The 249782-nt window shown below is 40.9% G+C and overlaps 4 protein-coding genes across 8 annotated transcripts in view; 3 read left to right on the top strand and 1 right to left on the bottom strand.

Annotated features, from left to right (window-relative positions):
• Nucleotides 1–10716: 10716 nt before the first annotated feature.
• Nucleotides 10717–87233, bottom strand: deptor.S (DEP domain containing MTOR interacting protein S homeolog). The gene is made up of 10 exons (XM_018223922.2): nucleotides 86554–87233; nucleotides 83952–84042; nucleotides 52319–52497; nucleotides 50486–50609; nucleotides 44316–44494; nucleotides 27201–27380; nucleotides 20834–20971; nucleotides 18711–18781; nucleotides 17367–17471; nucleotides 10717–11158 (listed from the first exon to the last, which is right to left on the bottom strand). Exons 2-10 carry the CDS (start codon nucleotides 84035–84037, stop codon nucleotides 11030–11032), a joined length of 1191 nt encoding a protein of 396 aa, XP_018079411.1. The 5' UTR covers nucleotides 84038–84042; nucleotides 86554–87233; the 3' UTR covers nucleotides 10717–11029.
• A 4105-nt stretch (nucleotides 87234–91338) lies between these two features.
• Nucleotides 91339–120868, top strand: mtbp.S (MDM2 binding protein S homeolog). 2 transcript variants are annotated; one of them, XM_018268685.2, is made up of 22 exons: nucleotides 91339–91576; nucleotides 93808–93879; nucleotides 95580–95653; nucleotides 96084–96235; nucleotides 96698–96756; nucleotides 97410–97548; nucleotides 100882–100996; nucleotides 103465–103575; nucleotides 104348–104442; nucleotides 107128–107197; nucleotides 108126–108243; nucleotides 109790–109963; nucleotides 110557–110667; nucleotides 111472–111636; nucleotides 111862–111955; nucleotides 112326–112481; nucleotides 113607–113702; nucleotides 113781–114047; nucleotides 114925–115150; nucleotides 116418–116531; nucleotides 118025–118090; nucleotides 120507–120862. In XM_018268685.2, exons 1-22 carry the CDS (start codon nucleotides 91510–91512, stop codon nucleotides 120543–120545), a joined length of 2580 nt encoding a protein of 859 aa, XP_018124174.1. In that variant the 5' UTR covers nucleotides 91339–91509; the 3' UTR covers nucleotides 120546–120862.
• Nucleotides 120869–126195: 5327 nt separating this feature from the next.
• On the top strand, nucleotides 126196–191618 carry taf2.S (TATA-box binding protein associated factor 2 S homeolog). Of its 2 annotated transcripts, none has more exons than XM_018223921.2 (26): nucleotides 126196–126461; nucleotides 128111–128165; nucleotides 129235–129395; nucleotides 131703–131821; nucleotides 132633–132774; nucleotides 132888–133119; nucleotides 135424–135608; nucleotides 138776–138889; nucleotides 142172–142271; nucleotides 143968–144053; nucleotides 149511–149646; nucleotides 154308–154462; nucleotides 157643–157757; nucleotides 160478–160587; nucleotides 161837–161902; nucleotides 163563–163815; nucleotides 165227–165367; nucleotides 166452–166562; nucleotides 169963–170156; nucleotides 170304–170443; nucleotides 174771–174840; nucleotides 178512–178621; nucleotides 184593–184822; nucleotides 185523–185618; nucleotides 187376–187466; nucleotides 191244–191618. In XM_018223921.2, exons 1-26 carry the CDS (start codon nucleotides 126364–126366, stop codon nucleotides 191504–191506), a joined length of 3573 nt encoding a protein of 1190 aa, XP_018079410.1. In that variant the 5' UTR covers nucleotides 126196–126363; the 3' UTR covers nucleotides 191507–191618. The 2 variants fall into 2 exon arrangements, with proteins under 2 accessions (XP_018079410.1, XP_018079409.1); XM_018223920.2 differs by having other exon boundaries at nucleotides 126197–126461; nucleotides 185523–185666.
• Nucleotides 191619–228954: 37336 nt separating this feature from the next.
• enpp2.S (ectonucleotide pyrophosphatase/phosphodiesterase 2 S homeolog) overlaps nucleotides 228955–249782 on the top strand; it is a 76614-nt gene continuing 55786 nt past the window's right edge. Inside the window, exons 1-3 of one of the 3 annotated variants that reach the window (XM_041567079.1) lie at nucleotides 228955–229196; nucleotides 229463–229565; nucleotides 246221–246376. In XM_041567079.1, coding sequence (XP_041423013.1) covers nucleotides 229164–229196; nucleotides 229463–229565; nucleotides 246221–246376 — 292 coding nt within the window. In that variant the 5' untranslated portion in view covers nucleotides 228955–229163. 3 annotated transcript variants of the gene reach the window in all.

Raw genomic sequence — 249782 nt, 5'->3', positions numbered from 1 at the left:
GGGCTGTGGTTGCCTTGGGCTGGTACAGAAGCACAAAACATAATGTACAACATTTCTACCTACTTCTTTAGTTAAGCTTTAGTTCTCCTTTAAGCTTTTTGGCCATTGCCAAAACAATGATACATTATATGGGTGTTTAACTACAGAGGGCATTGCCATCCCCCAAGGACAGCCCATAGCCCACAATGACAGGTGATATTATTGGGAAAGCAATATGCAAGAGCCAGGCCAATATATAGTGTGGGATATTCCCTGGGAGCTGCAGTTGAACAGAGACGCAGACACATGAGGCCACACATTCCAGGGCACTGATTTCCAGGGGAGTCAAAAGTCACCCATGGGATCCTCAGGCAGGGGTTTGAGCAAACAGAATACAGAGCAAAAGGTCCAAAGGTTTTATACACAATTATATATTCACAAAAAACATTTCTGGTGCAAAAAGTAGGCAAATCTTGCACCTGGGCAGAAACCAGAGGCATCCAATTAGATTTTTGCTTTTCTACCTGCAAATGTGTTTGTGGCCAATGGGCAAAACCCAGACACTATTATCCACTGTTACTATAGGCACCATCTCTCCCTACTATACCTGTTATCCCACAGTCATACTCCCTTCCCAGAGACTATTATCCACTGTTACTATAGACACCATCTCTCCCTACTATACCTGCTATCCCACAGTCACACTTCCCTTCCAGAGACTATTATTCCACTGTTACTATAGGCACCATCTCTCCCTACTATACCTGCTATCCCACAGTCATACTCCCTTCCCAGAGACTATTATCCACTGTTACTATAGACACCATCTCTCCCTACTATACCTGCTATCCCACAGTCACACTTCCCTTCCAGAGACTATTATCCCATTGTTACTATAGACACCATCTCTCCCTACTATACCTGCTATCCCACAGTCACACTCCCTTCCCAGAGACTATTATCCACTGTTACTATAGGCACCATCTCTCCCTACTATACCTGCTATCCCACAGTCACACTCCCTTCCCAGAGACTATTATCCCACTGTTACTATAGGCACCATCTCTCCCTACTATACCTGCTATCCCACAGTCACACTCCCTTCCCAGAGACTATTATCCCACTGTTACTATAGGCACCATCTCTCCCTACTATACCTGCTATCCCACAGTCACACTCCCTTCCCAGAGACTATTATCCACTGTTACTATAGGCACCATCTCTCCCTACTATACCTGCTATCCCACAGTCACACTCCCTTCCCAGAGACTATTATCCACTGTTACTATAGACACCATCTCTCCCTACTATACCTGCTATCCCACAGTCACACTCCCTTCCCAGAGACTATTATCCCACTGTTACTATAGGCACCATCTCTCCCTACTATACCTGCTATCCCACAGTCACACTCCCTTCCCAGAGACTATTATCCACTGTTACTATAGGCACCATCTCTCCCTACCATACCTGCTATCCCACAGTCACACTCCCTTCCCAGAGACTATTATCCACTGTTACTATAGACACCATCTCTCCCTACTATACCTACTATCCCACAGTCACACTCCCTTCCCAGAGACTATTATCCACTGTTACTATAGACACCATCTCTCCCTACTATACCTGCTATCCCACAGTCACACTCCCTTCCCAGAGACTATTATCCACTGTTACTATAGGCACCATCTCTCCCTACTATACCTGCTATCCCACAGTCACACTCCCTTCCCAGAGACTATTATACCACTGTTACTATAGGCACCATCTCTCCCTACTATACCTGCTATCCCACAGCCACAGCCCCTTATCAGGGGTACATGGAATAGCACAAAATACTTTCTCCTAAAGGATTCAGTATCACATTCAAATGATCAGATGTATGTTTGTTGGCTGGTGCTTAAAAGCTCCCTGCTTTCTCAGTAGAGCTCCTGAGCTAAGGGTAAGTGTGCAATGGTCTTACTACTCAGTCACACTGGTCGCTGGATGACTTGATTTTAAATGCTCTACAAACTTAGAATGTTCATAAATAGTTTAGGACCTTGATGTGGCACGTGAGCACTGTGTCCCTGAAACTCAACCACACAGTCCCTATTTTGGCAGTCTGATTATCACGGGGTACTAACCGAACTATCCTCCTTGTGGAGTTTTGAGCTGCTTGTCTAGCTGAACCCTGCCTGTCACTCCTGGAATGTGAGTCTCTGTTCTCTGAAGAGACCTTCTCATCTTAAATAGTTACAATTGTATCCTTGCTTATCTTAAATTGTTACACATGTATCTGAGTGCAGGTGCTGAGTATTCTGGCCTCTCTGCCAAAAAGCTTCTTATTTAACTAAGTTTCAGAAACTTTTTTTCTATTTCAGGCGTCAGTGCAGGAGATCAAGGAGAAATTTAGGATTTTTTAATAAAAAAACAGGGACTACGGGCTGAGCTTTCAAAATCAGGACTGTCCCACAGAAAAAAAGTTGGGACAGTTGAGAGGTATGCAGACCCAAACACTTCCCGACTAGGTGGCATCCAGGAAAAGATCCCTGAACTCCTGTGCTCTCTTTTTATTTACTTAAACACTGCCAGCTAATGGGCTAACGCTGAATTGCTATTACATTACTTTGATGGTGGAAAGGGAAATAATCACCCAGGGCTTAGTAAGGATCACGGTAATTGTCCAAACTCTAGGGGAAACTGCTTGAACAATATACGACTAACTCTCAGAGTCTCTACACCAGTAGCGGAACTATGATCGCCAGGGCCTAGGTGCAAGCAGAGCAGCCAAGCCCCCCACCCCTCCTCCGGAGGGCCCCAAGGGGGTGTAAGCCTGGGTGTGATCGTATCCCCTGTAGTCCCACCTCTGCTCTACCTCTGTAGATCGTGCTCCAATTGTGTCTGCATCTATATGGGCACTATCATTCATTCATATACATTCTGCATGGCTGCACACAATCCATTGCCGTCTGCAGCATGCAGCCACATCATTTTTAACTAGCCATAGGTGAGGTGGCAGCCCTGGAATAGGGCACATGAAGGGTTTTGGAGAGCCCTGAAAAGAATGAGCTGTGATGCCCAGAAAACGTTTTCTTACTGTCTGCTTGAATTTGTAGGTTGAGGGCGCCATCTAATGGCCATTCCTCTTAACTAAACCACTTATGCAAGACCTTGATTTGTTCTTAGCTTGGAATTTAACCACAATGCTGCCCTCTTGTGGATTCAGCTGGAAAATGAACTGACATATCCTCTCACTCTCACAGATCGCTGTGACTTAAAAGGGATGAAACCCCAAAAATAAAATGTTGCCTAGAAAGAAAATGTTTCAACCTCACAAAATGAATTCATTACACGTTTTGAAATGGTTTAAAGTTCATTGTAAAGGCAATTGCTATTGACCTAAAAAAAACAACCTGCACTGCTGGTTCTGTCTTTTGAAACACTGTAGCAGAATTTATTTTTAAAAAAAGGCAAAAAATTAATTTTGGGCTTACATATTCAGATATATCAGGATACCAGGAAATTGTGAATTAATTTTTTGGTCCAGGTTAAACTTATGAAGTGTTGTGTAGATGGCACATGGGTCAAGTCTTATTTTGGACAGATGGGTTTAATTTGACATTTCCAGGCACCTCTACAGCAGATATTTGTGGGACCCCGTCATGTATAACCCATGCCATCTGTATACAAGTGTATATATGAATACTGGTGTAGGTGCGCACTGAGGTGTAGAAGCTCAAGTGAGTGCCCTCTTTGCTGCCCTTTATTATGAAGATGAGGAGGTCTAAGGGATTTGATAAGAAAGGCTGTGGCCAGTCAAACACAAAGGCAGCCTAGGCAAGATAAATATATATACAGTGACCTCTTTACATATCCATGGACCAAATATACTGGGGAGGGGACTGAAATTGTATACAAGTCATTCATTATGAAATTAATGCATGTGCAACTGTTTGGCGGTTGTTTCGTCTTCCCGCTGAACTGTTGGATCATTAACTCTCACAAGTTTCTAGGATTTGCACGATTCCTTGGTTATCGTATGACAGTAACCCCACAGGTCGAACAGTCCCGGGGCTGAGACAATAAAACCATGTGGAATAAAGTGACTTGTGGTGGAGCTAAATCTGGGATATGGAATTCTATGGAGACATAACTGACCCTTCAGGTAGACATACCCTCACCCTGACCTGCCCAACTGTCAGTAAAGCACCTGAGGGACCCGGAGAGCACTGAGCCTTCTGACCAATACAGACAAGGTACTAGGATATGAGCAGAGATGGAATTAAAATAACATTAATGGTACTTACAGCACAGAGATAAAGAATCACTGCATCTTATTCTGGGAAAATGCTGCATTGTCTTAGGAGTCAGAAGCAGCAGTGCAGAGAAAATAAGCAGCCAGGCAGACACTGCTTTCATTGGCAATTCATTTACAAATAACTTTAAAACCAACAAAGACATGCGATTAATGTTCTTTAGCATTATGTTTTCTTAGATGCCCTTTAATCACATTATTCCGTAAGCCTTATGCATGCCAAGAAGCGCCTTTGAAAGAGATTGCTTCAAATCTTTAAATCTCTTGATCAAAGTCAATGTTTTATATTCAAAGGGAATGTAAAACCTCACTATGGCAGACTGGACACTGTAGAAAATGGAGTGAGGAAGACTTGGAATGTTGCCTTTTAGAGCCAAAGACACTGAAATGATCAGCGGGTGGCGCTGTTGTTTGTAAGTCATTATATAATGAGCACAGACACTGGGGCTTATTTATAAACACTGAGCAAATTGATGCAATTTCTTTCAGTCATCCGCAAGTTGCACAATGAAAGCAAACACCTGATTGGTTGCCATGGGTAACTGCCCAGGTGCAAATTGGCCCAGTGTTTATAAATGAGCCCCAGAAGTTATTATTACACTTGGCCCCTTTTTCTGCAATATTGCCCAGAGTGACTGGTGGGTTTTGTTTCCTGATTTGTTGCACCCACCATTCAATATGTAGCACCCACATTCTGTATCTAGAGCCCACCGTTCTATATGTAATGTCCACATTCCATATCTAGCGCCCACTATTCCATATGTAGAGCCCACATTCGGTATGTAGTGCCCAAATTGCGTATGTAGAGCCCAAATTCCATATGTAGAGCCCAAATTCCATATGTAGAGCCTAAATTCCGTATGTAGAGCCCACCATTCTGTATACAGCACCCACATTCCATATTTAGTGCCCACATTTCGTATCTAGTGACCACTATTCCGTATGTAGAGCCCACATTTCATATCTAGAGCCCAAATTCCGTATGTAGAGCCCACCATTCTGTATGTAATGTCCACATCCCGTATGTAGCGCCTACATTCCGTATTTAGAGCCCACATTCCGTATCTAGCGCACACTATTCCATATGTAGAGCCCACATTCCGTATGTAGAGCCCACCATTCTGTATGCAGCACCCACATTCCATATTTAGTGCCCACATTTTGTATCTAGTGACCACTATTCCGTATGTAGAGCCCACATTTCATATCTAGAGCCCTCCATTCTGTATGTAATGTCCACATTCCGTATGTAGCGCCTACATTCCATATTTAGAGCCCAAATTCCATATGTAGAGCCCAAATTCCGTATGTAGAGCCCACCATTCTGTATGCAGCACCCACATTCTGTATTTAGTGCCCACATTTCGTATCTAGTGACCACTATTCCATATGTAGAGCCCACATTTCATATCTAGAGCCCAAATTCCATATGTAGAGCCCACATTTCGTATGTAGAGCCCTCCAATCTGTAGCATACACGTCCCATATGTAAAGCCCACCATTGCGTATGTATATGTGCCAGTAAGTCCTAGTGTGTCTGATCTGTGTCAGTCGTCCCACAGGCAGCAACGTCTCCAGCTGGGCCCAGGGGGCACATTTTAACAAAGGAAAATCAGCAGCTTTGGAAAACTTTCAATGACAGAACAGAACAGGCCGTGACATTGTAATAAAGGCACATTCATTTCACACATAATGAGATCCAATCAGAGCATGACATTAATCCTTTATTCTGAACAACTCAAGCATGTCACAGTGGATCTATAACAATAAATTCCTGATTTAGTTTATGAAAATCACTTTTCCCAACACCCCCAGTCATTCACTTCTATTTACAGAGGTGCTGGAGCTCTATACATTGGCTTATATATAGTAGCACAAGAAATGGGCCTGACAGCTTGTGAGATTGGCCCAATTACACCAAGTAATGGTCTCCAGCAGCAACTGACTTAAATCTCAATTCACCAACATTTTGTCGAACCTGATTTCTTGCCACTTTTCCACGTAGTGCACGAGAGCAGCTCCAGCTCAGCTGTGGTTAGAGGGACAGGAGCAGGGTGGGGAGAGAAATAAAAAGTGGGTGGAGAGTGGGAGGAGACAGACATGATTTCCCCACCCACGAGGAGCAGCTTCCATATGGGTCACAATTGCCACACATATATGGAAAGGACTGGTGAACGTGAGAACGTTGGCAACCCTCACCATATTGAATTATACTCTCTACTTGTGTAGGAGCAAAAATAGAAAGATATGAATCCATCTGTTTGTCCGTGTGGACTCAAGAATGACTGAATGCACATAGAATTTCATGTAAATAAATGTGTGATTGTATAAACTGAAAAAGCGACCTGATATAAGGAGTCTCTGCAAACTGCTCATTTGGTACTGAAACCTGTTTTATGACTCCTGTTCACTAATTCGGGTTGGTTTTAAATGGGTTTCTAGGAAGGAAGGGCACATCAGTTCTAATTGGTTAATACAATCCAAAGAGATTTATACATTTACATTTTGGGCTGAATTGTGTTGTTTTTTTTGGATAGGAGATAATGTAGGCCTGTGTTAAACGGGGTGTTTGGGGTCCAATGGAGCCGTCTCAAAAAGGCCAACCATCCCCACCCCCACCACAAACTATCCCCCCCACACAAACCAATCTCCCTGCCCCAAGGTCCTGGCAAGCACAGCAACTCATAAATGCCAGGGCCCACCAGGATTTCTGCCAGTGCCCGGCCAATCCGATCCTACTCTAGTTTATGCTAAAGGACTATTCCTGAAAGTAGCAGAAGCTCCAGGGTTCCCCTTTGGAAATAGGCGCAGCAATGTTCAATTTGGAACAGGAAGGCAGCAGCTGAGAGTGCAACCATATAGGGCAGCTGCAAATGCAAATATACGGTGCAACCATGCGGTGCAACCATACAACCAACAATTTGGTGCAAGTACATTTAAAGAAGGTTTTTCATGTGTAAATGAATGCGAGGAATTGGAGCAAAACATCCATTAAATTAGTGAAATAAAGATATTCTTGTGATGTTGCTCTGCTTAGAAAATGAAGTTGTTGAGCAGAGAAGAGTCACCTAAAAGTGTCAGCTCTATGCAAAAAGACTTTACTCTTCTAATTAACTTCAGACGGACACAGTCAACTGAAATGAACTTCAGACGTGGCACTGTTGTTTCAAATTAGAAGTGTAACAACTGCTTTTATCTGCAAAACTAGAAAAAGAATGATTAATAGAATTGGAAATGCGCTCATAAAAGCACCCTGATCTCTTTAAAGGGCATGTAAAGGCAAAAAAATAAAATCCCATTTTATATATCCAATATACTTTAATTAAAAAATGTGTACCATTTTTATAAGAAACCTGACTGTATGCAGTGAAAATCTCCCTTCATTTACTGCTGTGGATAGGAATTGTCAGACGGTCCCTAACTGCTCTGCAGGGAAACAATCATACTTATGATCAGCAGGGGGAGCCCCCGCCTTACTTCCCAGCCATGCAGAGCTCAAGCAGCTTTGTTTATGATGATCCCTAAGCAGCCCAGACCACACTGAGCATGTGCACAGTCTTAGTCTTGCAAAGATGTATAACAAAGTTACAAGATGGTGACCCCCCTGTAGCCAACTTTGAAAGCATAAATTATTTGTTTGATTAGGCTTGTGGGGCAGTAAGTTCATGTTTATATTTAGTATACATAATACAGCATTTCTAGCCTTATTCTATTTTAGACTTTACATGCCCTTTAAGTTGAATCACAAATACCTTCCCCAGTCCCCTATCGGCCACAATTAATTGTGCACAAATGGATTCAAGTATTTGACTTGTCCCACTCTACCTTTACATATACAGCATGAGAGACGAATGATTAATTTTATGCTGAGAAGGGGATTGTTTTAGACATCACTAACCAGAAAGATATTTGTTATATTCTTCTTTTCTCAGTGCTCAGACATCTGCCGGCTGCTCATTACTGCTGATATAAGAAACCTGGTAATTTTGGGTTTTTGCAAAGGCTTTTAATGGCTCTTATATCTTATGATTCTATGTTCCCCAGACATGGATCTTTCATGCATTCCACCTCAGGGTCACACAGAAAGAAATGCAGCCCATTTTCCCCAGTCGCGCTGTACTCACTGAGGTGCATGCAAGTGCCGAGCTCAGGAATCTGCAGATGAACCACCCGTGTGTATGAACCCTTAGAAATGCTGCATTCAAGTTGGTGAGATTCACAGAAGGAGAGACAGTGAGACTATGGATAATCAGGGCTTTGTCTAACACTGTATGGCTCATTTAAAGAGTGTAAAGTGCAAAATATCACCCCAGTTCTCTATCATTTTACCCAGAATTCCAGCACAATCACATCAGGTGCACCAGATGGAACAAGGATTACCCTGGTTATCAATAAAGTGATGACAATGTGACAAATTGGAACATGTATAAGAACATACATGTCCTTTGGTTGGATTGGCTTCAGCTGGCACAACATCATGTTGCTTTAGGCACAATACACAACGGGAGACATTTTTGAACCTAGTGATCAAATCAACATTTTTCCCTGTACAGGTATGAGACCTGTTATCCAGAATGCTCAGGACCTGGGGTTTTCCGGATAATTTGGGTCTTCATACCTTAAGTCTACCAGAAAATCATGTAAACGTTAAATAAACCCAATAGGCTGGTTTTGCTTCCAATAAGGATTAATTATATCTTAGTTGGGATCAAGTACAAGCTACTGTTTTATTATTACAGAGAAAAAGGAAATCATTTTTAAAAATTTGGATTATTTGGATAAAATGGAGTCTATGGGAGACGGCCATTCCGTAATTCGGAGCTTTCTGGATATCGGGTTTCCGGATAAGCGATCCTATACCTGTACCACATCTAAGGTTGCCACCTGGCCGTATTTTGCCTGCCTGGCCAGTAAAAATTATGCTTGATATCAATGTTATTAATAGGAAAAAACGTCAAGAATATGACGAAAAGAAAAGGTAGCAACCCTAATTCAGAAATAAACTTTTTCACAATTTCTGAATTGACCCACAGGCTGCCGGGTGGGGGGGGGGGTTGATATCACTCCAACTTGCAGTACAGCAGTAAAGAATGACTGAAGTTTATCAGAGCACACGTCACATGACTGGGGACAGCTGGGAAACTGACAATATGTCTAGCCCCATGTCAGATTTCAAAATTAAATACAACAAAATCTGTTTTGAGAAAGATTTCAGTGCAGAATTCTGCTGGAGCAACACTATTCCTATGACAGTATCCCTTTAAGGCCATTAAGGCTGAGATTTGAATGCTTGCTGACTGGTCTAGATACCCCCAGAACCTATGTAGAATGACCACAAATAGTTCATATATCTGCAACTAAAGGGAATCTGAGCAAAGTTTGGCATCACACAAACTAGAATTAGCTACCACCAGCATAAGGTAAAGGCCAGAGGGATGAGTAACAACAGTCAATTCCATATTTGTCTTTGGAACCAGGCACATGTTTGAGTATTATCTAAGACCCATCACATTGTAAACTCAGGTAGGGCTGCTCCTCTAGGTCTAATCACATACACAGCATATAAAACTATTGCCCTGGGACCATGCAAAGCAGTGTAGGTAGAAAATGCGATAGAGGGTTCAGCAAGATGGAGGCACATGGTCAACAAATGGGCCCTTCCAAAATAAAGATTGCACTGGGAATTGTATTTTGACAAGAGCTGAAGAGCCATAGGTTGACCAGTTGGACTTGATATAAACTTTGCTGTCAATGAGCCCTCAGATTATGAGGTATATATATGCGTTAATTTCTTCTTAACATCATCATCCATCATGATCCTTCCTAACATCAACATTCAGTGATAGGCCTGGTACCTCTGCTACAATATGTGCTCTTCATTCAAACACAGCCAGGGCCCGCTGAAGTTGGGGGCCCAATAAAAATGCCCCTTTTCTCAGCCATAAACAAGGCCTGGGTACAGTGGGTTGGTCATTAATAAACCAGGACCTCAATGTGAAGCACCATGAATATTACCAAAAAGGGCTGTGGCACCCAACAAATTTACATGGGCTTCACGCATCGCCATTGGCCAATTCCTGCTGACTACAATACTAAGACACCCAGTGCCTGTAATAGTTGAGTTGCCAACAAATGTTCAAACCTCTTCAGTTGACAAATTAGAAGTGGTGGGACCACTGGTAACTCTTCCTTTTTGCTGTTAATGGCATTGTGGTCATCTTACCCACATGCCTTGAGCCCTCAACATCTTGCAAAGTTTTTTTTTTCCGTTGACTTTGGGCATTTTCATAAAAACAACACAAGGAACAATCCCATTCCCCGTTCTATATCCAAGCATACAATTGCGCCCTTAAAAGTCCAGCAAGTAATAGATAAAATACTATAAAATGCATCTAATGCTGAATTTATCCCTCTACATCATCAGATATGAAATATCAATATACATTCACTTATGTAATGGCACTTTGATACGTATAAGACATTCATTATAAGTAAACCATGTATGTTATCCACACACAGACACTTGATTACAGTACATAGAAAAGACAGAGCACAGCTTATTTACTGGAGGGACGGCTATGGCAATGGGTTTTCAAGTTTTCATCGTTTGATTCTGTTGCCTGTAATGGAAACAAATGAGCAGGAGCAGCAGTAGGGCTCTGCCCACACACAATCACATTGATTTTGCTGTTTTGTGTCTACTTTGGTATATTTGGAGTCAAGCCCCACCATATCCTTCCGCAGACGTTTGGCTCATGAGTTCAGCTCCTCCATAACTTCCATGACAATAGTCCGTGGCCCAGTGAGGATGAGGTTGCTGACTGTTCTGAAATCACAATGCAGAACGCTGAGACCATTCACCGAGACGACAAACTGGCAGATCTAAAGGCGAAAACACATATCAGTTAGAATAACCACTTCCTTCTTCATCAATGACGTAAACGCTGTACAGTAAAACATCATTTACTGAAATGTTAATGCTACAGGCATGAACTCTTCCATCTGGATAAACGATACTGTTTAAAATAATGAAATGCTTGATAAGCGGACACTCTTGTCTTGTGAAAACACCATGGGGGGAATTCACAAAAGTGGTGATATTGAGACAAAACTAAAGCGGAGATAAAAATGGCAGATTTCACTCCAAATTCACGAACCTCTATCTCCACTTTTGTGAATTTTTCTTGGATCCAGTAATTCCCAGCATAGAAATCAGGGGTGCACAGGTACTTGGTTCGGCACACATCCAGACCCAGCAGTAGCCTAGAAGGGGAGGCCTGTGGATGTAGCTTAGGGGCCCCCATTTTACATGATATATTTACAGTACATCTCATACATGTGGCTTTTGGTTGGGTGTGTGCACTTCTACAGGGATTTTAAAGTATCTTTCTGAAGTGTCCCATCATAATTTAAGTATGGTGGTGGGTTTTCTTTTCATCATGAGGGACTGGTCATTTTGTGCAAAACACAAGAAAATTGTCCTAAACTCTATAGGACTCAACACAGGAGCTCCAAGAATGGAGAAAGAAACAGATCTCTTGGATAGGGAGAATTATTATTATTATTATTATTGTATTAAAATGATGACCTTGCTCAGGTTGCTTTATTACTTTAGGACCCTATCCATTGCCATCCTCCGGAAGGACTTATTAAGCTTCCAACAAACAATTATGTCCTTTATATAGAGATGGAATTATGTTCCTCCACAAAAATACCGGCAGGCTAGGAGTGCCAAACCTGTATCACTATTATAGAGGGGCGAGATGTGTCCAAATCCCACTGATACACCGATACTCTAGCCACTCTTTGGGTAGATATAGAATCAAGACATGTAAAACTGACTTCACTATCAAGCCTCTTGTGGAACCCAGTAACAGACATAAAGTCTTGCAAATTTGCTTCCCCGTTAACTTACTGCATGCACCGATTATGGAACAGCCAGAAATGATCTCAATACATGGGAATACGCTTTTTCCCCCGGGTCAGTCAGGTAAAGCTTGTAGCTGGTGGAGCTATCACTAGCTTATGGATGGATCAAAGCTTTTACCAGTGATCATACAGACATATGAGGTCCCTCCTATAGAAATCAGGCAACACAACTGGCATATTTTGTTCATCATTTATGGTGCAAAAACAATATGTCATGGACATTCATAGAAGGCATATGTGAGGTCTTCCCAATGGGTAAGCATACTCCGTCTGCAATATACAATCACCTGAAGCATGTGGATATGCCTCGACAAACTTCAGCACATGCTGAACTGGGAACAGGATCTTGGAACGATGATCTCTTAAGAAACTTGGCTCAGAAGCTATCAAATGATCTTCAAAAGTAGTTATAATGTAGCTATCATGGAAACTTTGCTCATGTTCTTACACAGAGTCTACTACGTACCATAACGGATTCATATACCCAGCTACCTCACCTCTCTGTTTCAGGAACTGCCCCACAAATGGAACAATATGGCACATATGGTGGCCTTCCTGGTTACCCAAAATCGATGGACGAAAGTTGCCACCATTCTCTCAAAACTTTTTTTATACACATATTGATCTTTGCCCTAAGTCATACTCTTGGGACATAAATTAAAAGGTCTTAATAACTTAGCACAGGAGTTGATACAGCATATATGCAGAATCCATATAGCTAATCAATGGTCTTTCTTCTGTCTCTTGCTGCTTGGACTTCTGTTCTACAGTTTCCCTCAGTGATCATCTTCTTTCTCAGTTCTTACGTCTTGGCCCTGAGGTCCTTGTGGTCTGACAGTATCAAGTCCAAAGACAAATGTGCTCCCCAGCTGCAGCATGCCATTAATAATTATTTTACAAAGACCCCATGAAGTATTAAAGAGTTAAATTAAAGGAACATCCAGTGAATATACGTTTGTGCCTGGGATTGAGATCGAATCCCCATCAGCTGTGTAATTTTAAATGTTTGCTACAGTGCACAGTGTTGTTTGTTAAACCAATGTGAGCAGCTGAGATGAGGATGAAGTAAATCATTCTACTGAGATATTATGGGTTAGCTCCAACTGAATAAGAAAAGGCTACCTCTAAACTCAATATTAGGCTTCCCTTTAGTCTATGATGGAGTGTTCAGGTGTACCTGAAAACCATGAGATACCATAAGTTCTTTTCGTTCTATAGCTCTAAGGCTTATGACACATGTGATGGTTTTTCTGCTGTTGAAGAAATGCCCAAACTGAGCTATGCATTTGTACCATGAGCCTAAAGATAGCCATGCACAGGCCCATCTTTGAAGTTAACTGATTGATTCTATACAGGGGACCACACATGGCATGGCCACCTTTCTGTAGCTCTGATCATTTGGGTCATTCTCAGAAGTCCTCTTCACTTCCTCATCAGTGAATGCAAAATATATGAACTGGCTGATACAGTGAGAGATCCCCAAAATACTGTACATATACAATCCTCCAGGATTGGAGTATCCACATACACAAATATACTATTGGTATTTGTATAGCTGGCAGCTCAAGATACATGCTTGCTTTTAGATATTGACATAGCATTTCAAATGGATTTGAGGAAAACCCTTGCACTTAGATATGAATGAGTGAATCTCTTGACTTTGGCTGCAGCAGATCTGGTAATGAGTTGCATCATGTGGGTGCGGTTGGAGTGTTAATGAGGTTCATCATTCTTCTTGGATATTGAGTGTTCAGTTGAAGTATTAAGGTGCATCCTTGCTCTCAGAAGTGTTAATGTGATTTTTCCATGCTCTCACATTTCTAGTGCAATGAATAGGTAACATGGTACATACTGACACTTGGATATTCAAGGGGATGTTGAAGTAGTTATGGAGTCAATCCTTGCACTTAGTAGAGGTTGAAGCGGTAAAGTGATTCCTTGCATTTAGATATCTGAAGTGGTTATGATATAAATCTATGCTCTTGGTAAAGAGCAGCTGAAGTGGTAATGAGGTGCATCCTTGCTCTTGGATACTCTGAGTGGTATCGGAATGTGTCCATGCTCTTACATAGCTGAAGTGCAATTAAAGTAGCAATGGGGTGCATACTGACTCTTAGATATACAGTTCAAGTCAAAATTGCAGCAGTTATGAGTAGTGATGGGCGAATTTATTCGGTAGGTGTGAATTTGCGGCGAATCTCTGTGTTTCCCGGGAACCATTCCAACGCCGGTCACAATTAACGGACGTCCATTGACTTTCATGAACGTCAAACTGTCGCCGGCTTTCATTTTTGTTTCGCTAATTTCCTGCAAAATTTTGGAGAAGCGAGCCAAATTTGCCCATCACTAGTTCTGAGATCATTCTTTGCTCTCAGATGTGAAGATTGCCGAAATATGCAGCGGAATTCATCTGACTAGACAAATCCGGGCCTGTGAACAGAAAAAGTCAGGACCAGTCTGCCATTTACAGCTGATTTATCTGGTCAGTAATAGCAGAAAATGAATGTGTTCAAACAGTTTGCCCAGAATAGCGACTGTAATTATAGGCTGCTGACAGCATTGCCTTTAATAAGCCATCATAATGTGGAGAATAATTGCAAAGGTTCTGCGCTAATCACTAGAGATAGAAAGCAGCAAAATTAGTCATGTGTGGGTTGCAATGGCAAACTGAACTGTGTCTTTTACCCTATGGTAAAATGAATTCAAAGGGGCAGATTCACTAAAGGACGAAGTGGCAGTCGCTAGCGACAATTTGCCAGAAATCCCATCCGCAGGGACATTTCACTAACAATCGTAGAGGACAATTCGCTAGCAAACAAGACCGTCGCAAGCATTCATTCGTACCCTATAGCATGGCGACCTTTCGCTCTGGTGACCGGTCATTACACTAAAATGCGAAATGAATACTTGCGAAAAATAGCCAGCGTTTGGCTGCTGAGACGCAACTTTGCATTTTAATGAATTAGCATAATGGTAACGAATTTGTGCCTTGCAAAGTGTCACAAAGTGCGATGAATCGGTCGCTGGCGAAAATTCGCCCTTTAGTGAGTTTGCCCCAAAGTCTCCTCTCTGTACCTCTCTCTCTCGCCAACAGATAAACATCTTAAAATATTAACTGAACTCTTATATTTTTTTTTAATACTAATATATTACTGATGTGGGACTTGCAGCTCCTATAATATTGCTGTCAGCGCAGCGCAGTTTAGTATAGTATCTATGCAATTTTACATCCCTTGATTTTAAGTTTTCCCTCTTTTTACATTGTTGTTTTGTGGTCCCACTATATATTATGCATAATACATTTCCCTGATTTTACATTTTCCTGGATTTCACACCATTTTTTTCTGGTCCCCTGAAAAACGAAAAACGGGGGTTCTACTGTATTTTTAAAAACAGGGGTTTTTAGTTACAAATTTATGATCCTAAAATTGGTAAGCCGCCATACCACGTAAAGGTAAATGTCATATGGTGGTCATAGTATCCAAAGGCTCAATGCATGGTCGCATTTCTTGGGATAAGTGTCTCCTGACCCCGGCATTGGTTTCAATCAGAGGGCTTAGGCCTCCCCCGCTATTAGATTTTAAAGGGGATGTAAACCCAGCTGCAACGCCGTGGAAACTGTCATTATAGATACAAGAAAATTCATAGGTGAGAATTCTACTGATCAAAAACTTCATTAAAAATGCAAAAGTTTTGGAGTAGTTTTATTGAGCAATATTGTTTTAGGAATACAATCCTGATGTTGCTGGACTAAAGCTCTCAGCACGCCTATTATTATATGTTACACTATTCTGGGATTTGTAGTCCAGCAACAAGTTTGGTTGAGCAGTGCAGTGCAGCAGGGTTTACTACCATTTAAAAGAGAGAGGATGCCAAGACCACAGCATTGGTTCAGAATACAAATTTCCCAGCGATGTACTTGCCAGAAAAGTTGTAATTCTCCATCAATGCACTCCTGCTCCTCATCCCTATAACAGGAAGCTTTGTACAACCAGCTAGGAACTGCCCCAATCCACCCAGTTCCCACCAGTATTAGAAAAGGTGGCAACCAGGGCCGGACTGGCAATCTGTGGGTTCTGGCAAATGCCAGAGGGGCTGCTATAAGCAGTGTCGGACTGGGCCGGCGGGACACCGGGAAAAAACCCGGTGGGCCCCGGGCTCTTGTGGGCCCCGCCGGCCCAGATCCGCTACTTAATTTGGCTGCGCGACCCCACTTTGTCGGGGGTCGCGGTAGAAAAGAGGATCTGCGCATGCGCACAAAGGTATTGCTGCGCGTGCGCACAAATGCGGCGGCGCGCGCATGCGCACTGCATCCGATGAAGCACGCCGGAGCAGCAGCGGGGGCCGGAGCGGGGCCCTGGGGCAATAGCCCCGGTGGGCCCAAAGCCCCCCAGTCCGACCCTGGCTATAAGGTCCCATAGAAAGTCAGTATTTAGTGGGCTGGTGGGGGCTGTTTGGGCCTCTGTGTGGGCTGAGTGGGCCTCTGTGTACCTGAAATGCCAGGGCCTATTTAAATTCTCAGTCCAGGCCTGGTGGCAACCCTAGTTAGACCCTTGCTCAAAACCATGGAACATCTGGATCAGTGATCCCCAACCAGTAGCTCGTGAGCAACATGTTACTCTCCAACCCCTTGGATGTTGCTCCCAGTGGCCTCAAAGCAGGTGATTATTTTTAATTCCAGGCTTGGAGGCAAGTTTTGGTCGAATAAAAACCAGGTGTACTGCCAGACAGAGTCTCCTGTAGGCTGCCAGTCCACATAAGGGCTACCAAATGGCCAATCATAGCACTTATTTGGCATATCCCAAAGAACTTCTTTCATGCTTGTGTTGCTCCCCAACTCTTTTTTTACACTTCAGTGTGGCTCATGAGTAAAAATAAAACTTGGGGACCCCTGATTAAGATGAAAAGCAGACTTCATTTTCTGAAGCACATACTTCCTCTAGCAGTAGCCAAAGAGAAGAGGGTCTCCAAACCTGAGGTTTAAATTAAGACCCTGCTTTATATAAAGCACAAATAAAAAACAAATGCACAACACATATACAACTTTCAAAGAACTACACAGTAGCGCAGGTGTCATAGACATTTTAAAGAAAAATAGAGAGAAGATACCTCTACTACTACTTCTATATAAGGTGTATTTTAGGTTTTCATGATACTGTACCTTCATTCCTGCCGCAGCAGCTGGGCCACTCGGATCAACTGCTTGGATATGGCACGGCTTATCCCCTCGGACAACAAACCCCCATCCTACTGCATCACTGACAATCTGCAAAGGTATATGTCAGATTTGTTTGTATAAGCATACACATGGCCGATCCCCTAATTTTGCAGAGAATTAGATACTGTTCATAGTTACATCCAAAATTAAGGGGCAGATTTATCAAGGGCCAAAGTTAACATTCGAATTTTCGAATTTCAAATTTCGAATTCTCAGGTTTTTTTTAAAGCCAGAACTGTGGAATTCCACTAGGGAATTGTTAAAATACAATGAGTTTTTTAAAAAAAAATTTGAATTTTGATTTTCGAAATTTATCATTTAAGAATTCGACTATTTGCCACCTTAAACCATGGCAAATTACTGTTTTAGCCTATGGAGGATGTCCTGGGATCAATTTGGAGTTGTTTGCAGCCTTCCTGACATTAGTGAATTTGATTTGAGTTTGCAGGTCGGTCCTACTCACCCGAGTTCAAAAAATTAGATTTTTTTAATAAATTGCAGTTGGTCAAAGTTCGAGTTTATAGGGCCCAACGATTGGATCATAATGGATGCAGTCGGATCGCGTGACAGCATACACGGATAGATGCGGCCGTGATCCGACGGGATTTTTTAACCTGCCCGATTGACATCTTCTCGACTTTCAGCCAGATATCGATCGGATGGCCACACACATGGGCCAATAAACTGCCAGCTCAATCTGTCGGCAGCTTTTATCAGCCCATGTATGAGGGCCTTTAGTTGATGGATAGGCCTTTAAATTGCTTAGGGGGATGTTATAGTCAGGGAAGTAGATACTGGAGGAAATGCTGATTGATAACCCTGGGAGGCTTGTAGAGGAAGGTCTTAAGGGCAGAGAAAGATGAGAAGATTCAGGGAGATTTAGTCGCCCGGTGACAAATCGCCTCTTCCTCGGGCGACTAATCTCCCCGAATTGCCTCCCAAAGAAGAGGCGATTTGATGCCGGGCTACTAATCTCCCAGAATCTTCTCGTCTGTCTCTGCCCTTAGACAGATGGAAGGTCCAGGTTCTACTGAAAGAAACTGCTTGTTGATTAATAATGCTGGAGGGGCTTTAGATTGATGTAAAGGACAGTTGTTGATTTCAGTACAAGTATCACAAATTTTATAAATTAGGTCCGATTTGTGTAATGCTATAACCTTGTAAGACTGAGAGAGCCTCACATTAACAAAGGAGAGCTCAGAGCAGGTTAAAGGGGTTGTTCACAATTTGCAATTGGTTTTCAATATTCATGCAGGAATAATGTTGGAAGGAGGCTGCACCACTTACAGTTAGAGTCTTCCTCGTGTAGAGGGCTCCTGGAGCCAGAAGTTCATCCAGAGTCACAGGCCTCTTCAGCACTGGCAAAACAAAACCAATAACATCAGAACCCTATATAAACCAGTGTCGGACTGGCCCACCGGGATACCCACTAGTGGGGTGATAGGCTCAAAAGACCGTACATTTTTTTTGGGGTACCCTCCTTCCCCCCTATATTTCCTAACATATGGCACCTAAACTATACAGTGGCCACATGTATAGGGCAAAATAACAACTCTATTTTAGTTAGGCATCGCTAGCGTAACTTTACTTTGCTTGACGAAGTGCATGGTTGCTAGAGTGATTTGTGCCCTAGCAACCAGAATGGTAAAATTGCAAACTGGAGAGCTGCTGAATAAAAAGATCAATAACTCAAAAAATAATAAAAAATGAAAACCAATGGCAAATTGTTTCAGAATATCACTCTCTACATCAAAAACAGTGACTCAAAGGTGATCAACCCATTTAAGATCTAATGGAATGGGCTTACAAACTTGCAAAATATTGCAACCTATAATTATAATACAAGTATGTGACCTGTTATCCAGAATCCTCAAGACCTGGGGTTTTCTGGATAAAGGATCTTTCTGTAATTCAGATCTTCATACCTTAAGTCTTCTAGAAAATCATGTAAACATTAAATAAACCCAATAGGCTGGTTTTGCTTCCAATAATCAAGTACAAGCTACTGTTTTATTATAGAAAAAGGAAATAATTTTTAAAAATGTGGAATATTTAGATAAAATGGAGTCTATGGGAGATGACCATTCCGTAATTTGGAGCTTTCTGGATAATGGGTTTCCAGATATACTTGTATATATTTATATATATATTTTTTACTTTTAAAACAGTTTGCAGAGGTTCTATAACATCATTAACATAAACCTTTTCATAAAACTAAAGTCAGTTTGATTAGAATCTTAGTCTTTGCCTAACTATGTAATAAATAATTAGGTATTTGAGCACTAATTGCCTGGGTCACAAGCAGCCCTGAGCATCAGGCTCTACTGTGTTGGTAGCAGAAGGGTTAATTTAAAAGGCAGGAATCTTCCCAGGTCCCCCTGCATTGTGCACTTTCCCTCTCTCTCTGCATTCCTCTGATAATCTGGACTATGAAGGAATGGGGTGGCGCTCACCAGCCCAGCACAGCTGTCAAGGCATTTACAAAGTTCTCCCGCTTCATTTCAGCTCCTGATGGAAAACTGGGGGGGGGGAACATTCCCATATAGGGGATTTACACTATGGGACAATATATGGGTATGGGATCCGTTATCCAGAAAACTCTGAATTACATTACATCTTCCATAGACTCCATTTTATTCAAATAATACAAATTTTTAAAAATGATTTCCTTTTTCTCTGTAATAATAAAACAGTAGCTTGTACTTGATCCCAACTAAGATATAATTAATCCTTATTGGTAGCAAAACCAGCCTATTGGGTTTATATAATGTTTACTTGATTTTCTAGTAGACGTAAAGTATGACTACACAAATTGCAGAAAGATCCGTTATCCGGAATACTCCAGGTCCCAAGCATTCTGGATAAGAGGTCTCATACTTGTAAGGGCCCTTACACACGGGCGTTTGAAGCTGCGCTCCCCTGCGTTCCGGGTTCATGGGTTCAGCCGCAGGGGAGCGAAGGAGTAGACACACTGAATTCATTTCAATGGGGCTGTACTCAAACAGACACATGTAAGTGCCGAACGCCGGTTGGGACGCAGCATGTGGCATTTTACCTGCGTTCGGCAATTACATGCGTCTATGTGAGTACAGCCCCATTAAAAATAATTCAGTGTGTCTACTCCTGCGGCTGAACGCATGAACTCGGAACGCAGGGGAGCGCAACTCCAAACGCCCGTGTGTAAGGGCCCTACCAAAGCCAGAAAAAAAAAAACGTAAGCTCTCTGTCATCTCTGGGTATTTGGAAAGCTCCCCCAAGAAAAGCAAAGGATCACATCAGAAGCCAGTCAGTAAGATTTTTAATTAACTGAAACACAAGCTGTAAATACCTCATATGTGTCATTCTTTGTGAATACGCTGTGTCTACAATGTGATTACTTGCTTGTTAATTGACTGGATAGATTCCCTTACCTGACTTTGGGTTGCACATTACTACAGGTGGGCTGCTGCTCAGTGTGGAGCTGTTAGCAAAATACCCTCCACTGTTGCTGTTACTCATACTGCTCCGTCTCACTGCTGACACAATCTTTATCTCTTTTGTAGGGCTCACTGTATGCGACCAAAGAAATGACATGAAATTACACAAATTTGTCATTAACAATGGCACCAAGCACATCCAAATGATATTCCAGAATAAAGGTGGCCATAGACGTAATAAATACACATGTGTAGAGTTGAATCGTCAGATATACACGTAGAAACAATGGAATTCTACCTGTATCTGACGATTCAGCACTAACAATGGCCGATGTTTGGGTGCCTTCAAAGGCGCCCAATCAAAGATTTTCCATCCAGACCAATCGACAAGCCGACCGATATCCAAGTCTTCTGTCAATATCGGTCGACTCTTTTCACACATATCGGTGGGTCTATGGCCACCTTGAGAGTCATGGTCCTGTCCAGTTGACTCCACATTACTATGTTCTATAACACAACTACTGTCCCTTCTCAGAGAGGCACCATCTCTCCCTACTATACCTGCTATCCCACACTCATACTCCCTTCCCAGAGACTATTATCCCACTGTTACTATAGGCACCATCTCTCCCTACTATACCTGCTATCCCACAGTCACACTCCCTTCCCAGAGACTATTATCCACTGTTACTATAGGCACCATCTCTCCCTACTATACCTGCTATCCCACAGTCACACTCCCTTCCCAGAGACTATTATCCACTGTTACTATAGGCACCATCTCTCCCTACTATACCTGCTATCCCACAGTCACACTCCCTTCCCAGAGACTATTATCCACTGTTACTATAGACACCATCTTTCCCTACTATACCTGCTATCCCACAGTCACACTCCCTTCCCAGAGACTATTATCCACTGTTACTATAGACACATCTCTCCCTACTATACCTGCTATCCACAGTCACACTCCCTTCCCAGAGACTATTATCCACTGTTACTATAGGCACCATCTCTCCCTACTATACCTGCTATCCCACAGTCACACTCCCTTCCCAGAGACTATTATCCACTGTTACTATAGGCACCATCTCTCCCTACTATACCTGCTATCCCACAGTCACACTCCCTTCCCAGAGACTATTATCCCACTGTTACTATAGGCACCATCTCTCCCTACTATACCTGCTATCCCACAGTCACACTCCCTTCCCAGAGACTATTATCCACTGTTACTATAGGCACCATCTCTCCCTACTATACCTGCTATCCCACAGTCACACTCCCTTCCCAGAGGCCATTTTCTAATCACTACTGCTACTGTGAGGAGGTGTTTGGAGAGCTCTGTGGAGTTGTGGCTTTTTCCTAGGCCCGGCTGGGTCTGGGGGATAGTATTGTAGACACTTCTGCTTTGTTTTTATTGCCTTTCCCCGCTCCATGGGGAAGAAGGAGATTATGCCTGCAAGTTCAGTGAAGACCCGTTTGGGCAGTAGCAGGAGGGCTACTGATCCTAATATAGAGGTGACCGTGGAACGCACAACAAAGGGCAAGGTTTCCTGCTCCATTAAAGGAAAGAAAAAGAAAAGAAAAAGCTGTTCCAGAAGCGGCATGGAGAGTGACTCTGACTCTGTGGAACTGGAGGCTGGTGTTGGAGTGACTGCAGGGAGCTGCGGAGCTACAACAGAGGCAAACCAGGAGGAGAGAGTGGAGTCTGATGGCTGCAAGATGGCTGCTGACAGTGAGGAGCTTAGGAGCAGTGTGGCCCTGGAGGTTGCAGAAAGTGCTCTGACCAACCAGGAGATGGCTACAGACAACATGGAGCCTGAGTGCAGTATGGCCCTAGAGGTTGCAGAAAGTGCTCTGGGTGACCTGGAAATGGCGGCTGCCAGTGAGGAACATGGAAACCGTGTGGCCCTGGACACTGAGCAGGTAATGACTGTGACCCCCATGGGGAAAGTAGAAGTGAGTGAAGGGAATGTTCCCAAAGTGAGTGAGACTGTGATACAATATGACACTATTATTAAAGCATTGAAGGACCTGAGGAGTTTGGAAGATAAACAAAACTGTTTAAACAGAGACATTGATAATTTGATAGATAAACTGCAGTTGCTGAAAGGAGAGAGGAGAAACCAGGTTTTACAGGAGTTGGCTTTCCTTGATAAGGATTTGAAGGAGACCGAGACTTACATTAAAGACATTCTGAATGTTATTGAGCCATGGAAGGAGCTTTATGGCAACCGGCAGAGGTTTAAGGAGATGCAGGAAGGCAAAGTGACTGCTGAGACTCTGCTTAAAGTTGCTGAACTGCTTAATGAAACAGAGGGTTCAAAAACTGTTGCTGAATGTAGCAGTGCTACAGACATTACACAATATAATAGTGTTGGAAATAATCCTGATAACCATACTGATAATGATAACCATACTGATAATGTGTGTGCAGCTGCTGTGAGTGCTGGGGGCAGTGAGGTGCAGGTGAATGCGGTGAATGCAGTTAATGCAATTAATACAATGCATGTGAGTGATGAGGCTGCTTTGGCTGAAGGGGGAGTGAGTGCAATGAATGCGGTGAGTGCTGGGGGCAGTGTGGAGCAAGTTGCAGAGAGAGGTGCAGCTGAGGTGCATGTGGTTGATGCAATGCAAGTGAGTGGGGGAGGAGAGGGAAAAAATTGTGTTTATTCTGCTGGGGAGAGCAATGTGCAAGGTGGGAGTGAGAGGGCTGCTGGGGGTAATGTTTGGGAAGGGAGGAGGTTCTTCGCACGTGAGAGGGAAGATGACTCTGATGATCAGATTGATAAGAGAATAAATGTAGTTAAAATTAAGTGGGGAGAATGAGAGAGAGGATTTCCCGGGGCGTAGGTTTGTTGCCAGAACATAATTAAACAGTTGTTGGATTTCACCCCACAAGATATTTATGCTCTAACAAGTGTCACAGATATTGAATTTGACGTCAGTTTTAAATTATCCCAAGGGTTGGAGGAATTCTGGAGGAGGTATCATCATAAGAAAGAGGCCAAGGAGTGGGAGGGGTTTAGGGTAATACCTGTCTCCAAACCTGAAACTAAAGTTGTGACTATAATGATGAAGAATGAGACGGTACATGAGCAGGACGTCCTCATATGGCTCAGGCGCCAGTGCTCTGTCTTATCCCCCCTGGTGCGACTGTTTGATGAGGAGGGTTTCTGGACGGGGGGATATAAAGTCCAAGTTAAACTGCATGTAGAGCACAATGTTCAGAGTCATCTCCCAAATTCGTTTTTCATTGGGAAAACAAGGGGTGTCTGCTTCTATGTGGGTCAGCCCAGACTATGCTATAAATGTGAGTCCAACAGGCATTATGCCATGAAATGTAATGTACAGAAATGTGCTTTGTGTGGGGAGACTGGGCACCCGAGCAAAGAATGTGTCCAGGCAATAAAGTGTAACCTGTGCATGAAGTCAGGCCATGCTTATAGATCATGCCCCGAAGCCTGGCGTAACATTCAGCGAGCTTGTCCCAATTTGGCCCAGGAGATGAGCACCCCAATGCCAGGGGAAAACCTGCCACAGACTGGGACAAGGAGGGAGGAGAGAGCAGAAGGGGTAAGAGAAACAGCTAGAGGGCCCCAAACAGAGGTGAGAGGGAAGGAGGCAGAGAAAGATGGAAGGAAGAGTGACACAGGGAAGAGTGAAGGGAATAAAAAGACAAAGGTACTGATGTCCCATGAGAAGGGGAGAGGAAGGGATGAGTGGAAAGTGGTGGGCAGCAAATCAAAGAAGAAAGTTAAAGAGAATAAGTGCCCTGGTGTAATTACCATTGAAACTGAAAATAGGTTTGTTTTGCCAGGGGGGAAATCATGGGGGGAATTGGCAGAGGAAGAAGAGGCGAGAATAGAGGAAGCACCTGAGAAAAGGAAAAGTCTCCCTTCCGTTATTTCCAGTAGGAAAAAGAGTAAGAGGGAAGAGATTTCTGAATCCCAGGAGGCAGATTGGGAGTCACTGGAGGAGGAGGAGGAGGAAGGAGGGATTGTGAGCCATGAGACAGGTATAAGGATTCAGGTGAAAAGATCAGGAGGCAAAAGTTCAGACAAGTCTTTAAATAAGAAACATAAAGATGGCTCCTGATATGCATTATATGAACATAACCAGAATGTTAAATCTTGTTTATGGGCTGATGGGTGCAGGGAGGGAAAATGGTGTGGAAACTAAGAAATCTGTCGGAAACATGATGCTTTGCAGGAATGTTTATTTTCCTTTTTGATGTATTATTGATTTATTGCTTACTTCTGATCTGATTGAAATGTAATTGTATTTCTTTTGTAATTGTTTAATATTTTAATAAAATTCTCTCCCTACTATACCTGCTATCCCACAGTCATACTCCCTTCCCAGAGACTATTATCCCACTGTTACTATAGACACCATCTCTCCCTACTATACCTGCTATCCCACAGTCACACTCCCTTCCCAGAGACTATTATCCCACTGTTACTATAGGCACCATCTCTCCCTACTATACCTGCTATCCCACAGTCACACTCCCTTCCCAGAGACTATTATCCACTGTTACTATAGACACCATCTCTCCCTACTATACCTGCTATCCCACAGTCACACTCCCTTCCCAGAGACTATTATCCCATTGTTACTATAGGCACCATCTCTCCCTACTATACCTGCTATCCCACAGTCACACTCCCTTCCAGAGACTATTATCCACTGTTACTATAGGCACCATCTCTCCCTACTATACCTGCTATCCCACAGTCACACTCCCTTCCCAGAGACTATTATCCCATTGTTACTATAGGCACCATCTCTCCCTACTATACCTGCTATCCCACAGTCACACTCCCTTCCCAGAGACTATTATCCACTGTTACTATAGGCACCATCTCTCCCTACTATACCTGCTATCCCACAGTCACACTCCCTTCCCAGAGACTATTATCCACTGTTACTATAGGCACCATCTCTCCCTACTATACCTGCTATCCCACAGTCACACTCCCTTCCCAGAGACTATTATCCCATTGTTACTATAGGCACCATCTCTCCCTACTATACCTGCTATCCCACAGTCACACTCCCTTCCCAGAGACTATTATCCACTGTTACTATAGGCACCATCTCTCCCTACTATACCTGCTATCCCACAGTCACACTCCCTTCCCAGAGACTATTATCCACTGTTACTATAGGCACCATCTCTCCCTACTATACCTGCTATCCCACAGTCACACTCTATTCCCAGAGACTATTATCCACTGTTACTATAGACACCATCTCTCCCTACTATATCTGCTATTCCACAGTCACACTCCCTTCCCAGAGACTATTATCCCACTGTTACTATAGACACCATCTCTCCCTACTATATCTGCTATTCCACAGTCACACTCCCTTCCCAGAGACTATTATCCACTGTTACTATAGGCACCATCTCTCCCTACTATACCTGCTATCCCACAGTCACACTCCCTTCCCAGAGACTATTATCCCACTGTTACTATAGACACCATCTCTCCCTACTATACCTGCTATCCCACAGTCACACTCCCTTCCCAGAGACTATTATCCCACTGTTACTATAGACACCATCTCTCCCTACTATACCTGCTATCCCACAGTCACACCCCCTTCCCAGAGACTATTATCCACTGTTACTATAGGCACCATCTCTCCCTACTATACCTGCTATCCCACAGTCACACTCCCTTCCCAGAGACTATTATCCACTGTTACTATAGGCACCATCTCTCCCTACTATACCTGCTATCCCACAGTCACACTCTATTCCCAGAGACTATTATCCACTGTTACTATAGACACCATCTCTCCCTACTATATCTGCTATTCCACAGTCACACTCCCTTCCCAGAGACTATTATCCCACTGTTACTATAGACACCATCTCTCCCTACTATATCTGCTATTCCACAGTCACACTCCCTTCCCAGAGACTATTATCCACTGTTACTATAGGCACCATCTCTCCCTACTATACCTGCTATCCCACAGTCACACTCCCTTCCCAGAGACTATTATCCCACTGTTACTATAGACACCATCTCTCCCTACTATACCTGCTATCCCACAGTCACACTCCCTTCCCAGAGACTATTATCCCACTGTTACTATAGACACCATCTCTCCCTACTATACCTGCTATCCCACAGTCACACCCCCTTCCCAGAGACTATTATCCACTGTTACTATAGGCACCATCTCTCCCTACTATACCTGCTATCCCACAGTCACACTCCCTTCCCAGAGACTATTATCCCACTGCTACTATAGCTGTGGTTCATTGTTGAGCGTTCCTACCTTCAACTAATCCTCCTATATGTATATATCACTGTATAATAAAAATGTAGACATCTACCAGAGAGAAAGCTTGTTGATTTGTCGTGACTTTGTTTGCGCAGACAGAAAGGGCTGTCATGACTTTCCACCATGCGCTGGGATCTCTCATTCAGAAGCTCCATGACTCTCCGCCTTCGCCTGAAGTTTAACCTGAACTGATAGAGACGCTCACTGTCCACAAAATGGCGCTTGTTTGCCACTGTATGAAAGAGAGAACAAGCAGTTTGTATTAGGATAAATGTTATGTGCCTCAGGTCAGTTTCAATACATCAAAATACTTTGATACTCAGATTCTGAATTATTACATTTAATTGTAACAATGGTTACAATTTGCCACATTTAATTGATCCATTTCTCAGCAGTATCTGTGGAATATCAGCAACTATTGTATCAATTCTAACAGCGGCCTTTAATGAGACTCAGGGATTCTGCTCAGCAGGGAGAAAGATAACAAACGTATCAACTAAATGTATCAATTTAGATCAGTTACAATAGGGGTGCCCAGACTTTGTTACCCTGGGGTCTACTCTCGACACCTGGCCCCCATCAGGAGATCTAACTTTATAAAGGTCACTCCACAGGGAGGTGCCAAGGCGGCCATCTTTACTGAGGGACCGTGCGTTCCACAGCGGAACGCACAGGCCTTCACCAGAAGCGGCGGTGGTGTTCCGTGTTCCCTCCTCTCTGGTCCAAGTGGCAGTCTACCAGGAACATTAACGGGATCTACTGGTAGACGTCCTGGGCGCCCCTGAGTTACAGAGTCGTTACAGAGTCGGTGACCCCCCCCCCCAGCTACTTCAGAAAGACAAAAGAAGGTGAAAAATGAAACTTTAAACTTCAGTATTAGAAAAGCGGTCACAAATAGAAAATAGAAAGTAATTGGGAAAAGTCTTTATTTCTGGTGAACTATCTGAAACCAGCTGAACTGAAAAAAGTGTTGGAAGGTGAAAATTCATTTTCATAGCAGGGACACCCAGATGCTCTGCAGGAGTGGGCGGTAGAACAGCAGACCCAGAATAGCCACTGAAAAAGGGTAAATATAATTAAGGACAAATGCAGTAAGCTTAAATATGTCACACTCTAGATCTATGGATGGTGGAAACAAGAACAACACTGAGAACTCTTTCCTGTTGGGGGGCTGTTGACCTAAAAATGATTACGACATTGAAGCGGTTTGTTTCTGAGAGGGGGAGAAGCACGTGCACTCCGGTCCTTGTGGTACTGCTGCAAGTGCATTCTGTGATGGGAAACCTATAAGCCTGCAGTGTTTATTCTCTCTAGTGGCCTGTTGTATAAAGGAGAACTAAACCCTAATAATGAATGTGGCTAAAAATGCCATATTTTATAAATTTAACTTATTGCACGAGGCTAAAGTTTCAGCTTGTCAATAGCAGCAATGATGCAGGACTTCAAACTTGTCACAGGGGGTCACCATCTTGGAAAGTGTCTGTGACACTCACATGCTCAGTGGGCTCTGATTGGCTGTTGAGAAGCTAAGCTTAGGGCTCGTCACTAATTATCCAGCAGAAAATGAGGTTGGTCTGTAATATAAACTGATGCTACAGGTTTGCTGATTATTAAATTCTGATGCTAATTGCACTGGTTCCTGTGCTGCCATGTAGTAATTATCCGTATTAATTACTAATCTGCCTTATATTGTGACATTTCTATTCTATGTGTACTGTATATTGTGAGTGGCTCCCTAAGCTCAGTAAGTGACAGCAGCACAGAGCATGTGCAGTGAATCAGCAGAAAAGAAGATGGGGAGCTACTGGGGCATCTTTGGAGACACAGATCTTTACTGCTAAAGGGCTATGGTTGAATTGGGCTGGTACAGAAGCACAAAACATAATGTACAACATTTCTAGCTACTCCTTAAGTTAGGCTTTAGTTCTCCTTTAAATAAATGGGAGCACCTGCATCAGGAAATACGGTCTGCATTCTAAGTGCTCCAGCTGTCAGCCACATGATTTCCCAAGAAGCTCAGCTACACGACAGCTGGCCAGGGAGGCTGTGATTAGCAGATGAAACCTAGAGGGGAGCAAATGCAACAACTTGAAAGGGGAAGTATTATCAAAGGGGATCTCCATTCAAAACTGTTTGTTTGTTTGTTTTGTATCATAAAAGAAACCACGGTTTAAACTACAGAGGAAGCAGACCCTGCGGTTGCAGGGGGCCCAGGAATGCACGGGGCCCAGTATAAGCAATTTCAAGATATCTTGGTAGAATAGGTCAACTTACCAATGTTTTGGGGCCCTAAACTGAATTTGCTGTGGGGCCCAGAAACAACTAGTTACACCACTGGTTAAAAGCAACTGTTTTTAAAGTTTTTTGTAAATCTAGTTCTTATTGAAACAACATCTGCCTGTCCTGTTTGGCTTCTCTGCATTCCTGTTTATAACTCCTGAAACAATGGAGCAGCTGTTTAACAGAGTTCTGCGAGATATAACAAAACAGTTTTGGGTGAAGCTCCCCTTTAAGGAAATACTCATTTTAATGCAAATTTAATAGAACAGTAACTCCAAAAAATGAAAGTATTTTAAAGGAGTGACAATATAATGTACTTTAGCCCCACACTGGTAAAACAGGTGTGTTTGCTTCAGACTACTATAAGACTTAATACTTAGTATTAGTGAATTCAAATGTATGGAGTTATTTAACACATTAAGACAGGGCCTTAATTTAGGGTCAGGTTTCATGTCACACTATGTGACCTGACTGAATCCAGACTCCTGGACTATTAACAATCCACCCTAATTCATTGTATTATCTCTACATTTGATCTCTATCTATCTGTAATGTCCTAAATTATTGCCCATGAATACCTTTCACTGATCTAACAGTATATATGCTGGGCCTTTCTTTCTTCCATTTGTATTTTGCCTGACGAAGGGGCCTTGGTGCTCCGAAAGCTTGCAATCTATTTTTTATTGTTAGCCAATATAGGTATCACTTCTACAATACTTTTTGTATTTGTTTGTTTATTTGTTATAATGGCTAACACGGTACCACAGTTTTTGTTTTGTGCTTAGAAAGGGAACTAAAACTGTGTTTTTCTGTTCAGCCACAAATTACTGTGATGAATGTAGCAATCACCCCCCCATAGGACAGTTCATAACAGTTATAGGCAGAAGGCAATCATGGAAGCACTGGGAGCAAGGGATGCTGGGAATACATCTAGTATATACTTAATAAAAGGTTAAGAAGTTCACCTTAAAAACTTTTGGTATGACATAGAGAGAGGTATATGAAGCCAACTGTCTTTATTTCCTATTCTTTGGCCAAGCACAATCCGCCATGTCTTTTGCACTGTGTGCCCTGCACTTCTCTAAATATTTACAGTTCTCTGTTCTTCGAAACAGACTGCAGAGACTTCCGTTTAAAATATGAATACAGAGGTGCCTCCATTCAGCAGTGCTGCTTTTGTGAAGGGTGTGGGAAAGGCACATAGGTGTCCCTCACTCCTGTCCACTAACTTGAGTGTCATTCAGATGCAAAAATTGTAAAGCGCTGGCCGATATAGGCCACTATGACAGGAGCAGGGTCAGACTGGGGGGCCCCCCACACCGCCCCCCCGGCCCAGGCCCAACCCACTCTGCAGCTGCAACCCCCCTCCGGGTAGGGTTGCCACCCGGCTGGTGTTTTACCAACTTAGCCGGTAAAACACCTGCCAAGGCCAGGGCCGGTATTACAAATTTACTGGAAATGTAGCTGCCCGTAAATTTGTAATACCCTTAACAAAAGCCCTTGGCCCTCCCCTGGAAACGTACCTTTTATCTGTCTTCTGCCCATCGTGCGATGTGGCTCTGTCCCTTTTTGCGTCATGGCCCGTCCCTTTTATTCCCATCACTGGCCCGTAAAAAATTTCTCAAAAGGTGACAACCCTACCTCCGGGGCCAACCCTTGTTTATATTTTTCCTGTTTGTGGCCACCACCGGGGGCTGGGAGGGAGGTCAGAGGGGCAGCGCCATTATCGGGATTGGGCCAGTAGGGCCCACAAGGGCTGGGGGCCCACCGGGTTTTTTCCTAGTGTCCCACCGGGACAGTCCGACCCTGGGCAGAAGCTACAGGTAGGGTTGCCACCTTTTCTGGAAAAAAATACCGGCCTTCCTATATATTTATCTTTTTTCCCCTATTAATAACATTGGGATCAGCCATTATTTTTACTGGCCAGGCTGGTAAAATACCGGGCAGGTGGCAACCCTAGCAACAGACAAAGAAGCCTTGCATCCACCAATGCTGTGCTCTGTTTCTTGCTCTGGATTGTTAATCTGCTGCTTATTCAAGCAACTAGGCAGAGGTTTGATGAATAAAAGATTGACAATAGAAATATATGTGATTAAAATAGTAATAATATAAAACAATAATAATAAAAACAATGAACACTTACAAATTGCCTGTCTGCACCATACTGAAAGCTAATTTTAAAGGGATACTGTCATGGGAAAAAAATATTTTTTTAAAAACACATCAGTTAATAGTGCTGCTTCAGAATTCTGCACTGAAATCCATTTCTCAAAAGAGCAAACAGATTGTTTTATATTTAATTTTGAAATCTGACATGGGGCTAGACATATTGTCAGTTTCCCAGCTGCCCCTAGTCATGTGACTTGTTCTCTGATAAACTTCAGTCACTCTTTACTGCTGTACTGCAAGTTGGAGTGAGATCACCTCCCCCCCTTTCCCCCCAGCAGCCTAAAAACAGAACAATGGGAAGATAACTAGATAGCAGCTCCCTAACACAAGATAACAGCTGCCTGGTAGATCTAAGAACAGCACTCAATAGTAAAATCCAGGTCCCACTGAAACACATTCAGTTACACTGAGTAGGAAACAACAGCCTGCCAGAAAGCAGTTCCATCCTAAAGTACTGGCTCTTTCTGAAATCACATGACCAGGCAAAATGACCTGAGATGCACCTACACACCAATATTACAACTAAAAAAATAAACTTGGTTGGTTGAGCTAAAAACATCACCATAAAAATCACGACAAAATCCCTTTAATCTGCTGCTTACTCTGTTAACTAGGTAGAGGTTTGATGATTAAAATATTGTAAATAGAAAGATATGTGATTAAAATAATAATATAAAAACCATAATAATAAAACAATAGACACTTTTGTTGCCTGTCTGCAGCATACTGAAAGCTAATTTTAAGGTGTACTTCCCCTTTAATTATGTTATCAGCCTTGTTTTTGCCCCGAGTGCCTTTAGTGCTGATAGTTAACTAGAGCCACTGTGTTGATACTGTCCTTGTGTTGGCCAACTAAACAGCTTGATTCATTCCATCAGCTCTAGTAATTAAGCTTTAGAACATCAGAGCACATAATTAGAGCCCTTTTTGTTTCGAGATTTCTAGGAAACCTTTGTTCTGCCCCTTTTCCCTCTCCCCCTTGGAGAAATAATCAAAAGATGGGCTATAAAAACCAGACAGCCGCAGAATTTGTCTCAGCAATAACGGCGTGACTTCTCCCCACAAAGATGAGCCTGTTTATTCATGTTGGATGCTGAATGCCCGACTTGTTTCATATTTACAATGTCGACATTGATGGCCTCAGTGCTTAATGGGTGCACTTTTGGGATCCAACAACTGCATAGTCAAAAATAAAATAAAAGGACAAATACGTAAAATCACTGGGAGGGAGCCAATTTGTTAAATGCTAACCTCAAACCCAGGCCCGGCACTGCTTACACCTTACACCCACGAGGCAACTTCGGAAATCGCCGCAAGTGCATTGGCGCTAGGGTTTTGTCATTATAGCAGGCGGCAGGTACGGCGAATCTGGCCTAAAGTCACTGGGAAGTGTTCCATTATCATTCACCCCCCAGTGATTCCAGCAGCTCACCTCCTACCCTGGTTCTACACTTGTCTTCAAAAAATGCACTTTTCCAGGTACTTTATGCTGAGTGTTACACTGCCGTCTCTTTCTGAGCTTCCTGGTATCCCCAGTACTGATTCAAGTTGGGCACATGAGTACTAGAGTGCAGTAAATTGCCCATCAGGTAATGTACCTCTCAATTGCCCCAATAGAGGTGAAAAATCCCAGTTAACAGACAGTAAAAAATGGGTTACATAGTTACATAGTTAAATTGGGTTGAAAAAAGACAAAGTCCATCAAGTTCATCCACTCCAAATAAAAACCAAGAATCCATACACACACCCCTCCCTACTTTCACATAAATTCTATATACCCATATCTATACTAACTATAGAGTTTAGTATCACAATAGCCTTTGATATTATGTCTGTCCAAGAAATCATCCAAGTCCCTCTTATAGTCATTAACTGAATCAGCATCACAACATCACCCGGCAGTGCATTCCACAACCTCACTGTCCTGACTGTGACGAACCCCCTACGTTGCTTCAAATGAAAGTTCTTTTCTTCTAGTCTAAAGGGGTGGCCTCTGGTACGGTGATCCACTTTATGGGTAAAAAGTGGTTTTGTTCAGTGTTCAGCCTCCCAACACCCTGTAACCATGAGCTTAGCTGTATCGGTAGTTACGCCCCTGATTATGTAGCTCATACTACAAGTTGATCCAGGGATTAGTCCGATCAGGGTCGGACTGGGTGGGTCAGGGGCTGCCACATCAGGGCCCCCGCACCCCCCAAGTCCTGCCCCCCAGCAAACCACCCTCTGCCCTCTCCCATCCCCCTCGGAGCATACCTACTTCATACAAGTGAGTGAGCAGCCAGGGAAAATGGGCAGAGTGGGCGGGGAAAGTGGGTGGAGTGAGTGGGGCAAGCAGGCAGAGTGGGCGGGGCAAGCTGGCCGAGTGGGCGGGGCAAGCTGGCAGAGTGGGCCAGAGCTCAGGAGCGAAGGGGGTCTGGGCTGGTGAGGCCCACCGAGTTTTTTCCCGGCATGCCGCCAGCCCAGTCCAACGCTGAGTCCGATTGCCATTTTGGAGTCAGGAAGGAATGTTTTCCCCTCTGAGGAAAATTGGAGAGGCTTCAAATGTGTTTTTTTGCCTTCCTCAGGATCAACTGGCAGTTAGACAGGTTAAAATAGAACCTGATGGGCGTGTGTCTTTTTCCAACCTAACTTACTATGTTACTCATCCCTCCCAACATTTTGGAAATAAAAAGTGGGACAAAGAAGTTTTGTAGCTCGGTGAATTTTTTGACCACAACCATTTTTGTGGCCACAATTTGGCAGGTTATGGAATTTCGAACATATTTCGGTGTTTTTTTTCAGTTATTACAGTTTTGCTAATGAAGGTGAATTGCCCTTTAAGCTGTGAGTCTAACCTCTCCCAAGGGACCCGTTATCTTATATTGTTACAATTACTTATTTGCTTATCTCAAAATTGTTACAAAAGTATCTTATCTGCAGCTGTGGCTGTTCTGGGCTCTCTGCCAAAAGCCAATTAAGTCAGAAAAATTGTTTTTTTTTCTGGCTGTTCAGTGCAGAGAAAAACGGGACTTTCCCATACAAACGAGGGACTGCGGGTCAAGCTGTCAAAAGAGGGACTGTCCCTTTGAAAATGGGACAGTTGGGAGGTATGATGTTACTATTTTCTTCCGGGAGTGAGGTCTAAATTAGGAGGTTTGCACTAAAGCAGTTGTTTACTGTTAATTATGTCTTAGTATGATGCAAATGTTCTGAATTATTTAGCAGCTCTTCAGTATGGAATTTCAGTAGCTATCAGTTGAGTGAGATCCAGTTTACCCAAGCAACCAAAAGAGACGGAAATGTGAGACTGGAAGATGAATAGGAGAGGGCCTGAATAGAATGATCATTTATAAAAAGTCATATCAACAATGAAATTGTAGCTTCACATAGAAATAGTTATTTTGGTTGCCAGGGTCAGTGACTCCCTGATTTTAAAGGTAGAAAGAGGCAGTAGGCTGACAGCTAAGAAAGTAGAAGCATTGAAATGCTACTAAGAATAGGACATTCTATAACATACTAAAAGTTACTGTAAACTACTGTAAAGTCTACTGCCATATTTTTATGGGGCCGCGTCTCTGCGAGAACTCAACCTTCTCCATGTCATAAGGGAGATCATGATCCACTCGTGGCCTTTCTGAAACTGTTTTCATTTAGTGCGGATTTAGGACTGGATTAATATCTCTCTCATGATATGAGGTTGGTGGATTTCTAACAAAGCATTCCCAAAAATATTGCTGAGCTTTGGGGGCAAAGCAATGGCCCAACAAGCTGGTCGATGGTATATCAATTGTCCTCAAGTCTATCAACTGCCATCAGGGTTGTCTACAGAGGGAGAAGATTAAAATGGCGGCACCAGATGGAAGAAAACTAAAACATTTGTATTTACACTAATCTAATTCACTGTGGTTTTACTGAGACAAATGTTCTATTTCATGTAACCACATGAGAAAGCAGTGGCTGAGGAACAGAGGGCATATTGCATTCTTCTTTGTATCATAGAGAATCTAGGTTAAAAAAGTCATTTCCCCAGTTTCAGAGAAGATTTCTGCAATTTGTTACAATGGTAAAAAGCAGAACCCGGGAGCAAATCCCACCTCAACGGGGAGAATAAATTAGGCCAAGGGCCAAACCAAAGCCACATTGGATAAACCTGAAAAAAACAAATTTTCGTGTAGGCATGTGTATATATATGTGTGTGTGCCCTCGCTCCCCTCAGCTCACATCCAAAGCACTGCAATAGCAGCTAAAGCTGAAGCTGTCTCAAGCAGTTGCTAAAATACGGTTTAATATAATATATATATTTGTATGTTATGCACCTAAATCTGTATCAGCAAACTCTGGCTTTATGTACAACTTTCTACTGTTCAAAATGAAAGTGGTAACTCAGAAAACAACATTTTATTATGGTACAGGCAGCATAAATCTATGATAAGTTGCAAATAGTCTTCATTTCTTTTGGACCCCTCCCTCCTAACATCCAGGCCCTGAAAGGAGATCATAATCTTGTTAGACAGGGATCTGGAAACAGGATAACCCTATTACAGGGAACCATTATGCTCTTTACGCTGTGAATAATGCACATTTAATTTTATTAAACAAAATAATGCTAATCCATCTTTACATCTCACTCCATGACATGCCAGTGATAAAGCCCAAGAACAAAAAACATTTAATGAGACAACAGAATATTCAAAAGGTTAATAACATTATTAATGGGTACCCCCAAAGGGCATGTAAAGGCAAAAAAATAAAATCCCATTTTTACTTTCTTTAATGAAAAAGAAACCTATCCCCAATATACTAAATGTGTACCGTTTTTATAAGAAACCTGACTGTATGCAGTGAAATTCTCCCTTCATTTACTGCTGTGGATAGGAATTGTCAGATGGTCCCTAACTGCTGAGCAGGGAAACAATCATACTTATGAACAGCAGGGGGAGCCCCCGCCTTACTTCCCAGCCATGCAGAACTCAAGCAGCTTTGTTTATGACGATCCCTAAGCAGCCCAGACCACACTGAGCATGTGCACAGTCTTAGTCTTGCAAAGATATATAACAAAGTTACAAGATGGTGACCCCCTGTAGCCAACTTTGAAAGCATAAATTATTAGTTTGATTAGGCTTGTGGTGCAGTAATTTCATCTTTATATTTAGTATACAAAATACAGAATTTCTAGCCTTATTCTATTTTAGACTTTACATGCCCTTTAATATGCAGATTGATTGCTATGGGTCACACTTATAGACCTTGGTGCCTAGCACACATTCTATCTACTGGCTCTGCTAAATTGTAATTGATTCAGGCACTAAAATAAGAAAGTAATTTATAAGACCTCTCTTCGGCCAAGGGATGCACCGAATTCACTATTTTGGAATCGGTCAAAACCCCAAAATCCTTAGCGAAAAATAAGGCTGAATATCAAATCGAATCCTAATTTGCATATGCAAATTAGGGGTGGGAAGGGGAAAACCTTTTTTACTTCCTTGTTTTGTGACAAAAAGTAACCCAATTTCCCTCCACGCCCCTAATTTGTATATGCCGAATCCGAATCCTGCTGAAAAAGACCGAATCCCGAACCAAATCCTTAGAGGTGACAGGGGCTCCTGCTTGGGGAGCCTTTTTTATAATCGAAAGCAGACCTGTCACCCTTACATAAAAAGCTGTATAATAAAAGTCCTTTAAATTATACATGAAATCTAAATTATTTTTTCATTAAACCATTCATAGCTGTTATAAAATAATTTAAAATTCTCAGTTGTCAATCAAATATTGCCTGTCCCTCCTCTATGCTTAGTGGTTTTTTATAGTACATGTCCCTCTTGGAGGTCCAACTTATACTGAAGGTCCATATTTCACCCAGGGCTTTCAGGTGAATGTAATCAATTAAATAATTATTCTCCCCAAATCTTCATGATACTGCTCCAATCTCCCAGATTTTGAATCACCCCACTAAAGTGTCACTTTTTCTAAAAGCACAAAGTGTTTTTGGAAGATAATTGTCTGTACCTGCAGGGTCCAAGTGATTACCACCAGAGTGCTTTGCTACCGACCTGTCGAGATGGAAAATGCCCAGGCGGCAAAATGCTCACAATTGCCCCTTGTGCCACTGCCCTTAGGTTCATACACCTTGGCAGCTTTAAAGGAAATATGCCATTGCCCTATGTCTATGCCATTTATCTCACCGCTCAACATCAGCTGTTCCATATCTATGCCCCTTCACTGGCTCCCAATCTCCTCTAGAATCAGATTCAAATTACTAACACTCACATTCAAGACCCTTAACAATGAAGCCCCTCCTTATATCTAATCTCTGATCTCCAAATACACTCCTCGCAACCTTCGCTCTGCTTCTGACCTCGGGCCTCTGCTTTTCTCTGAAACTCTCTGCTTTGAGCTGTCAGACTTTCTCCTTCTTTCCAAACGCTCCTTAAAGGGATCCTGTCATCGGAAAACATGTTTTTTTCGAAACGCATCAGTTAATAGTGCTACTCCAGCAGAATTCTGCACTGAAATCCATTTCTCAAAAGAGCAAACAGATTTTTTTTATATTCAATTTTAAAATCGGACATGGGGCTAGACATTTTGTCAATTTCCCAGCTGCCCCTGGTCATGTGACTTGTGCCTGCACTTTAGGAGAGAAATGCTTTCTGGCAGGCTGCTGTTTTTCCTTCCCAATGTAACTGAATGTGTCTCAGTGGGACATGGGTTTTTACTATTGAGTGTTGTTCTTAGATCTACCAGGCAGCTGTTATCTTGTGTTAGGGAGCTGCTATCTGGTTACCTTCCCGTTGTTCTTTTGTTTGGCTGCTGGGGGGGGGGGGAGGGAGGGGGGTGATATCACTCTAACTTGCAGTACAGCAGTAAAGCGTGATTGAAGTTTATCAGAGCACAAGTCACATGACTTGGGGCAGTCGGGAAATTGACAATATGTCTAGCCCCATGTCAGATTTCAAAATTGAATATAAAAAAATCTGTTTGCTCTTTTGAGAAATATATATTATATATACATTATAATATATATATATATATATATATATATATATATATATATATCCAGATATAAGTGTGCAATGAAACCCATCTTCAGATCACACCGGCACAGCTCAGAATTTAGTCTTGCGCAAGAACTGGTTCCTATGAGCCGCTCACCTGACTGTTGCACAGTGTAATCCACAAACCACTGACACGTGGCACAGGAAGTAAATGCAGATCAGTTTGTGGCCTCGCTAAACTGCAAACAAGCAGAGAACAGCCTCACAAAAAAACAACCGTGTACTCAGCCCTAACTCAGCATGTCACTGATGCACATCACATCAGAAATCTCTTTTATTAGTTACAGTAAAACCTCGATTTTAACTACCCTGATTTTAAGTTTTCCCACATTTTACATTTATTTTTTATTTGTGGTCCCACCAGTTTATAATGCATTTCAATGGGTGCATTTCTCTGATTTTAAGTAATGTTTTCCCGGATTACATCAATATTTTGTCCTGATATACTCAAAAACTGCTTTTTTTCCATTATGAATTTGTGAAATAAAGAGATTTAAAATACTAACCAGATGTATATTTTGTCATGGTTCTGCCTGTAAATGGTTAATTTCAGCGCCTCGAGGCCTCGCGGTCCTAGCGCCCACCTCAGGGCCCTAGTGTCTCGGTCCACCCGCACCCCCTCCCGCGAGCACGTTCCTCAGCGCTATGAACGCTGCATTCCTGATGTGGCTGGGCGGTATGCCGCCCCTAAACTTTCGCCGCCCTAGACCTCGCCACAAATCCGGGCCTGCCAATTAGTCTGGTCCTTATACAGTCCTGCACCAATCACTTATTGCTTTAGGTTGTGTATGTGACTGACAGAGAGTCTTGCACCCCCCATAGTGTAACATTAACACTGCAATGTTTAACCCTCGTTATTAAAACAGTAAATATTGTATCTCAAAATAGTGCTAATATCACTTGAAGAAAAAGGTTACTTAAACAAACTTCCCTGATTTTACATTTTCCCGGATTTTACATCCTTTTTTCCTGGTCCCCTGAAAAAACGTAAAATGGGGGTTCTACTGTAACAAATATTTAGATATTTGACCACTACCAACACAACCTACCTTTATTTGAACACAGACAGTGATTTGGTATTTACATTTCCTATAGTTTACTTGCCAAATCACTCATAGGCATAGACATACAAACCTTGCACAGTGTTTTGCACTCATTACACCAATATACTTCTGCACTGAGTCTGTGCCATGAGTGCACTGCTGTTAGCCCAATGCTAAGAACAGATCCCTGCTGCGACAACATCATCTGCATTTTAAATCATATTATTTTCTACTAGCACATGGGCAGTGGCGTAACTAGATGTTGCTGGGCCCCACAGCAAATTAATTTTAGGGCCCCCAACATATCCAGTGTTTTCCTGTTTTACCAATATATGTTCAAATTGCTCATCAATGAGAGCCTCATGGGGCCCCCTGTACCTCCTGGGCCCCCCTGCAGCCGCAGGGTCTGCTTCCTCTGTAGTTACGCCCCTGCACATGGGGGATTTTATTTACACACCTTCGTAAATAATGCAGCATTCAAAAGTTGGAGCAAATGTCTCCCTAAAACCTTGGCTGTTTAATTAATGTCATTTTTCTTCATGGTGCGATATCATTACTGACAACAGAAAACTCCCCATACCATTGTGTGGCCTTGGTAGATGCTACCCAAGGTTAACACTTTATCTTGTACTTGTCAGAGGTGCCCAAATATCAGCTAAAGTACATTTGTGCTGTACAAGCTCAATGTCAATAATAATAATGACTTTACTGTGTAAAGCAGCCCAGTCAAGTACTTGTTTCAGTGCGTGAGCCCATACATGAATGCACCTATAATCGTAGTGACTCTTCTCCTTCTACAAAAACACTTCTCTATCTAAAGAACCAAATGCAGCAATATGTCTAGTGGAGCTAGGAGTAAACAGACTTTACAGGGTCCCATTATTTCTATTATATATGTCTACTGTCCAGTCTATGGGGCAAATTTACTAACCTCCGAAAATTCGCCAGCGACGGCTTTGCTCACAGCGCAACACTTTGACAGGCGTAGATTCGCCAAGACAACGCTAATTAACTAAAATCCAAAGTTGCGTCCAGGGCGCTGAATCCTGGCAAAGTTATGCCAGCGGTACTGTGCCAAGGGAAGCGAAGTTGCGATAGCGTTGGCTAATTTGCTTATGGCGGCAAGCTAAAGTACAATGGACGTATATGTTGCAGCAAATACATTACACTACACAAGCCCGGGAAACCTTAATAAAATAAAATAAAGTTGTTATATTGCCCTTCACATGAGCCCAGTGTATAGTTTATGTGCCATATCGTAGAAAATGTAGGGGGGAAGCCAGTTACCCCCAAAAAAATTAACACTCTTTTTCAGCCAATCACCCTGAAAAAGGAAAAGACGCCAGTGTTTTTTTTTTGACTAAGAAAAATTTTAAATTTTTTTTGGAACTCCTATCTACTCTATTGCACTTCGCCTGGTCTGAGGTGGTGAAGGCAAGTCTGGCGCAAGAGGTAACGTTCAGTAAAATCCGCATCTTAGTGAATTTGCGTAGTTATGTCCATTCGCCAGAGCGCAACTTGGCCAGGCATTAAGGAGCAAAGTACTGCTAGCAAAGTTATGCCGACGACCGTTAGTAAATCGGCAAAGCACCAAAATGACGTCACGCTGGTGAATTTTCGCCCACGATAGTCACTTCGCCCTTTAGTAAGTTTGCCCCTATGACCTTCACTTATAGCTGAATGACAATTGTTGGGTGTCAGTAGTTGATAGGAGCTGTATTTCAACAAGACTGGCAGCACTAATATAAAATATTAAAGCTGCAATTTTGCTCCGGGGTTCTCATCTTATCTGCATGCTGTCCCCAACTCCCACTGTGCACTGTACAATAACCCTATTAACAGCCTTCTAAAGACAACTCTGTGCTTTCCTGCATTGCTTCCGAAAACACAATTCCTGAAAGTCTCTATTAAACATTCTATTTGTCCTGAATCATCGTATTATAGAATCCAAACAAAGAGTAAATAATCTGTTATCCCCACATTATGCAAAGACACAGTGAGACAAGCCAAGAGGACATTACTTGGAAAGACATTGGCCTCAGACCAAAGCGCGTCTTATGCCAAAGTGTTGCAATATATTCATACTGTTTACAGTACAATTCTGGCAGAGAAATGAAAACTCTGAAATGAAAAAAAAAAACACTCTGCAGGCAAAGTACTTTAGCTCCATTTTTAAGGGAACTTAACTGTGTGTCTCCAACACTGCAATGCTTCTGCCACTGTTATTCACTTTAAAGGGATAGACACCCCCTTTCAATATGAGTTAAATGACTAGGTCTTGTGCTAAACATACTTTTTGCCTATTCCTTTAATTAAGAAACATCTAATTGTGCTGTTAATTCTGACACTAAGGGGCAAATTCACTAAAGCGCGAAGCGGCTAACGCTAGCGCAAATTCGCCAGCGTAACGTCATTTCGTTACTTCACTGATTTACTATGGGTGATGGCGTAAATTCGCTAGCGGACCTACTCTAGCGCTACTTCGCACCCTTATGCCAGGCGAAGTTGCACTATGGCGAAGGGACTACGCTAATTCACTAACTTGCGCATTTTACTGAGCGTTACCTCTTGCGCCAGACTTGCCTTCGCCACCTCAGACCAGGCGAAGTGCAATAGAGTAGATAGGGTTAGCTTCAAAAAAAGTTTACATTTTTTCTAAGTCCCAAAAAACGCTGGCGTCTTTTACTTTTTTAAGGGTGATAGGCTGAAAAAGAGCGTACGGTACCCTCCTTCCCCCCTACATTTCCTAACATATGGCACCTAAACTATACAGTGGCCACGTGTGTAGGGCAAAATAACAACTCTATTTTATTTTATGAAGCTTTCCCAGGCTTGTGTAATGTAATGTATTTGCTGCAACATATACATCCATTGTAGTTTAACTTGGCGCCGCATGCAAATTAGGCTTCGCTAGAGTAACTTCGCTTTGCTTGACGAATTAACGCTAGCGCAACTTCGCTACCTTTCGCCTCCCGGAGCGCAACCGTGAATTTTAGTGAATTAGCGCACCCTAGCGAAACCTTGTCTGGCGAAGTCAGCGCTGGCGCAACCTCGGTGCTAAGTAAATTTGCCCCTAAGGGTCACACGCTCAGATTCGGGGAGATTAGTCGCCCAGCGACAAATCTCTTCTTCGGGGCAACTAATCTCCCCAAACTGCCAAAGTTTCCTCATGAGGCAGCTTCAGATAACTCTTGAAAACAAAGTGCTCCGAGTGCCATCCCGCTGTCGATTTACATACTAGCCAGCGGGATGTCACTCGGAGCACTTCGTTTTCCAAAGTTGCCCGAAGCTGTCTCACGAGGAAACTTTGGGCGACTACGGAAAACGAAGCGCTCCGGGGTGCCTGCCCCCAGGTCGATTTTCATTTTAGCTGGCGGAAGGCAGGGGAAGGCAGATCGGGGAGATTAGTCGCCGTGATTCGTGAAGAAGGGTTTAAAAGGGGCAATATATACTATATATGTTTTATAAAGAGCAAGGGGACACATTCTACAGTGCTTTATAGACATTATGCATAATTGACTTCCAATACTTTTGGTTGCGCACCCACAGGGCTTTTGTTTTTATTTCCATTCTAGGGGATGAGTGGGCTTATAATTGGAGACCCCCAGTGGGAGGAGTTTGCTAACTCAATTGTATGAGCTCCTGTGATTCCTGACAGTGGTTCTGCTGGTTTTTCCGATGGTGGAGAAAGGTGGTAAGTGCTTTGAGAACAACATCCCCAGTCCCATCCCACAGGCCATTAGACCTATACCCGTACCTGTATCTACAGTTCCTACCTGCAACCTGCCAAATACCCACTACAATACTCTACACCAGGAGTGCCCATACTTTTCTAATGTGGGGTCTACTTTTAGGGCTCTTACACAGGGGCAGATTTTCCTGCGCTCCCCTGCATTGCGCTTTCTTCCATTCAGCCGTAGGAGAGTGCAGGAGTAGATGCACTCAATTATTGTGAAGGGGGCTGTGCTCACACAGACACATGGAAGCGCCAAACACAGGTGGGATGCAGCATGTTGCATTTCACCTGCGTTCGGCATATACATGCGTCTGTGTGAGTGCAGCACCCTTCTTGCGCTCCCCTGTGTCTGAACGGAAGAAAGCGCAACACAGGGGAGCGCAGTAAAAAACGCCCGTGCGTAAGAGCCCTTCGTGATGTTGTCACATGAGGATCTACATCTATAAAAGCATTATTATTATTAACATGTATGTATATAGCGCCAACATATTGCGTAGCACTGCATTCTGTTCCATGGAAAATATAACTTAAATACTGATTTATGAGAAAATGTATATCCCTATACTTAACAAACATCTATTTCTTAACCTTAACATAATAAATATCTGAATGAAAAGAATGAAACAGGAGGGTGATATAGACGAGCTGTTTGTTGAGAGTGTCTTGAGATCTACTGATCACCAGCTAAAGGTCTACTGGTAGATCCCGATCCCAAGACCTTTTGGTCACCCCTACTCTACACCATGGGGAATGCGGTGTCTACGAAGGCAACAAAATAGCACTTTACAACAGAGTAAAATTTCCCTTGCAAATTCAAATATCAACTTGATTTTTGTCTTCCCTGATTGCATTGAATTAACCATACACTGACTACAACAACGTCCATGATGAAAGTCAGTGCATCTTACCATGCTGGATTATAGCATGCTCCAGGAGCCTTCTGCAGAGCTGCTCAGCTTCCAAACGGGTTTTAGCTTCTTGTTCTAGAATCAGCCAGTCGATGAATTCAGAAGCCACAAACGTTCGTTCATATTTCATGCTATCCTCTTCTCTGGCTTGCAAAAGTGTGTTTTCGGAATTCATGATCCTATTATGGAAAATTTAAGAAAAAAAAATTAAATAAATTAAATAAATCTGTGCAACAAGGTTGTACAGGTATATGGTATTCTAGGGCCCCCTTTGTTTTCCCTGAACAACTTTGCACCCAATCACCATCAGGTTATAAATCCCATACACTTTATTCATCAACACCCCTCTGACAGATAGTCCTAATCATATATATATATATATACACAAGGCTATCTGGCATTATATTACAAATGAGTGTGCATATTAAATAAGATTGGGTCAGCGGATAGTGGATGCTGGGGGAACCATTTAATTGCCCTGGGCAGAGCCATTCTTAAGCTGGTCATACATTGAAAGATCCTCTCATCTGACGAGGACCATGAAGTGGGTAATACCGGGAACAATAAGAAAACTACTGGTCATCAAGGTGAGGACCACATCAACTAGCCTATACAATCCTCGCCCTGATGGGATTTTTAAAACCATAACATAATACTCTATGTTAGCACAGGTCATGTATGCTTTTATTAAAGGAGAACTAAACCCTAAAAACAAATATGGCTAAAAATGGCATATTTTATATACTGGATTTATTGCACCAGCCTAAAGTTTCAGCTTGTCAATAGCAGCAATGATCCAGGACTTCAAACTTGTCACAGGGGGTCACCATCTTGGAAAGTGCCTGTGACACTCACATGCTCAGTGGGCTCTGATTGGCTGTTGAGAAGCTAAGCTTAGGGGTCGTCACTAATTATCCAGCAGAAAATGAGCTTCCCTGGCTGTAATATAAGCTGGTGCTATAGGTTTGCTGATTATTAAATTCTGATGCTAATTGCACTGGTTTCTTTGCTGCCATGTAGTAATTATCTGTATTAATTACTAATCAGCCTTATATTGTGACATTTGTATTCTATGTGTACTGTATATTGTGAGTGGGTCCCTAAGCTCAGTAAGTGACAGCAGCACAGAGCATGTGCAGTGAATCAGCAGAAAAGAAGATGGGGAGCTACTGGGGCATCTTTGGAGACACAGATCTTTACTGCCAAAGGGCTGTGGTTGCCTTGGGCTGGTACTGAACCCCAAAACATAATGTACAACATTTCTAACTTCTTCTTTAGTTAAACTTTAGTTCTCCTTTAAGGCACAAATATAAGTACAAATCTACAAAACAGCAATGGCTCATATGTAGGTACATTGTTTGTGCCATTGTTGCAGTAGAGCACCAATGCAGTAGCACATTCTTTGTAAATGCATGGCCGTGTTGCTTTAATTCCCAAGTCTGCTTCTTGTAATCTTGGACAAGATCATTTATTTACCTAAGTATTATATACTACTAACCACATTAGACTCTCTCTGGGTGATGACTTGAGTATAATTTAAGCATGAACCACAAATGCGGGGCTGCACTAACATTATGCAAATCACTGTGTGGCTGAAGCACAACTACGCATCAATGGAACCTCTGTTTTCCTAGTTTGAGTCCCCTATGCCCTCTCCACAAGCCTCTCTACACGCAGCATGCCTGAACCAGAAATTTGCATTATAAAATAATATATACTCAATACTTTCAAATATAAGTATATTAGAAGTCACCTATTAGCGATATAAAAGCACTAAACCTTCAACCTTGAGCCTTTTTAATGTCACTAATCTCCTCAGTGGCTGCTAATATCCTTGTATATAACTGTAGGGGGTTCATTATCCTATATATATTGCAGATACATATTACCTAGACAACAGCTTTAACTGAATGCAACACAAGGAAGGTAAATAAAGGTTTTTCTAGGACCAAACTTCATTAAGCAGTGTTTTAATGGAAATATTCTTCTAGATTAGTGTCTCCAAGGCCCCTTCATGAAATGTGTTATGAATAATAATCGAATGAATTCTGCGAACGAAGCACAGTAAAAAAAAAATCGATATTTCAAAACATTCCACTTTTATTTAGCGTTTTCAAAGAGATGAAATAAGTGCAACTCACAGCCAGCCTAGTTCATTATTTATAGCCTGCTGAGACTGAACAGTAGCTTCTTTTATTGAAGTCAGAAATAATCACGTTTATGGAAGCAAGGAAGCGCCGTGTGTGTTTATGTCAGTCTGTGGGCTAGATGTAGATACATGGGCATCCCAGTGGTGATAACACGGCTACAGCAGCACTGTACGTTGGTAGGTGTAAGCAGAAGGACAGTTTTCCTGGGTTTAGCTGTCAAGATGCAAAGAGATGTTTTAAAGATGCAAAAAGCAACTGGGAAACACCCTGGAACACTGACTGTACTGTTGGAGGAGAGGTAGGGAAGATATTGGGGCTCAAAAGCAGGTTGTATAGTGCCAAAACTAGTGGAGTTTCAACAGTGTTGGACTGGCACACCTGGATACCAGGAAAACTCCCGGTGGGCCCAGGTGTCAAAGGACCCTCCTGCTTCTAAACATTTGGCCTGTGTCATGGTCATTCCCTATTTGTACAAGAACAAAGAGGCTAAATAGATGGAATAATAGATTATAGAGTGTAAAGAAAAGAGACTAGAGAAGAGGCTAGAGAAGAGACTGAGAAGAGGAAGAATAATAGTACTGAGAGTGGGCCCCTGGTCTAAGGTTTTTGGGTGGGCCCCTGGTGTCCCAGTCCGACACTGAGTTTCAACATATATGGCAGAACCTGAGGTTGCTGGGGACTCGGGGTGTCTGCTGTAGCGTAGTCCTCTCCACCCAACTGCCTCGGCTGCTACAACTGGGGTGGGTAACTTGGCAGGGGAGGAGAGAGCCCCCAGATTTTTTTTTTTTTTTTTGCAGGAGGGCCTGGCACTTACAAGTTGCGCTACTGGCAACTTGTACTGTCTCATGTTATTTCAGAGAACATAGACCTGTGGCAGACCCCACAAATATAGTTCTAACTGAGTATACAGCATTGTATTCATGAGGGGCAGATGGGGGCACTGGTGTAACTATAGAGGAAGCAGACTTCGTAGGCGCAGGGGGGCCTGGTGGAAAAGAGGGGCCTGGATTGCAGTGTCTGTTTCATCTATAGCTGGGATCCCCAACCTTTTAAACCCGTGAGCAACATTCAGAAGTAAAAGGAGTTGGAGAGCAACACAAGCAAGAAATTTTTTCTTCGGGTGCTGTGATTGGCCATTTGGTAGCCCCTATGAGGATTGTCGTCCTACATTGAGGCTCTGTTTGGCAGTACACCTGGTTTTTATACCAAAACTTGTCTCCAAGCCTGGAATTCAAAAATAATCACCTGCTTTGAGGCCACTGGGAGCAACATCCAATGGGTTGGAGAGCAACATGTTACTCACGAGCTACTGGTTAAGGATCACTGCTGTATAGTGTTGAAATCCCCCTCCCCGCTGCTTTCTTCTTCTTTAAATTGCCGCACTCGTGGTTTTGGTTCAAATATGGATTAAAGAATTCATTAATATTTTGGATTATTTGGATAAAATGGAGTCTATGGGAGACAGCCTTTCTGCAATTCGGAGCTTTCTGAAGAACATATCCCATACCTGTACTATGTCACCATCATAGCTTCAACAGCTGGTGATATCAATAGTGTGCTTCCTCAAACTAACATTTTTTTCCTACTGCAAAAAAAGTTTTCTATAATAGTGCCTAAATACTTATAAAAATATCTTTCATTCTAATGCCAAACAGATTAACCGTGCAAACTTGCCAGCCATTAGGGCCCATATACAAAGAAAGAATGTTCTAGGCTCACAATAACTATACTTTTCAGGTCTATTTAATGGAACACATGAAAGCTAAATCCTGTTTTTTATCAGGGATTCTTCCCTTCCAACAGCTCGCTGTGGTTAACCTACACATAGGCTCATTGTAGTTAGACAGAAATAACCTTGTGCTTTTTGGAAACAGCCCTGGCTTCTGTTTACTGTGGAGAAGAGAAAAGCTCTGCAATATTTCTTAATCTGGAATGTGAACAGTAAATAAAGAGCTGTGCATTATTCAGAAGCTTCGCCTTTATTCTGCAGGTACATAATTTATGATTACTCCGGCTGGCAGGGAAAAGTGTGTGTGTTATTCAGCTTTACTGGAACAATGAAAGTGCTCTCTGTGCCTGAAATGCCAAACAGGTCGTTGATTCAAGTTAGTTTTAAAGGCTTCCTATGGGAAGCGTATCCGAATGTCTTATTTTGATTATTATTAACCTCTGTATATGTAATATATACATCAGATCTCAGATGCTATATACAAAAAGTGTACAGTTTGCAATGGATAGGTCATTAAAAAATATAACACAGAAAAATATACCAGGAGGTTGGTGGATGGGCCCCGGGAATTGCATGAAGACTTGAGTGCTGCACACGAAACAACATATTCTGACGGGCAATTCATTTTAAAATTAACTTTTATTATGATGTAGACCTATTTTGAGACAAATAGGGGCTGCAATCCAATTGAGGGAAACAATACTATTTTGTCCACAAAAGGACTAATCCGATCACACCATGACAAGCTAGATAGAGTCCTGCAGCGGGTTGGGTAACCATGCGTTACCTGCATGAAAAGCAGGTACCTTGTGGGTTGCAGATAAGATTTTTGGGTGCTGGCGTAGATGCAGGTCTGTGGGTCACAGGTTGGGTTGCGGGTCTTCTCTATATTTTTTATCGTATGCTACATTATCTATATTATCTCCTTTAAAGATTTTTTAAACGTTTTTTCTGTCCCGCCCACATCTGATGCTTTCACTTCGGGGTTGCAGCAACAGCACCTTCTGTTTAAAGTGGGTTGTGGATCATGTTGCGGGGGAGTGAACCGGACATGGGGTAGGCAACAGAGCAGATACGTGCCTGGAGCCCCCCCAGCTTTGCACCCTAGGCACGTGCCTACTCTGCCTACCCCTAGTTCCGGCCCTGTGTCCTATTAACACTTAGGGTAAGGGCACACCTGGAGATTCGGGAAAATTTTGCGACTAATCGCCTCTTCTTTGGGGCAACTAATCTCCCAGAACTGCTTCCCCGTGTCTTCCGCAGAAATCGCTTGACGTTTCCTCACGAGTAAACTTCGGGCGACTTCGGAAATAGAAGCACAGCGAGTGCATTGGCTGGGTGTGTTTTTTCATTAAAGCGGAAGACACGGGGAAGCAGTTCGGGGAGATTAGTCGTCCCAAAGAAGAGGCAATTAGTTGCCAGGCGACTAAATCTCCACGAATCTCCAGGTGTGCCCTTACCCTAATGTTAAATAGGAGATTTTTTATAGAGGTCTCACTATCTCTCCTTACAGAAACCAATCATTCCATGGGGAAAGATATGAAGTACTGTAAATCCAGAATGCTCAGGACCTGGTGCTTTCCAGATAAGAGGTCTTTCCATAATTTGGATCTTGATACCTTAAGTCTACTAAAACTAATCTAAACAATAACTAACCCCCACAGGATTCGTTTGCCTCCAGTAAAGATTAATTATATCTTAGGTGGGATCAAGTACAGGCTACAAGTATGGGACCTGTTATCCAGAATTAACGGGATCTGGGGTTTTCTGGAAAACAGATCTCTCCATAATTTGGATCTTCATACCTTAAGTCTACTTGAAAATCATGTAAACATTAAATAAACCCAATAGGCTGGTTTTGCTTCCAATAAGGATTAATTATATCTTAGTTGGGATCAAGTACAAGTTACTGTTTTATTATTGCAGAGAAAAAGGAGATCATTTTTAAAAATGTGGATTATTTGGATAAAATGGAGTCTATGGGAGATGGTTATTCTGTAATTCAGAGCTTTCTGGATAACGGGGTTTCCGTATAACAGATCCCATATCTGTACTGTTTTATTACAGAGAAAAAGTTAAAAAAATTAAAAAATTTAATTATTTGATTGCAATGACATCTATGGGAGATGGCCAACCCTTAATTCCCTTGAATTAAAAAATAATAAAGATGGATTATTTAATAATAAATTAATACACATAACAAGCTATTTTCATTAGCTATATTTATAAATGTACCACTTTTTATCATTATTATTATTATTGTTATTGCTTGAGTGAATGCTGAGACGTACTTTTCATAGAGCCGCTGTCCTCTCATGAACACCTTGACTTCTTGGTCCAGTGGAAGTGTTCCGTCATCTTTCCGAAACCGGTAAAATATCTTGAGATCCTTGAATTCCTTGTATTCGTCACAGACTGTCGTGCAGAAACAAAAGGGTGGGATGACAGAGACATGTTGTAAGTAAGCTGATAGGGGCTGATAGATGATACAGAGATAACACATATGCCCCCATATGTAACAAAAGGCACTAAGTTAGCCCAGGAGTAGTAATTTATAGCAACCAATAAGAGGTTTGCTTTTAAACATGTGACCAGTACATTCTACCTGCTGATTGGTTGCAATGGATTACTGCTCCTGGGCAAACTTAGTGTCATTTATTACATAATCCCCATGGGGTTTCTTTTAGCATTCATGTGTGATATAATGTTTCATAAACTATGCATTGTTCAAACCTAAGGCTGAGTTTCAACCCCCCACCACCAGAGTCTGTGCGTGCTACTATAATGGTTCCAAATGGCAACTGTCCTGTTTGTTTTATATTGGTTAAACTTCATTTTGACTATTGTCCATGGACATATTTGATCAAAAGTGACCAAGTTCTTTCTATGAAACATGGTGCATTCTAAGGACATTCATCAACAGGGCTGCCATCAGTAATTGTTGAGTTCCATCCTAACAAGTTAGCCGGGCCCACCCCTCAGATATTAGTCAATTGCTAATATCTCCCAAAAAGTAGAATGGGGCCCCAAATGAAAAAATAGTAAGCCATTTACACATGGCAACATCCTGATCTACCCTGGCCACCCCGTAGTCCATATCAGTGACATAAAAAACAGCGGCGTATCAATCACAGTCCTTGATATATATGTATGATAGTGGTCCCCAACCAGTAGCTCGTGAGCAACATGTTGCTCACCAAACCCTTGGATGTTGCTCTCAGTGGCCTCAAACAGCTGATTATTTTTAAATTCTTGGCTTCGAGGAAAGTTTTGGTAGCATAAAAATCTGGTGTACTGGCAAACAAAATCTCCTATAGGTTTGCTGTCCATATTGGAGCCGCCAAACAGCCAATCACAGCCCTTATTGGACATCCCCATGGACTTTTTCATGCTTGTGTTGCTCCCCAACTCTTTTTACATTTAAACATGTAAAAAAAAAAAAGGTTGGGCACCCCTGATCCATTGTTGGACTGGCCCACTGGGATACCAGGAAATCCCACGGTGGCCCAGATATCAGTGGAACCTCTTGCTTCTAACCATTTAGCCTATTTCACAGTCATTTCCTATTTCCTTTTGGGAAAAATGCTTAATAATGGAAGACTAGGGTATAGCAAGTAGATATAAAAGACTAGGAGAATAAAGAGGTTGAGTGAAGACAAGAGCAATAATAGTTTGGAAAGTGGGGCCACGGTCTAAGGTTTACTAGTGGGCCACTGGCATCCCAGTCCGACACTGCCCTGATCTGCGACATCAAATGTGTTCACTTATCTTACTCTGACTGACCTTTAAGCTTGGCTTTCATGAGTATCAAGGACAAAAAAGGGCATTGTAATGCTAACCAACTACGTCCCATAGGTGCCTTTGGGTTGGGCGCCCCAGCTAAGTCTCTAAGACCCCCTAGGAGGGCAGCCACACAGTTTGGGAAACACTGAATTAAAGAATAGAGAATTATGATTCCACCATATTTGTCTAAGCCTTTTGGTGAATGCGTCCAAAGCACACTGCCTTTTTTCCTCTTCTTATTCCATGCAGCTACTCCCAACGATCAACTAAAAACGGAAACCACAAGAAAAGCAATTCCCTCTCGTGCCTTCACTTGCACTTACAGTGGGCAAAACACTTACCATGATGGATAATACTATTATCATTCATTATCTGCATAAGTTTTATTGCTGTGTCCCTATCGGAGGCTTCTTTGCGCTCGATAAGCCAGTCAATCACTTCCTTGGCCACAAAGCAGTTAGGGTAGGTCTTCAGATGGTGCCTTCTATCTTTAATGAGTTTCTCCTCATGCAGCCGCAGCCTAGAATATAAGCGAATTAGCATTAGGGGGATTTAGCTAGAAACCCTGGGCCCTTTCTGGATTGAAGAGGATTTGAACAGCTTTAGCGTAAGATTAAGGTATTACGAGAGATGTTACACTGTTTCACACCTAATTCCTTTTGCATTATCAACTGGAAGGGAAAAAAGAATGAATAGAAAATATTTACACATGATTACTGTTTATGTAGGTGGGGTTATAATATTCTCAATCCCTATACTGTTTCTGTAACCAACCTGCTGTGTAGAGCAGCTAAATCATGTGTCAGCATGTTGGAGGTCATGGCCTCCCAGAATATTCTAATAATGCCTGATTCTCTATATGCAACTCCTGGGGTCTCGGTCAAGCCTGTACCCCTTTGTCCCTTTTATCTTCATTCATGCACCAAATACCCTTCACAAAAGACTAATGTCAACTGAAACTGTGGATCTTACTGGCAGTTTGTGGTGTGTGTCAGCCATTCATTGCTTACTAGCCTTATTTTTGCTTATTCTCCATATTTATATGGTTTTGGGAGAACAAACAAACTCCCTGCAGTTACTCCACTGGAATCAAACCTATGACCCCAGCAAGGCAGTAATGCTAACCTGTGTACTACCTTCCTGCAATTAGTTTCTCACTGATCTGAGTGCCTTTGGAATACAAGAAGCAAATTCTGCAACTAGCCATCAGGTAGCCATTTACTGGTCACTAGTCTGAAAGCAATTGGTTGCAGTCGGTTACTAAGAGAAATTTACTTCCTGTGAAGTGCAAAGAACTGCCGTAATCTGCAGTGGCATAACTGGTGTGTGCAGGCCCCCCACAAAAAAAATGGTCTGGTGCACCCTCCCCCTGCCTGCATACTTCCCACCCCTGCGGGATTTTGAAGTTATGAAAATATAATGTATTGTTGTGTTGTGCTGGTACAGCTGGTGTGTTTGCTTCAGAAAGACTACAATAGTTTATATAAACAAGCTGCTGTGTAGCCATGGGGGCAGCCATTCAAGCACAGGATACACAGCAGATAACAGATAAGTACTACTATAGTTTATATAAACAAGCTGCTGTGTAGCCATGGGGGCAGCCATTCAAGCACAGGATACACAGCAGATAACAGATAAGTACTACTATAGTTTATATAAACAAGCTGCTGTGTAGCCACGGGGGCAGCCATTCAAGCACAGGATACACAGTAGATAACAGATAAGTACTATTATAGTTTATTTAAACAAGCTGCTGTGTAGCCATGGGTGCAGCCATTCAAGCACAGGATACACAGTAGATAACAGATAAGTACTACTATAGTTGATATAAACACGCTGCTGTGTAGCCATGGGGGCAGCCATTCAAAGCTGAAAAAGCAGAAAAGGCACAGGATACACAGCAGATAACAGATAAGCTCTGTATTATACAATAGGATTCTTCAGAACGTATGTGTTATCTGCTGTGTATCCTGTGCTTGAATGGCTGCCCCATGGCTACACAGCAGCTTGTTTATATAAACTATAGTAGTACTTATCTGTTATCTGCTGTGTATCCTGTGCTTGAATGGCTGCCCCCATGGCTACACAGCAGCTTGTTTATATAAACTATAGTAGTACTTATCTGTTATCTACTGTGTATCCTGTGCTTGAATGGCTGCCCCATAGTTACACAGCAGCTTTTTTATAAGTTTCTGAAGCAAACACACTAGTTTTACCAGTACTGTACAGTACAATGACAATACATTATATTGTCATTCATTAAAATGCTTTCATTGTTTGGTGTTACTGTTCCTTTAAGGACAATGTGGCTACCTTTTAAGTATGTTCCCAGTAATTTCTCATGAGAAAGCAGTGTTTGTATAGCTTGCACACAGCTAAGAACATTCCTTCTCGCATGTTTGCAGTTATATTAGTGGGGGATGCCATATTACTTGTATTGTCTATGTAGTACAGTACAAAATGTCCTTTTCTTTATGCTATAAATTAAATTGTCTCCCATCTTCAACCTTTTAGGCGCTGCCTTCTATACATCAGCTGAGTATGAACAATTCCAATGCAATGGCACAAACAGAAAGAATCAAAAAATGCACTTAGTTGTAGGGATGTACCGAATCCAGGATTCGGTTCGTGATTCGGCCTTTTTCAGCAGGATTCGGATTCAGCCGAATCCTTCTGTCCGGCCGAACCGAATCCAAATGCTTATTTGCATATGTAAGTTAGGGGCGGGGAGGGAAATTGCGTGACTTTTTGTCACCAAACAAGGAAGTAAAAATAGTTTCCCCCTTCCCATCCCTAATTTGCATATGCAAATTAGAATTTGGATTCAGTTTGGTATTCGGACGAATCTTTCGCAGAGGATTCAGGGGTTCGGCCGAATCCAAAATAGTGGATTCGGTGCATCCCTACTGAGTTGCTCTTTAATAGAAAAGGAGTTTTTACTATTTTCCTTGCAATCGGCACGTGGCTTCCCAGGGTGCGCGTATATTTTGTTTTATAGGCCCTGCTGTGGGGAGCAACATTCACACTACATTGTTTTATGTTGGCCCCAGAGAATGACTAGTAAACTGTAAGAGGATATGGCTTGTGTCGCTATAAAGCAAAGATCAAGGGAGATTAGCCAGGGAAAGTCTGAAAGACAAACAAATGGGAAGTGTTTATTTGATATGGGAACTGAGAGAGGAGACTCACGTTACTACTGGCTGCTTGAAACATCACGTTTGTTTTTAAAGGGGATGCAAACCAAAAAATAACATTAATAGAATGTAATTCTAAGCAACTTTCCCATCTACATTCATTAAACATGTTTCAGTGGTTTTAAAGTTATTTGTGGATGTAATTAATAACGAAAACCCTTTTATTCTATACCTTTCTGCACTGCTGGGCCTGCTTCTCGATACAATATAGCAGAAGTCAACCTCACAGTTTCATCACAGGGCAGTCAATCAGCAGACTTCTGTGTGTGCTGAGATGTCAAAATTAGGACTGTCCTGAAGAAAACGAGACAGTTGGGAGGTATGGAATAACTAACCTGGAGCCAAGGAGGCAGGGTTCTCATTGGAGGATTTTGCATTCATTGGGGCACTGGCCCTGGAGACTCATGCACTAACCCTTGATAAATTGCATTAACCCTTAACCTGGCCACAGACGCAAAGATCCGATCGTACAAATCAATGTACGAGACGGACTTTCCCATCTCGCGACCTACCATCATAGTCTTACCATTCCGACCAAATAAAGTAGTAAAAGAACAGATCAGCCGATGTTCTGCCCCTGACACCAATCATACGATAGTTATGTCCGACAAAGCTAGTGACAGTCTCCCACTGAAAATCGTACGATCAGCAATCCACGCAGAGATATTACCCACAGAAATTTTCTAACCTGTCCGATCAACCAAACGAACGATCTCCGCTGGGCAAAAAATGTCGGGACTCTCCACACACGTTCCGAAAATCGTATGAATCCTCGATTCGTACGATGAGATCTTTGCACCTATGGCCAGCTTTAGGGGGCAGATTTACTAAGGTTCGAATGGTAAATTCAATTCGAATTTTTTTAATTTTTTTTGGTCAAAACTCACAAATTCAAATTTAAAACCACCAACTCAAATTTGAATTCAAATGTGAGCTTTATCACACCTCTACCCCGGAAACAGTTCTGGTTCGACTATTCTCCCCCTAAAACCTGCCGAGTTCATGTAGAAGTCAATGGCAGAGGTTCTGTTGCATTATTTGAAGATGTTACTAGTAGTTATGAGCCCAATTTTTGTCAAGTTTCGCTCCGAAAATGACACGCCAGAGACTCTACTGGGAGAAAAAAATTTCATGCGTCAAAAAAATTAGACACGCATAAGTTGAGGTTTTATTTTGAGTTTATTGCTCTAAAATTCGACCTTTAATGAATAACCCCCTTAGAGGAAAACTATATCCCCAAAATGAGCAACAGAGTTTATATCAAATTAAGTGACATATTAAAGAATCTTACCAAACTGGTCTATATATTTAAGTAAATATTGCCCTTTTACATCTCTTGCCTTGAACCACCATTTTGTGACGGTCTGTGTGCTGCCTCAGAGATCAACTGACCAGAAATACTGCAGCTCTACCTGTAACAGGAAGAAATGTTGAAGCAATAGACAGAACTCTGTCTGTTAATTGGCTCATGTGACCTTACATGTATGGTTTGTTGTTTTGTTTGTGTGCACAGTGAATCGTAGGATCCCGGGGCGGCCCTTATTTTTTAAAATGGCAATTTTCTATTTATGATTAGCCAATGGCACTAGAAATGTATATATTTATGTTGAAAATGGTTTATTTACATGAAGCAGGTTTTACATATGAGCTGTTTTCTGCAATATCTTTTTATAGAGACCTACATTGTTCGGGGGGTATAGTTTTCCTTTAATAATAAGCTGCAGTACACCAGGATTTGCAGTCTAGAATGCAGGGTTAAAGTATGGAACACAACAGTGTTTACATTCCCTTTCAATAGTAATACAAATAAATTAGACTGTGTCTTTTCACAGAAAGGGATCATATTAGCAGGAAAAAAAACCCTTTAGTCATGGCAGAAGGAGTTACAAACGGGACTAATCTGAGGGGATGTGGGTGAAAGCTCATAGTGGAAACAGTTTCCTGATCTTGAGTAACACACAGAGCAGATACTATATGTACTTTTCACTTTAAACCCGTGTTCTGACTAGATAAATTCAATGCAACCTAAAAACCACATAAGAACTCTCGTCCACCAATAAACTTGCTGAATTCTACAGAGGGGCCAAGCTGAATCCCCCTAGATGGGTCCACTCTGAATCACAAATGGAAACCAAGCTTAATCCCATGGAGGGGGCCAATCTGAATGTCATAGCGAAAGCCAAGTTAAATCCCACAGAGCAGTGGTCCTCAACCAGTGGCTCGTGAGCAACATGTTGCTCACCAACCCCTTGGCTGTTCCTCCAAGTTGCCTCAAAGTAGGTGCTTATTTTTAAAGTGTTGGCCTAGAGGCAATTTTTGGTTGAATAAAACCAGCTGTACTACCAAACAGAGCCTCCTGTATGCTGCAAATGTACATAGGAGCTACCAAATAGCCAATCACAGCACTTGCTTGGCACCCCCAGGGACTTTCTTCGTTCTTGTATTGTCCCCAACTCTTTTTACAATTGAATGTGGCTCAGGGTTAAAAAAAAGGTTGGGGACAGCCATAGAGGGAGCCAAGCTGAATCCCATAGAGGCTTCTCTCTCTAAAAACAAAAAAAAAACAAAGAATAACCATAAATAATGTAGACACATGTATTAGAGCTTTATTCAGAGTATGGGAAATCATTCCCTCCATGGTCCTGTTATGTTCTCAGCAGTTTACATGCTACATAAAGATTAGACAATGTTTTAAAGGGCATGTAAAGTCTAAAATAGAATAAGGCTAGAAATGCTGTATTTTGTATACTAAATATAAACATGAACTTACTGCACCACAAGCCTAATCAAACAAATAATTTATGCTTTCAAAGTTGGCTACAGGGGGTCACCATCTTGTAACTTTGTTAAACATCTTTGCAAGACTAAGACTGTGCACATGCTCAGTGTGGTCTGGGCTGCTTAGGGATCATCATAAACAAAACTGCTTGAGTTCTGCATGGCTGGGAAGTAAGGCGGGGGCTCCCCCTGCTGTTCATAAGTATGATTGTTTCCCTGCTCAGCAGTTAGGGACCATCTGACAATTCCTATCCACAGCAGTAAATGAAGGGAGAATTTCACTGCATACAGTCAGGTTTCTTATAAAAAAAGGATACACATTTTCTTTTTCATTAAAGAAAGTAAAAATGGGATATTATTTTTTTGCCTTTACATGCCCTTTAATTAATAAATAACTGTAAAGGGAGATGTCCACATTTCTACAACTGTGATTTGCTTGCAGCGACATTCAGCAATGATTAAACGGGGGGAAAAGTTTCTAAGCAATTTTCTAATACAGTATAATAAACTTGAAAAGCTGCTCCAGACTCCGCAATCTCCAGTATCCGTTACAATAAACATTCATTAAATATTTTAAACAGTTTTAAAGTTGTTTGTACATTTTAATGCTGAGGAGTTGTAAAAGTCAGTTTTCCTTCAAGTCTCTTGATCAGCTGACTTCTGCTACATAGTTTCATGAGTCAGAAAGAGCAGTGCAGAGAATTTAAAGAGCTAGAGAGAAACTGGCATCCCCCCTTAAGGTATATTTTATCTATGAGCCACAAATTTGTGGCATGAAGAGCTGATTTGCAGCCAGGAATTCTGAAACAGTTTGTTCGGTGCAATAAACAGTAGATCTGTACAGCTTTTCTGCTGGTTTGCTAATTTTCCAAATGGCAGGACTTCATTCAGATTATGGCATGCTTGATTGGACTAACAGCACCTACTGGAACGAGAATATCTGGCTGAAGTGCAAAACACACTGAATTCTTGGCTTTGTGTGGATTCACTAATAAAAGGAGAAATTTTACTCTGAATTGCGTAGCTGCCAGTCCTATGGGGCCCCAAGCAGTGGACAGTAGCCAACTATGGGTGAACATTTATTTTCTCTACTGGCTACTCCTGGAACCACAGTATAGTGTCTGATACAACAAGGTTTAATGTGTCTGGGACCATGTTAGGAGCTATGAGAGATCCTGATTAAATGAATGAGGGTCCCAGTTTGCAAGCTAACAGTCTATGAGGAAGAGGAGACAAAATGAAACAAAATTAGGAGAGCGTGGATCCACACAATGGCCAACAATCCTATCATACTGCAACTCTATGAAGACACATCTGGCAAGAGCCACGTCAAATGACAACTGTCACCCATCTAACTGATCAAGTCTGAAAATATCTGGACGATTTTTGTACAGATATTGGTCGGCAGCCCCATCCACCTTAAGTGTAGGAGCAAGATGGTAGACAATTCAGGGAGAGTGGTATTATAGGTCACTCACCAATTGTGATGAACTATATAGACAATTGAGTTGAGGGTAGATAACAGGAAAGAGTGTTTTGCTCTAACTCACAGGTGCCCGCCACCTATTTAGAAATACCATCAGGGAGTACAAAAGATCTACCATATAACCAATTATAACATAAGGTATCCCAAAGCCCAAAACAAACTCCAAGTCTCGGATCACTCTTCCGTCTATAAAAGCCACCTTTCTCTTCGGGAGGAGCCCTCTGCTACTCGGATGCCGCCAGGTCTTAAAGGAGAACTAAACACTAAAAACGAATAGGGCTAAAAATGCCATGTTTTATATACTGAGCTTATTGCACGAGGCTAAAGTTTCAGCCTCTCAATAGCAGCAATGATCCAGGACTTCAAACTTGTCACAGGGGGTCACCATCTTGGAAAGTGTCTGTGACACTCACATGCTCAGTGGGCTCTGATTGGCTGTTGAGAAGCTAAGCTTAGGGCTCGTCACTAATTATCCAGCAGAAAATGAGCTTCCCTGTAATATAAGCTGATGCTACAGGTTTGCTGATTATTAAATTCTGATGCTAATTGCACTGGTTTCTGTGCTGCCATGTAGTAATTATCTGTATTAATTACTAATCAGCCTTATATTGTGACATTTCTATTCTATGTGTACTGTTTATTGTGAGTGGCTCCCTAAGCTCAGTAAGTGACAGCAGCACAGAGCATGTGCAGCGAATCAGCATAAAAGAAGATGGGGAGCTACTGGGGCATCTTTGGAGACACAAATCTTTACTGCTAAAGGGATGTGGTTGCCTTGGGCTGGTACAGATGCCCAAAACATAATGTACAACATTTCTAGCCTACATATTTAGTTTTACTTTCCTTGTCCTTTAAAGTGAGAGGACAAGGGGAAGAGTTCTGGGCAGACAAGGGAACTGAATGTGTACAACAAGGATGGGGAACAAGGAACATAGTCGAGGGTCAGGTCAGGTCTATACCAATTGGGCAGTGCAGTACAAAATGAGGAATTAGAGAAGTAGTCAGGGTCACAGGCTAAGGTCAGAACCAACAGTAAAACAGTACAAAATCAGGATGCGAAGAATAGTCGGTAAAAGGGCAGAGGTTGGTACTGGCAGCGAAGTAGCAGATGTCAGGGACAGGCTACAGTCAAGGAACAAAGATCAGAACATTAAGAGCACACAGGAACTAAGGGGCAATTAACCTTCCTTAGAAAAACTGTAATAACACATAAAAGCCACAGAAATGTGTTCAAATAAAATGTTTGGAGGCATAAAAATGGCCTTTAGTAAATAACTGTATGGAAAGTTTCTCCTGTAAAACAAGGTGACAGAGCATTGGGCCTTTATTCTAAACTAAGCAAATGGCATTATTTATAGAGGAAGCAATTTATATGATGTCTTCCTTTAAATTCTTTAAAGTATCAATAATCAACAATATTAATCATAAACTGATACAGTTTGTACTTTATTTCCTTGATATTAACAAGGCTAAAGATAAATCTCTAGTAACTTATGAGAAACATTCATTCTTATCCGGAATCTTTCCACTGCTTGCAAATCAAAGTTATTTTTAAGTTTCGGGTAAGGTAGAAGCACAACATTCATAATCGCATTTGGACCATTTCCACAGAGTTTTTTTTTTTTTTCTTTTTAGTCTACATCCCATGAAAAGCACGTTTATTGGAACCATATGGCTCTTGTTAAGTCCTATTTGCACTTTGCAGTACTATCCAAACAAGAGTTATCAGGTCCAAAGATAAAAAGCAGTTTTGTGGCTAATAAGTAAAGCAACACCTGGCAGGCTCCTGGAAACACGATCAATCACAGCCAGTGGGAGCACAAAAGCCAATTTATTTTCGGTTCCACCAGCAATTCCTGTTCCAGAACTGACTTAATCTAGTTGAATCTGTTTAGTATTTTTCTTACTGTTCAGTTTGGCCAGTTACAACAAGTATCATGGTCTTAGAGATGTACTGGCAAAGATATGGCTTCTGGTGGCCCAAAAAATCATTTATCAGCAGTCAAAATGCATTTGATTGACCTCTTCTTCACATCAACCTTAGATCAGGCACTCATGGTCACTAATATGGATTTGATCTAGTTGTGGACTGGTTACATACTTTGTATAATTCTCATCTTGATCATTAGACTTTCCCAACTCAATAGTTTAGCAGATATCTGTTATATCTATATGCTAGAGTTATTCTGGTTTTTCTACTGTGTGTTGCAGGTCTGGGCTCTAAATTAGGGGCACAAAACTAGCTAATAAAGTTAATACTCTAATAAATCCATTATTTTGGCCTAGAAAGTCTATTTGGGCAGTAAACATAAAAAAGGTTTGGTGCAATCAGATTTACAGACATAGCTTTTCAAACTCTGATTCTAAACAATTCCTGAATGGAAAGTTACGTTGCTTGTCCATGAGTGGAGACATGTTGAGTCAGTTGGCAAATATTGCCCAGATTTCAACCAGTATTTGCCTATGCTTGAATATCATTGTATAGAAGAGGTTGTCTATGAAGATTCTCATTTATCCATGTCATGATATATACAGTATCTAGTAGAATTAAGTCGAAGGCAACTGGACTTTAGAGTTTTTCTTGAAAATGTTTCACCACTCATCCAAGTGGCTTCTTCATTTCAAATGAAGTGGTAGGGTTCAGATGAATGGTGAATAATTTTCAAGAAAAACTCTAAATGTCCAGTTGTCTTTGACTTAATTCTACCAGATACTATAGAAGAGGTTGATATAAGACTGAATAAATACGACACTGTGGGACAGATGAATGGAAGAGACTCCCGTGAAGCACAAAATCTGGTTCATATCAAATAGACAAGCACCAAAAGGATCTAAGGAGAAATGTAACATGATTGACCCATTTCATAGCCATAAATCAGGCAAAGAGTTTGAAAAGGTGAGTTTGAAAAGGTAGCATTTATTAGGTGGCATTTATTACGTGGCACACCATGCAAAGCAGCCACACTACTGAAGTTGAGTAACTGGCACACAACTTTCAAATGGGCACCACCATTAAAGAGTTTCTATATGTCAAGCGGAGGGTGAGCATAGTTGTAGGCAGTGGAGTAACTATAGAGGAAAAAACCCTCCTCCCCAGCCACTCTTTTACCTGCGGCAAGAAAAGGAGAGGTAAGTCGGCAGTGGGTTGGGGCGAGGACTGGGCATGGGTGGGACTGGAAGTGGGCAGGAGGATGGGGATTGGAGTGTGCCAGGCCCCTCTGATGATTTTTTTTGCAGGAGGGACCGGCGCACTCTAGTTACACCACTGGTTGTTGTTGATGCTCCAAACAAGGTGTATGCAATATCATATATAGAGAGCATGGTTCCCATTCCCATCTACTTAGCAGAATAAATCGTTTCTGTTTTTATTTCTAACAGTACACTACTATAGCTCCAAACCATCTCACTCCCAGGGACACCATGAAAAATCGGCTCAACATGATGCTCTACTAAATCATTGTTGCTTGCTTTGTGCAATGGATTAAACATTTAGCGAAGCTGCTAGCACTGGAATATTAGGAAGGTGTCCCAACAGCACTCAGCACATACAAACTAGATTGAACAGCCCAACGGAAAGAGGTTTGCTATCTTAAGTCATCTGGAACAATTACATCAGCAGCCATTATACTGTGGTCTCTGTTCAGAGCAAAGATCACAATTAAATGCACCTGTTAATACCTAATTATACAAACTGGTTAAACAGTAGTGTTAATGGATATTTGTACAGCCAATAAAATCTCTGTTAAATCAGGGCTTTGCCTGCAAACAGTACACTTGCGTGCATGTCCTCCTCTTAAATATGTTTTGCACCAACCCTGCTCAAATACAAGTTGGTGTGTAATTTTAGAAACCATCGGAAAATGTAGGAGACCTCAGTCATCAGTGATTTCAAACTGCTACAGAGGCCAAAACTGAGGGTAGGCAGCAGAGGCATCATTGCCTAGGTTGGGGGTTCTGGATGGGGCATGCACAAATGGTGGACCAATGCAGAGAAATGAGCAAGTGGCCAATGGGCAGGGGGTAAGTAAGCAAGTGACTGGCACAGGGATGAGTGGGCAGTAGTGGGGTTGTGGTTCTGGTGAGGTGTTGTAGGTATCAGCTGGTGGGGTGTTGTGGGTACCAGCAAAACTTGGCCTGTCAGTGACTGTTACCCTAAGGCTATGGCCAGATGAGCTGAAATCAGCCTGTTGAAATCCACTAGCCGATTTCAGCCCCCGACCGGTATCTTAATACTCTTCTTTGTTCATATTCGAAAGCCTTGTGTTGGCTCCAGCGCTAAAACCCTCAGCGGATTTGGCCCAAAATGCAACGTTTTGCATTTCTTTGCCGAAATTCGCCAAGAGCGTTCTTGCCAGAGCCGACACAGAATAGGATTCAGCTAGTGGGCAGGGGCTGAAATCGGCTAGTGGATTTCAGCAGGCTGATTTCGCTATGTCTGGCCCTAGCCTTAAATGGACGAAGAAGAGTACCCAAAATATTTTGGGCACAGTCAACCATAGATGAGGTTGCCACTTTTGTTATTCTTTTTTACTGGCTGGCTGGGGGGTGGTGAAGAAAGTGGGCATGTCATGATGTAAATGGGGTAGTGATGATGGACAAGTGTCGTCAAAGGGGACAGAGCAATGGATGCAATGGAGAGCTAGAAGATGGACCGGGAGGAGATCCTGATGGCAAAAGGCAAGATCTGGGTGGGTCAAAGGCTTAGAAAGGTGGTCCAGCTAAGGATATTTAAAATTTATTGGCAACTATGTTGTTGGTAAATTTGTATACTGGCCAGGTTGCAACGCTAACCACAGACCAACACAACAGATTGGACACAGACATGGTGTTTAGGAAAGTGAATACACAAAATTCTAAAGAGAATCCCAGGGCATATTACATGTATAATACCCAGAACACATGGCCAGATAATTCAATAATTCCCACCCTCAGATACACTGCAGAATAAATTCAATGAATTTATAATACCTCTGGGAATTCATGGCAGGATAAATACAGTATCAACTCCATGAATATGACTTGTTGTAGAAACCAGTTGGGTTGCTTATACCATCCATGTTTATTTAATATGAGTCTTAATAGTGCTGAAAAAATACAAGCCCAGGAGGCATAAATAACATGTAAATAGCCTGCACATGGATGTTAATAAGTAGGCTTGAGCTTCTCTTAATGATACATATTATTTAGAAATAATGTAGGGCAGGGCCATGTAGGCAGATATAGGCGCTCCAGCATAAAAACGTCTTATTTATCTGTAACTCCAGGGAGCATTACCTGTAGCTAGCACATAAATCTGTTATCTCAACCCCAGTCAGGGAGAAGTATCACTTGGGCACATGCTGTGCAGCATTTGTAAGAGGGAGAAATCTTATTTTAAAGTAATTTTAATACTCCCTCCTTCTTATGAGCATGGGGGTAGTGTGTTTTTAGTGTATCTGTAAGAAAAATAAGGGTGGGAATGTTTTAACTACTGTGATACTGTGCTGCCTCTATCAGTCCTATTCCCCATTCATCAGCAGATTCCTCTTTGGGAGGGTTCAAGTTGAGGCTACTGTCCCATCTCCATGCAAAGTGGGGCCTCACTGAACAGCAATTATAGATAAGAACATTGTCAGAAAGTTCAGTAATGCTCTACATATTTAACTCTTAATCACAGCCTGAGAGATAGATCCTATACTAGCAGTGGAGATAGGGTATTGAGGCTGTGGGATAGCAGGTATAGTAAGGAGATATGGTGCCTATAGTAACAGTGGATAATAGTCTCTGGGAAGGGAGTGTGACTGTGGGATAGCAGGTATAGTAGGGAGAGATGGTGTCTATAGTAACAGTGGGATAATAGTCTCTGGGAAGGGAGTGTGACTGTGGGATAGCAGGTATAGTAGGGAGAGAGGGTGCCTATAGTAACAGTGGGATAATAGTCTCTGGGAACGGAGTGTGACTGTGGGATAGCAGGTATAGTAGGGAGAGATGGTGTCTATAGTAACAGTGGGATAATAGTCTCTGGGAAGGGAGTGTGACTGTGGGATAGCAGGTATAGTAGGGAGAGATGGTGCCTATAGTAACAGTGGATAATAGTCTCTGGGAAGGGAGTGTGACTGTGGGATAACAGGTATAGTAGGGAGAGATGGTGCCTATAGTAACAGTGGGATAATAGTCTCTGGGAAGGGAGTGTGACTGTGGGATAGCAGGTATAGTAGGGAGAGATGGTGCCTATAGTAACAGTGGATAATAGTCTCTGGGAAGGGAGTGTGACTGTGGGATAACAGGTATAGTAGGGAGAGATGGTGCCTATAGTAACAGTGGGATAATAGTCTCTGGGAAGGGAGTGTGACTGTGGGATAGCAGGTATAGTAGGGAGAGATTTTGCCTATAGTAACAGTGGGATAATAGTCTCTGGGAAGGGCAATCACCCGTTGGTAAATTCTGCATTCGGTGCTCAGTTCAACTTCATGTAAGTCAATGTGCGGCTACTTATGTGTCTTATACAGCACATAGCTAAAAATAACATATGTCTTTTATATAGTGACCTTGAGACGTAGCCTTGAGGTTGAGCCTAAATAAAAGCTCCTTATATACTGTAAGAGGGAATAGAAAATGTGCAACAAGATTTTCATTGTTTGGGTTTGAGTACAGAAATGGATGGAGGATTGTGTTCAGAACTAGGCGTGATTTCCTCAGACACATACACTATTTTCACTTACTATATACAAAACTTGGATTATTATTTTAAGCCTGAACGTGATATAGCTATATGGGCAGGGGCAATGATTTAGACATGTTTAATATATTTTTCTCAGGCTAGCTCCTTGCTTATCTCATCCCATAACACTCCTATTGTATTCCAATAGCTGCTAAAGGGGTTGGTCGCCTTTAAATAAACTTTTTGTATGATGTATGTAGAGGGTGATATTCTGAGACACTTTGCAAATGGCTTTCATTTCTTATTATTTGTGGTTTTGGAGTTATTTAGCTGATGCTGGGGTCCAAATTACCCTAGCAACCATTCACTGATTTGAATAAGAGACTGGAATATAATAGGAGAGGACCTGAATAGAAAGATGAGTAATACAAAGTAGAGATAACAATACATTTGTAGCCTTCCCATACCTCCCAACTTTTCTACGGGACAGTCCCAATTTTGACAGCTTAGCCCGCAGTCCCGGGTTTCTTACTGAAATGTCCGACTTTCTCTTTGATCTCCTGCACTGACTCGAGAAAATTATACAAAATAAGAGCCTTTTTGGCAGAGAGCCAATAGCAGCCACCAGCTGCACTTAGATACATGTGTAACAATTAAGATAAGCAAAGATATAAATTTAACTATTTAAGATAAGCAGGTCTCTTGGGAGAACTGAGATTAGCATCTTAAAGGGCAATTCACTTTCATTAGCAAAACTGTTACACATACACAAAAAACATTGCACTAAAACTCCCAGAGATGTGTTCAAACTTTCATAACCTGCCGAATTTTGTAAAATAGGCATGGTCATTAGGGGTGTGGCCATAAAATGGGCATGGCTAAAAATTTTCACAGTAAAACTTTTTGTCCCTACTTCCATTTTTCAAATGTTGGGAGATATGGCCTTACAGAGTATGTGTTTTTTTAGACCCCTATTTGAAAGCTGGAAAGAGTCAGAAAAAGAAGGGGATTTTTATAATTAAAAAACTATGCAAAAGAAAAACTGGTGACCAATGTTGCTAAGTTTGCTTTAGCCTGTTCAGAGAGATACCAGAAATCACTGTATTTCCCTGTACTAAGCAGAAATCTGCAGAGAATGCAAGTGCTGCGTGACCCATTAACAACAAGGTTAACCTGTGAGGATAAAGTACATCACTACAAAGAATTTACATGCTAAGTAAGGTAAATTTGTACACAGTTATGCCACGTGCAATCACCCTGGATAAACAAAGGGAAACATCTGTAAGAAAATAAAAACCCACACTAACAATAAAGGTGGCGATACACCGACCAATATAAGATTATGTTGGCAGCTTATTGGGCAGTGTATGCAGCCCTCCAACAAGCTTTCCCCATTGATATCTGGCCAAAAGTCAGCCAGAAGAAGCGGTAAGAGGATCGCTCCGTGGTTTTCGCTGGTATAACCCTGAGTGGGTGCAGTTTTCTGCTGAGCACCAGCCCAGAGTTTCAGGTAAGTCAATACAATCACTTGGGAGTGCCTAACATTTCGCACCCCAAATGCTAAACGACTTTCCTTCTCTAAGTCTGCTAAAAATCATTTAAACATGAAATAAACCCATTAGAATTGTCTTCCCACCAAAAAGGATAAATTATATCTTAGTTGGAATCAAGTACAGGCTACTGTTTTATTATTACAGAGAAAAATGTAATATGTGAAGTCTGTGGGAGACAATATTCCCATAATTCAGAGCATTTTGGACAATGGATTTCCATATACATATATATATATATACTGTAAGTCGGGTGTATGTAACTCGAGCACTCCCTGTCTATGTCTACATATACACAGACAGGATATATACAGAAGAACAGGACAAGTCACTTTGTCGCACCTTCGTCTGCAGCCTTGTGCCTTTTATGGTTAAACATCCTGGAGTATTATATCTGACAATACTGGAGAGTTGTCCATCCAGCAAACCCCAAACTATAGAGCTCCAGAATTTTCTAGGTCAATGGGGGTCTAAGTGTTTTGATATAGTTGCCCAGTTATTTACTATATTTTATGTTTGGGGGCAAGATTACAATCCAATGATTATGTTAACCATGAGATCCTGGGAGATGTTGTTGAATAAGACTGGAGGACCACACACTTTCTAGTGTCTATAATGCAGGGCAAAGCTTGATGACGAACAGACAGATCCTTGTCTAATATGGCTATACACACACTGGTTGCTAAATCAAAAACAGGATTACTTTGGTTGAACATGCGTGATTTCTTTAGAATCCATTTCACTTGGACCCATGCACGGAAACATGTTTCCAAAACGACTGACAATATCTCCCAGTATGAACCTAAAACATGACTATGGCCATGCACCAGGTGTGCAGTAATACTGCCCCATTGCACTAACCCTTAACAATCTCTGAGCATTTCGCTTCAGCATAATGTATATTACAACCAGCACTTCCATCCAGTAAGGGAAAAAACTAAAATAATTAAGCACGTCATATGGAACTGAACTGGATTAACCCCCAGGCACAGGTAATGTTTATATACAACATGCCATTAGACACAGAATAATCAGAGCTCCAAGGCAAAGTTCCAGTTGTATCAAGATCCAAACTGGCTCATGTTTATAGATAAACTTGCTTGTGGCACTAAATAGGAAAATATAAATAAGGAGACATAGCACAGAGGTGAATAGCACAGAGTCCCTGTTAACTAATGTAGAGGAGGTAGGTGCTAAACATATCATTAGAGAGCTCCTCTTGTATACCAGGTATGATGCATTTAGATATGAGAAGGAGCTACATGAAAGAGAAGTGTTTCATTGGTGTAGCGTTAGTGGAAGAACTGTCTTTCTGGCAGTGTTCAGTGTCTTGTTTGACCCCAGGCAACCCCTGTGTTTACCCTAATGCAATACAAAGCATGGTGGAGAGTCCTACTCTTTCTCAAGGGCACCCCTGAGGATTGAGGATGCATGTGCGTCTTGAGCTTAACATGCCCCATGAGGATGACTCTTTAAAAACACAACAAAAAAGTAAGCCAGATCCTGATCAAGCAGTAAAGGTGCCCAAAGCAATACTTAGCCAAGCGGCTCTCAGGTTCTGCTGGGGTTTGATCCTGGGACCTCATGGTTATTAGCTGCTCGCCTTAATCACTGGACCAGGAGAGCAGCCACCAAGTTCTCATTTGCTCTTCTCCAGCATCCTTACTGGTGAGTTGGGGTCAGCCAATCAGGGCTGACCCTGCCATATATAAGGCCAGCCCTCACCACCAGGGCCTGAGTATTGGCCTAACTTGAACACTGTAGCTCTGGTTCCCTAGTTCTGGCCCTTGCCTTGTCTTGTCTGTTCTTGCGCCTGTTCCGGCTCCAGTCCTGCTCTTAGTTACATAGTTAACATAGTATTGGCCTAACTTGAGAACTGTGGCTATGGTTCCCTAGCTCTGGCCCTTGACTTGTCTGTTCCTGCACCTGTTCTGGCTCCAGTCCTGCTCTTGTTCCTGTTCCAGTCCTGCTCCTGTCTCTTTGCCTGCACCGTCCTGTGCTGTTCTAGACCTGTTCATGCCTGCCTATTCGCCCTCATCACCCTGTTCCTGTCCATACAGCATCAGCCCCTGCCTTAAAGACCCACCTCTGTTTCCACAGCCCCCCCGGCATTGTTCATATGCTGAGCCATCGCTGTTCCAAGTATTGCTTGCTTGATGTTTGCTTCTACCCATTGCATGTTATTTTTCACCCCTCATCTGCACCAGAGGCACATACCTCCCTTCTTCCCATAGAAGTGAGCAGCCTAAAACTTCACAGAGTATTTTTGCAGTATAATTAGGAGAAAGAGGCCGTGGCTTGTTTCACTGTTCATAAGAATATGCACACACTATTCTAGCAAAACATTCTGTGCCTCCCCTCCCAGGGCAAAGGTGCCAGTCTTTATTTATCTTGTGTTTCCGTTCTTACATTGTTTCCTAACATGCCAATTACTGTTGCCCTCGCCTCTACTGTACTTAAGGCTCTTGGAGACAGGATGTATTTGGATGTATTTGGCAGGTTTCATTCTTTCTGTGGCTGCTTACACAACATATAACAGTTAAACACAAAAAAAAAAGATATTGGCTGTGGTCCCCTTAGGAAATATCAATTAAAAAAGAACCAATGTGCATATTATAATTTTGAATAACAATTCAAATTCAGCCTTGTATTTTTGACTGATTTAACCTGCCAGTATGGTTTTGGAGTAAAGGATGGAACAGACAGTGCCCCGGCTAGAATCAAACCCAAGACCCCAGCAATTGGAAGGCAACAGCGCTAACCATTGTGCATCCTTGGCTGAAAATAAGTTAAAGGGGTATTTTAATTTAAAATGAACTTTTCATATTGTATAGACAGCAGTATTCTAAGACAGTTGGCACACAGTTTTCATTGTTGATCTTTGTGGTTCTTGAAATATTTAAAATTTTTTTGGTTTACAAGTCTCAGGCTTGGAATTTCAAAATGCTGCCTGGTTGCTAGGGCTTACTTAACCACCTGGAAGTTACAATGAAAGATAAATAGGAGACGGCCTGAGAACAAAAATAACAAGAGCAATAACATTAAACTCTCAAAGTTGATCTCTTTTTGGTTGCCAAGGCCACCGTAGAGAATTTTTTAATCTTGAGCATTCATTAAAATTTGCTCCATTAACCAACCAATTTAAACTGCAGAAGCTGCATCGAGTCACTCTAATTTCTTGTTTCTTTAAATACCATTTAATGTTATGCTGTATACGGCATATATTGAAGAGATATTTTCATTTCATATCAGTAGTAATGAGTAGGGATGCACCAAATCCTGGATTCGGTTCGGGATTCGGCCTTTTTCAGCAGGATTCGGATTCGGCCGAACCAAATCCGAATCCTAATTTGCATATGCAATTTAGGGTGGTGAGGGAAATAGCTTGACTCTTTGTCACAAAAGTAAAAAATGTTTTCTCATTCCCACCACTAATTTGCATATGCAAATTAGGAGTTGGTTCGGTATTCAGCCGAATCTTTTGCGAAGGATTCGGGGGTTTGGCCAAATCCAAAATAGTGTATTCGATGCATCCCTAGTGATAAGTGACTCTGTCCCGTATCTCTTTGACAAAAAATTAGAGAAACTGTTGAAAAATAAGAGCCAAAAAAAAAAAAAACAGCAACAAATTCATGTTAACCGGAAATCTGTTAATCAAAGAGTTCCGAATTATGAAAAGGCTATCTCCCTTAGACTCAATTTTATCCAATTTTTTAAAAAATTATTTCCTTTTTCTCTGTAATAATAAAACAGTAGCTTGTAGTTGATCCCAACTAAGATATAATTAATCCTTGGAAGCAACCCCAGCCTGTTGGGTTTATTTAATGTTTCTACAACAAGAAAGCATAAGAATTCTGTTACTGTGTCAGAAGCTGCAAGTTAATTATAATATAACCACCATGTAACAATTAAGGCCCTCTGTGGCTACATACAATGTTGCCAATGCATCAGCTTCAGATTAACCCCCAGATAACCAGTTCAGCTTGTGAACACATTAAGTATGTTAAAATATAAACTTTAATTTAAATTACTTAAAAGATACGCTTCCCTATAAATATACAATTCACTACAAACAGCCTTTATGAGTAGTGTTGGACAATGTCCATAAAAAAACATACAGTTTAAAAACACATAGAGTGGACAGGTGGTAGTCTTTAACAGCTAGCCACATTTAAGTGGTTAAAAAGTAGCTAGATAGTAAGGGCTTTTACTCACGAGCGTTTTTACCTGCGCTCCCCTGCGTTCCGTTTTTCTGCGTTCAGCCGCAGGGGAGCGCAGGAATAGACGCATTACATTTTTTCCAATGGGGCTGTACTCACACAGGCGCATGTAGGTGCCGAACGCAGGAAAAATGCAGCATGTTGCGTCTCAACCTGCGTTTGGTGCCTACACGCGCCTGTGTGAGTACAGCCCCATTGGAAAAAATGTAATGCGTCTATTCCTGCGCTCCCCTGCAGCTGAACGCAGAAAAACGGAACGCAGGGGAGCGCAGGTAAAAACGCTCGTCAGTAAGAGCCCTAACACTGATTACTAGAGGGTGTTGAACTATTACTCTCCCAGCCGCATGTTCAGTAAAAGACCTTTAAAAAATGTGTCAACTGATCAAAGCTATGTAGTCTACGTAGGGACTGAGTGGGAGCTAGACATTAGTGATATGCGGGTCAGGGTTTTCCTGACAAACGACCCTAAACCCGCCCTGCACCAGCCCGCACCCGCGCTTCCGGGGTCCTTTTATAGACCCGCCCGACAATGATGTCACAAAGGCGAGCGAGCAGACGCAAGACTATAAAACCGGAACCCGGAAGCCAGCATTTGAAGGTGGCGTCGGGGAGAGCAGGAGAAGAGCTCAACCAGCACCCGACCACCACCCGCGGGTATCGGGTCGGCCCGCACATCAGTACTAGTCGCCCACTGTCCACCTATGCCACCCAACGCGTTTCACCGTTCTCACGACTTCTTCCGGGGCATAAGCTCTAGTAATCAGTGTTACTATCTGAATTGTGGCTAGCTGTTAAAGACTAATTACACCACCTGTGGAGGGAATTCACAAAAGTGTCGGTAAAATAAGTAACCCAGAAGTGGCGGTAGACAAATTTGTAAAATGTCTTACGAACGGCAAATTCACAAAGGCAGATGTTACCATCTCAGAATGTCTCGTAAGTCTTTCAATTTTCTAAAATGTCGTATATCTTTTCATCGTACAAACGACATTTACCAAGACTTTTTAAAAGACAATTTGACTGACATTTTCATTTTGGAGAGCCTAAAGTGTCTGAAAAATTGTCGGTAAAAAAAATTAGTTGACGAGAAATTCATAAAAATGACGGGAAAAGTGGTGCAGAAAAAGCCACGCCCACTTTTAACGACACTAATTCAAAAGTGTCGTACATGTCGGAAAATTGGCGGAGAAATGCTCTGTGAATTTGTCGGCTGTTGCTATGACACTTTCTACATTTTAAAGACATTTTTTCGTTCCCGACACTTTTGTGAATTCCCCCCATTGTGTTTTTAAGGGCTCTTACTCACGAGCGGTTGTAGCTGCGCTCCCCTGCATTCCGTTTTTCTGCGTTCAGCCGCAGTGGAGCGCAGGAATAGACGCATTACATTTTTTCCAATGGGGCTGTACTCACAAAGGAGTGTGCCGAACGCAGGTTGAGATGCAACATGCTGCATTTTTCCTGCGTTCGGTGCCTACACGCGCCTGTGTGAATACAGATCCATTGGAAAAAATTTTATTGCGTCTATTCCTGCGCTCCCCTGCGGCTGAACGTAGAAAAACGGCAGAGGAGCACAGCTACAACTGCTCGTGAGTAAGAGCCCTAAACTGTGTGTTTTTTATGGACATTGTCCAACACTACTCACAAAGGCTGTGAATTGTATGTTTATAGGGCAGCGTATCTTTTAAGTAATTTAAATTAAAGGTTATATTTTAACATACTTAATGTGTTCACAAGCTGAACTGGTTATCTGGGGGTTAATCTGAAGCTGATGCATTGGCAACATTGTATGTAGCCACAGAGGGCCTTAATTGTTATATGGTTGTTATATTTAATGTTTACAATGATTTTATAGTAGACAAGGTATGAAGATCCAAATTATGGAAAGATCGGTTATCCAGAAAACCCCTGGTCCCAAGCATTCTGGATTGCAGTCCCATACCTGTATCACCAAAGCCCTTTTAGAAAAATCCACGTGAACAGGAACTTTTTTTCCTTCTTACCCAAAACACATCAATACAGTTAAAGCAAACCTAATAAAAATAAGATTAGGGTAAGGACAAGTGAAAGGATTATGGATAAAGCCCCACTTAGCTAAGAAAAAGGGAAGAATAAAACTAGAGATTAATTGCAGATAGAATAACAGCGGAAGGGAATTTCTAACTTCTATAGTGGTAAACCTCCTCCAACATACAATTTTTTCTAAACCTAATATGGCATTGATTCTCAAATTTTGAGGCACCCAGGTAGGCCTATAATCTAGACTGGGAGTAAACATTAAAGGTCAGTTAGGAAAAGGCCTAATGCTTATTTGCTCCTTTCGATTCCTCAGGAAGCTTTTGAGTGAGTTGCTTCCTAGATATTCACGGTACTATGGTTGAATGGTTTTTATTAGCTAAGGATTTCACTGGCCAAATGTTGACAAAAATTCTAACAACCACTGCACTAGCACAAGTCACAAAGGTGAGATTCTTTATGAATCCCTAGAGCTTGAACAACAAGGCTGACCAAACCCAAGGTAGTTTGGGTTATTTGGGTCTCTAAATTCAAGACACTCACAAGTTCTTGCATTCTGTATAATTATAGTGTCAAAAGGTAATTGTGAAGTTCTGGAAGGGTGCAATACATCTTCTTATGCTTTATAAGTCACATGCACCTGTTACATAAACAACCAGTGATGCGCAAGTAGAGAACAAAACTGTCTTTGGTTTACTTGCCTTGGTTTTGATCCCACAGTTGCAGAGGGGGGTTTGCTTATGATTCCTTTCCGGTTTTGATTCTTTCCCTGTGATCAATGAGCCCTTCTCTATAATTGTCCCTTCCGGTGCAGCTGTTTCATGCCAGGCCATCATCCCAGGGCTCCATTGCTCCATCTATGCAGGTGGCCAAGGACAGTGGGAACTGTAGTTCCCAACAGCTGAAGAGTTTCGAGACACCCAACATAATTACCATAAAACAAGACATTTTCCAGCATGAGCTCAGCTGAATTGAATATTTTACAGTGAGAGCGATGAGACAATCCTAGTATTGTTCTGATACCAGGAAACATCCGTGTTTGAGTGTTACCATCTGTACAGTTGCTTTCATTATGTGCATTTAGAGCTCAACTGCAATTTTCCATTATTATTATTAAAACTGTATCTATTACATATACAAACAGTATGATCTATACTGTATACTACTCACGGACATCTATTCCAGTACAGTACAACTTTCTCCATAAAGTAGACCAATAATTCAATATTAGGTAATAGTGTAACCACAGTTCTCGGGTTTCCCCTTTTGGTTCCGACTCGGTAATTCCTGTTTCTCCTCGGGTAAGATTTCGCAATATCAAAGTCTGTATGAGTCAGCACTAGAGTTCGGAGAGACAAGAATGCAGCATTAAGGGAATCTAAAGGTGGCCATACAATATAAGATCCGCTCTTTTGGCAAGGTTGCAAAGCATTCACATTCTGAAACTGGAAGAAGGGTATGAGTCTTTAAAATTTCAAATAACACCATCGATGATGGCACTCCATAATGAATCAGGCTTAGACAGGAGATCAAATCATTCAGAGGTTTATTGGTGGATCAATGTTTCGATTCCATACAGGAATCTTCATCAGGGTGAACTAACAACCCTACTAAGTTTTACAATTGCGCAGTTAAGTGTAGGTCTCAAGCTTTGGTTACTACGATCCGGATGACTAACAACACATGCATGAGCAAGTATTGTACACACCCCTTCGGACACGAGGGATGTGATTGGCCAATACAGCCAACGCCTACTTTTCACTTCCAGTATGCACTGATGAGATGATACGGCTGTCCTGACAAATGTCTCCAATACTGCATGCGATTGTTAGCAGCACACAAACCTTCCCATCTGACCAGCATTTTATGACTCCTACCTTTGGTTCTAAAGATCCCCTCCAAGTGGGTCGGTATATTTACCTTCTCTATGTTAAAGGGCATGTAAATGCAAAAAAATAAAATCCCATTTTTACTTTTTTTAATGAAAAAGAAACCTATCTCCAATATACTTCAGTTAAAAAATGTGTACAGTTTTTATAAGAAACCTGACTGTATGCAGTGAAATTCTCCCTACATTTGCTGCTGTGGAGAGGAATTGTCAGACGGTCCCTAACTGCTGAGCAGGGAAACAATCATACTTATGTACAGCAGGAGGAGCCCCCGCCTTACTTCCCAGCCATGCAGAACTCAAGCAGCTTTGTTTATGACGATCCCTAAGCAGCCCAGACCACACTGAGCATGTGCACAGTCTTAGGGGCAGATTTACTAAGCTCGAATGAAGGATTCGAATTAAAAAAACTTCGAATTTCGAAGTGTTTTTTGGGCCTCGATTCGAAGGATTTAATCGTTCGATCGAACGAATAATCTTTCAATCGATCGATCGCAGGATTTGCGCTAAATCGTTCGAATTCGATATTCGAATTCGACCGATTTTAGTTCCTAGTCGAATATCGAGGGTTAATTAACCCTCGATATTCGACCCATAGTAAATCTGCCCCTTAGTCTTGCAAAGATGTATAACAAAGTTACAAGATGGTGACCCCCTGTAGCCAACTTTGAAAGCATAAATTATTTGTTTGATTAGGCTTGTGGTGCAGTAAGTACATGTTTATATTTAGTATACAGCATTTCTAGCCTTATTCTATTTTAGACTTTACATGCCCTTTAACACAGTTGACCCCCCAGAGACTCAGTAGAAGTACTCATAGCCTGTATACATTTAATTACAATTTCGATTGAACGATATTGCTTAATATGACATTGCTATAACCACATATGACTTTGAACCTTGAAGTTTTGATGATAACATGTAACCTTTTTTTGAAATGTAACCATTCTCTGATTTAATTGAACAATTAAATATTCGGAAGGGGTTTTTTACAGTGAGAGCTGTGAAGATGTGGAATTGTCTCCCTGAATCAGTTGTACAGGCTGATACATTAGATAGCTTTAAGAAGGGGTTGGATGGCTTTTTAGCAAGTAAGGGAATACAGGGTTATGGGAAATAGCTCATAGTCCAAGTTGATCCAAGGACTAGTCCGATTGCCATTTTGGAGTCAGGAAGGAATTTTTCCCCCTCTAAGGCAAATTGGAGAGGCTTCAGATGGGTTTTTTGCCTTCCTCTGGATCAACTGGCAGATAGGTAGTTAATAAAAAAAAAAAAAAGGTTGAACTCGATGGACATGTGTCTTTTTTCAACCTTACTTACTATATTACTATGTTACTATGTAAACTTTACTAAGTACACTTTGTTGCTATCGCTACTGTTGCTTAGGTATGCACAATATGCTAGTGATACATGTTTCTGGTACTTTGGGCACTTAATTAACCCTGCACATTATTGAGTTCCCTTCCCCCTCACTACTGACACTTAGGGGGGAATTCACAAAAGTGTCGGTAAAAAAAGTAACCCAGAAGTGGCGGTCGACAAATTTGTAAAATGTCGTATGAACGGCAAATTCACAAAGGCAGATGTTACCATCTCTGAATGTCTCGTAAGTCTGACAATTTTCTAAAATGTCGTATATCTTTTCATCGTACAAACGACATTTACCAAGACTTTTTAAACGACAATTTGTCTGACATTTTCATTTTGGAGAGCCTAAAGTGTCTGAAAAATTGTCGGTAAAAAAAATGAGTTTACGAGTAATTCATAAAAATGGCGGGAAAAGTGGCGCCGAAAAAACCACGCCCACTTTTAACGACACTAATTCAAAAGTGTCGCACATGTCGGAAAATTGGCGGAGAAATGCTCTGTGAATTTGTCGGCTGTTGCTACGACACTTTTTACGACATTTTAAAGACATTTTTTCGTTCCCGACACTTTTGTGAATTCCCCCCATAGTGATGTCAACACTTCCCTTTTCCCACCTCTGTGGGTTGAAAAGTGTTTGGTTGTTGTTAAGTTTTTTCACTTTGAGAAAGGCTGGAGTGCTAGCCAAAACGTCAGCTTCTGTTTGTTAAATAAAAACACTTTTATTGGACTAATAAGACCTGAGAGTGCTCGCTTTGGTTCTGGATATATATATATATTTTATTTTTTTTTGTATTTATTTATTTATATTACTTCAGAGCTCTAATCTTCCACCAGCAGCAAAAATAAAAACCACTAGAACTTCACATAGAAAGGATTGTAGGTGTCAGATCTTACATAGTGCAGAAAGCACTATCTTACTGACTGCATAGACAATAAAAAAGTAAAAACCAAGTCAAGTTATACTGAAGTTATTACAACTATCCAAAGCATTTTGTGCTTACCAAGTGGTGTAGTCCATGTAGGCCACCATCCAAGCAAAATATCCAAACAAGCAAGGTGCTCAATTTGAATTATCACTACAGGCAAATCAACCTCTACAATAAAAGGAAGAGTAGTATCAGGGTGACGGAGAATGGGGGCAGACACAAATTATTTTTTAAGAAATTCAAAAGCTTGAATAGCCTCGAGAGGCCACATACTTGGATCTGCACCCTTTTTGGTTACTGGAGATATTAAACCCCAAAAATTGGACACAAGAAACCTCAAAGGTGCATTTCTCAAGCTTCGCAAATAAATTATTCTTCCTTAACCTGAGCAACACCTCCCACACATGTTTTTGATGGTCACTCAAGTTAGAGAAAAAAATTAGAATATCGTCAAGATATATCACTACATATAACCCCAGCAGATCCCGGAAGATGTCAATGACAAATTCCTGGAAAACTTCGGGGGTGTTGCAAAGACCAAATGGCATCAGTAAATATTCGTAGTGGCCATCCCTGGTGTTACAGGCCGTTTCCACTCATCCCCTTCCCTGATACGGATGAGGTTATATGCACCTCTAAGGTCAAGTTTGGAATAAATAGTAGCATTCTTTACCTGATCAAATAGTTCAGAAATCAGCGGAAGGGGATAACGAATTTTATAAAGACCTCTATAGTCGATACATGGGAGAAGACCTCCATCCTTCTTGCCCACGAAAAAAAAACCTGCACCAGCAGGAGAACTAGAAGGCCTAATGAAGCCTCTTTCGAGGTTTTCTTGATGTACTCTTTCATTGCTTGGGCTTCGGGCAAAGAAAGAGGAGAAGTTCTACCTCTAGAGGGAGTATACCCAGGAATGAGGTCAATTGGGCAGTCATAGCGCCTATGTGGGGGTAAGGTTTCTGCAGCTCTTTTAGAAAATACGTCAGAAAAATCAGAATAAGCCGCGGGTAACCCCTCTAGAGACATGACTGCCACCAATTGAGGAACACTTATGCAAGAGCCCTTACATTTTTGACCCCATTGAAGAATTCCCCCAGTTACCCAATCAATATGTGGGTTATGTACCTGTAACCAAGGTAAACCTAAAATGAGAGGAGAAAAAGAACCTTCAATAACAAAGAAAGGTAACTCCTCAGAGTGCAGGTTGTTAGTGCACATGGACAAAAGCTTCAGTTTTCCTGGTTACCAGACCTGACCCCAAAGGGCTTTTGTCAACGGCTAAGATTCTCATGGGAGGAATTAAAGGAGGTAGAGGAATATTAGATCTTACTGCGAAGGCAGCATCCACGAAATTCCCCACTGCCCCAGAATCCACAAAAGGCGAAACCTTAACTGAGCCCATACGCCAGGTTAAATTAACAGATACCATGATCCTAGAGGAAAATTGGGGAGAGGAAACTTCTTGAACCAAATGGAGCTCCCCTTCTCCATTTAGGCTTTGACGTTTCCCGGCCTCTTAGGACACTGGTTAAGAAAATGACCCTTTTCCCAACAGTAAATACACAGACCCTGAGACTGCCTGCGGGCCTTTTCCTCAGGAGTTAGATGAGTTATGCCCAATTGCATGGGTTCCTCCTGAGGTAGAGGCACAGAGGGGTTAGATGGATTAACATTAGCAAACCCAGTAGGAAAGGAAGTACCCTTCTCACCCCTTCTCTCCCTCTGTCTTCTATCTACTTGGATGGCAAGAGACATTAGATCATCCAAATTAGTAGATAGAGGGGAGTTTACTATGCTGTCCTTGACAGTATCAGAGAGCCCTATCCGGAATTGGCAATGAAAAGCCATGTCGTTCCAACCAGTTTCTACAGCCCACCGGCGGAACTCAGTGCAATACACCTCTGCATCCCATTTTCCCTGGCGTAATTTACGAATCGCGGTATTGTCAGATGATGCACGATCTGGGTCATCGTAAAGTATCGCCATGGTGTTAAAGAAGGTTTCAAGTGTACAATGGGTAGGGTCAGAGGAGGATAATCTTAGGGCCCAAATTTGAGGGTCACCCTGTAAGAGGGCCATTACTACTGGGGAGGAAATGTGAGGTTTGTAAAGGAGTGAGGGAAAAAACTCAGGTATAGTTTGCATGCCTCCTGAGACACAAAAAATGTGGTTCTATCCCCACAAAATTTTTCAGGGAAAGAAATTTTGGGTTCATGGGGTTTATGAATATTACCCATCACGGCATGAGAACCCACTAGAACAGCAACAGGAGGTGAAACTACTGGACTTAGCATCTGTTGCATAGTGTTCAGTCTGCGAGTCAGGTTATAAAAGCCTTGCATCAGATAGTCTTGCTTCCGCTATTGATCCTCCATTCGTTGTAGCAGAGTAGTGAGGAGCACTTCAGTGGTAGAAGGAGAAGTGGCAGCGTGATCTTCGTCTTCCATTCTGGCCCATTATAATGTCACCGTCAGCACCATAAATTCAGAACCAATGCTAAGCACCCTGTTCTCAGCTTCCACCTTTAACAGCCGCCTTTCACCTCAGGAGGAGCCCTCGGCTAATCGGATGCCGCCAGGTCTTATTGAGAGAGGTGCCAAGCGAGGGGTTCTGAGTGAGCAAAGGTGCACGATGGTAAAGCAAAGTCTTTTGGGCAGACGGTCACGGTAAAAGGCGTAGACAGAAAGCATAGTTAGATCAGGCCGGTCGGGGCAGGCAGAGTACAAACTGAGTCAGGCAGGCAAGGGTCAAACCAGGAGATCAATCAGAGAAAAAAAAGGGATACAGATACAGCGGAGTCGGTTATCAGGCAGGGGTCAGGATTCAGAAGTCAGGATCGTCAGTAGCAGGCAGGGGGTCACAACAGAGTATCAGATCGCAGAATACAGAAGTTTAGATAGCACAGAGGCACCAGGAACTCACAATGAGGAAACCTATAACGGGCAATGATAAAATACACTTTGCGCCTTTAAATATGTTTAAATTTCGCGCCCTTGCGTCATTACTGGGAGGAGGTGCGCCGCGTGCACCCTTAGGAATCGGCACATCAGAGGAGGAAGACCGGCGTGGCGGGCGTCCCCGCCGAGAACGCAGCGGGCGTCCCCGCCGGCCCACTAGGGTGAGTAATCCTCACAAGAAGCAATTATGGTCAGATCAGTAGCAATTATGCTTTACTTATGCTTTAATTGGCCCTGAGTACTCCCACATCACTCCCCTTGTGTTTTTGCAGTTCCTGGAAGTTATCCGCTGTTCATTAAACAAACAATGTTTTTTTTTTGAGCTGAAGTGGCTTCTCTTGCCAATAGTATATTTTCTGCTGGCGAAACCACAATTAGCTAAAGCAAACACCCTTTTAACAGTTTGAGCCTGAAAGCTCTATAAATTACCAAAAAGAAAGAAGTGGATCAGGAAGATACCGAAGCCAATGAACATGGCAACCCTGAGCTACGCTGAGCTATTCTGCATATACAGGTCAGTGTCACCAAAGGGGAAACCCATTCCAGTATAACACCATTGGGGGGGAACAGGGAGGGGGGCCAGTGGAGGGGGGGGGTGAATGGAGCCCCCAGTTGCAGGAGGGTTTCATTCTTCTAATGAATCACATGAAAGTAGTGTAGGACTGGACAGACCAGGGATGACTTTGGTGGAACTGCCCAGCTTGAATATATTGCAACATATAGACAAACAATCCCTGCTTGTTTAAAAGGGGAGCGGGATTTTTGGTAGCTCAATGCCCAGAATGTTTTAATGTCCTAAGCATATTGATTATGGGTGAGTGCAATGGACCACTTGTCTTTGTCCAAGTCAAGAATTTCTTGCCTGGCTTACCAGCCCAAGCTTGTGATGGGACACCACAAAAGCAGTCACCCTTTCCATGCCCCCCCCCACACAAAAACTAAGGGGTCGGTCTGCATGGCAGGAATATACGATCTGGGAAGCTCAGTGGAGGTGCCTTGTTGCTCCAATACTGTGAGCAGAGATGACACCATCCTTGTATGGGGGCACATTTATCAAATATTCAGCTCTGGAATCATGAAGGATTAGTTGCTGTTTGATACTTTCCCCATGTTTTAACTAATTAAAACATTTATCAAAGAAGATGCATGCATTAATTCCCACAAATGCATATAACAGCTTTGAGCAGACAAACACCATTCTTCTTTGGCTTTGAGGTGTTAGAACTCAGCAGCATTGCTGAGCTCTAACACTCCCTTTCTTGTTAGTATCCAGTTCAAACTGCAAGCAGAAATTAAATTATTAATGCCATTTGAAATCTGACATGCCTGATATTTTTTTTTTAATGAGTGTTAACCATCGTTACCCTTAAATCTGTTAACACATCTGCAGACTGCAGAGTTTTTCATCAGGAAACCAAACTGAAACCTCTCATGAGCCCATGTCCATCATAGGGGCTCACAAGGGAAGAATGAGAAAGGAAAGAGCCTCGCTGTCATCTCTACTTCTTATCAGTGCATCTAACAAGCACACTTCTATTTCTGCCCACTGAAACTGTTCCATGGCCCATGTGTGTAATAGGAACTTTAGAATGTAAGCACAACACTTTATAAACAGGGGCGATCCAGTAGGAGAGGGGGTGGCAGCATTGGGGCTGCTATCTCAGTTGGCAGCAGCCCCAATGCTGCCACCCCCTCTCCTACTCCACCTTAAAAATCAGCATCGAAGCACATCAAAATGGGCGGAGGGAGCATCGCTAGTGCAATGAGCGCTAGCAGAGCCAAATTTCGGGGTTAAAACATGGAAATTAGGCACTTAAAGAAGAAGGAAAGACATTTGTACTTGGGAGTGCCAAAAGTTAGGCACCCCCAGTATCTACTTACCTGACACCCCGGGACAGTGCTCTTATCAGGAGAAAACTGCACCAGCCTGGGGTTCTTCCAGTGAGAACCACGGAGCAATCAGCTTCCTTCTTCTTCTTCTTTCTTTAAATTTCCTGGGGCAGATGCATGCACAGTAGAACTTCTTCGTTAAAACCGAACGCTCCGTGGTGCTCGCTGGAAGAACCCTGGGCCAGTGCAGGTTTCTGCTGATAGGAGCACCAACCCAGGTTTCAGGTAAGTAAGTGCAATCCCTTGGGGGTGCCAAAAATTAGGCAATACAAATACCTTTCTTTCTCCTTTAAAGTTACAAGAGGCGACTTTTTTGCAGCAAGGAATACATGTAGCAGCCATGTGACATAAAAGTAACTCCTTATTTTTCAGGAGCTCTATTGGTTTTTCCATTTGTAGCGATCAATGAACCATATTTCCTCATACACCTGCATACAGGAGTAATAATTATAAGGTGAGTTACAGGAACCTGAAATACAACCATTGAAACAAAGCAAGGGCTGATAAAACTGTGCACTGTGAGATTTAACTTCTCATACGTTCAACCAATCTATAAAGTCTCTTCCATTTGCTGCACTCAGTAGGCCAGTTTTGTTTAACATTGTGTTTAACGTTGTGTAAGGATAACCTGTTTATAGAAGGCAGGAGTATGCTGAAGCATTTGCAGAACAAGTATTGTAAGAAGGAGTTAAAGGAGTGTTATTCGCCCATGCGATAATCCAGCATATGCCCCTTTCTACTATATATAGCATAGTACAGCCAAGACTATACATGGTATGTTGTCATTAAAATTCCAATAAGCCGATCACTCTAAACACCAGGCCTCACAGATACAATATCATTTATGTAAAAAGTATATTGTCTATTGAAAATGTAAGCTCTTTGGGCTAGAAACTGAGCTGCAGGCAGTGTCAGGTTTAAACCTTGTGCATATATTTCCAAGCACACAGCTATTACAGGTATGCATCTATATAAATGGACAGGCATATAATAATGCTGGCTAATAATAATAATCCAATATTGTAGTCACAATCAGTGCAGGATAAATACCCCCCAAAACCGACCTTAGCTGTTCTCCAATTATCAGAACCTCAGCCATTTGCTCCAACTCTGATGCCCTCTTCTGCACAGTGATGCCAAACGTATCCATTACTCCTGTCAGAACAAAGGAGACATTAGCGGAGCTTTCAGCAACGCTCTAATTAGAACAAAATAGACTGTCGATGGCACACTGACTGGGCAAGCTGCTGTCATAAGCAACTCTGTAGCCATATGCACAATAGTAAATCAGTGCCCTTTAAAATCGGGTATGTTCCAGCATCAATCATGTCAGGAGTCACGGTTATTTACAGGGATGAAAAAAAGAATATTACGGAATGGATTTGAGATGATTGATGAAATGACCAACTTTGATTAATGCAGGCAAGTGCAAGAATCACACACCCATTTACCGACAATCCTGTGCTTTGTTTGAATGATGTTCCCCAAAGGCTAAGAGGACTAATCTTAATACTGTGCCCATTCATAAGCAGGCAGTTGATATGTTTAGAGAGCTGGCAGCTGCCACAGAACCTTTTGTGAGATGGAGCTGTTACCCACATCTCTGCCGCGTGGAGTTACGCCCTTTCAATGGGGCTCACCTATGAGTTTGCTTGACAACTTTGCATCCCCAAGGTATCCTGCAGCAGCTGTGTTTCTTTTCCCCATCAGCCTCAGTACAGGAGGATGGGGGTTAAATAGGACATCCATAAATAGACAATGGGAGCTTTAGGTACCCTGATGGCTAGATGCCTAGATTTAAAAAAAACGTAACCCTTTGGGGGTTAATACCTGGGGAGAGTAGTAGCTGCTACTTGTAGGTAATGCATTTGTATATGTGTTCTGCTCATATAGCTAACAATGGCACTTAAGGTGGCCATAGATGTAGAGATCCGCTCATTTGGCGTTCTCTCCCCAATATGCCCACATTGAAGTGGGCGATATCTGGCTGATCAGATCGTGGGCCCTAGGGCCTAACGATCGGATCAGAACGTAGGCCTTCGCCAAACGAGCGGATCTCTCCCCAATATGCCCATGTTGAAATGGGCGATATCGGGATGATCCGATCGTGGGCCCTAGGGCCCAACAATCTGATCAGAACGTAGGCCAAGCGGGCGGTTGGATCGTGGGACCGCATCAATGAAAAGATGCGGGCGCGATCCAACAGGATTTTCTAAACTGCCCGATCGACATCTGCCCGACTTTCAGACAGATATCGATCGGGAAAGCCCGCCAGGGGGGCTCTACACATGGGCCGATAAACTGCCGACTTGGTCTATCGGCAGCTTTTATCGGCCTGTGTATGGAGGCCTTAAGTCCTTGATATCTCATAGCAGCTACTTATTTGTCTGCATGACACCGGGGAATTAAAGGGCTGCTGTCTGTCTGTCTGTCCAAGCATAGCACGTTTACTGATAGCACGGACATGCTGGAATAGGGAAGTTTTGACACAGCAGCAGCATTGGAACCACTACCTATTTTCCAGGTGGCCAAATACAATTAGGGACACTGTTAGATAAAAGAAAATAGTTATTTAAATATTTTTGGGTTTCATCCACCCTGCTGTAAGTTTAGCAGCAGCTTTAAAAGCAACTCATCATGCATCACCTTCAGGGTAGTAAACCCAATCTGCTGCTTTGAGCCATCCAAGGGGTGCCAGCTCCAGTTAAGGAACATCTACATTATCAATGCAACAAGGTCAGGGCCCCTAACTTCAAGAATTTAATCTATATACAATATCTATAATATAGCCTATATAAATCAGTGATGTTCAACCAGTGGCCATTTAGTTGTCCTGCTGACAACCAAAGTTTTGTGTTCAGGGTCCCCAAGTGCTTGTGGGTAAATCAAAGTGCAAAGGAAACCAACAGAAGGTCACTTGGGAAACTATCACAACAATTAAAATTCAATACAAGCTTCCTCAACTTTTACTTTTTCAGTTGAAAATTCGGCATTGTTTCTGAAATAATCAAGTTTATATTCACTATCCCTCTTTCAGCATCAGCTTCTCTTCATTCTTCAGTCTTCATGCAGCAGTTGGGTGTCAGATAAATGATCCAATATATCTTATAGGGAGGGCTCCCTTTCCTAGCAGATGTATTAGAGCTCACTCAAATAACGGATTCCAGTACAAACAAAATCTAACAAAATAACTGCCTTTTGCACAAATCCTGCATGTAGAGAGACATGATGCCTGGTGATTTTAATAGAGTGAGCTCTTCTAGGCAAAAGGAGCCCCCCTATAAGATATATTGGATCATTCATCTGACACCCAACTCCTGAATGAAGACAGAATGAGGAGAAACAGATGCTGAGAGGGGAATAGTGAAGATAAACTTGATTATTTCAGAGATGGTACAGAATATTTAATTGATTGTATTTAGAAAGTTTCTTATTTCAGTATGTCGAAGCTAATATTAAATTTTCATTTTCACAATAGTTCCTCTTTAAGGTCCCTTTTGACCAACAGTAAATACTAAATATTAGACATGGGTGTCTGAGACCACACTGTTGTACCCCTTTCTAATATTATGGAAGGACCATCAACAGTTACAAATAATTCTGAAGAAAATCTCTGTAGCCCCTCCAGCCTAGAACAATATGCTGTAATAGAGCAATAATACTGACCTGCAGGAACACTTTTACTTTTCCAGCACAATAATGTCCACTAAGAACACGGCAACAATTTTAGAACATCCAAGGGTTAAATAAAAAGTCCTGCAGGGGCTACTGTGCCAGTCCAGTGCCAGGAGACTCGGGCAGTTCCTTTAATGCCCAGTGCAGGACAGTTGAACTTTGAAAGTCATATAAACATGACACGTGCCAAAGTTTCCAGAGTGCAGGAAAAACATACAAAAAAAATCAATTGATTTTCTACTCCTCTTGTCATTTCACCAGTGTGAACTGAGTGTTCCTCCAGTCGGGGTGTCTGTGCCAAAAGCAACTGGCGACTCTCCAGAGCATTAACAGCAGGGCAATTCCTTTGGTGCAGGACAGTAGGTTACAGTGCACATGAATGTTGCTCAGTGCTCAAGCTGAAGTCTTGTACTGGGGACTCTGCAGGGAGAACTGCTGGGTGCATGTTGTGCCGGGCAATGTGTCTTTGGGTTCAGCATGTCCAGCAAGCTTGTCTTCTCTACACAAACACAAATGATGCAATGTTCAGTTTATTAGAAGGCAAGCAAGCATGTCAGAGCTGCACAGACACATGCAAGCCGACTAGTCCACAGCTCAGAGTCAGAGTCAGACTGTGACAGAACAGAGGACTCCCTCCTCCTCCTCCTTCTTCTGAGCAATGTTGGCTCTGGAGCCTGCTCAACAGGAGGGGAGGGGGAGAGACTTTCTACGGTGTCTGGGAAGGTACAGTATAAGCAAACCACATGTACTTTTGTTGCCGGTAGTCTTGGTGTAAATAAAAGACAGTCCAAGTCATTCTAATGAAAGAATAGGTGGGGGATAGAAAACTCTCTTAGTGGAATCTTTGTGGAATCAGAGTTCAGCACTGCTCTTTATAGATCTCAGAACTGCTAAGGAAAATTAATGTAGACTGGTTGATGTAGTGGGCATGGGGCACCACAACCCTCAGGGTTACACAACCTTGTTGTCCCTAATTAGAAAAATACCACTCATTATTCATAGTCATGATGTGCAATTAACATAACATTCACACTCACAAGCCGGAACTCGCTGTTTCTGAATCCTTCTCCATAAAAAGTCTTTTTCTCCAATCATTTGAGGATGAGGCACCCTAAGCTATAGCTCCCTGAGAAGTTCTCCAGTGACCACAAGACTTTTCAGACTGTTATGAATAATTGCAAGATGTTATTCTCCCTGTAGAACCTCAGTCTTGGGCTTTCTGTTTAATAAGACGACAGAACCTTTTTATGCACAGGTTCTTTCAAGGTTTTATATGGTAACCCTCATCTGGAATATTTTGTGGTGGCTGTTCTCCGTTTCCTAACCCAAGACTACAGACTAGTCACACATTACACGGTGGAATTCCGTAAATTCACGGCTGACATCGACTGGAATTAGGTGGCTCTCAAGCATCAGTTTTGCACTGGTCTGTCTACAGGTCTCAAAGATTAACTGGCTCATGTTCAGTAGATCCTAATTCTCTGGAGGATCTAAAGTCTTCAATCCCCCACTTGAAGGTGCTTTGCGAGAGGTTTTTGGTCGTACCCACTTGAATACCCAACCACATGAAAACAAAGTTAATGCTATAGTGTTTACCTTTATTCAGAGATGTTCAGCGCTCCATGTTTTGGACCACAGGGATCCTTCCCCTTGTGCAGATTCTGGACAAGGAACCTTCTGGTTTGAGACATTTAGTTATATGCATCTCTACATACATGTAAGCACTATATTGCATTGAATTGTTGTTTATATCGGAAGTGGCGACTCCAAAGCATTTTTCTGATGAGCACCACATTATTTAACTGTAGTTTTTAAAGGAGAACTAAACCCTATAAAGTTATAGCAGCAACTAGGACTTCAGGACTTCAAACTTGTCACAGGGGGTCACCATCTTGGAAAGTGTCTGTGACACTCACATGCTCAGTGGGCTCTGAGCAGCTAAGTTTAGGGGTTGTCACAAATTATCAGGCAGAAAATGAGGTTTGTCTGTAATATAAGCTGATGCTACAGGGCTATTATTAAATTCTGATGCTAATTGCACTGGTTTCTGTGCTGCCATGTAGTAATTATCTGTATTAATTACTAATCAGCCTTATATTGTGACATTTCTATTCTATGTGTACTGTATATTGTGAGTGGGTCCCTAAGCTCAGTAAGTGACAGCAGCACAGAGCATGTGCAGTGAATCAGCAGAAAAGAAGATGGGCAGCTACTGGGGCATCTTTGGAGACACAGATCTTTACTGCTAAAGGGCTGTGGTTGCCTTGGGCTGGTACAGAAGCCCAAAACATAATGTACAACATTTCTAGTTACTTCTTTAGTTAGGCTTTAATTCTCCTTTGAGGATATATTTGACTGGTATTGTAATGCACAGCCACACCCCAGGGGTTACAGTCACAAGTGCATTTGCGCTACTGTGGACACAATTATTGCACTTACAGGCACCATATAGGGACAGATACTTGGCACTAATGGTGGTCCAGGGGGGTAGCAAGAGGTTCTTAACTGATATGTATATTGATCTCCAAGGTGGTAAAGTAACCACCATAACAAAGTTAATTTCAGTTACACATATATTTCTGGGGTTTTAGACACTTTTTAAAATTCCTCGCCTGCCCACCAAACAATCCCAAAGTTACATGTGGTGATAAAGCAACCAGAAAGTTAGGTCCCAAATATGTTAAAAAAATGCAAATAAATTGTAAACGTTCTATTCAGAGCAAATCAGGAAATTAACTTTAAATTGTCCACGTGATTCACGTCCTGTGTAATCCCTCTGTAGTGTCATGACTAAAAAGTCTTTATGTTTGAAAATCACTGCCTAAAAATCACGTGTATCACAGTCACCTAAGATTGTAAATTCGAGGTGATAATGACAATTGCAGGAAACAACAACAAGCCGGTGGCCCGAATTGTTTTGACTTCAAAATAAGCAAAAGTTGTTTTTTTTTTTCTTTTGCAGACGGCACACAGTGTACAGGTCATGTGTAAAAATAACACAATTGTGCTTTTATTCCAGAGAGCAGGTAGGGACGTTTGTGACAGTCTTTAACCTTTACTGAGGTGTTTGACCTGAGGGTTGGAAAACTTGTTTTGCTTACTGTGGGGTGTTTGCCTTATTAAAGGGGTGGTAACTTTAAGTATATTACAGAATGGCTAATTCTAAGCAACTTTTCTATTGGCCTTCATTTTTTATTTGTTATACTTTTTCATTGGCCTTCTTCTGATTCTTTCCAGCTTTCAAATGGGGGTCACTGACCCCATCTAAAAAACAAATGCTCTGTAAGGCTACACATTTATTACTGCTGCTATTTATTTTTCCTGTTTCTGTTCAGGTTAGGGTTGCCACCTTTGTCGGCGACTAAACCCAAACAAACTGGCTGGATCTCTGTCCAGTTTACGTTCCTTTCTTTTCTTGAAGTTTTGAACTGGACAGAAAGTTTTGAACGGACATCCATGTTAAAAACTAGTAGCAACCCACATTCTACCTAAATTCTGCCTGATGAGTAAGGCCAATCCTTTAATTACAGGTACGGGATCTGTTATACAGAAATCAGTTATCCAGAAAGCTCTGAAAAAGAGCAATGCTAATTTAGAAAAAACTTTATAAAAATTTTTCAACTTTCTGTAATAATAATGAATTAACTGTACTTGATATATGAACTAAGCCATGATGAGGTGAGTATCTTAGTATTTAAATATTTGTATTTATTGGTAAGATTAGTGTTCGGGACGAAGGCCAAAAACCAAACAGGTCTAAGGGAGGAACTCCACGGTGCGGCTCGAGCCAACAAGTCGCCATGCGAGGAAACGCGTGAGACGTGTCGGATGTTCTGAAGATACAGGAAGTGAAGGAGAAATCGCAAGTAAGAACTGGATTTATCAGACTGACGGATGAAAACGCTGCACGCTGAGAAGCGTCGGCTCGAGCTGCACCGTGGAGTTCCTCCCTAAAAAAACGGACAGTTCCGGTCAAAACTGAACAGGTGGCAACACTAATTCAGCATACCTCCCAATATTTTGGAAGTAAAAAGAGGGACAAAAATTTTTTTCGCACGTAGTGCAGCGAATTTTTTTGACCATGCCCCTTTCTGTGGCCACACCCCCTAATTACCATGTTAATTTTACAAAATTTGGCAGGTTATGAAAGTTTGAAAATATTTCTCCTTATCTAAACTGTGTTTTTGTGTCTCAAAATTGTTGCAAAGTATCTTATTTGCACCTGTTAGCTGTTCTGTGTTCTCTGCTAAAAGCCAATTAAGTTAGAAACTTTGTTTCTTTTTCTGGCTGTTCAATGCAGAGAAAATAGGGACTTTTCAGTACAAATGAGGGACTGCAGGTTGAGCTCTCAAAAGAGGGACTGCCCTCCGAAAAAGGGACAGTTGGGAGGTATGATTCAGGTCCTCTCCTCCAGAAGCTTATTCAAATCAATGCATGGTTGCTAGGGTAATTTAGACCCTAGCAACCAGATGGCTGAAATTGCAAACAGGAGAGCTGCTGAATAAAAAGCTAAATAACTCAAAAACCACAAATAATAAAAAAACAATTGCAAATTGTCTCACAATATCCCTCTCTACACCATACTAAAAGTTAATTTAAAGGTGAACACCCCTTAAAGTGCAGTCAGCCCCACAACGAACTGTATTGCAGAAATCCTGCACATAAAGCAGGCCGGCATAGAAGCCAATCCTCAGCCAGTGCACAGAGGTTGTGACACAATCATACCAGATCATATAATGGGGAAACGGAACCTTGCGGGGAACGTCATCTCTGTTACACACTCGGGAATCATTTATACTCAGGCTTTGTTTCCGGCCGGAGAGTGTCCCACACAGAGCGGAAGTGCGTCGCTAGCGCGGGGATTTTTGGATTGATTGTTTATGTGAGCAGCCCGGCCGGGATTTCAGTGACAGCTCGGGGAGGAGTATTCTCCGCTTCCCCTGGTGTATGGAGCGCTTCGTGTTGTGTATTCACTGGGAGAGGAGGGCGGAACAGCAACAGCCAGTGCCTCAAGGTTCATCTTCTCTAGCGTTTTGTGTGTCTGTGTGTCTGTGTGTCTGTATCTGTATGTGTGTCTGTATGTGTGTGTGTGTGTGTGTGTGTCTGTCTGTGTGTGTGTGTGTGTGTGTATGTATGTGTGTGTGTGTGTGTGTGTGTGTCTGTGTCTGACTGTATCTGTGTGTGTGTGTGTGTGTGTGTGTGTGTGTGTATCTGTGTGTGTGTGTGTGTGTGTGTGTGTATCTGTGTGTGTATCTGTGTGTGTCTGTATCTGTGTATCTGTGTGTGTGTGTCTGTATCTGTATCTGTGTGTCTGTATCTGTGTGTATGTGTGTGTCTGTCTGTATCTGTGTGTCTGTATCTGTGTGTATGTGTGTGTCTGTCTGTATCTGTGTGTGTGTATCTGTGTGTGTGTGTGTGTGTGTGTGTCTGTGTCTGACTGTATCTGTGTGTGTGTGTGTGTATCTGTGTGTGTCTGTATCTGTGTATCTGTGTGTGTGTCTGTATCTGTATCTGTGTGTCTGTATCTGTGTGTATGTGTGTGTCTGTCTGTATCTGTGTGTCTGTATCTGTGTGTATGTGTGTGTCTGTCTGTATCTGTGTGTGTGTATCTGTGTGTGTGTGTGGGGGTAGGGGGTTGGCACTGGGAGTTTTATTCCAACTCGCTCTGGATAATGTAGGTCATTGGTATCTGCTAGCACAGAGGGTGATGGGAGTTATAGTCCAGGCTATTGGCTGCCTTTCCTGAGCAGGGATATATCTTTAAATGATTAACCAATGCTGCTTTTCACCAGCAGTTCTGCAACTCACACTCATTTCTGGCTGCTGTTTTTGGATATTACAGATTTGGGTATAAAGACTAGTTTGTGGGTTGTTCAGACTGGCTCATGCACTGGGCCCCAGACAGTTGCTTAAAGGGCTGGTTCACCTTTAAAGGAGAATTCAGCCCCCAACTAATAAAAACCCATACCTTCCATAGTCCCTCTACCTGCTCCCGCACACACAGGTGTTAACACCCGTAAATGCCCCTTGTCCTGTAATTATCCCTTGTTGCAGAGTCTGCGGAGCTCACAGGCGCCATCTTCATCACTTCAGTAATCTTCGGTAAGTAAGCGGCGTATGCGCCGTTGGAGCAGTCTTCTGCTTCGTGATAACAGCACATGTGACGAAAAGAGAAAGAAGAAGATCCGAAGATTACCAAGTGCCGGAAGATGGCGCCCGTGAGCTCCTCTGCGCTGATCCTGCAACGAAGGGTAATTACAGGCTTAGGGGCATTTACAGGTGGGGGAGTGGGGACTATGGAGGTTAGGGGATTAGTTGGGGGGGGGGGGTTGAAATCTCCTTTAAATGGCACCTGTTGGGCAAAAATGTTATCCCTAACCAAGGTCCTGGCTAATAGAGCCCACATTCTGGTCGGCCGTAACAGAAGTTTTTTGTTGTTTTTTTTTTTGTTTTTTTTAAATGTTGGGACACACGTGTTCATAATGAGTGAATGCAGCAACTTGCTTATTATGCGCATGCACTCTGACTCACATGGACGCTAGTAGAGCGTTTTTTCTTTTTTCTTTAATGATTGCCCCCTGCCAGTGCTAGGCCACTCAAAGCGGGAGGGAGCTCCTGGTGCAAGTGTCTTAAGGGGCAATTTAAAGAAAATAAAAAAAAAAAAACCAAAAAACTACTGCTACCCTCAACTCTACTGTGGGCTCTATTAGCCCCCACCTTTGGTTGGGGATAATATTTTTGTCCAACAGGTGCCCTTTAAGTTTACTTTTAGTATGTTCTAGAATGGTCTTCACTTTTAATTATGATTTCTAAATAATTTGCCTTCTTCTTCTGACTCTTTCCAGCTTTCAAATGGGGGTCACTGGCCCCATCTACAAACAAATGGTCTGTAAGGCTACAAATGTATTTATTGCTACTTTTTGTTACTCCTATTTCTATTCAGGTCCTCTCCTAAGTCACTTATTCAAATCCGTGTGGTTACCAGGGAAATTGGGACCCTAGCAACCAGATTGCTGAAATGACAAGCTAGAGAGCTGCTGAATATAAAGTTAAATTATTATTATTAAGATGAAGTGCATGTATAAAAATCTCTGAGTGCTCTTCCTCAAGTTCTACTGAATGTTCAGTGAGAGGCAACCGATTTTTTTTTCTATGAGGCAATGAAATAGTTGTGACTAGCTTTTCTACAGCCAACAATAGAACTTTCCAGAAGCTGCTATTCACTATTTTTTTTTATATATACAGGTTTGGTTTATGCTCAGGATATATACACCCAACTAAAGGAATACTCCACCAACTGTACAAGCACTTTTCCAGGTAAACCACTCATTTGTTTATTTTATCCAATAGGAATATAACTATATATCTCCAATGCATGTTTCAACTGACACTTATCTCTCAGTGGCGTCTAGTGTCTTTTATTGCTTAAAGGGATACTGTCATGGAAAAAAATGCATCAGTTAATAGTGGTAGTCCAGCAGACTTCTGCACTGAAATCTGTTTTTTCAAAATAGAAAACTGATTTTCTTTGTATTTCATTTTGAAACCTGATATGGGGATATATATTGTCAGTTTCCCAGCTGCCCCCAGTCATGTGACTTGTGCTCTGAAAAACTTCAGTCACTCTTTACTGCTGTACTTCCCACCCCAGCATATTTTTGTTCCTGTTTATCATAATCACTGAGTTTCATTAAAGGCAGCTGTTAGCATATGCAAATTAGAATTCGTTGCAGAAGAATTCTGCCGAATCCTGCTGAAAAATGCTGAATCCTGCTAGTTATAACTGATACAATAGTTGCTAATATTCCACAGATACTGCTGAGAAATGTATCAACTAATTGTATCAACTAAATGTAGCAAATTGTAACAATTCAGATGCTCCTGGATCACTGAGCTGCCAGACTGAGACACGAAAATTAAACTTAAATTTTGGGAGAACTGTAAAAGGACTGAACTGGAAAGCAACTCAAAAAAACTATTTGTTTATTGTGAAAACAACTGATCTGAAAAAAGTGTTTAGAAGGTGAACATCTCTTTGTGGCAGATTTCCTAAAGGGCGAAGTTCGTTTGAGCTTTCAAGCACTTCACCGATTCCCTAACAGGCGCCAGTGTAGCTTCGCTAGCGAAAGAGACAAACTCTAACGCTCATTCGCACTCTATGGCCAGGTGAATTTTTGCTCTGGCAAATGGACGTTACTCCGCAAATTTTCTAAAGGGCGAAGTGACTAACGTTGGCGATGATTCAACAGCGTTACCGCTTTCAGGCACCTCGCCGATTCCCTAACAGGCTCCAGTGTAACTTCGCTAGCGAAAGAGACAGACTCTAGTGCTCATTTGCACTCTATGGCCAGGCAAATTTTTGCTCTGGCGAATGGACGTTACTCTGTTTCGCCAGACTTGCCTTCGCCAGCTCAGACCAGGCGGAATGTATTGGACTTTCTCAATCTTCTGTTACTTACATCATATTTTTTAGTGGAAAAAGTTTCTAAGTCCCAAAAAGCACTGGCATCTTTTCCTTTTTTCAGAGTGATAGGCTGCAAAAGTCCTTAAATTTTTTTTTTGGGTAACCAGGTTCCCCCCTACATTTTCTAACATATGGAACATAAACTATACAGTGTAGGGCATACACATGTGTAGGGCAATAACAACTCTATTTTCTTTATTAAGGTTCCCTGGGCTTGTGTAGTGTAATGTATTTGCTGCAACATATACATCCATTCAACTTTATAATTTCCCGCCATATGCAAATTAGCCTGAGCGAAGACCTCTAACGAAGTTGCACTAGGAAGAATTGAACACTCGCGCATCATCACTTTAATTGCCGAAGTAACGCTAGAGAAAATTTGGTGCCCTGGACGCAACTTTGCATTTTAGAAAATGAGCTTTGTCTGAGCTAATTTTCGCCTGGCGAAGTGTTGTGGTGGCTGCGAAGCCGTCGCTGGCGACTTTTCACCGCTTTGTAAAATTACCCCTATAAGTGTAATTCTATTTATGTAATTCATTCTTTTGTCTTTCAGCCTGCTCACTGACTGGTAACCCAGGAATACGGAAGTGGTTCTTTGCTCTACAGTCACTTTATGGCTTTTCTCAGGTAACCGGCTGGAACATCTTTCTTATGTCTAATATCTTTATGCCACATAGAAGTCAAAATATTCTTCTGCTGCTTTTTTTTAACCTCATTCACCACCAAGCAAGGCATGCAGGCCTTGAAGATTAAAATAAAAATAACCCATTCCTCAATATTATCATTACCATAGGGTGCTTGATTGGTAATCATGGGTAAAAAGAGACCAATGATATAACTCCTAGGTACCCCAAGTCATCCTATGTGTCTAATTGGTACTCACAACATCAGCAGTGCTATAGTAGTACTTGTATAGTCTCTTCTGCTGACTACAGACACAACTGCTTTATTTGGGATAATTTGTGTGTGCTGGCATTTTGTCTTACAGTGCTGCAACTTGCCTGATGCCTTATCATTATTATTATTATTATTATTATTTTTATTTTTTTTGTCTCAGTTCTGCAGTTCAGATTGGGAAGACCTATGCCCAGCAGTTACCACAGATGATTCTGAAGAGCCTGTTCAGACTGCACTTGATGAATGCTTAGACGCACTTCAGTTCCCTGATGGGGAAGATGACAACAGCAGAGACTCAATATCTCAAACCAAGTATGGCCAGAGTTGTTTGGGAGCTGCTATCTGGTTACCTTCCCATTGTTCTGTTATTAGGCTGCTGGGGGGGGGGGTGATATCAGTACAGCAGTAAAGAGTGATTGAAGTTTATCAGAGCACAAGTCACATGACTGGGGGCAGCTGGGAAATTGACAATATGTCTAGCCCCATGTCAGATTTCAAAATTGAATATAACAAAATCTGTTTGCTCTTTTGAGAATTGGATTTCAGTGCAGAATTCTGCTGGAGCAGCACTATTAACTGATGTGTTTTGAAAGAAACATGTTTTCCCATGACAGTATCCCTTTTAACTGGTGTTTTGATTCTGAAAAACCTTTTTGATACATTGCAACGGTTTATGCCACTTTAGAGCAGGAAATTGACATCTGGCATAAAACCCTGAGATTAGGCTAAAATGCACTGAATAGATTTTAATCCAGTTTTCCCTGCACATTTCAGTTTATTTGAAGAAGCTGCAGAATTACTTCACCAATTGTCAGACAAACTTCCTGCCCCAGGTAATTTTATTCTATATTTGTTTATTAAACATTTAGGGGCAGATTTATCAACGGTCAAATTGAAAATTTGAATAAATTTATCAGTGGGACCTGGATTTTACTATTGAGTGCTGTTCTTAGATCTACCAAGCTGCTGTTATCTTGTGTTAGGGAGCTGATATCTGGTTACCTTCCCATTGTTCTGTTGTTAGGCTGCTGGGGGGGAAAGGGAGGGGGTGATATCACTCCAACTTGCAGTACAGCAGTAAAGAGTGACTGAAGTTTATCAGGGCACAAGTCACATGACTGGGGACAGCTGGGAAACTGACAATATGTCTAGCCCCATTTCAAAATTAAATATAAAAATATCTATCTTTCAGTGTAGAATTCTGCTGCAGCAGTACTATTAACTGAAAAAAGCATTGTTTGCCATGACCATATCCCTTTAAATACATATAGTTTCAAGGAAATTCATTAGCACTGAACATTCTCTGGATTATGCAAGATGCATAAACACTACCCACAACGTGTGACCCAAATTGTGACACACACTCAACTTAGTAATGTATAGGCTTACATTATTTATTGGCATGCAGACAGGTTCAATGCAGTGTTTCGGCTCTAGAAATATTTTGTTCTTGCACTTCTGGCCTGTCACTCACATTGTTTTATAGGTAGAGCTTTGGTGGATGTGCTGCTCTTCCCTTCAGAAGCTCCAAAGTTAAAAGACTGTTTGTCTGCAATCGGGGCCATAAAGCACCTGAAGGAATGGCATACGGCCAAGATAACCATTGTTTCAAAGGATTGCAAAGGGTAATTTATTTATTTTTAAAGCAATTTTATTTTATACATTGTAAAAGTTTATATAAAGGTCTTTTGGCCACCTTTATCTTTCATATTTCTGTAGGTAAAATTAGGAGGATTATAGCCAAGACGTTCACCTTTGAGTTAACTTTTAATATGATGTAGAGCAGTGCTGTCCAAGTTTTGTGGTACCGAGGGCCAAAATTTTACTGGCCTATGTGGAGGAGGGCCGATAATGGAAGTCAGTGTTGGCCACTCCCCCCTGTAAACCACACCCACATTACCACAAGAACTTTTAAGATCATATCCACATTAACAGCGGTAGCACAGAAAAAAACCAAATGGTTGGTGCTCACTGCAGGGAAATCCCTCATCACTCATATGTGAAAAATTGAAGTCATGTTAAAAACATACCCTTAAATCGATATGCCTCATCCTCCCCTGTGTATAATACAACAACCCCCCAACACATGATTAGGGGCCCTTAACAAGAATTTCCAAATGCTAATAACCCCAAGAACAAACCCCTAACAGGCTTATATTCCACAGGTAGCGTAGGGCAAGCAGAGAATGGCACTCAAGTAGCACTGAATAAGCAGAGAATGGCACACACAAGTAGCACTGGGCAAGCAGAGAATGGCACACCCCCAGTGCCCCCCCGCCCAGTCCTGCATTACCATTTCCCACCTTACCAGTCATATAGTCCCCTGTACCTGTGCCAGCACCTATCATAGTGCCTCCATTTGTACCTATGCCAATGGCAGTCAATCCCTCAGATTGCCCCCAGGCCCCAATCTGTACCTGTGCCAGCATAAGACAAAACATCCATCATATTTTTACCCCCAATCTGTACCTATGCCAGCAGCAACTAAAAGAATCCATCATATTGCCCCAATTTGTATCTGTTCCAGCAGTAGCCAAAAATCCATCATATTGCCCTCAAACATCTGTGTACCTGTGCCAGCAGCCACCATATTGCCCCATGTACCTGAGCCAGCAGCAGCCAATCCCTTATATTGCCCCCAATCTGTACCTGTGCCAGCATCAGCCAAAAAATACACACTATTGCCTCCATATATGTACTTGTGCCAGCAGCAGCCAAATATCCATCATATCATCTGTTTACATGTGCAAGTAGCAGCCAAGATATTGCCCACAAATATGTACCTGTGCCAGCAGCTGCTAAAAGGGAGCTGGCGAGTGATTCTGTCTGGAACAGGGGGTTTATAAAGTTGAAAAACTATTAAAGGCCAAGCAAATCAGGGTTTAAAAAAGAAAGAAAGGAAATTCCCCTGAAAAGTATGCCCCCCCCCCCATGATTGCGCTCTAGACGGGCATCTACTCTGGCTGCCTCTAGTTCCAGCCCTGCAGTGAGGGAAGGCAGAACAGAGCAGGAGACAAGGAAAGCTCTCAGTCTAATATGTACTACATACAGTGACACAGTGCTGGTGCCCCATTAGCATTTTGTATAAAGTGTGAACAGGTGAAAAATGTGGCAGTTTCAGTCTGGGTCTCAGATAGAACAGTACAGGCTTTTAGGATATAAACAATAGAGATGTCACAAGTGTGAACAATACAGGGGGATCACAGGTGTGAACAAAACCGGATTAGTCTGAATTTGAGGTTTAAACAATGCAGGGTGCAGTTTATCTCTACAGTGATATCTTTTAAATCTTACATATGGTAAATAGACACAGCATTTGGGGGGCCAAAGAAGGGGGGTTGTGGGCCGCATGCGGGCCGCCAGTTGGACAGCCTGATGTAGAGAGTGATATTCTGAGACAATTTGCAATTGGTTTTCATTTATTATTATTTGTTGTTTTTCAGTTATTTAGCTTTTTATTCAGCAGCTCTCCAGTTTGCAAATTCAGCAATTTTGTTGGTGGGGTCCAAATCACACTAGCAACCATGTATTGATTTAAAAAAGAAACTGGAATATAAATAGGAGAGGCCTGAATAGAAAGACGAGTAATAAAAAGTAGCAATAACTATAATTTGTAGCCATACAGAGTGTTTTTGTTTTTTAGATGGAGTCATTGACCCCCATTTGAAACCTGGAAAGAGTCAGAAGAAAAAGGCATATAATTATAAACTATAAAAAATAAATAATGAAGACCAATTGAAAAGTGCCTAGAATTGACCATGTTATAACATACTAACAGTTAGCTTAAAGGGGTTGTTCACCTTTGAGATGATGTAGAGATAGAAAATTGGTTTTAATTTTTAATAATTGTAGGTTTTTGAGTTATTTAGCTTTTCATTCAGCAGCTCTTCAATTTGCATTTTAAAGGAGAATTCAACCTGTAATAAAACAAAAAACCCTCCCCCTACCCTGGGTAGACCCCCCCCCAGCAAAAGCCCCTCATTTTTTACTCACCCCTCCATGCAGATTCTAGCCTCAAGTTCATGGGCGCCATCTTCTTTCTTCAGTCTTTTTCGGAAGTTTTGTGTCACGAAAATCTCCGAAAAATTTTCGTAAATTTTTGTGACATTCAGCGCATGCGCAGTTGTTTGAGACCGGAAATTTACTCCCAACTGCGCATGCACCGTAAATGCCGTAAAGACACAAAGATTACCGGATAAAGAAGAAGATGACTGCCATGAACTCTGAGGCCAGACTCTGCACGGAGGGGTGAGTAAAAAATTAGGGGCATTTGCCTGGGGGGGTGGGGCAGGTAGGCTGGGAGGGGGGTCTACCCAGGGTAGGTGGAGGTTTTTTTTTTATTACAGATTGAATTCTGCTTTAAGCAATCTGGTAACTAGGGTTCAAATTCCCCTAGCAACCATGCATTGATTTGAATAAGAGACTGGAATATGAATAGGAGAGGCCTGAATAAAAGGATCAGTAATAAAAAGTAACAATAACAATACATGTGTAGCCTTACAGAAAATTTGCTTTTTAGAAGGGAGTTAGCGACACCCATTTGAAAGCTGTAAAGAGTCAGAAGAAAAAGGCAAATAACTATAAAACTATAAAAAAATAAATGATGAAAACCATTTGAAAAGTAGCTTAGAATTGGCCATTCTATAACATAATAAAAGTTACCTTAAAGGTGAGACACCGCTTTAAATATTTACAGTAACTGCCATCTAGTCCTGTAAGTAGGAAATATCAAAATGACTTATTCCTGCCAATTGTGGGAGTAGACAAGCAGAGAATTTAAACATTTTTGAGCGTTACGCACAGCACTTCTCATCACTAACATAAGCAGAGGCAGAGAGGGGACATCTCTTCCGAAAGGGTAGAATCAGTTCAAATTTCCCTGTAAATATTGGTATTCATGGAAGTCCGCGTTCAGGAAATCGTTGGGCCAAATTATTATGTTTTTGTCTTTATTACAGATGGCAGAAGATAGGCAAATTTCTCTCTGCAAATGTTGTGGTGTCAGACTGTCCTAGGCAATTAATTGACCCACAGGAATTATGGAGGGGCACCATAGAGATCAAGGAGAGAAAGGTACAAATTACTTATTTAACATCATCTCTGTTTTTCTTGTAACATCTGTGTATTTCCATAATGAAGCCTTATTTAAAGAAGACAAATTGCAATCGAGAACTAGGCTAGAAATGCTAAACGTGATGTTTGAGGCTCTAGATTCAAACTGTGAGTAAATAGCATACTCATACTTTCCTAAGGGCATCATATTTCAGTACACCATATAAATATTCCTGAATGGCTTTTGCTCATCTCCATATACAATGGACAATATTAAGATATTCATAGAGGGAGAAAAAAAACTGCATTTGCAGAGTACTATAGAATAAACAAGTTGTAGTTACAATGGAGAAATTCCCTCAAATAAATATGTAGTACAGGTATGGGATCCATTATCCGGAAAACCCATTATTCAGAAAGCTCCGAATTACAGAAAGGCTGTGTCCCATAGACTCCATTTTATCCTAATAATTTTTAAAAATGATTTCCTTTTTCCTCTGTACTATGAAAATAGTAATTTGTATTTGATCCAAACTAAGATACAGGTATGGGACCTGTTATCCAGAATGCTCGGGACCTGGGGATTTCCGGATAAAGGATCTTTCTGTAATTTAGATCTTCATACCTTAAAGCTGGCCATAGACACACGAATCGAGGATTCGTACGATTTTCGGATCGTGTGTGGAGTGTGCCGACATCTTTCGTCAGTGGAGATCGGTCGTTTGGTCGATCCCGCCGGAACCCATTGCGCATCGTAATCGGATTGTTCGGCCATATGGACGAACAATCAGATTATCCCCGATATAGCCATGCTCGTTAATAGCATAGCGGGGAAAGATCCACTAGTTTAGCGATGTTGCCAAACGAGCGGATCTTTGCGTCTATGGCCACCTTGTATAATAAATAGACATCTCCCGATATTATATGGGGACCCGGTGTTTAGGCAGCTATTAGAACCAGGCATCCAGGTAGTAGCAAGGAGGGCTCCAACACTAGGTATGAAACTAGCACCTAGCATGTTTAATAAGGAAACTAGATCAAATACTGGCTGGATAGTGTTGGAATGTTCAGATGTGGAGCGAAGAGATGTGTCACATGTGGAGTAGTTCAGGTATCAGAGACTTTCACCTGCAGTGTAACGAAAGAAACATATCAGATTAGGAGCTATATTAATTGTAACACCAAATCAGTAGTGTATTTATTAACCTGCTTGAAATGTCATAAACAGTACGTTGGCTGCACGATCAGAAATCTAAAAAACAGGATACGTGAGCACATTAATGATATTAATTCAGACAAAATGAATACTCCCGTAGCAAGACACTTTAGGGAGTGTAATGGTGGAAATACTAAATGGTTGTCAGTGCAGGGAATAGAAAGAGTGAATTTGGGCCCTAGAGGTGGTGATTTACAAGCTAAAGTTTTAAAAACAGAAATCAAATGGATATTTCAATTACACACCAGACAACCGGAAGGGCTAAATTCAGTCTTTGACATCTGTTGTTATTTTTAAATTCAGAAGTTTACTTGATAAAATAACACTGTGTATGTCTGTGGGAATTACTTATTTATACATTGTTGCACGATCGCTACTTTAATAAGTTGAGACAAAATAGTTACAATGTTTTACACATGGGTCTCCAAATATTAACTGTTATGTCAAATTATATATTTTTAAAGAATGAATTATGGTTAAAGCAAATTGAATGTCACATAAATGAAATTCTGCAATTATTTAAGATATGCAATATAAATTATATGGCTCATATTTATACATCATATCAATCAAGAAGTCAATATATGGAATTACTCTTTTTTCCAGTATTCCTTTTGTTTGTAACTGACGTGATTTTTTTAATGAATTACAATGAAGTTTCTCTTCATTGTTTTAATCAATGCACAGGTGTGCTGGGGGGGGGGATTTAAATTTGGTGTAATGTGACAGGAAGTGAGGTCTCTGAGGAAGTGTTGTATCACGAAACGCGTCAGACCTCAGACGCTATGGCTGTTTGATTGATCCTATGCCTTAATAAAGTATTTACCTTTTAAATTATTTGGAGACGAGCGATTCGTGTTGATGTCCAGGAGTGCGCGGCCTGCAAATTTTCTACTCCACCTTGTATAGCTTTGAAGAACAGTAGAATTGGACAACCACTTATTGAACTAATGTGGCATTTAGGAAGTATAGAGTGAAATATTTGGGGAGTTTAAACAGCTGGGGGGGGGTCCCGGTTTACTGAAAGGATCAAAACAGAAGCCACTGACCACATCATTTTTCATTAGTATTTTAAGGGCAAATCAAACTGGTTGTCCTGTGATTTAATCCTACGTGCTTCTGTTAGTGTGCAGAACAGGGGTAGATCTGACCATAGCTCATACAGAAGTATCTGTGTTTGTGTGCAACATAATCTGATGTATGCAGAACTAGCCATAAGAAATGGACATTTGCTTGGTATAATCTAAAAATAATTTTTTTTGTCTCTTCATAGTTTACCTCTGAAGTTGAATTTCCAGAATTTTGTTTACGATCTGTCTCGGATGACAAGGTTCCTTATTTTGAAAATAACGGTGATGACAAGAACAAGACTGTGTTATCAGAGGTAGGGTCCTTTCACAGGAAGATAAACAAGGGTAAAATGATATTCATGGCTCTAAGAGTTTATTTGTAGGTGTGGAAGCAAACTTTAAATGTAAATAAAATATATTTTCACTTTTTTTGTTACTGCTCCCTGCCTTACTTATAAGACATCAAAAAAAGAACTCGAATTTGACTATTTGCCACCTAAAACTTGCCGAATTGCTGTTTAAATCAATGGGAGAGGTCCAGGGATCATTTTAGAGTTGTTTGCAGCCATCCTGATATTCGTGTTTTTTTTCGGAGAAAAAACTCGAATACAGTTTTTTTTACATTCGATTAGATTTTTCGGATCGATTTAATTCATCCGCGTTTTAAATATTAGATTTTATTAATACATTTCGTCATGTCGAACCCCGAATTCATGGAAGTTTAGGGGATTTTTTAAAAGCTTGCATGAATTTAAAATTCGACTGCCCCACTGGTTTCCAGCCCCACTGCTTGAATGATCTCTGCAAGAGTTTCAAAATAGTGGAACAGTTGTTACTCATGCAGCTATATAGGAGGGTAGGTGTTACAACAGTGTTTTCATATATGTGCATAACAATGTTTCAGGCACAATTGCATTTTCAGTTATAAAAAAGATGCAAAAATGTTTAAAGGGAACATCTTTTATTGAATTTCTTCTATTGATCTAATAAGAATAAGTTCAACCCCATGTCTATCGTGGAAATGTGGCCTGGGATGGTTTTCCTATTGAAAGGCATGCATAACCAAATATCTGTCTGTTTCAATAGGTTTTTCATTACTATGGTGCATCGCTGGAGTATGTACAGATGGTGGCACTTTCAGAAATCCCGTCTTACTTTGTATCGGACTCTGTGTTTGAACTGTATCCTTCTTTTGGCTCATTAGAAGCACAAGTGCATAGAAGCTGCTGTTTTATAAGAAGCTTCTTGCATAAGACAAACGATAAAGTTCGCATGATTTTTACATAGCTGGTAGGTGTTACCCTTCTGTGTTCACTACATCCTATTTACAATAAGATTCATAAATATTTAGAAAGTTATTGTTATTTTAGCATTTTACCAAAAAATATTCTATTTGTATTTATGTAAAGATTGTTGGTTAAATATGCAGACTGGCAGTATTCATTTGAGGGTATTTACAATTACATAGCGTTCCCTTCTTTATATAGTTTCTTCTTTTCAAGGGAACAAAAGTTATTGGACTCTTGGCTGACCAGTTGTTGCATCCCCAGGTATGGGCAGTTCCCTCATTATTTAATGAACGGTTAAATGAGTACTAAATCCACGTTAATCAAAAATCCCCTTCCATCCATTGGCTCCCCCCTTCCATCCATTGGGCCCCCCCTCCCTGCTTTCTCCCTCCTTAGTAACTCAGTGGAAAAAGTGTCATGTAGCTTGGCATATTCATGCAGAGTAGCGCACCAGAGCTCTTCAGTGCCATCTTCTGGTTCCTTGCGTAAGTGAGCGCTGACACAGAGCTTTTTCATGCATGCACAGTTGGGGCCATTCTGGTATTCCTGCCTACTGAGCATGCGCGGAAAGCTCCAAAGATTGCCAAAGGAAAAGAAGAGTATCCGAAGATAAAGATGATGGCACCAAAGAGCTCCCCCTTCGCTACTATACGTGAATATACCAAGATACATGACAGACACTTTTTCCACTGAGTTACTAAGGAGGGAGCAAGCAGGGAGGGGGACCAATGGAGGGATGGGGATTTTTGATTAACAGAGGTTTAGTTCTCCTTTAAACAGGAAATAGGCAAGGCGTTGATTCCAAGTGTGTGATTTACATTTGGAAGCTGTTGCTGTGATCTCTCTATGAGGTCTAAGCTGTCACTGCAAGTAAAGCTGGTCATCATTAGTCTGAGAAAACAAACCCATCAGAGAGATAGCAGAAACATTAGGAATGGGCAAATCAACAATTTTGCTATTATTAAAGGGGTTGTTCACCTTCCAACAATTTTCAGTTCAGTTGTTTTCAGTTCAGTCTATTTGTGATTGTTTGTTTTTCTAGTATTGAAGTGTAAAGTAAAATTTTTCACCTTCTTATGTCTTTCTAAAGCAGCTGACTCTTCGATATTTTCTAAATTGATACATTTAGTTGATCCATTTCTTATCTTTGTCCCTGCTGAGCAGAATCCCTGAGTTAAACTAAAGGCAGCCGTTAGACTTGATATAATAGTTGCTAATGTTGCACATATGCCGCTGAGAAATGTATCAACTAATGTAGCAAATTGTAACAGTTCAGCATCTGCACCTGGATAAAGCTGGCCATAGACGCAAAGATCTGATCGTACGAATCAAGGATTCGTACGATTTTCGGACCGTGTGTAGAGAGTCCCGACTTTTTTCGCCCGACGGAGATCGGTCGTTTGGTCAATCGGACAGGTTAAAAGATTTCTGTTGTCTGCGGGTAATATCTCTGAATGTTTTGCCGATCGTACGATTTTCAGTGGGAGACTGTCTCTAGCTTTGGTCGGACGATTGCTGTCAGGGGCAGAACATCGGCTGATCTGTTCTTTTGTACTTTATTTGATCGGAATGGTTAGTGGCAGGTCGGGAGATGGGGAAGTCTGATCGTACGTTTCGTAAAAATCGGATCTTTGCGTCTGTGGCCAGCTTTACCCAGCTGCCAGACTAAGGGTAGAACTACACAGGCGTTTTAACATCCGATACCTTCCGTTCTGACTAGAGAGCGCAGGCGTCACATCGGATGCGCTGAATCCAAGGTAAGTAATCGGAATGTCGGACGTTGTCGCAGCGTGCATCCGACACAACTGTCGAATGAAGATGCAGCATTCGCATCCGACAGTAGGGTCGGATGCACGCTGCGACAACGTCCGACATTCCTATTACTTACCTTAGATTCGACGCATCCGTCGTGACACCTGCACTTTCTCGTGTCGGAAGGGAAGGTATCGGATGTTAAAACGCCTGTTTAGTTCTACGCTAAAACACCAGAGACACGAACATTACATTTCTCTTTTGGGAAACCAGTAAAAAAATAAAAATGGAAAGCAACTGAAAAAAAGTATTTATTTCTGTTGTACAATTTGAAAACAACTGAACTGAATATAGTGTTTGGAAGGTGAACAACCCCTTTAAAAAGAAGGAAGGCACTAATGAGTTCAGAAACATCAAAAGGCCTGGACAAATGTACTGGATGATTGCAGATTTTTTTCCATGTACAATAAGAACCCCGTCACAACTCTAGCTGAGATTGGTAGGCATTTCATTCTCACAGTCTACAATCAAGAGAAGACGTCATGAAATTTAATACAGAGGGGTTACCACAAGGTGCAAACCACTGGTACATCTCAAGAATAGGAAGAGCAGATTGAATTTTGCCAGAAAACATCTGATCTATTATATTCTCTTATCCTTGATGTAAATTATAGCAATTTACTTGCCTGTTAAAAGCAAGGACCCAGTCCCCAACCATATAGATGACACTTTTATAGTTCCATAATTAGAAAGAACGTGTTTTTGGTGAATGTAGAAGTGCAACCTTTGCAGTCCAGTACTCGTTTCCTTCACATTAAACAGAAGTATAACCAGGAATGGTCTACAAGGAAAATCCAAGCTGATGTTGGACCAGCTGTGCTCCCTGACTGAAAAGGTAAGTTTGCTTTAAGTCCGTATAAGGTTCTAATAATTCAAATGAGGGGATGCAAAAACTTTGCTCCCTATTACTTTCTCCCTTTACTTTTATTTCCTACTTTTTTTTTTTCCTGATGTGGACTTTTTTTAAACAAAATATGCAGGTTATAACATTTTCAGGGACAACAATATCCTGAGACTTTGTGTCAATGCAGGAGCTGGCAATTAGGGGCAATTGGCGTTATGAAAGAGATGCTTTGATTGGATGGTTTTCTCATGCATTATTTGGGCTTTATTAAAGGAGAAGGAAAGGCTAAAATGAAGTAAGCTTGATCAGAAAGGTCTATATAAATACACCAGTAAACCCTCAAAGTAATGCTGCTCTCAGTCCTCTGTCGTACGAAACACATTTCTTTCCTTTTATTGTGTACTCATGGGCTTTTGTATCAGACTTCCTGTTTCAGCTCAAACCTCCAGGGCTTGAGCATGCTCAGTTTGATCCTCCCCTCCCTGCTGTAATCTGAGCCCAGAGCTATGAGTTCGCAGGGAGAGACTCAGGCAGGAAGTGATGTCACACCAAGCTAATATGGTGGCTGCTATCTTAAACAAAAAGAGTGTCTAGAGCTGGTATGGTAAAGTATTCAGCAGAATAAAATGTGTTATAGCTTGCACTATTGTGGTTATTCTATTGGCAAAATACTGCTTCTGTAGCTTTCCTTCTCCTTTAAAGTAGTGCTCAGTTACAAACCGCTCTTAGCTAGGCGAAATATACAAAAAAGTTAATTTCCCAGTCATTTTGATACTGGATTGTGTGTTCTTAGATTTCATTGCAGAGGAAAGGCCTAATTTTGTTTTGTTAAACTTGTATTTATAACAGCTGTATTCATATTTTTTCCCCAGCTCTTTCTGTTCATGACTAAATATGTGAATTGGTCATGTTTTCTTAGGTAGGGGCCATATTCATGTTACCATGCAATGTCTGCAGCCTACCAAATCCACCCGCCCTTCAACGCAGCTCAAAGAAATGGAGAGAGTATATGTCTAGGAAACCTAAAGACATTAAAGGTACAGACATACTGAAATAGGCAATGCCAAAGTTATATGTACAGTTATTTGAGCCTCTGCCTTTTAATAATCCATTTTTCTCTGAAGTCTCTGTGGGGCACAGGAACCAGTGGGGTAAAGCTCCATCCCTCCAGGAGGCAGGATACTTGATTGACAGGTTGGGGTTGTTTTCTCTGGAAAAAAGGCGCTTGCGAGGGGACATGATTACACTTTACAAGTACATTAGAGGACATTATAGACAAATAGCAGGGGACCTTTTTACCCATAAAGTGGATCACCGTACCAGAGGCCTCCCCTTTAGACTAGAAGAAAAGAACTTTCATTTGAAGCAACGTAGGGGGTTCTTCACAGTCAGGACAGTGAGGTTGTGGAATGCACTGCCGGGTGATGTTGTGATGCTGATTCAGTTAATGACTATAAGAATAGCTTGGATGATTTTTTGGACAGACATAATATCAAAGGCTATTGTGATACTAAGCTCTATAGTTAGTATAGATATGGGTATATAGAATTTATGTGAAAGTAGGGAGGGGGGTGTGTGTGTATGGATGCTGGGTTTTCATTTGGAGGGGTTGAACTTGATGGACTTTGTCTTTTTTCAACCCAATTTAACTATGTAACTATGACAGATGAAAAGGGGGCGTGCCAGTATTACCTCCTCTTTACCCCTAGTACTTCCTCTATGCACTTCAGTTTTTCAAGTGTCCTGACTCAGGAGTTTGGACTATATGGTCTCTAGAGAGACCCAACGAAAGGAAGATCTTCGGTCGGTGTTTTGGCCCCTGGGACACCACACGTATAAGAAGGCAGAGCAAAAAAGACTGTGGTCTTCGTTGTTACCTTGCACTTTTTATTATTGACACAATACATAAGAATTGATAATTGAGAGAGCACAATAAATCGCTGGGATCAGTTTAAATATTGATCCAATTGAGACCAGTTGGTCTACCTTTTTTTCAGCCTCGTTAAAGTGGACCTGTCACCCAGACACAAAAAGCTGTATAATAAAAGTCCTTTTCAAATTAAAAAAATTCTATTTTTTATTAAAGCATTCATAGCTGTTGTAAGCTCAGCTAAAAAAATCTCAGCTGTCAATCAAATATTGTCTGCCCCTCCTCTATGCCTTAGGCAATTACTTTCACTTTCCATTCAGCACTTCCTACATGTCACTGCTCTCCCCACATTCCCTTGTTCTCTTCACCATTTAATTGTGTAACCAGGGCATGGGGATGGACATCAGATCCCCCATTCTGGTGCACAAACAAGATTCTGAGATGATACAAGACTTGTCTTAATAAGTCTCCACAAAATGGCTCCTGCCTGCTTGTTATAATTGTTCCCATACTGAAGGAAACAAAATTCTAATGATTTATATAGTGTAATTAAAGTTCATTTTGCTTGATTAATGTGATAAAACAGGATTTTGGGTGACGGGTCCCCTTTAAGAAATGGAATATAACCACTAGTAATGCAGTGTTAATCTACTTCTATTTTAATTGACTAATTATGAATTAAAGCTGTGCCAATAACATGGTATTGTTTGTAGTTCCAGGAGTGGAATTAAAAGGAGAGTATTGCAGTTACTACTTCTTAATTCAAGGCAAAGGCTCGGGACTGTGTAAGGCGACATTGTTACATTCTGCCAGCCAGATAAGTGGGGCAGCTTCCTTGCTCTTGTTGCATCAGAGGCTTAATAATAACCATCCAGTCAACATGGCAGGTAAGAGCATATGAACTACATCTGTGCTTCTATGTATTGTATATATGTTGTATGTGCCTTTGTTTTGGTGACCATGGGTCTAGACTATTTGAATACAAATAAACTGATGAAGTCAGTGGTTCTAACCATGCCAGCACACATCTGTATATTTGTACGAGGTCCAAACAAGTCAATTTCCATTTTTATGCAAGCAAAAACAAAAAAATCATATTTTTTGATTGACTGTTAAGTTTCTGACATGCACTGGTGCTTTCAAGTGAATTTGATGCTTTTCACCAGTGCTACTAAAAATTACACAGGGATTTTTCAATAGACCAATATTTACATAATAGTAAAAGTGAGCAATATAGTGATGACAGTGTACCTATATAATCTCTTCTATTTGACTGGGCACAGCACCAGGTAAGTCAGTGAATGCCAGTCTACAGATAATCAAGGAACAAACGATTTGCACCATGTGGGAGGACATAAGTGCTAGCAGGTAAAATTGTAGTTGGGCAAAATATTTTATAAGGTAAAGATCTAATATTGTAATTGCTGCAAAAAGTTATTTTACTGATGACAACTAATGAGCTATTTTACATGTGTTCCAGAAAGCACTTCAGATATTTTAGATTCTCTTCCACATTTCAATGGAGAACAGATTGCTCTGAGAGAGCAGATACTAGCCCGTGCTCAGGTGCTAGCTGTGAAAGAGTATCTAAGTAAGTGTTAGTAACAATCCTCCTAAATTCTGTATCCTTTTGGGACATTGAGTCAGTCCGCGCTCTCTGCGTTGTCAGTCTGCGTTGAGTGAGTCCGCGTTCTCTGCATTGAGTGAGTCCGCGTTCTCTGCATTGAGTCAGTCCGCGTTCTCTGCATTGAGTCAGTCCGCGTTCTCTGCATTGAGTCAGTCCGCGTTCTCTGCATTGAGTCAGTCCGCGTTCTCTGCATTGAGTCAGTCCGCGTTCTCTGCATTGAGTCAGTCCGCGTTCTCTGCATTGAGTCAGTCCGCGTTCTCTGCATTGAGTCAGTCCGCGTTCTCTGCATTGAGTCAGTCCGCGTTCTCTGCATTGAGTCAGTCCGCGTTCTCTGCATTGAGTCAGTCCGCGTTCTCTGCATTGAGTCAGTCCGCGTTCTCTGCATTGAGTCAGTCCGCGTTCTCTGCATTGAGTCAGTCCGCGTTCTCTGCATTGAGTCAGTCCGCGTTCTCTGCATTGAGTCAGTCCGCGTTCTCTGCATTGAGTCAGTCCATGTTGAGTCAGTCTGCGTTCTCTGCGTTGTCAGGCCGCGTTCTCTGCGTTGAGTCAGTGTTTGTTTACAGTTTGCACATAGCATTATTACTCTGAAAGAAGTAATAAAATGCTGTCCTGGTTCTCACCCGGGAATAGTTTGCCTGCCTATTGTATAAGTACTCCGAATGCTTAGAAAAAAAAAAAAATACATCCTCAGAGTACAAAAGTAAATCCTCAGATGTTACACTGTGGTTTTAATTTTTATATATTTTTTTTAAAAATGTATTCCTCAAGAAAGACAAGAAGCCCAGCCTCATGCATCCGTGTCTCAGTCTAACAATCTCGGGAGACTGTTGGCACTTACAAGAGAACATGTCATTGGAGATTGTGAGAGCAGGTTAGACAGTGTATCCTACAAAAATATGCAGAATATCACCGTTTCTACACCAGCTTTTCCAGGTAGGTGTCGTGTGTGTAAATGGCTACAGTTTTCTTTGCTCTAAAATATAGGAAACAAAAATCACACTTTAATACTTTTTTACATTCATTTTCATGGCCAGCATCCCTTTCCAGTAAAACCTGTTCACTTTCATTTGCCTTCTATTCTACACACTTTGTCCTCTGTGCATACGCTATTGAGAAAAGCCACCTATTTTATTTTACTCTCTATTTCTATTATTTTAGAATCCGAAGCCATGATATCAAACCCTGCAGATTGGCCTGAAAGAAATGTTCTCCAGAATTTAGAAAATTTTGAGAAAATAAAGCAGAGGTTAAGGTGAGAGCTTCGTTTTAATTCTGTTCTGCTAAAAGGCTCTATGTATTGTATTTTAGTATAACGAACGCAGTGATATTACAAAAGTTTGCAACTGTCCCCCTTTTGTATTTTTTTTTGGCCTTTAAAATATCGAATGCAATTTGCTAAATAAGGAAATATAGGGGCTAATGTGCAGATCTGTTAAGGCAGGAAACGTGAACATGTGATCAAGGTTTGTTGGTTGTGACATTTGAATATGCAAATTAGTTTCTAAAGATTTTGGTACTTTTTCTAAATCCCAACACAATGAATTTGGTGTAGGCTTATCTAAATGTACCAAATTAAGAAATGGTACCAATGGGAGTTTGTAACTACATCTCTTGCCTCCCAGGGCTTCCATACTTTCCGGTTCAGCAGAGCAGTTGCTTGGGCGAAAGGATGGGCTGAAGGAAGGAATGACTTTGCTCGACGCTAAAGAACTTTTGAAATATTTTACTCCACAAGGCCTTGCTGTTGGAGAGCTGCAGCCTTTACAGGTTCAACGTGGGTAAGCAGAATAAATTAGGATGGTATTTCTTAGCTTTATAGAAGCATTCAATGGGTGATCATAAAATAGCATGTTACGCTTAAAGGAACAGTAACACCAAAAATTTATAGTTTAAAAAGAGTGACCATATAATGTAGTGTGGCCCTGCACTGGTACAACTGGTGTGTTTGCCTCAGAAACTCTACTATAGTTTATATAAACAAGCTGCTGTGTAGCCATGGGGGCAGCCATTCAAGCACAGGATACACAGTAGATAACAGATAAGCACTACTATAGTTTATATAAACAAGCTGCTGTGTAGCCATGGGGGCAGCCATTCAAACACAGGATACATAGTAGACAATAGATAAGTACTACTATAGTTTATATAAACAAGCTGCTGTGTAGCCATGGGGTCAGCCATTCAAGCACAGGATACACAGTAGATAACAGATAAGTATTACTATAGTTTATCTAAACAAGCTGCTGTGTAGCCATGGGGGCAGCCATTCAAACACAGGATACATAGTAGACAACAGATAAGTACTACTATAGTTTATATAAACAAGCTGCTGTGTAGCCATGGGGGCAGCCATTCAAGCGCAGGATACACAGTAGCTAACAGATAAGTACTACTATAGTTTATATAAACAAGCTGCTGTGTAGCCATGAGGGCAGCCATTCAAGCACAGGATACACAGTAGATAACAGATAAGTACTACTATAGTTTATATAAACAAGCTGCTGTGTAGCCACAGGGACATTCAATTTGATTAGGTTCATGTTTAGATAGCAGATAACAGACAAACTGTAGAGAATGCAATGGTTTTCGTTCTTTTTCACATTAGAGAGAAATCCTTAATTTACATTTTTACAAAAAGTTATTTATAGATGCTGGATACACTTGTGAAAGCGTAAAAAAATTATACAGTGGTTATATATTTTCACTATTTGAAATTACCGCTCTTTTAAGAGGCAGAACATACAATTATTAACTTTAAAGGAGAAGTCAACCTGTACGGGGAAACTTCCCCCCCCCCCCCCTGTGTAGGCCCCCTTGGGATTTTAAATAACTCCCATGAACTCGAAATTCGACCCTTAATAAACCCCCTAATAGTCCTTTGAATTAATTCTTCTGCTTTACAGTGACAATGCGTTTCTTGTAACGCCAAAACTTACCCCACGGAAACTGAAAGGGTTACCTTTTGAAAAAGCTGCGGAGTGCCATTATCACGGATTGGAGTAAGTCCCTCCTATAATTCCTCTTTTGACTCTTGTTTTTCTGAAAATGAATTTTTAAGTGCCTTCTCTTGCCTTTAGATATTGCCTCGACAACAGAAAGGCCCTTGATCGAGATGTGGCATTTTCTGAACTCCAGTCCCGCCTTATTCGCTACGAGACCCAGACAACTTGCACAAGGGAGTGCTGTCCTATTCCATTTGCTTTAAGCCCCATTCCTTCCCCCGCTGTCCTCTCGGAGCCAGGTAGTGTTCCCGATGGAGAATCCATACAGACTGAGCTCAGGGGAGATCCACTACGTCTGAAACGGCGCTCAAAGGATATAGAGGGCCTGTATCCCAGCAAGAGGTAAACCAAACTGTCATTTGCATGGAAGCCTAGAGTCAAGGACTAAAAACTGAACCATGCTCAGATTCACATTCTGACCCTTTTATGTTGCAAACCTGTACAGGTATGGGACCTGTTATCCAGAATGCTCCGGACTTGGACTTTTCTTGATAACTGATCTTTCCATAATTTGGATATTCATACTGTTAGGGGCAGATTTATCAAGGGTCGAATTGAAAAATCTAATTTGAATTTGATTTTCTAGATTTACATGCTTCTTGCTCTTTAAGAACTCGAATTCGACTATTTGCCACCTAAAACCTACCCAATTGCTGTCAATGGGAGACTTTCTGGGATCAATTTGGAGTTGTTTGCGGGCTTCAAACAACTCGATTCGAGTTTTTGAGTCGATTAAATTCACCCGAGTTTTTTTTGTTTTTTTAACATTTAGATTGGTCGAATTTCGAGTTTATGGGCGTTTTTAAAAACTCACATGAGTTGAAATTTGACCCTTGATAAATCTGACCCTTAGTCTACTTGAAGATTGTGTAAACATTAAATAAATCCAATAGGCTGGTTTTGCCTCCAATAAGGATTAATTATATCTTAGTTGGTATCAAGTACAAGCTACTGTTTTATTATTACACAGAAAAGGGAAATCAATTTTAAAAATTTAATTTATTTGGATAAAACGGCATCTATGAGAGATGGCCTTTCCCTAAAGCGGAGCTTTCTGGATAACGGATCCCATACCTGTATTTGATGCTTTTCAGCACGTTGGAGATGGCCGTTTAGCTTTGCACTTTTGTATCTCTTCTAAAACACCATTCATTTAATTGGAAAAGTGGGTGGGGATGTGAGCCCATTGTTTAAAAAAGATCTTCTCTTTGTGCCGTAGACTTGCCAAATCCGGAAGTTCTGATTCTTTGGTGTCGCTTGCAAGTGAAGGTAGTGGGCATCAGCAGCCGACAAGACTCCGGGCTGAAAGAACAGCCTCATCCGTTTCGGGCGCTCAGCCTTCCAGCACGAGGGTCCGAACTGCACCAAGTGTTCCAGCTCAATCAAAGCCTAGCTCTCATCTAGAACTGGAACAGAAGGAGTCTAGATCCCAAAAGCACAATCGGGTACCATGTTTAATTGCAAACTTTGTTAGTCTTGACTTAAAGAGGAACTATCGCGAAAATGAAAATTGAATATAAGCTTCAGCATACTGAAATAAGACTTTCAAAATACAATCAATTCAAAATTCTGTACCGTTTTTTAAATAATCGTTTATATTCACTGTTCTTCACTTTTGCCTAGAAGATGTATTAGAGCTCACTCTATTAAAATCCACAGACATGATGTCTCTCTACATGCAGAATTTGTGCAAAAGACAGTTATTTTGTTAGATTTTGTTTGTACTGGAATCAGTTATTTGAGTGAGCTCTAATTCATCTGCTAGGAAAGGGAGCCCCCCGTATCAGATAAATTGGATCTAACTGCTGCATGAAGAGAGAATGAAGACAAACCGATGCTGAGAGAGGGATAGTGAAGATAAACTTGATTATTTCAGAAAAATGCAGAATATTTAATTGATTGCATTGACAACGTTTCTTATCAGTATAATGAAGCTTATATTAAACCTTGTTGCTGTGGCTTGTAAGGGGACGTGCAAAATTAGACAAAATTAATGAATGAAAATGATAGATCAGAGTTGTAACTCATTTCTTCTGTTAGTGATAATCTGTTCTCATTCATCTCAACACTGCACATTGGGAGGCAGATTTCTCAAGGGTCGCATTTTTAATTCATGTGTTTTTTTTTTTTTGTTTTGTTTTTTTTTAACTCCAAAGAATTCGATTTTACTTGAAATTCAGTTGGTGGATAATTTATTACAAAAATCAAATATGTAAAACTGGGACTGATTTTATTAAGCCGAAAACTCAAATCGAATTTGATTCGAATTCGAACAAACTCGATTCGAGTTTTTTCTCCAAAAGAAAATCGAATGTCATGAAAGCTGCAAACATCACCTAATTGATCCCTGGACCTCTCCCACTGACTTGTACAGCAATTTAGCAGGTTTTAGGTGGCGAATAGTCAAATTCAAGTTCTTAAAGGGCCAGAGAATGATGAATCTTGAAAATCTAATAGAGTTTGGATAATTCCCTAGTCGAAGTTGAAAGTACGAATTTTCAATTCAACCCTTAATAAATCTGCCCCTTGGTGTGTGCAGTGCAGTCCTCAAGGTGTTGAATAGTCGCTATATATTCTATTTCTGTTGGATAATTAGAGAACAGGGTGACAGTCTGCTGACAGTTGTATTCTGTATTTGCCATTACAGTGGCGAACTGCCATCCGTAGTAAAATAAATTGCTCTTATAACCGTTGCATTTACTGACTTTTCAGATGCTTAAAGAAGTGGTTTCAAAAACCCTCCAGAAACACAGCATTGGGGTGGAACATCCATGTTATGCAGCCTGTAACCAGAGATTGTTTGAAATATCAAAGTTCTTTTTAAAGGTACAGTATATATTCTTTTTATTTTGAGAATAAAAGTGCTACAGGAATGGGATCCGTTATCCTGAAAAATCCGAATTATCAAAAGACTATCTCCCATTTGGGCAAATTTACTAATCTCTGAAAATTCGCCAGCGACGGCTTTGCTCACATCGCAACACTTCAACAGGCGTAGATTCGCCAGGACAATGCTAATTCACTAAAATCAGAGGGTGCGCCCAGGGCGCCAAACGCTGGTGAAGTAGTACTAGCGTTACTGCAGCAAGCGAAGCGAAGTTGCGCTAGCGTTGCCTAGCGTTTGCATACGGCGGGAAGTTAAAGTTGAATGGACGTATATGTTGCAGCAAATACATTACATTACACAAGCCCAGGGAACCTTAATAAAGTTGTCCTTTAAGGGATGAAGATCCAAATTACAGATCTGTTATCCCGAAAATTGTAATTCTTAGGTCCAGAGTATGATGAATCTTGAAAAACTAATGCAAATTTTTTAGGGATACATCCAGGATTCGGTTCGTGACTCGGCCTTTTTCAGCAGGATTTGGATTCGGCCAAATCCTTCTGCCCGGCCGATCTGAATCCTAATTTGCATATGCAAATTAGGGGTGGGAGGGAAATCGCGTGACTTTTTGTCACAAAACAAGGAAGTAAAAAAGGTTTTCCCCTTCCCACCCCTAATGGGGTGTCAATAGCTAAAGGACCGTAGGTTGGACACGCCTAATTTTTACAATTTCCCCCAATAAATGGAGCTTTAGACCTTCTGAATTGCTAGTGGGTCCCCTTTTTTACTGGGGCCCTGTTCCTTGTATCCTCACCAGCAAATCTGATTCTTTTATATAATTCTGTGCAAAGCAGGCGAGTATTTCTGAGATTGCATTCCATATTGACGAATCCAAAATAGTGGATTCGGTGCATCCCTAAAATTTATTAAAATACTTGAATCGAGTTTGGATAATTCCCTGGTCAAATTTGACAGTTTTGTCAATTTTTGAAAATTAGAATTTTCAATTGGACCCCTGATAAATCTGCCCCATATTGTAAGGTCTTTGTAAACGCTCCAATCGCACTAAATGGAAACCACATTTACTATGAGCAAACCAACCTACAGGGAATTGGTACACACACATCTTGCAGTTCTGTTAGCACTATCCAACCATGAATTACAAAGCTAAGGTGTATAGCAATTTAAAAAGCTGCTGGTTAAGTCCACTTTGTTGTATAAGGTACAGGGTATATAGACAGGAGGAAGCTCTGGACTGAATTCCTGCCTTAAAAGTTCCTTCCAGTGCCCATTTTTGTTTGACCAAGAGCAAAGCACATTGGCACAATTATCAGCAACGTGTAGGGCAGAAAAGGTCCATTTGCTATAGGGGCACATGATTCACGTAGTTTGGGTAAAGCAATGTGTGACCGTTCTTAGAGTTTTATGGCTTGGCCATTTCCAGAGTTGATATGCAATGCTCAAGTTTGGTGTCAACCCTACTGTTTTGTTATAGGATCTGAAAACGTCAAGAGGGCTCTTAGATGAGATGAAAAAAGCTGCAAGTAACAATGCCAAACAGGTGAGATTGTAAAAGAGGCATCATAGTCTATGTGAGCCTTAGAAACTGTTTAAAGGGATTCTGTCATGATTTTTATGATGTTTTTTTTTTTTTTTTTCGAAATGACACTGTTTACAATGCAAATAATTCACTGTACAAAATAAAATTTCATTCCTGAACCAGCAAGTGTATTTAGTTGTAATATTGGTGTGTAGGTGCATCTCAGGTCATTTTGCCTGGTCATGTGATTTCAGAAAGAGCCAGCACTTTAGGATGGAACTGCTTCCTGGCAGGCTGTTGTTTCTCCTACTCAATGTAATTGAATTTGTCTCAGTGGGACCTGGATTTTACTATTGAGTGCTGTTTTTAGATCTACCAGGCAGCTGTTATCTTGTGTTAGGCAGCTGTTATCTGGTTGCCTTCCCATTGTTCTATTGTTAGGCTGCTGGGGGGTGGGATCACTCCAACTTGCAGTACAGCAGTAAAGAGTTATTGGCGTTTATCAGAGCACAAGTCAATGACTTGGGACAGCTGGGAAATTGACAATATGTCTAGCCCCATGTCAGATTTCAAAATTGAATATAAAAAAATCTGTTTGCTCTTTTGAGAAATGGATTTCAGTGCAGAATTTTGCTGGAGCAGCACTATTAACTGGTGCATTTTGAAAATACTTTCCCATGAGAGTATCCTTTTGAAGGATAAGTAAACCTTTAAAATAAGTCAATGTAAAATTGATGAGGGTGATATTCTAAGAAATTTTGCAATTTACATTCATTATTTTCTTTTTATTCTTAACTATATTAACTCAGGAGTGCCCATACTTTACTAATGCGAGGTCTACTTTTAGTGATGATTTCCCATTATGATCTACATCCATAACATCACTGTTAGCATTCTGTTCCATGGAAAATATTACTTAAATATTATACTGATTTGAGAAAATTTATGCTGCTCTATTTAACAAACCACTATTTCTATGTGACCTTGACGTAATAAATATCTGAATAAAAAGCATGAAACAGGAGGGTGATATAGATGAGCTGTTTATTGACAGTGTCTTGAGATCTACTGATCACCAGCTTAAAGGGATCCTGTCATCGGAAAACATGTTTTTTTCCAAAACGCATCAGTTAATAGTAATAGTGCTACTCCAGCAGAATTCTGCACATTTCTCAAAAGAGCAAACTGCTTTTTTTTTATATATTCAGTTTTGAAATCTGACATGGGGCTAGACATTTTGTCAATTTCCCAGCTGCCCCAGGTCATGTGACTTGTGCCTGCACTTTAGGAGAGAAATGCTTTCTGGCAGACTGCTGTTTTTCCTTCTCAATGTAACTGAATGTGTCTCAGTGGGACATGGGTTTTTACTATTGAGTGTTGTTCTTAGATCTACCAGGCAGCTGTTATCTTGTGTTAGGGAGCTGCTATCTGGTTACCTTCCCATTATTCTTTTGTTTGGCTGCTGGGGGGGGGAGGAAGGGGGTGATATCACTCTAACTTGCAGTACAGCAGTAAAGTAGAGTGATTGAAGTTTATCAGAGCACAAGTAACATGACTGGGGGCAGCTGGGAAATTGACAAAATGTCTAGCGCCATGTCAGATTTCAAAATTGAATATAAAAAAAATCTGTTTGCTCTTTTGAGAAATGGATTTCAGTGCAGAATTCTGCTGGAGCAGCACTATTAACTGATGCGTTTTGGAAAAAAAAAAACATGTTTTCCCATGACAGTATCCCTTTAAGGTCTTAATGGTAGATCCCGATCTACCTTTTGGGCACCCCTGTATTAAGGGATACATGTGCTGTTAATATGAATGGATTTAGTTCCAATAGCGCCACCTGCTGGTCAGTTTCCCACCAGTTTGAACACCTTTTAAAATCTTTCCTAAGCAGAACATCATCAAAGCAGCCTCTTTCTTTCTCCTGACAACTTCCTTGACTACTTAGTGGTCAGACTGGTGGGAAACTGACCAGCAGCCCAACCACAGCCCTTTAGCAGTAAAGATCTGTCTCCAAAGATGCCCCAATAGCTCCCCATCTTCTTTTCTGCTGATTCACTGCACATGCTCTGTGCTGCTGTCACTTACTGAGCTTAGGGACCCACTCACAATATACAGTACACATAGAATAGAAGTGTCACAATATAAGGCTGATTAGTAATTAATACACATAATTAGCGTATATACTTGAATATAAGCTGACCCGAGTATAAGCCGAGGTACCTAATGTAACCTAGGAAAACTGGGAAACTTTATTGACTCAAGTATAAGCCTATACTATAAACTTGCTATATAAGTGAAAGTTATCAAAGATCGGTCAACAGCTGCTCAGAGCCCACGGAGCATGTGAGTGTCACAGACCCTTTCCAAGATGGTGACCCCCTGTGACACAATCTTATTCAGAATCCCTTTCATTGAGCCATTTTCTTCTCTCCCACAGGTGATTCAGTGGGAATTGGACAAGCTAAAGAAGAAATAAGCTGAAGAAAGCACAGAGGACTATATGTACTACTACAAGACACAATACTGGTACACAACATAGATGCAAAGTGAGGAAACCCCCTGTTTAAACAGTCGTTTTGTGATGTTTCTGGGGCACCAGCACCACAAGTCCCACAATTATCTTTCCTATGGAGACTCAGGCCAAGATAAAGCACAATGCTGTAACATTCATCATTATCACACTTTTCTTCTGTGTATTATAAGTATAAATACAAATTGTACATTTTTGTTTTTTTGTTTTTAATTAAAATATATATTTTTTTTCTTTTCCTAAATAAAAGTTTGCCTATTTCAGCTTCATCTATTTGGCTGCTTAGACAGTGACAGTGTTACCTCTATAAAGAGAATTTTGGGTCGATATTTCCAGAAGCAGAAGATGCCGTTGTGTGTGTATCCGAACTGCACATAGAATCGTGCAGAGGCTCTGGTTACCCTGAAAATGAGAAATGCAAGTTGTGGAACACAAAACCAGCTTCCCAACCCTCAAATTATGTATTTTCTGGTTTTAGGGGGGCTATTGGTTAGAGTTTTGGTTAAAGGGGATCCGTCACCCCAAAAAAATATTCAAAATCCTATTTTATCACATTAGTCAAGCTAAATGAACTTTAATTACACTGTATAAATTATTTGAATCTTGTTTCCTTCAGTCTGGGAATTCATAATTATAACAAGCAGGCAGGAGCCATTTTGTGGACACTGTTATTAAGACAAGTCTTGTATCATCTCAGAATCTTGTTTGTGCACCAGAATGGGGGAGCTGATGTCCATCCCCATGTCCTGGTTACACAATTAAACGGTGAAGAGAACTGGGGGAATGTGGGGAGAGCAGTGACATGTAGGAAGTGCTGAATGGAAAGTGAAAGTAATTGGCTAAGACATAGAGGAGGGGCAGACAATATTTGATTGACAGCTGAGAATTTTAAATGAGCTTACAGCAGCTATGAATACTTTAATAAAAAAAATAATTTGGATTTCATGTTTAAATTGAAAAGGACTTTTATTATACAGCTTTTTGTGTCTCAGTGACCGGTCCACTTTAAAGGCGTTGCGTCTTTCTGATTAGAGGATTATCCAGTTTATAAATTCCATTTTTACACAACTAATAGGAGAAGAAGTTCATTGATCCCAATGGATATTATAGTCTCATTGCCTGGGAAAATTGGTCATGGCGGCACAGAAATTGCTTGAACATAAATATGTCACTATTGTAAATACAAAATACATAGTTGTATTGCCACACCCATATTGTGGGGAATGTTTTTTGGAAGGGTAAAGGGGGTCTAGGGCATCAGAAAAAAATGCCTCTCATTGTTTTTTAAAGGATAAGTAAACCGTTACAATAAGTCAATGTAAAATTGACGAGAGTGTTATTCTAAGCACTTTTGTAATTCAAATTATTTTCCTTTTTATTCTAAAATATTAAGGGATACATGTGCTGTTAATATGGATGAATTTTGTTACAACAGCGCCATCTGCTGGTCAGTTTCTGACCAGTCTGACCACCAAGTAGTCACCAAGTAGTCAAGGAAGTTGTCTGGAGAAAGAGGCCGCTCTGATGTTCTTCTGCTTAGGAAAAAAATAGAAACCATTTCTCAAATATTTCCTAAGTCCCAACATTCGAAAAATGTAAAGAGGGACCAAAACATGCGTAGAACAGAGACCTGTTTGGGTTTGATGTCTTATAATAGTTTTACTAATAAAGGTGAAATTGCCTTTAAAGGAGATCTAAACCCCCAAAGTAATGGAAACCTCCTACCCTCCATAGTCCCCCCCCCCGCACAGGTGTTAACTCCTGTAAATGCACCCAAGTCTTTAATTACCAATCGATGCAGAGTCAGTGCAGTGGAGCTCAAGGGGAACTATTGTGAAAATGTAATATATGCTTCATCATACTGAAATAAGAAATTGAAATTTTGCATTGTTTTTCTGAAATAATCAAGTTTATATTCACTATCCCTCTCTCAGCATCTGTTTCTCTTCATTCTGTCTTCATGCAGCAGTTGGGTGTCAGATATTCATTGAGGGTTGGATCCAATATATCTTATAGGGGGGGCTCCCTTTCCTAGAAGATGAATTAGAGCTCACTCAACTGATTTCAGTACAAACAAAATCTGAAAAAATAACTGCTGTTGCACAAATCCTGCATGTAGAGAGACATGATGTTTGGTGATTTTAATAGAGTGAGCTCTAATTCATCTGCTAGGAAAGGAGCCCCCCTATAAGATATATTGGATCTAACTGCCAATGAACATCTGACACCCAACTGCTGCATGAAGACAGAATGAAGAGAAACAGATGCTGAGAGAGGAATAGTGAAGCTAAACTTGATTATTTAATAAATTATGTCGAATATTTAATTGATTATATTTAGAAAGTTTCTTATTTCAGTATGCTGAAGCTTATATTAAATTTTCATTTTTGCGATAGTTTCCCTTTAAATTGTTACATTTGTTTCTTTGCTTATCTTAAATTGTTACAAATGTATCTAAGTGCAGCTCGTGTTCCATGCTCTGTCAAAAAGCCTCTTATTTAAATGAACTTTCAGAAACATTTTATCTTTTTTTTTCGAGTAAGTGCAGGAGATCAAAGAGAAACCCGGGACTGTGGGCTGAGCTGTCAAAATCGTGACTGTCCCGCAGAATACGATATATTTGGGAGGTATGCTGCTATCTGGTTACCTCCCCATTGTTCTTTTGATATACTGGGGTGGGGGTTGCAATAAGTCCAACTTGCAGTGCAGCAGTAAAGAGTCACAACTCACATGACTGAGGGCACTTGGGATCAAGAGGTCAGGTCTAGCCCCATGTCAGATTTAAAAATTAAATATAAAAAAAAATCTGTTTGCTATTTATTTTTTTTTTTTTAAAAAAATGGATTCCAGTGAAGAATTCTGCTGGCGCAGCACTATTAACTGATCTGTCCAGCAACTGGGGTTACACTCTCTCCTCTGGAGCAGGGTTGCCAGGTTGGTGGTTTTCCTGCCAAATTGGGCTATTAATTTAAAACCCAGGCTGGGTTTGAAAGTACAAACTAGCCAATGTACAGATTTGGGCTACTTTTTGGGCCTTTGGCTGGTTTGTACTTTGGAAACCAGCCAACGTTTTTTCTTGCCCTAATGTGCCAAGCCTACGTCTTCCAGTTAGGTTTGCCACCTTTTCCGGAAAAAAATACCAACCTTCCTATATATTGATATTTCCCTATTAATAACATTGGGATCAACCATCATTTTTGCCGGCCAGGTGGCAACCCTACTTCCAGTGCATGTTGGGTAATGTAATTTTTGTTTAACAATTTGCCGACTGCCAAGTTTAATGTAAGACTACAATACCCAGCATGCAATGGGACTAGGGTTGCCACCTTTTCTGGGAACAAAAATACCGGCCTTCCTGTATATTTATCTTTTTTCCCTATTAATAACATTGGGATCAACCATCATTTTTACCGGCCAGCTGGAATCCCTAAATGGGACTGACTTTTGTAGAAGTCGGGAGTTACCAGATCTCCTGTCCCATTTTCCAGTGACTTTCCTCAATTTTAGACAATTTTGGGTCAACAATCTTTTGCCCAACAAAATATCTAGAGGTTGACCAGTTTTACCAATATTTATTGAAATTCTATATGTATTAGGGCCCCTACACCTCCTGGGCCCCCATACAGAGTTAAGTCAGCTGGTGATGGGCAAATTTGACCCATTCTGCTTCATGGAAAAATTTGAAAATGCCATATTTTCATATTTATTCATTTATTTTAGACTTTTTTCACTGCACTTATTGTGATTTTGTGGGCTTCTTTTGAAGTGAGTTTTGGTCTGGTTTTGTAGCCGACTTGGGCTGGTTTCGAAAATTAGACCTGGCAACCCTGCTCTGGAGGCAGGACAAACTCTTTGTTGTCATGTGTGCAGTGTCAATGTCAGGGGTGTCCAAACTTTTTGCACGAGGGCCAGATTTAGTGAGGTAAAAATGTGTGAGGGCCAACCATTCAGCCTGACATCCATTCCAAGGTAGCTATCTTAAGATCAGAATCATTCACTGCTGGAGATGGACACGTACACGGCATTTAGGAAGTGGAGTCTGTTTGGACTTATTCTCCGCGCCTCATTTAGTCAAGGAATCGCGTAACCGTAGCAATAATATTTGGGCACATGATTAGTGAAATGATCGTTTATACTGCTGCCTGTGTGCTGAAGGTGTTAGCAATAGACACGTAGGGTAGAGTCCTGGGTCGGGTACCCGGGGGTGACCCGCAAAAACCTGCGGTACCTTGTGGGTTGAGGGGAGAAGTTCTGGGTGCGGGTAAAGAAGAGGGTCGGTGGTTCTGCGGTCGTGCCGTGGGTCTTCTCAGTAGCTATATTTACTCCTTTTTTCTGGTCACGGCTACTTTCGATGACTTCAGTTCAGGTTTACAATGACAGCACTTCCTGTTTTACTCCTTTTTTTTCTGATCATGTCTACTTCCGATGAGGTCACTTCCGGTTTACAATGAAAGCACTTCCTGATTCATGATCGTCAGCGGGTCGTGGGTCTGGGTTGTAAATAAGGTACTTGCAGGTAGAGTCGGGTTGTGGTTCCAATCGGGTAAGAATGTGGGTACGGGGCCCAAAAAATGGACCTGCGCAGGCAGATTTATCAAATGTCGGTGTATTTTCAAATTAAGAAACTTAGAATTTCTAAGTAATTTTTGGGTATTTCGACCATCGAATAGGCCAAATTTGACTTTGATTCGAATTGGAAAACCTTCGAAAATTCAACCACTTGAAAATCAAAGTACTGTCTCTTTAAAAAAAATCGACTTTGCCACCTTAAACCTGCCGAATCGCTGTTTAGCCTATGGGGGACCTCTTAGAACTTTGAGGCTTTTGGGCAAGTTTTGAGAAGTCCTTGGAATCGTTCGTTTCGAAGGGTTAAATCATTCAATCGTACGCTTTTACTTCGATCGAATACAGCCGTTTTTGCTGGAAAAAATACTTTGACTAGTGAAGTACTCAAATTCGATGGTCGAATTTCGAAGTTTTTTTTATACTTCGAAATTTGATCTATGCCCCGTAATGGCACGTAGTGATGCACCGCTCTCGCATACGTCTTTAGTTTACTGTACAGGCAGTAGTATAGACGATCATTTCACTAATCATGTGCCCAAATATTACTGCTACGCCTACGAGATTCCTGATCGACCTGTGCTGGGGGGTCGCATTATTATTCATTTCATGATGGAGGCTGAGGGCCGGTGTAAATTTGAAAAAGGGCCGCAATTGGGCCTAACTTTAAACATGCCTGATCTATGTATTTCTAGTATGTGCACTGCCGGTTCTGGCTCCAGTGCTGCAAAAAGGAGAAGTGATTTCAGTTACAGCTGTCAGTCAGAACAAGCAAAGTAACTCAAGTAAGAACTAAATAAGCCCATACTGCTTTCAATAGCAATTCAATCTACAAATAACTCTTAAGCCACAGAAAAGGTCTAACAAAATGTACCCTGGCAACTGTTTATAACGCAGACAATACATAAAAAAAAAAAGTTTAACAACGCTGCACATCATGTAACTTGTTAGTGTGTGTCTGAGCAGCATTGCCCACGATAAAGATGGCTACTCAAGCGGTAGCGCGTTCACCAGTAACTTCCGGCCCCGCGAGAGTTCAAGCTGAGAAGCCGGAAAGCGGAAGTGCTGGAGCTAAGGTACATGCCTGGGACATTGATGGAGCACGGGAGACGAATGTGATCACCGGCCGAGCTTCCTCCGTTACCATAGCAACTGTTGGGCCTCAGCAGCTGGGTTACGGAGTCATGATGCGTGTCCTTAAATGAGCCTGGCAGCTGTAGGAGGCAGTGGTACCGTGCCCAGCACAATGAATAAGAAGAAAGGAGACAAGGGCTTTGAGAGCCCCAGACCTTACAAATTATAAGTATCCTTATTCACTTGTTTTTGTGCTTAGGAGTTGTCACATGCGCTGTCACGTGGTATAGTTGTACCTGTGTGGCGCCTTCCATTTCTACCTGTCTGCTCTGCTGCACCCCTCCCCCTCTCTCTGTGGCAGTGTATTCAGCAGGGTTCCCTTGTCTAATTTTCAAACCAGCCCAAAACTAGCCAAGAGGCACTTCAAAAGTAACCTACAAATAACACAACATTTGCAGTGAAAAAGTCTAAAAAAATAAATGAATGTGTGAAAAAGCGCCTTTTTTCTATTTTCACTGATTTGCTCATTTGTGAAGCAAAATGGGAAAGATCTGCCCCCTTCACCAGGAGGGGCTCAGGGGCCATATGAGGCCCGAATACATATACAATTTCTATAAACATTGTTAAAACAATTCAACCTCTAGACGTTTTGGTGGCCAGCAGATTTTTGCCCCAAAATTGTCTGAAATTGAGGAAAGTCGCCAGAATTTGCGAGAATACAGAGCCCAAAATCTGGTGACTCCCAACTTCTACACAAGTCAGTCCCGTTGCATGCTGGGTATTGTAGTCTTACATTAAACTTGGCAGTCAGCAAATTGTTAAACAAAAACTACATTGCCCAACATGCACTGGGAGACACAGGCTTGGGGGGAAAACAACAACTTTGGCTTTATTCCTAAGTAAAAACCAGCCAAAGGCCCAAAAAGTAGCCCAAATCCGTACCTTGGCTAGTTTGTACTTTCAAAACCTGCCTGGACTTAAAATTAGTAGCCCAGTTTGGCTGGAAACTAGGGATGCACTGAATCCAGGATTCGGCCTTTTTTCAGCAGGATTTGGATTTAGCCGAATCCTTCTGCTCAGCCGAACCGAATCCAAATCCTAATTAACATATGCAAATTAGGGGTGTGACTTTTTGTAAAAAAAAAAAAAAGGGCTTTAGTTCGTCACATTTTTATGCAATCTTTTTGTTCAACCCACTGAATTAAAGCTGAAAGTCTGCAGTTCAACTGCATCTGAGTTGTTTCATTTAAAATTCATTGTGGTCATGTACAGAACCAAAATTAGAAAAAAAGTTGTCTCTCTACAAACATTTATGGACCTAACTTTATCTGTATTCTGAGGGTCCCTGTGTGTGTGGCACATTCCAGTTAGAGCATTCTGCCTATGCTTTGTTATATTTTATAAGAAGAATTTTATGTGCAGTTTTCTATGTGCTGCATTTAAACTTAAAGGGCACCTGTTGGGCAGAAATATTATCCCCAACCAAAGGTGTAGGCTAATAGAACCTGCATTGCGGTTGGGAGTAACGGTGGTTTTTATTTAAAAAATTGCCACCAGCACCAGGAGGCAGCTCCCGGCACGAGCATCCATGTCAGTAAGAGCACATATTAAGCAAGTCTTGCCATTCACTCATTATGCACATGTGCCCCAACATGGACACTCGTACCAAGAGCTCACTCCCTGTGTGGGTGGCCTATCGCGCTGGCTGGAGGCAATTAAAAAAAATACTACTGTTACCCCCAACCGCAATGCAGGCACTATTATCCCACACCTTTGGTTGGGGATAACATATTTGCCCAACAGGTGCCCTTTAATAAAAACACATCCTGTTCTATCAGCAAATGAAAAGTCATGTTTTTTTTTTTCAATTTTACGACCCACCAGGTTGTCTGCATCAACAACATCAACTTCCAGAGAAAGTCTGTCATAGTAAGTACAGCCAAGATTATCTACTCAGCGGCATGGTAATTTTCCCTGGCACATATACATCTGATTTGTTTTAGTCAAAGGCAGGAACATCAAACCAGTACCAATATGCTGTCAAGATGCAGAATTTCTTCTTAGGCAACCAGTTCACCTACAGCATGAGTGCCCATACTTTACTAATGCAAAGTCTATTTTTAGTAATATTGTGCCATTATGATCTACATCCATAAAAGCATTGTTAGCATTCTGTTCCTTTAAAAATATTGCTTAAATATTGATTTATGAGAAAATGTATATTGTTATATTTAAACCTCTATTTCTTATGTAACCTTAACATAATAAATATGAAAATAGGAGGGTGATCTAGACAAGCAGTTGACCGTGTCTTGATATCTACTGATCACCAGCTAAAGGTCTACTGGTAGGTCCTGATCTATTGATCACCAGCTAAAAGGCCTATTGGTAGATCCCGATCTACAAATCACCAGCTAGCGGTCTACTGGTAGATTCTGATCTACTGAATTTTGGCCACCAATTTTTTTTCTTACGTGGGGTCCTAGCCACCAATATTTTTTAATGGGGGGCCCTGGCCACAAATGTTTTTTATGGGGGGCCCTGACCACCAATATCTTTTTAGTAACATGTGGGAACCCTAGCCACCAATATTATTGTTGTTTTTTTACTGTGTGGTGGGGGCGGACCTGTGGGGAGGGCGGACCTGTAGGTGGGGCTTGCGGTGGGCGCAGCCCAGGGGGCCCAGTAAATTTTGTGGTGTGGGGCCCTGTGATTTCTGATGGCGGTCCTGTGTATGTTTCATAATTGTCTGTGGCTTTTTTTCCTGCACTAAACAAGACAGACCTACAGTTGTTTCATGTCTCGATTTCCTGGTTCTTCTGAGCATTTATGGGAGGAGGCAGCCGGGAATCAAATGGCCAGCACACTAATAAAGCTACTTATTTTAGGGGACACCAGCCTGATGAATTTTATTTTGGTTTAATTCTGAAATTAATGAACGGTTATTCGTATGTCTCATAATGCGCATTATTCTAATACTTTCCTATGTGCATGTCAGGGCTTTGTGGAATTAACAATATGTCCCACGGTGACCAGCCTGAACAGGATCAAGCTAAACAGCAAGCAGTGCCGAATATACAGAGTGAGGGTGAATGATCTAGAAGCTGCTTTCTTATACAATGACCCAACTCTGGAAGTCTGCCACCATGAGTCCAAACAGTGAGTTTATCAGCACCACACTGAGATACTGAGACCATGTTAGAACTCCATGGAGGTTATGTAATAAAAGGCACAAAGTTTGCCCAGGAGCAGTAACCCATAGCAACCAATCAGCAGGGAGTATTAACTGGTCACCTCTTTAAAAACAAACATCTTATTGGTTGCTATGGGTTACTGCTCCTGGGTAAACTTAGTGCCTTTTATTACATATGAAGCATGTCTGTTTTTTTTCTTTACTTCCTCTGTTTCAGTGTGAATTTGAGGTGACCATGTGTGACTGTATATGAACCTAATTGTTATATATTATGGGGTAGGGGATTTTTAAAATTGCTTTCCTTTTTCTCTGTAATAATAAAACAGGACCTTGTACTTGATCCCAACTAAGATATAATTAATCCTTATTGGAAGCAAAACCAGCCTATTGGCTTTATTTAATGTTTACATGGATTTTCTAGTAGACTTGAAGCTATGGCGATCCAAATTACTGAAATATCCATTATCCGGAAAACCCCAGGTCTCAACCATTCTCTATAACAGGTCCCATACCTCTATATATTTTGCAGGTGTAGGATCTCCCATAGACTCCATTTTTTTCAAAATAATCTGGATTTTTAAAAATTATTTCCTTTATCTCTGTAATAATAAAACAGTAGCTTGTACTTGATCCCAACTAAGATATAATTAATCCTTATTGGAGGCAATACTGTGGTACTTGTTGGTAATTATTGTTAAAAATAGACACCCTCTAACTGGGTGAATTTTTAAACTATTCAAGCAAGTACTAAGCAACATTGTAAAACTGTATATTTATTAATCCTCCTATAGCAGGTTCACCTCGGCCAAATCTTAGTGTGTTGCATTAAAGGATAAGTAAACCTTTAAAATAAGTGAATGTAAAATTGATGAAGGTGCTATTCTAAGCACTTTTGTCATTTACATTCATTATTATTTTTTTTTATTTGAAGTTATTAAGAGATACATGTGTTGTTAATATAAATGAATTTTGTTCCAACATCGCCACTTGCTGGTCAGTTTCCCACCAGTCTGACCACCAAGTAGTCAAGGAAGTTGTCAGGAGAAAGAAAGAGGCTGCTCTGATGTTCTTCTGTTTAGGAAAGATGTGAGAAAGGTTTATAATGCTTTTCCTAAGCAGAAGAACATCAGAGCAGCCTCTTTCTTTCTCCTGACAACTTCCTTGACTACTTGGTGGTCAGACTGGTCAGAAACTGAGCAGCAGGTGGTGCTGTTGTAACACAATGAATTCATATTAACAATATATGTATCCCTTAATATCTTGGAATTAAAACAAATTAAATAATGAACATTGCAAAACTGCTTAGAATAGCACTCTCATCAATTTTACATTTACTTTTTTTAAAGGTTTACTTAACCATGAGCATCACATCATTAATACACAATAGATTAAATTCTTTAACCACAAGGGGGCAGCACAGAACAGTAGAAAGCAGTTAACCATAATTTATTTGCCATTCCAAACTTAAACCACTCGCCCACAAACGAATTTTAGTGGGTGTTGATCTGTTATTCAGAATGCTTGGAAACCAGGGTTTTCCGGATAACGGATATTTCTGTAATTCTGAACTTCAATCCCTTTGTCTACTAGAAAATCATGTAAACATTAAATAAACCCAATAGGCTGGTTTCGCTTCCAATAAGGATTAATTATATCTTAGTTTGGATCAGGTACAATATACTGTTTTTTTATTACAGAGAAAAAGGAAACCACTTATAACAATTTGGATTACTTGTAAAAAATGGAGTCTATGCTTTCTGTAATTCAGAGCTTTCTGGATAATGGGATAATGGGTTTTATATATATATACTGAAAATTCGTCCATAAATTGTTGGCTCTCATTATACAAAGAACAGATTTATCTCCTGATTTATCTTGGCTGTTTACTCAGGTATGGTAAAACATTCTGTAGAATAAATACAGTGTTATAGCTTGCACTATTGTGGTTATTCTATTGGCAATAAACTGCTTCGGTAGCTTTCCTAAGCTCAGTAATTGAGAGTATGTACTTTGAATGGGTTACTACTGGGGTATCTTCCCCTCTAAAGAGCTGTGGTTACCTTGGGCTGGTACAGAACCCCCCAAAAAAACTCCAGGGGGTGCAAGAGCACTAAGGAATGCCTTATTGGCTGGCAGAACATGGCTTGTTTCCCCTGCTTTTTAACATTTGCAGAGGATTTATATACTGTTTCTGTGTGTGTGTGGGTTTCTTCTTTACAGTTCCTGATCATAATAAGTGTTAATTTTTTTTCTGCTCTCTTCTATTCTTATAGGAGGAATCTTAATTATTTTTCCAATGCATATGCAGCTGCAGTAACTGCGGTAGATCCCGACGCTGGGAATGGAGAACTATGCATTAAAGTGCCATCTGAACTGTGGAAGCTTGTAGATGGTATGTCATAGTAATAAACCTACCTGCTGTTAGGGTAGGTGACCATGATTCCTTTAAAGGAACAGTAAAATAAAAAAATATAGTGTGAGTAATGAATAAATGATGTAGTGTTGCCCTGCACTTTTAAAACTGGGGTGTTTGCTTTAAAAAGATTATTATAGTTTATATAAACAAGCCACTGTGTAGCCATGGGGGCAGCCATTCAAGCACAGGATACACAGTAGATAACAGTTAAGTACTACTATAGTTTATATAAACAAGCTGCTGTGTAGCCATGGGGACAGCCATTCAAGCACAAGAAAAATATTAGATAACACAGACCTTACCTGTTGGCTGCCCCCATGGCTACACAGCAGCTTGTTTATATAAACTACAGTAGCCTTTCTGAAACAAACACAGTAGTTCTACCAGTGCAGGGCAACACTACATTATATTATCATTACTTTAATACACTTTTATTTGTTGGTGTTACTGTTCCTTTAAATACAGTAAAAACACCTTCTGCAATTGCTGAGAATAATGACTACTGTAACTGACACTAAACAAAACTGTGGGTCACCAGGTTCATTCACAGACTTAATAAGAGTCCCTATAGAAAAAGGCTATTAAACACTGTAATTGGATATTATTAAAGTTTTTCTTCTATAGTTGACTACATCTGCATCCTTTTCTTCACTAAATAAAGTAAAAGGTTTCACCACTGGAGTTATTATATCCCAGTTAAATCATATTTGTCTCTTGGATTATGTATATTTCGCTTTACTGTTGAGTTGTTGTTCATATACTTTTCTTTTTGCTGTAATATCTGCAGAGTTAAAGAGCCTTAAGGTATACATTGAATTCTCTTTGGATCAGCCAAAAGGTGGACTCCATTTTGTTGTGCCAAATGTGGAAGGCAGCATGGCAGAACGAGGGGCTCATGTATTTTCCTATGGATACCAGAATTCCACAAGGTAATGTCCTCGTTAACATACACTTTAAATAGCCTTGTGGCTTGTTCTTAATATTTGTCTCTTATTATCTAGCTATATTTGGACCTATTTTTCCCTCATTGCTGTTTTTGCAGGTTTTGGTTCCCTTGTGTGGATTCTTATTCAGAGCTATGCACGTGGAAGCTGGAGTTTACAGTGGATGCCTCCATGGTGGCAGTTTCTAATGGAGATTTAGTGGAAGCAGTGTATACTCATGACATGAGAAAGAAAACCTTCCATTATACACTAGCCATTCCAACTGCTGCTCCTAACATCTCTCTCGCTGTTGGGCCATTTGAGATTCTCGTTGATCCGTACATGCATGAGGTAATATGCCCCAGTGCGTGTCTGTGTGTGTATATATATATATATATATATATATAGACAAATACAAGATTCCTCTGCACTCAACCCATTATCAATATATTTAAGACAGCGACATTTTGTGCATACTGCTACTGAAAAATGCCTTACCCTTTAAACAAAACAGGGATTGTTTGTCCATATATTGCAATATATTTAAGCTGGCCAACTACGTCAAAGTCATCCCATATCTGGCCAGTCCTATGCTCAATTTTCATCTGATTCATTAAGAATTCTATGGTTTAATTATACATTTTATAAAAGGGACAAATACGTTTTACCTGCAACTTACTAGCTGCTTTCAAAGTAAAACTCCCAAACTTGGCTGCCCTTTTATTAGACACCAGTGGGATCACCTGACTATAGTTGGAGGGGGTGGGAGCTACAACATGGAGCTGGTCACTGCTCTTGTAGAACTATAACAAACAAGGGAAAGTTGTGCTCACCACTAGTTTTTAAAAACATTAGGCGGGGGTGCAATGAGGGTGTGACCACAAAATACATATAGACAAATACAAGATTCCTCTGCACTCAACCCATTATCAATATATTTAAGACAGCGACATTTTGTGCATACTGCTACTGAAAAATGCCTTACCCTTTAAACAAAACAGGGATTGTTTGTCCATATATTGCAATATATTTAAGCTGGCCAACTACGTCAAAGTCATCCCATATCTGGCCAGTCCTATGCTCAATTTTCATCTGGTTCATTAAGAATTCTATGGTTTAATTATACATTTTATAAAAGGGACAAATACGTTTTACCTGCAACTTACTAGCTGCTTTCAAAGTAAAACTCCCAAACTTGGCTGCCCTTTTATTAGACACCAGTGGGATCACCTGACTATAGTTGGAGGGGGTGGGAGCTACAACATGGAGCTGGTCACTGCTCTTGTAGAACTATAACAAACAAGGGAAAGTTGTGCTCACCACTAGTTTTTAAAAACATTAGGCGGGGGTGCAATGAGGGTGTGACCACAAAATACATATAGACAAATACAAGATTCCTCTGCACTCAACCCATTATCAATATATTTAAGACAGCGACATTTTGTGCATACTGCTACTGAAAAATGCCTTACCCTTTAAACAAAACAGGGATTGTTTGTCCATATATTGCAATATATTTAAGCTGGCCAACTACGTCAAAGTCATCCCATATCTGGCCAGTCCTATGCTCAATTTTCATCTGGCCAGATATGGGATGACTTTGACGTAGTTGGCCAGCTTAAATATATTGCAATATATGGACAAACAATCCCTGTTTTGTTTAAAGGGTAAGGCATTTTTCAGTAGCAGTATGCACAAAATGTCGCTGTCTTAAATATATTGATAATGGGTTGAGTGCAGAGGAATCTTGTATTTGTCTATATGTATTTGTGGTCACACCCTCATTGCACCCCCGCCTAATGTTTTTAAAAACTAGTGGTGAGCACAACTTTCCCTTGTTTGTTATATATATATATATATATATATATATATATATATATATATATATATATATATATATATATATATATATATATATATATATATATATATATATATATTTGCAGACTGACATTTCATCCTTGACGAAAGTATTATTCAGAGACCTTTGTTGAGGTCAAAACGTCAGTTTTTCCCTGACGCAAGTTCCTGTAGGGAACTGAAACGTTGGACATAATAAACCTTAAACTTCATTGATTTATCCGGTTGGAAAATTCATTGGAGTGTTGTCAGTTGATGTCTATGATAAAAGTTAACTTAAAAGTGAACTTCCCCTTTAATGTAATACAAAAAAGATTGTTTGCCGTTTAAAGGAGAAGGAAAGGCTAAAACTAAGTAAGCTTTATCAGAAAGGTCTATATAAATACACCAGTAAAGCAGTAAAGTAATGCAGTTCTGAGTCCTCTGTCAAAAGAAACACCACATTTCTTTCCTTCTATTGTGTACTCATGGGCTTCTGTATCAGACTTCCTGTTTTCAGCTTAAACCTCCAGGGCTTGGGCTTGAGCATGCTCAGTTTGCTCCTCTCTCCCCCCCATCTCTGCTGTAATCTGAGCCCAGAGCAATAAGTGAGCAGGGAGAGACTCAGGCAGGAAGCTAATATGGCAGCTGTTATCCTAAACAAACAGCTTCTAGAGCTTTTTACTCAGGTATGGTAAAACATTCTACAGAATAAATATAGCATTCTAGCTTGAAGGTAATCTATTGGCAATAAAATGCCAAGCTCTCCTTCTCCTTTAATGCAAATTCTCTACATTAACTTGTTTTTCTTTCCAGGTGACCCATTTTTGTTTACCTCAACTGTTACCGCTATTAAAGCACACTACCGCCTACCTCCATGAAGTGTTCGAGTTCTATGAAGAAATATTGACATGCCGATATCCGTATTCTTGCTTTAAAACTGTTTTTGTTGACGAAGCTTATATGGAAGTGGCATCTTATGCATCCATGAGTATTTTTAGGTTAGTATGAAATCTTCTCCAGACTTCTTCTATCTAACCCTATGCTCCTTGCAATTCAGTATTAGACCATGTGTAGCTGGCAGTTTAAAAATACATGTTAATAATAATTAGGTATGCACTGAATTCAGGATTCGGCCTTTTTTTAGCAGGATTCGGATTCAGCCGAATCCTTCTGGCCGACCGCACTGAATCCGAATCCTAAATTGCATATGCAAATTAGCGCCAGGGAAGGAAATTGCGTGACTTTTTGCCACAAAACAAGGAAGTAAAAAAATGTTTTCCCCTTTCCATCTCTAATTTTCATATGCAAATTGGGATTCGGTTCGGTATTCGGCCGAATCTTTCAAGTATGATTCGGGGGTTCGGCCGAATCCAAAAAAGTGGATTTGGTGCATCCCTAATAACAATAATGAGTGTTAAAATGCCATTAAGTTTCCCTTTAGAGGGCAGTGCGCCATTGTTCAACATCGGTTCAAAGAATAGAGCTTTCATTGTACAGTAAATACTTTTTGCCTAAATCTATTTACCCAAAAAGTATGCCTGTTTTTTTTTCAATTCTTGAGCTAAACAGGAAAATTGAAAAGAAGAGCGAGAAGTGATTAGTGTGGAGGATTGTATTATCAGTCCACAAAAAAACCCCAAAACATTCACAACAAAGGGTGAGGTGGGGGTTGTATATTGGTAATCTCTTGTGGGCAAAACATCTTCAATTTCTGTGCTTGGGAAATGCCTTAAGAAATAAAAAAACAAAACAAAGATTTTCATGATTAAAGCAGCAAGCAACATGTATGTTAAACACATGTGCTGTTCATTGATCAAGGAGTTCTACATTTGCTAGATGGTAAATGAGTATTCTCTAAAGGTTGTCATAGACTTTACAATTTCGATCTTTCCTGGAAAATATGTTTTAATGATAGTTATTTTCAATACACATGTGTAGAGCTGAATCGTCAGATATACAGAGAGAAACAACAGAATTCCACCTGTATCTGACGATTCAGCACTAACAATGGCCGATGTTCAGGTGCCTTCAAAGGTGCCCAATCGACCAGCCGACTGATATCCAAGTCTTCTACCGATATCCATCGGCTCATCTCCCACTGTACGCTGACTGAATATCGTACGAAAATCTGTGAATTATCTGTGCGTCTATTGCCACCTTTAGTGCAGTTTATGTTTTCTTTTTTAGAATAGGGTATATATTCTCTTAAAGGGGGTTTTCACCTTTGAGATAACTTTTTGTATGATGTAGAGAGTGATATTCTGATAATCTGGTTTTAATTTTTTATTATTTGGGGTTTTTGAGTTATTTCGTTTTTTATTCAGTAGCTCTTCAATTTGCATCTTAAAGGGGAAGGAAACCTAGTTGGCGCAAACCCCCCACCCCCCCTCCTGTTTGTTGCCCACCCTCCTTCCTCCCCCCTGGCCTACCCGTCCCGCTGGGCAAATGCCCCTAACTTTTTACTTACCCTTCTGCGCAGGTCCAGTCCAGGGAGTTCACAGACGACATCTTCTTCCACGCGATTTTCTTCCTGCTGTGAACGGCGTTTTGGCGCATGCGCAGTAGGATCATTTCGCCGTTACGGATCTACTGGGCATGCGCCAAGTCACGCGCATGCGCAGTAGATCGTACCGGCTAAATGATCCTACTGCACATGCGCCGTTCAAAGCAGGAAGAAGATCGCGTGGAAGAAGGGTAGGCCAGGGGGGAGGAGGGAGGGTGGGCAACAAACGGGAGGGGGGGGGTTTGCGCCGGCTAGGTTTCCTTCCCCTTTAAGGAGAACACCACAAAAACATAACTTTAGCTTTTTGACAAGTAAACAAAATTTCAAGCAACTTTGCAATATACATCAATTAAAAAATATGCAGACTTTTCATGATTTTTAATGTTTTCTGGCAGTTCCCTAAGCCTAGCCTCCTGCTAATCTGTCGGACTACTTTGCTGAGCTGACTGACTGTTACTTTGTATCAACAGCATCTGCATCCTCCAAACCCCACAATTCCCTGCACACGTGATTTCAATAAGGAACGGAACATCACAGTGCAATGCATTGGGGGTTATGTAGTTCCTGCATGCTGTCTGTAAGCTCAGTGGAGAAGTTGATACAATTTGTAACATCATTGTTTAGTCCCTCCTTCCCTGCCAGGATTTCAAATGATGCAGAAAGAGAAGAACTGTTAAACAGCTGGATTTCAGCATAGAAAATTGCATTTATTCATACTTTTTAAAGAAACATGGGTATATTAGGGGATTCTGTGTTATGTGGGCCTCTTTATCAAATTTTGGTTTGGAAGCCGGAGTTCTCCTTTAAGCCATCTGGTAACTAGGGTCCAAATTACCCTAGCAACCATGCATTTATTTGAATAAGAGACTGGAATATGAATAGGAGAGGAGCCGAATAGAAGTGTCAGTAACAAAAAGTAACAACAAGCATTTGCTTTTTAGAAGGGGTCAGCGACGCCTATTTGAAAGCTACAAAAGAGTCAGAAGAAAAAGGCAAATAACTATAATACTATAAAAAATAAATAATGAAAACCAATTGAAAAGTTGCTTAGAAATGGCCGTTCTATAACATAATAAAAGTTACCTTAAAGGTGAACCACCCCTTTAAGCACTGTTTTGTTTTTGAGAACATTCATGGTAATCCTCATTATACAGTATATTAGCTCTTAATTTCTCACCCTGATAAAAAGAAAGCAGATACAGCTAGAAAATATGTTTATAGAAGGTGCTTCCCAAAGTGGAATGCCTCCTTAGGTAAATAAGTATTTGGCATCTCATCATGCTTTGGCTCTTGTATTAAATGCCAGGATGTGGCCAGTTGGTCAATATTTTGGCTACCATACTTGCAACTTGCAGTGGTTTAGTTTGTATGGCAAAATGATTGCAATCTGTAAGTCTAGGATCAGAATTTTTTTGCTTAGTCCGCCTTTGTGACCCAAATTTGACAATCCACCCTTTAAGCCTCTAATATAGTTTCAGATACATAATGGCCACGCTGATTGACCTTCAGGATTTACTCCCAGCTCCACCGCTTGGGGGCCAATATTCTAGAGAAAGAGCCAACCATTATACTTAGGAACAGATTCATAGCAGGGCCATTGCTAGGCTTATTCCACTAATGACTATTATTGATGTTTTTTGTCCTTTCTGTTTTTTCCCCTAGCACAAACCTTTTGCACAGCTCCATGATTATTGATCAGACACCCGTGACCAGGAGATTTTTGGCACACTCTTTAGCCCAGCAGTTTTTTGGCTGCTTCATTTCACGGATGTCCTGGTGAGCAAAGAACATTCACTCTAACATGGTTTAGATGCATTGATTTTCTTAAGTAGAAAGGCGCAATATAGGTATGAAATCCGTTATCCGTAAACCCGTTATCCAGAAAGCTCCTAAAGGACATCTCCCATAGACTCCATTTTATCAGGCATGCACCGAATCCAGGATTCGGTTCTGGATTCGGCCGAATCCTTCTGCCCGGTCAAACCGTATCCTAATTTGCATATGCAAATTAGGACCGGGGAAGGAAGTCGCATGACTTTTTGTCACAAAACAAGGAAATAAAAAAAATGTTTTCCCCTTCTCACCCCTAATTTGCATATGCAAATTAGGATTCGGTTCGGTATTTCGCCGAATCTTTTGGGAAGGATTAGGGGGTTCGGCCGAACCCAAAACAGTGGATTCAGTGCATTTTATCCAAATAATCGGAATTTGTAAAAATGGTTGCCTTTTTCTCTGTAATAATAAAACAGTATCTTGTACTTGATCCCAACTAAGATATAATTAATCCTTATTGGAAGCAAAACCAGCCAATTGCGTTTATTTAACATTTAAATGATTTTCTAGTAGATTTACGGTATGGAGATCCAAATTACGGAAAGTTCTGTTATCCGGAAAACCCCAGGTCCCGAGCATTCTGGATAACAGGCCCCATACCTGTATTAGTGTAACGGTAGATGGATCGTGGCTGCATTATAAGTAGAGAAAGTGACCCATTTTGCTTCACTGAAGATTCACAAAACAGTGAAAAATTTGCTGGGTCAAAGGGTGACAATTTTATTTTTTTTTTGCCGAGCAAAATTATTTTTCACCCATTGGGGTCTATGAGCGTTTTTTTTTTCTTGCCGAAATCTGGCAAAAAATATTTTGCTCATCACTAATTGAGTCATTAATGTTGCCCTACTGCCGCTTATATTAATTTTCATAGTCTTGCATGACCTGTTAAAGAAACAGTAACACAAAAAAATCTAAAGTGTTTTAAAGTAATGACAATATAATGTAGTGTTGCCCTGCACTGGTACAACCGGTATATATAAACACAGCTACACAGCAGCTTGTTTATATAAACTATAGTAGTACTTATGTTATCTACTGTGTATCCTGTGCTTGAATGGCTGCCCCCATGGCTACACAGCAGCTTGTTTATATAAACTATAGTAGTACTTATCTGTTATCTACTGTGTATCCTGTGCTTGAATGGCTACCCCCATGGCTACACAGCAGCTTGTTTATATAAACTATAGTAGTACTTATCTCTTATCTACTGTGTATCCTGTGCTTGAATGGCTGCCCCCATGGCTACACAGCAGCTTGTTTATATAAACTATAGTAGTACTTATCTGTTATCTACTGTGTATCCTGTGCTTGAATGGCTGCCCCCATGGCTACACAGCAGCTTGTTTATATAAACTATACTAGTACTTATCTGTTATCTACTGCGTATCCTGTGCTTGAATGGCTGCCCCCATGGCTACACAGCAGCTTGTTTATATAAACTATAGGGTGACAATTTTATTTTTTTTTTGCCGAGCAAAATTATTTTTCACCCATTGGGGTCTATGAGCGTTTTTTTTTTCTTGCCGAAATCTGGCAAAAAATATTTTGCTCATCACTAATTGAGTCATTAATGTTGCCCTACTGCCGCTTATATTAATTTTCATAGTCTTGCATGACCTGTTAAAGAAACAGTAACACAAAAAAATCTAAAGTGTTTTAAAGTAATGACAATATAATGTAGTGTTGCCCTGCACTGGTACAACCGGTATATATAAACACAGCTACACAGCAGCTTGTTTATATAAACTATAGTAGTACTTATGTTATCTACTGTGTATCCTGTGCTTGAATGGCTGCCCCCATGGCTACACAGCAGCTTGTTTATATAAACTATAGTAGTACTTATCTGTTATCTACTGTGTATCCTGTGCTTGAATGGCTACCCCCATGGCTACACAGCAGCTTGTTTATATAAACTATAGTAGTACTTATCTCTTATCTACTGTGTATCCTGTGCTTGAATGGCTGCCCCCATGGCTACACAGCAGCTTGTTTATATAAACTATAGTAGTACTTATCTGTTATCTACTGTGTATCCTGTGCTTGAATGGCTGCCCCCATGGCTACACAGCAGCTTGTTTATATAAACTATACTAGTACTTATCTGTTATCTACTGCGTATCCTGTGCTTGAATGGCTGCCCCCATGGCTACACAGCAGCTTGTTTATATAAACTATAGTAGTACTTATCTGTTATCTACTGTGTATCCTGTGCTTGAATGGCTGCCCCCATGGCTACACAGCCGCTTGTTTATATAAACTATAGTAGTACTTATCTGTTATCTACTGTGTATCCTGTGCTTGAATGGCTGCCTCCATGGTTACACATGCAAAAACATGTATGTAGGTAATTGAAATGTATTTTAACTTACAATAGATACATCATTTTATAATAGCATGAATATAGAGGATTTTTATGGATCATAGTGTTATATCTGTTTGGTCACTAGAGGTCTCTATCATGCTTAATGTTGCAAAGGGATTCTGTCATGATTTTTATGATGTAGTTTTTATTTCTAAATGACACTGTTTACACTGCAAATAATTCACTCTACAATATAAAATTTCATTCCTGAACCAGCAAGTGTATTTTTTTTAGTTGTAATATTGGTGTGTAGGTGCATCTCAGGTCATTTTGCCTGGTCATGTGATTTCAGAAAGAGCCAGCACTTTAGGATGGAACTGCTTTCTGCCAGGCTGTTGTTTCTCCTACTCAATGTAACTGAATGTGTCTCAGTGGGACCTAGACTTTACTTTTGTTAGGGAGCTGCTAGCTGGTTACCTTCCCATTGTTCTGTTGTTAGGCTGCTGGGGAGGAAAGGGAGGGGGGTGAACTCATTCCAATTTGCAGTTCAGCAGTAAAGAGTGACTGAAGTTTATTAGAGCACAAGTCGCATGACTGGGGGCAGCTGGGAAACTGACAATATGTTTCCTCTTTTGAGAAACGGATTTCAGTGCAGAATTCTGCTGGAGCAGCACTATTAACTGATGCATTTTTAAAAAAAAACATTTATTCCCATGACAGTTTCCCTTTAATATAGATCCTACAGCCAATATATTTTTTATGATTGCAAAGATATGTCGGCTGAGAGTACAGGGGCCCTTCAGCCATCTTCTCACTGCCGAGGCCTCTCTTTCTAGAAACTTGGCTCCTAAACGTATAAAAGAGATTAAATGGTAAGTCCATTCTGATAAGAAGTGATGGGTTTTTGTTTGGCTTTGCAGGTCTGATGAATGGGTGTTGAAAGGGATATCTGGCTACATCTATGGTCTTTGGATGAAAAAAACATTTGGTGTAAATCAGTACCGACACTGGATCAAAGACGTAAGAATATGCTTTAAACCTCTCTTTGTCTTCTTTATATAAATACCAGACATATGACTTCTATAGATGTTGCATTTTGTCAGAATTCAACCAGCCCCGATGGTGTGACATTTGCATTGTAGCTACATGCACAGGACAGCATTAGAACACACAAATATTGCAGACCCCTATACAAGACTCTGGGTCAGTCATTGTTTTGGCTGTTATACGCTCTGCAACTGTTAGAAAATTCAGATTTCTTAACATTTTCAATTTTTTTTAATTCAAATACATTCAAAATATTATATAACCCAAATGTTTGCATGTTTATTCAAAAATCCAAATCCAAAAAAAAAACCTTGTTTGAATAAAACTGTTAAAGGGGAAAATGTAATAAAATCTTCCTCATACTGAAATAAGAAACTTTCTAAATACAATCAGTTAAATATTTGGCATTGTTTACGAAAAAATCAAGTTTATATTCACTATTCCTCTCTCAGCATCTGTTTCTCTTCATTCTCTCTTCATGCAGCAGTTGGGTGTCAGATATTCAGTGACAGTTAGATCCAATATATCTTATAGGGGGGCTCCTTTTGCCTAGAAGATGTATTAGAGCTCACTCAAATAACTGATTCCAATTCAAACAAAATAACTGCACAAATTCTGCATGTAGAGAGACATTTTGTCTGGTGATTTTAATGGGTGAGCTCTAACACATCTTCTAGGCAAAAGGAGCCCCCCTATAAGATATATTGGATATATACTATATATACTATATTATTAGCTTTTAGATGCTGAAGATACATTTGAGTTTTTTGTGCTTCCTAAGTGCCGAACATTCGAGTTTTAGAAACTATAATTCACATTTGTGAGTTTTAACGCATGAATTTGAATAGGAACATTGATAAACCAGCCCCATAGATCACTATAGTACAATTTCTATATTGATGCCAAAATATGATCACACACCTCCCGTTGCACAAAAGTGAGAGCTGAGACACTTACTTACCTGAACTTATCTTCGTACTGTATAAACAACTCATTCTGTTTATTTTAAGATAAAGTAATCGCTTAGGAGGGAAAGGAACATTGCAAAAAAAATACATATAAATGTGCACAGTTACAAAGATTAAGTGCTCATGGAAGGAATGTCCGTATCCCACATTTTAAGTTACAATCCAGCTTTACCTTAAATCGAGTGGAAAGTTTTACCTTAAAGGGGTTGTTCACTTTTAAATTAAACTTTTAATACGACGTAGTGAGTGATATTTTGCGATAATTTGCAATTCGTTTTAATTTCCTATTATTTGTGGGTCTTTGAGTTATTTAGCCTTTTTTTCAGCAGCTCTCCAGTTTGCAGTTTCAGCCATCTGGTTGCTAGGATCCAAATTACCCTAGCAATCATTGATTGATTTAAATAAGAGACTGGAATATGAATCGGAGAGAACTGAATAGAAAGACGATTAATAAAAAGTAGCAATAACAATACATTATTAGCCTTACAGAGCATTTGTTTGTTTAGATGGGGTCAGCGACTCCCATTTGAAAGCTGGAAAGAGTCAGAAGAAGAACACAAAATAATTAATAAACTATAAAGAATAAATAATTAAGACCAATTGAAAGGTTGCTTAGAATTGGCCATTCTATAACATACGAAAAGCTAACCTAAAGGTGAACCTCCCCTTTAATATATTCTCCACATTCTGTGTTTTGCCAGGAACTGGACACCATTGTTGCGTATGAACTGAAGACCGGTGGGGTTTTACTCCATCCAATATTTTCCTCTGGGAAAGAGAAAGACAAGTAAGTCATTGTGGAGTTTTCAACTAACCCTAAATCTTATGGTAAACTAAAAGTGTGGAGAAGAATAAAGTGGCTGTAATGCAAATGATGTATTCCCAGGTGTTTGCCATGGCCTTAGGCTTTATGTATAACCCCCTGCTCTAAAATAAATAAAGTGTAGAATATGTTGCATGCTTAGCAGATTTAAGGGCTCATGTACCATAACAATTCAATGTTCAGTGATAAAACTGGATGCAACTTGCCATGTTTTATGTTGTTATGCACAGTGGACATTTTTCTAGGGATGCACCGAATCCAGGATTCAGCCTTTTTCAGCAAGATTCTTCTGCCCGGCCGAACCAAATCGGAATCCTAATTTGCATATGCAAATTAGGGGCAGGGAGGGAAATGGCGTGACTTTTTGTCACAAAACAAGGAATTAAAAAATGTTTTCCCCTTCCCACCCCTAATTTGCATATGCAAATTAGAATTCCGTTCGGTATTTGGCTGAATCTTTCGCAAAGGATTTGGGGGTTCGGCCAAATCCAAAATAGTGGATTCTGTGCATCCCTTCATTTTTCCCAAGGGGAATAACTAATGTTGCATCCAACTGGATCTATAGAAGGCTATATGTATTTATGGGGCAGATCACACCATGGAAATCCGCTACATATTTCTTACAGTAGCAAGCACTGTAAATACGCTGCCTGTCTGCAACTAGGAAACAACTGGGTAGGTCCCATAGCAGCTGCTTCATTTTGTCGCGCCCACCCCCAAGAAAATGAGGTTGTTCTGTAATATAAGCTGATGCTACAGGTTTGCTGATTATTAAATTCTAATGCTAATTGCACTGGTTTCTGTGCTGCCATGTGGTAATTATCTGTATTAATTACTAGGGATGCCCCGAATCCACTATTTTGGATTCGGCAGAAACCTCAAATCCTTTGCGAAAGATTCGGGATGGGAAGGTGAAAACATTTTTTACTTCCTTGTTTTGTGACAAAAAGTCACGCGATTTCCCTCCCCGCCCCTAATTTGAATATGCAGATTCGAATTCGGTTCGGCAGAGCAGAGGGATTCAACCGAATCCTAGCCGAATCCTGAACCGAATCCCGAACCGAATACTGGATTCAGTGCATCCCTATTAATTACTAATCAGCCTTATATTGTGAGAAGGGTTGCCACCTTTTTGAAATTCCTTTACCGGCTGGTGGGGGGTGGGACACAAAATGGGTGGGGCGTGACGTCAAAGGGGGCGGGGCCGCGCCACGGACACTAAACGAACCACAAAGAAAAGGTAAATTCAAGGGGATTGGGGGCAGGCCGAGGGCTCTTTTTAATTGTATTACAAATTTACCGGCAGCTACATTGCCGGTAAATTTGTAATACCGGCCCCGGCCTTGGCAGGTATTTTACCGGCTAGGCCGGTAAAATACCGGCCGGGTGGCAACCCTAATTGTGAGTGGGTCCTTAAAGGAATTGTTCATTGTAAAAATAAAAACTGGGTAAATAGATAGGCTGTGCAAAATAAAAAATGTTTCTAATATAGTTAGTTAGCCAAAAATGTAATGTATAAAGGCTGGAGTGATTTGATTTATAACAGAACACTACTTCCAGCTTTTCAGCTCTTGGTTTACACTGAGTGGTTACCCTGGCTACCAGGGAGTAACCAATCAGAGACTTGAGGGGGGGCCAAATGGGTCATATCTGTTGCTTTTGAATCTGAGCTGAATGCTGAGGATCAATTACAAACTCACTGAACAGAAATGTACCATGTGGCCCCCCTTCAAGTCACTGACTAACTCAGAGTTAGAGAGCTGAAAAGCAGGAAGTTCGATTCTGACTGATTTATTAGACATCTGTTTACGCCAGCCTTTATACATTACATTTTTGGCTAACTAACTATATTAGATACATTTTTTATTTTGCACAGCCTATCTATTTACACAGTTTTTATTTTCACACTGAACTATTCCTTTAAGCTCAGTAAGTGACAGCAGCACAGAGCATGTGCAGTGAATCAGCAGAAAAGAAGATGGGGAGCTACTGGGGCATCTTTGGAGACACAGATCGTTACTGCTAAAGGGCTGTGGTTGCCTTGGGCTGGTACAGAAGCACAAAAACATCATGTACAACATTTCTAGCTACTTCTTTAGTTAGGCTTTAGTTCTCCTTTAACTTGCTGTTGCTGAGAGGCCAGTGGGATCTATGTAATGCTATGGCATGTCATGTAAATGGATGCTCAGTGCTGCTGCCAGACTGTGACGAAATTTACCAGCACAAGCGACGCAAAGTATCCAGTAATTATAAACTGTGTGTATTTTGGCCATTAAATAATCACTGAGCATTATAAATATAGGGCAGAAACTGTGCCCGTCCCCACTTGTTTACGAGGCTTTCTTGGCTACGTCCCAAAGTATCTGGCTCCAATGAAATCCCCAGCCTAATGCATGAAAACAGAGCCTTGCTATCACGACTAATTGCCAGCCAACTCACGCCTGCTAAGTACAAGGCTTTAGGTTTCCTACATGTACTGTAAAGAGGCTTCCGTGCCAAAGGCATCTCCGTATTAATGACAGATTGATTAATGGATGTGGGGCAAATGTTCCTATTTCAGATGAAGTCACATTCAGCAGGAGTGCTTCAATAGGCTCCTGTTATTTGCAGACACTAATGCTATTCGTATGTGTTATCCCTATGTGATGGCAACAATCGCCAGTGCACTGGGTGCAAGTCTTAAAGGGATTCTGTCACGATTTTTATGGTGTCATTTTTATTTCTAAATGACACTGTTTACACTGCAAATAATTCACTCTACAATATAAAATTTCATTCCTGAACCAGCAAGTGTATTTTTTTCACTTATAATATTGGTGTGTAGGTGCATCTCAGGTCATTTTGCCTGGTCATGTGATTTCAGAAAGAGCCAGCACTTTAGGATGGAACTGCTTTCTGGCAGGCTGTTGTTTCTCCTACTCAATGTAACTGAAGGGGTCGCAGTGGGACCTGGATTTTACTATTGAGTGCTGTTCTTAGATCTACCAGGGGGCTGTTATCTTGTGTTAGGGAGCTGCTATCTGGTTACCGTCCCATTGTTCTGTTGTTAGGCTGCTGGGGAGGGGGGAAGGGAGGTGGGGGATATCAGTCCAACTTGCAGTACAGCAGTAAAGAGTGACTGAAGTTTATCAGAGCACAAGTCACATGACTGGGGGCTCCCGGAAAACTGACAATATGCCTAGCCACATGTCAGTTTTAAAAATTAAATGTAAAAAAAATCTGTTTACTTTCTTTTTTCTCTGTCATGTGCTTCGGAAAGAGCCAGCACTTTAGAAAGGAACTGCTTTCTGACAGGCTATTGTTTCTCCTCAATGTAAAGGTGGCCATACACGGGCCGATAAAAGCTGCCGACCAAGTCGGCAGCTTATTGGCCCGTGTATGGGGCCCCCGACGGGCTTCCCCGATCAATCGGAGGTGATTAAAAATCCCGTTGGATCGCGGCCGCATCTGTTCGTCGATGCGGTCCTGCGATCCGACCGCCCGTTAGGCATCGCTAGGATCCGATCGTTGGGCCCACGATCGGATCAGCCCGATATTGCCCACCTCAAGGTGGGCATATCGGGGGAAGATCCGCTTGTTTGGTGACATCGCCAAACGAGCGGATCTCTCCATGTATGGTCACCTTTACTGAAGGAGTTGCAATGGGACCTGGATTTTTACTATTGAGTGCTGTTCTTATATCTACCAGGGAGATGTTATCTGGTTACCTTCCCATTGTTCTGTTGATAGGTGGCTGGGAGGGGGTGATATCACTCCAACTTGCAGTACAGTAATAAAAAGTGCCTGAAGTTTAACAGTCACATGAATGGGTTCTCCTGGGAAACTGACACTATGTCTAGCTCTGTGTCGGATTTCAAAATTATATATATATAAAAAAAATGTGTTTGCTCTTTTGAAAATCAGATTACAGTTCAGAATTCTGCTGGAGCATCACTATTAACTGATATGTTAACTGATGTGACGTGGTTTTTTTTCCTGTTTTTGATATGTTAACTGTGAGCTGCTATGTCAGCCATTTGTCCCAGTCTGACTATGCAGGTGGTGACTCCAGCAGATGGCAGTTTGCATTATCCTCTCCCTGCCACCTTTAGATTATTAAGCTGCACCTAGAGCAGGATGGTAACAGTAGTGTTCCCCCAGCTTATCATGGTTTCCTAGGTTCCCCCAGTATTGCAGTATGGGGTCCTGTCAGCGACTAAGATTCCCATATAGATGTCTTCTATAGTCTTTCAGTAAGGGCTGGTGATCTTGAGAAAATATTCTATATTATTATATATATTATTTGAGCCCCTTGACCGGGTGACTGAGAGATGCATTGTGCAGGTATGGGACTGTTCATCAAGAATGCTCAGGACCTGGGGTTTTCTAGATAATGGATCTTTCCATAATTTGGATCTTCATTCCTTAATTCTACTAGAAAATCATGTAAACATTAAATAAACCCAATAGGCTGGTTTTGTTTTCAATAAGGATTAATTATATCTTAGTTGGGATCAAGTACAAGCTACTGTTTTATTATCACGCAGAAAAAGAATAATTTTGAAAAATGTGGATTTGGATAAAATGGAATCTACAGTATGTGAGATGGCCTTTCTGTAATTTGGATCTTTCTGGATAACGGGTTTCCATGTAATGGGTGCCATACCTGTATATATTGAGCTGCCAAGCGTTCCTCGGCCAAGGCAAACAATACAAGGGCTTCCACTCTTCTGTTAAATGAACAGAGAATATCTCTTCTGGTTTCTCTGCAGTGTTTTATTGTGGGGCATATGGAGTCAAAATAGCTGGGTGACCACTTCAAAGGAAACATTTTAGGATCTCACGTCCCCTTTAAAAGAAAACTATACCCCCAAACAATGTAAGTCTCTATAAAAATATAATGCATAAAAACAGCTCATATGTAAAATCCTGCTTCATGTAAATAAACCATTTTCATAATAATATACTTTTTTAGTAGTATGTGCCGTTGGGTAATCATAAATAGGAAATTGCCATTTTAAAAAATAAAGGCCGCCCCCTGAGATCGTATGATTCACGGTGCACACAAACAAACCAACAAACCATACCATTGGGTCACATGAGCCAATTAACAGACAGAGGTGTGTCTTTTGCTTCCACACTTCTTCCTGTTACAGTTAGAGCTGCAGTATTTCTGGTCAGGTGATCTCTTCCTGTTACAGTTAGAGCTGCAGTATTTCTGGTCAGGTGATCTCTGAGGCAGCACACAGACCATTACAAAATGGGGGTTCAAGGCAAAAAATGTAAAAGGGCAATATTTACTTAAATATATATTCCAGTTTGATAAGATTCTATAATAAGCCACTTAATTTGATATAAACTATCTGTTGCTTAAATATTCATTTTGGGGGTAAAGTTTTCCGTTAAGTCAGTTTTGTGACTATTTCCATGATGTTCTTCCAGCCCCGCTTCCCATCTGCACTTCTCAATCAAGCACCCGCACACTCTGTCCTGGGAATACTACAACATGTTCCAGTGCAAAGCTCATTTGGTCATGCGCCTCATTGAAAACCGTATCAGCATGGAGTTCATGCTTCAGGTAAGTTATGTTAGGAATTACTCCTTCGCTAAAGCCCTAGCAGCAGTCACCCCCATTGTGAAATATTCAGTGCATAGAACAGGTGCGCATTATTACTATACCTACTGTTCACTATGGGGCAGATTTATCAAGGGTGGAAGTGAAAAAAGAGAAGGATATTCTGAGACCACGTGGGTTTCATTTTTTATTTGTGATTTTTGAGTTATTTAGCTTTTTATTCAGCAGCTCTCCAGTTCGCAATTGCAGCCAACTGGTTGCTAGGGTCCTAATTACCCTAGCAACCATGCATTGATTTGAACCAGAGACTGGAATATGAATGGGAGAGGCCTGAATAGAAAGATGAGTAATAAAAAGTAGCAATAACAATAAATGTTTAGCCTTACAGAGCATTTGTTATTAGATGGGGTCTGTGACCCCCGTTTGAAAGCTGGAAAGACTCATTCAAAAAGGATTAAAAATAAATAACGAACACCAATTGAAAATTTGCTCAGTCGGTGATTCAAACCTTTATCAAACGTTGATCTTGCTACAGGGTCTCAACCAGTGACTGAGACAGATATAGATAGATAGATAGATGGATAGATACTGTAGATGGATAGATACTGTAGATGGATAGAAAGAGAGATAGATACCGTATATACCCACCCGAGTATAAGCCGAGTTTTTCAGCATCCAAAATGTGCTGAAAAAGTCTACCTCGGCTTATACTCGGGTCAGCGGTACCCGAACCGAGTAGTTGAGATTGCAGTCACTTTTAATCATTCCTATACCAACAGTTCACTTGGGGAGAGACTGCAATATCCCACAATGCCCTCTGTTGGTTATATGAAAGAATAACAGTGCGCCCTCTGTTGGTTATATGAAAGAATAACAGTGACTGCAATATCACACAGCGCCATCTGTTGGTTATATGAAAGAATAACAGCGACTGCAATATCACACAGCGCCATCTGTTGGTTGTATGAAAGAATAACAGTGCGCCATCTGTTGGTTATATGAAAGATTAACAGTAACTGCAATATCACACAGCGCCCTCTGTTGGTTATATGAAAGAATAACAGTGACTGCAATATCACACAGCACCATCTGTTGGTTATATTAAAGAATAACAGTGACTGCAATATCACACAGCGCCCTCTGTTGGTTATATGAAAGAATAACAGTGACTGCAATATCACACAGCGCCCTCTGTTGGTTATATTAAAGAATAACAGTGACTGCAATATCACACAGCGCCCTCTGTTGGTTATATGAAAGAATAACAGTGACTGCAATATCACACAGCGCCCTCTGTTGGTTATATTAAAGAATAACAGTGACTGCAATATCACACAGCACCCTCTGTTGGTTATATGAAAGAATAACAGTGACTGCAATATCACACAGCGCCCTCTGTTGGTTATATTAAAGAATAACAGTGACTGCAATATCACACAGCACCCTCTGTTGGTTATATGAAAGAATAACAGTGACTGCAATATCACACAGCACCCTCTGTTGGTTATATGGAAGAATAACAGTGACTGCAATATCACACAGCGCCATCTGTTGGTTATATGAAAGAATAACAGTGACTGCAATATCACACAGTGCCCTCTGTTGGTTATATGAAAGATTAACAGTGGCTGCAATATCACACAGCGCCCTCTGTTGGTTATATGAAAGAATAACAGCGACTGCAATATCACACAGCGCCATCTGTTGGTTGTATGAAAGAATAACAGTGCGCCCTCTGTTGGTTATATGAAAGATTAACAGTGACTGCAATATCACACAGCGCCCTCTGTTGGTTATATGAAAGAATAACAGTGACTGCAATATCACACAGCACCATCTGTTGGTTATATTAAAGAATAACAGTGACTGCAATATCACACAGCGCCCTCTGTTGGTTATATGAAAGAATAACAGTGACTGCAATATCACACAGCGCCCTCTGTTGGTTATATGAAAGAATAACAGTGACTGCAATATCACACAGCGCCCTCTGTTGGTTATATGAAAGAATAACAGTGACTGCAATATCACACAGCGCCCTCTGTTGGTTATATGAAAGAATAACAGTGACTGCAATATCACACAGCGCCCTCTGTTGGTTATATTAAAGAATAACAGTGACTGCAATATCACACAGCACCCTCTGTTGGTTATATGAAAGAATAACAGTGACTGCAATATCACACAGCGCCCTCTGTTGGTTATATTAAAGAATAACAGTGACTGCAATATCACACAGCACCCTCTGTTGGTTATATGAAAGAATAACAGTGACTGCAATATCACACAGCACCCTCTGTTGGTTATATGGAAGAATAACAGTGACTGCAATATCACACAGCGCCATCTGTTGGTTATATGAAAGAATAACAGTGACTGCAATATCACACAGTGCCCTCTGTTGGTTATATGAAAGATTAACAGTGGCTGCAATATCACACAGCGCCCTCTGTTGGTTATATGAAAGAATAACAGCGACTGCAATATCACACAGCGCCATCTGTTGGTTGTATGAAAGAATAACAGTGCGCCCTCTGTTGGTTATATGAAAGATTAACAGTGACTGCAATATCACACAGCGCCCTCTGCACATGGTAGTGGGACAGTGGGACAATGCACACAGTAATTCGTTTGCCAATTCTCTGTCACCATCAACTTTGCAAAGAAGTTCGGTTGATCGCTGGGGGGGTCGCTTTGGCAGAATGTGCGCTGCTGGGAGACAGGGCTGTAGTTGTGTCTAGGCTTATACTAGAGTCAATAAGTTTTCCCAGTTTTCGTAGGTAAAATTAGGTACCTCGGCTTATACTCGGGTTGGCTTATACTCGAGTATATACGGTACTGTAGATAGATGGATGGATAAAAGGTAGATAGATATATAGATACACACTTAGAGGCACATTTATCAAAGGTTGAATTTCGAATTCATGCGAGTTTCTAAAAGCCTCCCCTAAACTCCCATAGATCCGACCAATCGAAATTTTGTAAAAAAAATCACATTTTTCAAACTCTGATGAATGCAATTGAGCCGAAAACTCGAATTTTCTCAGATAGATACTGTAGATAGATAGATGATAGATAGATAGATGATAGATAGATAGATGATAGATAGATAGATAGATAGATAGATAGATAGATAGATACTGTAGATGGTTAGATACTGTAGATGGTTAGATACTGTAGATGGTTAGATACTGTAGATAGATGGATAGATAGATAGATGATAGAAGATGGATAGATAGATAGATAATAGAAGATAGATACACACTTAGAGGCACATTTATCAAAGGTTGAATTTCGAATTCATGGGAATCCGACCAATCGAAATTTATTTTAAAAAAAATCAAATTTTTCAATCTCTGATGAATGCAATTGAGCCGAAAACTTGAATTTTCTCAGAAAAAAATTGTCAGGAAGGGAGCAAACAACTCAAAATTGATCCCTGGTAGTCTCCCATTGAGTTAAACAGCAATTCGGCTCAAGTTTTAGGTAGCGAATAGTCTAATTTGAGTTCTTAAAGGGCCAGAGTATGATAAATCTCGAAATTTGGATTAAAACTCAAATTGAGTTTGGATAATTCACAATTCAAGAGTTTTGTCCAAAAAAAAGGGAAAATTCTAAATATCATACTAAAAGGTAATTTAAAGGTGAACAACCCCTTTAATCAGCAGGGCAAATAGCTTTCAGTTGCAACTACATTTACAAACACATTTTAAACCACTGAGAATGTGAAATAAATGAATATTGAGAGGTTGCTTAGAATTACATTTGCTTTCATTTAAATATATTTAGGACTTATATGACCTGAAAAAAATGTTGTCATTAGCAGGCGGTAAGTACACATTGCAGCTTTCTGAATGACACACACAGAGTTCTATGGGGATGAGTGTGCAGTGCTAAAAAAAAAGTAGGGAGCACTGCATTCAGAGGGGAGCACTGATCCTCAAAGCACAACCTTAGGGCTACATGCAAAACAGACAGGGTGCTTTTTGCTCACTGCTCACCTTTAAATGAACTTTTAGTATATTATAGGATTGCCAGTACTAAGCAACTTTTAAATTTGTCTCCATTATTTATTTATTTCTAATTGTTTTTGAATTATTTGCATTCTTCTTCTAACTCTTTCCAGCTTTCAAATGGGGGTCACTCACTGCATCTAAAAGACTAATAAGGCTACAAATTCATTGCTATTGCTACTTTTTATTACTCATCTTTCCATTTGGGTCCTTCCCTATTCATATTCCAGTCTCTTATTCAAATCAATGCATGGTTGTTAGAGTAATTTGGACCCTAGCAACCAGATTGCTGAAACAGAAAACTGGAGAGCTGCAGAATTAAAATCGAAATAACTCAAAAACCACAAATAATAATAAATGAAACCCAATTGCACATTGTCTCAGAATATCACTCTCTACATCATACTAAAAGCTAATTTAAAGGTGAACAACCACTTTACACTTCAACTACAGTTATTTATCTGTTGTAAAAGGATAAAGTATATCCTTTATATTTGTTTGCCATTCTGCCGCACACACACATATTTCTTTTTTTTATATTATACACTTACAGAAAACATCTTTGCAGTTATTTTTCTTTCTTTGCTTAATCCTTTATTACAGCATTTAACATTTCTTTGCTGTTAAAAGGTGCTTTTTCTTTCCTTGCAGGTTTTCAACAAGCTTTTAAGCCTGGCCAACACGGCCTCATCTCAGAAGTTCCAGTCCCACATGTGGAGTCAGATGTTGGTTTCCACATCTGGCTTCTTAAAATCAATTTCCAACGTTTCTGGAAAAGACATCCAGCCTCTAATAAAACAATGGGTGTATCCTTTCAATATGTGAAGTGCACGTCCTGTGCGGGACCAGTCACCTACGCAGCATGCTGCACATGTAGGCTTTGAAGGAAGGACTTGTTTAGTTTAAAATAAAAACTGGGTAAATAGACTGTGCAAAATAAAAAAAAAATTCTAATATAGTTAGAGTGGAGTGACTGGATGTGTAACATAATAGCCAGAACACTACTTCCTGCTTTTCAGCTCTCTAACTCTGAGTTAGTCAGTGACTATAATGGGAGCCACATGGGACATAACTGTTGCTTTGGAGCTGAATGCTAAGGATCAGTTGCAAACTCACGGAACAGTTATGTCCCATGTGGGCTCTCTTAAAGGAGAAGGAAAGGTTAAAACTAAGTAAGCCTTATCAGAAAGGTCCATCTAAATATACCAGCAAACCCCCAAAGTAATGTTGCTCTGATTCCCCTGTCAAAAGAAACGCAGCATTTCTTTCCTTCTATTGTGTACTCATGGGCTTCTGTATCAGACTTCCTGCCTTCAGCTTAAACCTCATTGCCCTGGGCAAGAGCATGCTCAGTTTGCTGCTCTCCCCGCACCCCTCCCTTCTCTACTGTAATCTGAGCCAAGAGCAGGGAGAGACTCAGGCAGGAAGTGATGTCACACCACATTAATACTGCAGCTCCTATTCTAAACAAACAGAGAGTTTCTAGAGCTTTTTACTCAGGTATGGTAAAACATTCTACAGAATAAATATAGCATTCTAGCTTGCACTATTGCAGCTAATCTATTGGCAATAAAATGCCTCCGTAGCTTTCCTTCTCCTTTAAAATCGTTGAAAAACTCAGAGTTAGAAAGCTGAAAAGCAGGAAGTTCTGTTCTGTTATGTCAGACATCCAGTCACTCCAGCCTTTATACATTACATTTCTGGCTAACTAACTATATTAGAAGCATTTTTTATTTTGCACATACAATCTATTTACCCAGTTTGTATTTGTTCACTGAACTGTTCCTTTAAAGGGAGAATATGCTTATTAATCAGGTGTAGTTCTGGTAACGTCTTTGGTAGGGATGCACCGAATCCAGCATTCGGATTCGGCTGAATCCTTCTGCCTGGATGAACTGAATCCTAATTTGCATATGCAAATTAGGGGCGAAAGGTAAATCACATGCCTTTTTGTAACAAAAAGGAAGTAAAAAATGTTTTCCCCTTCCCACTCATAATTTGCATATGCAAATTTGGTTCGGTATTCTGACGAATCATTCGCGAAGGATTCGGGGGGTTCGGCCGAATCCAAAATAGAGGATTCTGTGCATCCCTAGTTTTTGCACTGCAATTACATTCCACTTATCTGTCAAGTTTCTGTTTTACCATAAAACCGAATCCCCTCATGCACACAGAAACAGACTTGTGTACATAGACCTTTTCTTTATATTTGCATTTACATGTGACTAGGAGCTGCCATATCTCTTGCTTCTGGTGACATGCTATAGAGAGCCTCAGCAAAAGCACCATTTGTCTGCGTAGAAAGTAGCTCCCACTTGTGTTTAAATCCAAATATCTGCATAAAGTCAAGTTAGTTATACATATAATGTTCAGCCCTCAGGCCAATAATTGAATTGTGTAGAAAATCTATGCAATACAGACGGCTGGTGACTTTGTACATGGCTCAGTGCAGATACCCATGTTCAAGTTTTGGTTGTTACATGTAACCTGTGTGAATGTGCGGTGAATGGCTCTTTCATTTAAGCCCCTAACTCATCTGGCGTTGGGCTCGACCCTCCCAGTTCTTGATGTCACAGCATCCAGCTATCGTTTTACCACAATAAATGTATCTAGCAACAGAAATGCCAATACAGAAACTGCTGCTACATTGGTTGAATCAAAGGTTAAAACTAAGTAATCTTTATCAGAAAAGTCTATATAAGAGTATATATCTGAATATCTGAGTCCTCTGTCAAAAAAAACACCTAATTTATTTCCTTCTATTGTGTACACATGGGCTTCTGTATCAGACTTCATGTTTTCAGCTTAAAGGGCATGTAAAGTCTAAAATAGAATAAGGCTAGAAATGCTGTATTTTGTATACTAAATATAAACATGAACTTACTGCACCACAAGCCTAATCAAACAAATAATTTATGCTTTCAAAGTTGGCTACAGGGGGTCACCATCTTGTAACTTTGTTATACATCTTTGCAAGACTAAGACTGTGCACATGCTCAGTGTGGTCTGGGCTGCTTAGGGGTCGTCATAAACAAAGCTGCTTGAGTTCTGCATGGCTGGGAAGTAAGGCGGGGGCTCCCCCTGCTGTTCATAAGTATGATTGTTTCCCTGCTCAGCAGTTAGGGACCGTCTGACAATTCCTATCCACAGCAGTAAATGAAGGGAGAATTTCACTGCATACAGTCAGGTTTCTTATAAAAACTGTACACATTTTTTTAATTAAAGTATATTGGAGATTATTATTATTTCATTAAAGAAAGTAAAAATGGGATTTTATTTTTTTGGCTTTACATGCCCTTTAAACCTCCAGGGATAGGGCTTGAGAATGCTAAGTTTGTTCCCCTCTCTCTCTCTCCTCCCCTCCCTGCTGTAACCTGAGCTCAGAGCTATGAGTGAGAAGGGAGATACTCAGGCAGGAAGTGATGTCAACCCAAGTTAATATGGCAGCTGCTATCCTAAACAAACAGAGCTTCTAGAGCTATTTACTTCGGTATAGTAAAGCATTCTGCAGAATAAATATAGTGTTATAGCTTGCACTATTGTGGCTAATCTATTGGCAATTAACGGCCTCTGTAGCTTTCCTTCTCCTTTAAGGGTCGGATCTTGCAGACAAAGCAGTTGTACCTCTTCCCAAAATTCCTCCCATGTGCCTCTTTGTTTTACTATTAGAGACGGACAGGCGGACTCTGATGAACAAGTAGCCACAGTCGTAAGGCAGATGTTGATTTTTATGTCTGCTTTTAGACATATAGTAATATGGCTTAATAGTATGAATAGACAGCAAGTCTTCCACATGTTGGGGAACTAGCTTTTCTTGCTACTAATAGACATGTTTTATGAACTCATTTGTGATCTTTTAGCTGGAAATTAAGTTGTTTGTAGCTTTACTGCCAGGGCAGCGTCTTTTAGAGAATATTCACATTGCAAACATGCTTAGCATCAGGCATCTGACCGCTTCTTTTTAGAGCCTTAATGTTATCTTGCAGAGATCAAAGTGGGGTGGTTAAGTTCTATGGCAGCTTTGCGTTTAATAGGAAACGAAACGTTTTGGAACTGGAGATAAAACAAGACTACACCTCTCTGGGAACTCAAAAATATGTGGTAAGGAACTTTGTTCTAGTTCCGCGAGAAGCCAATGTGGCTAAAAATCTCGCCAGGGACAAGCTGGCTTCCCAGTTAAAGGAACGGTAACATCTAAAAATGAAAGTGTTTTAAAGGAATGCCAATGCATTGTAGTGTTGCTATACACTGGTAAAACTGGGGTATTTGCTTCAGAAAAACTACTAGTGTATAGTTTATATAAACAAGCTGCTGTGTCTCCATGGGGGCAGCCATTCAAGCACAGGATACACAGTAGATAACAGATAAGTACTACTATAGTTTATATAAACAAGCTGCTGTGTAGCCATGGGGGCAGCCATTCAAGCACAGGATACACAGTAGATAACAGATAAGTACTACTATAGTTTATATAAACAAGCTGCTGTGTAGCCATGGGGACAGCCATTCAAGCACAGGATACACAGTAGATAACAGATAAGTACTACTATAGTTTATATAAACAAGCTGCTGTGTAGCCATGGGGGCAGCCATTCAAGCACAGGATACACAGTAGATAACAGATAAGTACTACTATAGTTTATATAAACAAGCTGCTGTGTCTCCATGGGGGCAGCCATTCAAGCACAGGATACACAGTAGATAACAGATAAGTACTACTATAGTTTATATAAACAAGCTGCTGTGTAGCCATGGGGGCAGCTATTCAAGCACAGGATACACAGTAGATAACAGATAAGTACTACTATAGTTGATATAAACAAGCTGCTGTGTAGCCATGGGGACAGCCATTCAAGCACAGGATACACAGTAGATAACAGATAAGTACTACTATAGTTGATATAAAGAAGCTGCTGTGTAGCCATGGGGGCAGCCATTCAAGCACACGATACACAGTAGATAACAGATAAGTTCTGAAAAATCCAATTGTATACATATTTACATAGTTAGTTACATAGTTAAATTGGGTTGAAAAAAGACAAAGTCCATCAAGTCCAACCCCTCCAAATGAAAACCCAGCATCCATACACACTACTACAGAGCTTAACGGTTATCTGCTGTGTATCCTGTGCTTTTTCTCCTTTTTCGGATATGAATGGCTGCCCCCTTGGCTACACAGCAGCTTGTTTATATAATTATACTAGAGTTTCTGAAGTAAACACCCCAGTTTTACCAGTGCAGTGCAACATTACATTTTATATTAGATACTTAAAAAAACTTAAATTTATTTGGTTACTGTTCCTTTAATAGAAGACTTGAACTGACATACTGGCAAATGTTTTATAATTATGCAGTTACATGCAGTGCAGTCAGGGACACCGAGCAGTGGGTTTCCCAAGAATAAGAACTAAAGTCTAAAATGAATGTGGCTAGAAATGCTGTATTTTATATAGAGAACTTACTGTAGCAGTAACAGTAATGATCCAGCCCTTCAAAGTTGTCCCCAGCAGCTCCCCATCTTGGATCTTGTTAGGCACCAGTGTGCTCTGGGCTGCTGTTGAGAAAAAAGATGCTATTTAAAGGCATTTTGAATCAGTTTGTTTAAGCTTTTGTTCCTTTAGTCCCTTCCTCCTTTAAAACGGCAGCTTACTGCGAGTGGGAAGGTATTTATGAATAATTCAGTAATTCAGAGAGTGCTGGTTAAGTATGTTAATAACCATGTTGTAGTTCTACTGCACAGAGCATGAAACCTCCATCTCTAGAAATAGTGGAAAAGCTAGATAAATTATGATTTTGTGCAGCCATTCTGCATTAAAGGATAAGTAAACCTTTAAAATAAGTGAATCTTAAATTGATGAGGATGGTATTCTAAGCACTTTTTTCATTTGCATTCATTATTTATTTTTCTTTAATTCCAAGATATAAATGATACATGTACTTTTAATGTGAAGGAATTTTGTTACAACAGCACCACCTGCTGGTCAATTTCTGACCACCAAGTAGTCAAGGAGAAAGAAAGAGGCTGCTCTGATGTTCTTCTGCTTCGGAAAAAAAACAGAAACCTTTCTCACATCTTTCCTAACCAGAAGAGCAGCCTCTTTTTTTTTTTTCTTCTGACAACTTCCTTGACTACTTGGTGGTCAGACGTAACTGTTGTAACAAAATTAATTCTTATTAACAGTACATGTATCCCTTAATATTTTGGAATAAAGACACAATAAATAATGAATGTACATTGCAAAAGTGTTAAGAATATTATCCTCATCAGTTTTAGGTTCACTTATTTTAAAGGTTTACTTATCCTGTAAGAGCATCTTACTTGCATTGTCCCCACTGCATTCTTTTAATATCTCAAACATGGACCGTAGGGCCTAACAGAGAACCTGACTGTACCTCTCAGTCAACCCGCTCTCTTCAACCAACGGCAGCTCCTTGCTGCTTGGTGTCTGCACTGCATTGATACTGCAGGTAGCACTGCTTTTATAGGAATCCTATTAGCATTTCACTCATGGCTGTAGTTTTCAGACTGTTGGCATTGGTGAACCTCATGCCATTGTATGAAAACATTCTAATATTGGTACTGAAGCCTCCAGGAATATGTACAACAAAAAAATGAGAAATCTCCTTCTACCTGTCCTTGCAGTCTTCACTCTGACCTGCCTCCTCCAAACGCCAAGTGCTCTGGGCCCCTGAAAACCTACCTACAGGGTCTAATTGTAACTAAAAGAGACATTTGTACTGAAGGGGTAGTGTCCTTCATTGCTCACCCCATTCCAAAGCCAAGAGCATATGATCTGATGTATGTGTTTTATTCCCTTCAGGGCCCAATTAAAGTCACTGTTCAGGAGCTGGATGGGTCTTTCAACCACACACTGCAGATTGAAGAGAACAGCCTAAAGCATGACATACCCTGTCACTCGAAAAGCAGAAGGTGATGTTAATGTCATAGTGCAGTGAACCCCTTAAACTATTCATTGGATAGCACCTCAGCTCAGCTGGCGGGCCCAAAAGATAGACGCTACCTGGCAGTAGATCTTGAGATGGTGACCAGTAGATGACAGCTGTTCAACATTGTCCTCAAATATCTCCATTTAATCATTCTTCTGGGAACTTCCCATTGTGTGGAAGTGTAAAGACAAGTGGTGCTAGGCCTTGTCGCAATAAATATACTAAGAATAGCCCCCCGCATTAAAAATGTTTGGACACCCTTGAGCTAACTGCAATTTTAGGAATGATACGAGAATGCTGAAACATTTCATAGTCGTCTCAATTCTTTAGATCCAGGCCATTGAAATTGTTGCTGTCTGCTCATTTTTACTTAAAGGGGAACTATCGCGAAAATGAAAATTTAATATAAGCTTGATCATACTGAAATAAGAAACTTTTTAAATACAGTCAATTGAAAATTCTGTATCTTTTCTGAAATTATCAAGTTTATCTTCACTATTCCTCTTTCAGCATCCGTTCCTCCTCATTCTGTTTTCATTCAGGAGTTGGGTGTCAGATGAATGATCCAATATATCTTATAGGGGGGCTCCTTTTGCCTAGAAGATGTATTAGATCTCACTCTATTAAAATCACCAGACATCATGTCTCTCTACATGCAGAATTTGTGCAAAAGGCAGTTATTTTGTTAGATTTTTTTTGTACTGGAATCAGTTGACTGAGCTCTGATTCGTCTGCTAGGAAAGGAAGCCCCCTATAAGATATATCGAATCTAACTGTTAATAAATATCTGACACCTAGCTGCTGCATGAAGAGAGAATGAAGAGAAACAGATGCTGAGAGAGGAATAGTGAATATAAACTTGATTATTTCAGAAACAATGCAGAATATTTAATTGATTGTATTTAGAAAGTTTCTTATTTCAGTATGAGGAAGCTTATTTTAAATTTTCATTTTCACAATAGTTCCCCTTTAACCGAGAAACTTGAATCTGGACAAGTTTATATCTTTTTTTTTTTTTGGCTTTGCACACTCCTTATGTAAGTAAAATGCATGTTCACTGTCAGCTTGTCAGTCATATCTTTTGTTGAGGCTTAATATCTTCTAAAAGTACAGCTCTCCACCTTTCAAAAGTGTTTGCTTTCTAATTTATCTGATAATTATAAGCTACCCATGATCGTAGTCTCTGCAGTACCGGCTAATTATAGCTGCACTTCCGTCTTTATTGTTTACAGAAACAAAAAGAAGAAAATCCCACTGATGAATGGAGAAGAAGTTGACATGGATCTTTCTGCAATGGAGTGAGTTTAAACTACAAGCACTGATATAATTTTAAAGGAATTGTTCAGTATGAAAATGAAAAATGGCTTAATAGACAGCCCATGCAAAATAAAAAAATGTTTCTAATATAGTTAGTTAGCCAAAAATGTAATGTATAAAGGCTGGAGTGACTGGATGTGTAACATAATAGCCAGAACACTACTTCCTGCTTTGCAGCTCTCTTGGTTTCCACTGATTGGTTACCAGGCAGTAACCAATCAGTGACTTGAGGGGGGGGGGCACATGGGTCATAACTGTTGCTTTTGAATCTGAGCTGAATGCTGAGGATCAATTGAAAACTCACTGAACAGTTATGTCCCATGTGGCCCCCCTTAAAGTCACTGACTAACTCAGAGTTAGAGAGCTGAAAAGCAGGAAGTAGTGTTCTGGCTATTACTGTATGTTAGACATCCAGTCACTCCAGTCTTTATACTTTAAATTTTTGGCAAACTAACTATATTATAAATATTATTTTATTTTGAATAATACACAAACTTAAGTGAAGTATGGACACCAATATACAGTATTGCTAATGTATATGGAGGCAAATGGGCTGGGGTGTCCACCGACAAATTCGTAATATATATACACAACAAGAATGGGACTTCTCCCCCTGCCCATGTGGCCCCAAATTGCTCAATTATAAATAAACGCACCTAGATATGAAATAAAAGGCAATATTTATTCAACACTATGCCTATATCAGAATTAAAACCAATTAAAATAAAACTAAGCAGCGCTGCATGTGCGAAAGGGATCCCTTGCTGTAATCTATATGCGTACAACAATATGGATAGCAATTATGTGCTGTTGTATAAAATAGCGTTTTATACAACAGCACATAATTGCTATCCCTTTCGCACATGCAGCGCTACTTAGTTTTATTTTAATTGGTTTTAATTCTGATATTGGCATAGTGTTGAATAAATATTGCCTTTTATTTCATATCTAGGTGCATTTATTTATAATTGAGCAATTTGGGGCCACATGGGCAGGGGGAGAAGTCCCATTCTTGTTGTGTATATATATATATATATATATATTATTTTATTTTGCACAGCCTATCTATTTACCTAGTTTTTATTTTTTACACTGAACTGTTCCTTTAATACAACTTCCTCTTACATTAAAAGTGGTGTGTAATGAAACATGGACAGTTATTTTTCTTTAATTAAATGTAAACACTCAAAACAAAGTTTTTCCAATACAGGTGAGATTCTATTAAAATGTTTTACCTTAATTGATAGTTTTGATAGGAAACTGTGAATAGTAAAATCTATATTCTGTCATGTATAACTGGTGAGATGTGAAAATGTTCTTGCACTTTGTACCCTGTATTTTATTCAATAAAAGCAAAGTTGAATTTTAAAAAAAAATGTTTTTCCTAGTTTTCATGATAGTAGTTGTTGCTGTATTGCTGACATAATAGATTTGAAACAGCGCCGCTTGCTGTTCAATTCACCTGGTCAAAGTCAGACGTAAATTAAGTTAGTGGGCACAGGAAAGTCCTATCCTCTGTATACTATCTGACATTAGTTATTAGTAATAGGGTGCTTGATGAATCACAGCCAGCATGGTTACATTTGCAGATTGTAGGCCTTAGTTGAACATGAATTGAATCTTTGTTGTTGTTTCTTGCAGTGCTGATTCCCCTTTGCTGTGGATAAGAATAGACCCAGACATGTCCGTGTTGAGGAAGGTAGAGTTTGAACAAGCTGATTTCATGTGGCAGTATCAGCTACGGTATGAAAGAGACGTGGTTGCCCAGGAAGAATCCATCCTTGCTCTTGAATCCTTTCCCACTCCTGCATCACGCTTAGCATTGACGGACATCCTTGAGCAGGAACAGTGCTTTTATCGTGTGAGAATGACGGCATGCTTCTGCCTGGCCAAGGTTAGTCCCAGCCTCAAAAATCAAATATTGTTGTCAGTTCATTTTATACTCCTGCCTAAAATAAAGGATCATATAAATAGAGAGATGATGGATCAGTCAGTTTTTATATCTGAGAAGTTGATGATGGGGTTTCAAGTAGGGATGCACGGAATCCAGGATTGGGTTCAGGATTCGTCCTTTTACAGCAGGATTCGGATTCGTCCATATACATTTGCAAATTAGGGTCTGGAAGGGAAACCACATGACTTTTCGTCATAAAACAAGAAAGTAAAAAATCCACCCCACACAAACACTTTTTTTCTTTCCCATTCCTAATTTGCACATGTAAATGAGTTTAACCTACAAGCATATGCAAATTAGGATTCAGGTTTGGTATTCGGCAGAGTCGCGGGGGATTCGGCCAAATCCCAAAAAGTGGATTTGTTGCATCCCTAGTTTCAAGGTCTACAGTAATTCAGGCTTCAAAGCCAGTTTATGGATCTTTAAATCAATACAACATTTATTGCAAGCAGTACCATGTTGAGATCTGGCTTGTGCCATTATTATTTGTTTGAATTAGGTGTCAGTGAACTATGACAAGTATCTCACAGGATGTTTTATTTAAAGAAAAAGGAAAGGTTAAAATTAAGTACGTTTTATCAGAAAGGTCTATATAAATACACCGGTAAACCCTCAAAGTAATTTTGCTCTGTAAAGTTTCTTTCCTTCTATTGTATACACATGGTCTTATGTATCAGACTTCCTGTTTTCAGCTTAAGCCTCCAGGGCTAGGGCTTGAGCATGCTCAGTTTGCTCCTTTTCCCCTTCCCTCATCCCCTCCCTAATAATAATAGTAATTTGAGCCCAGAGTTATGAGTGAGCAGGGAGAGACTCAGGCAGGAAGTGATGTCACACTCCTATCCTAAATTCACACCAGTCACATGTTCTGTGTTCATATAGGCTAATTACCATGTTTTTGCTCGTTATCCGAAATTCCTATATTCAAGTTCCTCTGTTGACCCATATGTTTATTTATCAAGGGAGAAAATTTGTGGTTTTGGGTGTACGGCCTATTATGTCAGTGATTGAATTCGATTGGGTTTATAATCACTGAGTTATTTGTCGTCTTCTGCAATCTTGAGTTTTATTTTAACCCATTTGTCCCCATACAGTTAGTTTATATTAGTTAATACCTTAAATAGGGTAGCTGTATTTCATTTTGAACTTTTTGGTGCATTTGAACTTAAATATATATTGATCATATTATTTTATATATGTTTTTTATCTATAAAAAATAGCTTCAATACAGCCAGCAATGGAAATATTGGTTCATAGTATAGTTATCTGCATCCTCCTATAGCAAACTGCACCCAGGTGTGGATCCATTGTTCTGGCTGGAGAAACTGACTGTTATTATTTGTGTCCTATACAGATTGCTAACTCAATGGTCAGCACCTGGACTGGGCCTCCAGCTATGAAGTCCCTCTTTACCCGTATGTTCTGTTGTAAGAGCTGCCCGAAAATTGTGAAGACGAATAACTTCATGAACTTCCAAAGTTACTTTCTACAGAAGGTAAAATCTATTGTTTATTTGTTCTCTAGAGCTGCATTGTGCATTTCTGTGCTTAGTGGGTCACACAGTCTTGGTCTTGCCCAGTCTTGTGCCTTAAAGGGGTGGTTCACCATTAACTTAACTTTTAGTATGTTTTAGAATGGCCAATTCAAAGTAACTTTTCCATTGGTTTTCATTATTTAGTTTTATAATTATTTGCCTTTTTCTTCTGACTCTTTCCAAATGCTCTGTAAAGCTACTCACGTATTATTACTGCTACTTTTTATTGCTCATCTTTCTGGTATGGTCCTTTACTATTCGTATTCCAGTCTCTTATTTATATCAATGCATGGTTGCTAGGGTAATTAGGACCCTAGCTACCAGATTGTTTATAATGCAAATGGAATAGCTGCTGAATAAAAAGCTAAATAACTCAAAAACTGTAAATAATAAAAAATGAAAACCAATTGCAAATTATCTCAGAATATCACTCTCTACATCATACTAACAGTAAACTCCTATAAGGTGATCATACACGGGCAGATTAAAGCTGCAGATATCGGTATTTTAGACACATTCAGCAGTTTATTTGCCCATGTGTGGGGGCTTCTGACGATCGAGGTCAGTCCAAAAATCGGCCTGATATCGATTGGGCAGTTTTGATGTTTCCTGCGATAGAGGACCATACAGGCAAGGTTCCTAGGGCCGAACAATCGGATCCTAACGAACAGTAATGGGTGGTCGGATCACGGGACCGCATCAACGAATAGATGCGGCCGCGATCCGACTGGATTTTTCGTCCCATCCGATCGAGATCTGGCCGACTTTCGGCCAGATCTCGATCAGTGATGCCCGTCAGGGTCTGTCGGCAGCTTTTATCGGCCCGTGTATGGCCACCTTTAGGACATCATTGCACTAATTTTAACAGAAATTATATGGGGTCAGTTGAAATGTAACTCAACCTCCTTATGTGGAAAATCCCTATATATATATATAGATCTTAAACCTGTCATATAATCCACCTATTATTTTAACTAATATCTATTTTTTTTAACTTTAATCACTTTATGACTTGAGTCTGATTCTACCATCTTATTCCTTGCAGACTATGCCAGTTTCCATGGCCTTGTTGAGAGACATCCATAATTTATGTCCCAAGGAAGTCCTTTATTTTATTTTAGACCTCATCAAGTACAATGACAATAGGAAAAATAAGGTATGTTTGTGTATGTTCATAGATGGCTTGTTTGACCCATTGGGTCCCAAATAATGAGTGTCTAGGGACCAATTTGCAACCGCAGGTGCAGTTATGGTCATGGCCCCCCGCAGTAATTTCTTCACCAAAATTAGAATGTCATTGCCTGATTACCGTCATACTTAGAGAAAATTGTAAAATGAGCTTGCTGTTTAAAGGGCAACTATCGTGAAAATGAAAATTTAAAGGAACAGTAACACCAAAAAATGTAAGTGTTTTAAAGTAATGAAAATATCATGTACTGTTGCCCTGCACTGGTAAAACTGATCTGTTTGCTTCAGAAACACTACTATAGTTCATATAAACAAACTGCTGTGGAGCAATGGCAGAAATTGAAAAACGGCTATATGGCACAGGTTAATAAATGGATAACAGATAACACCATTAGACTGACAGAGATTATTTGTTATCTGCTGTGTAACTTGAGCTTTTTCTCCTTTGAATGGCTGCCCCCATTGCTACACAGCAGCTTATTTATATAAACAATAGTAGTGTTTCTGAAGCAAACACAACAGTTTTACCAGTGCAGGGCAACACTGCATGATATTTTCATTACTTTAAAACACTTTTATTTTTTGACATTACTGTTCCTTTAATATAAGCTTCATCATACTGAAATAAGAACCTTTCTAAATACAATTAATTAAATATTATGTACTGTTACTGAAATAATCAAGTTTATCTTCACTATTCCTCTCTCAGCATCTGTTTCTCCTCATTCTGTCTTCATGCAACAGTTGGGTGTCAGATGAATGATCCAATATATCTTATAGGGGGGCTCCTTTTCCTAGAAGATGTATTAGAGCTCGATCTATTAAAATCACCATCATGTCTCTCTACATGCAGGATTTGTGCCAAAGGCAGTTATTTTGTTGGATTTTGTTTGTACTGGAATCAGTTATTTGAGTGAGCTCTAATACATCTGCTAGGAAAGGGAGCCCCCCCTATAAGATATATTGGATCTAACTGTCAATGAATATCTGACACCCAACTGCTGCATGAAGAGAGAATGAAGAGAAACAGATGCTGAGAGAGGAATAGTGAAGATAAACTTGATTATTTCAGAAACAATGCAAGAATATTTAATTGATTGTATTTAGAAAGTTTCTTACTTCAGTATGAGGACGCATATATAATAAATTTTTCCCTTTAAGGTAATGCAGTGTACAGATCTTTATATGTAAAGCTCATCCTTTAGGCTTTGACTTGAGATTTATTATATGCATATGCCGACAACCTTCTCAGTTAAGCCGTTTATGCCTTACTTCTGTATTATGTCACAGTTTTATACATCAAAACTACAGTTTCACCCGCAGCATTTGTTAAGCTTTCCACCAGTAACATTAGGCATATGTGCCCTAAGAGAGTTCCTACCCTGTCGATTTCTTCCATTACATCAGCACTATATAAAATGTAGCTGCAAGAAAGGTTCCCTTTATATCCAGGCTACGGAGCCCTTCCAACACGAATACGTATATAGAAAACAAGATTCTGTCTGTTAAACATTATAAGCTCCTCTCCGTATCTGATCTTGTTCCCACTTAGTGAATCATCTTCTCTGGAAGGACATTTGGCTCCTTTTGTTAACGCAATCGAACGCCAGGAAATTATTTTAATGAGTTTAGCATGGGCCGTTACAATGCTAGCCGAGTTTATTTCAGTATAATAAACGCAACGATTTGACATGGCAGCTGTATAGGTAACGCCAAGATTTGGGATTTAGCATAAATCTGCATTGTTTATGTGCTTTGGACTTCTGAGGCCTATAGTTCCTTTCTGTTACAAATAGCATACTGTGTTGTGTTCTGATGTGGACACTTAAAGAGGAACAACTGCGTTAATGAAAATATCATATAAGCTTCATCATACTGAAATAAGAAATTTTTTAAATACAATTAATTAAATATTCTGCATAGTTTCTGAAATAATCAAGTTTATCTTCACTATTCCTCTCTCAGCATCTGTTTCTCTTCATTCTCTCTTCATACAGGAGTTGGATGTCAGATATCCATTGACAGTTAGATCCAATATATCTTATAGGGGCCTTTGCTAGCCGATAAATTAGAGCTCATTCAAATAAATAATTCCAGTACAAACAAAATCTAACAAAATAACTGTCTTTTGCACAAATCCTGCATGTAGAGAGACATGATCTCTGGTGATTTTTAATAGAGTGAGCTTTAATGCATATTGGACCTAACTGTCAATGAATATCTGACACCCAACTGCTGCATGAAGACAGAATGAAGAGAGGAACAGATTCTGAAAGAGCGATAGTGAAGATAAACTTGATTATTTCAGAAGCAATGCAGAATATTTAATTGATCGTATTTAGAAAGTTTTATTTCAGTATGATGAAGCTTATATAAAATTGTCATTTTCGTGATAGTTCCCCTTTAACGTTTGGTTCAGCACCCAATTGGGGCTCCTAAGCTGTGTAAGGGTCTCCATGTTTCCCATTAACTATATGTAATTTTTTTCTACCTTAGAGAATAGTAATTAAACCAGGTAGAGAACAAAGGTCCTATCTATAGGAGATGGGTCACTTTCAAGTTTGATATATCTAAGTATAATTTGCAGAAGTTTGTCCTTTGCTCCTGCTAAGCTTAATGAATTCCCTCGGCTAATTAAGCCCCATAACCATGTTGTGTTAAAAGCAATGGATTTCAAATAGGATCTGGGATCACTGTGCTCGGACTTCTCTTATATAAAGTAGGGATGTATTAGAGCTTACTCTATTAAAATCACCAGACATCATGTCTCTCTACATGCAGAATTTGTACAAAATGCAGTTATTTTGTTAGATTTTGTTTGTACTGGAATCAGTTATTTAAGTGAGCTCTAATTCATCTGCTAGGAAAGGGAGCCCCCCTATTTTGGATTCGATCGAACCACCAAATCCTTCCGAAAGTTTCGGGTGAATACCGAACCCGAATCCTAATTTACATATGCAAATTAGGGGTGGGAAGGGGAAAACATTTTTTACTTCCTTCTCGTGACAAAAACTCATAAGATTTCCCCTCCCCGTCCCTAATTTGCATATGCAAATTAGGGGTGGGAAGGGGAAAATATTTTTTACTTCCTTCCCGTGACAAAAAGTAACTCGATTTCCCTCCCCGTCCCTAATTTGCATATGCAAATAAGGACATGGTTCGGCCGGGTAGAAGGATTTGGCCAAATCCGAATCCTGCTGAAAAAGGCTGAAACCTGGCAGAATCCCAAAACGAATCCTGTATTCAGTGCTTCCCTAATATAGTAGGCCGTCAAACAATTGCTGCTTTGTAAAGGAAAAGAAAGTGAGACAACTGTTTAATTGCAGTTTTATTCCAATCTTTTCTAAATGCAAATGTCCATTTTTCAGTTTTCAGATAACTACTACAGAGCGGAGCTGATTGATGCGATGTCCAACTCTGTAACACCCGCAGTGAGTGTTAACAACGAATCCCGGACCCTGGATAATCTGAATGCCGATGTCCGCCTGATGCTTGAGGAAATTACTCGTTTTCTAAATATGGAGAAGCTCCTGCCCAGTTACAGGCATATTATAACAGTGAGGTATGTTTTTCTTTCTGCTCCGTCTAGGCTCAATACAAGGCAGAGCTTATGGGCACCTCACACATCATCACTCAATAACCCTAACTGTTTATCTGTGCGATGGTTAAGGACTTGGTGAACTTTATTTATTTTTTTTCTCTTTAAAAGCTGCCTGAGAGCCATTCGCATTCTACAAAAGAACGGCCATGTTCCCAGCGATCCCACTCTGTTTAAGTCATACGCAGAGAACGGACACTTTGTGGACGTCCGAGTGGCCGCACTAGAAGCAGTTGTTGATTATACAAAAGGTAAGATAAAAACCTTTTCTGTATTAGAATCCTTGAGTTTTGTTAAAGGGATGCTGTCATGGGAAAAAATGTTTTTTTCAAAACGCATCAGTTAATTGTGCTGCTCCAGCAGAATTTGGCACTGAAATCTGTTTCTCAAAAGAGCAAACAGATTTTTTTTTTATTTAATTTTGAAATCCGACATGGGGCTAGGCATATTGTCAGTTTCCCAGCTGTCCCCAGTCATGTGACTTGTGCTGTGATAAACTTCAGTCACTCTTTACTGCAAGTTGGAGTGATATGACCCTCTCCCTCCCCCCAGCAGCCTAACAAAAGAACAATGGGAAGGTAACCAGATAGCAGCTCCCTAACACAAGATAACAGCTGTCTGGTAGATCTAAGAACAGCACTCAATAGTAAAATCCAGGTCCCACTGAGACACATTAAGTTACATTGAGTAGGAGAAGCAACGGCATGCCAGAAAGCAGTTCCATCCTAAAGTGCTGGCTAGGCTTAGGCGAATTTGACTCGTTGCGTTTCGCCAAAAATTTGCCACCGGTGAAATGTCGCTGATGCCCATTAAAGTCTATGGGCGTAATTTTTTTTTTTTGATGCACAACGGCGTACAAGTCTATGGGCGTCATTTCCACAGCAAAACAAGGCTAAAAAATTCGCCCATCCCTAGTGCTGGCTCTTTTTTAGCACATGACCAGGCAAAATGACCTGAGATGCACCTACACACCAATATTACAACTAAAAAAAAATAAACTTGCTGGTTCAGGAATGACATTTTATATTGTAGAGTGAATTATTTGCAGCGTAAATAGTGTAATTTAGAAATAAAAACGACATCATAAAAATCATGACCGAATCCCTTTAAGTGTTGGTATTCTGTTGTGGGTCTCCTTGGGCTGATACCACATCAGTAAATGTCAAGATTATGGCATTTCCAGTTCAGTGCATTATGAAAAGCTCATTAAAATACTTTGATTAATTAGTTCATAAATGTACTTCAATTGGATTATTGTCCATGGGATTCTGCATCAGCAAACCCAGTGCTGGGCTCTGGGACAATGCTCCATCCCTTCAGAGCCCAGTTCTGATTTTCTCTCTATGTAAGAATCCTCTGACCATAGAATGCTTTCCGCTTACAGGGGTGGTTCACTTTTATGTTAACTTTTAATTTGTTATAGAATAGCCAATTCTAAGCAACTTGTCCATTGGGCTTCATTATTTATTTATTTATTTTAGTTTTTTTTAATTCTTTGCCTTTTTCCTCTGATTATTTCCAGCTTTAAAATGGGGGTCACTGACCCCATCTAAAAACAAATGCTCTGTAAAGCTCCAAATGTATTGTTATTGCCACTTTTTATTACTCCTATTTCTTTTCAGGTCATCTCCTATTAATATTCCAGTCTGTTATTCAAATCTGTGCGTGGGTGCTAGGGTAATTTGGACCATAGCAACCATACTACAAAAATAGCAAGCCTGAGAGCTGCTGAATAAAAAGCTAAATAACTCAAAAACCACAAATAATAAAAAATGAAAACCATTTGCAAATTGTCTCAGAATATTACCAACTATAGCATACTAAAAGTTAGTTTAAAGGTGAACAACCCCTGTAATGCCACAGTGTTCCTGATTGGTAATGGAATTGCCCATGGACAGTTTGTTTGTTGTTGTCACAGATGAGCGAAACTAACCCTAAAGGTGGCCACAGGCACAGAGATATTATTGTACGAAACAAATTTTGGTACCATATTGGGTGTGCGTGTACGGTGGGGGATGAGCTAACCGATATCGGTAGAAGACTTGGATATCGTTTGTTTCATCAATCGGCTGGTCGGAAAATTTTGATCGGACGCCTTTAAAGCACCCAAACATCGGCCATTGTTAGTGCTGATAAAAGTAGAATTCTATTGTTTCTATCTGTATATCTGACGATTCAGCTCTACACGTGTGTATTGAAACAATCCATCTTTCCTGGAAAAATATTTTCCAGGAAACATTGTAATTGTATCGTGTATGGCCTCCTTAAAGGGGTTGTTCACCTTCAAACAACTAGATCTTTTAAGAGAGATCACCATAAATGACAACTTTTAACAATTACTTTCTATTTTCTATGTGTGACCGTTTTTTTCTAATATTGAAGTGTGAAGTGTCAATTTTTCACCTTCTAAAGCAGCTCTGGAAGGGGGGTCGCCGACCCTGTAAACTGTTATAAATTGATACATTTAGTTTATCTTTGTCCCTGCTGAGCAGAATCTCTAGGTTTCATTAAAGGCAGCTGTTAGAATTGATACAATAATAGAAATGGATCAAGTTATTGTTGCAAAACTGTAACAGTTTACAGTCTGTACCTGAATTACTGAACTGCCAGACTCAACCAGAGACACGAACATTCAACTTTAAAGGGGTTGTTCACCTTTGAGTTAACATTTAGTATGATATACGGAGTGATATTCTGAGACAATTTGCAATTGGTTTTCATTTTTTATTATTTGTGGGTTTTGAGTTATTTTGCTTTTTATTCAGCAGCTCTTCAATTTGCATCTAAAGCAGTGCTGTCCAACTTCTGTGGTTCCGAGGGCCAAAATGTTACTGGCCTATGTGGTGGAGGGCCGATAATGGAAGTCAGTGTTGGCCACTCCCCCTTTTAAACCATACCCACTGTAAACCACACCCATATTACCACAAGAACTTTTAAGATCATATCCACATTAACGGTGGTAGCACACCAAAAAACCAAATGGTTGGTGCTCACTGCAGGGAAATCCCTCATCACTCATATGTGAAATATTGAAGTCATGTTAAAACATACCCTTAAATCCATATGCCTCATCCTCCCCTGTGGATAATACAACCCCCCCCCCCAACACATGATTAAACACCTTAGGGGCCCTTAACAAGAATTTCCAAATGCTAACAAACCCCAAGAACAAACCCCTAACCTGCTTACATCCCACAGGTAGCGTAGGGCAAGCAGAGAATGACACACACAAGCAGCACTAAGTAAGCAGAGAATGACACACACAAGCAGCACTAAGTAAGCAGAGAATGACACACACAAGCAGCACTGAGTAAGCAGAGAATGGCACACACAAGCAGCACTGAGTAAGCAGAGAATGGCACACACAAGCAGTACTGGGCAAGCTGAGAATGGCACACACAAGCAGCACTGGGCAAGCTGAGAATGGCACACACAAGCAGCACTGGGCAAGCTGAGAATGGCACACACAAGCAGCACTGGGCAAGCTGAGAATGGCACCCACAAGCAGCACTGGGCAAGCAGAGAAGGGCACACACAAGCAGCACTGGGCAAGCAGAGAAGGGCACACACAAGCAGCACTGGGCAAGCAGAGAAGGGCACACACAAGCAGCACTGGGCAAGCAGAGAAGGGCACACACAAGCAGCACTGGGCAAGCAGAGAATGGCACACACTAGCAGCACTGGGCAAGCTGAGAATGGCACACACAAGCAGCACTGGGCAAGCTGAGAATGACACACTCAGGGAGGGAAGGCAGAACAGAGCAGGAGACAGGGAAAGCTCTCAGTCTAATATGTACTACATACAGTGACACAGTGCTGGTGCCCCATTAGCATTTTGTATAAAGTGTGAACAGGTGAACAATCCGTTTCACAGGGGCGTAACTATAGAGGAAGCAGACCCTGCGCTGCAGGGGGGCCCAGGAGGTATAGGGGCCCCATGAGGCTCTAGTTCATATACAATTTCAATAAATATTGATAAAACAAGACAACCTCTGGATATGTTGGGGGCCCTAAAATTAATTTTCTGTGGTGCCCAGTAACATATAGTTATGCCACTGCCGTTTCAGTCTGGGTCTCATGTGTGAACAGTACAGTCCTTTAGGATATAAACAATCGAGGTGTCACAAGTGTGAACAATACAGGGGGATCACAGGTGTGAACAAAACAGGGGATTAGTCTGAATTTGAGGTTTAAACAATGCAGGGACCAGTTAATCTCTGTAGTGATACCTTTTAAATCTAAAGGGAGTCAGCGACGCCCATTTGAAAGATGCAAAGTGTCAGAAGAAAAAGGCAAATAACTATAAAACTATAAAAAATAAATAATCAAAACCAAATGAAAATTTGCTTAGAGTTGGCCATTCTATAACATACTAAAAGTTACCTTAAAGGTGAACCACCCCTTTAAATTTAGATTTTGGAAAAAACTGTAAAAAATAAATAATGGAAAGTAATTGAAAAAAGTCTTTATTTCTGGGAAACAATCTGAAAACGGCTGAACTGAAAAAGTGTTTAAGTCTGGAACAGCACCATTTCAGCAGGAATATGGGTCTAAAAACCAATATCAATTTTTTGTTAGTTGACAGAAGCTGTGAAGACCTGCAGTGGCTCCTAAACATGGCGCAGAATGATCCTGTCCCTTATATTCGGTAAGTAGAGTAAATCAATGTTGGTTTGTACACATGTATGTGAGGCTTGACATTAATGCACTCAGCCTGGTGCTTATTTAGGAACTGTTCACAAAGAGCATCTTTTGAATAATATTGTACAGTAGATCATGGGCAGGTATTCTCTGTATTACTTGCAACCTTGCTTTGTGTTCCTTTGTTGTGTACGAGTTAAGGTGGCCATAGACGCACAGATAATATCGTACGAAACGAATTTTCGTCCGATATTCGTTGCGTGTATGGTGGGAAAAGAGCCGACCGATATCGGCAGAGGACTTGGATATCGGTCGGCTCGTCGATCGGGCTGGACGGAAAATTTTGATCGGGTGCCATTGAAGGGACCCAAACATCGCCCATTGTTAGTGCTGAATCGTCAGATACAGGTAGAATTCTATTGTTTTTTGCCGTATATCTACCTGTATATCTGACGATTCAGCTCTACACGTGTGTATTGAAACGAACGATTTTTCTTGGAAAGATCTTTTCCAAGAAAGATCGTAATTGTTACGTCTATGGCCACCTTAAAGCTGGCCATAGACGTGCAGATTTACCTTCACATCGGACAAACAATCGTTCAGTGCCATCTCCCGACCTGCCACTAACCTTTCAGATCAAATAAAGTATTAAAAGAACAGGTCAGCCGATGTTCTGCCCCTGACAGCAATCGTACAATAGTCCGACAAAAGCTGGTGACAGTCTCCCACTGATATCATCAGATCGGCAATACATGCAGAGATATTATCAGCAGCCGACAGAAAACTTCTAACCTGTCTGATCAACTGAACGACTCATCCCCATGGCACGAAAAATGTCAGAACTCTCCAAACACAACCTGAAAAACAGAGATTCCTACAATCAAATCTTTGCATCTATGGGTGGCTTTAGGGTTGACAAGCAGTACTGTGGGTTGATAATTCTAAGCAAATTTACAATACACATTTGTTACACATTTAGGGGCATATTTATCAAAATCTGATATTTTCTTAGTACTTTAATTAAAAAAGTCCAACCAAACTGAATTCCAGGATAGGAGCTTGTTTATTATATTTAATCCGATCGGGGACCAACCCCGAGCAGAAATCACAAAATTTTTTTCTGCCTTTTTTCCCGAAAGGCCAGGATTTTTGCCCTAAAATTCCAAAATAGTTGGATTTTTAAATAAATAATGCGAATTACAAAAGTGCTTAGAATAACACTCATCAATTTTACATTGACTTGTTTTCAAGTTTTACTTATCCTTTAAAGTGGAAAGCCTCTCCTTATAAATTTGGTAATAGGTTCATATAACAAAATCCGTGCAGTTACTCACATTGCTTATTGTGCCCAATATTGATGCAGGCCGGGCCTGAGGTTTCGGGCCGACCTCACACTCCTCTTCGCCGGTGGGGGTTGAGCTCTTCTCCTGCTCTCCCCGCCCGCCAAGTTGCAGTGCCGACTTCAGACTTCCGGGTTCTTCTTTTATAGACGCTGCACCTGCTCACCCCACCCCTTTTGTGACATCGTTGGTGATGCAGGTCTATGAAAGGAAGCCGATAGGCGGGCGCATGTGCAGGGAGGGCGGGCTTCGTGCGGGTCGGGATAAAAACCCGACCGGCACATCACTAGTGCCAATGATAGTAAAGCCTTCCTATGTTTTAGCCAGTCAGATTATTGTGACTTCCTACTTGTGTAGAGATAGTTTATGACATTAAGTGGGATCTGTGCTCGTTTGTTCCTTTTCTGCTCTGATGTTTTTCTGCTTAGGAAAAAAATTAGAAACCATGTCTCAAATCTTTTCTAAGCAGAAATCAGAGCAGCCTCTTTCTTTCTCCTGACAACTTCCTTGACTACTTGGTGGTCAGAAACTGAGCAGCAAGTGGAGCTGTTGTAACAAAATTCATTTATATTAAAGGGATCCTGTCATTGGAAAACATGTTTTTTTCAAAACACATCAGTTAATAGTGCTACTCCAGCAGAATTCTGCACTGAAATCAATTTCTTATAAGAGCAAACAGGTTTGTTTATATTCAATTTTGAAATCTGACATGGGGCTAGACATTTTGTAATTTCCCAGCTGCCCCTGGTCATGTGACTTGTGCCTGCACTTTAGGAGAGAAATGCTTTCTGGCAGGCTGCTGTTTTTCCTTCTCAATGTAACTGAATGTGTCTCAGTGGGACATGGGTTTTTACTATTGAGTGTTGTTCTTAGATCTACCAGGCAGCTGTTATCTTGTGTTAGGGAGCTGTTATCTGGTTACCTTCCCATTGTTCTTTTGTTTGGCTGCTGGGGGGGAAAAGGGTGGGGGGTGATATCACTCCAACTTGAAGTACAGCAGTAAAGAGTGATTGAAGTTTATCAGAGCACAAGTCACATGACTGGGGGCAGCTGGGAAACTGACAATATGTCTAGCCCCATGTCAGATTTCAAAATTGAATATAAAAAAATCTGTTTGCTCTTTTGAGAAATGGATTTTAGCGCAAAATTCTGCTGGAGCAGCACTATTAACTGATTAATTTGGGAAAAAATGTTTTTTCCCCATGACAGTATCCCTTTAACAGCACATGTATCCCTTAATATGTTCAAATAAAAAAAAAAAATAATGAATGTAAATGACAAAAGAGCTTATCAATTTTACATTCACTTATTTTTAAGGTTTACTTGCCCTTTAACATAGTGTAAATGGTTTCTATATTCTACACATTGCTATGGCTGGCTTCCTGTGATTAAACTAAAAAAATATCTCTCTAGTCATGCTATTATTGGTTTATTATATCCTATTAAAATACAACAATAGACCCACATGTAGCCCAATTCGTTTCATGCTTACCCAGCACTTACTCATAGGCAATCCCAATCACATGGCTTCCTGTGATGCCTTGGGGTGTAACTGATTACAGCAAAGAGAATAGGAGAATTGTGATTGGTAGTCTAGGTGCATGCATGCAGAGTATGTCTCGGGCTTGCAGGGAATACACAGTTGGGTTTATGACATTGCCTATGTGTTGTCATTTCCTTTCATATTCACCTCTCAGCTGCTACTGCTTTTAATTGGATAAATCTCTTTATAGAGTTATTGGGGCTGTACTTAAAGTTTTTTGACCCTTTATAGTCATGTGGTTGTTTTTCATGCAGTGGAAGGTGACCTGGGTCTTGGTTTTGGGTTTCTCTCTAGCACCCTCCATTCTGCTCTCCAATTCTACCCCAGAGAGTCACAGTAGTTCCTGACAACAACACAGTGGTCTTTTATGCAGCCTGTACAGTAAATGACCCCTGATATGTTTGATAGGAATTTTCCTTCTTGTTTTATGGTGATTGCCCTTTAATTTGATACATTTTCCCCTTCAGGCAGATATTGGGCTGTTTTGGTTCATATTAACTGCATTTTCTGACCATATTTGCTCCTTGGTGGTCAGTTGAGCAATAGGAGTTTCTGTATAGAGTAGAATGAGTAATTGTAATGTGTTTGTACCAAGGCTTATTTAGCTCTTCCTTATCATTACGTGTGTCTGTTTATCTCGCAGCTGCTGCACCAAGGATGTTTACTGTGGTTTGTTCCTTGGCAATATGTTGTCCTGACCTTTTATTTTCAATTCAGTTTTAAAACTATAATACTTCTCTGCCGAAATATAAATGTACTGTCAATTCCATGTTTTTTTTTGTTTTTTTTTTATAGGCACAAGATCTTCTACATGCTCTCGAAGAACCCCCCATTCACCAAAACCATTGAGTCTCCTCTGTGCAATGAAGCTCTAGTTGATCAGCTCTGGAAGCTTATGAATTCAGGTACGCCAGTCACTCCAGATACTTGCACCACTGTCATCTTCACTAAGTGCCCTGATTTCCCTGCGTCACCCTTCACTCACAAGACTTATCAATTACTTTAGTCCATAAAACCACACAGGGAGCTTTCTAACGTGGCTTAGGACAAAATAGGCAAATAGCATTCTTTGGAATACACAATGACGAGTACTATATCAAGCATGATGCAGTGATTAGTCCTGAGCGGATTTATTCACCAGCCATGGATTTGCAGCGAAATTCAGAATTTCGCCTGCATTGTAAGCTAATTAAAGGGCATGTAAAGGCAAAGAAATTACTTTCTTTAATGAAAAAGAAAACTATCTCCAATATATTTTAATTAAAAAATGTGTACTGTATTTATAAGAAACCTGACTATGCAGTGAAATTCTCCCTTCATTTACTGCTGTGGATAGGAATTGTCAGACAGTCCCTAACTGCTGAGCAGGGAAACAATCATACTTATGAACAGCAGGGGGAGCCCCCGCCTTACTTCCCAGCCATGCAGAACTCAAGCAGCTTTGTTTATGACGATCCCTAAGCAGCCCAGACCACACTGAGCATGTGCACAGTCTTGGTCTTGCAAAGATGTTTAACAAAGTTACAAGATGGTGACCCCCTGTGGCCAACTTTGAAAGCATAAATTATTTGTTTGATTAGGCTTGTGGTGCAGTAAGTTCATGTTCATATTTAGGATACAAAATACAGCATTTCTAGCCTTATTCCATTTTAGACTTTACATGTCCTTTAAGAGTTTGTTGTTTGTGCTCTGTGTAACTGTGAACTTCTTGTAAATTGGAAGCCACGAAACCGCTAACATCTCTAAGAGGGCAGATATCTTTTGAAAGTCAGACATTAGCAGTGCAGTTTTCCATAGCCTCGGGAGGCACAATGTGAATGAGAAATGTTCTCTCTGAATGTATTTTAGTTAAAGGGATACTGTTATGGGAAGAAACTATTTTTTTTTTTCAAAACATAATCAGTTAATAGAGCTGCTCCAGCAGAATTCTGCACTGAAACCCATTTCTCAAAAGAGCAAACAGATTTAATTTTTATATTTAATTTTGAAATCTGACATGGGGCTAGACATATTGTCCATTTCCCAGCTGCCCAGTCATGTGACTTGTGCTCTGATAAACTTCAGTCACTCTTTACTGCTGTACTGCAAGTTGGAGTGATATCAAGCCCCTCCTCTCCCCCCAGCAGCCAAACAACAGAACAATGGGAAGGTAACCAGATAGCAGCTCCCCAACACAAGATAACAGCTGCCTGGTAGATCTAAGAACAGCACTCAGTAGTAAAATCCAGGTCCCACTGAGACACATTCAGTTACATTGAGTAGGAGAAACAACAGGCTGCCAGAAAGCAGTTCCATCCTAAAGTGCTGGCTCTTTCTGAAAGCACATGACCAGGCAAAATGACCTGAGATGCACCTACACACCAATATTACAACTAAAAAAATATACTTCTTGTATTAGGAATAACATTTTATATCGTCTGAATTATTTGCCGTGTAAACAGTGTCATTTAGTAATAAAAACTACATCATAAAAACTATGACAGAATCCCTTTAACTCATTTCCTCATTATATGGACTGAGATACCTTTATGGCACAGTTTGGTGTTTCTTGCTTCAAAAAGTAAACAACAGGGCTTATTGCACCTGCCTTCTAATTGGGATATGTGATCTCTTCATTGGTCACACAAACTCGCTGACTGTGCAAATGAAATGAGAGGAAATATGAATCTATTACTACATTGTTTCATAGTACTCTGAGAAGAGAGTTGTGGTAATCTGCACGCAGCCACAGTTAATAAATCTTTTGGATACCACACACACTGCAGTTGTGTTATCCCTTTTGGGTTCCATTTGGGGGTTATTTTCTTTTTGCTCAAATTTCCATCGGAAGGTGTGAAAGAGATTTAAGCCCTTTAAATATAAAAGGCTTGCGTGCATTTAGATTCCACATGGCAAGCATATTGCTTAAGCGAGAGCCAGGTTTCAGTTTGCTCCAAGGAGCCAAGTTCTTAATCATGAATATGCACTTCCCATTTTTATTCTCAAACTCAGATTTTCTGTATTTTTTTTTTTTTAAAACAGTCCAAAGGTAGCATGTAACTCTAGTAAAGTTCGTCCAGCTGAGTAATATCAGGGGTGTATTATTTTGAACTAGTAGTTATAGCTTCACCTCCAGTTCTAGACCAGCACTATTTTCAGTGGGGTTCCTTATGAATAAAACAAGCAAGAACGTATGGGCAATCTCAAATCCGTCTCCAGAGACCCTAATACCCCTGTGTCCACTGTATGTTTTAATAAGGGGAAGAATTGCGAAAATGAAAATGTATTATTAGCTTAAGCATACTGAAATAAGAAACTTTCTGAATACAATCAATTAAAAAGTCTGTACTGTTTCTGAAATAATAAAGTTTATCTTCACTATTCCTCTCTCAGCATCTGTTTCTTCTCATTTTGTCTTCATTCAGGAGTTGGGTGTCAGATAATCATTGACAGTTAGATCCAAAAGCCACGATATAATACACAAAAGCCACGATTATCTTGTATATTATATCCTTATAAACGGTGACTAGTAATGTCATCAGTTATAAACTGTGAGTAGTGATATCATTTGTCAGATGAATGATCCAATATATCTTATAGGGGGGCTCCTTTTGCCTAGAAGATGTATTAGAGCTCACGCTATTAAATCACCTGAAATCCTGTCTCTCTTCTACTGGAATCAGTTATTTCAGTGAGCTCTAATACAACTGCTAGGAAAGGAGCCCACCCCTATAAGATATATTGGATCATGCATCCGACACCCAACTGCTGCATGAAGACAGAATTAAGAGAAACAGATGCTGAGAGAGGATTAGTGAATATGAACTTGATTATTTCATAAAGGTACAGAATTTCTAATTGATTGAATTTCTTATTTAAGTATGAGGAAGCTTATATTACATTTTAATTTTTGCAATAGTTCCCCTCTAACAGTCCAGAGGTAGCATTTAAATCTACGTCTAGTAAAGTTCGTCCAGCTAAGTAATATCAGGGGTGTATTATTTTGGACTGGTAGTTATTGCTTCACCTCCAGTAGTATTTTCAGTGGGGTTCCTTATGAATAAAACAAGCAAGAAAGTATGGGCAATCTCAAATCCATCTCCAGAGACCCTAATACCCCTGTGTCCTTTGTATGTGAAGCTAAGTTTGAGGCCCTTGGCATTGTAGGTAATCTCCCCAGACTGTTCAGATTTTGGGGAAAGAACCTTGATCAAGGTGGCTTAAAGACACAAGGTACTACAACATATTTTTCTTGAACCATCCATCTCCAGCTCAGTGATCTATGATAGAAGAACAAGGAAATCAGTCTGGGAGAAAGTTTGGTAGACACAACACAAGATCCAAAAAAGATGAAACCTTCAAAACGAAGAACACCATTCCTATTGTCCGACATTGATGAGGTTCTCTGATGTTTTAAGTGGTTGTTCTTTTGCCCCTGAAACCTGGAGCAATGGGTGTGAGCATGGAATTACTAAACCAGGAGATATCCAAAGCATTTTGGAGCACAATGTTGAACCCAGTGTCAGGAAGCATCCATCCCGAATCATGGGTCTTCCAGCAGGACAGTAAATCAAAGTATAATTCAAAAAGCACCCAGGAATGGTTGAAGATAAAACAATGGAATGTTCTGAAGTGGCCAGCATCTCAATATCTTTGAGCACGTGTTGAGATTTGAAAACTCATCTGGAACAACTGGAGTTATGGCAGTTTGCAAAGGAAGAGTCAGTAAAGTCATGTTCAAAGCTCATTCATAGGAAGCACTTGAATTCAGTTTTTCTTTCCAAACAGGGCTACCAAAATATTAATCATTATCTAATTGTGAAACAAGGAATTGTGGAAACCTGTTTTTTCTCAAACTTTTTTTTTTGCAAACTCATTTAGCAGTGAACCGATTTGTGTCGGTGTCGTGCAGATACTCCTTTTCTATCAAAGTAACCTTATGCTTGCCTTAAAGGAGAACTCAACCCCTGAATTATAAAAAGCCCCCCCCCCCACCTAGTAAACAAGATAGCCTCCCTGCTTCCACTCGCATATAGGTCTGAAAATGTCCCTAAAATATTTCCAACCTAACAGTGCAATATAGTGCAATAGAGTAAGCGCCGTGGAGCTTGTGAGCGCCATCTTTTGGATCGCGAGTCTTCATTTGTAATAGAGAGCCGTACTGGCACATGCGTAGTTGAAGCAGTCTTCCGGAGTGTACCAACTACACATGCGTCAAAAGTGACGGAAATTGATGAAGAGGATCTGACCCGAGGAAATCATCCGAAGAGGACCCGAAGAAATCCGAAGAGGACCCGAAAACTTGAATTTATTAGGTCAGACAACCAGGCTTACATAGCACATAACAATAATAATGGTAAGATACACCATTAGCTGTAGGAGCCTCGTTATTGCCCTTCTTTCTGATATAACCATTCTGATGTGTTTCAGGCCAGAAGAAGTTACTAGGGCACACGAGTCATTTCCATATATAAAGCTGCCTTCCTGGCTATTACAGAAATGTTCCTGTGCCGCTCATTTCTCTGAGCACCTTTTTAAGCCATTAGAAATGTTTAAAAAAAAAAAAAGTCATCTTGGTACTTTTTTTCCCCAAGGTGCTTACAGAATGGTCGATGAGTGGGTGCCATTTAATATCACTGGGAGGAAACACGGCTATAAAACAGCAATGGAGCTTTGAAACAAGGATTTTATTGTGCATTTGAGCTCCTGGTTACTTGATTATTTTGTTTTCCATTCAATGTGTTTTTGTTACGCTCTAGGGGGTGGGGGTGAAAGGAGAGGTTGCTTGCCAAGCTTTGAAACTGCCAGATGTTGAAACAAGGAACTGGAGGATTCTGCTCTATCCCTAAGAGCCGTCCTTCAGTCCCCTCCAAAGCACAGAATATATATATTGTTTATTCCATGTGGTGAAGGAACAGCATGTCTGGCTTATGTTCCATGCATGACACACTTATAAAGTGCTCCTAGAGCCCATTACAGTGTTTACTGTCTAAACAAACTGCAAAAAGAAACCCCTGTCAAGTGGAGGTTAGTGGAATATTAATGTAATGGGGGTCATTAGGGGGTTGCCACAGGGAACTTTATGCTGAAGTGAAAAAGTAAAGGTTTGAGTGCTGGGTTCATATTGAGGAAATTCTTTTTCATTTACATTAAAGAGATACTGTCATGGGAAAAATGAATCAGTTAATAGTGCTGCTCCAGCAGAATTCTGCACTGAAATCCATTTCTCAAAAGAGCAAACAGATTTTTTTATATTCAATTTTGAAATCTGACATGGGGCTAGACATATTGTCAGTTTCCCAGCTGCCCCCAGGTATGTGACTTGTTGATAAACTTCAGTCACTCTTTACTGCTGTACTACATATGTATGTATATTTTTATTTGTATAGCGCTCCTTGAGGGAAAAGCACTATACAGCAATACAATAAATTAGATGTAATTAACAAGGGGTCATTGAAATAAAAAGTAATTTTTTTGCATAATTCACTTAAATGTAAAATACAATATGGGACGGTAACAAGATAACAGCTCTCTATCACAAGATAACAGCTGCCTGGTAGATCTAAGAACAACACTCAATAGAAAATCCAGGTCCCACTGCGACACATTCAGCCTGCCAGAAAAATAAAAAAATAAAAAAAATACACTTGTTGGTTCAGGAGTGACATTTTATATTGTAGAGTGAATTATTTGCAGTGTAATTTAGAAATAAAAACAACATCATAAAAATCATGGCCGAATCCCTTAAAATAGGCAGAGTTAAAGATGTTACGAAGAAGAGGGACCCACAAAATCTCCACTTTATTTTAGTTAATTCTGTAGCAAGAAGATCACATAGTCTGCTTGATGTAGAATCTTCAAGGCATGATCTGATGCCATGTTTCATTTCATTCCTAGGTACGTCTCATGACTGGAGATTAAGATGTGGGGCTGTGGATCTGTACCACATACTCTTTGGCCTCAGTCGACCTTCATGCCTACCACTGCCAGAGCTCGGATTAGTGCTTAATCTGAAGGAGAAGAAGGCTGTGCTGAACCCCACCATCATTCCAGAGCCATCGGCCAGTCACCCAGATCCGGTGCCAAGTGTCGGCATGCATGGGCAAGTCACAGCGTTCCCCAGCAATGTAAGATTATTGCAAAAGTGCTTTAGTGCACAACTAACACCATGTTCTAATAAGTAAAATAATGTACTGTCAGGAGTATTTAAGCCATTATTTATACTGCTGTTGGGATCTAAATCGGCTTTCAGGTTTGCAGCAGCCTTCTAATTAAAAGGAAAAAGTATTTGCAGCTTGGGGCTGATAAAAATTCCATGTTTACTTACAGGATGTTCATAATTATGGTTTAGTCAACCAGTATCTTGTATTGGTCTCTTTTCTTGTGGCACCCATTGTAGTACCTGATATAAATCCAAGGTTGCCTCCTGCATAGCAAGCCTGTTATAGCAATCACTGATCCCCCTGTAACATTCAATCACTGATCCCCCCTCCTCTAACATTCAATCACTGATCCCCCTGTAACATTCAATCACTAATCCCCCCCCCTCTAACATTCAATCACTGATCCCCCTGTAACATTCAATCACTGATCCCCCCCCTCTCAAAAACGGAACTAGAGGGGGGCGGGCCCCGCCCCCCTCCGTAAACCCGGAACTGCCCGCAGAAAATGCGGGGGGCGTATTGCCGGGGGGCCCTGAGGGGGGTGCGGGCCCTGGCCCGCTCGCACCCCCTGCTCCCCCGGTAGTTCCGCCCCTGCCCCCTCTAACATTCAATCACGGATCAACCTGTAACATTCAATCACTGATTAAATTGTGTTTCTCACAAGGAGGAAGATTCCAAGGAAGCTGTGGCCAGCGTTCTGTCCCAAGGAGTGAAACGGAAAGCAGAGGCGCCTCTCGACTCATCACTGGAGCCTGGGCAGGTACTGGAGAAGATTGAGGACAGCAATAAAGTCAAACTGAAAATGAGAGTAAGGACATGGAGCTTCTGCTTCCCTTATCAGGATAAGGGGAGTCGCATTATAAACATGGATCAATGTGTAGTTATTTGACTGCAGCCTCCTGGTAAGGTTAACAGGGCCTGTTGCTGATTAGCACCAGTTCTGACAGTTTTACATGTCGGCTCTTCTGGTATAAAGTTCCCCACTGGAATTCATTTCCACCACTGGCTTGTTCACCAGTTTATTCTCTGGCTGCAGCCATTATGCTAGGCTTGGGGATAACATTAAAGTGTGTGTGTGTGTGTGTGTGTACGCATCATCTTCAGCCTGTTGCCAAGCCTGACATGATGGCTGCACTTGGAGAAGAAAGAGACTCCGACAGTGCATCAGAAGAGGGGAGCTAAGGGGGTTGCAAGGGATTTGAAGAAAAAAAAAAAAAGGTTTAATGAATGTATCAGTATCACTGTAAGATTACTTTACTATTGGTGCCCAAAGCTATATTACTTGGCCCAGTATCCCCCAGAGCACAGGTCTCTCCATTAATTCTGCCCTGGTGTCTGCTGCTGATTTTGTTTTAATTCTGTTCTAATTGTATGAAGAGACCATAGCTAAGAATGGGGCATAGATGGACACCATTGCCTTGGGTGGCAAAGCTAATTTTCTACCCCACTTAAAGCAGAACTAAAGGCTAAATAAAGAAGTAGGTTAGAAATGTTGTACATAATGTTTTGTGCTTCTGTACCAGCCCAAGGCAACCACAGCCCTTTAGCAGTAAAGATCTGTGTCTCCAAAGATGCCCCAGTAGCTCCCCATCTTCTTTTCTGCTGATTCACTGCACATGCTCTGTGCTGCTGTCACTTACTGAGCTTAGGGACCCACTCACAATATACAGTACACATAGAATAGAAATGTCACAATATAAGGCTGATTAGTAATTAATACACATAATTACTACATGGCACAGAAACCAGTGCAATTAGCATCAGAATTTAATAATCAGCAAACCTGTAGCATCAGCTAATATTACAGGGGAAGCTCATTTTCTGCTGGATAATTAGTGACGAGCCCTAAGCTTAGCTTCGCAACAGCCAATCAGAGCCCACTGAGCATGTGAGTGTCACAGACACTTTCCAAGATGGTGACCCCCTGTGACAAGTTTGAAGTCCTGGATCATTGCTGCTATTGACAAGCTGACACTTTTGACTGGTGCAATAAGTTCACTATATAAAATATGACATTTTAGCCTCATTCATTTTTTGGTTTAATACTGGAGTATTTTGAGCTTGAAGGAAATCCCTTGTGTCTTCAGTCCCATAATGTACTGTATATGTTATATAGAGTGGTACAGTTTTCCCACAAAGATTTGGGTACTGCTATGGGATCCGGTTTCTGGAAACCTATTATCCAGAAAGCTCCAAATTACGCAAAGGCCATCTCACATAGACTCCATTATAATCAAATAAGCAAATTTGTAAAAAAAAAATAATTACCTTTTCTTTGTAATAATAAAACAGTCGCTTGTACTTGATCCCAACTAAGATATAATTAATCCTTATTGGAAGCAAAACCAGCCTATTGGGTTTATTTAATGTTTACATGGTTTTCTAGTAGTATGAATGATCCAAATTACAGAAAGATCCGTTATACAAAAACCTCCGAGCATTCTGGATAACATGTCCCATAAATGTATTATGTTACACGTTGTATGTTTTCTTGGTAATTCCTGAGTTTTCTTACAGGAAGAAGAGGAGATTGATATGGACACAGTGCATGACAGTCAGGCTTTCATATATCACCATCTGAACATGTTGGAGAGACCCTCAACACCAGGTACTATCAGGCCTGGACTGGCAATTTGTAGTTCTGGCAAATGCCAGAGGGCTACCATCAGGTTACATGAGAAGTAGTTTGTAGATGCTAAGTGTCCTGTTCTATGAAGACACAGAAAGTGAAGTTACTGCTATCTCATTGGCTACTCTGCCATGTAGTGCCCTATAGAGAATTTGGTGCCCCTTGGAGGTTGTGCAACCCCCTGACACTAAAAGCAGTTCCCTCTCCTGTATATTATCTGTGCCGACTGGTTGCCTATGACGAGGTTACTGTGTTGGTGCTGAGCTATTTTCCATGTGTGTTTATAGAGGAACAGTTGCATGAATCTTGCATGGATCTAGGAAGCAAATTTCCCTGTTACTTGCCCTTTACATTTTGATTACTCCTGTTCCTTTAAATAGCTGCATACCTTGACCCCCACAGAATTCCTGCCAGACAAGCATTCCATTTTCAGACATATCAAAGCTTAAAGGAGAAGGAAAGCTACCGAAGAAGTTTATTTATTGCAAATAGATTAGCCACAATAGTGCAAGCTATAATACTTTATTTATTCTGCAGAATGCGTTACCATATCTGAGTAAACAACTCTAGAAGCTCTCTGTTTGTTTAGGATAGCAGCTGCCATATTAGCTTGGTGTGACATCACTTCCTGCCTGAGTCTCTCCCCCTGCTCACTCATAGCTCTGGGCTCAGATTACAGCAGGGAGGAGGGAGGGGGAGTGGAACAAACTGAGCATGCTCAAGCCCAAGCCCTGAGGTTTAAACTGAAAACAGGAAGTCTGATACAGAAGCCCATGAGTACACAATAGAAGGAAAGAAATGCTGTGTTTCTTTTGACAGAGGTCTCAGAGCAGCATTACTTTGAGGGTTTACTGGTGTATTTATATAGAACTTTCTGATAAAGCTGACTTAGTTTTAGCCTTTCCTTCTCCTTTAATGTAGGAGTCAAATTCAGCACCGATTGCCTAAGTGCTCCAAGCTTTGGATTAATTTGCTGTTGCAGAGAAACAGTGTTTGGCTTCCAGCACAGCTATTGGCTTTAGTCTCTGACATACACACACATCATCAGCAGCTGTGAGGCTCCCTAAGTGTGGCACCAATGATTATTCCAAAGACACAGGAATAACCGTTTCCTCTTTCCCTTCTCTCTAAATAAGCCTGGTAGCTGCATCACACTGTAAGCCATGTTAGGGCATATTATCCTTCTCTCAATGTTCCGCCTCCTGGTTGAATTATTGGATAATCAGGACCCCAGATGTTGTGCTTAGCCAGTGTAATCATTGGCCAATCAGGTCTTGAACAGATTTGTTTCAAACAAAGGGATTGGTTCAAAACACACACAGATAATGGGGCCAATCTGGCCTGGAAAGTATCATTTGTCCCACACAATAGGTGACCAGTGCAATAGCACCACTGATAACCCTTTCTCTTGTCAGATCATTTACACTGATGTTCCAGATTTAAAAGCCACTAGAGCTGTATGTGCACAAAGGCATCTGGTTTTGATAATGTGCATAAAATATGGCTCAGCGGGGCATCCTGCAGCAGGAACTTTGTACAAACTCAGTAATGGCTGAATTCATTTTCGTTACTGACCTGGAGTCAGGCAGGGATGTATTAGTGTCCCTCAGAGCCTGTTCCACTACTAACTCAGTAAATCACATTAGCGAGCAGAGTTTAACATACATGCAAGTGATATTGTCTAAAGGTACGTGAGCACGTCTTTTTAAAGGGATACTGTCATGGCAAAAAAAAAAAAAAAAAATTCAAAATGCATCCGTTAATAGTGCTGCTCCAGCAGAATTCTGCACTCAAATCCGTTTCTCAAAAGAGCAACCAGATTTTTTTATATTTCATTTTGAAATCTGACATGGGGCTAGATATATTGTCAGTTTCCAGCTGCCCTCAGTCATGTGAATCTATTGTGCTATCTTTTTTCCCGCACCTTCTAACATATCATCATTGCCCAAGAAGAAGAAATTAGAGGGGAATGGATGGACGGACAACTCCATTAATTGGATTATACACAAGAACTACCACAATTGCAGACTCAGAAAAAGTCATTGTGCATTGTTTCAATAAATTCATTTGTATCAAACAACGTGAATCATTCATATGGTCAAAAGTGTAGTAAATTCATTGAACGATAAATAAATGTAAAGTGCCCTGTGTTATTCACTGTGATAGTTCATATTGAGCTAAAATCATGTGCTGTAATATTCTAAAACTTAACATTTAATTGGTTGATTAAAATCAACGGGGACAATTCACGGGGTTAAAAACACTTAAAAATAATTATGATGTGTAGACCTGGTCTTAAGGGATAATGCTGGGTAGTTATAATGAATAAATTAATCCCACCTAGATCATGACATCCGACCACAAAAACCTCCTTACTAAGTAGACTTGCTGGATTGGAGGTCTACACAGCATAATTATAAGTGTTTTTAACCCCATGAATTGTTCCATTGATTTTAACTGACCAATTAAATTTAAAGTTTTAGAATAATCACATGATTTTTGCTCAATATGAACTATCGGAGTGAATAACACAGGGCACTTTATTATCTGGAAGCACTTTATATTTATCTATCGTACAATGAATTCACTGTGGGGTTGACCATATGAATGATTCACAATGTTTGATACAAATGAATTTATTGTAAAAAGGCACAATGAATTTTTCTGAGAGCCACAAGAAATTTTCCTTCACTTTGAATTTATTCCATTAATTTTCTTCTCCTTTTTATTACATTGCCATTGTGGTATCTGGATGGTGCAACACAATATGGCTCTTCTGGTAGTTCTTCTGTATAACCCCAGTCATGTGACTTGTGCTCTGATAAACTTCAGTCACTCTTTACTGCTGTACTGCGAGTTGGAATGATATCACCCCCTCCCTTCCTCTCCCCCAGCAGCCTAAAGGCCCCCATATACGAGCTGATTAAAGCTGCAGACAGACCAAGTCGGCAACTTATTGGCCCGTTTGTGGGGCCATCTGAGGGGCTTTCCCGATCAATATCTGGCCGAAAGTCAGGCAGGTTAAAAAATACAGTCTGATCGCAGGCGCATTGTGTGTTTATGAGGTCCCGCGATCCGACTGCCCGTATCAGATGCATTATGATCCAATCGTTGGGCCCCAGGGCCCACGATAGGATCAGCCTATCGCCCACTATAATGTGAGCATATCCAGGAGAGATCTGCTCTTTTGGCTAATCGCCAAACGATTGTATCTCTACATCTATGGCCATCAACAGAACAATGGGAAGGTAAGCAGAAAACCGCTCCCTAAGATAACAGCTGCCTGGTAGATCTAAGAAAAGCACTCAATAGTAAAATCCAGGTCCCACTGAGACATTCATTTACATTGAGTAGGAGAAACAACAGCCTGCCAGAAAGCAGTTCCATCCTAAAGTACTGGCTCTTTCTGAAAGCAAATGACCAGGCAAAATGACCTGAGATGCACCTATTTTACAACTAAAAAATACACTTGCTGGTTCAGGAATGACATATTATATTATATTGTTGCGTGAATAATTTGCAGTGTAAACTGTAATTTCGAAATAAAAACTACATCATAAAAATCATGACAGAATCCCTTTAAGGAGACAAATTGTTCTAGTATTACCATATTTTTTAATAGTTAATTCCAAACTGATATGGACAGACCGCTGTCAGTAGAACCTTAGCTCCAGTAAAGTGCAGAACCAGGAGAATGGGTTGGAGCAGATACCACTAGCCATGTGCAATGTGTTATAAAGATCTTTCTTCACTCAGGGAAGGAACAGTCCGGCTTGGATTTACACATGCCACTCCCATCAACACCCTTATTAGCCTTTATGAAGGAATCCAGCTCGTCCAAGCACAGTGATCACCATCACCACCACCATCATGATCACAAGAAAAAGAAGAAAAAGCACAAGCATAAACACAAGCACAAACACAAGCATGAAAGCAAAGACAAAGAGCGGGAGCTGCTTCCTTTCTCCAATAGTCCTGTCAGCGGGCGCTTCATCAAGTCCCCCTCACTTTCCGACTGAGCCAATCACAGCGGCTGGTATAAATAAATGCGCTTGATCCTATACAATAAAGTTCCATGCAGAGACGTAACAATAAACGCATCATTCCCAGAGCCTGCTGGGAGCCTATAAACTGCCCAGAGTAGATCTAACATTTGCACATTTGACTCCAAGGGACCTGTCACTTCTGGTTAAAGTATAAGTAAACCTTTCAAAATAAGTGAATGTAAAATTGATGTGGGTGCAATTGTAAGTACTTTTGTAATTTACATGAATTATTTTCTTTTTGTTCCAAGATATTAAGGGATTCATGTGCTGTTAATATGAATGAATTTTGTTACAACAGCGCCACCTGCTGGTCAGTTTCTGAACAGTCTGACCACCAAGTAGTCAAGGAAGTTGTCAGAGGAAAGAAAGAGGCTGCTCTGATGTTCTTCTGCTTAGGAAAGATTTAAGAAATGGTTTCTATTTTTTTTGCTAAGCAGAAGAACATCAGAGCAGCTTCTTTCTTTCTTCTGACAACTTCCTTGACTACTTGGTGGTCAGACTGGTTGAAAACTGACCAGCAAGTGGTGCTGTTGTAACAAAATTCATATTAACAGCACATGTATCCCCTAATATCTTGGATAGCGCTCTCATCAATTTTACAGGTTTACTTATCCTTTAAGCCGCTGGTTCCATGAATTTGTGGCATAAACCGCAAGCCATGTTTTTGCATCTTGATCAAGTCCTTGTGTATATGGATCTGATATACACGTCACTAAGAACAGATGGCTCCTGGCTATAGTCACTTTTGCAAGCACAATCTGATAAATCAGGGTTATCCATAATGCGGGAAAAAGGATCTGCAAGATTTTATTCTCCATTGTTTTCTTTTAAATAGCTTGAAGATAAAAGATAAATATTATAGGAAGCAGCCATGTTACATTCCTATACAGCCAGTGTGTTGGTGGAGAACGATTCTACTAAGGGGAGCAGCGTGGCCTCCCAGCTTGTGCCTGGCCATGAACAGGGGCGGAACATTCTACTCACAAGAGCAGTGCCCTCGTGCTTTATTGGGTAAATATTACATTTATAAAAGCATTGTCCTTTTACTATCAAGTGGACAGTAGATTTTTGCTCATGTAAAGTGTAAGAACATGGAGCCCTACTATGTAACATTTCCTTTCCTATAGTCCTGAGCAAGCCTTGTACATAATTATTTGCTGGCAATTAGAACCTTTCCACAATTTCTATGGCTCTATCCACGGAGATTATGGGGCACCTCTGAAAGAGCGCAGTGTCCGTATAAAGAGCCTCGTCACACTCCTGATGTCCATGATTGCCATTTCTGATAAATAGATTTTATCACGCGTGTTGCAATTATTAACAGAGTATAGAGAGTCCTTCCTTTTTGTATTTAGTGCTAATTAGTAAAGATTATTGGCTGAGCTGACAGACTGTTGGCTGATTGATGTTCTGTCTGACTTTTTAGAGTAAAGGTGGCCATACATGGATAGATGGCGGATCTCCCTCCGATATGCCCACCTTGAGGTGGGCAATATCGGGCTGATCCGATTGTGGGCCCTAGCGCCCAACGATTGGATGCTAGCGTTCGCAAACGGGCGGTCGGATCGCGGGACCGCATCAACGAACAGATGCGGCCGCGATCCGACGGGATTTTTAATCCCATCCGATTGAGATCTGCCCGACTTTCGGCCAGATCTCGATCGGGGAAGCCCGTCAGGGGACCCCATACACGGGCCAATAAGCTGCCGACTCGGTCTTTCGCCAGCTTTTATCGGCCCGTGTATGGCCACCTTAAGGCCATATGAGGAGATTCGGGTAGATTTTGTTGCCTGGCAACTAAATGCCTCATCTTTTCCGAGACTATCTCCCCGAACTGCCTCTGCGTTTTTCCCCATAGGCTAGAATGAAAAGTCGCCTGCGCTAAAGCACACGCGGCAATGCGTTTTCAATAGTCACCCAAAGTTGCCTCGCCCCGAGTGCCATTCCGCTGGCGATTTTCATTCTAGCCGGCGGGAGGCAGTTCGGAGAGATTAGTCACTACGAAGAAGAGGAGATTTGACACCGGGCGACTAATTTCCCTGACTCTGAGCGTGTTGCCTGACACTTATAGTCAGTGGATTGATAGTTTAGGTTCATCAAAAATACATTATGGAGTGGAAGATGCTAAAATTAAAGTCATGTCTGACCATTGCTTGACTGCCGGCAAACAGACTGTACAGCAAACAGCAAAGAAGGTCTTTCCCCGGGGCCTCGCTTCTCATTACTAGCCCCTTAAAAATAAAGTTTTGTAAGAGTAAAAACAATCCTGACATTTTTGCATTATGTGAAACTTGACATGAGTAAATATTTAGGGAGTGTTTTCTGAGATGGGGCCACAGCCGTCCATACTGTGACTGACTTTAAACAGTAACGTAACTAGAGGGGGGCGGGCCCTGGTGCGGGAAGTGCAGCCGGGGCCCCCACCCCCCTCCGTACGTGAGTTTCCACCCAGAAATGCGGCGGTGCACACCCGGAAATCATTGGCGCGCGAGCTGCCGAGGGGCCCTGAGGGGGTGCGGGCCCTGGCCCAATCGCACCCCCTGCTCCCCCGGTAGTTCCACCACTGACTTTAAAGCAACAGCTCCTGAAGTTTTCTCTTCCATCGCCCTTTATTGCTCTGTTAAGGACACAACTATGCTAGGGGGACAGTTTGTTACTTTTTGTAATGTAATTATTTCTTATTTGTGTATTAAAACATTTTGTGGTATTCTTTTCGGTTTTGTTTGTGGCTGTTTGGTAAGTTTTTCATTACAAATACTCGCTCCTAGGAAAATCGATAGGAATGCGTCGGTATTACTAGAAAAGTTGGTACGTTGGGTGATATTGTTTATGCAGAAGATATGTTTGTGCAATTGCCTATTTATGATTGTCTGGATTGCCCTTCGTTATGATAGATGTGATAACGTGCACCAGGTCTAACACTTATACCGAGGAGTGTATGGGGTGTGGTGGCATTTTGCACTTAGCCCTCTTAGAAAATGAGAATCATTGTCTTTTGCTATTTTTTAATAAAGATGCCAAACTGCACAGAAACACTGCAGTCATTAAATGTACAGTATGTATCCCATGACTGTTAAGCATTTTTTCATGTTTATATTGGGGTGCAGAGAAGGGCAACTAAGCTGGTAAAAGGTATGGAAAATCTCGGCTACGAAGAAAGACTGGCCAAGTTGGGGATGTTCACACTGGAGAAATGGTGATTAAAGGGCATGTAAAGTCTAAAATAGAATAAGGCTAGAAATGCTGTATTTTGTATACTAAATATAAACATGAACTTACTGCACCACAAGCCTAATCAAACAAATAATTTATGCTTTCAAAGTTGGCTACAGGGGGTCACCATCTTGTAACTTTGTTAAACATCTTTGCAAGACTAAGACTGTGCACATGCTCAGTGTGGTCTGGGCTGCTTAGGGATCGTCATAAACAAAGCTGCTTGAGTTCTGCATGGCTGGGAAGTAAGGCGGGGGCTCCCCCTGCTGTACATAAGTATGATTGTTTCCCTGCTCAGCAGTTAGGGACCGTCTGACAATTCCTATCCACAGCAGTAAATGAAGGGAGAATTTCACTGCATTAAATGATTTTATTTTTTTGCCTTTTAGATGCCCTTTTTTTTGCCTTTTAGATGCCCTTTAAGGTGGTCATCTGGAGAGATGTTGGCCACTTGTGCTTTGCCTACATAGAGGTTACACAGTTCAGTAGTGGAACAATTGAGGGGATGTAACTGACACAGCTGCAATAGGTGGGGTTTGCAGATTCAAAAAAATGAACGTGTTTTAAAGGAAAGACAATATAATATAATAGTGCCTTGCACTGGCAAAACGGGTGTGTTTGTTTCAGAAACACTACTATACTTCATATAAACAAGCTGCTGTGTAGCCATGGGGGCAGCCATTCAAGCACAGGATACACAGTAGATAACAGATAAGTACTACTATAGTTTATATAAACAAGCTGCTGTGTAGCCATGGGGGCATCCATTCAAGCACAGTATACACAGTAGATAACAGATAAGTACTACTATAGTTTATATAAACAAGCTGCTGTGTAGCCATGGGGGCAGCTGTTCAAGCACAGGAGACTCAGTAGATAACAGATAAGTACTACTATAGTTTATATAAACAAGCTGCTGTGTAGCCATGGGGGCAGCCATTCAAGCACAGGATACACAGTAGATAACAGATAAGTACTACTATAGTTTATATAAACAAGCTGCTGTGTAGCCATGGGGGCAGCCATTCAAGCACAGGATACACAGTAGATAACAGATAAGTACTACTATAGTTTATATAAACAAGCTGCTGTGTAGCCATGGGGGCAGCTGTTCAAGCACAGGATACACAGTAGATAACAGATAAGTACTACTATAGTTTATATAAACAAGCTGCTGTGTAGCCATGGGGGCAGCCATTCAAGCACAGGATACACAGTAGATAACAGATAAGTACTACTATAGTTTATATAAACAAGCTGCTGTGCAGCCATTCAAGCACAGGATACACAGTAGATAACAGATAAGTACTACTATAGTTTATATAAACAAGCTGCTGTGTAGCCATGGGGGCAGCCATTCAAGCACAGGATACACAGTAGATAACAGATAAGTTCTTTAGAATTCCATTGTATACTACAGAGCTTATCTGCTGTATATCCTGTGCCTTTTCTCCGCAAATACACAGACTGAGAACTGCAGACCCAATGCTCCACCTGCCGTTGGCTGTAAAAGAAAAACCACGTTGACCAAAGAATCCCATCAGCACACTGCACTTCTGTATGGCAACCTAACCAACATCAAATTAGTGTCACCATCTACATACTGTACTAAAGGTGGCCATACATGCACCAATATTATTATACAAAACACATTTTCGAATGATATTCAGTGAGTGTATGGTGGGAAAAGAGCCAACTGATATAGGCAGAAGACTTGGATAGTCGGCTCATCAATTGCCCCAGGCGGAGAATTTTGATCGGGCGGCTTTGAAGGCACCAGAGCATCAGCCATTGTTAGTGCTGAATAATCAGATACAGGTCGAATTCTATTGTTTCTCTCTGTATATCTGACGATTCTATACGTGTGTATTGAAACCAATGATCTTTCTTGGAAACATCTTTTCCAGGAAAGATCGTAATTGTTACACCTTTACCTTTCCTATGTGACCAATATGGGTAGAACTACATTGGCGACTTCGGTGCGGATCTGACAGGCTGCGCCAAAACACAGGCGTCAAATTGGATGCGTCGGAGAATAAGGTAAGCGATAGCAATGTCGGATGGTGTTGCAGTGTTCATACGACACAACTGTCAGATGCTGCGTCTGCATCCGACAGTCGTGTCAGATGAATGCTGCGACAAGATCCGACATTTGTATTTCTTACCTTACCTTATCCCATTTGACGCCTGCGTTTTGGCGCAGCCGGAAACGCACCGAATTCGTCCCTTTGGCAGATGCCTGTTATTCCGCAGGCGCTTTCCTCAAGTCAAACGCTTTCCACTAACGACTTTGTGGGTTCTGTGTTGTTGAACGTGCAATTACCAGTGAAATGTACACAAGAATGAATTAAATACTAATTAGCCAGAAATACGCAACACTTTCTCCTTCGTTTATTTTACTCTGTCCGTGCCTGTAAACTGAACATCGGAAGCCCGGCGTAATCTGACGCACGTCATTGTTTGTACAGACCACCCCAAAAACAAATAGTTCCCTGTTGAACTGTATAGCTGTACAACAAACTGATCATTATGCTGCAATTTAGCTTTATAATGCTGAGTGTGCTTCTACTAATACTAACGCTTATGTAACCGAGCTCTGTTCTTGGCCTCCTCTCTTGCCACCAAAGCAAATGACTCCCTGATGGTTTCCAGATCATTATGAGGGCAAGGCCGATGGGGTTATGTACACTGTATCTGTTCTTTATACCCGTCTCTGATCTCAAGTGAATCTATTGACTTACATGAAACCCCGGGCCCCGGGTGCTCCTATCAGCAGAAAACTGCACCGGCCCGAGATTATTCCACCGACCACCATGAAGTGATCCTCTTCTGGCTTCTTCTTTCCTCTCGCAGCTGCGCATGACAGTAGAGTGAAAAGCCGAACTTTAAAAAGTCAGCTATTTCGTTCTACCTGCGCTTGCGTCTGCCCCTGTAAATTTGAAGAAAGAAGAAGCCAGAAGAGGATCGTTCCGTGGAGCTCGCTGGAAGAACTCCCTGAAAGGAGCACCGGCTCGGGGTTTCAGGTAAGTAAATACAATCACCTTGGGGTGCCAAACAAGTGGAAGAAGACTTTCCTTCTCCTTTACATACAGCAGTTGGGTGTCAGATATTAATTGACAGTTAGATCCAATATATCTTATAGGGGGGCTCCTTTCATAGCAGATGTATTAGAGCTCACTCAAATAACTGATTCCAGTACAAACACAATCTAAAATAAAATAACTGCCTTTTGCACAAATTCTGCATGTAGAGAGACATGATGTCTGGTGATTTTAATAGAGTGAGCTCTAATACATCTTCTAGGCAAAAGGAGCCCCCCTATAAGATATATTGGATCTAACTGTGACTGAATATCTGACACCCAACTGCTGCATGAAGAGAGAATGAAGAGAGACAGATGCTGAGAGAGGAATAGTGAAGATAAAATTGATTAAATCAGAAACAGTACAGCATTTTTAATTGGTTATGTTTAGAAAACGTATTCAGTATGCTGAAGCTTTCATTACATTTTAATTTTCTTGTCAGTTCCTCTTTACGATCCAAATTACAGAAAGATCTGTTATCCAGACATTCTGGATAACAGGTCCCATACCTGTACTTCCATGTTTCCTCCTTATACCTAGTATCCTCTATTGTCCAACCTACAACTATTGCTCTACAGAGCCCTCACTATATATGCAGGGTCGGACTGGAGCCATAGGGGCCCACCGCGGCTGCAAAACAAGGGCCCTCCTTGCAGTCCCCAAGGGGTCCCCCCTCTTAAATTTAAAACTCACGGCGTGTGTATGCGCAAACATGATGCATATGAGCAAAAGACGCACCAAACGCATGCTGTGGCGGCAAATGCCTTATGGGGCAGCCGGGGGAGCAAGCCAGGGGAGCTGGGCCGGAGGGGGCCCACCGAGCTTTTTCCCGGGTTCCCGCCAGCCCAGTCCAACCCTGTATATATGGACAATGACAGCTTTGCTCCTGTGTATGTGGAAGGGTAGGACTACTTGGACGTTTTCAGCACGATCCGACACACTGCGACAAAACTCCCGCGACAAGTTGCATGCGACAGAAATAAGGTAAGAGATGGAAATGTCGGATGAAGTCGCAAGGCTGCTCTGACACGACTGTCGGATCACGCCGAAAACGTCCATGTAGTCCTGCCCTGAGTAAAGGTCACTATGGTCCATTACTTTTGGTTCTGCAGCTCCTGGTACTTTTGTGGAGTAGCCGGGAGTGAAAGGTTTAACAGATTCACATTGGAAACATGTTGCTGCAGGCTGAGCGCATTTGTTCTAATCTGGCTCAGGCTGAAAGTGCTTGAGATCATTACCACGTGGAGGCCTTCGCTTCCCTATATGAACTTTTTCGTGTTTAGAGTTCACGTCCCGTGGGTAACATTGGCCTCTTTATTTGGGAGTTTTATAGAGTTGGCACAATGATGAATTGGGCTACCATAAAAGAAATGAATATAGTGTGAGGGGAGCGTGGCTAAACAGCACCATGTGTGTGTGACCGCACATCATTAGTTAGTTCATCAGCTCTCAGCCGCGCTGTTGTCCATGCGATTTAGAACATACCCCCCACAAAGGGAGCATTTCCCTTTCAAATGATTGGGCTTGTGCACAATAACGATATTTAGCCGTTGGTGACGTGAACAAGGCGAGTCGGGGGCTAATGAATGCTGTGTTTGTGTGGCCCTATCTCTCATTAGCAGGTCCTTATTAAAGTTTGGAAAATGTAAGAGTATGTAAGGTAGTTATTATTACTACGTTCTAAATGGACAAAACCTCGGTCACACAGGAAGGGTTTTACGAATTTTGTTTTACTTTCGGTTCACTGCAGGAAAGTTAAAAGGACCACTTTACATTAAAGGGGAACTATCGCGAAAATTAAAATTGTATATAAGCTTCAGCATACGGAATTAAGAAGTTTTCTAAATACGATCAATTAAAAATTCTGTATCGTTTCTGAAATAATCAAGTTTATGTTCACTATTCCTCTCTCAGCATCTGTTTCTCTTCATTCTGGCTAGTTGATGTGGTCCTACAACCCGTCGGTGCCGATTTCCTTCGTCATAGTCCGATCATTTCGCCCTAGAACATTTTTGCATTAACTGTAAAAGGGAACTATTGTGAAAATGAATATTTAATATAAGCTTCAGCATACTGAAATAAGAAAATTTCTAAATACAATCAATTAAAAATTCTGTACTGTTTCTGAAATAATCAAGTTTATCTTCACTATTCCTCTCTCAGTATCTGTTTCTCTTCATTCTCTCTTCATGCAGCAGTTGGGTGTCACATATTCATTGACAGTAAGATCCAATATATCTTATAGGGGGGCTCCTTTCCTAGCAGATGTATTAGAGCTCACTCTATTAAAATCTCCAGACATCATGTCTCTCTACATGCAGGATTTGTACAAAAGGCAGTTATTTCGTTACATTTTTTACTGGAATCAGTTGAGTGAGCTCTAATACATTAAATCAAATGTGAAAAACTAGCTGTGTAATTTTGTTAATTTGAATGTATGTAACTGCTCAATACTGATTACTGGCAACACCAAATTGGTTGGATTGGCTCGTTAAGCCTTGAACTTCATAGGCAGGTGTGTCCAATCATTAAAAAAAGGTATTTAAGGTGGCCAATTGCAAGTTGTGCTTCTGTTTGACTCTCCTCTGAAGAGTGACAGCATGGGATCCTCAAAGCAGCTCTCAAAAGATCTGAGAACAAAGATTGTTCAGTATCAGGGTTTAGGGGAAGGCTACAAAAAGCTATCTCAGAGGTTTAAACTGTCGGTTTCAACTGTAAGGAATGTAATCAGGAAATGGAAGGCCACAGGCACAGTTGCTGTAAAACCCAGGTCTGGCAGGTCAAGAAAAATACAGGAGCGGGATATGCGGAGGGTTGTGAGACTGGTTACAGACAACCCAAAGATCACCTCCAAAGACCTGCAAGAACATCTTGCTGCAGATGGTGTATCTGTACATCGTTCTACAATTCAGCACAATTTGCACAAAGAACATCTGTATGGCAGGGTGAGGAGAAAGAAGCCCTTTCTGCACTCACGCCACAAACAGTCGCTTGTTGTATGCAAAAGCTCATTTATACAAGCCACAGTCATTTTGGAACAAAGTCCTTTGGACTGATGAGACAAAAACTGAGTTATTTGGTCATAACAAAAAGCGCTTTGCATGGCGGAAGAAGAACACCGCATTCCAAGAAAAACACCTGCTACCTACTGTGACATTTGGTGGAGGTCCCATCATGCTGTGGGGCTGTGTGGCTAGTTCAGGGACTACTGGGGCACTTGTTAAAGTCGAGGGTCGGATGAATTCAACCCAATAACAACAAATTCTTGAGGATAATGTTCAAGCATCAGTCACAAAGTTGAAGTTACGCTGCAGGGGTTGGATATTCCAACAAGACAATGACCCAAATAACACTTGGAAATCTACAAAGACATTTATGCAGAGGGACAAGTACAATATTCTGGAATGGCCGTCACAGTCCCCCGACTTGAATATCATGGAAAATCTATGGGATGATTGGAAGCAGACTGTCCATGCTCGGCAGCCATCAAATTTAACTGAACTGGAGAGATTTTGTATGGACTAATGGTCAAAAATACCCACATCCAGAATCCAGACACTCATCAAAGGCTATAGGAGGCGTCTAGAGGCTGTTACATTTGCAAAAGGAGCTCAACTAAGTATTGATGTAATATCTCTGTTGGGTGCCCACATTTATGCACCTGTCTAATTATGTTATAATGCATATTGTATATTTTCTGTTAATCCAGTAAATTTTATGTCACTGCTGAAATACTACTGTTTCCATAAGGCAAGTTATATATTAAAAGGAAGTTGCTACTTTGAAAGCTCAGCCAATGATAAACAAAACTCCAAAGAATTAAGAGACTTTTTCATATGACTTTAATAATCCCTATTCAATATCACCATGGACCCTCCCTTATCTGAACTTCTCACTACTATATCCCGATTGTTTGCTAGAGATTCCATTGCCTGCTATTCAATTCCAGACAAATTATATTTTTTATTTCTCCGTTGTTCTTGATCGCGTTTACTAGCTAAGATTCATTTATAACCAGGTCATAGAATCTCTCCACAAAGGGGCCTCTGTGACTTGCTGGGTTAAAATGTGACTTTGTTTTTAATCCAGTATGTAATATTTCTTTAGTATCCGTATCAAAAGGTAGAGGTCTGATCAATATTATTCGCCATCCCTTCGTTAATCTCATCTATTGCTTCCAATACATCCTGCGTTAGAAAATGATCATCCTGTTCCCTGAGCACCTCACCCTGAATGTATCTTTGGGGTGAAAAAACCTCTTCTAAACTAACAACCTAGTGAATTTATTCATATCAATAATTGTGTCTATCAAAGAGAAATGTGATGAGGGACAAAAGCTTAGACCTTTGTTAAGTAAAGAAATTTCACCATCAGTCAAATTATGGTCAGATAGATTAATTACCAAGTCCTCAACCTCTCTGTCTTTCTCCTTCATTCCTCACTGCTCTAAGGTATGGAGATCCAAATTACAGAAAGAACCTTTTATCTGGAAAACCCCAGTATTCTGTATAACAGGTCCCATAGCTGTACGGCATCAATACACGTACAGTCTTGTGTCTCTATTAGCTTCAGTGCACTCACTTTCGGAAATCGGTGTACCAGGTGTGTTTTCCTTATAATAATTTACCAGCTGCCTCGATTTGAGTAGGAATTTTGGCATTGAGCTTGATACCATGGACACAGGATTTTGTAAAGTGGAATTAAAACAGACTTTTATAAAGCAGAGAATGTGCAGTGTGGGAAAATATTTAATGAAAGTTGGCAAAAGCACATGGATGCTGGCAGCGTATCAAAGGGCGATTAACAATCTATTGCTCTGGCGGTGTAGTTTTAAAGAACTAAAGCCTAAAACTGAATGTGGCTAAAAATACCATATTTTATATAGTGAACTTATTGCACGAGGCTAAAGTTTCAGCTTGTCAATAGCAGCAATGATCCAGGACTTCAAACTTGTCACAGGGGGTCACCATCTTGGAAAGTGTCTGTGACACTCACATGCTCAGTGGGTTAAGCTTAGGGCTCGTCACTAATTATCCAGCAGAAAATGAGCTTCCCCTGTAATATAAGCTGATGCTACAGGTTTGCTGATTATTAAATTCTGATGCTAATTGCACTGGTTTCTGTGCTGCCATGTAGTAATTATCTGCATTAATTACTAATCAGCCTTATATTGTGACATTTCTATTCTATGTGTACTGTATATTGTGTATAACTGTATATTGTGAGTGGGTCCCTTGAGCCCACCAGAAAACCTTAGAACTTGAGCCCACCAGAAAACCTTAGACCTTGAGCCCATTGGAAAACCTTAGAACTTGAGCCCATTGGAAAACCTTAGAACTTGAGCCCAACAGAAAACCTTAGACTTGAGCCCACCAGAAAACCTTAGAGATTGAGTCCACTGGAAAACCTTAGAACTTGAGCCCACTAGAAAACCTTAGACCTTGAGCCTACCAGAAAACATTAGACTTTGAGCCCACCAGAAAACCTTAGACCTTGAGCCCACCAGAAGCTCTTAGACCTTGAGCCCATCAGAAAACCTTAGACATTGAGTCCACTGGAAAACCTTAGACATTGAGTCCACTGGAAAACCTTAGACCTTGAGTCCACTGGAAAACCTTAGACCTTGAGCCCACTGGAAAACCTTAGAACTTGAGCCCACCAGAAAACCTTAGACCTTGAGCCCACCAGAAACCCTTAGACCTTGAGCCCAACAAAAAACCTTAGACCTTGAGCCCATTGGAAAACCTTAGACCTTGAGCCCATTTGAAAACCTTAGACCTTGAGCCCAACAGAAAACCTTAGACCTTGAGCCCACCAGAAAACCTTAGACCTTGAGTCCACTGGAAAACCTTAGAACTTGAGCCCACTGGAAAACCTTAGAACTTGAGCCTACCAGAAAACCTTAGACATTGAGCCTACCACAAAACATTAGACCTTGAGCCCACTGGAAAACCTTAGAATTTGAGCCCACCAGAAAACCTTAGACCTTGAGCCTACCAGAAAGCCTTAGACCTTGAGCCCACTGGAAAACCTTAGACCTTGAGCTCACTGGAAAACCTTAGAACTTGAGCCCACCAGAAAACCTTAGACCTTGAGCCCACTGGAAAACCTTAGAACTTGCGCCCACTCAAAAACCTTAGAACTTGAACCCATTGGTACAGTCAGTATTATAATAGAAAGCAGGACAAATCCAAGGCAGTAGCTATGACTGCAAAGTGCTTTTATTGGGGAAAAATGCTCCACAACATGTTTCGGGCGCCCTTTATCAAGAACTTGAGCCCATTGGAAAACCTTAGAACTTGAGCCCATTGGAAAACCTAAGACCTTGAGCCCACCAGAAAACCTTAGACCTCGAGTCCACCAGAAAACTTTAGACCTTGAGCCCACTGGAAAACCTTAGAACTTGAGCCCACTGATAAACCTTAGAACTTGAGCCCATTGGAAAACCTTAGAACTTGAGCCCATTGGAAAACCTTAGACCTTGAGCCCATTGGAAAACCTTAGACCTTCAGTCCACTGGAAAACCTTAGAACTTGAGCCCGCCGGAAAACCTTAAACCTTGAGCCCACCACAAAACCTTAGACCTTGAGCCCACCACAAAACCTTAGAACTTGAGCCCAACACAAAATCTTAGACCTTGAGCCCATTGGAAAACCTTAGACTGTGGGTCCACTTTCCAAACTATTATTCCTCCTCACTAAACCTCTTTATTTTACTAGTCTTTTATACAATCTTTTGCTAACCTATTTGGCAGGTCAGATCAACCATGTGGACCCATATTGGGCAGGGGAGGGATAGTCCAGATCACAATCCCTCTATTTATTAAAAGAAATAAAAAGCTTAGAAATTAATTAAAGTATAATTGCTCAGAATCTGAGCAAGTTTGCAATTTAATTCATAATGTTTTCTAGTTTTTAATACATCATCAGTTTTACGTTGCTAATATGGAATTGAAACAAGTGGCACCTGCTGTTCATTTCTCCAGACTGGACAAATTTTTCCAGACCGGACAAATGAGGTAGAAAATTAAGTTTGTGAGAAAAGGAAACTCTTGTGTTGCTCTGCATAGAACTGACCAGAAAAACTCTTCTCTGCTCACTAACTTCATTTTCTGAGCAGAGCGACATCACAAGACTTTCCATTTACCTCAAACTTAATTTTCTAGCGACTGTTTTTAGTTTTCGCAGCAGGTGGCAATATTGTTTCAGGTTCATTCTCTTAGAAATGTAAAAACTGATCTTATATTAAAAACTAAAAAAAAATATAAACTATAAAAATAATTATGTCATTTGCAAAACTACTTAGAAGAGCACTTAGCAATTTTTTTTTATTTTTTTTTTTTTAGCACTTAGCAATTTTACATTGATTTGTTTTAGTTTACAATTATTTTATGGTCTTAGGGGTTTACTATATAAGGCTCTATTAGTGAGACAAAGATAAAACTTCCCTGTCAATAAAACATATGGATTTAATCCTCCTCTTGTATTATTTAGCACCTATGTTAGTAAATGAGCCACACTGTCCCACACCTCCCCAACTTTTAAAAACTCGACCACCTTTCCTGTAAATCCCTTTTGTGGTTGGCAAGTCGTTGGACTTATGATGTGTTTGAAGAAGCATCAGGGAGCTGGTCTTGTCTCAAAAGTTATGTGTTTTTAAAGGTAATATATATATATATAATACACAAAAGCCAAGAATATCCTGTAAATTATATCCTTATAAACGGTGAGTTCTGATGTCATCAGTTATAAACGGTGAGTTCTGATGTCATCAGTTATAAACGGTGAGTTCTGATGTCATTTCTGTCACATGACTCATTGAAATTTGTGTATTATAATAAATAAAGTACCCCCAGTTGTAAAATATGAGGATATTAGAAGTTACCTCGGTGTTCCATGACCTGTATAAAAACACTCGGCCTTCGGCCTCGTGTTTTTATATGGTCATGAAACTCCTCGGTAACTTATAATATCCTTATATTTTACAAGAGGGGGTACTTTATTCACTATATATATATATATATATATATATATATATATATATATATACATATATATATATATATACATATATATATATATACATATATATATATATATACATATATATATACATATATATATATATATACATATATATATATATATACATATATATATATATATACATATATATATATATATACATATATATATATATATATACACATATATATATATATATATATACAGGTATGGGACCTGTTATCCAGAATGCTCGGGACCTGGGGCTTTCCGGATAATTGATCTTTCCGTAATTTGGATCTTCATACATTAAGGGGCAGATTTACTAAAGGGCAAAGTGACTTACGTTAGCCAAAATTTGCCAAAGTGACGTCATTTTGGTACTCCGCCGATTTACTAACGGGCGCAGGCGTAACTTCGCTAGCGAAGGAGATAGACTCTAGAGGTTCTTTGCGCCCTAACACCTGGCGAATTTGCACTCTGGCAAATGGACGTAACTACACAAATTCACTAAGATGAGGATTTTCCTGAACGTTACCTCTTGCGCCAGACTTGCCTTCGCCACTTCAGACCAGGAGAAGTGCAATAGAGTAGATAGGACTTTCTCAAAAAATAGTTGATTATAATTTTTTAAGTCCCAAAAAATGCTGGTGACTTTTCCTTTTTCAGGGTGATAGCTGCAAAAGATCGTAAATATTTTATGGGGTACCCGGCTTCCCCCCTACATTTCCTAACATATGGCACATAAACTATACACTGGGCTCATGTGTAGGGCAATATAACAACTTTATTTTATTTTATTAAGGTTTCCCAGGCTTGTGTAATGTAATGTATTTGCTGCAACATATACGTCCATTCAACTTTAACTTCCCCCGTATGCAAATTAGCCACTGCTGGCGCAACTTCGCTTCGCTTGCCCTGGACGCAAATTCGGATTTTAGTGAATTAGCGTTGTCCTGGCCAATCTACGCATGGCGAAGTGTTGTGATGTGAGCAAAGTGGACACTAGCGCAAATTCGCCGCTTAGTGAATCTGCCCCTATGTCTACTAGAAAATCATGTAAACATTAAATAAACCCTGTAACGTTCTCGTTGTCTGAACCTTGCGCAGTGATGGGTACACTCAGTTGCACAGGTTAACCATGTGGTCTCCAGTGTTCACCGACGCCCTTTTGGGGCCCCAGGCTTTCTGCTGTGGAAACCAACAAGGAAATGCGTAGATAGAAACAAGTCCGTAAACGAGGTACCGCCAAGGATTTAGAAGAGGCGTAGTCAAAAACAGCCAAGTCAGGCAAGAGTCAAAAACCAGATAATCAAATATTAAATACGCTTGAGCAGGAACAGTAAAGTGAAGCCTATCTTAGGCACTAACCAAATGGTGGTACAGGCCTTTATAGAAGAATTGGCGCCAAAAGATTTTGGCGCTGACTAGTGACGTCATGATGCCCGGCGTCAACCGCCAGCGTCAGAATAACCTAAGGCGGAAGTGTGTGCCTGCGCACATAAGCAAGCAACAAGGCGTGCCGGGAGGTAAGTGAGGAGTTAGATCTCCCGTGTGTCTTACAAACCCAAAAGTAGGGATCCAGGATTCGGTTCGACATTCAGCCAGGATTCTGCCTTTTTCAGCAGGATTCGGATTCAGCTGAATCCTTCTGCCAGGCCGAAGGATTCACGGGGAGGGAAGTCGCGTGACTTTTTGTCACAAAACAAGGAAGTGTTTTGGGAGTAGTGGAGGTGGGGTGGGTGGCCCTTGGGGGGGGGTTGCTGGCCCTGATGTGGCAGCCATGGTGGGCCCACACCCCTCCAATCTGACACTGCCTGCAATCAAATACCTAGACAACAATATGAATAAATAATTACAGGGATGTCCAGCTTTGATGCATAAACGTGTAACAACTGTCATTTAGAAGTGTCAGATGTACACATCAAAGGCAGGGTTGAGCCAGAAAACCAGAAACAAGGGAGCACACACTATTCATTAGATGAGGATTATGCATCATCCTGTGTTGGCAGATTAGTGCGCATCTGTGCAGGTAGACTTCCCATCAAACACCAGGCTGAAAATGACCTTCTAATAGGAAAGGAGTTGAGGTCAGGCCTTGTCTCATTGATCCCTGACCAGTATTATAGAGACTTATTGAAGCCTGGCGCTAAGCAATATTACGCTCTTTCTAGACTTTAAAGGGAAACAAGAACGTGAATATGAGTAAGTAAGAGTGAAAGATAATATTCCATAATCATTTGACCTGTGAGTGAATTCCCAGTCCCATGCAATTCCCATAGAAATGAATGAGAATGTGAGCTAGGAATTTCTCAGGTGACAAGAAGTTCTGAATTGCCCCGTGTGTCATTTGTATGTATATGTTATAAACTGCTACTTATATATATATATATACAGTATATATATATATTAGTATATAATGTACTGCTATGTATGCAGCACTGTCCTGATGAACAATGAATTAATAACACACGTTGCAGTAGTAAATGCCAATGAATACAACGTACAGTTACATTATAAATTAAGTACAGGTATGGGATCCATGATCTGGGATGGTGGGGCCCAACAGGACCGGGGGCCCATCAGGTTGTTTTTTCAGGTGCTCCAGTGGGCCAGTGTGACACTGGATTGATAGACGTCAGCTTGGTTTGAGCAGTGGCGTAATTTCTCTATAGCCTTCAAATCCCCCTCCCCTCTACTCTTTTTCTTCTTCTTTAATTGATGCACTCGCGCCTGTGCAAGCTTGCGGCATGAGAGGGGCTTCCAAATGGTGGCAGGTTGTGGGCAGGAGCAGGCAGAGTGGCAGTTTGTGTTGGCCTCTCAGAAACATTTTCTGGCAGGGGGGCCCGGCGCACTCTTGTTACACCCAGATACCAACTTAATGTAGAATTTAAGGGAATGGTCAACTGTATCAAAAGCAGGTGATAGGCCGAGGTGGATTAGGATAGAGATGTGACCTTTGACTTTCAGCCTGAAGATCATTTGTAACTCTGCATACGTCTTAATAGGGGATGAAACCAGATTACAATGGGTCTAACAGTGGTTTGGCCAAACTCAGCAGTATGGGAAACAAACATTTGAGGATTTTACAGTCAAGTAGTAGAAGTGAGACTGGACAATAATTAGGAAGACAGGATGGTTCAAGCTTTGAATAGGTTTGACATGGGCCTGGAGTAAGTGCCACAGCACAGTGTTTCATTAGGATCAAGAAAACAAGTTGTGAGTGGAGGTAGGGCCTGGCTGGTAAAAATGATGGTTGATCCCAATGTTATTAATAGGGATAAAAGTTAAATATATAGGAAGGCTGGTATTTTTTTCCAGAAAAGGTGACAACCCTAAGTGGAGGTGACAAGAGAAGTTGGACATTTATTGGCTGTTACAGGATGGAAAAGTTAAGGCATTCAGAAAATGGCTTAGGAAAAAGAAAGATGGGAACCTGGTTGTTGATGGATTGGACTCTATTTTGTTTTTTAAAAAGTCAGCAAAGTCCTGAGTGTGATGTCCAGTGTCTGTTGGTGAGGGATGTAAAAGAAGAAGGGTATTTATTATAGAAAACAGACATAGTAGTTGACCAGTTGGCCTTTGACAGGGCAGAATTGAGGCACAGCAGTAGAAATCTATAATCTGCATACAGGATTTTCTACACGTATGTTCTGCAGATCATATACAGGAGAGTGACAATCTCATTTGTGCTTTTAGCCAGGGAAATGGGTTCCCTTAGCCTGTAAGAGTGCATGTGCGATTTTCGGAACGTGTGTGAAGAGTCCCGTCATTTTTCGTCTGGCGGAGATGGTCGTTTGGTCGATCGGACAGGTTAAAAGATTTCTGTCGGCTGCGGGTTATATCTCTGCGTGTATTGCCGATCATACAAATTTCAGTGGGAGACTGTCACCAGCTTTGGTCGGACATAGATATCGTACGATTACTGTCAGGGACAGAACATCGGCTGATCTGTTCTTTTGTACTTTATTTGATCAGAATGGTTAGTGGTAGGTCTAGAGATGGGGAAGTCCGATCGTACCATGATTCGTACGATCGGATCTTTGGGTCTATGGCCAGCTTAAGTCAAATGCCAGACGGGATGAAAATCACCCTGCTGAAATATTCAGTTTGAGCTTCAGCAATACATTGGCATTAGCTTCTTGTTCTGCCTGGAAACATTGGACCACATTTCCTTAATTGGTAAAGTCTTGCCGGCTGTGCAGAGATATTCTTGCAGTAAATATAGTCTTAAGAAATGGACATTGATAATATGAGCACCGCCTACTTGTTTTCTCCTTTAATCCTCCCTTAAAACAAAAAAAACAATGTTAGTGGAATAATTACAAGGCACTAGGAACCCTACTTAGGAGAAATAGCCCAAACCTGTCATTTCTTTTACCTCTGATCCCTTGACAGCTCAGTATCGCTTTGCTGACCTTTGACTTTTTTCCCTATTAAAATAGTGCTATGTATTTGCACAGCTAAGGTGGCCATAGACATTAAAGGGGAACTATCGCAAAAATAAAAATTTTAAATAAGCTTCATCATACTGAAATAAGAACTTTCTAAATACAATCAATTAGAAATTCTGCATTGCTTCTGAAATAATCAAGTTTATCTTCACTATTCCTCTCTCAGTATCTGTTTCTCAGATATTCACTACATAGTTACATAGTTACATAGTTACTGTATGTATGGATGCTGGGTTTTCATTTGGAGGGGTTGAACTTGATGGACTTGGTCTTTTTTCAACCCGATTTAACTATGTAACTATGTAACTATGTAACTATGTAACTAACTATGTAACTATGATGTTTTCTTACCCACCACAACACATTGACAGTTAAGGTGGCCATACACAGGGAGATCCGCTTGTTTAGCGATGTTGCCAAATGAGCGGATCTCTCCCCGATATGGCCACATTGAGGTGGGCAATATCGGGCTAATACGATCATGGGCCCTGGGGCCCAACGATCAGATCAGAATGCAGGTCGTATCACAGGACCGTATCAACGAACATATGCAGCTGCGATCTAACAGGATTTTATACCATGCCCGATCGACATCTCCCCGACTTTCGGCCAGATATTGATCAGGGACGCCCGTTGGATGGCCCCATAAGCCCATGGCCAATAAGCTGCCAACTTGGTCTGTCAGCAGCTTTTATCGGACCATGTATGGGGGTCTTTAGATCTAATATATCTTATAGGTAGATGAGATGTATTAGAGCTCACTCTATTAAAATTAACCAGACATCATGTCTCTCTACATGCAGGATTTGTGCAAAAGGCAGTTATATTGTTACATCTTGTTTGTACTGGAATCATTTGAGTGAGTATGCTGGTTTGTGTGTACAGATTTCATTATCTCCTTGTTGAATAACTGCTCTGAATTTCATGATTTCTATATCCCAGGAGAAATCTCTGCACGTGCGCCTGCCTTCTCTGTGTTTGTTCCTGTCCCCCGGAGCAAACATACTGACCTGTCACTTTTTGGCATGACACTGAGCAGTCCTATACAACAACATGGGTTTGTTTGCTCAGACCCATAGTTATCACACAGGGTTTATGTAAGAGCCCATATTGTTTAGTCAATCCGTACAGATTGAACAAATCGCAGAAGAGCTGACTTTGCTATAACTGCACTGATGTAGATAAGGCAGGAAAGGACAGGAATTCTATCAAGGTTACACTGTACTATTGCGTGGGGGGTTAGTGGCCTTCCTCTGAATTTTCTTATCTCCTGTTAACAACTGTTCCACTTACCCAAAAGATATAATGATTGATACAAATATAAACAATGAAGGCATAGTAAAGCTGAACACACACAGGCACATTTAGGCTGCTGGTGCTGTACATTCCTTCAAGCTTTTTGGATCACTTCAAACCTCAAATGATACTTAGATTGTAATCAGGGGACGAACCTGCTCTGTCCTGTGACTCTTAGCACATGGCACTTTATCTTTATAACTCTCCCTCTCTGTTTAGATTTACTTATTACAATATTTGTCCTCTCTGTTTCTGCTTTTAGTCTAAGGGCACGTGTCCCGGGTATTAATCCAGTGGTCACAATTGTTATTCCGCATTGCTTCTTTCTTGTGCTGTGACCAACATATCGATAAGTCGCCCGAAGTTTCCTCCAGAGGCATTTTCAGGAGATTTCTTGCAAATGCTTGGAAGCAGGAGGGCCCACTAACACCTGGTGGGCCAGTCTGACACTGGTTACCCCAACCCCCTATTTTTAGTACAGTGTGCAGAACTACAGTATTAAGCAGCACCCTGTGACTATTATAGTGGGCCCAGTGCAGCACCAACTGATAAACTGTGTAAATATGTATGAAATATATAATGTTCTTACTTTAAGAGAGCCTCAAAATTATTTTTGAGTTTCTGGGCCCCACTGCAAGGTGACTGTGTATATTCTGTATGCCAGATCATTTATGTCAGTCTTTGTTTTACTGGAACATTTTTAGTACAGTCAGTTCCTCATATACAAGAATAGTTTTGTTTTTAATTAATGGAAATATAAGGCATTAACTTAGCAAATTCAGACAACCAACACTGTATTTATCCCCCTTAAAGGAACAGTTCAGTGTGAAAATAAAAACTGGGTAAATAGATAGGCTGTGCAAAATAAAAAATGTTGTAATATAGTTAGTTAGCCAAAAATGTAATATATAAAGGCTGGAGTGAACAGATGTCTAATAGAACAGCCAGAATCCAACTTCCTGCTTTTCAGCTCTATAACTCTGAGTTAGTCAGCGACTTGAAGGGGGGCCACATGGGACATTTCTGTTCAGTGAGTTTGTAATTGATCCTCAGCATTCAGCTCAGATTCAAAAGCAACAGATATGACCCATGTGGCCTTCCCTCAAGTCTCGGATTTGTTACTGCCTGGTAACCAGGGTAACCAGTCAGTGTAAACCAAGAGAGCGGAAAAGCAGGAAGTAGTGATCTGACTGACTTGTTATACATCAAATCACTCCAGCCTTTATACATTACATTTTTGCTAACTAACTATATTAGAAACATTTTTTATTTTGCACAGCCTATCTATTTACACAGTTTTTATTTTTATACTGAACAATTCCTTTAAGTGATGCCATTGGTTGGGAACCGGTGAAGGAGGCCATAGAGGTAGAGATGCACATGTTTGGCAATGTCACCAAATGAGAGGATCTCTCCCCGATATGCCCACATTGAGGTGGGTGATACCAGGCTGATCTGATCGTGGGCCCTAGGGCCCAACTATCGGATCATAATGCATCCGATATGGGCGGTGGATTGTAGGGACCACATTAAATCGCAGATGCGGCCGCGATTCGACAGGATTTTTTAACCTGCTCGATCGAGATGGTATAGATCAGGGAAGCCCGTCGGATGGCTTCACAGAAAAGCAAATCCGGCTCTAAAACTTGGCTTGAATCTTAAAAATAGAACAATTTTGCGGGTATTCATTTTAGCTATTTGGTTTAATACAGACTGAACCCTGCTCGCCGTAGACATCGGTTGGTCCAGGTGCAGATTGCCCCGGACCCCACTCTTAGGTAAAAAAACTGGGTTTTCCAAGTCTATTGTACATATAATCAACGGTGACAACAAAGCTGAAAATCTTACCCCGCAAAGGTAGTGACCCGGGTGCAGCCAGCCCCGAGTCCGTCACTAGGGGGAACGCCAACAGTCAAGTAGAATATTTGGAGGCCGCGCACTCCTGGGCATCAAACACAAATCGCTCTTCTCCAGATGGTTAAAAAGTTAAATTCTTTATTAAGACATAGTATCAATCAAACAAACAAACTTAGCACCTGAGGTCTGCCCATCGGATGGCCCCACACATGGGCCAATAAGCTGGCGTCTCAGTCTGTCAGCAGCTTTTATCAGCCCGTGTATGGGGGCCTTTAGAGAAGGTGCTTAGCAGTTGTGCCATTGGTCTGGCTCAGCAGTGAACAGAAACGTCCGTGCGCAATAAAGTGTGGCTGGTTTGAAGCAGGATCAAATCACTGCGCGTAGGATTGGATTAATTCTGCTTTTGGCACCGTCTCTGGGATCACGTGAGAGAGAGTCAATCCAAGCAAGTCCGTAGTGTTTTTATCTGAGAAACCTGTGCCAATAGAAGTGTTGTCTCCCCAGCAGCTCCATCAGCTTCATCAGCATGACATATATCGCTCAAGAACACCAGGCACAGGCAGATAAAAGCTGCTGACAGACCAAGTCGGCAGCTTATTGGTCCATGTGTGGGGCCATTCAACGGGCGTCCCCGACCGATGTCAGGTGAAAGTCAGCCAGATGCCGATCGGGCAGGTTACAAAAATCCCGTTGGCGGCTCCTTGTCTGTCTCTGCCCTCTTCAGCCCTGCTAAGATCTACTGCCTTCATATTGTGCCTCAATGCTTGTAACTAATGGAGATCTCGGTACTGTAGGCTTTCTTCTGTGCTGTAGCAAGGACTGAAATACAGCTCCCAGCATCCTAGCCAGCTTAGCTGAGAGGATGTTGCCCCCCCCATTTGCATTGTGTCTGTCCATCATTTGCAGAACCACAACACCTTGTAGCTACCCAGGAAGGTTCTAGACTCCTGTGCTAGATTATTAGTCTGGAATGTGCTTTTCAATGAGCAGGAATCTTTGTATGCCATAGATATATATAGGGGTAAGCAACATTTAGATGGGACACATAATAACCCAACTTTTGGTCTCATGGCACTTAGGGTTGGCCTTAGAGTAAGTAATTGTTGTCCTATCGGCAGTTTAAAAGCAGTATGTATGCAAACTACTCTTGTGCTTTTATCGTCTGTCTACAGTATGTTAGCTTTCAGTTCATAATTAGAGGCCGGTATTGGAAAAAGTAAATTTGCATTGTACTGTAATTATGGTATTATAGTTTTTATATAGAAGAATAATTGACAGTGGTGTAACTATCAGCAGGGGAGAAAGAAACTGCAGACAATCTCCCTCCTGCTCACAACCATACTGTCAGATCTATTATCTAGTGGGCATTGGAAGGAGAGGGTCCCCAAACATTTTTTTGGGGCCCAGGGAACAAAAGTTACACCACTGAAAACTGGTGAGTCTGGCAATCACTTCCCTTTCTGCAAGAGCACAGGTCAGACACCCCTAAGGTTGGCCATGGTAATATCAGGCTAGATCTGAGAGATGTGAGGAAGGTTTCTATTTTATTTTCCTAAGCAGAAGAACATCAGAGCAGCCTCTTTCTTTCTCCTGACAACTTCCTTGACTACTTGGTGGTCAGACTGGTGGGAAACTGACCAGCAGGTGGAGCTGTTGGAACACAATTCATTGTATCACTAAATATCTTGGAGTAAAAACAAAATAAAAAATGAATGTACAGAAATTCAGAAAGCACTTGCTTTTCTTGTAATTCCTACCTACAACTACTACTCTCTTGGGCAGTTGTTCCTGTTTGCACCCTCCTAAGGTAAATGCAAGTTTGCCTGTTAATAAATGTCTAACAAAGGAATCAGAGGTCAGGGTTCCGGGCTCTGCTCATTGGTGCTTCTCCTTGTGTGTTTAAAGGTGGCCATACACAGGGAGATCCGCTCGTTTGGTGATGTCCCCAAATGAGCAGATCTCTCCCCGATATGCCCACACTGAGGTGGGCGATATCGGGCCGATCCAATTTGGGGGCCCTTGGGCCCAATGATCGAATCAGAATGGAGGCCAGGCAGTTGAATTGTGGGACTGCATCAACGAAAAGATGCAGTCACAATCCAACGGGATTTTTTAACCTGCCCGATCGGCATCTGGCTGACTTTCGCCAGATATCCATCGGGGACGCCCGTTGGATGGCCCCACACATGGACCAATAAGATGCCGACTCGGCCTGTCAGCAGCTTTTATCTGCCTGTGTTTGAGGGCCTTAACTCATTAACCCAGTATCAAAAGTGCCAAATTGCTGATTACAGAGGTGGTAAGGGAAAGTCATCCCTTCAGTCTAATCTCATTGTGTCTCTGGAAATGTGATTTGTTTTCCCCCAATTGATCAGAAAGGGTCAGAAGATCATCTCCCTCCTGATCTCTAATCACTTTTTAATCATTTGTACAAACATTGGGGCCTATCAGCTAGTCCCTTATCTGTCATGGTCTGTTGAACCTCTATATAACCATAGTCTGTTAATAGATGATTGGTGTGCTGGGGGGCAGGAAACTTGATAGGAAGTTCCAGTAGCTGAAACTTAATTTTCCATGACTCTTTTGAAAGCCAGCTTGCTGTTCTGCCATTATCTTGCTGTCAACGAGAAGAATTGCCATCTTTCTCCTTGAATGCAATCTTCCTGCAATGTTGATTCAGTTTCAGAGCTCACTTCGCTTGCCCTTTAACCTACTCACAATCAAAAGAGATGTTCCACTCATTTAAAGGAGAATTAACGCTTAAGTAAAGAATTAGGCTAGACATGTTGTACATTATGTTTTGGGTTTCTGTACCAGCCCAAGGCAACCACAGCCCTTTAGCAGTAAAGATCTGTCTCCAAAGATGCCCCAGTAGCTCCCCATCTTCTTTTCTGCTGATTCACTGCACATGCTCTGTGCTGCTGTCACTTACTGAGCTTAGGGACCCACTCACAATATACAGTACACATAGAATAGAAATGTCACAATATAAGGCTGATTAGTAATTAATACAGATAATTACTACATGGCAGCACAGAAACCAGTGCAATTAGCATCAGAATTTAATAATCAGCAAACCTGTAGCATCAGCTTATATTACAGGGGAAGCTCATTTTCTGCTGGATAATTAGTGAGGACCCCTAAGCTTAGCTTCTCAACAGCCAATCAGAGCCCACTGAGCATGTGAGTGTCACAGACACTTTCCAAGATGGTGACCCCCTGTGACAAGTTTGAAGTCCTGGATCATTGCTGCTATTGACAAGCTGAAACTTTAGGTTGCTGCAGTTCAGTATATAAAATATGGCATTTTTAGCCATATTAATTTTAGGGTTTAGTTCTCCTTAAAATCCCAATCCGGACCTGCTTCAGCCACACCGACGGGTACCAGCCTTACCTGTGAGCAGATACAGTATATCATGCCAGTCTGCCTACCAATGTCGCTCTTTGTTAGACTCCAGTATCTATCTACCCTACTCACACTAGGGGCAAAATGGCAACCCTAAGGGCAGAGACACACGCTGCAATTCGAGGATATTAGTCGCCCAGCGACAAATATCCTCTTCTTTGTGGTGACTCATGTCCCCGAATTGCCTCCCCTGCCTCCCCGCCAACTAGAATGAAAATCGCCGGCAGGATGGCACTCGGAGAGCTTTGTTTTCCGAAGTCGTCCGAAGTTGCCTCACGAGGAATCTACGGGCGACACTAGGAAACTTCAATTTTGGAAAACAAAGCGCTCCGAGTGCCATCCCGCCCACGATTTTCATTCTAGCCGGGGGGAAGGCAGGGGAGCGTCCCCAAAGAAGAGGAGATTTGTTGCCGGGCGACTAATCTCCCCGAATTGCAGCGTGTGTCTCTGCCATTATAGCCAAACCCGTAACCCTTTGTTGAAGTCAACTCCCAGCACCACCAAACCAAAGGCAAAATTCTGGGCAAAAAACGTGTGTATTTAAAGATTTTTATATATTTACTCCTCCTGCGTTCATAGTCCTTCCTGAATCTTTTTCAGATACTTTTTCTGTAGGTATTTTTATAACTGAGTGCTTGGATGCCAAAACCGATTTCACTTCCAGCAGTCAAACCTCGAGCTTTCTTGTCCTCCTGCCAAACCTAAAATCTATTCCTAATGACAACCTGGTATTGAGAGACTCTGTAAGGTGCTGCCAAATTGCTCTGCTGACCAGATCCCATCTGGATGCGCCACTTAAAGTTTTTTTGTTTTCCCGAAAGAGAACTAAAGCTGCACACTGTCTGTATTATGTGCCGCTGGGTCTCATGTCAACTCCTTTCTTTTCAGGTCACACAAGATAGTTTGTTCAGGCTTATTAAACTGCCCTTTGCTTAAATGGATAGGGCTGTTTGCTGAAACGCTTAGAAATGTGAAAGGGGTTGTTTGCCTTTAGATTAACTCTTAGTACAATGTAGAGAGTGATATTCTGAGACAATTTGCAATTGGTTTTCACTTTTTATTATTTATGCTTTTTTTAGTTATTCTGTTTTTTTCATCCATTCAGCAATTTGCAATTTCAGCAATCTGGTTGCTAGGGCCCACATTTCCCCAACAACCATGCACTGATTTGAATAAGAGACTGGACTATGAGGTCTAAATAGAAAGATGAGTGATAAAAAGTAGCAATAACAATAAACGTGTAGCCTTACAGAGCATATCTTTTTTTTTGATGGGGTCAGTGACCTCCATTAAAAGCTGGAAAGAGTCAGAAGAAGACCAATTATTAAAAAACTGTAAAAAAAAAAAAAAAAAAAAAAAGGCCAATTGAAAAAAATGCTTAGAATTGCTTAGTATAACATACAGTTGAACTGCCCCTTTAAAGGAGTGGTTCACCTTTAAGTTAACCTTTAGTATCTTATAGAATGGCCAAAACGAAGTAACTTTTCCTTTGGTCTTTATTTTTCTTTTTTATAGTTTTTGAAGTATTTGCCTACTTTTTTGTCCCCCATCGAAAAAAACAAATGCTCTTTAAGGTTAAAAATGTATTGTTTTAGCCACTTTTGATTATTATTATTATTAATGTGTATTTATAGAGCGCCAACATATTGCGCAGCGATACTCATCTTTCTATTCAGTCCCTCTCCTACTATATATATATATAAGTCTCTTATGCAAATCAAATCAGTGTTGCTAGGGTATTTTGGACCTTAGCAACCAGAGTGCTGAAATCGCAACCTGGAGAGCTGCTGAATAAAAAGCTGAATAAAAAGCTGAATAAAAAGCTAAATAACTCAATAACCACAAATAATACAAAATGAAAACCAATTACAAATTGTTCATTTGCAAGTCTCCGTTGCAGAGATACGATTGTGACCAAATTGACTGTGTGCTATACTATCAAGCTTGTGTTAGGAACTCGTTAGGTATGATTACGTGTGATTAGAACATCTCTCTGATTCTACATGGGATTTATTATACCGGACAAGCAGAGGCAGGAGTAGGTGATTTATATTGTGGGTCTGGCTAAATATTTTGTGTACCTACATTAGACAAAAGCATTTACTGTTAATTAAACACACATCTAGAAAACACAATCAGCAAACATATTTCATATTTTCCAGTGGCGTAACTAGAGTGCGCCGGGCCCCCCTGCAAAAAAAATCTTTAGAAGGGCCCAGCGCACTCTGATCCCCATCCTTCTACTCACTTTCCGCCTCCGCCCACTTCCTGTCTTGCCCTGCCCACTCTCCACCTGACTCCACCCACTCTCCACCCCATCCTCACTTGCGCTCTGCTTCCCCGCCGCAGGTAAGAGCGTGGATGGGGGAGGGGCGGGTTTCTTGTTTGCTATAGAAGAAGCAGACCCCGCAGTCCAGGCCCCCTATTCCCTGGGCTCCGCTTCCTCTATAGTTACGCAACTGATATTTTCAATGTTTTCTAAGCAAGGCCTTTCTAAGACCTATATATTAATTAGACTCTCTTTGAGGCAAATTTACTAACCTCCATAAATTCGCCAGCGACGGCTTCGCTTACATCACAACACTTTGCCAGGCGTAGATCCGCCAGGAAAGCGACAAGTCACTAAAATCCGAAGTCGAGTCGATCTCCTTTACTAGCGAAGTTATGCATGCGCCCGTTAGTAAATCTGCGAAGTACCGAAATGACGTCACACTGGTGAATTTTCGCCCGCGTTAGTCACTTTGCCCTTTAGTAAATTTGCCCCTTTCTCTTAAAGTTACAATCAAACTCCAGGTTATTTATGTTAATTATTATGTTTGTAACAGCAAAAATAGAACTGGCAATGTAACAAACAGATAAAAAATTATTTAATTTTTACCTAAAACACAGTAATATTATAATACAAAGTACACTAATTGGGAGGTTTTACCAAGATGGCGGACTGTGCTCCTCTATCATTTGTATGATCACACTACACCATCGGTATGCCTCTACTAATGCAGTTTTGGTTCTCTTCACACCTTTTTCAACTGTAGATACCTGCTCTTGATATTGGGTGATCATTTATGTAATTAATTCTTGGCCTGTTCCTCACTTGTCTGGAGAAGTTTGTGTTCAATTAAACTTATGAGTTTCTGCTTGTCTGGCTTTGAAACTATTCAGGTGCCTCTAGGTGTCATGGAAGCAGCTGTATAAACACGTAGATCCGACCTTGGTCCAGGCTGTCTTAGCTCATAACCAGGTTACACATATAGGAAATCATTCAGCCATTTGGCCATAGTGCCGCACATATCTAGAACAACAATTAAGTTTGAAATGATGTACAAGTTGAGTGGTTGGGTATATATAAGGGAGCAAAATAGCACCCTACCCAAAATTCACCCTAACTGGCATTTGCACCAACCTCCCTAGAGATCTAACTATTACTTCCTACTGTCACCATCATGCTATTCAGTTTATCTCCCCTTCTTTCTGCCTAAGCGCTCTTACTCACTGGCGTTCTGACCTGCGCTCCCCTGCGTTCCGTTTTTTGGCGTTCAGCCGCAGGGGAGCGCAGGAATAGACGCATGTCATTATTTCAAATGGGGCTGTACACACTCAGGCGCGTGTAGGCGACGAACGCAGGAAAAATGCAGCATGTTGCGTCTCAACCTGCGTTCGGCGCCTACACGCGCCTGAGTGAGTACAGCCCCATTTGAAATAATGACATGCGTCTATTCCTGCGCTCCCCTGCGGCTGAACGCCAAAAAACGGAACGCAGGGGAGCGCAGGTCAGAACGCCAGTGAGTAAGAGCCCTAAAACTGCTTTGCAGAGTCCAGCTCTCTCAAGGGCCCATGATAATTGCCTCTATATACAGACACAATTCACTCTAGCTTTTGCAACCTTTGTATACATTTTATTTTGCTTTCAGACAATGTAAGTCTTGTGTGTGTGTGTGTGTAGGATGCAAAGTGCAAACAGCCATGTATTTGGCACCTTTGTCCAGTAGTTTAGCCACAGGTCTGTGCTCCGTTTCATTGAATACAACAGTTTCTGTGATTGGCAGCCTTGTATTCATGAGGGGTTTGTGAGGAGAGGTCAGGCCCGGATTTGTGGAAAGGCCACCTAGGCCCGGGCCTAGGGTGGCAGGATTTTAGGGGGCGGCATGCTGCCCAACCACACCCACATTGGTTCAAAAACACTGGGGATGCGCTGGAGGTACAATCATTTTTTAAATTTCCCATGCGCCAATCCCCATTGCTCCTGTCCCCCTGGAGGGGAGAGGGGCGACAAACGGCAGTGGGCCTAGGGGCGCCCACTATGTAAATCCGGCCCTGGGAGAGGTGTGTAGACACCCCTACATTGTTTCCTTTGGATGGTTTGATTGCAGTAGATTCTCTGAGCAGAACGTTGGTGGTATGCAGATTTGCACTGACACGTATAATTGGTGCAATTTAGTGCCCTATTTCCATGGAACACTTTGTAGGCCGTGTTGGTACAGGTCTGGTTCCCCGCAGGTATTCTTGGGGCAGTTGGCTGGGAATGCAGCAATATAGTTGGGATACTATGGCTCCTAGCAACACACTGCCTAAACACAAGAAATCCACGTGAATCCAATTGTACAGGACCTCACACATCTGTCTTCCTGAATCTCCACTTTTGAGTTAAGAATAGGTGGGAAAAAAATACAGCTACATTTTTTTAAATGAACCATTCTAGTTAAACTAGAAAGGGCTGACCAACTTAAGGGTAAGGACAGATTCGGGGAGATTCTCGGCAGCAAATCGCCTCTTCTTCTGGGTTACAATCTCCCCGAACTGCCTTCCCGTTGGCTATAATGAAAAATTGACAGCGGGATGGCACTTGCGGCGCTTCGTTTTTGAGGCGCTTCGAGGCAACTTCAGGTGACTTCAGAAAACGAAGCACTCCGAGTGCCATCCCGCCGGTGGTTTACATTCTAGCTGGTGTGAAGGTAGGGGAAGGCAGTTCATGGAGATTAGTCGCCCCCAGCGCCGTTTCTGTATCCATTGCCGCCTGAGGCGGCTCCAGTAATGCCGCCCCCCCAGCCCGATTCACGCTAGTGCGGAGAGCGCAATTGCGCTCTCTCGCCCTAGTAAAGCCGAATTTCCGGTTCAAAAACCGGAAATTCGGCTCTTAAAGGCACCAGGAGCGGCTTTTTGCCGCCCCTGGAAACCTAGCTGGCGATGCCGCCTGAGGCGAGCGCCTCAGCTCGCCTCATTGGCGGATCGCCCCTGGTCGCCCCGAAGAAGAGTAGATTTGTTGCCGGGGCGAACCTAATCTCCCCGAATCTGCCCATGTGCCCTTACCCTAAGGTTAGATCCCAGAGATTTTTATGACCTCCAGTCTGTCTTAATTGGCCATACACTCACTTATAAAACCATAAAAAACACTGTTTGTTAGTGAGTGTATGGCAGCCTACTGATATCTTTGCACAATAGATAAGTATTGGTTATGGAATCGAGTAGATTTGTAAATTTTATTTGCCGACACACCATATCTGCTCTGGATATGGTGTGTCGGCAAATAAAATTTACAAATCAACACGCCTATTTTTTTTTATTAAGCATTCCCCTGATTTATGACGATTTCCCACGATTTTGGCTGGTTTGTATGCATGACGTCAGAGGAGTGATGTGCGCAATCACAGTGTGGAATTTGTGGCTTTAGGAAAGGTTTTGCCTGTGACGTCACTTCCGGCCCAGAAAAATATTGCTCACGTGTGCCGCAGGTCCTCCTATGACCGGAAGTTCAACTCTAGGGGTAAGCATACCTCTCGACTGTCAAGTTTTTCACGGGACAGTCCCGATTTTGACAGCTCAGTGCGCAGTCCCGGATTGTTACTGAAATGTCCCGACTTTCTCTTTGATCTCCTGCTCTGAACAGCCAGAAAAAGATGCAACGTTTCTAACTTATTTGGCTTTTGGCAGAGAGTCCAGAATACGTGGCAGGTGCACTTAGATACATTTGTAACAATTTAAGATAGACAAATAAACAATTGTAACAATTTAAGATAAGCAAGATGTCTTGCAGCTTAAAGGGCAATTCACCTTCATTAGCAAAACTGTAATAACAAATAAAACCACAGAAATATGTTCAAACTTTCGTTACCTGCCAAATTTTGTTAAATGAACATGGTAATTAGGTGGTGTAGCCACAAAAGTGGGCGTGGTCAAAAAATGTTGCCCTCTTGTCCCTCTTTCTATTTCCAAAATGTTGAAAGGTATGGGATTCCCCATATTTTACACAAGGGCTTGCAGTTGTTCCATCATTGACATAACCGTTTGATTATAGTCTGACCTCTAAACCATTTGCATAGTACAGGTATGAGATCTGTTACCTGGAAACCTATTATCTAAAAAGCTCTGAATTACAGAAAGGCCGTCTCCCATAGACTCCATTTTATCCAAATAATCTAAATTTATAAAAATGATTTCCTTTTTCTCTGGAATAATAAAACAGTAGCATGTTTACTTGAATTTCTAGTAGACTTAAGGTACGAAGATCTAAATTACGGAAAGATCTGTTATTCGGAAAAACCCAGGTCCCAAGCATTCTGGATAACAGGTCCCAAACCTGCATATAGCAACATAAATTTGTGTGTGTGTGTATATATATATATATATACAGTATAGTATATAGGAACAAACATGATGGACAGCAGTACAGTAGGTATTGTAAGTCATTGCTGCCCTTCTTATCCAAAATTCTATAGAGCCAATGGGGGTGATTAAGAGCCAGTCACAATTCTGTGGAGCAGCACATTCATTCTTTAGTTTGTTATCTGGAAATCTGTTATCCAGAAAGCTCCGAATTACAGGAAAGCCATCTCCTATAGACTCCGTTTTATCCCATCAAATCCAAATTTTTAAAAATGATTTCCTTTTTCTCTGTAATTATAAAACAGTACCTTGTACTTGATCCAAATTGAGATATAATTCATGACTGGAGCCAAAATAATCCTATTGGGCTTATTTAAAAAGATTTTTTTAGTAGACCTAAGGTATAAAGATCCAAATTATGAAAAGATTCATTATCCGGAAAACCCACAGGTCTGGATAACAGATCCCATACCTGTACCGAAATGTAAGCCATTTTAAAAATGAAAAGTGCAATTGCCCTTGAAGTGTAATCATTTGCTGTTGTAAATAAATAGAAAGTTAAGATAAATATATTCTTTTTCCTTGCAAAATTGAACTAAAACCTCCCAGCCTATGGGTGTTTTGTATTTATTAACCAGTTTGCTGACTTGGCATTTGAGCAATGCTTTTTCTATTTGCCCGAATGAAACTTTTAGCCACCGCTCCCGACCACCCACATCATTATGTGACAGTCACGGATGTTAATGAGTCTCCCGCTACTGTAAGTGAAATTCCCCCGAGGTGCTGACATTTCCCTTTGCTGTCTCTGCTTGTCTGAGCAATAACCACCTCGTTTATAGGCCCCTCTGGTAAAGAGATAAAGGGATCTCCTCCCAACATAATGAGTGTAATCAATGAAAATCTCATTCTAAGCAGCTTCCCAATGTAAATTAATTAAACATTTTCAGTGGTTTTAACCTTTTATTGTGAATGTTATTGCAACTGACACCTAAATGTTTTATATACCGTGTTCTGGTTCCGACTCTTGAATCGGGTTACAACTTTACTGCCATACAGGCGAGCAGATTGTTGTCTAAAAGGGATAGTTCACCTTTAGGGCAGAGACTCACGCTTAGATTCGGGAGGTCAGTCACCCGGTGTTAAATCGCCTCTTCTTCGGGGCGACTAATCTCCCCGAAGTGCCTCCCGCCGGCTAGAATCTAAATCGCCAGTGGAATGGCAATCAATGCGCTTCATTAACCGAAGTCGCCCGAAGTTTCTTCATGGGGAAACTTTGGCCAAAGCGTTCCGAGTTTAGCTTCTAGCTGGCGGGAGGCACTTCAGGGAGATTAGTCGCCCAGAAGAAGAGGCGATTTATCGCCGGGCGACTGATCTCCCCGAATCTGGGCGTGTGTCTCTGCCCTAAGATTAAGGGGCATATTTATCAAGGGTCGAATTTCAAGGGTTAATAAACCCTCGAGTTCGACCCTCGAAGTTAAATCCTTCGACTTCGAATATCGAATTCGAAGGATTTAGCGCAAATCCTACGATCGATTGATCCTTCGAATCTAACGAAGTAAAAATCGTTCGATCGAACGATAAAATCCTTGGAATCTAACGATTCGAACGATTTTAAGTGATCGATCGAAGGATTTTTCTTCGATCACAAAAACCTTAGAAAAGTGCTGGGGAAGGTCCCCATAGGCTAACATTGCACCTCGGTAGGTTTAAACTGCCGAAGTAGGTAGTCGAAGTATTTTTTAAAGAGACAGTACTTCGACTATCGAATGGTCGAATAGTCTAACAATTTTCAGTTTGAATCGTTCCAATCGAAGTCGAAGGTCATAGTAGCCTATTCGATGGTCGAAGTACCCAAAAAAATCCTTCACTCGAGCTTAGTAAATGTGCCCCTTACTGTTAGTATTGTTTGTTTTTATACTTCTACTGTCTCTTTCCAGCTATTAGATGGTCATCACTGAACCCCACAGCCAGGGGCGATTCTGCGGCTGCTGCCATCGTTCATTGAGTGCAATATCTAGAAAGTTCCAAATTACGGGAAAGGCTGTCTCCCATAGACTCCATTATATCCAATAATAATCCACATTTTAAAAAATTATTTCCTTTTTCTCTGTAATAATAAATCAGAACTTTGTACTTGATCCCAACTAAGATATAATTAATCCTTATTGGAAGCAAAACCAGCCTATTGGGTTTATTTAATGTACATGATTTTCTGGTAGACTTAAAGTATGAACATCCAAATTATGGAAGATCCATTATCCTGAATACCCCAGGTCCCGAGCATTCTGGATAACAGGTCCCATACCTGTACCCTACTATCTGAGATGCTGCTGGAATTCCAAACTGGAGAGCTGCAGACCAAAAAGCAAAATAACTGAGTAACCAAAAAAAAAATTAAGGCCGATTTCAAATTGTCAGATATTAGGTGAGTGACATTAAACCAAGTACTTTAGCTGGACATAGTATTTAGCTGTAGTGATTGGCGAATTTATTCAGCAGGCTAGAATTCGTGACTGATTTCCGCGTTTTGCCGCTGGAGAATAAATTTGTGAAAATTTCCTGGCTTTTTTTATTCCAAATTAGACGCCAGCGACGATTAACGGACGACCATTGACTGTAATGGGCACTGGCGTCAACTTTGACGCTGATGAATTGTCGCCGGCGTCAAAATCCACATTTCACTAATTTTTCGGCCCCATTTCGGGACAAATTCGCCCATCACTAATGTTGCTGACCTAAAGTCCTTTAGCCTTGAAATCCTTTCATACTAGGGTTTCCCCATGGCTTTTATTTGACCTGTTTAGCCTGAAAACACTAGTGAAGACTTGTCTGATCCCTGACACCATGACAGCCAGATTACCCCTTAGGGCAGAGACACACGCTCAGATTCGGGGAGATTTAGTCGCCTAGTCATAAATTGCCTCTTCTTCGGGGCAACTAATCTCCCCAAACTGCCTCCCGCTCAATAAAATTTAAATCGCTGGCGGGATGGCACTCGGAGCACTTCGTTTTTAGAAGTTGCCCGAACAACGAGACAACTTCAGGCGACTTCGGAAAATAAAGCGCACTGATTGCCATCCCGCCATCGATTTAGATTCTCGCTGTCGAGAGGCAGTTCGGGGAGATTAGTCGCCCCAAAGAAGAGGAGATTTGTTGCTGGGTGTGACTGAGCCTGTGTCTCCGCCCTTATCCACAAGACCCCTTCTCTAACTACCCAAGACCAGGGCCGGATTTACATAGTGGGCGCCCCTAGGCCCACTGCCTTTCATCGCCCCTGACCCCTCCCCTTTATTCGTGCAAATGTTCATCATCAATAGGAAATGTAAAAAATGATTGTATCTCCAGCACATTCCCAGTGTTTCTGAACCAACGTGGGTGTGGTTGGGCAGCATGCCGCCCCCCTAAAATCCTGCCGCCCTAGGCCTGGCCCTAGGTGGCCTTTCCACAAATCCGGGCCTGCCCAAGACCCACCCCTTATCCACCGACTATGCTGTAGAATTTAAAAAAAAAATTAAATTGGGTTTCATTGCAAACATTTACATTTTGTTTTCTTTGTTACCAATACTAGATTCCCCTGCATGGCAATAAAACTGATGTAAAAATTGTAAAAAAAAAAAAACCAAACAGATCCACAGAGAGGTGAAGCAGAGAAAAATGCCAAATGTTGCTGATTTGTTTCTGGAATCGGCATTTAAACTCTGCAATAAATCGGATTATCTGGTAACACTCCTACCATCAAAAAGTACAAAAAAAAAAAAAAAGCATCACATTCTTAAGCCTGAAAAGCTTATCTTTTGCAATGCAGAAATCTGGGGTTTCTCAGCTGAGCCTGTGACAGAATTGCACATGCAGCAAAAAAAAAAAAGTGAGATTGTGTTACACACTTTTAAAGTTCACTACGGTTCACCCATGGGGAGTTCCCTCACTTTCTATTCACATTTTCTGCTTTCACTCCTTGATTCTAAAATGCTATACAAGTGAACTGCAAAATGTGAAAGTTCCCTTTGGAAATATAATGAAATCTGGCAGAACAATTTATCAACAATAGTGCTAAATAATTGTGCCAGTGCAGTTATCCATAGTAGCGAGTTATTTCATTCTCTATGGCCATATATTATATATATATGCCTCATAAACACCACATTTCTTTCCTTCTATTGTGTTCACATCGGCTTCTGTATCAGACTTGTTTTTAGCATAAACCTCAAGGGCTTGGGCTTGAGCATGCTCAGTTTGCTCCTCTCTCCCTCTCCCTCTCCCCCTCCCTTTTCCCTCCTCCCCTCCCTGCTGTAATCTGAGCTCAGAGCTATGAGTGAGCAGGGAGAGACTCAGGCAGGAAGTGATGTCACCCCAAGCTAATATGGCAGCTGCTATCCTAAACAAACAGAGAGAGCTTCTAGATTGGTTTACTTGGGTATGATAAAGCATTCTAAAGAATAAATCTAGCATTCTAGCTTGCACAATTATGGTTAATCCATTGGCAATAAACTGCTTTGGTAGCTTTCCTTCTCCTTTAATCACAGTTTGGCTCAATATTTAGTTAATATACAGGTATGGGATCCGTTATCAGGAAACCCACTATCCTGAAAGATCCAAATTACGGAAAGGCCGTCTCCCATAGACTCCATTTTATCCAAATCCAAATTTAAGAAAATTATGTCCTTTTTCTCTTAACAATAAAACAGGAGCTTGTACTTGATCCCAACTAAGATATAATTAATCCTTATTGGAAGCAAAACCAGCCTATTGGGTTTATTTAATGTTTACATGATTTTCTAGTAGACTTAAGGCATGAAGGTGCAAATTATGAGTCCGGGGGCAGATTTATCAAGGGTCGAATTTCGAAGTGTAAAATACTTTGAAATTTGACCATCGAATTGAATTACTTCGACTTCGAATATCGAGGTCAAAGTTTTTTTTAACGAATTTGGCCACTCTGCGGTCGAAGGAAAATTGTGCAATCGAACGATGAAATCCATCGATCGAACGATTTTCCTTCGACTTAAAAAACTTAAAAACAGAAACATGCTCTATAAGGTCCCCATAGGCTAAAATAGCACTTCGGCAGGTTTAATTTGGCGAAGTCAAAGTTTTTTTTAAAGAGACAGTACTTTTCAAAGTCAAACTTTTTTACTTTGAATCGAAGTAGAAGTCGTAGTAGCCTATTCGATGGTCGAAGTACCCAAAAAAATACTATGAAATTTGAACTTTTTGAACTTCGAAAATTCCCTCGAATCCGATGCGCCCCCTCATGTCCCGAGCATTTTGGATAACAGGTCCCATAGCTGTATATATTTTATATAAATGTTTTTTTTTTCTATTGGATGCAAGTGGCTATTGTACTGGCGGAGCTTTGCCTTCTATGTGGAAGCTGATAAGTTGCATAGAGAAAGCTTTTGTTTTCTGAGCTGAGCTCGGCAGTTGGGCTGGGGAGCTTGTTCCATAAAAGTGTTATTGGGAAGTGTGAGAGGAGCATGTGTGTTGGGAGGGGAGGGGGCGCTGGTGGGAGTAAAATTAATCGGTGGCTCTAGCCTCTAGGGCTGGGATTAGTGAGTGCAAAGTGATGAAATCTGCCTCTGGACAAATCAAATGAGCCTGTCAAGTCAACCAGGTGGGATTAGTTGTAGCTAATAGACTCAAGTCCTGGAGCAAACACAGCAGAGACATTGAAACTAGGGGGGAAGAGGAGCTATTTAGTGCCTGGGATAGTCCGACACTATGGCAATGAAAAACGGATTCAGTTTCCATAAGGTAGGAAAGGCTTCATTTTCATTTGAAAAAAAGACAAATATGCATGTTGTTGTAGTTTCAGATCTTATTTCAAGACTGACGTTTTGTGAAATGTCACTGTATCCCAGCAGGGCACCTTGGCTAAGCTACAACTTCCAGCTTTCTTTGCTACCAGAGGATGCTGGGAATTGTAGTCCAGCTGCTGGAATTTCACAGTGGTTCCTTTGCTGAGGTCTAAACTGCCCAGATTTGTTTGCTTAAATGGTCACCGTTTATGACCCTCCTAGGTAATATCGTTGGTGACGTTTGCCATTGGGATCAATGTTTGCCTGGGATTTACAGCAAATCGATTTAAACGATCAGAAGAATGGGACGAGGGAGTCGCATCAGGTAAATACAAACCTCTTGAGATTTTAATTTTTTGTCTCTCATTTTAAAGAAATGTCTTTTCGCTGGCACTTTTCTACATAGGGAACAATATACCCACACATTGAAGAATGTCATGGCTGTATAAAAGCATCAGGCTAATGTCTTACATCTGTAGAGATATCTCTCTCTCTGTTAGCGCTGTATTTATTGAACGTCTACACACAAAAATCCTTTATCATAGCAGCAAGGACTGTATCAACAAAGTCTGTTGTTTAAATACCCCGACCAACAATAGGAAGAGACAGAAGTCATGGAGAGTCAAAGTTCCTCAATACAATGCACTTCCCCTGCTTGTTCACACTCTCCAGCGGATTCGCTTCCATAGAGCCCCCAGAGAGGCAAAATTAAAGGGATCCTAATTGAGTGATGAATTTAATTAATTTTTAGTATTATTTGTGCTGGGAGTGACTTGTGTCTCCATGCTGGGAAATTATACTGTTTCATTGTTTGCCAACTTGTGACTGTTTTTGGCCACAAATCGGGGTCGTTTTTAGGCTAGGGCAGATTGTGCTGTGTTATCCAAAAGGAAAATCATTCAGGAATGACCAGCCTGCAGTCTGCCAGCTGTTCTTGAACCAATATAATATAATATATATGTTATAATATAATATATTATAATATATATATTACTTGATGCCTAAATCCAGATGTGACTGCTGTCATTGAGGAGAGTTGTAGTGGACAAAGGCCATGCTTTGCAGAGTCATTTTATGTCCACCCACTGTGACCACGGCAAGATCTTTATTTTGTTTGGTTCTGTGGGCAGCAAAAATTTGATTGCAAGCTGTTTGGGCGAGGAACTGATGTTAGGAAAAATTCAGTGATTTAGGAAATGTCATCTAATCACTATCGTGATCTTGACTGATGAGGAGAGGGTCAGCAGTAAATGGTTATATCTGTGCCACCTGTTGCCTATCGCTATTGTATAAATATTACAGTATTTGTCTTCATCTGGGATTGTTTTGCTGGCATGTGCTAAATATGCATGATATTATGTGAAAATGTTGCGTGCACGTCTTAAAGGAGAACTAAAGCCTGACTAAAGACGTAGCTAGAAATGTTGTACATTATGTTTTGTGCTTCTGTACCAGCCCAAGGCAACCACAGCCCTTTAGCAGTAAAGATCTGTGTCTCCAAAGATGCCCCAGTAGCTCCCCATCTTCTTTTCTGCTGATTCACTGCACATGCTCTGTGCTGCTGTCACTTACTGAGCTTAGGGACCCACTCACAATATACAGTACACATAGAATAGAAATGTCACAATATAAGGCTGATTAGTAATTAATACAGATAATTACTACATGGCAGCACAGAAACCAGTGCAATTAGCGTCAGAATTTAATAATCAGCAAACCTGTAGCATCAGCTTATATTACAGCCAGGGAAGCTCATTTTCTGTTGGATAATTAGTGACGAGCCCTAAGCTTAGCTTCTCAACAGCCAATCAGAGCCCACTGAGCATGTGAGTGTCACAGACACTTTCCAAGATGGTGACCCCCTGTGACAAGTTTGAAGTCCTGGATCATTGCTGCTATTGACAAGCTCAAACTTTAGCCTCGTGCAATAAGTTCACTATATAAAATATGGCATTTTTGGCTATATTTATTTAGTCTGCTTCTGTGAAAGCATCTTTTATCAGCCTCTGTATGAGCATCTTATCTTGTCTATGTGGGATATTTAGCAGAATTACACAAGTACAGTGTCCTGTTCAGATCACAGTGAATTTAAGGATCTTCAAATCTGAATGGTGTGTTACCCTTTAGGCACTGGCAATATAAACAAGTGAAATGCCACTCTGAATTTGGGTAAATTAGAGACAATTTTGTAGCACATCTGCCTATACAGTTTGCTTTGTATGTCTTTGAAGGAGAACTAAACTGTAAAAATGAATGTGGCTAAAAATGCCATATTTTATATAGTGAACTTATTGCACGAGGCTAAAGTTTCAGCTTGTCAATAGCAGCAATGATCCAGGACTTCAAACTTGTCACAGGGGGTCACCATCTTGGAAAGTGTCTGTGACACTCACATGCTCAGTGGGCTCTGATTGGCTGTTGAGAAGCTAAGCTTAGGGCTCGTCACTAATTATCCAGCAGAAAATGAGCTTCCCTGGCTGTAATATAAGCTGATGCTACAGGTTTGCTGATTATTCAATTCTGATGCTAATTGCACTGGTTTCTGTGCTGCCGTGTAGTAATTATCTGTATTAATTACTAATCAGCCTTATATTGTGACATTTCTATTCTATGTGTACTGTATATTGTGAGTGGGTCCCTAAGCTCAGTAAGTGACAGCAGCACAGAGCATGTGCAGTGAATCAGCAGAAAAGAAGATGGGGAGCTACTGGGGCATCTTTGGAGACACAAATCTTCCCTGCTAAAGAGCTGTGGTTGCCCAAAACATAATATACAACATTTCTAGCTACTTCTTTAGTTCTCCTTTAAGGACAATAGTTTCATCCAGTATTGTCCATGTTCATTGAGTCTTTTCCGGTCTCTGTTATACATTGGTTGTCTTGGGTTGATTGCACAGTACATGGGCAAAATATTTTAACCAGATCTGCTTCTGATTGGACCTATTTAATAGATCCTTGTCTCTTTTTGATCTGCAACTTGAGGCTCAATAGGTTCTACTCGGTTGAGTGTTTTGGTTGTGTAAAAGGCTAGTAATGACACTGGCAGGCCTCTCTTATTCAAATCAACAGGAGGTATAAGGGGCAATTTCAGGTGCTTTTTTGCTGTCTGTAAAGTGTCTCGGGTGCTATAAGTCTTCGTTTGTTGTTTAAACCCTTTTTACAGACAAGCCTTTGTTCCTTCTTTCAGCTTGTGGCAAATATATGGATGACCTTTGTGTAGACAGATAATTAAGCCATTTCACCTTCCCTTGCTTGGTTAGCCATTTTCATTGGGGCCAAATATTAACCATGACTTCAATAGGTGGGCTTTTCAGACAAATTGTTTAGTAGTTGGGAAACCACTTATCAGTATCAAGTAATAACTAGTTCAGTGTCCTTCAGCAGTGCTCCATCATGTACATTGAATGGATACACTTTGTTATGCTTCTCTAACCCATGATGACCAGTTGAGCACTGTTGTTTTTTGAACCCCTTGCTTGTGTGGGTTTACTCTTGGTGATCTGGCTTGCACTTGCAGCCCAAAACGCGTAGTCATAGGTTATCCAATAAAACTGATACCAGAGGGTTTTTGTTGTGGTGGAAGGAAAATTAGATTGTAATAACTTGGCCGGTATTTGAACATGGGTGGTACAATATAACCTCTTTAAAAAAGGGGTTCTGTATATATAAATAATATATATGTATATAATTGTGCCGAATTTATCATGGAGTAGAATTCAGAATCTCTGATATTTTGGCGCCAAGTACATGTGTGTCTGTGCTACCACCCTCAAACCCCCATGACCTCGTGTCTATTCTTCAATGAATGGGGCAGTTCATGAAGGCTACGCAGTGTTCTTCTTACAGTAAATACATTCACTGACCTCATCACGCTCCGGCTGCTGCAGGCAAGAAACAGAAGAATCACCTTTGGTCTGGTCTAATGGGCATGGCTTGTGGAGAGGCTGAAAGGGGTAACTGTTGACAAACCATCAGCAGATCAGTAACCCTCATCCCCTGCCAGGATTTTGTGTAATTTTCCTTGATTTGAATGCCTGCAGCTTCTGCGCTGCTCCAAAGTTCTATGTGCTGCTCCGGTGTTCTGTTGTACGCTCCTGAATTATCTGCCAGTATTCAAATTTCGCATGCAGATTAGTGAGGGGCAGGAAAAAAGTGCTCATAGGCTGAACATAGGAAACATATCTGATGCCAGAATACATTTTATGTAGAAGGGGGCTCAGTCTTCACGATTGTTATAAGAAACAGAAGACAAAGCATTTTTGAAATATACTGTATATCATTTGATTTATTTTTCACTTAACCATATTGGTGCAATTTATCTGTGGATTTGTGTATGCAACAGTGCCCTCCAGTGGCCTGCTTATTAGAATCTGGTAGAATGCTTCTCTTTGCTTTGATGAGCAATGACTTTTGGGAGTACCAGGGATGGAAAGGTAGAGTCCTGCATTGGGTTGGATACCCGCGGAATACCCAAAAAGTGGTTGGGTTTTCGGCAAAAAGTCCCCGATTCCATGGCCGGGCAGGCAGTCCATGGGTAATCCCGCTGGGTTCCCAACAAAGGTGTGGACTTGATCTCTCCCACCCAAATTTGTGGTTCTTCCAGGTTTTACCATTTCTGGTTCGGGTTGTGGGAATGAGTCAGGTACAGGTTTCAAAAAATGGCCCTGTGCAGGACTCTATGGAAAGTAGGGATACACTGAATCCAGGATTCGGCCTTTTTCAACAGGATTCGGATTCAGCCGAATCCTTCTGCCCGGCCGAACCAAATCCTTGTTTGCTTGTTCAAATTAGAGGCAGGGAGGGAAATCGTGCGGCTTTTTGTCACAAAACAAGGAAGTAAAAAATGTGTATATATATTGCTTTCAACTCAAAGGCCATTTGGAGCATTGTGCTTAGTACACAATGGTTTGTCCCAACTATTAAAGGGATACTGTCATGGGAAAAAACATTTTTTTCAAAATGAATCAGTTAATAGTGTTGCTCCAGCAGAATTCTGCACTGAAATCCATTTCTCAAAAGAGCAAACAGATTTTTTTATATTCAATTTTAAAATCTGACATAGGGCTAGACATATTGTCAATTTCCCAGCTGCCCCAAGTCATGTGACTTTTGCTCTGATAAACTTTAATCACTCTTTACTGCTGTACTGCAAGTTGGAGTGATATCACCCCCTCCCTTTCCCCCCCAGCAGCCAAACAACAGAACAATGGGAAGGTAACCAGATAGCAGCTCCCTAACACAAGATAACAGCTGCCTGGTATTTCTAAGAACAACACTCAATAGTAAAAACCAATGTCCCACTGAGACACATTCAGTTACATTGAGAAGGAAAAACAGCAGCCTGCCAGAAAGCATTTCTCTCCTAAAGTGCAGGCACAAGTCACCTGACCAGGGGCAGCTGGGAAACTGACAAAATGTCTAGCCCCATGTCAGATTTCAAAATTTAATATAAAAAAATCTGTTTGCTCTTTTGAGAAATGGATTTCACTGCAGAATTCTGCTGGAGTAGCACTATTAATTGATGCGTTTTGAAAAAAATGTTTTTTCCCATGACCGTATCCCTTTAAGATCTGTTATACCTCATCGAGTTGGTTTTGAGGTGGGTAGGAAAAGACGTGCTTTTAAGGCTATCAAGTTAGTTGGGACAGCCAAATCATTTATAAGGTACAAGGAGGCCAATAAATCATGCAAAGAAGCTATAAGGCAAGTTAAAATTGATACGGAAAAGGATATTGCAGCAAGCAGTAAAAAAAATTAATTTTTAAATATGTTAATAGTAAAAAAATTAAGCAGGACTGGGTGGGACATTTACTATCAGATTCTGGGATAGCAGTGGATGTGATTTACTTTGCTAAAGCATTTGATACAGTGCCACACAAAAGGTTACTGGTTAAATTAAGGAATGTTGGCCTGGAACTTAGTATTTGTACCTGGATAGAGAACTGGCTAAAAGATAGACTACAAAGAGTGGTGGTAAATGGAACATTTTCTAATTGGACCAGTGTTGTTAGTGGAGTACCGCAGGGCTCTGTACTAGGTCCTTTGCTTTTCAACTTGTTTATTAATGACCTGGAGGTGGCCATTGAAAGTACTGTTTCTATTTGTGCAGATGATACTAAATTGTGCAGAACTATAGGTTCCATGCAGGATGATGCCACTTTGCACAGTGATTTGTCTAAACTGGAAAACTGGGCAGCAAACTGGAAAATGAGGTTCAATGTTGAAAAATGCAGGTTATGCACTTTGGCAAAAATAATATAAATGCAAGTTATACACTAAATGGCAGTGTGTTGGGAGTTTCCTTAAATGAGAAGGATCTAGGGGTTTTTTGTAGATAACAAGTTGCCTAATTCTGGGCAGTGTCATTCTGTGGCTACTAAAGCAAATAAAGTTCTGTCTTGCATAAAAAAGGGCATTAACTCAAGGGATGAAAACATAATTCTGCCTCTTTATAGGTCCCTGGTGAGGCCTCATCTGGAGTATGGGGGCAGTTTTGGACTCCAATCCTTAAGAGGGATATAAATGAGCTGGAGAGAGTGCAGAGACTAAGTGCAACTAAACTGGTTAGAGGGAGGGAAGAGTTAAATTATGAGGGGAGACTGTCAAGGTTGGGGTTGTTTTCTCTGGAAAAAAGGCGCTTGCGAGGGGACATGATTACACTTTACAAGTACATTAGAGGACATTATAGACAAATAGCAGGGGACCTTTTTACCCATAAAGAGAATCACTGTACCAGAGGCCTCCCCTTTAGACTAGAAGAAAAGAACTTTCATTTGAAGCAACGTAGGGGGTTCTTCACAGTCAGGACAGTGAGGTTGGGGAATGCACTGCCGGGTGATGTTGTGATGCTGATTCAGTTAATGACTATAAGAGGGACTTGGATGATTTTTTGGACAGACATAATATCAAAGGCTATTGTGATACTAAACTCAATAGTTAGTATAGATATGGGTATATATATGTGAAAGTAGGGAGGGGTGTGTGTATGGAGGCTGGGTTTTCATTTGGAGGGGTTGAACTTGATGGACTTTGTCTTTTTTCAACCCAATTTATCTATGTAACTATGGCAAGATTGGCAGCAATGGCAAAACTGCGGGCTGAGTCAGTAATCGTTTAATAGGAGCTCTGTTGATACAATTCTTGCACTACCAATGTCATGAATGTGTAACAGAAGGACCCTCATCTGTTTTGTCTAGGTAGGTGAGCAGATAGAACACCAAAAGCCTAAATTAGTGATACAGGAAGGGTCTCCTGACTCATCTCTGCTCAGTATTATTGCTCATTGGTAGAGTGCTGTTCTCTGGAATTTCTCTATTTTTTGTACCATGAAATTACTATATTAATATACTGCTCTATAAAGTAGGGCTGCACAAATTTGCCTGGGCTTGGGCATGCCTTGTTTATTCTTTGTTCTATGTCTTTAGCGAGCTTGTTGCTACCAAGATTCCTTTATGGTTAAAATGGAAAGAAGCCCCAGGCGTTGGGTGGTGGGAGGGGCACCAAGGTGTTTGAACAGAAAAGGCAGTGAGAGGGTACAAAATGTGTTTTCTCTTGGGTTGCCTTCCATGGTTATGTTGGCCGGCGTTTGTTTCTGTTGAGTTGCCTGTAATGGTTGGCTTGGCTATTTGCTCAGAATGTTTCATGTCCTTATAAATTAGATAATTGTAGTAGTAGACATGGTGCTTTTCAGCAGATGGAGGTTAAGTAAACGTTCCATACCATGTTGGTTTTGAGGTTTCCTATTCCAGTCATAAACATTACTTACAATAATGACCTCTGGGGAGCGCTGAGGCTGTGAGGATATGGAGTCAGGTATTGAAAAGCAACGTTATTTATTCATAGTGAGATTTGCAACTAGTTCTGATGTTTTCTTTCTCTCATCTTCTTTGGGTATCTGTCTGGTAATACACAATACTTAAAAATAATATCACCTAGTCATTAGGTGACTTTATAGAATCCCCTGGATGTTCTCCATTTAATATAAATCATAAATGACACCACCAAACAAAGTTTATAAGGATATGCTTTACAGTATATTCATGACTCTAGTGTTTTACATACTAAACATTTACTTAAAGGTGAAGCAACACTTTATGGTCAGTACATTTTGTTTCAGTGGTGAGGGTGATAGGGTGTTGCATTGGTGGGGAAAGTTGATTTTCAGGTGCTTATTACTGACAGCTTATAATTGATCTGTTACTGAGAATGAGTAGGTGAAGGATGAGACTAGGTAAAGGCGAGTGACTGGGTTAACCCAGGATGACTCAAGAAAGGGTGGGCAAGAGGTTTGTCTGTGTCCGTGATGACCAACCTGCAACCATACAGCTGTTTCTGAACTGCAGGTCACAGAATTGACAGTTGGCGTGATACTGTGTTTTTTAAAAAAAACAGGAGGATTGTAGTTTGGGCAGCCCAATGGATAAATACTTTGTGGGACATTAGCCTAAGGGTGTTATTAACACAAGGTACATTCATTTATATGCATATCCACAGCATAATATAACAAAAATCTACTGTGGGTAACCAAAAATAACTATTGATCCAAAGTAAATTGGTTGAAGAGGGTATAGCAAGGCAAAGGAACCAATGCCACAGAAAAACATTTCTTAATTTTATGGAGGCTGGATATAGCTGATAACAAAATAATATTATTTTACTTTTGATTTGCATTTTTGTTCTGTTTTGGTACAGGATTCAGCCAAATTGTGCGTGAAAGATTTGTTTGGATTTGGTCCAGGATTCTGCCAAATTGTGCATAAAAGATTCAGGATTCGGCTGTATTCTGGACATCCCTAATTAATGCTCACTTTAGACCTCAAGCCAGTACTTCTGTCTGCTGAACTGTGCACCAATCCTCTGCCCCGTACCAGTTCAAGCACACATACAGTTCAGTAAAAATTGCAACTTGAAAGTTGAAGTTATGCTGTTCAAGATAATGAAAATGATTGTTGGAATATCAGCATAGATGGGGGCAGGGAGCTCAAGGAATAGAACTCTAGTACAGCACACTTTTCAGTGGATAGGAGTGCTGGTCTGGCATCTAAGGGTAGTAAAAACAATATATAGCTTACAAAATGCAGCCCAATAAAAAATGTCAGTCTCTTAGAATATTTCTTGCCGACCCCTCCACAGTCTCTCAACTGTATATGAATCCAAAATCGAGCATATATATACCCCCAGAAGGGATATGTATAAGAAGTGATCAGCGCCTGTGGCAACAGAAATAAAAAACAGACAGCGCAATATGTTCACAAATGTGGAATATCACCCCGTGCGTGCACTGGATGTTAAGTGGATGTGTTTTCCCCTTCTTTTTTAAATGACTATTAACGAGGGTATAGAGTGGCACTACAGGTGGACAGAAGAAAAGAAAAGTGCTTTTCCTGTGAAATAAAATATATTCCAAAGATGCAGATGCCTCCACCTTCTGTATAAAATGCCTACTTACAAACCACTGCCGTGGTATGATGTATTTAACATGAATCTCTTTCGGGTTCCTCCTTCAGCGCTCACCACTCCTTCCGAGTTCCCAAGCAGGAATACAAATTGATGATAGTGTAACACCGTTTATTTAAAACATAATTAAAAACAATTAAAATTCACACTCACATTTTCATATTTGGGGGACACAACAACCTGGATCAAGGCACCTGGAGTGAGCTGGCAGGAGCTTGGAGTGAGCTGGCAGGATTGCCTCTGGGGACCCCAGAAAGACTGTTGTTTGGACTCAATGCGCAAAAACCCGTAAGGGAAACGTGAGTGTGAATTTTAATTGTTTTTAATTATGTTTTAAATAAACGGTGTTACACTATCATCGATTTGTATTCCTGCTTGGGAACTCGGAAGGAGTGGTGAGCGCTGAAGGAGGAACCCGAAAGAGATTCATGTTAAATACACCATACCACGGCAGTGGTTTGTAAGTAGGCATTTTATACAGAAGGTGGAGGCATCTGCATCTTTGGAATATATTTTATTTCACAGGAAAAGCACTTTTCTTTTCTTCTGTCCACCTGTAGTGCCACTCTATACCCTCGTTAATAGTCATTTAAAAAAGAAGGGGAGAACACATCCACTTAACATTCAGTGCACGCACGGGGTGATATTCCACATTTGTGAACATATTGCGCTATGTCTGTTTTTTATTTCTGTTGCCACAGGCGCTGATCACTTCTTATACATATCCCTTCTGGGGGTATATATATGCTCGATCTAAGGGTAGTATATTGGCACCCCCTCAATCAATGTCACTTGTACTTTAAAAAGTAAATTAACTTTAATTCTGCTTGCATGAAGAATTCCTGTAGATTCCTACCAATTAGATTTGTTCATTTGTAGCTGGAATGGAAGGATTCGTGCCATGATTGAAAGGGTGGTTCACCTTAACATTAACTTTTAGTATGTTAGAGAATGGTCAGTTCGAAGCAACTTTTCAATTATGCCTCATTATTTATTTTTTAAATTTCTTGCCTCCTTCTTCTGACTCTTTCCAGCTTTCAAATGGGGATCACTGACCCCATCTAAAAAACAAAAAAAAAAACAAATGCTCTGTAAGGCTACAAATTTATTGTTATTGCTACTTATCATTACTCGCCTATTCAGACACTCTCCTATTCAGTGGCGTAACTACTTGCCAGCGGGCCCTGGTACAGGATGGGCACCTGGGGCCCCCTGTCAGGCCCTACCCCCTATGAATTGTGCTGTTGGCATGCATGCTGCAAAATCTCCCCTGCCCAGCCTCCCACAATAACTGTTATCATGGCTCCGGTGGGCCCCAAGGGGGGGCGGTCCCGGGTATGATTGCACCCTTTGCACCCCTGGTAGTTACGCCACTGCTCCTATTCATAATCCAATCATACAAATCAATGCATAGTTGCAAGGTTAATTTTGACCCTAGCAACCAGATTGCGGAAATTGCAAACTGGAGAACATCACTATCTACATCATACTCCAACTCAAAGGTGAACAACAGATGATAAGTAGTTTACTTTCTTTACAAACTGATTTGTTCATATGAGTGGTTTCTAGAATTTGCTCAGCTCATGTGAAGGTCAGTAAGGATAAGATTTGGGGTGAAAAATTGCCATTGGAAATATTCTTGAAACTATAACTGATAACACTAATACTGATGGTTATTTGATGAGCTGAATGAGCCTTAATGGAGTTAAGCACAATTGATTTTAAGACAAAAAAATAATGTTTAAACCCTTTTAAGCATCACATTTTTATTCGAACATCAAGGTGGGTCTTAAAGTTAAATCTTGTGACTTGATCCTAAGAATTTCCGTTTCATTCGTGCCATGGTGATTGGACGTTCAGTCGATCGGTTAGAAAATTTCTGTCGGCTGCCGATAATATCTCTGCATGTATTGCCGATCTGACGATATCAGTGGGAAACTGTCACCAGCTTTTGTCGGACATAACTTTTGTACGATTGCTGTCAGGGGCAGAACATTGTCTGATCTGTTCTTTTAATACTTAATTTGATCTGAATTGTTAGTGGCAGGTCGGGAGATGGCACCGAACGATCATTCGTCCGATATGAAGGTAAATCTGCACTTCTATGGCCACTTTAAGACTTTGTTTGTCCAAGGACACACATCACATAAGAGCATACATTTACACAGAAATAATACTGCAGATTTTACTTTATTACAGGGGAAATCACACAATAAAAAAAAAGCTGGCAATGCCCTTCGTGCCACTGTCCTAACAGGACCTGTGGCAGTAACAACATTGGTGTAGGCATTGTGGCCAAAACAGTCAAATTAACAGTAACCTTTATTTGCTCATTGTGAAACTATTCCAAGGCCAGTGACGACTAGCTTTAGATCTGAATCGGTAAAAATAACAAAAATTAGCAATAAACAGGTTGCAAAAAAAAAAAAAGGTTTCAGGCTCTGTGACTCATTTAAACCTTTAGATTTATCCATATCTATTTTCCCTTCACATAGCAACAGGGGTTTTTAATCAAGTGACTGCCTCTTTCAGGAACAGTAATTACGTCCATGACGCATCTCCTCCCTTGTGAGTCAGTGTGTTTCTGCAGGACAAAATGCCTAGACACACAACTGACAGTTCTGGTATCTGATTGAACATTCCTGATGTCATTTTTTATGTTTCTGGGCCCTTGTTTTAACCTGCCTAGAGGTTTGGCCTATGTATATTTGCCCACAGAGGCATTTTATAATGTACACTATATGTCTGGAAGATTAGATGTTATGTAATATTGCAATAATAAACCTTTCAGCTGAGGCACTGGAATGTGCCATTCTGAGGTGTATCTTTAAACCTGAGGCTCAGGTATTGTGGAATTAGTGTGACTGATCAATATAAAACCTGTACTGTAGTAAGGAACATCCTAGTGCTCCCCAGAGGATTTCATCGGGGCACATGGGGTGAGTATGGATTCATTGGCAGCTGCAAATTTAAGCAGCTCAAGATTTTGTGCCACCTCCTATTTGGCGGCTATGACGGTAGCCTGAAAGCGCTTGTGACAACACTAGTCTGGTTGCTCTGGTGGCTGATGTTTAGTAATGGGAAATGTCTGCCAAATGCTTGCTATAGAAGGCACCTGAGCAATCAGGCATCTTTTGTACTGTCCTAAAATACACCAGAGCAGCCAGTGGATAGATTGTGCCTTCCCATAATGCACCTGAGAAGCCAGTAGTTAGATTGTACCTTCCCATAATGCACCTGAGAAGTCATACCTCCCAACTGACCTGTTTTTAGAGGGACCGCTCAACCCTCAGTCCCTCGTTTGTCCTGGAAAGTCCAGTTTTTCTCTGCACTGAACAGCCAGAAAAATAAACAAATTTTCTAACTAAATTGGCAGAGAGCTCAGAACAGCCAGAGCAGCAGATAAGATACTTTTGTAACAATTTTGAGATAAGCAAATAGGTAATTGTAACAATATAAGATAACCGGTCTCTTTGGAGAAGTTAGACTCACAGCTTAAAGGGCAATTCACCTTCATTAGCAAAACTGTAATAACTGAAAAAAAACCACAGAAATATGTTCAAACTTTCATAACATGCCAAATTTGGTAAAATGAACATGGTAATTAGGGTTGTGTGGCCACAAAAATGGGCAACTTTTTTGTCCCTCTCTTTATTCCCAAAATATTGGGAGGTATGATGCACCTGAGCAGCCAGCTCTTACTTATTACATAGGCCTTTAGAGTTCTGACTGAAAAGACAGTGCCTTCCCATAATGCAACTGGCAGCCAGTGTTTAGTTTGCACCATCCCAGAATGCACCTGCAGCTCTTACTGATTCATTCGGCCTTTAGAGTTCTGAATGAAAAGACAGTGCCTTCCTATAATACACCTGGGCAGCCAGTGTTTAGTTTGCACCATCTCCGATTGCACCTGAGCAGCCAGCTCTTACTGATTACTTCAGCCTTTAGAGTTCTGACTGAAAATGCAAATGAAAAATCCCATAATGCAACTGGGCAGCCAGTGTTTAGTTTGTACCATCCCATAATGCACCTGCAGCTCTTACTGATTCATTCGGCCTTTAGAGTTCTGACTGAAAAGACAGTGCCTTCCCATAATGCCCCTGGCAGCCAGTGTTTAGTCTGTACCATGCCAGAATGAACCTGGGCAGCCGTTGTTCAGTTTATACCTTACCATGATGCACCTGAGCAGCCAGCTCTTACTGATTACTTCTGCCTTTAGAGTTCTGACTGAAAAGACTGTCTTAAAGTGCCCCTTTTGCCCCACTGGATCTACCATCTGATACAGCCCGGTCTCTGCATGGGGCATACAGTTTTGTCTCTGGCAGCGAGGTGTTTGTGGGACACAAGATGGACACTTACATATGCAGATGTCATGCTGCTACCAGCTACACTATCGGCACCTCAAATTAAGGGAGGGCCGCATCAACCCACAACTCCGTGGGGCTCATTTATCAACACTGGGCAAACTTGACTATGGGCAGTAACCCATGGCAACCAATCAAATTGCTGCATTCATTGTTCTACTTGCAGCTGGCTTCGAAACGCTAATAGCTGATTGGTTGCTATAGGTAACCAGTGTTGATAAATGAGCCCCAGTGTGTCTGTGTAGAAGTGCAGTTTTGTAAAACTGAAGATATATGTATGTATATTTATATTGACTGACTACCCTCTGGCAGATATAACATTCAAGTGTCTGTTTTTAGTTCTTCTTCTTTTTTTTTTTTTTTTTTAAAGGATTTTGCCAGTGTTTTCCATAGGCCGCAGTAGTATAGCATCAAATCATTTTAAGTTGCAGACATAAATATTGTACTTGACACAAGAGACTCCCATTCTCTGTTACAGTATGGCACACCCCATTTTCATGGAATCACCTAAAAGTGAATTTACCTTCAAAATTACGTTTACAGTTTGTGATTAGTCTTAATTACTTGTAGAGCTCTTGAAATCGCTAGTCAGGGTGCCAATTATACTGCTGGTTGCGGGATAACAATTGCTAGTTGCTTGACTTTTTGACCTTAAACCAATTTTCCTAAGTTGTGCAAGGGCTTGTACACTGACCCTGGCAACCAACCTTTACAGAAATATCTAGGTATCTCATCTAGAAATGTGTGTGTGTATAATGTGATACTTAGTGGATGGCTTAAGAGACAAAACCACCCAGTTCCGCTTTTACCTGATATCCATGATGCTTTAGTCCCAAGGCCACACAGAATAGACCTCTTTATTTTCTCCTAGGACCGTTGGCTCCTGCACTAGGGAGATAAGCTGCAGGCCATGCTTTTTGGGACATGCCTCCTTCAGGCCAGCAAGACAGGACTTGAGTTAGTAATGTGAACTCTGTCCAAAGCTGTGTGGGGAGTTACCTGCCAAGGTCAAAAGGTTGCTTAAAAAGCAACGAGCAGCATCTCCTAATATTAGGCGAGTACAGGGATGTCCACCAAAATCTGTAAATTAAATGGTAATGGAAGTAACTTTCCAGGCTACAGAACCATTGTAAAATAGATCAGCTGTCCTCCAGCCAATACTTCATTTCCCACAATGCCTTGTACACTTCTGCTATTGTCCTGCTTAGGTCTCTTCATCACAGAATACGCAAGGCATTGTGGGCATTGGAGTCCTGGGTGGAAGTGAGATAACAACTACAATGTTTCATTGGTATGAGTAGTTTTGGGCAAGTATTCCAGCATATTCTACCTGTCACCTTACAGTCTGTATGGACAGTATACATCTGTGGTTACTCATTCTGTATGTACCACTCACCTTAGCCTCAGCCAGGGCAGAATACATGTGTAGTTACTCACCTGCCTCTGTGTGTCTAGCATACATCTATGGTTAACTGATTCTTGTGCTATGTGCCCCCTTCCTTCTACAAGTTTAGCATTTGGTGCCCTTTGTCTAAAAATAATACAGAAATAAACATAGCCATACACATTTAACTAAAACAGACTGAACAGCTCAGTGATCAATGTACAATCACAAGACAAACTCTCACATTCCTTGCCCCTAAGACACATATTTTGCTTCAATGCAACTGTGTCCTGTTACCTAGTTATTAAGCCCAAGACATGATCGCATGCTTCTCCGGATTTATTGTGTTTTGCGAAAAAAGTTGCCAATAACACCCTTCAGTGTGCCAATTGGATTTGGGTAATAGCGTGAGAAAGTTCTGCTGTGGAATTTGGGCCTAGTTAAATAAATGGTATACGAGCTTAGGCAACACACACAAGTTTGTGCTTTTTCTGTGTATTAGTAGCCCTATAAGTTTCCTAATTTTCTATATTTAACTCCATTACATTGACATAATTGAGAACTTAAAGGAGAACTAAACCCTAAAAATGAATATGGCTGGAAATGCCATATTTTACATACTGAACTTATTGAACCAGCCTGAAGGTTCAGCATTTCTATAGTTGTAGTGATCTAGGCCTTTAAAGTTGTCACAGGATTTTCCCCATCTTGAATTTTTGTTAGAGGTGTCAGTGATACACACATACTCTGTGTGCTTTGAGAAGCTTAAAGGAATACTGTCATGGGGAAAAAAATTTTTTCCAAAATGAATCGGTTAATAGTGCTGCTCCAGCAGAAATCTGCACTGAAATACGTTTCTCAAAAGAGCAAACAGATTTTTTTTTTATATTCAATTTTGAAATCTGACATGGGGCTAGATATTTTGTCAATTTCCCAGCTGCCCCATGTCATGTGACTTGTTAGGAGAGAAATGCTTTCTGGCAGGCTGCTGTTTTTCCTTCTCAATGTAACTGAATGTGTCTCAGTGGGACATGGGTTTTTACTATTGAGTGCTGTTCTTAGATCTACCAGGCAGCTGTTATCTTGTGTTAGGGAGCTGCTATCTGGTTACATTCCCATTGTTCTTTTGTTTGACTGCTGGGGGGAAAAAGGGAGGGTTGATATCACTCCAACTTGCAGTACAGCAGTAAAGAGTGATTGAAGTTTATCAGAGCACAAGTCACATGAAAAAATTTTTTTCCCATGACAGTATCCTTTTAACTTGAAAAATTAGGTTTGCCTGTCATATAAGGTGAGTATTAAATTCTGGTGCTAATTGTTCTAGTTTCTGCTGCCATGTATCAGTAATCTATTATTTATTAATGAGCCTTATATTGTGTTTATATATATATATATATATATATATATATATATATATATATATATATATATATATATATATATATATATATATATATATATATATATATATATATATATATATATATATATATATATATATAGTGAGCCGGTCCCTAAGCTCAGTAAGTGACAGCAGCACAAAGCATGTGCAGTAAATCAGCAGAAACAAAAGATGGGGAGCTACTGGGGCATCTTTGGAGACCAAGATCTTCCCTGCTAAAGGGCTGTTGTTACCTTGGGCTGCTGCAGCATCCTAAAACATAATGTACAAGATTACTGCCTTGTTCTTTTAGTTTTAGTTCTCCTTTAAAGACAAATGACCATATCCAGATACAAAGGACTGGACTGATCTCTTTTTTTGTCTTTTTCCCCACAGTCCTTTCAGACTCCCCTTGGATCAGATCTTCTGGGTCCTGCAAGGAAAGATGTTTCGAACTCATTGAGGCCGAAGCACCTGCCTGCCGCTGTGACAACCTGTGCAAAAGTTACAACAGCTGCTGCGAAGACTTCGATGAACATTGTCTGAAGACAGGTGTGTGACAAAGATGGCTTTACTTGTGCTATCTGTAAACCTGTCTTGATCTGTGTGGTCAGTGACTAGGATTGTCACTTTGGTGATAGTTCACTGCCCTCGCTGGTGCATCGCTAGCTAAGGCTGTGGCTGGTTTTACACATTACATTACATAAAACAATAAAGAGAATTGGAAAGAATGACCCATTTACACCTACCCATTATATAATTGGCCAATATCCACAGTCACAAAGGGATACATTTAAAATGTAACTTTTAATAGAAACATATAAGATAAAAAAACATATGTCCCAGAAAAATAACATAGGAGGGAAGCTATACTGGATATACCATCAGTAGCTTCTGATTCAGTACTTAACAGTCTTTCATAAATACAACCAATGTAATGTACTATGCCCATATAATACTAAAGTACTTAGGAGCTACACCCCCTCCATATTCTGATTCACTTGCGAGCTAATGAGAGGAACCGAAGAGCAATCATGGTAAAAGTTCCGACACCCTGCCTGAAAAAAGTAAGGTACTGTATAATGCGCCTGATTTAAACCGATTGTCTCACTAGCACCTGAACTATATAGTTCCGAGACCCTTACACTCTGGTTTGTGGTATCGCCATTTAACATAACTCCCAACTGACCTGTTTTCAGAGGGACAGTCCCTCTTTTGACAGCTCAACCCACAGTCCCTCGTTTGTACTGGAAAGTCCTGATTTTTCTCTGCACTGAACAGCCAGAAAAAGAAACAATGTTTCTAACTTAATTGGCTGTTGGCAGAGATACCAGAACAGCCACAAATGCAGATAAGATACTTTTGTAACAATTTTGAGATAAGCAAATAAGTAATTGAAACAATATAAGATAACAGGTCCCTTAGGAGAAGTTAGACACAAATAAAGGAATGGGTGCGGCTCACCAAAAGTCTTTGTTGGTTTAATTCCATGGGTTATCCTGTGTTCGATATCCCAAATCAATGTATCAATAATGCAGTTGGTTGTGGAACAAACCCAAGGCAGCAAGTTGACTGCAATACTCTTTATTGGGAGGTAGAGTTACACAACATGTTTCGGGCGGAGCCCTTTGTGACACACTTGACAAAGGGCTCCGCCCGAAACATGTTGTGTAACTCTACCTCCCAATAAAGAGTATTGCAGTCAACTTGCTGCCTTGATTTTGTTCCACAACCAACTGCATTATTGAGAAGTTAGACTCACAGCTTAAAGGGCAATTCACCTTCATTAGCAAAACTGTAAAAACTGAAAAAAACAACAGAAATATGTTCAAACTTTCATAAACTGCCAAATTTTGTAAAAATGAACATGGTAATAAGGGGGTGTTGCCACAAAATGGGCATGGTCATTTTTTTTTTGTTTTGCCATGCTGCACGCATGTCCCTCTTTTTATTTACAAAATGTTGGGAGGTATGGCCATTATCATACTATTAGGACAACCACTAACTGGAGCCAGCCCCCACCAACTTTGATTACTTCCCCAAACAGTGGAATATCATAAAGAGCATCATTTTACAAAGAGTTCTGATGCTCTACCCAACCAAATCTAAACATAGGTGTGCCTGACGCGCGTTTCGCTCACTCAGAGTGAGCTTTGTCAAAGGCTGAGCGACTGATACGTGCATCAGGCACACATACTTTTAGATTGTGAATCCGAATGTGGATGGGGTTTAGCTCCTAAGTACTTAGTATTATATGGGCATAGTACATTACATTGGTGAGTTGTATTTATGAAAAATGGTTACTCTCAACGGGACTGAACCCTCATTAATTGATTGGGAGCTACTGATCTAGTTTCCTACTGTATAACTTCCTTCCTAACCAGATTTTTTAACTTTTTGTTTTTTTCAGCGACATACCTTTTAGTATCTTATATGTTTATATTAAAAGTTAAGTTTTAAATGTATCCATTTGTTACTGGGGATATTGGCCAATTATATAATGGGTATAATGCAAATAAATGGTCCATTCTTTCCAATTCTCTTTATTGTTATATGTTCATGTAACTTGGCCCTGCACACCATACTTGTTTCTCTCGCTGATGAAAGCTGCTACCAACTTTCTTGTTTTTTGGCAATCTATTCTGTCTCTTTTACAAATTTACTGCTGATGTACTTGATCATAAATTTTGTAGGGATATTAAATCATAAATCCTCCGCATCTCTGCTAGTTTTGCTGATCTAATAGACCAACTAAAAATTCCAATCAACCTCTGCCCTACTGGATCACTACACACTTTCTTAAAGACTTGCCAATCCTCATCCTTTTTCAGCTGGTACTATAGTATAGGTGATCCACCTTGTTGGGATTGTTTCACCTATAGCAGGACCTTTGGTAAATATTTCCTTTCCTTTTTTTTAAATATACATATCATCCTTGGTCGCTGCAATGCAGGCCAGTTCAAACTGCAATAAAGAAAAGACAATGATAAGGCAATAGCAGTGTCTCCGGTGGATGCGGTGAAGGGGTTAAGTAGAGTCCCTCATACATGTGGCTTTTAGGATTCTGAATGAGGGAGGTGGTTGTGTTGCATCTGGTCTGGGTCACCACTCTCTCTAATTAAAGAAACCACTTAATAAATACATGTTCAACTCCGTGAATGTCACTTTTTATGAGACTTTAAGGGGCTCAGGACACGACTGGAACATGTTCCTAAACCAAACAGTGCTCCGATTGTTTGTGCATGAGAAACTGGGTAATGGGACATAAGATGGTTTGTAAGGCTGGGCCCTGCTAACTTGTATCTGCCCTTACTTGGGCCTTTTTGCAGTTGTACCTCCTGAAACACACTGTGTTTTTATATATGTCAGATTTACAGTTCCCGGAATGTTTTCTTAAAGGGGAAATATAACCTCTCTTTTTACCATAAGCTTACAGAGTAATAAACAGTAAACCATAATAAACAGTAGCTTGTACTTAAAGTGGACCTGTCATCTACACATAAAAAACTGCATAATGAAAGTCCTTTCCAAATTAAATATGGAACCCCAAAATTTTTTTTCATTAAAACATCCATACATGTTATAAAGGTGTTTAAATATCTAAACTGTCAATCAAATATTACCTGCCCCGCCTCTATGCCCGTGGCATAGAGGAGGGGCAGTCAATTACTTTCACTTTCCATTCAGCACTTCCTAGATGTCACTGCTCTCCTCACATTCCCCCTTCCCTCCTCAGGCTCTATAATTGTGTACCGCACTGCACATGGACATTAGGTCCCTCATTCTGGTTCATAAACAAGATTTTGGGGTGATACACAATTTCCCTTAATAACCGTGTCCACAAAATGGCAGCTGCCTGCTTGCTGTGATTGTATAATTCCAAAACAGAAGGAAACCAAATTTAAATAGTAAATACAGTGTAAGTAAAGTTTATTTTGCTCAACTAACATGATAGAAA

This window comes from Xenopus laevis, chromosome 6S, assembly GCF_017654675.1.
Source record: "Xenopus laevis strain J_2021 chromosome 6S, Xenopus_laevis_v10.1, whole genome shotgun sequence".
Taxonomy (NCBI): domain Eukaryota; kingdom Metazoa; phylum Chordata; class Amphibia; order Anura; family Pipidae; genus Xenopus; species Xenopus laevis.
The sequence above is the reverse complement of the archived record's forward strand: the minus strand, read 5'-3'. Positions and strand labels throughout refer to the sequence as shown.

Excerpts from the sequence above, each read along its gene's own strand:
- deptor.S (XM_018223922.2), bottom strand. The coding sequence starts at position 84,037 with ATGGATACGTTTGGCATCACTGTGCAGAAGAGGGCATCAGAGTTGGAG. Across the intron at positions 52,498-83,951 it reads ATAATTGGAGAACAGCTAAG|GCTGCGGCTGCATGAGGAGA; the intron begins GTCGGTTTTGGG and ends CTTATATTCTAG. Across the intron at positions 27,381-44,315 it reads GCATGCTATAATCCAGCATG|TGGCAAACAAGCGCCATTTT; the intron begins GTAAGATGCACT and ends TCTTTCATACAG.
- taf2.S (XM_018223920.2), top strand. The coding sequence starts at position 126,364 with ATGAGCCTGGCAGCTGTAGGAGGCAGTGGTACCGTGCCCAGCACAATG. Across the intron at positions 144,054-149,510 it reads TCTGGGAAAGAGAAAGACAA|CCCCGCTTCCCATCTGCACT; the intron begins GTAAGTCATTGT and ends ATGTTCTTCCAG. Across the intron at positions 170,157-170,303 it reads AGGCATATTATAACAGTGAG|CTGCCTGAGAGCCATTCGCA; the intron begins GTATGTTTTTCT and ends TCTCTTTAAAAG.
- mtbp.S (XM_018268685.2), top strand. The coding sequence starts at position 91,510 with ATGGAGCGCTTCGTGTTGTGTATTCACTGGGAGAGGAGGGCGGAACAG. Across the intron at positions 108,244-109,789 it reads GAAACCTAAAGACATTAAAG|TTCCAGGAGTGGAATTAAAA; the intron begins GTACAGACATAC and ends TATTGTTTGTAG. Across the intron at positions 115,151-116,417 it reads GATCCCAAAAGCACAATCGG|ATGCTTAAAGAAGTGGTTTC; the intron begins GTACCATGTTTA and ends CTGACTTTTCAG.